The following is a 231,694-nucleotide window of genomic DNA, read 5'->3' on the forward strand; positions in this document are numbered from 1 at the left end:
CTTCGCCCCCATGCAGACGGTAGATTCAGAAGCTATTAAGGAAGCCCTTACCAACAACAGGCAGACTAACAAACACATTTGTCTGAGCCAAGTCATTGTCTTAGAGAACTTATGTCCAAGCTACAGATGTCAGCTCATTCAACCCAGTTCAACCCCACACCTGTCTCATCTACCCTGGTTACTAGTGCTCAACCCACCTGTCCAGTAAGTAAACCTGAGAAATGTTGAGGTTTTATATTACAAACATTCCATATTCTTCAATAGTAATCCCCCCCGGCTCTAGCCAAGAGAAAATTACATTGCTTACCTCACGTCTTTCAGATAAAGCACTAGATTTGGCTAGCACTCCACGTATGAGGATTTCTTCACTATGTTTAGAGCAGTTTTCGACCACCCCCATGAAGGGAGAGCAAGTGGAGAATTACTCATAAAATTACGACGAGGCAACCGGATGGTAGCAGATTATGCTCGTGAGTTCTGCACCATTGCTGCAGGTAGTGGATGGAATAGGGTCGCATTGATTGTACAATTTCAACATGGCCAGAATTCTGATGTATTGCACAAGCTGGTGTGCTGGGATGCTGAGCTCAAGTTAAATCAACTTATGGCTCTTGCCATATGCCTGGATAATCATCTTCAGGAACGGAGACCATGGATAACCGGTAATTCTCAGTCCGCCTACCCCCACCCTAGTCTGAGATATGAATTCAGACAAGAACCCAGAGTGGAGTACATGCATTGAGATTCATCCTGTTTATCTGAGGAAGAACAGAGACATCGGTTCCAGGAAGGTCTTTGTCTGTATTGTGGATCAACAAGTCATGTAATCAGGGATTTTCATCTCAAACCACGTTGCAGTGTTTCTCATAAACAGAGAGGGAACAAGATTTCCACTCCTTAAGTCCAGGTAGGGCCATTGCATAGACTCTGTATGGTTGCAAAATCTTTTATGTTACCAGTTTGTATTGGATTTCAAACTCACTCATCTATTTTCACAGCCCTAGTGGATTGCAGTACAGAGGGCAACTTCCTTCACGCTCGTGTTATAGAGGACTTGCACATCCTGGTCAAACCATTACTCAAGCCCCTTCGACTGGCCACTTTGGACAGATCACCCGTAGGAGCTGGGATCATATCTCTCCGGACCACATTGATAAAACTCACCATCAGTGCACTCCACTCAGAACTGATCTCATTCCTGGTCCTACCATCGTCCTCCTTCTCGGTTATTCTAGGCCTTCCTTGGCTGGAGCAGCATAACCCAAGTATAGCCTGGCCTCAGAGGGAGATAAAACAGTGGTCAGATTATTGTCAAAAGACCTGTTTGTCCTTACCCACACTTACACTCTGTTCCATAATTATAGAGAGTCCTGCTTATGAGCATCATTTTTCCCTTCCTAAAGAATACCAGGACTTAGCCAATAACTTTAGCAAACAGAAAGCTACACAGTTATCCCCTCACTGTTCCTACGATTGCGCTATAGAACTCCTGGAGGGTGCCACCTTGCCCAAGGCACATATTTACCCCCTCTCTCAAGAGGAAGAAAGCGCTATGGATCAGTATGTAGAAGAGGCACTGAAACAAGGGTTCATCCAGTCCTCCACTTCCCCTCTGGCATCAGGCTTCTTTTTTGTAAAGAAGGATGGTGGTCTTCGTCCATGCATCGACTACCGTAACCTGAACCAGATCTCCAAAAAACATGCTTACCCATTACCACTCATCCACGTCACCCTGGAACAGCTATGAGAGACAAAATTCTTCACGAAATTAGATCTTCGTAACTCTAGTATCTAACACTCCCCCCTTTGAGTCCAAAGGAATCACATCAATATATAGGCCTCTCATATGCAGGCAAAATTAATCATGCTAATCACAGAGGTAGAAATGTGAGTTATGCAAGAAGACAGCAGTAACAAACAGGGTTTACAAACAAGAATCAACACAATAAATCAGGTGTACGGGAAAACATGTTTATGAGCCAAGATCCCCAAGGGCCGACAAGGTTGGTTAACCAACTGAACCAAGAATCATCGTTGGGTGGAGGCTCAGCAATAGCAGTCTTCATGTGCAAAATGATGTCAGTAATGTAATAAGGGATGTCAAAGCAACACGATTCATTAATTACCTTGCAGATGCCACCCTCCTTTACCAAGAGGAGATCCAGGGTTAGGCGGTTCTGCAAGACAGCAGTAGAGATCTCATCTACCTCAGCAATGCCAGTAATTACGGACCTTTCAGTCCTGTCGGATGTCAACTGCGAATGTGTATATATGACCAGAGACGGGATAGTTAATGCTGGGGTACAATATCCTTTCCAGGGAAATTGATGATGGGTATGACTAACAATCAATCAAAGTGGGTAGGCTGGAGTATGCCATCCTACTGCATACCCACATGATGGCTGCAGATACTCCAGTGCCCAGGATCGCAGGGCAAACAGACAGTGTGCCTGTTATATTATTTATTGTGCATCTGCCCAGTCCTGCGCCTAATGCCCATACCTCATTTTTTTTTTACACGGTGTGGCCTAAAAATGGACCATCAAGTAAGCCTGCAGAACATAGATAGGTGGTACCCATCACAGGTAATACTGCTAGGGTCATGTTTCTGAATCTGGGGTAATACCGTTTACTAATGCCAATGTTGCAGTTTGTCCTGTGGTTATTTATATATATATATATATATATATATATATATATATATATATAAATAAAATATGTGTGTGTGTGTACACACACACACACACACACACATCTGACAGGGCTAAAAGGTTTCAGAGGGTAATGGGCTTTAGATTGCAACATTTTCTGTGTATAGTGTCAAATGCTGCATTCAGATTACTGCTAATTTGAATGATTTAGGAAAATAGCCAAGGATTTCCTTAAGAAAGTGTGAATCTAGTAAGCAAGTGGAAGATTGAGTGCGAGATCAGAGATGTAAGTTCTGGCTCTTGGATAGGTGTAAAGGATTCTAGAGTCCTTTTTGGCTTGGTTCTGACCTCTATGCAGCTACCTGATGTCATTAATTATCTTAATGTTATCTCTAATGTGCTTAATTTTCATATTAAAGAAATTCATGAACTCATTACTACTGTGTGATGATGTAATGAGTATTGGTGTCAGTTTTATTCCTAGTTAGATGTGGAATTGTACTAAATAGAAATCTAGGATTATTTTTATTTTCTATAAGGGTTAAGAAGATATTCGAGTGGTAATAAGTGCCTTTCTACACTTGAGGAGGCTCTCCTTCCATGCAAGCTGGAAGACCAAGTTTAGTCTGGCACCAATTGTGTTCTATTTTTGAGCATTTTGTTTTAAAATGCTAATGTGATCATTATATCAAGGTATAATTTTTTTTTTTTATTCTTAAGTGGAGCAACATCATTGAGTATGCAGCAGAATACTGATTCTAAGCATTCTATCATTTGATCAAGTTCTGTGGGGTTTGAGGGTCTCAATCACAAATGATAAGTCTTGGAGAATCGCAAAAAAAATCTAGATGTAGTTGTTGATGTGATCATGTGTCTGCTTCATCTTTATGCATCTGCTCCATTTGTATCAGGAATTCCAGTAGGATATTAACTTGGTCATTCTCCACCATCTTCAGGGCCATATTCCACTTTGACCTAGGGACTTTCAGCCTGTACTCAGCACAGATGGTTTTGTATACTATGCCAGCAACTTGGTTATTGCATTCCATGTATGCTCTGCCTGCTAGCATCTTGCATCCCATGTTTATGTGCTGGATTGTCTCAGAGGCATCTTTGCAGTGCCTACAATTTGGGTCCTGCTTGCCATGGTAGATCCCAGCCCCTATTGATATTGTATTGTTCCTGTGCTTACATGAGTAGTGCCTCCATGCACTCTTTCAACCAGTCTTTCAGCCAGTGGTAGGATTTCTCCATATCGCCACTTCCACCATTTGCCAGTGGTACATACCATGTGAATCCTCACTGCCACCTTTAGAACTTAGAAAAGCAAAATCAGCATGGCTATAGCAAGGCCGGCAAAAGAGAAGCATTATAAACATTGACAAAACAGGCCGAAGAAGCAGCTTACTAAGGAAACTTGAACATGTACCACACTATTAATAAGTTGTCTTGAAGCTAGAAAGACCAGAGAAAACAAAGGATGGGAAAGCTATAGTGGATGAAAAGGGTCAAAGGAATTGATGGTTGGAACATTTTAAGGAGCTCTTAAAACAGACAAATACCAGCAGACCCATTGGACATAATATTCTCATCAATACAAGGAAAAGTTTTTAAATCATGTACTTCTCAGAGTGAAATACTTTGTTGACCCTGCTCTCAGAGACAACCAGGCTGGCTTTAAAAGTCATGTGTTGACCAGATTACAACTTTGGAAATAGTGAAACAGGCTCTAGAGTACATATCTTTAAACATCAATCTTACTGATTATGAAAATGCCTTTGATAGCCTGGATAGGCAGACATTGTGGAAGCTAAGACACTATGGTATACCTGTTACAGTACAGCCCCTCCTCCTGAACATCTCCTTGTGTGTGTTTGTCAATTTGGCCACGCCCTCCCTGTGTCGTAGATGTTTAAACACAATATCCTGCGTGCTATGTTTCTGTTCAACGTAACTCCTCCCTGTATCCTGCTTATCTTACTCACATCAATACCCAGTAAAATTACCAACATCAAAGAATTCATATGAAGGACTGACCTGTAGGGTGATTCATGGTAAACAAACCATGGAAGCTTTTAGAGTGCAGACAGGGGTGAGACAGGGTTGTCTACTGTCACCATTTCTCTTCTTGCTGGCAATAGACTGGATAATGAGGAAAACCACAGCAGATAAACAATGGTATACAATTGAAACCCTGTCAACAGCAAGATGAACTGGACTTTGCAGATAACTTAGCTCTGCTCACATACCCAGCAACAAATGCAGGAAATCTAGTACCCTTGCAGAATTCTCTGAGGCCATGGGCTAAATTCTAAGAATCAGACAATGCAGCCCCTCCCTCATGTTACAGAATAATGTCTTGGAGGAAGTAGACAGCTTTATTGACCTTGGCAATAAGCAAGGTGGAGCAGTTGCTGTCAGGGTAAGGATGGATAAAGCTAGAACAACCCTTAACCCTCAATTGTTTAAGCTGTACTTAGTCATAACTAAATTGCTTTGGTTAAAAAATGTCAGGTAAATGTAAACAAATCCAGGCATTCAACACTTGCCTCTGAAGCATCCTTTGAATTTTCTGGCCCAAGATCAGTAACCAGTATTTGAGGATAAAAACATGCCAGCTGCCAGTTAAAGAAGAGATTTCACAGGGACACTGGAGATGGATTTGGCACACAGTGTGCAAACCAGCAACTATTATTATATGACAGGCCCTCTCCTGGAACCCACAGAGAGGAAGGCCTAAACAAACATGGAGGAGACAAATTTAAGTAGTAAGGGGGGAAAACCTGGAAGTATATTGAATAAGTGGCACGGGACCAGGAGGCCTGGAGAGATTTTTTACATGGCCTATGCTCCACAACAGGGACAACAAGCTAATGACATCAGTTCCTGTTCCTCCTCATGCCCATACACCTCAGGTTTCTGCTGTCTGAGGTACTCACTAAGCACATCATTTTCTAACAGTTGCAGCAGGAACAAGCAAGAAGCAGAATGCAAATGCAAGAGGTGGTTTAAGTGAGGGTAACAAAATAGAGGGCAAAATAAACAGAGACAAAGGAAAAACACTTAGGCAAAATAACACACAAACTGAGCAAACAAAAAGGCAACGACAGTATAGCAGTCATAAACAAGACACAACAGACAATCTGACTTACCAAAATAACCAACAGACTAGAATACCAATCACAGGTCTTAAATAACCAGAACAATCAAGGATTAATCAGATGCAGGTGAACATAACAGGGACAACCAAAACACAGACTTTAACTGAGGAACAGACGAGGGGCAGAGAAAACGAAACCAAGCAATGGAATAAGGAAGTACAGGAAAACAAAGACACAACAGGGAAATCAAGGAAACAGTGATGCCAGGAGGGTAGCCATTCATGACAGAACCCCCCACCAACACACGAAACACACATATAGTTTACAGAGTAGTAGATATTCAGGGTACCAGGCATGAAGTTGAGCTTTTGCTGTGGCATGGCCAGGACCAGGAACAGAAGTCAGAGTCAGCTGACTCTGGTAATTGAGGAGGTTACCCTGCCTAATTCAACACAGAGGCCTAGTGTAGGTATGGAAGCTGAAGAGAGTGATATGGTTAAGGCACTGGGAAATCAAGGAAACAGTGATGCCAGGAGGGTGGCCATTCGTGACAGAACCCCCCACCAACACACAAAACACTGCGGCACGCAAAACCCGGAACACCAAACCCAAAACAGAGCGGGGAATAAAAATCCAAAACAGACCAGGGGCAAAGGGTCAGGAATAAAAACAGACAAGGTCACCGAAACGAACAGTTGTGCAGAGGCAGATTATTGACTGATAGGAATTTCCCCTTTCTGTAGGTCCTTCAGGATCAGGACTGTTTAGTGTCCAGTTAACAATTCATGGAGGGTGCCATCCATTAGCAGTTGATTCATATGTGCTGCCAGACATTCATGGAGTGCAGATAGCTTTTCAGCCAGTAGGCATGGACCATGTCAGGGCCTGGAGCTGGCCAGCTCTTCCTCCTTGAGACCCTTTCTTGGACATCTGCTAGCATGATAGTTACTGAATCCTGTGGTCTGCTCTCAGGTTCAACAATCACTGGGCAATGTTGTGTGATGGTTTTTCCAGTATTGTTTTTTTGTTTCAGCCAATTCATGAACAAGCTCAACAGCAACTTCAGTAACATTTCAGTGAGAAATGGAATCCGGAATGGATATCTACAACACATAAACAGCCACAGTAACTAGTAAATGCTCTGTTAAGTCATGAAGATAATTTGAAATGGAATTAGTACTGGTTATCCATTCATTAAAAATGGCTCAGACTGGCACACGAGAGCTAGAGAATATTCTGAGCAAAAAGCAGCAGAGAGGATCTCGCTGCAAAATGAGAAAATGTTTTGTCCTCCTGTAGATGTAGGACAGCTGGTATACATAAGCCTCTTGACAGAAACAAGCTACAGGATGCATGGAGCCCTATAGTTTACAGAGTAGTAGATATTCAGGGTACCAGGCATGAAGTTGAGCTTCAGGCATGAAGCTGGGCCAGGACCAGGAACAGAAGTCAGAGTCAGCTGACTCTGGTAATTGAGGAGGTTACCCTGCCTAACTCAACACAGAGGCCTAGTGTAGGTATGGAAGCTGAAGAGAGTGATATGGTTAAGGCACTGGGTAATGACATTCATGAGCATACATCACTGGTGATGTTCAAGAGCAGGAGACGGCATGTAGTACACCCACTCTTCCCATTAGGGGAGCATGCAAGCAACTTCAGGGATACATTTGAATCCTTTTCACCAACCCAAGTTTGCATGCAATGCAGTAGAAGCGAGTACAGCGACGGTCTGCCAGGTCTTAACAAATCTTGCGGCAGCACTGTTTGAGAAAGTACTACAAGAAGCTACGGTTGAGATTGGGGAGATGGTAGCCAGGTGGAAAAATGCATGTAAACTTTGTAGATGTAAGAGTTCTTGGTAACTGTCTGTTATATTTTCTTTTGGGTTACTGTCCCTTTAAGAAGCCAGTCTCGCATTTATTCAGTGAGTTATACTTGCATGATTTCAGTTGTCCAGGTAATATAGAAGATGTGATGGAAAAAATGTCTATGAATGCACAATCAGTGTGTATATTTTTTGTGTGGATGCCGTACCATACATGTGAAGTCAAAGTCAAAGTCAAATTTATTTGTATAGAGCTATTTACAACAGTTGTTTCACAAAGCAGCTTTACAAATGTCTGAGCCCAAGCCCCCAGTGAGAAAGCCAATGGCAAAAGTAGCAAGGAAAAACTCCCTAGAGCATGAGAAAGAAAGCTTGAGAGGAATCAAGACTCAAAGGGGGGGCCATCCTCCTCGGGTCAACTACAGGCACTACAATAGCAACAATATAAACAACAAGGTGCAAAATAAGTAGTGAGAAAGAGAGAAAAATAAATAAATAAATAATAAAAATAAAAAATAAGCATTCAGTGTCTAGTCCAGTTTTCTAGAAGTCCTAGTGTGTGCATGTGCAAAACCCATCTCGCACAAGAACGTTTATCAAGGGCAACAAGAAGTAGTGGGTTGGGGTGGAGGTGTGATGGGCTACAACAAAGGGAGTCAGGGGGTGGTGGGAGGAGCCATTGCTGCTGAGATGGTTGAGGCTCAGCATCAACATGACATCAGTGGTGGGTGTACCTTTGCAGAAAGAAAGAATAGATTATTAGACATGTCCAAGTAAAAGGGTGTGTAAATTAGGGAACTATAATGTGTAAAGATGGACTCCAGCAGATCTAGCTATGGCATTACAGCTAAACGGATAGTGCCAGAAGGAAACACAGACATACAGGCACCTTGGAACATCAGCACTCCACCACTCTCAGGCAACAAACTTAAGGGACAAGAGAGAAGTGAAGTGACAGCTTCATAACAGCTTCATAACAGTTTACCATAAATCTCAATGCACATGGACCCCCAGAGCTATACCTTTACCCAAGATGGGAAGTAGTTAATACAATTCCTGTCTGTACAGATATGATTTCAGCCTAGCCTTAAATATTGAGACTGTATCTGAGTCTCAGACATTTACAGGAAGGTCATTCCATAGTGTGGGAGCTTTATAGAAAAAGGCTCTTCCCCCTGCAGTAAATTTTTTTATTCTTGCCTGTACCTTAAGATATAAGCAGACATGGTGGATCATATTTTAACTAGGAGTTCTCTAAGGTACTGTTGGGCAAGACCATTCAGTGCTTTGTAGGTCAATAGAAGTATATAATCAATACAAAAATTTACTGGGAGCCAATGTAAGATAGGAGTGATGTGATCAAATGTTCTAATTCAAGTAAGAACTCTGGTTGCTGCATTTTGAACTAGCTGGAGGGTGTTTAGGCACTTAAATGTACAGCCAGTAGTCCAATCTTGAACTGATAAATGCATGGACTAACTATTCTGCATCATGTGAGGAGAGTATGTTCCTAATCTTTGAAATGTTCCTGCGGTGGAGAAAGGCAGTCCTAGACATATTATTTCCCTGAGCTTCGAATGAAAGACTGGGATCCATAATTACTCCAAGATCTTTAACTGTTAGAGAAGATGTTATTGGGAGACCATTGAGGTTCATTGAGTAATTAGACCGTGAGGACCTAGTTGTCTCTGGGCCTAATAGAAGCACCTCTGTTTAATAATACTAAGATGATATATGTCCTCTGGTTTGGCTGATACATATAATCAAAATCAAATCAAAATTTATTTATGTAGCACTTTTTACAACAGATGTTGTCACAAAGCAGCTTTACAATTGTTCAAGTCCAAGCCCCCAGTGAGCAAGCCAAGGGCGAGAGTGGCAAGGAATAACTCCCTAGAGCATGAGGAAGAAATCCTGAGAGGAACCAAGACTGAAAGGGGGGGGGGGGGGCATCCTCCTCTGGCCAACACTATTGTGGTCCCAACAATAATAATTTTAAGAGAATAATAAATAAAAAATGAAAAAATAAGCAATGAATGTGTAGTCCAACTTTCTAGAGGTCCTAGTCTTGTCCCAATAGTGTGCGTGTGTCCAAAACCCATCCCGCCAGAGAACATACATTAAGGCCACGGAGAAGTAATTGGCTGGGGTGGAGGTGTGGTGGGCTACAGCAGGGGACATCAGGGGGTGGTCGGAGTAGCCATGGCAGCTGAGAGGTTCAGTAACATGAAATTGGGGTAGGTGTACATATAGCGGAGTATCATCAACATAGCAGTGGAAACTTACACAGTGTTTACATATAATGTCAACTAGAGTTAACATATATAAATAAAAAAGCAGAGGCTGTAGAACAGATCCTTGTGGGACACCACAGCTAACCTTGTATGATGAAAAGTCTCCATTTATGTTAACAAACTAGTAGTGATTGGCTAGAGAAGATTTAATCCAGGAAAAGGCTATTCCCCTAATCCCAACATTTGAGTCTATTTAGTATAATGTTGTGATCTATAGTGTCAGATCAAACAATATAAGCAAAGAAATATACCCCTGGTAAGAAGCCAACAACAGGTCATTAACTACTTTAATCAGTGCTGTCTCTGTGCTATGATGAGACATTGGTGCTGAGCATAAATATTTTTCCTAATTAGATGTATAAGTGTAGTAAATAGAAATCTAGGATTATTTTGTTATTTTCTGTTAGGGTTCAGAAGCTGTTCAAGCAGTAATAAGAGCATTTCTATACTTGAGAAGGCGCTCCTTCCATGCGAGCTGGAAGACTACAAGTTTAGCCTGGCACCATTTACATTCTATTTTTTGACCGTTCTGTTTTAAATTGTGAATATGATCATTACAACAAGGTACTAATTTTTGTTCCCTTTTTTTTTTTATTCGTAAGTGGAGCAACATCATTGTCTTTGCAGCGAAATACTGGTTCTAAGCATTCAGTCATTTGTTGAAGTTCTGTGGGGTTTGAGGGTATCCCAGTCACAAATGATAAGTCTGGGAGATTTGTGTAACAGTGAGCAGTAAGGAGGCGGATGCATGTGCGGAGAAGAGCCAGATTTATTAAGGAAAAATCCAGAGTCGTAAGGTTAGTCCAGGATCAAAGAGCCAACATGGAGAGTACGAGGATACATGATTACACAAGACAAGGGCTAGGATACAGGAGTAATTAAACAGAAACAGCAGCTAGAACGAAACACACAGTAGCAAGCATGGAAAACAGGCTATGACAGATACGAGACAATCAGTATTTGACATTCACATGCAATGAACAGCAAACACACAGGCATCAAGACAGGGTTTAAATACATTAACTTAATAAGTCTAGAAATGAGGGACAGGTGTGCAAAACCAAACAAGGGGCAGAGAACACAAAACCATGGAACGGAACGACCAGGAACCGAAGGAAAACAGACACAACAGGGAAACCACAGAAATAGGGATGCCCGGAGGGTGACAATTTGCAATAAATCGAGTTGCTGATGTGATTGTGCATCTGGAGTGGTAGCAAGGTGAGGTTATTATATTATGGCTCATATGTAGTTTGAATGAAATGAGGGAATGGTCCGAGATGACATCAGACAGGTAGTAAGTTCTCTATGTCTTCACCATATGTCAGTACTAAATCAAGCGCATGTCCACCAGAGTGTGTGGGTTCTCTTATACATTGGGTGAAACAAATTGATTCTTATATAGAACTAAAAGCTGATCTCAAAGGGTTTTGGGCACTAGCAAAGTCAATATTGAAATCACCAACAATAATGACTCTTTCTACTAGAGTGACTAGATTAGAGAGGAAATCTGCAAACTCATTAATAAATTCTGAATTGGTTCCTGGTGACCTGTAGATGCCAGTTAGTGGAAGAGGTTGGGTGGGTTTCTTATCACTGGCTACATTATTTATGGAAGTAAAAATAATTTCAAAAGATTCAAAATCATAACCAGTTTTTTGGATTATGCCTAATGTGCCAGGCTTCTGTTAGAAAGATTACATTAAATCTATGATTTATGAAGATTGAATGTATCATAAGCCCTTCAGATGTCAGGGATCTAACATTTAGTAAACCTAGCTTTAGATTAAAGTTGCAGGCAGTGTTCTGTCAGTCACTTACTTGAATACTTATTAGATTATTAAGACATGTTTTTCTTGGTTTTCTCTATTTCTGCCTAGCTCAGGGAACAGACACAGTGTCAATATGATGAACCTTAGGTGACATCTCATAGCGATCAGCAGACGGTTGGTTTAGCCTGTTAGTCTGCTGGCTGGCCTCTGTTCTGGGTTGTCAATAATTAACTAGGTCTGTCACAAGACTGTGGCTTATGTTACAACAGAGGAGAGGAGTACACTCTGTATTAGGATGGACACCATCCTGCCCTAATAGGCCAGCTATTAGGCCAGCTCTCAAATGTGGTCAAATTATCTATAAACCCCACACTGTTTTGTAAGCACCACTTAGACCTCCAGCAGTTCAGCGGAGATAACAGGCTGTACGTTATATCACCATGCCACATTGAGATGGGACCAGAGCATACTACAACATCAGACATCACCTTCACTAATTGACACACCTCTGCAATCTCTTAGTAACCTCTGACTGGAAAAAGGCATATATTGTAGCTCCTACATGAATGACTTAGAGAACCTATGCTTGCATAAGACCTTAAGATTGCCTGCAATGTCTGACACCCTGGCCCCCGCTAACTACTGCTACTGGTGTCTGTAATGGAAAATTAATAATTAATCAACCTCTTGAACAGTTTGTGCAGGAAGTTAAGATGTTATAGGTGCTTCCTCTTGGCTCTCTGACCCCGACCTTGCCCAATATCTGACTCACCCAGGTTCTTGACAGTGGTCCTTTTTCACTTTGTTTTGAATGAACAGAATAGAGGTGGACTGAGAGAAGGGAGAAGTCACCCTCTCCCTTACACACGATTGTGTGTGTGTAACTGAGATGCCCTCAGGCTGAGTCTTTGAATAATCATTAATTTTTTTACCTTTGCCTCAGAGTCAATTCATGGCACAGCAATTGTGCATAGCACATTGTGCATAGCACAGGAATTGCCATCTCAACACTGGGGTCTCACCCTAAAAGTGAGGGCACTAAGTATAAATAAGTATAATTAAAAACATTCATAGGTCATGCTCAATGTCTGAAAGAAAATAATTTCATAAACCTGTTAATGGTCTAGGACCATGGGAATAGAGTTCTAGGAACTCTAAATTAGGTTTTGGAAACACTAATAAAATAATGGTCTGGGACCGAAAAAGAAAAGATTTCAGGAAAATCTAAAATATGGGGTTTTGGATACACCAACACTTATTCTTATGAGTTTTAAGGAGTAATAGCTTTACAGCAGGGAATAGAAGATAACGGGATAAGTGAGGAAAAAAAGCAACCTGGACATTTCCTGCACAATCTAATTGGTATAATTACCATGGGTAATATAATAAATATAATATAATGGGTAATAATAAAAGGAAACAAGAAAAAATCTTCCTAAAACAATGCCATCATCCAAATGTAATATTTATGTTTAATGGACAAGAATCATTAGACCAGTTTGATTTATGGGCAAAAAGATGTGGCTTCGCAAAGGGTAGTTTTTCAATGAGACAGTTAGAAATATTGAAGTACAAGTTGACAGACCTATACAGAAAAATAAAGTAAAAAAATTAACTGGATGTGACGTGGGGGAGTTGACGAGGGCACACACTTGTGAACTGCTGGCACCTTGGATGTGAGACGGACCTGAACTAAATAGAAAAGCCATAATGAAAGGGATGGATCAAATAGAATAAGTAAATAGTAAGTTTAATAACAGAAACAGACCAACAACACAGACTAGAACAAAGAACAAACAGGCTAACAGGGTGAGTGAGAGAACTGGGAACAACAGTTCAAAGACTTAGGAGAGACTAATAGGGAATAACGACAAGGAATAAAACTAGGACTGGTGCGGAATACACAGAACTGGGTTACGTAAGATTGACCAACAATAACCAAGACAAAGGTAATCAGAACTCAAAAGGAAAACCAGACACTTGCATATATGAAAAAGGAGAAGAAAAATCTCAACATAAATGAAGTGAGAATACCTAACGAGGAAAGAGAGCAGAATAAGACAGGCAAAAACAACGTTTAACGGGCGACTCCCAAAGCGCGGAACAATATGAAATGAAGGGGCCAGAAAAGAAACCAAAAGCAGGAACAGAAGAATAAGAGACAAACGAAGGATCAACACTAGAAGTAGACATAGGGGCTGAGACAAAGCAAGAGGCAGACACAGGAGAAAGGACAGGTCCTGGGTCACGACTAAGGGTAGGGTTTGTGACAAGACCAGGGGCAGGTATGAGTCTCGGGACCAAACCATGGACAGGCACAGGGCAGGTTGAAGCACAGAAGCCAGATGGGGAAAAGGTGTGGGACTGGAGACCTGTTTGGGACTGGAGATGGGCACAGAGACATAGCTGGGGCTGGAGAGGGGCACAGAGACATAGCTGGGGCTGGAGATGGGCACAGAGACATAGGTGGGGCTGGAGATGGGCACAGAGACATAGCTGGGGCTGGAGATGGGCACAGAGACATAGCTGGGGCTGGAGATGGGCACAGAGACATAGCTGGGGCTGGAGATGGGCACAGAGAGAAGCAGGGAGAGGAGAGGAGAAAAACTGAGGTACTGAGGTCACTGAGGCAAAGGCACACGAAACATGATCAAAATCACAGGATGTTAGCACAAGCTTTCAGTGCCCTAAGTCGGTTAGAGAGAGAGGCCTAGATGGATGTCCCCACCAGCATCCCAAACCCCCAGCTCTGCCCACCCTACCACCTCCTCCAACTGGAGTAATTCAGAAAACAATGACTACACAGCATTCATACAATGGCTATGTGATTCTATTAAAATAGAATTCCCTGTGTGAATGCATATGACCAAAATAGCCATGTGTAGACAACAGGAGAGACTGTTTCACAATATTTAGCATGCCTCACTAATGTGCATGATGCACACAGTGGACTGGACGAACCAAGTGATCTGGAAGGGGAACAAGTGACCCCCTATGAAGCACACCTCAGAAATAGTTTCCTGAACGGAATACACGAGGACATTGATCAGAAAGTGAAAGATATGTGCATCACATGGCACACTGGAAAATTGAGCCTTTTGAACAACATGCAGTATATGCTGAAAAAGTCTTCAACATGATTAAACAGAAGTAAACTCACAAATGTGAGGATGAAGTACACAAAGCTTGCCAATGCTCCAAATGGCCATGGTCCACAGGGGAAGGGGGAAAAGCCGAGGCTGTGAAAGAGGAAGAGGTCACAGACGAGGACGTGGAAGGAGCGTTCCAGATGAGCGATAATAAATGTTACAACTGTAGGAAATCAGGACAATGGGCCAGGGAATGCCCAGAAAAGGACAGACATGATGGGCAAAGCTATGGGGGAGCCTGGTGGGTAAAGGATCCAATGGAGGAAAATCCAGAAGGGTCTGATGAGTCACAGTTTTCTATGTTTTGCAATGAAGAAATGCTTCAGCTAACCCCATCTCCACTATTCATGCTATAGATTTCCTGGAAAGTGGCAACTGTGTATGGCCACCATTAGTGATGTGGATTGGAATATCCTGGTAATGCGTACATGCACACTCAAGCCCTGCAAGCACAGAATATACGTCACATGAGAATTTGCAGTGCACTGCTCACATACACAGAGAGGGACCTGATGGAATTTTTGAGGGAGTGTGGTTTTGGCAAGGCAGCAAGACAGAGTTCTTAAAAGGCTGTTCTGGGATGCACACAGATGTGCAGTCGAGGTTGATTTATCAAGAATTGATAATGACAAGGGATTCTCACGCTTGTTCACAGTACCAGGATCAGTTCCACATATCACAATTTCTAAGGGAAAAGGGAGTGAGTGGGAGACATTAGGCTCATGGGTGAAAAGAACCAGGTTACAGAATCACTGGATGAACACATTTGAGCCAAGTGTGAAGTATAATCCAGAAATGGGAGTGTTTTGCATGGGATTAAACTGGGTGGCCCTAGTGAAAAGGGGCCTAGAATTAGTGTCAAAGGAGGATGAAAATCCAGAGGGATGTTTTATAAATGTTTTACTCCTAAATCAGACTATAGGCTGTGAAGCTCACAAAACTAGTAGGAAGAAAGTACAGTTTATGCAACAAAAGGTTAGATGCAGACAGAAATGAAGCAATCCAGAAAATACCAAAGCCCATTACTAAGAAACAGTTAATGTCTTTTCTAGGTATGTGGTCCTATTGCAGAGAATTCATCCCTGCTTAAGTGCAATAGCTCATGGTAAGGGCCTACAGACCCACATCATGCTTAACTGGACACCAGAGGATGAAAATGTATTTGAAAATTTAAAAAAAGATCTTCAAGCCACCCCAACTCTATGCATTCCAGATCCTGATAGGCCATTCACACAAACAGTTGATTAAAAGAATGGCTGCATGACTTCTGTGTTACTGCAAGACCATGGTGCTAAGGTAAAACTTCTGGGTTATTTTTCAGCTAACCTTGTGCTCAGAGACCGCCCAGCTGCCGAAAAAGCTGTGACAGCCTCAACTGACATTGTAAGCCACAGACCATTGACACTGTTAATTCCTCATGCCGTTGCACAATTGCTGCTGGAACAGAATACTTTGAAACATTGTACAGTGCTTAACCCTGTCTCTCTTCTTCCCACAGAATCAGATGGCATACCACATGATTGTCTACAGGTCGTTACTGAAATTTGCTCTCCTAGGGTAGATCTTGGGGAGACACCATTACATAATCCCTATATGCTTCTATTTGTGGATGGATCCGCATTCAGGGATGCCGAATCTGGGAAACCCTAAGTAGAGTTTGCAGTGGTGAATCAAATTGAAACTCTCCTGGCAGACTCACTGCCGTGACATTTATCAGCACAAAATAGTGGCATCTAGTGGCATTGACTGAGGCATGCAAATTAGAGGAAGGGAAGACAGTGACAATCTACACAGATATTAGATATGCCTTTGGACTAGTCGATGATTTTGGCACACTGTGGAAAAATAGAAGATTTTAAACCTAACGCCCATTACACACCATAACCTGATTGCAGCCCTCCTGAATGCAATCCTGCTCCCCTCTAAGGTGGCAGTATGCAAATGTGATGCTCATACATCTGGGGCATGAATGAGCAGATGCTGCAGCCAAAGCAGCAGCACAGCAACCCATTACAACTTCTTACATCCTAAGCAAAACTAACCAAACTAACTCCTCCCTCTCTCCTCAAACTGACACCCTTACACCCACAACCAACCTCACAGAGCTGCAGAGCCTAGCACTACCAGAGGAGAAGACCGTCTAGGAAATGAGCAGCTGCACCTATAAAGGAAAGGGTATAGTATGGCCCAACCGGTAAGCCCTGTGCCAAAGAAAATGTTCTTGTACTATGTTAAATTGATCAATGGTAGGGACCATGTGTCAAAAGGAGGGATATACATTGGTTCACGAATGGTTCACGAAGGGATTCACTACATTCTCTCCAAAGTTTTGTGAAAACTGCATGATTTGTGCAACAAATAATGTAGGCCAGGGAATCGTGATGCCCCAGAGCGTACACCCACTCAACAGCTGTAGACGGATTTCAGTGGCATTTTAATGGAAAATGGCACCCTTAAAAACAAACTGCCCAAAGACTGCGTTGAGACAGGACTCTCATGGGTAAAAGCACTCCCAATAGTGTTCTTACACATGAGAACTAGAGGACTAGAGGGGATGAGCAGGACTAAGCCCATATGAGATCCCTTTTGGCAGACCTCCAAACATGGGGATAGGGCCAGGTGTTCCCAGACAACTAACAGGGGAATGTAAGGCAGAAATATTGTCATACTGTGCAAACCTGTCCTCTCTGTTGTCACAAGTTCACAGGTCAGTGAAAGATTCCCTGCTGGAGCCTACCAGTGCCCTGCTGCATGACCTAAAGCCAGGAGACTGGGTAGTAGTAAGAGACTTCTGACAAAAGCATTGCAAAGCCCAACAGTGCCATTTCAGGTGTTCCTCACAACTCAGACAGCAGTGAAGGTTGCAGAGAGAGCTACTTGGGGACATGCCAGCCCCTGCAAGCTAGTTCCAGAACCAGCAAACTACCCAGCAGGGAATTTAGAGCCAGAGGAAGCCCACAAGAGAGCCGACGCACACTAGTAGCTGACAGATGACGACGTGGATATAGCCAGGAGATGGAATAATTAACCCCCCAAGAAGAAGTCCTAAGGCATAGAGTAGTGACTTGCAGCAATGCCTACATTCCAGCAAGCTGTTGCAGATTAGACAAAAACAGAAGTGGTCTGTGAGACCCCAAACCTCGGTAAGGTGGGAGAATTGTAGATTGTGCATCCCCACACTCTGAGCACCAACATACATCAAGAAGGGTGAAGGGCCACCTGGACCTTGACTAAGACATAGAACACACACACTAAGACATAATAATGTCAACTATGTATCTCCACCTTATCATGTGTTGTCTTAGCCTGCAAAGATAATGCATCCATAATAGTGAATGAAAGCCTAAGTAAGTGTGAGGGAAACATAGCCTGTGCAATGTCACTATCTGCTAACTCCACATGCCTTGTATGTCACCCATTTCTGTGCACATGGGAGCCCCTACCACTTAACAATGAAACTTCCAAAATTCTTAACCACAACACATCTAATTGTGGGGTGGCAATGTCCACAGGGTATATGCTGAATATTACCACGGCCTTTCGGGTACTATGGAAAATTCCAGTGTGGGCCAAGAATAAAAGTTATAATGCTAATTGTTCCACTCAGTGTGACACAGATAGTGCCTAATATAGACCAGTCACAACAAATATGATGTTCGATGTTACACCCATAATGTTATACCCATGCCTGTGTATGTTGAAAAAGGTTGCCCCAAGGTCGATGGGTGGGACATATCACCTATGATCATTTAGTGTAACTATCTCAAAGGGGATAGCTGTTTTATTGGCCACTAAACATTCAACCACTGTGATTATTTGCAAATGTTGTCTACAGCCACCATTAGGTGGGTCTGTGGAATTAGGGCCTATTACACATTCCCTGCAAGAGCATACAATGGCACATTCTATCGCTTCGCTTGGTGAGGTTGTTGTACCCTCGCAGTGGTGACCCCTAGAATAACTGTGTTTAAGGCATACCATCATAACTCACACACCAGACAGAAGCATTCTGTGTCCCCAGTACCAGTGTCATATGACAGATGCACCCTGCAGACCAATGGACAACACCGGGAGTTGCAGTAGGATGGTCCATATTCTTGGGAGGAGGCACTACAGCATCCCTGAATAAGATCAGTGGCGGGGCAAATGTTAGCCATAGCCTTAGCTAATAACTGTTAAATGCGGAACTTTCCTCAATCAAAGAGGCCATTCTCCAAAATAGACTAGCTTTAGAGCTTATTCTAGTGGAAAAGGTTGGTGTCTGAAAAGTGTTGAACACATAATTTTGTTTTCTTATACCTGACTATCATAATAATATCTCAGATTTAATCAATCATTTACAATTAATCATTTAATTGTGTCACAAGCATTGTCCCTCCCACCACAGATGACACTTGGTTCATGTAGCTTCAGATCAGTAGGAAGTTAGGGACATTGGAGTTTGACAATGATGATGCCTATAGTATCATTGTGATATGCCATATGTGTCATGTTATGGCCCCGAGCCCTCCTCAAACATCTTGGTGTGTGTGTGCGTGCATGTGTGTGTGTTCATCCGTGTTGCCACACCCACGTCTCATCCACCTGTTTGGCATTATTTGTAATTGTCTTTAGTATATATATGTCTCCTGTATCGTAGTGGGTTTGTTGGTTATTGAGGTGTGCACAGCGTACGTGCAAAGATAGATGTGTTGTCTGTGTGTCAAAATAAAGTGTATGTTTAATCATGCCCCTTTCTCTGCGTCCTGTTTACCTCATCGTGTCACAGAAACACCAACTGAAGAAGGATGCCTGGGAGGGGCAAGAAGAAGGGTAGGAAGGGGAGTAGACACACTTCTCCCACCCATGCAGGGAAGCCCCCTGACTCCCTGACTCCCACAATAGGGGAGCGTGGTCTTTGTGCGGAAGTCCCAGCCCAACACGCATGAGCCAGGGATTGGACAGCCTCCGACCACCGAGCAGGCGGGAGACACTCCTCCCCAGGCTGGTTGGCCTCCGACCCTGCCGACACTCAGAGGACTGGCTGGGGTTTCTTCACTCTTCCCAAGACTGTTTAATATGTGTCGTGTTGTGCCTGTCCCCATCACCATGTCTCTCCCTTTTACCATAAATGTGCCTGTCCTTTTGTTCTCCTCTGTGTCCATGTCAGTCTCCATCAGTGTGTGCATTCCTGTGTCTGTCGTGGTGTTAGTCCCGGTCTTCCCCTCCGTGCTCCTGCTTACGCTAGCCCGTGGTGGACTGCCTGGTCCTCTGGCCTCACCGTTTGCTGCAGCAAAACCCTGCAACTACTCCTCTTCTCCCCTCCCACCCAAAAAGTAAACTGTCATAGTTAGTCTCTCCTAACTTCCCTGTTCCATTGTTTCCCTGTCTTGTGTTTTGCTTCCATTTCATAGTTTCATTTTCTCCGCCCCTCGTTTGGTTTTCCACACCTGTTCCTCGTTTCTAGTCTTGTTAAGTTAATGTATTTAAACCCTGTCTTGTGCCCTGTGTCTTTGCTGTTCATTGGATGTTTGAATGACTGTATGTATTTGAAAGCTCGTATCTGTAAGTTTGTACTCCGTGCCTTTGTGTTTATCCTAGCCTTTGTGTTTGTGTTTATAGCCTGCTTCCCTTGTTTGCCTTCATGTGTTTTTGTTTATCATGTATCCCCATACTCTACGTATTGGCTCAATGACCTTGGACCGTCATAACGAATCTGAATCTGGATTTGCCCCTAATAAATCTTGCTGTTCTCCGCACTTGCATCCACCTTCTTACTGCTCACCATTACATAAACCATGAAGTTAACAGAACTCGTTCATGTGGGACATTTATTAAGATGAAGCATACACTACACGACAGGCTCTCACAAACTTTGACAGTGAACATGATTACATGGTTTTACATTTAACAAAGTACACACTAACAAAGGTGAGCACACAAACACAGACGTTACGGCTACCTCAAATAGTTATACTGACAGATGTTGACGTTAAACAACTTACATAGTGACAATGACCAACAAACGAAGTTCTCACGGACATGGGTTTAAATAGACATGGCAACACTTCACAAAGCCTGTACACATGTGTGCAATTCCTGTTACTAAACTGTGGATTGCTCGCACGTAGCAGACTGTACCACATGACTTATGGGGAAGGAGCAGTCTGTGACACACATACACACACACACACACACACACACACATATATATATATATATATATATATATATATATATATATATATATATATATCACACACACACACACACACAACATGCATATTTACATGTTGGTTATGAAATGATGAAATAGAATACTCTCAGTGTTGAGTGTAACGTATGATCTTAGGCTCATTGTTTTGATCAGTATAGAAATAAAATAAATGGGAATTACCTCTGCTTTCAACTGAAAGTTGTACCAGAACATTAAGTATACTTTGTAAATCAGGGAGCCTGAGGTCTCCCCAACTGGGGACTTACAAATGTGGCTTTGAACTCTTCCATAGGCCTGCTATTACCTACATAAACTGTATAGCTGTGTGAAACACTTGCTAATCATTTCTAATGAAAGAAATAGCCTAGTCTTCATCATGGCTAGAGTATGCATATTCAGCATCCAGTTTCATACAGTTGCTATTACTCCAGATGTTGTACCAAGTTACTTTTTTGAACGCATCTTATAGATAATTTACCACTGCCTTACTAAATACTACAATGCCTGCCACACACAAGCCATTGCATCACTGCTGCCAACGTGCATAAAGTACAGATGCTGTCCGTGAAAGTGCTGATGATGCTCTGTGCATGCACCCTCTATCATGCACAGTGGACAATAAATAGCAAGTCTAAAGATAATTAAGCATGTACTTTTCTCAGGGGAGAAGTTGTCAACTGCTGATTTTTTAAAATCAAGTCATATTTAGGTAGCTGTATTTTATTTTTAAGCTCTAAAATGACCTTATAGCCATTTACAGGCATGGCCATTGCTTGCAGATATGGAAATCTAAATATACATTTTGTATGTGAATTATGTCTTCAGTAATGCAGACTCATATGTAAAATGTGGAAAAAAGTCAGGAATATGTTGCAATACTTCACTGATGGGTTGAATTATTTTCAATATAGCCAAATATAAACCAATCCTTTGCTTTCAAATGCTGTCAGAGTTGTTTAATTGTGAATTGTGAAACAGGAAAAAATGATTAAATCACTCTCTTTGAACTTTACCTGATGTATTGACAACAGACAGCCTCTGAAACAAGGCTGCAACTTGTGGCCGAAAGTTTCCTTGTCGATTGACTCTTGTGATTTTGTCAGATAACTCTAAACTGCCCTGGGCAGACGTGTCATGGCACGGCTGAATAAGGCAGTCTGGGACCAGACATACCTCACAGATATCCCCCACCCCCACCCCCAGGTTGGAAGCGGAAGGTGCCTTCCATTAATATGCTTAAAGCTATGAAAAACATTCTATCAGATATATCTAAACGTTTGAGTAGTACTCAACATGTTTGTACAGGAAATCGCAGTTATGGAATTGAATGAATAACCAATGGGCACTGTGTAGTTGTAGATAGACTTTAATATTAAAATTATTGCCCATCCATTCTTTATATGTTTTAACAATTATTTGTACAAATACCAAACTTTGCTGGAATGCGATTCTTGCGTGCATAACACCTCCTAAAATGGTGGAATGTGTGTTTACTCATAACTTTTCTACATTCAGAGAACATAAGAAATGTTAGTAGAAGTAGTGTAAAACAGGAATTAAGAGCTCTGGGAATGTTGTCGTAGACCATATTTTAGTAATCATTCATTCAATCATCAGTGGTATTGACTGAACTAAATGCAGAAGAGACATAATACAGTGTAATTGTAAGGCCTGATAATACAGTGTAATTATAATGCCTGAATAACATTTAAATTAATTTGTCTTGTATAAAAGATACATTTCTTTTAGAGATCTTAATCTGAGGGTATTGCTGAAACGTGCTAGCCTACTTAGATGACGTCAAATATAGCCTGGTTTATCCTACGCTTGTGTACCACCCTATTCAAACTTCACCGAAGCTGGGCGTCTCTTAACACGTTTTTTCCCTTCCACGTTTTGGAAACATGGGTTCAATAAATAACATTTTGCTGGTCCTTCTGGCAGTACAAGGTAAGGAATGATTATTAAAATTATACCCAGATTGTCGGTGTTTTTTTCAAACTACAGTTGTAGACTGCGAAATGCAGGTTTACATGACTTCTCGGAATTGAACTTTTCCGGTACATTGCGCAGCACACAACACAAGATAATCAAAATAAAAGCAAGCGTAGGATATTTGTAAGATGCTATGTGAACTTCTGCATAACCGAGCCAGCTACCCTGTTTAATATAATTCAAGAGATTCGTGAACGCATACGCAACAAAGTATAAAGTTATCCGAGAAACACGCAATTCCATGCATTGCTCTATGCATATATTTTTTGAAAGTGTTGGAGTATGTAGTAGAGTAATCGGTTGAGAAGTTTCATGTAAAAGTATGTAGTGATAGGTATATTAACAATAGAGCGCGTGCCAGAAAACCTGTCAAAAATAATAATTATTATAATAATAATCTTATTCATTCCTTATTAGGAATTATTAACTTTACCGGTCTTACAAGATAAACTTTTGAAGCGCTACTTGATAAAGATTTCCTGTAAGATTTCGCACCACAACGCACCAAACTGTTTAAGAGAGAGTCGTTGTTCCCCTCAAATTTGTAGAAAACATTTAATACAAGGACCGAGCAAAAACTTGAATAAATATGCTTTTTAAATATTGACTTCGTCGTGTAAAAAGCAAACAGCGCAATCGGTCTCATGAATGGGTATGGCATCTCTCTGTACTCTCAAAAGAGCATCTGAAAATAATTATCTTCAGGAATGAACATTTTGTTGAAGTGTGGATAAACCTAGCTGTCAAAGCTGCAAAAGTGAATAGATTTTAAAAATTTTAAATTTAATTGAAATTATTGAAAGTATGATTTGTGATTGTAAATGGTAGTCTATAAAATTGGGCTCTAAACTGGGTTATCTGGCTTACTGGCCATAAAGTAGCCAGTGAACTGGAACCATATTGGAATCATCAACCCCCCCCCAATGGTCTTTGTCTCAGTCTGTCAGTCTGTCCCTTCCTATGTCTGTCTGTGTTCTCCTGCCCATCTTTTCTCCCACAACACCCATCTTCTTGTTTTAGCAGTCTCTCTCATTCTCTCTACTATATCCATTATCTGGCCTTTAATAGACTCTTTGTGTGGTGACTCAAGTCTCTACGCTGACAAACTATGAACTTATCAACAGGATGTATTGCTTAGTTTATGGTTTAACCACATGTTGTCACACATTTGTTTCTTTTGTATATTTGTGACTGAATTCTAGAGTAGTTACTCCAATATTTTGCTATTGTAGTGTCTGTTATCAGCCAGAAGAGGATCCCCCCCCCCCCCCCCCCCCCCGGCTTTTAAAAAAAATCTTGGTTCCACCCAAGTTTTCTTCCTCATGCTTTAGGGAATTTTTCCATGTCACCCTTGGCTTGCTCACTGGGTGCTTGGACTCGGACATGTGTAAAGCCGCATTGTGACAAGAATTGTTGCAAAAAAGCGATATATCAACAAATTTGGCTTTGCCTATTTCTAATTGTTGTGTAGTGGCTCCTGCACATCTATGCTAACAATCTTTGACTGATTCTCTAGACAAATCCTAAAAGACCACAACATGTTAAAGCACATTTCTTTTCCCTGCTCCACTTGACTGTGCAATGCCTGTCAAAACAGAATTTAAACAATATCATGTTAGTGTGTATTGCACCCTATAGTAAGAAAACTGATAAAATGTAGTGTTGACTCTATTTGAGTCGAAAAGTGCAGTGTAACAGTGCAGAGTGACTTGGTATGAAATGTCATGTGTACAGCTACACTAGAGCAGGATGATACCTGCCTACACTCAATTCAGTTCATCAGAGTAAGACAATGTGCTGAGTGTGGACTGTCTATAAATCTTATTTATACAAAATAGCATATCAAAGAGATTTTATGTTGCATGAAATGGAGCAGTATTGGATTTATGTATGTTTAGCGCAGAGGTTATTAACCATAAAAGCTAGATTTTTAATAATTCATTATATGTGATGCAATAAATATTCAACACGGCACACACTATACAACACTGAAATTGCTATATGTTTCAATTTGTTTTTTCAGTATAGATCTTTCTAAAAATGTTAGGCACATGTAACAGTTATCAGATGTGATTTTGGGTAAACTTCCTGTTTAAAAGCCATGGAGTACTGGCGGTATAGGTTCACATTACACTGAGAGTGCCTAAATGCAAGATTACCTAAGTACTGTTTATGATGTTAAGAACTCAGTAAAGCTGTAATTGACACAAATGGGCAAATGTGCATGCACACACGCACACACAAACACACACACACACACACACACACACACACACACACACACACACACACACACACACACACACACACACACACACACACACACACACCATCCTTACCAATTATATGCCCACACTCGTATTCCTTCCCTTGTCTGGTGCTAAGTCTTACAGCAGCCAATGATATGGCTGCAGGGCAGAGATATGCAATTAATGTCCTCCGAGTGACTGTTCTTAAACAGTCCTTCATAAGAAGCCTTTCAAGAATTTACCTTGCCAAATTTATATTAAAAAAACATGTATGACTTCCATTGCTGACAGTTGGCTATGGTGAATTAGAAAAAATAATAAGTCAAGAATTCCAATAATTTTAGATGCCATATTTGTTCCTGGATTGTTTCAGATAAAGGAGGTCTGTTTGAGGCAGAGTATGCTGATGGAATCTGTGCATGTCTAGTCTAGATTTGTGCTTGTCTCTGCTGGTCACATGTGGCAGAATGATGCTACAGTGTATGTGTATCTGCAGGTTGGGCTGTGGAGCAGTCCTGGGGGTTTAATGTGGGGACAGCAGGAGCCAAAGTATTCTCAGGACCTGCGCTGGAGGAGTTTGGATACACCATACAGCAGTTCAGCAATCACCAGGGAAAATGGTAGGGATTTTGTGTGTGTATCTAAATTAAATTACATTATTTATAATCACATACTAAATGCATCACCAAATCAAACACATTTCACACTTTAAGTAAAAAAAAAACAAAAAAAACATAACTGTAGTGGAGTTTTGCTTTCTCACGTCTCCAACATCCACACATTTTGATTTTTTCATACATGCTCATGCCAACGTTCAGGCAACCAATGACCACACATACACATGTTGCATGTCATGGTCTATAATGCTGTCTGCATGGTGGAGATTATAATGGGGCCCAGAAAATAGTTCCTTCCTTGATTGCCAATACAAAAAAAAAAAAGGAGATTCTGTTCCTGACTGAACCACGTATAACCTAAAAACATTTTTCCAGAACAATTTCTTCATAAAACATCATGTTTTCAATGCATTCATGCAATGCAGATTAATCTACACTTTCTTAAAGTCAAGGCTTATTATTTAGTTATTAACTTAAAGCATGTTATTGAGTAGCTGCTATAAATGAACTGGTAGCTACAATAAAACTAATGTGATACATATGTAGAACAAAACTGAGGAACTGAGGAACTGAGTCTAGCACCCACCAGCCAGTCCTTGGAGTGTAAGTTCTTAAGTGGATACAGCAACTGCATAACTACTAAGCAAATATTTCCATTATGATTTTGACACTGACAGTTTAAGCACCTTGCATGGTCAGGGTCCAACCGATCTACTCCAGTAGCCATGTGACTTCATTGTGATTTCCATTTATGGCATATACTTCCTGGTTAATCTTAATCGCTATGTTATATATTTCACAGTAAATTCTATAAATTGACAGTATGAAAATTCACCTTCTGAATTCATAGTGATAATGCATCAAAGCTTAGACATGTTTATTTTGCTAGATGAGACATTTCCTGTGCTGGAGTCGGGTTTAATCGGTCAGATATGATGGTGTCATTCCTCAGACTTAACTGGCTACTCATTCTGACTCAGTCACACACATCCCAAATTGACACGATCCAAAAATAGCATTTCCTGTCCCAAAAAAAAACATACACATGAACAAAAAATGTGGGCACACACACGTGCACACATACACATAGAAACACAGACACACACACACATGCACCCACACACACACACACACACACAGAAACACAAACACACACACACACACACACACACCTGTGGGTGGGACAAGAGTCCTCTAGTAGGTGTGCGATCACATTCATAACCACAAACCACAGGTCAAGTTTTAAAATGCTGCAAAAGAGAAACTAGGTTAGATGTTTTTCAATTTCATATGCCCCTGTTCTTCTCCTGTCCTGACTTTTGCATTAAACAGAAAAAGTCCTTCATTTGGTTACACTTAGGATGAAATGGGCTTCATGAGTTTGTGCTAGTGTTAGTGCTATTGTTGGTTCTTTAAATAGTGCCTTATGAGTTTGTAATTAACACCATTTGCCACATCATGTCTTGTGGATTTGAAAGTCACTTAGCGTAATGTTTTTTAGGTTCTTTATATGGGGCCTTATGACATTTGGAGGCTTTATGTATGAGGCGTACATGAGTGGAGTGTGCATCTCGATAAATCCTTTATGTTCTGGCCTTTTTGGACCTAGACTTTTGAGTACATGAGGTGTGTCTGAGATTGTGTCATAACAGTGCTGTACTGTGACAGGTTAGGGTGACCAAGGTCTGTGTTATGACTTACTGCCTGTAATCTTGTGGGTGTGTCAACAGGCTGCAGTGTGAAATCAAAGTTATCAAGTACTCTCTCACACACACACACACATACACACACAAATATGCATGCACATCTATACTTATAATTCTACAAGAGTTTTCATTTAAATGTATTCAAGATTCATCTTTTTAGTTTCAGAAACCTCTATTTGTGTATAAAATTTAACATGACAATTGTATGTTATAACAGTGACAGCAAACCAACACACATACAAACAAATGCAAACACATACACATACAATACCTAGCCAACCTTGGCTAGAGCATATACTGTTTTCATGCATTCCAATCCTATGGGATTCTCTTAATTCCATTCCAATCCTATGCAATTCTCATATTTGGTGCTTGACATTTCTTTCCTGAGTGAGGCTAATTACTAGATTCTAGCCCTAAGGAGTCGTCAATGAAAATACACATTAAATCAGATTTTAAGATTTTACAATCAAATCTCATAAAAGTATTAAAAATGTTTGTCAGTTGTGATCCATAATGTAACTAAGCCATAAGTTAAGTGCTTTTACAGTTTCAGAGGACCACACCTAAAACTAAAACTCCTTTCTCATAACTAACTTGCACCTTTTAGATTCCTTGTTCCCTTGAGATCTTCCCTCCAGATCTCAGTGAAGAAGATTCAATATACACCTACACACATTAAAAACACCGTCTCCCCAGTCTTGGTTCTCAGGTTTCCTGTATATAAGTTTTGAACAGTGTGATTGCTGTGTTATGTGTTGTTGTGCAGGTTACTGGTGGGCTCTCCTTGGAGTGGTTATCCTCAGAATAGAAAGGGAAACATTTATAAGTGTGAGATCCTGGGCCCTCAGGCAACCTGTGACAAACTCAACCTTCAGAGTAAGTTAACATGTCTGCCATTTTCCCTGTATACACTACTTATGGTACTAAATATCCCCATGTTTGAACAAACCCTTCAGAGAAGTTCAGTAAGACATCTGTAGACTTTAGAGATTTAAGTCCTGTGTGTGGTTTATGGATTTAAGAGGACTATTAAAAGCAAAGAAATATTAACATTTAACATCCCTCACATTAAATATTGCTATGAACTACTAAGATGATTTATTTAGTAAACAAACTCATTATTTCATTAAAAAATATTTTTCAGACTCTGTCAACATTCTCGATGTGCAGAACATCAACACAAATATGAGTCTGGGTCTGACCCTCACACGAATAACCAAAAACAGTGCATTCATGGTAAACCTGCTCATGGTGTGCTTTTCAGATCATACAGATTGTATCAGGATGCACAGATTTATTTACTGTTTGTGTGTGTGTGTGTGTGTGTGTGTGTGTGTGTGTGTGTGTGTGTGTGTGTGTGTGTGTGTGTGTGTGTGTGTGTGTGTGTGTGTGTGCATGCATTTGTGGCTACACATGTTTCAGACATGCGGTCCTCTCTGGGCCCAGAGCTGTGGTAGTCAGTTTTTCTACCCAGGATTGTGTGCAGATGTGAGCCCTCTGTTCACTCCTCAACCTGCATTCATCCCTGCTCTTCAAAGTAGGAATGCGTTCTTATCTCCCTGTCTCTCTCCCTCTCCCACTTCCTTTCTCTCCTTCTTTTTCTCCTTCTGTAAAAATGTATGTGTGTGCGTCTCCTGACATTGTCATTCACTGTCCCTTTTATGGTGACAGACAAGGTTGTATCATGCTGCTAATGTCCAGCACTCCTTGTGCTCCCTAGCAGGTGTAATAATTTCTGAGTAATTGAGAGGCTGTTAAATCTGAGACAGACATTTAACATATGTTTTTGGATAGAATTCTTCATGGATCTCTTCATGGAGTTCTGAGCGTTCTGTTAGAAAGTGCAGCTCTGTTTTTGTTTAATTTTGGCAAACTGAAGTTTTGGCAGCCAAGATTTCTTGTGTCTGTCGTTCTCTATAGCCAGATGATGGTCACTGTGTCTGTGTTTTGTCAAGGTAGTTCTCAGCAACGGTGGTCAGTAACTGTGCCATGGTTTACCATCTTTTTAGGGCCAGATAACAAGTTCAAGTTCAAGTTCGGTTTATTCGTCACATACATAGTCATACACAGTATAACACGCAGTGAAATGGTGGAGAGTGCTCTGTCCAAACTGAGGAAGAGAAACAGGGGTGCATAGAGAAAAAGATATATATACAGATAAATATATATATAACATTGCATTTTACTTTGTGATTTTATTTGAGATTCGCAATAAATTACATGTTTTTTTAATTGTGTTGTAGTTTGGTTAATTCTGATCAGGTTTGTTATTTTCCTCTGGTCTGGAGCCTGTGAGGTATTATTGTGTATTAGGACTGTTTTCTCTATTGTTAACTTTTGTTTTGTTTAGGTTTACTGTCAGGGCCCAGGTTTGCCAGTACTGCCCCAGCAGGTCCAGGTTCTATTCTATGCCCCCTGTTCAGTGGGAGATGGCAGAACAATATCATCTGCATAAATAGGAATTTGATGTCTGAGTTGTGCAGACTGTGACCTGCAGAGTGACAATTAGGAACATTTCTAACATTTTTGCCAATTCATTCATGTAAATGCCACCAGTCCTAGGGTATCTCGTTATTTCCTGTAGTAACTGCTGCTCTGAACTGAACTCACAAGCTAACGACAGGCTGTGCTAACTGATTTCACTTTTGTGTTATTTATTTTCTGATATTTTTCTGTTTAGTTATTTTCTGAATGTATATTTACTATCATTATTTGATTTCATATTATTTGTTTTTCTACAGTTTATCTTAAAACAAATAAAGCCGTTAAATTTTAGGAGCTCATTTAAACATGACTACTCACTCTTACTGGTCTCTTTCTCCACACTCTCACTCTCACTGGTCTCTCCTTTACTCTCATTCTCACTGATCTCTCTCTCGCTCTCTTTTACTCTCACTCTCACTGGTCTCTCCTTTACTCTCATTCTCACTGTTCTCTCTCTCTCTATTACTCTCACTCTCACTGGTCTCTCCTTTACTCTCATTCACACTGTTCTCTCTCTCTCTCTCTTTCACTCTCACTGGTCTCTCCTTTACTCTCATTCTCACTGGTCTCTCTCTCTCTTTTACTCTCACTCTCACTGGTCTCTCCTTTACTCTCATTTTCACTGGTCTCCCTCTCCCCCATTCTCACTCTCTCCCCCCTTTTTTCCTCTCGCCCTCTTTCTCTCCCTCTTTTTTCCTCTTTTTCTGTCTTTTTTCTCTCTCTCTTTATCACACACACACACACACACACACACACACACACACACACACACACACTTTTACTACTAAATATATAATTCTATTTTTAAACCATAAATTCACAAAATCTCCTCTTGCATAATTATATCATTTGATATGTTTAATTTCCTTCAGCTTGTGGTGGTCCAGTGGATATCGCTATTGTTTTGGATGGATCCAACAGTATATACCCCTGGCCTGATGTTCAGAAATTTCTTCACAAACTTCTGTCGAGTCTTGACATCGGACCCGACAAAGCTCAGGCACATGTTTAAACTAGTTCATTTCTTTTTAGGCACTGGTTCATTGCTGTTCCTAGTATAACAGGTTTAAGCATGTCTAAATATTATCCACCTTGACCATCAAAATGATGCTTGTTGCTGCTCCTCCTTCCTTCAGGTCAGTGTAATGCAGTATTCAGGAGATCTGGTTTTTGAATTCTATTTGAACAAGTATAAAACCAGAGATGGAATGCTCAAAGTTGCAGACACTATGGAGCAGAAAACTGGACAAGTAACTAATACATTTGCAGCCATTGATGCTGCCAGGTACATATTCCTTTCATGTCACCATGAGCAGCCCTCTTGTCATCCTTGAATGACAGTAATATTCACACTCTACAACTATAAGATCACAGTCATTGTGCAGTGTTTAGATAGAGTGACATGTTATAGAAGAGTTTTGTCTAATTTTCTCTTTGTTTTTGTCAGAAAGTCAGCATTTCTGCCTGAACATGGTGGTCGCCCAGGGGCCACCAAAGTGATGGTAGTGGTCACTGATGGAGAATCTGCTGATGCTCATCTGAGTGCAAATGTCATGGAGCGCTGTAACAAAGACAATATAATTCGCTTTGGCATTGCTGTAAGTCTGAGACTATTGAAATTACATTTTTAATTGCCTTGCTTTTAGGAGTTTCTTAAATCCAAATAATTGGAGTAAAGTTTAAATGAATGGTTCAGCAAAAATTCTAATTACACAATTTTCCAAATATAGTCAACCAGCTAGTGTATGTTTGGTGTCTTATTTTTGCTTCTTTAGTTTGCACTTGAGTTACCTGGCTAATGTAGCTAATGTAATGTCCTTGGGTTTGTGAAGGGCTTGTATAAATTGAACTTGTCATTATAGATGTACAGTTATACTGTGTTATTGATGTTGTGTTTCAATATACGCAGATCCTGAAAGAAAGTGCAGATATTAAGAAATTTATTGAGGAAATTGAGTCAATTGCCAGCAACCCAAAAGAAAAGCATGTTTTCAACGTGTCATCAGAGGCTGGTTTAGTTAACATAGCAGGAACCCTTGGAGACCGGATTTTCACCATTGAGGGTAAAGTATTATATACTTATATACTTTATATAATTAACAATAATTAACCACTGGCAAAATAGTTAAGACCACATTATAAACATTATACTTATAGACATTTTAGAAGTAAAGTGCCTCTCAGATTTCACTGACTGCATAGACAGGATTTTGCAGTGTGTTGTGTATTTTTCCTTGTGGGATTGGGATAAAGGCACGGGGAAGGGTGAAGATTTCCAGATGGAGATGTCTCAAGTTGGCCTCAGTGTTCACCAGACCATGAAAGAGGTACTTTTGCATATCACATGAAATTGTAGTTATGACTTAATAATGTATAGTTTATATAGGAAATATTTAAAATAAGTGTTTTGAGGGGATGTCATGTCTTTACCAGGATGTAGTGATGTTGGGGGCTGCTGGAGCATATGGATGGAGTGGAACAGTTGTCCATAAAAATGCTCAGGGATCAAAGATTTTCCCTAAACAAGCATTTGAAAGAATCCTGGATGACAAAAACCAGATGCACAGTGCCCTGCTGGGTGAGCAAGCCTCCCTGGGCACACATAAGTCTGCCTCGGTTGTTTTTTCCTCTGTCAGGACTAGAACAAGAGAACATAAAAAGTAAAAATTAAAGCCCATAAAAAAGTAGACTTGGATGTAAAATATCAAACATTGGATGCCTAATTGAGTAAAAAATATAATCATCTCCTGTGCTCTACAAGGGAAATATTTTGGATGCATGGGCTTACAGACACAGTCCCATTGGATTGACAAAATCCTTGCTGAGTTGCATTAATAGATCAAAATTCACTGTATATTTGTATTGTCAGCCATGTTGCCATGCAACACGTTTCCTTAAAGTTCAGATCTAATCAACTCAATTGTCATTTACTGTCAATCACATTTAAAATGGCGTGAATGTGAGTGAAAATATTAGGTGCTTAGAACTTATTATTTCAATATTAAATACACAAATATATACTCATTAGCATATACACAAGTCTTGGGTACATCATTCTTGTTTTCACATGCAGATTATACACCCTGAAGAATGCGCATTTTAATATGTAGTACTACATGTCTAATGTACCTAAACTCTGAGTAGCGGTGAGTGGGGTGTATGGCAGTATGTAATGTGCAGTGTGCTGTTAAATATTACTGTGTTTGCTACTCTACATGGCAGAATGCTGAGTGAATAGTGCTTGTACAGAGGTGAAGATGTGAATGTCCATGTGAGTTCTAGATGTGTTGTGTGAGTGCAAGCTTATTGTCTATTCAGTGATTAGATACTGGATATTCAGCACTCTGATGGCTTCATATATAAGACTCTTAAATGCCACTCTTGGTAGAAAAGTTTGCAGTGTGTTTATAGCAACATCTGAGATTTTAAAGTACCATTTGTACTGTTGGTTACCTGTGCTGTGCCATGTTCAGGATACTCAGTGACCACACTGATCGATAGCTCCTCTGAATACTACGTGGGTGGTGCCCCTCGTTCCAACCATACTGGCCAGGTTGTGGTCTACGTCCTCAATAGCCAGTGGCAGCCCAGAATCATAGACTCTCAGAGAGGAGAGCAGGTAATGCATCTCCTGTCATAGCGTCCTCTGTTTATGTCATAATACATTAGTTTTGTCCAAAAATATTAACATGACTACTGTAAGCTCCCAAGTGAACAGAAAGTGGGCAGAGCTGGGTGTGTAGCAAGAAGCCACTTTCTGGCCAGAGTATGCACTCACTCATTGGTAATGGTAAAAATACAAAGCAGGTAGGAAGTCAGGGAATCTTTTCCTTCAATAGTAGCTTTTCTCTCAAAGTTTACACCACTTTGTACCATTACTCTTTAAAGTTACTGTCCTCCATTTACTTTACCATAAGAGAGGGAAAGATGCATTAGAGATACACTACAGTAATGAAGTAGTATGTCCATTCTTTTGATTACTAAATAAAATTTGGACTGTTTGTCCATTTATTGTCTATTGCATTATGTGATGTTTTGCACTTGGCTTTGCACTGTTCGGCAGATTGGCTCATACTTTGGCAGTGTGATTTGTCCTTTGGATGTGAATCGTGATGGTATTACTGACCTTCTGTTGGTTGGGGCCCCAATGTACATGAGTGATCAGAAGAAAGAGGTTGGCAAAGTCTACGTCTTCTCCATCACCAAAGTAAGTTGTTTATTGACAAAACTAAAGCATTAGTTTGAAAATGTCAACATTTAATAATAATATAAACAACAATAATAATAGTAATACTAATATTATTATTGTTGTTGTTGTTTTTGTGAGATACACTAAATAAAAGGTTAAGTTTTAAATTTCAGTATTGGCAATTTATGCTCTTGTTTATTTATATTTGATTGTGTTAGAATGTTTATGGTTGTATTTTCTATTTATAATCACATGATGAGGTAAGAGAGGAGGAAATGTTGAGGAGGAACATGGTGAAAATCTGGAAAATCTAAGTATACTGCTAGAGGTTCATCTCCTTTCAGCTTCTATCAAGAGTAATCCAACCACCATCGTTTACATAATAATACATTTAATTTTATTTCAAAAATCATAAAGTGAATTGCACAGGTATCAATATTTAATTTGATCAAATTAATAAAATAACTCATAACACATTACAACATTACTACAAATAAAAAATTATGAATTACATAAGACCAAAATGACCTAAGAATAAGCTTAGACTAATGTTTTTAGCATAAATTTTAAAATCACATATAGAGCATAGACATTCCTAATATCCTAATATCTAATAAACTAGTCCCATATTGAGGAGCTACATAAAAAGACTTCCACCAACTGAGTTGTGAGTTCCAGGATAGTAGAAATAGGTCTGCCTCAGCTGAGTGAAGTGGATGCGCTACAGCACTTCAGGTAATCTGCCAGAAACTGCCAGAAAAAAGTTTGTAGTCAGTGCTAAAATCAATAAGAATGTGTAGGTGGCATCTCAATAATACAATAAAACTTTGGGTACAACTGTTTGTGTGGACCTCTTTGACATAGTTGGAACTTAAAATGAAGCCAATATTTTGCTGGAAGTCTGTTTTTATTTGTGGATCTGCAGGGAATCTTGGAAAGCCAAGGGTCACTGGAAGGTGCCTCTCCATTGGTAAATGCTCGTTTCGGGATGGCCATCACTGCTGTCCCTGACCTCAACTTGGACGGCTTCACTGACGTGGTTATTGGAGCTCCATTGGAGGGAAACAACCAAGGAGCCATATACATATACAATGGAGATAATAAAACTATCAGAAAACAGAGCTCGCAGGTAGCAAAAGCTGATGAATTAAATCAGACACCAGTAATACCCAACAGCATCAGAACATGAGATTTCATTTGTCTCTTTTTTTTTCTTTTCTTTTTTTTTCTAATTCCAGAAAATTTTGGGCACTAAACTGGACCCAGTATTGAAGTTCTTTGGGCGTTCTTTAGATGGCAGTGGAGACATAAATGGAGACTCCATTCCAGATGTGTCAGTGGGGTGTTATGGAAAGGTATTTCAGCTCTGGTGAGGGTCTTCTCTCTGCAGTAATTCTTTCCCATAATGCACTAATGGTTTTCATCAATGGAAAAGTGGTGAAGTCATAAAATTAATTATTTTTATTGACATTGCAGTGGATTTTATCTATGTCAGATTGTTTAGCTGAGCTTAAACATTTTTCACCATGGTATTACAGTTCTTGAAGCCCAAAACTGTATGTTAAAAACTGCATCAAAAATGCAATAGGTGTATCCCTTTTACTATTTATAATTGAGTTAGCCGCTGAAGTTGTCTTCAGTGAGGATTTTCAGGATATCTGTAGTTACAGGTGGCTTTTATATTTTGTGGCTTCAGGTCCAGGGGAATTGCAGTTGTGACAGCCAAGGTCACATTTACCCCAGACAAAATCAGCATTCTTAGTAAGACCTGTAGCTTCAGTGGAAGAATGGTATCCTGCTTCAGTGCTAAAGTCTGCTTCAGTGCAACATTCAGACCTGCAAACCCATTCAGCCCAGCAGGTAACCACCTCAATTTTTAAAAAATGAAAAAATTGTTACTACTATATTAATTATTCCTCCTCTTTAGATACATTTTATAACACTTAGCATGTAAAATTATTTAGCATGTTTTCTAAATATATGTCTGAATATTTCTACATATTTTAATAAGGAAACATGGCAAGTAAAAATTCCTACTCTATTAAAGCATAAAGCATTTCTTAAATAGTTTAGTTTTTCCTACTTTTGGGAAGACATTTATTCAAAAATTACTATACAAATAGTGAATATTTAATCAAGCCATACGAAAAACCCTAATTAACTTGTATGTTTTTAAAATTAGACATCAAATACAACCTGACACTGGATGCTGACCTCCAGTCATCTCGAGTCAGTTCCAGAGGTCAGTTTGGCAACCTGGAGCGAGTCGCCCAGGGGGACATCAGCGTGACTACAAAGGAAACCTGTGAGGACCATCAGGTCTATGTACAGGAGTCTCCTGACCTTGTCAACTCCATAGCCGTGCGTGTAGATATCAGGCTCCAGAACCCAGACTCCAGTCCTGTCTTAGATGTTTTCAGTCCCACTGCATGGCAGTTTTTTGTAAGTGTTACTTTGTGACTGAATGGTGACTGAATGGTTTTGTGATCTTGCACAATTATTGCACTGACTGTTATCTTTACTTCAGATTCCATTTTCTAAGGACTGTGGTGTTGATGAAGTATGCTACTGTGACCTGGTTCTGAGCGCAGAGAGCCAGCCTCGGTCTGGGTAAGAAAACTTCAATTATTACAATAGCTGAAATCTATCTGAATTGAATACTCATAATAATAATATTGGGATATCAGAGTTATAAAGCTTAATACAGTATATCTCTAGTAAAATCTGTAAATGAACTTTCTATTACCATTTAGGTAAACACTAGAAAAAGTGCAAATCACAGAGTAACTGAATGGAAGCTGTCAGATTTATGTTGAGAAAAGTTTCAGGAGTGTTTTTATCATGATACGGAAAGAACATGTTCTCATTAGAAATTTTTACCCTTCATAAACTTGTACAAGTTTGAGGTATGAAGGTTGCAGGACACATTACAGCATGATACAAATGCTTTCAAGTAGGCAAGGGCATGATTGTCTTTGGCTCTGTAGGTAAGTATCAGGGTTTTCAGTCTAGTGCAGCTGCACGAGGCCAGTGAAAGGATCACAGCAATGCAGTTATGAGAGTGAAGGTGCACAGTGGATATGCGAAAGTTTGGGAAGCCTGAACAGGTGAAGTGCAGCTACATTGTGTACCAGCTGCAAGGGTGTAGTCCCATGCATAGGAAGACCTGCCAAGAGCTCATTGCAGCTGTCCAGTCTTTACATTTCTCATCTAAAAGGAGTATAAATGAAACAAATTACATGCCTTCTCATCATATATGTGTGTGTGTGTGTGTGTGTGTGTGTGTGTGTGTGTGTGTGTGTGTGTGTGTGTGTGTACAGAAAAATGCTTGTGTGTGTGTGTGTGCCTGAAAAATGCTTGATCTATACTTGTATGATCTATTTAACTTTTTTTTGTAGTTCTACCCCCATTGTGGTGACCTACACAGAAAAACGGTTGTCTTTCACTGTGACAGTGATGAACAGAAGGGAGAATTCCTACAACACAAGAGTCTCCACCCACTACTCCAGCAACCTTTTCTATGCCTCTGTTACACCACCTGTATGTATGACATACTCAAATTTACTACTGAATTTTGCAGTAAAATTTCACTGCTCTATAACAGATTGTAATATTGAGATGTATAATGCTGGGATGCTGAGAAGCATGAGCAGTTTATTTCCTCTTTTCATGAGAGTATATGTGTAAAAAAAGGAGAACTATTTAGAGATTAGTATATTCTCAAGACAAAACAAATGTTCAGAGACTAAGTAGTATTAATATATGGTATAAGGACAAAAGGTTACAGTGGAACAGAGGAACTGAAAGGAACTCTTAATCAGATATGTGTTCTATCATAGAATTTTCCTTTAACAGAGAACAATGTATAAAGAAAAAAACTATCAATCTGGTTTTAGCCTGTTGCTTGAAGAGCTTCTTTGTCAGAATAAAATGTATTCAAAGAACAAATTTATACAGAAAATAATTCTAATTGCATGAAAATCTAACACAATGCATTTCTAACACTGTAAACGTACAAACACAATATTGACCTATTTTTGGACTGACAAAGGTAGTCATGCAGTATTACACCAATAACAGCTCATGAGGCAAACAGCCTCTCTGTTTTTCTCTGTGTGTCTGTATTGTGGCACTCCCCTCATGTCAATCTCCTTTCTCAGAGGGATGGCACAGAGGTGAAATGCACCTCCGCCAAAGATGCTGAAATTCTGACGTGCCAAGTGGGCTATCCTGCGCTCAGGACTGACCAATCTGTGAGACTCACTGTATATAAATGACTCTTCTGTATAAGTGCACATTGTAAATAACTATTGCCATCATCATTGTCGGCGGCTGTTGTGTAGTAGTAGTAGTAGCAGTAGTGGTTTCTTTTTTACTTTTAATCTCTGATAGAACTTAATCCATACATTTGTATCACTACCACTCTGTCATTGCCCATTTCAGGTTACATTTGAGATTAATTTTGACTTTAATTTTGGCCATCTACAAAAAGAGGTATCTGTGGTCTTTGAAGCCCAAAGGTAGGAGCTGTCTAGAGCATTGACTTCTGTGTTATGATTTCCTGTGTACAGGGTGTAAACAATCAGTAGCCCTTACTCTCAGTACTTCTGCTTGCAGTGACAGTACAGAGGAAACTCCAGCAGATAACAAAGAGACAGTGCTCATTCCCATCCAATACAACTCAGGGATCATTCTCAGTAGGTATGACTTCAACCCATTCTTAGAGCATTGCAGCAGGACTGCAAAGTCTTGGTTACATTATAACTTTACTTCAACAATGTGGCTATGTAACTACATAGTAATTTCAGAGAAGACAAGCTATTCACAATGTGCAAAATATGATCCTGCTGTGAAGGTTAAATTTTGGAGAAATACTATACTAATGTAAACTTTACACTTTACCCAACAATATTAAATATGTTTAGAAGCCATTCTTTCATTTTGTCTATTTTTTTAAACAGAGAGGCAAACATGAATGTTTATTTGCTTGACAAATTGGAAGTTGTTCCAACCAAGATGAAAACATTTAATGACATAGGCCCAGAGTTCACATTCAGTCTGAAGGTCAGTGGCTGTTCCTCTTTAGAGGGAATTAAACAGAACCTCTAGTGGTAGTTCAATAAAAGGACGGTATTCTCTGTGGTGTTTCCACCTGCAGGTGTCTGGAGGAATCTTCCCAGTCAAACTGGCCTACCTTGATGTGTCATTTCCCATCACTTCAAAACTAGGGAATCCTCTGATATATGTAACCTCTGTAACCACTGCACCTGTGAGAACTAGGTTTTAATGCTACAATATGTAATGAGGATTTATTTGTATTTGGAGTTAAATTGTGGAATTTATGAAACTATGATTCCATTTATGAATTGATTGTGTTTTATTGATGTTGGTTCTCATCTAACAGGCTCGTGATGTTCAGTGTGAAACTGGCGCTCTGATTGACCCGTTTAAGATCAAAGACAAAGAGTATACAGCAAGCTTCAAGCCGGAAAGCTTCAGAGGGATTCAGGAACTGGTCAGTGTGTGTGTGAGTGAATGTGTGTGTGAGTGTGTTTATATGATCATGTGTATGAAAGCATGTGTGTGTGAACTTCAAATGCAGATATGTTTATGCTGCATTTGCATTTTTTTTTTAAACACAATTAAAAAAACAAAACAAAATGGCTTCTACAGGCAAAAGTCAGTTTTTTGTGTGCCCTCCCTTGGCACTAAGCACATCTTGATCTCTTTTGGGGAAACTCTCCTGAAGTTTTCTGAAGTAATCTTCTGGAATATTATACAAGGCTTCTTTCAGATTTTGGCTTGGTGGTTGTGGTGCTTGACTTGTGGTCGGTAGGTTGTCGGTTTGAGACCTGCCTTGGCCGGGTTGCTGCTGCTGAGCTCCTGTGCAAGGCCCTTTACTCTTGGTTGCTCCTGTCTAGGTTTGGGTGGCCTGGCAGTATGCTAGCCCACACCTGTTGATGGTGTGGCAATCTGCAGTGATGTTCTGTTGTGTGTCTTTCAGATTTTTTATCTCAATCCATGATGGATGCTGATACTCAGTGTTGGCTTAGTATTTCAGTTTTCCTGACTGTCAAGGCAATGTCTCTAGTAAGGTGGTAAGAGTTTTAAGTTTACACAGTTCAGAAGCCATGTATGTACACAGAACAGAGAATGGACAAGGACTAGAAACATTCTCCAGTTAACATTGTTAACAGCAATGCTAGTGTGGCAAGCAACTGCATTGTGTTGGGGCAAAGCAGCAGCGATGAAAGGAAGTATTCTCCATTGGAGAGCAAAGTAGCAATGTTCTTAGAATCAACAGTTAGAGCAAGTACATTCGGCCAGAGCAGGGCTGTGGCCACGATGTTGAAAGAAAGTACTCTTTGTCACTGTGCAGAGGTGAAGTGGTGAAGGCATGCAGCCTACTCTGTTGCAGAGCATCACCAGAGGAAGCAGGTACTCCCTGTTGGGTTGGTGTGTAGGACAGAGCAGCAGCAGAAGAAGCAGGTATTCTGTGTTGGGTTGGTTGCAGGACAGAGCAGTAGCAGAGTTCGCAGGCAGAGTCGTAACAGTGAAAGCACCACTCTTCAGTGGATTACTGAATTCTCTCAGCCAGATTATCAGTAAGAGTGGGTATGCGTACAGATTCAGGAGAAAAAGTAATATCAGCCACTTCCTGTACATGGATGTCATCAAGTTGTGCACCAAGACTGAAAGGGATATTGACTCAATGATCCACCAGGATCTACAGAAAGGACATAGGAATGTCATTTTGGATGGATAACTATGGTCAGCTCACAGTAAAAAGAGGAAAATTGATTTGGACAGAAGGAACTGAACTTCAGGGCTGTAACATCCATGAATACTTCCATGCGATGGCCCCCAAGGATGAGTTTATGAAGTAGTGCCTCAGTCAGATACACCCCTCCATGGAATGTGTCACTTACAGAAAGACTGATGGCTAACATAAGACAATCCCCCCAATGGCTGGAAAGGGCAGGACTGAAGGACTGCACAGAAGCACTAATCGTAGCAGCACAAGATCAAGCAAAAAGACTAGGTCCACTAAAGCAGGGGTGTATTACAACATACAAGACCGAAGATGCAGACTGTGCAAAAGAGCCTCTGAGACAATCCAGCCCTAGTAGCAGAATGCAAGATGGTGTCAGGAAAAGCATGAAGACATTAAAAAACCTCATTCCTTCACTGCAACTGTCAATCCTCAAAGTGGCTCTCATGCTGGCAATGATAAGAAAACAATTTGCATCCTAATTTTAAACCAAGCAATAACGTTTATGAGAGTTGATTCCATTCCATTTGATTCCATGTTCTGGCAAATATTCTTGGCAAATAAAGAGTGTAGGATTAGTGAACATGCACAAGTTATTAGAAATCTCCTCCAGTTGACAGAATATGCTAAGTAGAGGCCATACGTCCATGATTTTTGTCCTAGAGATCATAGTTGGCTTACAACCATGTCTTAGTGTCTTAGTCAGCTCTGGGATGAGTGCAATTTAACACTGGGACAAAATACTTCCTCAGGAAGATGTAACCTTCTTCGAATTCCATCTCTGTGTTTATTTAATAACATTTGCATCTTATTTTTAGGTGATTGTGTTTCATTATTCAATATTTTGTTCAATATTCATCAATCTTTTTGTAGTGTGTACAAAGATGTATCCAAAAAAAGCAGGCCAAAAGAATAAGTGAAAGGAATTGCATGAGGCAGCTAAAGACAGTAACAAGAACAAAGACAATGATGAGTACAAAGGCAATGCATCCCTTACAAGCTGGAAATTAAGAACTTCAGCTAAAAGAAATAATCATTTGATATTTTCCTTAATATAAATTACATTTCTAAGCATCCATAGATGTTTATAATTCAGCAGTTGAATTAATGGATTTATCTACACTTATACAGTCCCTGCCTTAGCCACTTTATCTGTGACTGCTCTATGAACAGTAGTGTTGTATGTATTTTGTGTCCTTTCAATTAGTGGTGCCTGAATATTCTAATGCAAATGAAAATTGTGTAAATCATATGTTATGGCTAGTCATCAGATCTCAACCCAGTTGAACACCTGTGGGAGATTTTGTGTTAGTGCTCTCCACCAGTATCATCAAAACACTAACAGAGAGAACATGTTTTCGAAAAATCCTTCTAGCATAGCTCCAGAGGTAGAATCAAGGTCAAGGTACCTGGAAGTTTTTTCTGGTGGCTTGTGCTGGTTAAACACTTAAGTAGAACACAATGTCTTTTGTCACCAATGCCTCTGGTGAGCTCCTTTGTGTCTTTGGTGAAATGAAACAAGTCAAGCATCTAAGTAATTGAGGGGACTGTACATCTCTAATGACATTTCTATGTCATCTCTTGGATGCTCTGATTGAGAAATAGTAAGCGCCCTGCCTCATTCTGGACATCAGATTTTCAGGTCCATGAATTCAGGTCAATGAATACTTCAATGACAATCCACTGTTCTCAATAAGATCCTTCTACCTTATACCTCTTATTGTAAAGTAGCCTTACTGGTCAGGCAAAATGTCACATGTAAAGTAGAAGTTTTATCTAAGCTCAGAAATGTTATACTGTGGCAGAATAAATCCACTATTCCTTGTCATCAAGGTAAGATTCTTCCTATTGAAACCTATTGAAAATGTTTGCTTTGCACCTTTGTACCAAAAGCTTATTTGCATTTCCATAAATATATCCATAAATATTTGGATATACTTGGTTATATTTTGATATATTTGGTAATATTTGCATTTTTTGAATTGCATGGATCCTCATGCAGGCATGTTTACATGGATTTCACCATATGACTATTTATACTCTTTTTCTTTTGCACAATTATCAATTCATTAATTCATTAATAAGGGTGTTTTAAACGGGTTGTGCTAGTGTTTAGTGGATTGCCAGTAGTGACTATGATATTTTGTTGAATTGTGTGTGTTTCAAATGAAGGCTCAAAATTGACACGTGTGTATCAGTAATTTGCTTTTGCTGGATAGAGATGCGATTTGGTGAACTGATTTTGAGTTTTTAGATTTGTGTTTGAGGCTTTGAAAATATGGGATTGTGATGAGGACATGTGCACTGTCCCATCACCAAGGACAGTGTAACATACCCTGTGACTATGTAAGGTGAAAGGGACGTACATACTTACCAGGCTGGCCTTGGAAAAGAGTGCCACTGGCAGGTGCACTTACCTTTAGAAGGTTGATACCACAGCCATCCTAGGTGACAGGGGGAACCTGTAAAGAACAAAAAGACTCCATGTGTCTGAACTGACAATATAAATGTATATACCTGTAACGTCACTTATATACTCATGGGTGACTGTTTCGTGTTTTTATATGTACACAGAAGACATGTCTACAAAAAATCTTGTAAATTGTTTGTCTGCTTTTATGCTGTATTGCTGTAATGGAACGTTCTAGGCCTGGAGGGCCTGGGTTACCTGTACAAAGGCACGCATATTGAGCACAGCATGGCATATTATTAAAAAAGCTAGGTGGAATTGTTATGTCTGTGTGAGTTGAGAAGGGTTTAGTCTGTGCAGCCATGCAGTTAACAGATTAATTAACTTGTTATTCACTGTTATGGACTTTATGCCACTAGGGGTCACTTAGTAGATTATTGCTCAACTAATCAACCACTGGACTAAATATTTTCATTTAATAGCACTTGTACATGTCTCACATTTGCTTTGATACATTTTTTTTGTTACACCACAAAGTCTTGGAGAACTCTTCTATCCTAAGTTACCACTCGACACCTACAGTCTACAGTTACCAATCAACACTTACACCTATGCCTACAATCAATTATCACTCAACACCTACACTTACTTAGCACTCGACATCTACACCTACACTCCAAACTACCAGACTAACACAAGGATATAACTTCAGAAAATTTATTTTAGCAGGTGTAAAAAAACAGTAATATACTGATGTTTTATTGTGGTTAAGATTTAACCAATTTAATATAGCAATTTGTATATCAAATAATGACAATTTAATAGAAAGCTTTAACATCATACATAGTTTAAACCATTAGTAATGTTAGCCTGAATATTAGTTTTTTTTACATTGACTGGTTATGTGCCTGTCATTTACAGAACTGCGAGCGTGCAGCATGCAAGCAAGTGAAGTGTGTGCTGAAGGGCATAAATGTGAAGAGCCTTTCCTACGTGAATGTGACTGCATGGATATGGAATGGCACATTTTCAATGGTTTATTCAGCTTTACTTTCTCTCATTTAATGTTGTTACTTGATTTTGCTCATATTGAAATATTCACTTCTGAAGTGAATGCTTTATCTATCTCTCTGTCTGTATGTCTGTCTGTGTCTCTAAAGTCCTATTTCACTACTTCTTTAATTCCAATTATTTAAATGGGAGAACATAGATTTATTGAAAATAAAATGGAAAATCTTTTCTCCCTATTTTCCTTGTCAGTTTTATTCTTGTTCTCGCTCTGTGCTTACTGTGTCTGCAGGCTGATTTCCTCTCAGTTGATCTGACTGTGAACGCAAAGATTGAGACTTCACAGCCTGATATGATCTTAATCTACCACAAAGATGTGAAGGTACTAAATGATGATGAAAATCTTTATTTCATTCTATTTACATGCTGCTCAGTGTGCTGGCAAACCACCAACTTACCTATGTCTAAAAGTACTTGGCAGGAATGTTGTTGGGCCCTAGCCCATTTAGAAATTCGCGCTTCTCAACACACATTTAGCTAAACATGGGTGATTTCTTGTTAAGTTAGAGTAGTTTGTTTTAACAGGTTAATGTAACTGTGAGTAAACCAGGAGCAAAAGCAGACATACCTGTTGGTGTTATTGTGGGCAGTGTCATTGGAGGCCTACTTCTACTGGCACTTCTTGTTGTAGCACTATGGAAGGTATGTTTTTTGTACTCAAACTAATTTTAGCTAGCCACCATGAGAACTCTTTGTTGTGTAATAAATTAGTAAATCCTTTTTCATATTCTGCATAATAATTTAATCATATGGCCATTTTCAGACCAGTGCATGTATAATGTATTGCTAGAAACTATAAAAGCATTATTTATAGTTTAACTTATGATTAACTTTTTTCTCCCTACACCTTAATACCATACCTTTCAAATAGCTGCAAATAAAAAACATTGTTTTTGTGCCGTGATCTCTACAGCTGGGCTTTTTTAAGAGGAAATTTGAGCATTTACAGAGTGGACAAGACACTGCAGAAAGACAAGGACTGCAGGACAATCAGCTGACAAGCACAGATCCTGAATCATCTTAAAGATAATCAGCCAACAAGCACAGGTCCTGAATCATTTTTGGAGAATGTGGAGTCACATCACCTATCACACACCAGTTTCAGATATGCCAAAAACAGATCAGCCAAAGAGTCAAAGACAAAGAGATGAGGGAATATGAATCCCAGATTTAATATTCTCACCAGGCAGTTTTAGTCAGTCCAGATGAAAGCGCAAAGTTAGGGTTAAAACAAAAGCGTGGGTCCTACCAGAAAGCGAGGGCAAGCTTGAATGTTGACCCTGTGACCCTGTGAACTGGTTTGACTGAGGGCAACCAGGCAAGTCTGAATACTACATGGAGCAAACAACAGGCCTGTTGTGCTGCCATGGAAAATCCACATTTCCTGTTTTTTTCTCTTTCTGTTTTTTGTGTCTGTCTTCAACACTGGATCTTTCATATGGGGGATGATCCCTCAGCATTACTTAGTTAATCTATGAAATGCAACTGGGACAGCATAAGGGATGGGGCAGCACACCAACATTGCAACAATATTATTCCTTTATTTTCTTTTCTGTTTCAATCTTATTTTTAAATAAATACTGTAAATATTGTTTAAAATACAAGATAGAAAATGTAAAATGTAGGTATGGAGATCTAATCACTTGTAAAACAATATAATGATATTGAACAGATTAGGGACCATATAAAGGGCTTCAGATTTATTTAGTTGAATAAGTTGCATAAACCCCAAACAGTGGACAATTTAATACCTTTTCTATACCTTTACAGCAAACACTGAAATGAACATTTTTAAAAATGCCACGAATAACTAAGCAGTTTTAATCAGTGGCTAGTGACAGTTGCAAACCTTAGGAAAAAAATTGTTTAATGTAAAACATTGTGGTTTTATTGGTATGCCTGTAAATGTAATTATTATGTAGCCCAGGAGAAATGTGTTTGTATACATCAAACCTGGAGTGATGAACATACTGTACTTGGTACTCATGTCAATTATTTTCTCCTTTAAATCACAGAGCAACATTGTTCATTTCTCTTTCTCAGGAACACTTAAAGATGATGGATGTTGCCTCTGACTTAAGACTACTATGACTCTTTGTTCTGGACTATTTATAGACTATAACACCATTGTACCTTCTACTGAGTGCGTTGTACATTGCACACATACAGGCTCTCTGTGTCTTAAAGGCAAAGCTTGGAACCCTTTGGGTGTCAGGCACTTTGAAAAGCAGCTGAAGACAGTTTTTCTTTAGCAATTCATTTATTTTATTCATTGCATGTGAAACTTTACAATTCTGTTCTTTATTTCCTATGTTCATTTTCCATGATGCTACACATTGGTATGCATTTGTATTTTTATGTCATCCGTGATACACCACAGTGAGTTACATTTAACCATTAAGATTATTATTAATTACATTAAACAAAGTCCCTCTTTTGCAGCCTATCAATCAGAGGCAATATGCAAAACATTTGTGGTTTTAACAGAAATAGGACTAATATGAAAATTACTGTGTTTGCATACATTTACTAGCAAAGACTCATCCTCACACACTGAACTTAAGGGTCTTTTAAGACTTATCAGGGAAGAGCACTGGACATGCACCGAATGCTATAAATGTTTACAAATTAAATTTTGCACTGGAATGGTATTTCTCTAGAAATACTGCAGATAGAGTACTGCTTTTTGTTACTAAAGACTTTACTGTAATTCATTTGGCAATAATTAAATCCGTTAACTGCTTTAAAGCATTGCGGTTTTCAATAAAATTCTACATGTATATTCAATGCTGTGGCAGGGGTAAATCTGGTATCAATAACACACAAGGTAAAAGAAATGCAACTTGTTGGAGGTCGAAGGTCAGCTTGCTTTGCTCTTGAGCCTACTTTCTGCCCATTTGCACTCCTTGTTCTCTTTCCAGCATGGCTCCTCTGATTCATAAATCTCCTAAAATGTAAAAGAAAAACAATTTACAACACCGTTATTGTGTGCATTTAAAAATAACATCTCAATCTAAAAGATAAACTGTACTAAAACAGTAGTATAGCAACACAAGTGCACCTTTTTCCAGATAGGGACAGTAGCTTTCAGAGTGTCTATGCAGTACTTCACAGCCTCTAGAGAATCATGACGGTGAGGTGATGAGACTGCAATTATAACACTGGTCTCTGTAATGGGAACCACACTGCAGACGCACATGCCCAGTATAATCAATATACCAGTAACAGGCACAAAGGTCTAACTCTAGCTCCAGTTACCATATTGCAATATTTTTAGGTTATCTGCAAATAGCTGCCTTAAAAATGCATGTCCAATAAAATCTGATTAAAAAAAAAAAAATCGTACATTTAACTAAATCAGGCAAATTAAAGACAATACTTTCATAAAGTTGATTTTGTAACAAAATAAAAGTAAAATATTGGCAATATAAATAATTTGTATTAGGTTAGATTTAAGATGAGGTTTGGCAATTAAGCTTTGATCATTCGGGTTAATTTTAGGGAATATTTTCAGGTTAATTTCTAATTTAAAAATGGATTATGAAACTGTATAATTACAGTTTTGTTTATATGTTGTTTGAAAATTAACTAAGCAGCTACAAGACAGTAAATGTCAGCAAACATGAAAAATAATCAATCATTCTCAAAATTTTCATACCAAAGGATGACTAGTTTTGGCACCAGTGGATTTGCTCACCCAAGCCTGTGATGAATGCAGATATGCCGGACAGTTGGCCATGTTGCTCTAATGTCAGCACATATTTTCCTCAGCTCAGACTCTGCCATGGGTACATATGCTTCGTATTCAAGCTGAACGACAGTCTTCCCCTCAAAGTGGTCTCTGGTAGTCCCTGCCGCAAGCAGAACAAGTGTACATCAATTCATGAAGAAGGCAAATTCGATATTAAATACTTAAATATAAGTGTGTATCTGTGAAAGTTGGTGTCCCACCAAGAAATAACGATACGGCTCCACAGGAGGAACATGTTACAGAGTCTGACACAGTATCAATGGAGAGCTTGTCAGTGGTGAGTTTAATAAGGTCTAGATAACTGCCTCCATCTTCTGCCATTTCTGTAATTTAATACAAAAGAAACATCTTGCAATCAAATGATCAGTGTTAAAGTATTAAAATGATTAGGATTAAAAGACATGGTTTCATGTCGGTTTGAAACCTGTAACAGAATAAAAATGCTCGATAATTTCACTCTTTCTGATGTAAACGTTTAATAATTTCCTTTAAAAAAGACATACTGCGTCATACGTTCTAACAAGACAGCATTAAGCCAAAGCTTGCAGGCGCAATTAACAGCTTCAGTGCCCACCTCGACGCAGCTTTTACCCTCCACTGAGCGGCGGGATAACTGCAACTTCGTCCCCTTCACTCAGGCTCAGGCGCTGTTCCCCAAGAGCTACGTACTCCTGACGCACCGCGAGTACAACTTGCTCACGCACAGCTAATAGTCTGTTAAGAAAGCTTTATATTTAATATTTTCACATTTGGATCTACCTAGCTACATCATTAAACACAGTTTCCAGAACAGGTAGATACCAAACACCTTCGACTCACTTTGGATGTCGCTTCTCTAGTTCTTGCCACAGCTGAATGGACGTTATATCAGCTCGGACGCATAAAGTCTCTGATTTCACCCCAGCTAGTTCAGCACTTTTCGCAAAGTACAACACCGACACCTGAAAGAGCAGCATAAAAAGATTTTATTAAACTATCAAAAATGCTAAAATCCTTGTCTAGTCAACAGAAACCGATTGCAGAAAGAAACATCATTCGTATTATTTACTCATATTTATGTAATAGGCTACGTGCTTTGCCTCCGCTCAAAACAAAAGCTGGTCGATCAAAGACGATTCGGTGCACTGTCATACCTCGATACTCATGGATGCAAGTTGTCGAAATGCACTCAAGTCCCACAAAAAGCTTCTGTAACCTGTTAACGCTCCATATTCTCGTATTTTGGCTTCCTCGGACCTTAAATCTGATTGGTCATACGTTAAGTCATCTGACCAGAACAGGAAATACAGTCATATTCAACTAGCGAAGGTCTCAACCGTGTAAACTGCACACAGTTGAACCACGTGATAACCAAGCGCGTCATTGAAAATGTTTTGTATTTCCAATGTTCAATGCAAATCAAACAATCAATATCCTAGTACCGCCAGCAGATGTTTCCCATTCTTGACAGCTCTGGCTATTATTTCAAACATTCCAAGAGAAATCCTAAAACTCTCGATTATCACAATAAGTTCTCGGCGATTTCATGGTCAAGAATAAAAGTTACCGTACCGAAAATTATAGCCTTGAATACTGTAGTCTTAGTTGCGTTTAGGACGGTTTATGGCATCATCGCTTGTTTACCGACAGGTGGCAGTCGAGATAATGTTTTCATTACAAACTAGTGTGCGCGTCCTGAGGAATGGCTTATCTGCCATCTATCAGATGTCCAACAGTCTTATCTCACTTAAAGTAGTCGGTCGGGCGTCGACCTCGTGTGTCCTGTTCACTGCAGTTGATGTAATACAACACCCCACTCAATAGCTTGATGATTTGTTCGTCTATATTTGTGCTGCATCCGGGGAAGGACCAAAACACTGTCTCAGCTATTACTAAAATGGCCATACATCCAATATTATCGGTTAAAATTAGGTCATTTTAAAATATTAACACTCATCATCTGAGCTTGACTATCACGCGTCGTTTTAAAGTTGAAAGTAATGGATGCAAATAGTCATACCCATGGTAATGTTAATGTTACGGCTTTATCAATATCAATATCAAGTTATTACTATTCATGCTATTAGGACGTTTTGCGTAATGTAATTATTATCTACTTCTAGTGGTGCATTAGAGAGTTTCTAGGCTCATAAAGGTCACCTGATCATTTTTGGTGAGAGAGCTGTTATAATACTTTCCCCACCCCCCTCAACTTTTGAAGACCGCCCACCAAAGGCATTCGCCTGCTGACCCTCATATAGATTTAAACAGCGAGACTGAATCTGTTTCTATGACAGTCACTGGGTGCGAACATCGTAGGAAGATTAGAAAACTGCCCGTACACCAGTCCCTCTTTATCAAGGATGCTACAGTTACTGCAGCTACGCCAGGGCGTGATCGCGCTTCTCATATGGCTCGCGCACTTCATGGAAGAGTATAAAGTGCAGGGTAATGACGGTTTATTATTGTAATGCATTTATTTGCGTGGTCCGCAGTGTCTGAAGTATTGTAAGGTTTATTCGGTCTGAAGTCTGTAAACTTTTTGTCAGCACACTGTGTGTGAAAGTAAAATAATAACCACGAACTTAAAAAACCCCAAAACTTGTCAGTGGTGCTCCTGAGTTCACGAAGCACTATAGTGATTTCTTGTATTCGCAATTAATTGTACTAACAACTTGTTGTAGGCTATAGTTTAACGATTAAAACCAAAAAAAGAGATAATTTCGAAGTTACCCGAATTTTTATGTATTGTCAAAAGTAAAGTGCTTGATACTAATTTTTAGCTGACCTTTTTACATTTAGACAAAAAAAACAGTGTTAGTGTGCACTGAAAAGCTTAGCAAAATGTTTGAAAAATATAAATAATAGATATAAAGGTTCAATGTTAATGTTAAATTTAATTGTAAATGTCAAATGTAAATGTAGGGTTGAAAATATATAGCCTAAATTTAGGAAACATGTAAATGTGTGCGTGTGTGTGTGTACACACACGCACGCACGCACGCACGCGCCCTCTGTGATTGTAGAGTTTTTGTATAGAAATGGGTGGTAACATTGAAAGGTACACGAAACTCAACCAGGAACAAACAGTGGGGAAGACACGGCAAAATTGTAATATGGTTTGTTTTTGTCTAATGTATAGCATTTCCCCACTCTAGATATTTCTTTCAAATTTTAAAAACGTTCTTCGAAATTATCGGAAGGTTGCAGAGTCACAAAAAGATTGCACCGCAATATAGTGGCCACTAAAGACAAATAAGCCTGTTACTATTGTTTTGGTTTTTTACAAACTTTTTTTTTTAATTATTATTTAAAGGTATTTGTTAATGCTTAATATACTTTACATCAGATAAGCCTGTTAAGAAGCGCTCGATCTAAGGCTCTGATATACCACATCTGATTGCGATTGCTGACAGGGCATGTGCACTAAGCGTTGGCCATAACCGAGTAGATCGTGAAATCAGCCGCTTGCGAAAGGGTCGTAACATACTGATTCATTCCAGCTGGTAACTGCTGGCTGGAGCAAGGGAAGAATGGGAGATGTCAGGTCCTGTACATGTCTGGGATGAACCGCGAAGAATGCTGTAGAAGCGCGCAGCTGGGCATGGCGTGGACGGAAGAGGACGTGCCCAGCAACACATTATTTCGATGGTTGCTACTAAATGGCGGCGCACCGAATTGTATACCATGTAAAGGTAAGGCTGATACATCTTCCCCAAAATTGTGTACCATGTAAAGATATCGCTGACACAGCAAGTTTTATTATTTTACGAAAAGTATTGTTTTGTGTATTGATTTGTTAGAAACATGCGATAATGTGGACTGTGGCGCTGGAAAAAGATGTAAGATGAAGAGAAACAAACCACGATGTGTGTGCGCGCCGGACTGCTCCAACATAACCTTTAAGGGCCATGTCTGTGGCTCGGATGGAAAAACATACCGCAATGAGTGTGCTCGCCGCAGAGCAAAGTGCAAGAGAAACCCCAACCTGGTCACCCAGTATCAGGGCAGGTGCAAGAGTAAGTAAGGAGACTTATGTTCAAAATGTAATAAAAGCTAAAAGACAAAGTAAAAGTTCATATTTGCCAATTATCCCGTTTTCCTAGCATCAGCGGACATTACTACCACACAAAAACACTCTCAAAGGGAGAGTAGCCCTTTAAGAGCTTCCAACTTCAAACTTCATCTCTATTTGATAAACAAGTTTAGCACAGAGCATCGTCAAATTTAGATGCAGTCAGAATCTCCAAAAACTTTAGTATTAGAAATAGGCTTTGTGGTCAATTTTCTCATTCTCCACTTTACAGAAACGTGCCATGATGTCCGATGCCCAGGTTCCTCCACGTGTGTGGTGGACCAGAGCAACAATGCCTACTGCGTGAGCTGCAACCACGTGTGCCCTGAGGTCAAGTCAGTTGAGCAGCACCTGTGTGGGAATGATGGCATTGTTTATAACAGCGTGTGCCAGCTCCGGAAAGCAACGTGTATTTTGGGAAGATCTATTGGGGTCGCCTACGAGGGTAAATGCATAGGTGAGAATGGGGTCATTTTCCAGTGTATAGCTCAGCTCAGAGGATGACCTAGAACTGACCTAGAACTAATGCTAGCAATGGTTGTTCTGTGTTGTACAGGATAAAAAACTGGGCCAAAACTGACACAGTCTTCAGGCTCAAGCTTATGTAACACTCTGTTAAACATGTGGTCCTCATTAGTTTGCTATGGTGCAATAACACATAATTCCATCATCTGAACACTGAGCAATGTATTATTGTGCCCCTGCTCATTTATGTTTTATCCAACCATCTTTTAGATTAGTCAGTGAGAAAAAAACCAGTTGTCTCTGCGCCAGAGGCTTTGTTTAACCCCCTGTTGGTGTCCTCAGATGCCCAATCATGTCAGGATATCCACTGTCCAGAGGGGAAGAGGTGTTTGTGGGACATGCAGACAGGACGCGGCCGCTGCTCTGTATGTGAGGATGAATGTCCAGAGAGTCGTCCTGGAGATAGTGTGTGCGCTAGTGACAACACCACCTACCCTAGTGAGTGTGCCATGCGTCAAGCTGCCTGCTCCCTGGGGCTGGTCCTGGAGGTCAAGCACACTGGCTCCTGCAATTGTAAGTAGAGGACACTTAGACTGGACACGCCATGCGCTGTTAGGAACCGTATCATCTGAGCACTTTTCCCACTTCCTTACCATCTCCCCAGGGTACCATCCTGTACCCTCCAACCCATACTATTCACATATCACACCATCAGGAGCAGAAGAATTGGGTAACTGTAGTGCACCTATGTGCCCTTATGCTATGGTTTTAGCTCTCATGTCAGAATTTGGTACCACTGGTGTCTGAGGACAATAATCAGACTTTTCTGCTCACATAATGACCTGCTTTAATATAAGGAAGGATTTCAGTTTAAAACTCAGGACAGTTATGAGTTTATACATTGAAACAAAAGGCTGCATTGTTGAAAAGGAGCTAAATTACTTGTATGAACATGTCATGCGAAGAGCACATGGGAACGTACGTTCAGTTTTCTCTGAAATGTCTGTGAAACATGTTCTGTTGCTTAAATCTTTGACTCATCAACTGATGAACATCTTAGCTTGAACATAAGATCTGAATGTTCTGTATTCTGCGATTTTCACATTCCATTCTGCATTTGGACCCTATTTTGAACTGACTTATTAAGGTCAAGTTTGTTATCCAGATGAAGAAGATGGTATCAGATTGTTCGTTACAGATAGTCAATTCTGTTTCAAACAGCTTAAATACATAGCTGTTTATACCAACCGCAATAGTCACTAACCTAAAAGCAGCAATATTTCTACACTGCTGAGAATTATTTATTGTGAGGATATAATTACTCATTTCTCCTTTTCTTGAACATAAGTTAACATGACAATCAATTCCATTTTTTAACATCAGCTTCATGTCCTGTTAATTTCCTCATACATGGGTGTAAAGTTGCTCTCAAACGTCAGGAGACAGAAAACTAGAACCTCTGGTGATGTCATCAGAAGAGATTTCCAGAAAAGAAATGGGGGCCATGGGGTTAAGCCTCTTAAACTTGTCTGGGTGGTTGATGGGTCCTCTCGTTAGAAGCATGACCCAGTAATAATACATCAGTCTTGTTCCTTCCAGTTATACACGTCTGTACAATGCTGAACCTGACATTGAAGAACAAGGAAGTTTCCCATTCAGCTACACCTGATGGACTAGCTTTGCAGATGCTACTTCTAGTTGTGTCCATTCCAAGACTAAGAGTAATTTTCAGGGAAAATATTACAGTTTAGTGCAAAACCAAATTTGATAACTGGCCTCATCTGTGATTCCAAAAACTCATAATATGAAGCGACTATCTATTATATGGCAAGAAGACAACTAACAGTGGTTTAGAAGATCCATTTGCTATAACATGCCTATAGGTTGTTTAACAAAACTGTTCATTGATTTGTTCGTGTGGGAATTTTAAAAACCTGAATTCCTGCCATTAGTCTCAGTAAGGCAATATTTCCATGAGATATGACTTTTTATTTTTTATTTATGTTATTTGTGTTTTATTTTCACTGTCAGTGTCTTTTGATGAAGACGGCAAATTTCTGTCAGTCAGTAACTGAATTGGGTAAGGTAAGGTGTTCTGATCAACCCTCGTCAAAGCCAGCTGAAAATTAAAGCACTTTTCTCTTTGCTTCCAGGCGTAGACCACTGACCCACGTGAACCCCTGGCCCCCTCTCACTCCTACAGCACAAGGTTGACAGCCTGCCTCCTTGTGAAAACCAGATGCGTTGCTGGAGGGAAACAAGCTTTATCATTTCAGCTGCTTTGTTGGAGGAAGCAAATTTGATAATCAGTTGTTTTTGAAGAGACTTTTTTCCTTTCAAAGCCATGCCATCAGATTCAGTGCTGTTGTCTTTCATACCGATGCAACAGCTACTTGTGCTCCTCCATGTAGCCATGTCAGAGCTGATGGAGGAGGAAGAGGATGAAAATCAGGACTGCGCAGATTATGTTCGCATATCTCTGATAATGACTATGTCAACCAACATCAGTAATAGGACTTCAATACAGAGTCAGTATTCATACTGTACATAGATGTAATCTTATTTATTTTCCAGGGAAAGAAATGAGGAAGATTTCATACAGCTCTGATTTCTGGATGTTTATTTATACATTTTTGTCCTTTTATTTATACAATTATAATGTTTGACTCTCTTTTGTCTTGTATATTATCCAAAGAAGAAAAAACATTATTTATTATATGGTGCAATGAGTTTATAAAGTGTTTACTGAGTTTGTGACCTAATATATGCGTGTAATTTCTTACAGTGTCCCTACATGGAGCATCTCCCAGGCTGCATGTATGTTGGAGTGTGAGTTTGGTAGAAATCTAAAGTTCACTAATAGACAGATAATAGTCATAGAGAGATTTGCTTGTTTACAATGAAAGCTGACTAAAAGTGCTCTGCTATAAAACTTCAGAAATGTTTAATCTTCTCTCATAGAAAAAAAAGCCATTTCCTGTGAAAATAATAATGTGAGGGAGTAAAAGAAAAAAAACATGGACAACAAAATGTGTTTTTCTATATTCAATGGATTTTTAAAATCAAAAATATATGCTTGAATGCTTCCAGTGCTTCTTGTAGATAGCTCAATTTTATCACAAAATGTATAGGATTATCTATATCAGTTATGTTACTTTTTATTTCACCTTTTTTATGATTTTGGAAATTTAGCTATAAATGGATAGTTCTTTTTATTGTTTGGTGTACATAAGATAGTGATGCTGTTTGTAAACATGCAATATGACAAAAAATTGGGGAACAAATCTTGTTTTCATTAACCTTTACACAAATTCTTCTCTAAGAAGCACATGTTTAAATTGCAAACATTCAAGCTGGGCTTGAGGAAAAAAATAACTCAAAATAAAATGTAAGTGCTATTTTTTTAAATTAGGAATTACATCTGTGTTGACAGCCACATCCTAATTTAAAATCTCAAATCTTTTGATGATTAGTTTTCTGAATTAGAATAATTCAGAAAACAATTCTTACCACTTAGCTTTGACTTAGAGGGCAGTCCTCTGTGCATGTACCCCCGTCTCTAATACATACACATTCACGTACACGCACAGCCAAGTCCTACAGTAGCACCCAGAGTTGTCTGAATCAGGGCGGGAAAGCTAATTTGCCAGGAAGTTGTACAATTAACTGGCTAGGAGTGGGGTGGCCCCTCTGGACTGGTCATCTGTGTTTGCCCCTCTTGTGTGGATGTACACAGCCTCACTCATCTATGTCTGAGCAGATCTCTTTCATGCACATGCATTTAAACATCCAGTTATTATTTGGGTTTAGTGCCTCGTCTTTTCACTGTAAATCAAAAGACTTGGCTATTTTTGAAAAAAAAGGGTTGATAGAAATACTGAGCCCATGAGCTGTACATGAATTGTATCTTAGGCTGAAGGAACAGTAGTGAAAGCTGTCCTACTTTGGTTCTCTTTCACTCTGCAAGACAAGCTGAATCAGCAGTGAACCATGCTGTTCTATCCGGGCCTGTATTCTTAAAAGGCAATATAGGCCCTGGATCCACACTGCTACCTGATTGGCAAGACTGCACAATATATTATTTGCTATTGTTTGTAAAAATTGCCATGCTAAAGTGAGAAATATGCAATTGAGCTCTTTAACAAATCAAATATTTTTAGTATGAGCTGTCAGCATAAGCATGATCAAAGCATGTAAATCAAATTTATTTATATAGGGCTTTTTACAACAGCTGTTGTCACAAAGCAGCTTTACAAATGTCTGAGTCCAAGCCTCCAGTGAGCAAGCCAAGGGCGACAGTGGCAAGGAAAAAGCAACTCGAGCATGAGGAAGAAACCTTGAGAGCAAGTAATATGGATTGTAATATGGGCTGATCTGTAACCCAGTCACACAAGAGATCCAGTAAAGTATTTTCAATATATTACATTGCACGTTATAATGACTATATGTAACATAACTGCAAGATAGCACTTTATCCTAATTGTAGAGAGAGGAAGACAGAGAGAGACAGAGAAAGAAAAGTAAAGAAAAAGGAAGACAAAGTGTGATTTATTGAAAGGGCAAGAAATAAAGGATAAAAGGATATACAGAAAGGGAGAATAAGAGGGAAGAGTGAAATGGAGAGTCAGACAGACAAAGAAAGGAAGAGTAATCATATTTGAAAGTGATTACTGCAGCAGAGAGATTGTAATCAGAGTTGCAGTCTGTGCGGCTGTTTTGGAAAGTGGAAGGCAGCCTCCATAACTACATTAAAGAAATGCTGACACAGCAGTCAGAATGAAGAGTGTGGGATTTTTCCCACGACCATAACTCCACACTGCAATTCCTATGACCTTCAACGCTGGCCAGAAGACATCTCTGTGACTGTGGTGACATATCATTGTTAAAGTTGAGGAAATAAAGAAAACAAGTTGTTCTTTTTAGATATCTCAAGAATTCATGCAGACATTTGTATGAGGATGCAGACGTTTTCCTTGCATAGCTAAAGTGGAAAACACAACAAAAGAAGGGGAAAAAAACCCCAACAACACAGCAGCAGACAGCAAAACCTTCACTTTTGCTGACTATTATGAGGAAAATTATCACCAGTAGATGAACTGAAGCTGCCATGTCGGAAACAGTCCATCCTCCTTAGACCCACTGGAGTAACTAAGACTCCACATCTACAGTGTAATGCAATAAAGCATGATCTGGCTACTAGCTTGACATCTAGTACAGTTTCTTCCTTAATTCTACCAAGGGAATTTTTCCTTGCCTCTGGCTTGCTCATTAGGGATCTGCACCCATATATTTGTAAAGCTACTTTGCGTCAACTTGTGTTGTAAAACATGTTACATAAATTTGATGTTGACTCAAGAGAAAAGTTGTGTTGTGGAGTCCAAGGCTGCCCAGGCAGGTGACGATTTCATGGTTTGCTGCCGTTGGGTTGCTGAGTTGGAGTTTAGAGCAGGCTGTGTGCTTCTCTGAGTCCAACAGGCTCCTGTTTCAACTCCAATAGAACACTGTCTACTGATACCTATGAGACAGAGTCACATTTTAGGGGTCAAAAATGTAGGTGTCTTTCTGTCTATACAAGCTTGATGTAAGAACATTTAAAGGCTTTTTGCTACAGATACTATATTCTTTAGACTGTCCTCCATGCTCGTTTAATATTCCAGAGTATAGAGGTTTTTCTTCTTTTTAGGGAGGGGGGGAAAGTAAAGAAAAGTCACCCCTGCAGAAACAGCTGATAGAATTAAAGTCCATGTCAGCTGAAGTGTTGTTGGCCGTTTTCTAAATTTCTCATAAATAGTCTTTATTCGTGCTTACTTGGGTTTGTTTTAGTTTCTAAAGAATGGCAGCAAAACACAGAGAACCACTAAAAGGGACCTCGGCAATTTGACCCGATCCCATAGCTGCATCCTCTTTAAGACAGTCCTGGCGCTTGCATGACTTTCTTGGGCGCCGTGAAGCCTTCATCACTGCAATTAAACTTCTCTCCTTGAAGTTCTTGATGATTCAATATATGGTTTAATTAAATCAGGTGCCTTGTCCTCATTAACTTCTTTCTCCTGAGCCAACAAGATCCCTGAAATGATGTTAGCAGGACATTTTGTGGCAGGGCTGAAATGCAGTGGCTGGAATGCAGTCATTTTTGTTGAGTTTTCATGGCAAAACTTTTCATGGCAAGGAATGACTTTGCAATTAATTGCAATTCATCTGATCACTCTTCACAATCTAGAGTTAATGTAAATTGAAGCAGCAAACTTTGTGAAAACCAACATTTGTGCTAGTCTCGCCACGAATGTACGTTATTACATCTGATCACACAGGCTGTTTTCTCTACAAAACAAAAACTAGTAGAGTTGCAACATTAACCAAGATGGTGAATAAGAAACCTTCTGAGAATGGTCTCCTTTTATACAGGAGTAGTGGAGATTGGAGGAGAAGCATTTTTTTTTTTTTTTTTTTTAAAGATTAACATAATTCTGCCTGCCAGACTGACGCTGAATAAAAGCGGAACATATTTAAAGTTTCTGTCTGGCAGACAGCTTTGTGGAGTTGTTCAGACATAGATAGAGTTTAAATATTAATCCCAAATATTAATCTGTCTGCATACTAATGTGTCTGGGGCTGTCTGCTACTCTTGACTTCTTTTGGATATGGTCTTTTAGCTAGACATATATTCTCAGTTTTCAAAAGAGTGATATCTGCGAGGGCTTCTTTGATTCACAATTTAATTTCCATTTTATTCCAAAGAAACTTACCAAACAAACAACCAAAAAACAAAACCACAAAACAAAAACAAACTACAAATGATATAATATTCTTCTTCTGGCCAATTGCCATTCCCTATATAAAATATGAATATTTATAGCTGGTGCATATATTGTAGATCGTTGATTTTGAATTGTTAGTGGCCGAGTAATCGGCACAGCACACTCCATTACCCTACTGCACCCTGAAGTTGCTCACTCATATTTTCCACATAAAACTGCTCCAAGAAGATGGGCAGTCTGAAAAATTAAAGAAAAAAAAAATCAAAGAAAAACAAACAAGCAAACAAAAAATAACACGACACTGAACACTTATGTTTTATTAGAACACTTATTAGAACCTGACCTGACTTTGATCTACTCGTCTGTGAACTAGTGAACATCGATAAATCAGCTAGTGGAGAAAGAGTGTTAACATCAGGCTTAATGGAAACTCCTGCAAACTAATGAAGAGAAATGATATCCAGGGCTATGGTCTCAGACCAGCAGGGACAGAGAGGCGTCTGGGTAGATCATGCATGACTCATCTCTTGTAAATGAAATCCACTGAGTAACGCTTAGCTAGCCTAGAGGAAAGCCTTCTTCCACCTCTGTCACAAGAGGGTTCAGATCAGCACAAAAGGAAAACATTTGTAAATAAAAGCTCAGGGTTTTTTTTTAAAGACCAATCTGGAATGGGCAGGGATACAGCAGGGATGCTTCTGACATGAAAAGCAAAAAGGTATACATTTTATACGAGTCCTTGTTATAAATTAATTTACAAACCATGAATGGAGTATTTATGCAGTCAAATTACACTGTAAATTACAGAGAAGACTGATTTCATATTGGCAATGCAGACTTGTCTTAATCCATATTCAGGAAAGCCCAACACTAATATGCTCAATAGGTGACCTAATCCAAATCTTCACCTAAAGTCATTTAATTCTTTCTGCACACATTTCCCTATATAGGGACCAATTACTTCATGACAAAATCACTCATGCTGATGTTGCACTCATCACAGATAACATTTGTCATACATCAGCCTTTATTGAGACCATGTTCTCAATGGAAATTAGTCATAAATTACATATTTACAGAGTTAATAATTTTGCAATTAACTCAAATCCATATTTATTCCATTACAAAAGCAGGCATGAGCACTCCCTCACCAAAAAAAAGTGTAACAAATGTACAAATTTTTAAATTACAAAAAGGCAGTTGAATTGTCCAGGGGGATAAAATCTTTTAAGTGATACCAACACACCAGGGTGCTGAATGTATACTACAAAGATGACATTTCCCAGGTGTCAGTGGGGTTGATGAACACTTCAGATTTAGGACACCATCATGTGAACAGTTTGAAATAACTCTAGCTCAGCATACTAGTGTGACATCCATTCTGAGTTTTAGAGAGGAGTAGGAGTTGAGACAAAGGAGTCCAAGTGGACAACGCACACTCTATCTGAAAAGGTGCAGCCGGCTGGGTGTTGTGGGTGTGCAAACGAGCAGTTTGCATTCCAAGGCAACAGTACAGAAGACATTTATTTTCAACAAATATGTTTTCTACATAAATACAGGTAATTAATCCATACCAAAAGTATTCACTTTTCACCAGTCACATCATTCACATATGTCTAACTTTTTATGCTGTATAGCACTGTTGTAATTGATGATTACAGTCACTGAACCTTTGAGATGATTCATTACCATGATTAATTACTATTAAGAGACAAGACTTGTCATACAGGTAAAACAAATACAAGTGATGCTCTGAATTATGGGGAAAATATAGACTAGTGAAAAGTATTACAATATTCCAGAAGCTTTAGTGAAAATCCCTTGGAAACAATAATAATTAAAAAACAAAACAAACATACAAAACAAAAACCTCAAAAATGATTTCTTGATGATGCATCTCTAAATTAATTTCTATAATACTAAGAGTTTGAATCCACACATTTTATTGTATGCCATGACAAGGAAGTAATTTTTTGTTTTTAACTACAAGTGCTGAGTATTTTATGGCCACTATTCTTTAAGATCAAAGTTACATCTACGGACTGATACATCACTTGATACACTTGTCAATTTATCATTTGGTTTACAAACACATCGGGACATACTTTAAGGCTTTTTAGTACAAACTCATCTGCTGCAGATGCGCACAAGTGTGCCCACTAAACAAAACAATCCATCACAAACAAGAAAAACGTTCTAGATTCTCTACATACCACGCAAGTGAAAGTTTATCAGTTAAGTAGCAATGTGCAGCTAAGTCTGTATTACACAGGACAAAAACAAACACACACACACACACACACACACACACACACACATACAAATTGACAATAGTTATCAAGTGCTGTACACTTGTACTTGGTTAATACAAAGTTGTTGAGAGAAGTCATATTTCAAATATGATGAGCCCCATTATTTCTTGGCAGATATGAATCCTTAAGTCTAAGACCTCATGATGGTCACATGGTTCCCTGCTTGATTTGTTAGGTTTCAGTGCTGGAGGCAAACCTGCTGTGCTCAGAGGTCATGCAAAATTGGCCTATGGCAATGCAGCGATTTGTAGTGTTTGGCGCAAAGAATGCTGGGATCTACAGTTTCCGCTAGATCATATCCTTCCGGTGTCCTGGTCCTTCTCTTCCAGCAGGTTGATGAGCTGGCTGAAGCTCTCCTTTACAGCATCCATGTTGTCCACTGTGCTGCCCTCCAGCACCCAGCTTTTACCACGAGCCAAAGGTTCCAACTCAAAGTATTTCTTTATCTGTTGGGAGAGACAAAAAAGGAGGGAGAGACATTAGAGAAGGAACTGGCAAGGAACTGGTGGTGTGTATTCATCTAAATACACTAAATCTAAAGGATTAAATGTGAATGGCTGCTTCTCTTGTGATGTGTGCTGCCCTTGTAGCACATAAAGAAAAGCATTAAAACAGTAATAAAAGGAGGTTAAAGTGGTCAAGGAGCTCATCTTACAACAGCAGGAATTTTTAACTGTACAAACTACAACACCTTTATGGATTCATCACTGATGAACTGACAGGTTGTTTCTTGTTATATAGTTTTTTTGTGAAGATTTGATTCCAACTAAGACTTTCAATTTGCACCCAAATTGTCTGAACTCTCTTCATCAGAAGTGAAGGCACTAAAAGCAAAATGTGACAATCTCAAAAATAGACAGAGAATACACAACAGGACTTTGTTGATATGAAAATGAGTTAAGGCTTGCCATGATAGTTGTACCTGGAATGCTGGTAGGGATGTCATTTATATTTACCTAATACTGTTGACTTGCTAGATGTCCTGCCTCTAGTGTCAACGATACACTTCATAATGAGCATTCAGTATAATCCTTATGGATGAAGGCGGCATAACACTGCCTTCACTTTTTAAATTTGGAATTTAACCGGACTTTAAAACTTTAAAGTTTTAATTTAAAGTTAATACTTGAGCTCTCATTTTCCACTGTTGTCTAACATTGTCAGTATTCCTCTGCTCTACTTAACTGTGCTGCTGCATATATATTTTGCACTTGGCCCAGCTGGTTTAGGTTATTGAGCTGGACTGTTTTGAGATAAATTTCATAAAAGTATTTTTGAGGAGAGTAACTGTGCATCATGTTTGGGGTGAACTTTCGGCAGTTGAATGTATGGTGGTGATTCCATTCTTTCTTTCTCTCTCATTTCATTTTGTGTTTTGGTCCTTTGATCTTTTTCAAGGATACATACATTTACTACCACTGCTTATTGACAAACAACTGCATGCAACTCAGACAGTTTGGGGGAGACATGCTGAAATTCACTAGCTGGAACGTCAAAGGGTTGAATTAGCCAGTTAAACAAAGTTGAGTACTTCATTACCTTTGCACTCTTAGGACACATCGCTTTTTTTGTTTGTTTTTTTTAAATTAAAAAATCAAAAACAAAAAAACCAAACAAAACAAAACAGACACTCATTTGAAAACCATCCACCATGATAAAATTGTCCAACCCATCTTCTCCAAAGACTATCATTCAAATTTTGGAGATTCCTTAACTCTACCAGCAGGGCATTTTTATTTTCATATCTACACCATACCTTCACACGCATTGACTATTTTCGTTTGGACAATAGACTCCTTCTCTCGGCACGCTCTTGTCATTATAATTTTATTGTCATATCTGATTATAGACCAGTTACAATAGATTTAAACTGGGAAAGAGGAACTGCATCATGTTCACCGTGATGCTTTAATAACCAGTTATTTCCGATGACAAAGAGTATCTGCTATTAGACATTTGTTTAATTTCATCTATAATCTTTCATCATTGACATTACCGGAGGTCCTAGTACCCTTAGACGTAGAGAGGGCATTTGATCGTTTGCAGTGGTACTACTATACTATACGTTGGAAAAGTCTGGATTCAGTCAGAACTTTATTTCATGGGTGAGGCTCCTATATTCTTCTCCATGTGCATCTGTCAGAACTAATAATGTGCATTCTGGTTATTTTCCTCTTCTACGTGGCACTAGAAAAGGTTTCCTCAGCTTTTGGCCATTGCCATTGTGCCACCTTACATTTCAACCCTAGGATATCTTGCGTTTTCAGATATGGTATTGAACAGAAAATGTTGCTCGGTGCAGATGATCTTTTGCTCTTTATTTCAAACTTAAAAGACATCACTACTATTTTGTCTATATTAGACATTTTTGGATCACTTTCTGGGTACAAATTAACTTTGATTTATTTCTCTTGAACCCAGCTGCCCACAATTTTCCTCTATACGCCACCATTTAAAGTGGTTGTTATTACATTTAAATCCAGGTTACAGATGAGATTGAAGGCCTGTTCAAAGCCAACTTCTTGTCTCTTCTGGATAAAACTATCAGGATATCAATTCTTCCCCCATCTCTAGCTAAACGCATTAATTCAATTGAAATGAATGTTCTTCCTAAATTCTTATACCTGAAGCGATTATGTCAGAATTCCTTCAGAGCAGAAAGCCTGCAAGGCTTCAGAAAATATATTTAGAAATACCCAAAAGCTCAGAAGGGCTTGCACTACACAATTTTCAATTTTATTATTGGGCTGCTAATTGTTTGATACTATTGGCTACAGTTTGAAAAATTGAAGCCTTAAGGTACTCAATACATGCCCCTTTGCACTACAATCACAGCTTTCCTCCATCCATTATGGGTGGAGCTTTTTGGCTATGGTCAAAGTTGGGTATTGCTTATTGTACATTGACTGAAAATTTGCATAACAGACAAATTTCAGTTGCCCAATAATACATTTTTCCAGTATTTACAGTATTTCCCTTAGAACCAGAAAGCTCTCCCACTGAAGTTTTCTTGAAAACAACTTTAAATTAAATTTACCTTTAAATTAAAAAAAATCCTTTTCACTTGAACATATATGGCAGAACTTTCTCCATGTCCAATCACCACCCCCTTTCTACTATTAAAAGCCAGTCTTTCTGTATCAGACATAGCTTGATACAATTCAAAATTTTACATCGCCTCTTTAGAACATGTACATGGAAAAACTAAGTTCCAGCTTCTTTAATCTATCTGTTTATATCCTGCTCTTCCATTCATAAATATTGGTCTGATATATTCAGAGTTCTTTCCAGGATTCGGAAAATATCGCTTGATCCCACCCCTGTAACTATCTTGCTGGGGGTGTTGCCATCCACTCTATTGATGTCAAGCTACAAGGTGAATTTCATAGCATTTGTCACCTTGTTAACTAGAAGGCTCATTCTACTCAAGTGGAAGTCACTTGCCCCACCATCTGTTTTTCACTAGCTGAAAGATCTCTTATATTTTGGTAAGATAGAAAAAAAATGAGGGGCAATTTCTAGATTGCAACTGTAATTTCTTTAAGATATGGGATCTTTTTCTAGAGCATTTCAAAGTTAGTCCAGTTCTCCACTGCCACTCTGAAAAGCAGCTTTTTGTGACTTATTTGCTGCATTATACCAGTTGTCTGTGGTAATATATAATATGTAAAAGGACCTTTCCCACCTCCCTCTTTCTTTCTTGCTGGTGGGTTTTATTTTTTCCCTGTCCTGCCCCCTACTGGGCATGTTTATTTGGTGTTTTTTCTGTTACTTGTTCTTACAGTGGTTATATACGTACTTCATATGCAGTACATATGCACTTGCATCTTGAGAAGTCTGTACGACTGGTTCCTTCCCCTTTTTAAAAACATGCTTCCTCAATATGTTAGGAAGTGCAGTGTCTGTACTCTGTGCTATGCATGCCATTTTAGTCATTGTATAACCGTCTAGTTTAGATGGTTTAAACAGTGACTCAACTAGTGAATGCATTTTTGTATCTTCAATTGAATATAGCAATAGTATTACAGAATATCTGAATCTGCTTGTCAGTAGGAATAGATAATAGTAGTTTTATACAAAAAGTATTAAATGGTTCTCCATCTGTGGACAGAGAATAAGAACCCAGCCAGCTGGTAGAAAATACAAACGTTTTGCCTAGAGAGAATAGGACATTGTAACTACTTGGCTTACTTATGTACATAAGTGCCCGGAAGGCACAAAAACTCATGCCAGGTTTTTAGTTATCCATTTTTCTTCTGCGTTTAATACAATCCAGGAGCACCATTCTGGCTGACAAGTTTTTGTGCCTTTTTAATCCTGATGTTACCATTGTAAACTGGATTTGAGTTTTTTAAACTTTTTTTTTTTTTTTTTCAACCAAGTTTCCTTTTTTCCGGCCCTAATAGTGCACTGTCCGAATAGCGCTCATCACCACAAGGATATGTTTCGTCTCCTTTGCTGTTTAGTTTAGACACCACCAGAATGACAGCAGGAGGACAGATGTTATCAAATTCACAGATGATTCAGGTATTGTCAGTCTGCTACAGGTAGGTAGACATCGCATGTGCTTATAGTACTTGAATTTGTTAGTTATTGCAAACAATTTTCTGAAGCTAAATGTTTCAAAAACCATAGGTATAGTCATTAACTTTAGAGTAAAACAGCACACAACTCACAGAAACTAGGACTGCGGTCAAATTGTGGAACTTGTGAACAGATATAAATACCTGGAAACTGTGATGGATAAGAACTTTCGACCAAAAATATAGCTGATCAGTAAGAAATTAAACCAGAGATCATGATTTTTAAGGCAATTAAATGTTTGTAAACAAATAATTGATGGTATTATTTTATTAAGTTTTCACTGGATCCATTTTAACAAACGGTTTAATTGTGTTATGGTAATTTGAAACTCAAGAATGGAAACCAGCTGAATAAGGTTCTAAATGTATTGGGTAAGATTAACAAGACAATTTTCACTGTCAGATATTTTCAATAGATGGGTAAGAAGGGCAGAGAATATCATCAGTAATTCTTCCCACCCTCTACATGGTGAATTTGAACTACTACTAGTCAGGAAGAAGGAATAAACTTCCAAGGACCAGGTGTAACAGATAAACTATTTTATATAACCTTTTTTAGTAGTGGAGTTTTGTTTGTTCTTATGTTTTAAATGTGTATGTTTTGTTTTGGGTCATGCTGTATGACCAATTTCCCACTAGGGACAATAAACTTGAAATACATAACTGATGCCGGTCTGGTCCATTATGCCTGCATGATATGGACAAATTAATCTATTTTGAATCTCTATATATATATATATATATATATATATATATATATATATATATATATATATATATATATATATATATATAAAATTCAATATATTTTTAAATATACCAATATATTTGAAGCACATACACAGGCATAAAACAAACCTATTTATCATCATGTGGATCCCTTGAAAACCCTAATCAGAAATGTCTGAGGCCATGATGCTCACAACAACACACAAAAAAATCTAGTTGTTTCTTGGATGACACATTCACATATTGTGACTGTCTGATAAGTTATGCAAGCATAAGGCATCAACAAAAATACATTCCAATACATACATGGCCAGGCTATATACTTCAGACAGTCTGAAAAACAGCACAAAAGAGTAATTGTTGGAAAGGACAGGCAAACTGCTTGAAATGCCAACTAAGCAAATACTAAACTGAGAAAGAAAGAGCATAAATGAGGAAGATAGACAGAGTGGAGAAAGAGAAAGCATGAGATATTGCAGTACACCAAGTATACACTCAGACCTTTTCCTAAGTTCTAGGTAATATATAGCAGATGCATTAAAGAACTACAGTACTAAGTATTCCTCTGGATACAATATTACAACATGAGAAATGCATTAGTCAGTCAACAGCTAAAACATAGCAACCATCCAGTCCAAAGCCTCTTTGCTATGCTAAGATACCACTACCAGTGAAATCCTAGGAAAATGGATAGTGTAGGAGCAGCAAATCAGTTTCAAGTTTGGTTTATTTGTCACATACATAGTCATACACAGTATAACTCGCAGTGAAATGGTTGATAACTCGCAGTGAAATCAGACAGGGAGAATTAATTAATCATTTCATTTATTAATGTCACAAGGTAAAGCTCAAGATAGTCAAGAATGTCTAGAATAGATACATGGAATGTTTGATTACTACTACTCAATTACCTAGTTTGGAAATCAATGATGTCATCGCTAATTTTACTGAACATCTGTGTCACAATAAAACCAGGCCTTTTTTTTTTCTAAATACCGAAGAAGAAATAGAAGAGTGAGACCACTATGGAAAAGAAAAAGAACAAAACCTAGATACAAAACATGACAAACAAAAAATGTTTACTGCAGGATCGCTTTTTTCCTCCAAAAAAAGATATTGATTGCATGAGTAAGTCATACAATATACCTCTTTTCCAATTGTGCAAAGACTTTGCCTTTTTATTTGAAGATTCTCTGTAGCTCTCCTACATACTACACAAGTATGCTGGACAAGGTTGACAGGGGCAGAACCGCAGATAAAGAAACACGATTTTGGACATTGAGCCTACTGTCTCCTTTCCTACATGACACAGTCCCAAGACCTTGGAGCACTGATGAAGCCTACAGAGCATGGACTTCGTCACACTGGCTTCTTGCAACCTAAACTTCAAGGAAAAAGGCGCAAAAGTGCACAAGCATCGTGTCAGTGTCACATTTGTGTAAATGTCCCCACACTCTTAACTGACAGGCAATGGTCAAAAACTGTATAAAACAGTCTACTCTGACAGCATGCTAAAAACAAAGAGAGTGGGGGAAAAATTAAGAATTAAATAATCAAACAAAACATCCTTTCAGGCAAAGCACCCCTAGCCATGCCAAGAATGTTGATTAAGATTTCCTTGTGCGAGACTTCATCGCTACAAAATTACACAATCCCTGTTGTTGAGCCTGATCATACTTGGAAAGCACAGTTATACCAATTGACTATTGTTTCTGAGTGGAACTAGTTGAAAATTCAAAAAACATGCAACTATATGAGAAGGGAGAGAGGACACTGTCCAATAGCTGAATGGTGAAACATCGGCCTGTGGCAAAGTGGATAGTATAGGGCATAGTGGGTAATAACGGCTGGTACGAAATTCTTCTATATGGGTGTAGAAAATAAGCTAAATATGTGGAGCCAGTTGAGAAATATTTTCAAAGATTTGCTATACTATCATGAAATTTGCTTAAATGTGAATATCTGCATCATCAAAAAAGGAATCAAAGTGCCACTGACATAGAAGCTTAAAAGAGATCCCAGTTTGTTTTTTATTAAAAACAAAATTAACTTGAATAGCTTGGGGGAAAAAAAAAAAAAAAGTTGCTTAATTTATTATATAGATAAACATTGTCAAATTTATTTGCTAGAAATTAAGATAGCAGTGCTTAGAAAATACCTCTAATTTCTCACTTGGGAAGAGAGGAAGGATGTTTCAAGTACAAGCCAACTATTTTCACTGACCAAATAAAATAAACACATCTCAGCAGAGAGGCAGCATTCCCTGCCTTTGTCCTTCAAGAATGGTATGTAAGCAATCAGTATTTCATTGTCCCCAATTCCCAGTGAAACTATATCAAAATCAGACATCGCTCCAGAACCAGACATTACAGGAACTTGGAAAGACTACTTAGAAAGTCATGCTAACTTGGCTAAATACTATCAGCAGCCATATATGAACAATTTTCATATAGTTGACATAAGCAGATAAATGACAATAAAATTTTATGGATAGACTTTTGGATAAGCAGAAGTTTTGGCAGTTAAATAGTTGCCACAATGAGAGAGATGACAATGGCTGTTTATTATAACACCTAATGAACAGCTAAAGTAAAAGTGGTGCCAAGAGTTCATACCATTCTAGAACCACTGAATTCCATATTCCAAAAACTCACACCTATTCGATCTGGTATAGAATTGAATTATGAAGCACTTGCTATAAATTAGGTTATATTGGTTTTGAACCATAGGGCCATTTCAGAAAACAGGTGTAACAAACCTTAAACTTAACTTTAACTTCCAAGCAGACCTAACTCAACCCGACATACTCAGTTATGGGTTCCAGAACAGCCAGTTAAAATTTCAGTGATCAAAGTTGAGAAACAAGTCAGAACCATGTTCACAGTTAACTTTGCAAGCAATCCTCATCAACTGAGCACTGATAATAGAATTCAACGTGGATGTGAACAATAAAAACTGTGGAGCTTCTTGTTCCACTGTATCAGAACTTTAATGTTTACTTATGCACATGCAGTTAACTTTAACAAATAAAGCAACGCTGCAAAAGAACAGTTGGCATTCTAAAGAAATATGGGTCAAGAGATGAGTTCATAGCCTAAAGCCTGTTTAGTCATTCAACATGTTTATGCTATTTTGCTGGTTTCTGATGTTTTAATTTGGGTGGAGATGATTTTTATATTTTAATATAAACTTTAATTAAGTAGTATTGACAGTAAAGAAAAAGTAAAATGTTTTTGAGCATAATTCAAAGTGGTAAGATCTTTTTACTCATAGCCACTTCATTTCTGCAGTGGTACTGGTAGTGTTATAGTTGATCTTCACTCTATATAGAAGACAGGAAGAAGGCTAACTTCCACTGGTCTTGCATATGATGAGTATTTTGAGTAGCATACATCAAGTTAAAGTTGCAAAAGATATACATGTATCCAGAGCTATAAGTGCAAGAAAGGCAACATATATGAAACATGTTACTGCATAAGAACAGAGCCACAATGTTTCATAATAACAGACAGGGTCATATATGAATTTACAGACCATATTAAATATTAGATTAAATATTCACATTCTGTAACAAAACTGACTTTCTTTTCAGTAAATAAAAAGACTGCCTTTTCGAAACATGCAGGAGGATGGTGATGGTTTTTGTTATTTCATTTAGTAAGAAGTCATTTAATAAGTAGTAATTTTATGCCAGTGGTGTCTCTTAAGGAATTTTTTTACGATGGTTGTAGTTCTTTTCTCAGTGTGATATGGCTATCTGTAGAACCAAACAAGCAACAGTAAAGTTTCCTGCCTTCTCATGAGTGACTGAGTCCACTGAGGCACTGGAGCCTGGCTACCTATCTCGATCCTGGCTGTTGCAGGATGTGATGTCATAGGAGACAGCAGGCAGGGGTGCCTCTGTGTCCAAGAAGGAAACAAATCACATGGGACACAAAATGTGACTATAAGACAATGACATGAAGTGACATGCCATCACCCATGTCCAAATTTGTTGCATCTTGCAATGCATAAATCATATAGCCAATTGTTAAACAATTGGGCTGTTGACATAAAATTTTTATAACTACTATTAAGTCAAGAAAAGCAAACAGTATGAAATAAGGCCTTAAACTGGAAGAAAATGTCATTGCCTGCACTTTAATGGTATGGAAAGCTTTCTATTCACATACATTTGCAACTGTAGGAGTAATTACAGATATGCGGGTCTATGTAGACCGTAACATACTTAAAATTCTATGGAGACCTTGTTGACTTTCACAGATTTATGCCCAGGGAAATGTTTGCTGAATGGTTTGCTGAAGTAAGCGGAATGGACTACTTTTTTTATATATAACGCCCGCCGCTAAAAGCTTAAAAAAAAGAACGGGGGAGAAAAAAAAAAAAAAAAGTAGAATACTGATTAAATTTGTAGCTGAATCAAGGATACATCATGTGAAATGTGACGGTTAAGAACACTGAGTAAATTAATTCAGCTGAAAATGGTAGGTTAGTGAAGATATCATGCTTAAAACAAAGTCTAATCACTCCTTATAATTAATGAGTTACATCATCAATGTAATCCTAGGTACAGTTATAGCAGTGTTCTGATGATTAACTTTTGTTCATGTCCAGTATACCTGCTAGATAGCAGGTGAGCTTCACAGTGTATGTTACTGTAGCAACTACCATACAATAACTATGAGCTCGGTTTTTGGAACTGAAAACCCCCGATTTTCCATGAGCTCATAGTTAACAGACCCAGGTTAGTTGCTAAACCTGCTTTCTGAAATACCCCTCAGGGTAAACATATGGAGAAACTCAGAAATCAGCAAGAGCTCCATGTCAACTTCCATGGAGAGCTTTTTTTTTTTTTTTTCCTCTTTTTACCTTTACTTTGTGATGGTGAGATATATAGACTATTTGATGGAAGCAGGACGAAGCCTTGCTGTGAGAACCTGGAGCACTGGGCAAGCAGAACCCGGATGCCACAGCACTGCATGCACACATACCCTTGGGGCCCCAGTAGGAACTGCTGGGCTTGCTTGTCCGCCTGTCTGCTTAGTATAATCACCTGGCTACAGTACAGATTTACGGTAACTTAATTTATGCAAAGCCTGACTGTTCACATCTGGGCCAGAGAGGACTGGCAGCATGCCAGCTGTCTGCAGTGCTCTTGGTTTGTAATTGCCTGTTTTTCCATCAAGTGATTGACCCATCAAGTGACTGTCTATGTGCATGTCGAAAGTGATCTCCAAAAAACATGCCCAAAGATCAAGCTCAAATACACACAACAGATACACACAAACAAACAAACATATTCCTTCCTTCAGGCTTTGACAGGTGACCTGCTGGCAAGCTCACATCAACACACAACTGTTCTCCGTATGATCAACAAATCCATCTGAAATCCATCGGACCCAGAGCCACACATACTACACAAACCAACCACATACAACATGCTTCTCTTTATTCCTACTCCTGCTACAAGCACCAAAAGGGGAAAAAAAAGAAAAGGAAAAAAGATTGGCTCTCATCCAATCACAGCACTCAGTGCAGAATTGAATGTTTAAAAACAGTAGGATAGCCAAAGGTAACAATTCAAAATTTGTTGCATGTTGTTCTTTGCACCCAGTAACTTCTAACAGGTAACATGGAGTTAGACATAGATAACGCCAAATAACTAGTCCAAGCTTGTATGCATTTATAGTTTTGACTAATAGTCATATGTAATATCCAATAAAACCAAAAAACACCCAAGGGCATATATTACACACACTCTGCCTGGCCAAAAAAAGTCTCTCACACACACACACACACACACACACACACACACACACACACACACACACACACACACACACACACACACACACACACACACACACACACACACACACACACACACACACACACACAAATATTTTGTTGGACTGCCTTTAGCTTTGATTACAGCACACATTCGCTGTGGCAACGTTTCCACAAGCTTCTGCAATGTCACAACATTTATTTCTGTCCAGAGTTGCATTAATTAGTCCCCATGATCTTGTATTGATGATGGGAGATTTGGACCACTGCGCAAAGTCTTCTCCAACACACCCCACAGATTCTCAATGGGGTTCACGTCTGGACTCTGTGGTGGCCAATCCATGTGTGAAAATGATGTCTCATGCTCCCTGAACCACTCTTTCACAATTTGAGCCTGATGAATCCTGGCATTGTCATCTTGGAATATGCCCGTGCCATCAAGGAAGAAAAAATCCATTGATAGAATAACCTGGTCATTCAGTATATTCAGGTAGTCACCTGACCTCATTCTTTGGGCACATAACGTTGCTGAACCTAGACCTGACCAACTGCAGCAACCCCAGATCATAGCACTTCCACAGGCTTGTACAGCAGGCACTAGGCATGATGGGTGCATCACTTCAGCCGCCTCTCTACTTAACCTGATGCGCCCATCACTCTGGAACAAGGTAAATGTGGACTCATCAGACCACATGACCTTTTCTCTGCTCCAAAGACCAATCTTTATGCTCCCTAGCAAACTGAAGCCGTTTTTGCCGGTTAGCCTCACTGACAAGTGGTTTTCTTAAGGCTACACAGCTGTTTAGTCCCAATCCCTTGAGTTCCCTTCACATTGTGCGTGTGGAAATGCTCTTACTTTCACTATTAAACATATCCCTGAGTTCTACTGTTGTTTTTCTACGATCTGATTTCACTACACATTTAAGCGATCACTGATCACAATCATTCAAGATTTTTTCTGACCACATCCCTTCCTCGAAGATGATGTTTCCCCACTGTCCTTCCACTTTTTAATAATGAGTTGGACAGTTCTTAACCCAATTATTTAGGGGGGGGGGGAATTTCAGCAGCAATCTCCTTTTCTCTGCTTCATGCATACCAATAATTTGACCCTTCTGAAACAGATGCGTCTTTCAACATGATTGTTTCACAAATGAGAAGCTACTCACTGCATCAGTTAGGATTAAATAACTTGTTGCCAGCTGAAACAATCACCCATGCAGTAATTATCCAATGGGAGGCTCTTACCTATTTGCATAGTTAAATCCAGGTGGTGACCCTTTTTTTGGCCAGGCAGTGTGTGTGTGTGTCATTTTATATATATATATATATATATATATATATATATATATATATATATATATATATATATATATATATATATATATATATATATATATATATATATATATATAGAGAGAGAGAGAGAGAGAGAGAGAGAGAGAGAGAGAGAGAGAGAGAGAGAGAGAGAGAGAGAGAGAGAGAGAGAGACTATTTATTTTAATAAAAACACCACACCTTCAGACATTTAAAATTATCATCATATTAAATGTATAATGCACTTTTGGTTGGGGGGGGGGGGGGAGATTAATGCACTAACCTTACATTTAATATGCAATCAACCACTCCCAAACACCTCAACACAAAGTTCTTCGGAAGGCATGTATGCACACACCCACACACAACCACCCAAACACCCACCATTTTCCTCAAGAGAAATGTTTAATTCTTCAATCCATATAGACAAAAATACAGTTTTTTTTTAAGGGACATTTAAATAGTGTCTAACACAAACTTGTGTGAGATTGCAATGCCTTGTTTTACTCTACAACAACAGTTCCCTAGCCATTCCCGGACCCCAAATGTAAACGTACGGCCTAACTGGGAATGCATGAGGCCTAAGCAATGCGCCTTGTGATGGCTATCATTCTATAGAGAACATGATGCCACTGTAATTCATTATTTGGTTTTATGCAGAGCAATGCAAAAGAGAGGCTGCACAAGACAGATTCCTTTACAAATTTAGCATTAGTGGAGGAGACCAATAAGTTGAATCAAAAAAAACTGTAGCTGAGAATCTATTCCATAAGTGTTACTATAACTTTAGCTTTTGCTAGATCATGTATAAAAAACCTCCCACTAAAAACTCATTTTATTGCAAACCACAGACCCACCCAAGGCCCCCACTCTGTCCAAATACTAGAGGCTGCTAGCCTTTCCTGCAGAGATTTCATCTTCTAAATAAATGGAACAATATTTCATGCAGAGCTGTAAAAAGGGTTGTGGCTGGGGATTCCTAAGAGGAAAGACATTCCTTATGAAGTAGCTCAGAGCCAGAGATACAGCCAAAATCATGTTCATGTTTCAAAACAAAAAAAATGTGCTGGCCAAGCAGTGTGACTATATGTGTCCGTTTATGTGCTATGTCAATTGAGAGGTTGCTCAACAGCTTCTGGCACAGAAATACCTTGATATTGCAATGGAACCACTAAGATTCAGTAATGTGGACCAGAAAACCACTGATACAGGGGCTTCCACTGATGTGGTTTAAGGACCAGAGACCCAACTGTCCTTCAATGATCTTGAATCTAAGACAGCAATCTGAACTCAGCCAATAAACTGAACTCATCCAGAACATATTGATATCAAACCCATGGAGCTATGAAATTGCTCTGTACAAACCTATTTAAAGTGGATTTATATTGGAGAACTGCACTCCACACATTCACAGTTCATTGTAAAGTAAGCATTGCTAAGACAAAGTTGCTAAGTTTTCCTTCCAAATTCCTTCCTCCTTCCTTGTGTTTCACTTCCAGAGAACCTTCTCAGCTTCTCAACATTGATAATAGATAGCACATTTAGAGTGCAGTACTGTTGTAGCTCAGAAAACCATGGTGGCATGCTTGTACAGAACCTACAGGAGTTAAAAGGGGAATCTATTCCATTGTCCAATGACAACGGATCTCATGTGATTCTAAAAGGAGAGGGATCCCTGAGATCTTTATCAAGACTTCAGAAGACAGTAAAACAAAATCACTATCAAAGGGCAAAACAAACGGTCAAAAATGTGAATTTATCAATTCCTATAGTCAACAGTTCAAAGAATACATATCTGCGCACGGTGACATCCACACCAACAAGCAACAGGTCAGGGTAAATGAAAACCAAACCTCAAACTACAGTAGGATTTTTTGGTTTGTAATAAGTCACCTTGATGTTAAACTTGCAGTGCAGTGTAGTACAGGATCTTCAGCTGAATATCTCAAGATGTGAAATGGTCTGCATTTAATAAAAAACAATCTCTAGGATTTTCCGATATCTTTACAAATGAACTTAATTTAAAAAATAAATAAATAAAGTTTTTCTTACTTCTATGGAAAATATTTTGAAAACAGCCTTTTAAATGAACAACAAAAAGCTAATCTTTGCTTATGGCCTGAATGTGAATTTAGAAGAGGTAAGCTCTTTATACAACTGCGAGGACTAGTTTACAGAACACTGGTAGAGGTTTCAAAATAGAGGTAACAAGACTGACAAATCACTCGTTCCACACGATTTAAGCCATAGAATTTCTATACACCCCAAAAATTTGTGCTTTTATACACGATGTAACCCCCAGGTTAATCATGATGCCTATTAACTGGATAAGTTATGTTACAGCAACAGTGAAGCATAGTGCAGCATCGCAGTAAAAAACATGACTGGAAAAACAGAATTAAGTGACAGCTGACCAACAAAAGGCTGCCTGGAGCCTTCACTTCCAAACCAATGGGCTGAAAATATGACAGAGTGAAATCACGCACACATGTGCATACACAGAGAGAAAAGCCTGTCTGCTCTTGCACCTTGGCCTCCTGAACAAGCAAACATGATATAACAAGATGGAGAGCCGTTATGCAAGAAATCATTTCAGCGACAGTGATGTCTAGACTGCTCATAACCTATTCAAAATGCTCCTTCACTACTTGTGCCCCAGAACACTAGAAATACATTGCTGGGAAATGGAGCCCCCTACTCTTACCCATGGCTAGCTTTCCCTTCACTTAACCTGCACATAATAGCCAAACCTTAAGCCTCAGACCCCACAATCCACATTAGTCTTCCACCATCCGCATTCTAACTGGACGTCACCTTAAGCAGTTTTCTTAACATTTCTGTTTGAGGTAGACAGTGGCCAAACATTAAGCTGGTGGGAGCAGTTAGCCTGATCAAATTTGCATGATTCTAATTGGCTTCTATCGGATAGCACTGATTCCTAGCAATGCTGGCATTTTTGGAGGAAGTATGTAAAGCATTGCACACTATTCCAGATTTTTCTCTCTTTCTTCCCCTCACACTCACAATCCTCCCAACCACACACATGCAAGCAAACACCCACCCACATCAACCCACACACAGGCGCGTTTTCAAACATGTAGACACAGACCCAGACAGACAGACACAAAACACAGACAGGCCAGACTTGCTGGTCAGACTCAAACATAATTGATTAAAAATAGCTCATTGGAAGGAGTAATAGTTGTCCATGAGCACAGTGATTTGATTACAACAGATATAACATCTGAAAGAGAAAAAAAGGCCGTTTTGAAATGTCGACAGTATGTCTCAGAGGGTCAGTGGGTCTGGTAGATTTGGAAGACATTCAGAGATCATGACCTCACACAAGTACTGCCTTGTGGGTTTTCCCATCCAAAACTCCCAAGCCTTTTCAGTTTACCATAAGACAGCACCTACTAGCCAAAAAGGAACATGTGATCCAAATTTCAGCACCCAACAGATTCTTTTCTTGATGGAGTATGCTTAACACACTGTTTAATGTACAAAGTACACCACTTTGTTCCATAACTAAAATATAAAAGAAGAATATAGAGTTCTTGATTATTATTATTAGTAGCAGCAGCAGGAGTAGTTTTAGTATGAATCTAGCAAAATTATATCAAATTACATTTGTTTGTTTGTTTCACCCAAGTCTAAAAGTCGAAACTTTCCCATTTCCAAAAGTTTGTCTCTACACACACAAAATTTATCAAAATACATATTTGGCAATTGAGTGTGTACAGCTGCAAGTGTGGACAGCGATGGGGTCTGCACAAAAACCAGGTACCATGCCTGCCATATAGACGCAACTGGGGCCCTTGGCCCGGGTTCTGACCTCTCTTACTGCATGCAGAATGAACGAGTTAGGCTGCCCACCATGCCATACAATGCGTCTGGGCAGGCTCATTTTCTCTCCAGGCCAGACAGGCCCACCACAGTTCACTCTCTTTCAGGCACACAAGATTCCCTTTGTCTGCATCTCTCAAATGCTGCTTTCACAACAGTCATGGAAGAAAATATGCCACCACCCAAAAAAACATTTTTTCAATAGATGGTGCCTGAAGACAATGAGGAGGTTTCTCAACTTTCCCCCCAAATTTTCCCCTCAATCTTGTCCTTTCACTCACACAGAGTTTAAAGTATACATAGATTCCTCAACATTAGCTATATAAAGCATGCTAAGCGCATTGTATGTTAATAGCCTGACATTGCGAATCCTCTGGGGGACAAAGGTCAAAGTCCATTTTGCACCTTAATTAACTTCTTTGGTAATAAGGACTAAAGAATGTGGTGCTGCTTTGGCTGAGCATGTTGTGAATGACAAAAGCACATGAGCAAAAGGGATTGTGGGGAGGGTTCTGCCCTGTGTCTGCCCATTCTGCACTCTCAATTGCAAAGGGATGAGGTGCTGTACCAGTATACTTATAAAAAGGTATTTGCAAGCTCTATGGAGTCACTGTGCTTTTGCTTCTCATGCCTGTCTCTCCATGTCTCAGTTACAACTCCACTGGAGCCAAATGTTACACTTGCCCTGTCTGCATGAAGAGATGTGGTCATTTTAATATTACTATAATTCACAAACAAATCCCATCACCCATGGTAGAAGGAGGGTGTTCGAGTGTGTGGGTTTGTGGATGCGTGGAGAGGGGGTTCCATAGTTTCCAGAAACACAGAGGGCACTTTCCGTAAGACAAAAAGGGGCAAATAGGAATACTAAATGACTGTAGTGCTAAACTCCGAAGCGTTTCAGCTACTATAGTTGTGGAGACCCCAGAGTTCCCCAAACATCAAGGCAGAGTTCCAAAAGCACAGAGATCCAACAGCATAGAGTTCCACCATCCTTTCCTTTAGAATGAAGGACATGCCTTTACTCACAGGTACTAATAAACAAAATCATTAAGATTTATATCAAGTTGATAGCAAGTGAAAATAAAGAGAAGGCATTTACTCAAACACAAAAGAATTGTTCGTGGTGAATAGTGGTTAAAACCACACAGCAGTCCAAAAACAACCATTATTTTTAAATTTTCAAACAACCTAGAGCAGTTATCCTGAGTAAATAACATGCACAAAATAGAGACATCTGATCTTGTTTCTATAGCAAATGTTAGAAGAAACTGAGGAAAGGCTCTAGGTGTGCGTGCGTGTTAACGTGTGTTGGAAACCACGCCACTGTCGTTTGAGTAAATTCCAAACCCCCAGGGTAAACTAGAAATGAGTCTGTTGTTTGGAGCCAGCAAGCATCATCTGATTACCAGCGAGAAGGAAAATGACTGCTTGGACTGAGACAGCCTCAATCACAATCCCTTCAGATTGCATCAGACTTCCCTGGAATACACTCTTGCATCAGATTTCGATTAAATACAGTAACATAACCTGTAAATTATTAAATTGTTTCATGCCAGATGAATCATACTAGATCTTTTTCTCCTTAAAAGACGAAAACAAACAAAAAACAAAAAACAACCCCCCCGTCCGACAGACACGTTCTGGCTTAGGGAGACATTTCTCTACTTAACTGGAAAGTCAACTGGAATAATTGTGCAACACCACACATGGTGTGACATTACCAACTCAATCAAGAATACCGCTACACTATTCCAGCTCAAACTAGTGTTCACTGGACTGCTTGCAAATTTCAAGTAATCTCTGTGGGCAGTAGTAAAGCTCGGCTGGGCAATTTGTACTCAAGAGGGAAGCAATTATAGGTTATTTTTCATGTAGTTGCTGAGACCTTTAGCAGATCAGCTTATTCAGGTTCAATGTGATCACTCCCTGCTGAGACATTATTTTATCTTTAATATACTACACTTCACATACATGCACACATCTCAACATGTGCTCCATTTCTGTACCATCATGCGTCAGCTGTAGAGAAAGAAAGAAAAAAGCTTTTAAAATGTCTTTCACTGTAGAGCACGCATGTTTTAGAGGGTGCACACAAGCTATTAACAGAACTTTTTAAAGACCCAGTGGGGAGCAGTACCAAAACAGTGACAAAATCACATCAGGATCAGTGTTAGGATCAATCACATCAGGTATATTAACAGATGTACAATTTTAATCAATTCTTTCTTAAAATGTAAATGGCACCACACTAAGCTTGTAGTCTTCCAGCTTGCAAGGAAGAAGAGCCTTCTCAAGTACAGTAAGAAACTTATTTTAGACTTGGTAATCAAACAACTACTCACAACTTTACATTATCTTTAAAATCCTTTTTCATATATGCATAGATTAGCACATTATGTGAGATCTGTTTTAGTCCAATTAGGTTTTAGTCACGGTTGTAGTACAGTAGTAGGAGGAGGAGGAGAAAAGAAAATTCTTTTGAATTTTAGTTCAGTTCATAATTGTTTGTATATGGCTTTTCACAACTTTTGTCACAAAGTTGCTTTACAAAAATTTGCTTTGTCAAATGTTTTTGTTTTAGAGGGCACATACAACCTCTAAATTACTGCCAAACTAACAGTTCAATAATGAGGGGCTCAATGCGCCCCTGATGTATAAAATGAATTAGAGAAGAACTAGCCATACTTCAGAGAGATTAATATCAAGTTTAAGGTATTTGCCAACATGAAAAAAAAAATAGCGTTGGCATGAGAGAAATACTTTCATGGCAAGCTAATTAGAATCCAAAAAAGATTATATTTATCTAGACAGGAAAAAAACAACTGCAAAATGAAACTGGCATTTCCTTGAACTGTAATTCTTTCTGCAATTCACAAATGGGGACATGAGCAAATATTCAGAAAGCATTGCTGTATATGTCATTGGTTGTGTGTTGCCTGTGGGAAATGAGGTTGGTAACAACTATTCAATTACTTTGTTAGGTTAATAAAAAGGGACAGTCCACATCAATATCTACAGATAGAAATGAGGCAGCCATCTGACAAAAGCCCAATTTTGACATACATCAGTGAAAAGGGATTTTTAATTCTCTAAAGCCTGATATATACTTCTCACTCAGGGCCACTTCACGGTCTGTTAATTAGTGGTCCGAGCATTGGCCTATACCCTGCAGCCCACAGGAAGATTTCACCACCACAGAGAACAGATGTGTGTGTGTGTAAAGAGAGCGCACGCACGCACACACACACTAACAATCCAAATTTCTACAGCACAGCTATGTAAGTGCCAAGCTAGACACACACAAGCGAATACACAAGGCATGAATAATCCAAGTCTTAAAAGATAAAAACTAAAAACAAGATGATCATGAAAAAAAAAAAAAAAACAATTACAGAAGAGACAATCCACACATTCCTAGTGTTTTACAGGTTAATTTCTCTCATCACCAGTAAGACAACTTTTTTGAACATGTCAATAAAAATAAAATAAAATACACTATTATGACATGAAATGAGAAAAGAGAAGCAATACTCACGCCCCCACATACACTTTATAATTTTTTTGGGGCTCCTTAGTACAAGGCCTCATTGTCTTTCTTGCAATGTGGAAGCTTTGAAAAAGCAGACAGGATCATTGGAGCAGCTCTGCAGTGGGTGGAGACAGAATACTCATGGGGTCTGAGGTCTGTCACTGTTTGCAAAAAACAAGCTGATTCCTCAGCGTAGACAGAGGCAAACCAAAGCCATACCTCCACTATCCTGACCAGACGGTTAGGCTGAGCAATGGCTGCAGTTGTTGCTCACAGGCTTTAAATGGGCAGTTTAAAGGAATTGGCTACTTTAAAGGAAGTCATCCTGCAAAACACTTGTAGCATTGATCAATGTATGAAAGTAACTGTTTGGAAATAGTTGCTTCTTCTTTTTATTACTATTATTACTATGAACAAAGAAAATCACATTTAAACCAGTTAGACGTGTCCTACATGTTTTCTACATGTTTTAAACAATATTGGTATCACTATACAATTTCAAGATTTTTTTCTTTGAGTTTTTTTCCATAACTAATTGACCTTTTGGCAAACAAACTATAAAATCACATCTATTTCGCAGTTTATGTCAATGTTTTGTTAGTGTGATTGATTTATCAAATATAAATTTCAAGAACATTTCCATAAAATATCTGTTAAGAAAATATGACAAAAAAAAAACCCCACCCCAAACAAAACCAAGTTTTGTCATAGTGGTTGATCTGACCTCTTTATACTCAAATGTACAATTTGACAGGCAGTTAATTAACTTTCTTACTAATTTCTCACATTTCTTAATGCTCTATAGCATACATTTCATATTTGCACCAACAAATATACATCTATGGTCATTTCATATGTATAAAACACTTCTTTATATAGTATGACTGGTATCTAAAAAAGAATTAAAGCTATATATTAGGTAACCACATAAAAACTAGAGATCACAATACTCACTTTTTCTGTACCAATCTGATACAGACATCTTGCATTTGAATATTGCCCGACCTTGATACGGACCACCACCCTTTTTTTTGTTTTTTTTTAAACTAAAAACCACTGTGGAACTGTGGTTCGGTTATTTGGGTCAGACTTTTTTGTGTAATATATATGCTGTATTTGTACAGATATCATGCATGGATATCACAGATTAAAAAAAAGACTGACATTAGCTAAAGCTAGCTTATTATCCAGCTTCTAATTCAAATTTTCCAGTCCACCTAACACCCAGCAGACTAATGTGAAACTCAGAAGCTCTTCAACCTTTTTAAAGCAATATGATGTTTCAGGGGATTACTAACTGGAAAAATGATCAAAACATTGGTCACCATGTAATTACTTCAAATAGTGGTCCTAAGTGGTCCTACTTGAAGACAAATCTCCACATCTTGCACAGGATCAACAAGCTCCAAGGTCAATGTCTCATTTGCGAATTGCTCAGACTGTAGTAGGAATGCAGGTCCAATTAGCCAAACATCCAAGCTGTGCTGCTGAAACAGATCTTGTAGCACAGCCAGCTGGGTTAGGTTCAGCAGCGCTACTATTGTGGAAAAAAGAGTAACCCCTTATTTGTTGGACTTTTGCTGACAAAGACAGAATGATCGTTTTTCACTGAAGATGTATCCTACGACTACCCTACTATCTATAAAGAAGCTGACAGCATATACTTTTGTGTCACTCTCAGTCATAATTCATTTATAATTAAGTTTACAGCTAGCACAGCAGTACAAAGCTCTAAATGAGTTCTCGCGGTAGGGATTGGCTTGGTTTTACCCAAGAAAAATCCTGAGTGATAATCCCTGGATATTTCTTCTTTCAAGTAGGCAATATCAGCCATCACTTGAACAGAAGTGTCTGCAAATATACAAAGCTCTCTGTGTGAGGCTTCAGAAGAGATTTGTGTATAGGGAGTCTAGACATGATGGTGAAGTTCCTGAATGGAGTCTCTCACTGTGTGCCTGGTCTTTCAGATAGTAAAAGGGTGCAACCTAAGACTTCAGCATCCACAGTAAGATCTTGAAGTAAGGTTTTTTTCTTGCATGACTACAGGAGCAACAAACCCCAAATGATCTTATAGGTTGTTTACAGTTAACAAAATCTCAAAGAGTACGAATGGCCTATTTTCATAGACACCTGGAAGGTGAATGAATCATCCTTCAGATTCCAGCTAATCCCAGTACTTCTCGGGACAGATAGTGTCAGCACTGAAATCTGGATCCTTTACATGACTGGCATGATCCTTAACTGGAAAGGCCTCTGTGACGCCTTTGTTGCTGGAAAATTATGCATCCAGGGGACTGAGTATGCCAGCATATCCTACGTTTTCTTTAAAAGGTCAGTAGGTACTGAATTTAGCCAACTGTCAACATAGAAGTATCTTTCTATGACCTCCTTTGTGTCTGTCAAAATAAATTATCATCTTCTTTCTGAGCAGCAAATATGAGACAATAAATGGCTACAACAGAAGAAGGGCTGTTTCCAAATACATGAACCTTCATCTGACACTTGATTGATTACTGAGTCCTGGTACCAAAAGAATCACAAGAAGTTCTGATCCTCTGATCTGACTACAAAACAATGGAACACATGCTGTATGTCCATCACGAAGATGACAGTGTCCTTCTGAAAACAAATAATCACTCAAAGTTGGCTATTGTTGAGGTCTGGGCCCTTTGGCAAGACATTATTCAAACACCTTGTCACAAGTACTCGAGTCAAAAGCCACACAGATTTGACTTGGCTTTTTTGGATAAGTCTCAAAATTTGAGATGTCCCTGCAATCTTCCTCATTTCTGAGCTGTGGGGTTAATTCTGCATGTCCACACTGGAGCATCAGGGTCCAGCTCTGGATTCTGTCCCGTCTTGGATTTTAGATATTCCTGGTTAAACTCATACAGAATGGGAATCCGTGTATCCAGTCATTAAGGATCTCATCACACTCCATAAGAGTGGGTACTGGGATGCTGACTTAGCCATTCATAGACTGCCTGGAAACCATGAGACAGTCTGCATGCAGTTTTGACTGTGCTTGCACAAGTGCTCAGTGAATAAGGAGATTTGAGACAGTTTAAGATTTAAAAAATAAATAAATTGACCTCACCAATTACTTTGACCTCACGATTACTTTGAACAACAATGACTGCATTTCCCCTGGACAACAGGGAAACGTTTAGTAAAGAAATACTTGAGCAATATCACTAAAGTTTGATGAGCACATTTTGCAGTCACAGTGGCTTCGGCGCTGTCGATTTCATCCTCCCCCCTGCCTAAAACACTAGTGTGAAAGCATTCAAGAGCTGCAGATTACGTTCAGGATGAAGAGCTGCAATATGTTTCTCAGTGTTGCATTCAGTGCATTTAACAGTCTTCTCACAGGTTTTGGCAAGATGTGAAGAACTACAGCAATGCAAACAGATGACGCTCCGTTTGTAAAATGCTTTGCTTTCTTCAAGGGAGTTTTCTCTAAACACACGATATTCACGTAATTGGTGGGGCCTGCTGCGTATGAGCATATCTTGGAAGGATCTACAGTCTTCGCACATGCAGGTTCTTTTGGTAGCACAGACCCTAGTTTTGTGAACCAAGACAGATGTTCTGAGGTTGCCATACCCAACTCCTCTTCACTTTAGCAGTCAGAAGTGAGAGGAGCTAAAGTGAATAACTTGGATCGTTGTGCATCTTCACCTGCTGCAGGAAACAGCAGCTTTTTTACTTGTTCCTCGAACCATATCCAAATAAGCAAGACCTGAATAGTCAACTTCAAGCCTTTCTGCTTGAAACCCCATTAGCAAATCACTTTACTGGAAATCTTGACAAAACTGTCTAGCCTCTTCTACAGCAAGCCTTCAATAACCTCTATAGCCCTGGAGCACACATTTCCACGCCATCTTGAGTGCATTCTTGGTGCCATTAACATGCTCAGCTGATTGACAGAAAAGCCTCTTCACTAAAAGGTCAATTTCTTCTTTTTCTGTCAAAATTAAAGGCCTCCACCTCCCAAACATTGTTGTTAAATAATGCATGTCAGGCCCTGTAACTCTCAGGGTGACCATCAGAGCACTGGGTTGACAATTTCACATCAAGCCACAAACCTTGATAAGTAAATCGTGGTTTGGTCTTGACTAAGCTAATTCGGGTATCAGCAACATAAGGTTTGTGATTGTTCATTTTGGAACTGTTTCAACAAGAACAAGAGAGTTCATTTTTACTCTTTTCCTTCAAGAAACAGCAACATGGCATGACGATACCATATTCAGATTGATCCATATCAGAATCTTCCTCTGTATAAATCTCTTAGAAACATCTCTCATCTCAAACTCCATATTTGTACACACTGGAAGTTATTGGCATATCCCCCCACCCCCTCCTTCTCTCTTTTCATCTTAGTAACATATATACCTCTTGTCATTGTCTCTCCTTACACAGGTTCACACACACCACTGATTTTGTTAGTTGTCAAAACCAGCGGTATTGTCCTTTGTTCAGGCACAAGCTTTAGCCATTTTCTACTTTAACAGGGGAACCTCACCTGATTTGTCTTTTTTGTTTGCAACTAATCGGTAGGTACAATTGGAAATACTAACCAAAGCTTTTGTAAAACAATACTTTTTTCATCTTTGGTTGCTCAGCTCCTTAAGAGGACTGAACCAAGAAGAAAGAAAATTCATGAGCCTCTAAAAGGACTCAATTAAGGAGACTCCTATGAAAGAAGTTTTAATATCAGCAGCAAACCATCTTAGAATTAGAAACACTATGCAAGGAAAACAGATTTCTTAGACACCGCTAAGTTCAGTTCTGAGGTTGAGAGCATTCACAACCTCAAACTGACCACTCACTGAAAATGAAACGAACACCACATGAGCTTAACAGAAAGTTTTCCCCTCCATAGGGAGAGTGAGCTTGCATATGTAAGAGCATAAATTTCCTTGCTACTAGGTCTGGTACTTCTTGAACCAAGATTAGCACACCTCTTTGTAGCCTAGCTACTGAGGAGAACCTCACTCCTCAGCCTACCATGGGAGGACTGTCACACACTGTCATATACCTGTCATCACCCTAAGGATCAAGCTCCAGTCCACATCACTAAAGTCAAAATCAGGTGTCACTAGCTACTCCTCTCATTATACTGATGATACTACTGACTGCTCACCCTCAGAAGCTGAAGTCTCTGTGGAGAATCAACATTCAAGAGATGCCTCCTATGATTCCTCCTGCTATAAGTCTTAAGACTCCTCTTAAAGCTAGGTTCCTCCTCCAGACTCTTGTGTAAGAAAAAAGTAAAGCTAATCCTGCTGTCTTTTTGTGGTACTTATTCAGTGCATGATGTCAAGCCCATTAGACAAAGCAGCTAAAAGGCTTTACATGAATTCCACAGACCTACGCACCTGCTGGCAGAGTGATGAACATGTTCTAGCCCTTTCCTCAAGAAGAAATGTGGACATTTCTCAACTTGAAGTGTGAAGGCTCATTGTTGGCCCTATGGACAAGGAACAAGAAGGAAGGAAGCATGCTACTGTCATACCACTTGCATAGTGAAAGTCTAAGTTTCTATTCAAAGAGTATAGGTCTTTGAACTTTCTCGTTTAAAGCATAGACCCAACAAGGTTAAATTACATCGAAAACTACTTAAGGGAAATTGCGTGTAGACTCTTGGATTTGTCCTACGCAAGAGAATGAGAGAAAGTCAGGTTAATTTGGAAAACTACCCCTGGGTATCTACCTACTTTCATACGGTCACAGCCATTTTCCATTAGGGACAGATGCACTTAGCTTTGCAAAGCTCTTGTTGGGGTGAATTCCCTTTTTGTAGATGAAACATCAACAACCATTATAGCCACTGAAATCAAACAGCAAACTGAACTGCTTAAAGGGAGCAGTTTTCCCAGGAAGAAATGGACCAGGGATCATAGAAGACAGGACCTTTAATACCCTCTTTTTATATAATCTTCACCCTTTTCTGAGAACACGTCACACTTTTCGCACACTAAAGTGACCCATTAATGCATGACATCAGAAAGACCACAAAGATGGTTTGAGAAACTTGAGAGCCTATAAGCCTGATGAAGACTTGGAAATTCCTAAACTCCAAAGATCCTTCCTGTAAACTGTAGATTCAGGTAATGTTATTTTTGAAGGCATCTCTCTCTACTCTACTCGTGTCACAAGGACACAGCCAGGAGGTGGAAAGAAAGGCAGAACCAGTCAAAGAGGAGGTATCTATAGATGTTAAGAGTCAACAAGTGGATCTCAAGGGGGCGGTAGAACTAAAACTTTTAGTTTAGGCAGTTTTACTTACATCCTGTAAGCATGTTGCTACTTTTACATATCTCTAACCAACTAAAGGACATGTTCCTGGCATCATCTGCGACTGCATTTCTGTATTTGGCATTACTTTCCAAACTTGATTACTACTTTTCATCCAGTCTCATACCTTTCATCTTCTATTCTTTATCTACTTTGCTGCCAACACAACAATGAAATTATATTGGTAGAACACTGCAAGGCAATGCAGTAGTATCTAGTAGAATTACTGAAACTTTACAATGTTGTATCAGACTTCTTAAATGTGTATAGATTGTATGTGTACAGAATGTAAGTTAGCAAATTATCACCATGGCACAAACTTAGTGAATAAGTTTGGCATAAACTGAACAACTCATTTCTCTTCTGCAACATACAAGAAATACTTATCCTAAAATTAATTTAATAATTAATTAACCTTATCCTTACACAATGCTCAAGTTTACACTTGGCTATAGAAGTTGTACTTTGGATTGAATAGACTTATTCGGAGTCACTACACCTCACAATTATATTGAATCAAATGACCGAAGTAAAAGGTACATTTTACTAGTTCTTACAAAGGACAAATTTTCTAACTGTACGTTAATTCACAAAATGTCAGTATTGTAATTTAGCAAAATATCTCATTTTAAAACATCCTGATGCTAGGTTTGGTACAGCTACACGAGCTAACACCTTTGCTAACTTTCCTTTTCTAAGGCCTGATCTAATTCCTCCTTTCCATCAAAAGCCATTTAATCATGTTTATAATGGGTCTCTTTTCCTTTTATGATGCAATTTAAAAATGAAAAGAAGATCTAGGACATGAATCGTTTCATGTAGTTTGGTCAGTCAACCTTACTGAGCAACTGCTCTGATATAATTATGAACTGCCCAGAGGTCTCTACATCTTCCTCAGGACAGTTCGTGGATTATGCTACACAGCGTGCACAAATTATTAGGAGTGAGTATTTTGACCACCTCATTTTTATGCATACTTTCCAACTCCAAGATGAATAAACTTGAATGCTTATTGGATTTAAGCATATCTGGTGTATTTGTGTAATGAGGGAGGGTGTGGCCTAAGGAGATCAACACCCTATATCAATGTGTGTAAAATTATTAGGCAGCTTCTTTTCCTCAGGCAAAATGGTCCAAAAAAGATTTAACTGACTCTGAAAAGTCAAAAATTGTAAAAAAATAAATGTAAAAAAAAAAAAAAAGAAAAGAAAAAGAAAAAGAAGGGGAAAAAAAAGAAACCTACAGCCAGTTTTTAGTTTAAAAAAAAGTCTGCATCTTTCAAGATCATGACTTATGCAGGACAAATGCTCCATCACACGCATTGAAGTACTCCACTGCGTGGCTAGCCAGTAAAGGCCTTAAAGATGAAAGAATAATGAAACGCCCCCCTTCCTCACCTGACCTATACCCTATTGAGAAATTGTGGGCCCTTCTTAAACAGGATATTTATGGTGAAGGAAAACAGTACAGCTCTCTGAACAGTGTCTGGGAAGCTGTGGATGCTGCTGCACAAAAATTTGACCGTCAAAAGACTAAGAAACTAGCAGACTCGATGAATAGAAGTCTTATGACTGTTATTGAAAAGAATGGTGGCTATATTGGTCATTTATATTTTTTCTGAAATGTCAGAAATGTTTATTATTTGTAAATTGAGTTGTTTATTATTCTCACTTTTACAGATGAAAAACAAGTGAGATGGGAAAATGTCTGTTTTTCATTTAGTTGCATAATAATTCTGCACACTAATAGTTACCCAATAATTACGCACACAGATAGCCTCCTAAGAAAGCCAAAACCTCACTCTTACTTTTTCATATATTTAGGTTTGAGGTTTATTAAAAGTTTGGATTGACCGAGGGCACTGTATCTGTTCAATAATAAAATGAATCCTCAAAAATACAACTTGCCTAATAATTGTATACATACTGTATAAACAGGACAGACTTTGACAGGAAGGAGTTTGACTCATTGTGGAATTGATCACCTTCCAGTGGACTTCAAGCATGGACTGCATGGATAACCTTTTGTGTTCATCAGGACTATTACTGCAACCCCAGTCATAAAACCAAGGGGGTAATGTAGTTACCATGGCAAGCAGGAGGTGGCAGCACCAGAAGTAACACAAAGTGCAAGCTCACATCTATGGAAAAAAGGGGGTGTGTTCAATAGCAAACGGATCTGGTGTTTAAATATATTTGACCAACCAAACTTCATTCTTTCTGTTTTATACTTCAACAAGATTAGAGCTCAAAGAAATGCTCCATCATCTCTCTTGTGGTCTTCATTCGGCACCACGTGAACATCTGGACAATTGTATTGTTAATATTAAATACGACATAGTTGGTGAATGTAAATATGAATTTTGTTCTCACCAGAGTGAACAACAATAATGCTATGTATCATCACAATCATTGATATTTCTAAATTATTACTGTAAATAACAGGGGTGTAACAATGTACTCTGCTCAAGATTCAATACGATTCGCGATAATGAATTGCTTTTCTCACTATATTTTTAACTAAATTTTTGACTGTAGAAACAATGGGGAAAAAAAGCACACATTTCTTATATATATTTTTAAACAAACAAAAGAATCTTTACTCCCCTGCAATAAAGAAATTATGTGTAGATGTTTATGCTTCAGAAACAAAACAATGCTTCCAGTTGTAAACAATGGAAAATATTGTTCAAATAATTTTTTTAAAGAAATGTTAATTCTCCTGCAGTTACAAGAAAATACAAAGACAATTCAAGGAACATTGGTTTTATATCATGCTATTATATCAAAATGTGCTATTGTAACAGCTTCACCATAGGTCAAGTGCAACCTCTGGTGCTCAAGCAATGCAACTGCATTAGATAGCATAATAAACAGAGAACAATATAATCCATCAGCACATTTCTGCATCGCAGTGAATTGCGTCACGATGAATTGTTGTTACACCCCCAGAAAATAAAAAGAAACGTTTTCATGTATGATTTGGGACTCTCCTGCCCAGGCCAGTTTAATGTTATCAGTACTGGGAGGTCTGCTTTGACTCTGCAGTGACTAAATAATATTTCTAGGACCACCTTTCTCCACCATAGGAACATTTCAAAGATTAGGAACATGCTCTCGTCACATGATGCAGAAAAGCTAGTCCAAGCAGTAATAACTTCAAGATTGGACTACTGTAATGCTTTACTATCTGCCTGGACCATTAAGTGCCTAAACAAGCTCCAGCTAGTTCAAAATGCAGCAGCCAAAGTTCTAACTACAACATTTGATCACATCACTCCAGGAATATCCTTCCTGTAAATGTTCAAAACTCAGATACAGTCTCAATATTTAAGGATAGGCTGAAAACCTATCTGTGCAGTCAGGCATTTTATTAACTACTTCCAATCAGATCTGGAGGTCCATGGGCATTGAGAGTTATGGTAAACTGGAATGCTATGACGTGGTCACTTCACCTCTCTTTTTATCATTCAAATTTGTTGACTGAGAGCAGCGGAGAGCTGAGGTTCCAGGGTGCCCTCAGGCCCGTGTTTCCTTCTGGCTGTTTCCTTTTAGCTCTGCTGCCATAGCTAGATCTGGCAGAATCCATCATTTCACATTGTAGTTCCCCAATTTACACACCCTCGTACCTGGATATGCCTGATAATCTAGTCTCTCTTTCTGCCGAGGTACACCTACCCCTGCCGTCATGAGGTTACTGAGCTTCAACCCGTCTCAGTTGACATGGCTACTCCCACCACACCTCCAACCTGGCCAACTACTTCTGCGTTGCCCTTAATGGACATTCCCTTGCGGGATGGATTTCAGACACATGCACACCAACGGGACAAGACTAGGACCACCAAAAAAAATTGGATTAGACATAATTTCTTATTTTTTCCATTTTTTTATTTATTTTTCTCTTAAAATTATTATTGTGGTGACCATTGTCAGGCAGAGGACAAGTCTTGGTTCCTCTCTCATGCTTTAGGGAGTTTTTCCTTGCCACTGTCACCCTTGGCCTGCTCATTGGAGGTTTGGACTTGGACATTTGTAAAGCTGCTTTGTGACATCTGTTGTAAAAAGCACTATATAAATACATTTTGATTTGATTTCACTGACAAATATGTTTCCTTGTCCGTCTTATTTTTACCATTTCTGCATGTTCACTGCCATGACAAAATTGTAACGAAACCATGTTACTGGCTCTATCTGGTCTTTTAAAGGGAATGACGGGAGTTATTCTTATTGGATATTGTGGCAGCATGCCTAGCCACTGCTGTTGACCTTGTATGCAGTCAAAATCAAACCTCTTTCTGCATTTGTGCCACTCTACACTGATTAGTGCCTCTGCTGGTCAAACATTATTTCTGCCACACCCACACATACCTCTGCCACAGTCTGAGCCTTATGGATGACAATTTTAAATGTTGGCAGGATTAAAGGAACAGTACTTTCCTAGTTTAGATCTTAACAGACCTTTATCAGTTTGTAAACAAATACATACTTTCAGAATATAATCAACATTAGTTTTGGTGTCCCACAAGGCTCTGTTCTGGGTCCGACGCTTTTTCCTTTACGAATAATTTCATACAGAGGTAGAATATTTTAAACACTGAGTTTCTAATAGTTTCCACCGCTAGGCTGATGACACATTTCTATGTCTCAGCCAAACAAGATGACAAATATTATCTTAATATTATTGAAGAATGTGTAAAGGACATGAGACACTGGATGTTGGGAAACATTCTCTGCCTTAATACTGATAAGACAAAAAAAGTGTTCTTATTATGCACAGACAACTAGGAGTAAGGCTTTTGATTATGTAATAAACACTGATGGACTCTCAAATGCATCTCGATCTCAGGCTGTCATTTGGAAAAATGTAAATGTAAATATTTCTAGGACAGCCCTTTTCTGCCTCAGGGGGGAAAAAAATAAATAAAAATCAAAGATTTCAAATATATCATTACATGGTGCAGAAAAGCTGGTTCATGCATTTATTATTTCCACATTGGACTACTACTATCAGGTTAATCTCAATGCTAGACTACTGCAACTCACTACTTGCTGGTCTTTCTCTTAAGAGCCATCACACCTCTACAACTTGTCCAGAATGCAGCAGCAAGACTGGTCTTCTGAAGTTCACACATCACTCCATTGCTGCGCTCCATTCATTGGCTTCCAGTAGCAGCATGCATCAGATTTAAAAGCTTGATGCTTGCCTATAAAGCAAAATATGGACCAGCGCCTCCATACATGAGGTCAATGGTCAAAGCCCGATCTGTACCTCAAGTACTTCGAACCTCAAGTACAGCTCAACTTGAAATACTATGCTTCAAGTCTCATGGAAGGCAAGCATCAAGACTATTCTCTGTCCTGGCTCCTAGATGGTAGAATGAACGTCTGCTTTTTGTCCAGACAGCACAGTCCCCTGAAGTCTTCAAATGCAGACTGAAGACCCATCTATTTGTGCAATATTTAAATGACCACTGACCCTGCTCCTATGTTGAGTAACTGAAACTAGTACTTATTGTAGGGTATTGTTTATTTCAATGATGTTTAAGTACTTATTGTTGATTGCAATTATCGTTGTCTCAGACAGAGTTTTTGTATTTTGCACTTCTAGGCAATCGACCCCTGTATTTCCGCAGTATTCTAGTTCATTGGTGCATTGCACTTCAACCTACTGTACTGGCTAGGATGTATTCTATTAATAAATGTCAAAGCACTTTTGTAAGTCGCTCCGGATAAGAGTGTCTGCTAAATGCCGCAAATGTTGTACCACTAAATGCATAAAAAGCTACAGTTAATCCATAATTCAGCACCCACAGTTGTCACCAGAACTAGAAAGTTTGATCACGTTACTCTTTCATTAGCAATAGAGTTATAGGAAACTGGGACGTTGTGATGTCATTTCACCTCTTTTTTGGCACTCAAATTTGAAGGTGGGGAGTGGCAAGATGCTGATGCTGTGGATCAGTCTTTTTAGTTGTGCTGCCATATAGCTAGATATGCTGGAGTACACCCTTACACATTATACACTGCTCTCACACACACTGTATTATTTGTAGTACTGCGCAAAGGTCTTAGGCCACCATTGGATTTGTTGTTTTAACAATGGTATAATGACCATATTTAATTATTTCCCAGTCTCTTTATTAAGACACAAACAGAAAATACAAAAAAATATGTACACAAAATTTTAAAAAACACGTTTCCGAAGAAAATGGCTTCTGCAGGCAAAAGTCCGTATTTAGTGTGCCCTCTCTTGGCACTAAGCATATCTTGAACTCTTTTGGGGAGACTGTTCTGACGTTTTCTGAAGTAATCTTCTGGTACCATTCCACTTAAGTTACATTCCATTTAGGTTTAAGAGAGCCAGGTTCCTAATATTCCCCAAGTGTAAGGGGAGGTCACCCGAAATACTTGAAACTGTAGCCTACTGAAGCTCTTTTTTTCAGTTTTTTTTTTAAACTGCATACAAATGTATTTTCTGGTTGTATTCTAATAAAGAGACTGAGAAATCATTGTACCATTGCTAAAACAACAAATCTAATAGTGGTGTATGGCCTTTGCACAGTACTGTATGAGTGCATATGTCCCACACTGCTAACCTCTAAAGCTAACCAGAGAGCGTGGTCAGTTACCTCTTGCACAGAGCGGGCGGCGGGTTTGTCCTGGTGGTTGGCCAGTATGAGGAAGGGCAGCGTGCAGAGCTGTGGGTGCTGCAGGGCTGAGTGGAGCTCCGTTCGTGCCACCTCTAGGTCCTCGTCTGATGAGGCGCTGTCCAGTACGAACACCACACCCTGAGAGCCCTGGTAATACCGGCTCCAATATTTCTTAATGGAGTCTGCTCCTGTAAGTCAGGGAGAATGCACAAATTCACATCGACACAAGTCTCGGCAAGCATAACAATCAATAACAACCTTTGCCAGACAGCTGAGGAAAACTCACGCTCACTCACCCCATCTTTTTGTAAGTGTAAATCAAATTGTACCGCGTCTAGGAAGAAAAAAATATCTTAAAAACAACTCTAATGCTAACAAGCTTGACAAAAATATTTTGGCAGCTGAAACAAGGAGAGAATTTCAACATTGCTCCAGCTTGAGCATAGCTGGAAGATATCAGCAGAGGACCCCAGCCTCACAAAATCATTGTGGATCACTGCAATATGCATTTTTATGACTCCAAGCCCACATGCCAACTCTTGAGTTTCTGCAGGGGGCCTTTGTATAGGGAAATAGTTCCATGGGAAGATATGCTCATGGCTGCAGTGTCTGCTTTTAAGCCGACCCCAAGAGCATATTAAAAGGATTTCTTGTGATGGCCAGTCTACAGCACAGTTCAAATGAATCCACTTTTACAGCCAACATATGGTTTCCCTTGTGCGGAGCAATTTTGAGGGGCGCAAAAATATGCGGCCACCAAGATGCACAAACAAAGCAGGGATTTGGTTAGCACAAGACACCAAGGGGGCAACCTGAACCCTAAAGAGATGGGACTTAAACAGTCCTCTGCCGCCCACCTGTCCAACATGCTTACAAAAAGAGCATACTGCATTATTTACAAGCGGCAGTCCATACACCTCATCCTCTTTATGGGTAGTGGCAGCTAACCATACTAAACATCTACTCACTGGTACTCGTTTTTTTTACCGATTTCTGACTGCTTTTCTGGCCAAAATGTAATGCAATTAACAGTGAATGAAAGTCAGTGGCAACAAGTTAAAATGCAGTAATCTACATGCTGTAATAAACATTATACAAAGAGGTTCCTTCCATTATTGTTCCCACTATGGCACATTCTCTGCATTCTCCTTGTTCTAATAACCTCCACTCTAATTAGTTAAGGGCTCATTCATAATTAGATGATGAGTTGAATTAGTTGTGTTGAGAGCAGGCGAAAAACAGCAAAAACATACAGTGGCTGGATACTGCAGAACCAGGAATGGTGACGCACTTCACAGGGACCCAACTACAGCTACTCCAACCAATCACAAGAGGTTTTATTTCATGTTTCATAAACAATGTAAATAAAATCAAACCATTGAGGGAATTGTGGCTCTTCAGCCAGTCTGAGAGTATTAGGTAGGCAACATTTCCCCAACTATAGCCAACTATAGTTCAATATTCTTTGGTGTTTTACAAAAAAAATAAAATAAAAAAAATCAAAAGGTTGGGCTTACTGTTCTGTTGATTCCAAATCCCCCACTGTAGTCCTATGTTGTTAAACAAACAACTCTGTTACGATAAGCTGACAGCAGGGGCATCATTCTCTCTTAGAAATGGGTATACAGTATTAACTACAATTTGTTCTGAGTGACTAAAACAAACCCAGCACCTCCATTCAAGAGATTGTGAAGGTTCTTTCTACTGGACTGTCTGAAAAGATGTTGCCAGACAGCTTTGACATATTACCTCAAAACGTCAAATAACACATACCACCACCATTCACACTGCCAATTCCAAAGGTCGTCAATCCCGTCCCCAGCCACTGCAGTTCAGTTATTAGATAAGCAGTTTTCCAAATAACACATTTAACCTTCCCATCACTAAAACATTGCCACAAAATGGTACACTATAGGCTTTACGTCACCATCTACTGGTGATAACTGAAACTCAAACACAGCTGGAAAATGCCAGGGAGATGAGAAGTCATTAAGACAGTGGTTTACTTTCTGTTCAAACACAAAACATATGCTCTAAGCCAGGAGCAATATGGGGAAAACACACCATCCATCACAGATTGGCTAGAACATTATAATAGTGAGTGGTTATACAAGAAAAACACATTGCCACAGAAATCATTAAATGATGGCCAGCATCCTGAGGAACAGAGGGCATGCAGGAGTGTGAGCTAAGTGTTTTCAGATGGCCACTTTGGCGATGGCAATAGCAAGCATGTGGCACATCTTCTTCAAGGCCTGCCAACTCCCACAGATCATTCAGGGCGTCAGCGTCATGGGGCTAAGGGGAAACGTGCACAGAAGGTAAGCAAATTTTAAAGGTGCACCCCCGACACTCCAATCCCTTTCCTGCATCCAGACATCACTTCCCGTCCCACTCCAATCCCCTCCACCCCCCAAAAAATGCGCAAGGCAAAAAAAAAAAAAATCTTTGCGGAGAACTGAGCGTAGAAAAGACAAAGTGGCAGAGAGTGAGAACATCATGGCCCATCACTGCCTCCAGCAAAAACAAAATACTATATGAGCCAGCGCTGGCTCTGGGGTTATACTCCTGCCATAACCCCTACACCACAGTTTGTTTTTCTTCATTTTCTCTTTCCTCCATTAGGCCTCTGACATTGTGATGAACTCCAACCAAGCAGGCAAGGATAAAAAGAATAAGATAAAAAGAAAGAGGAAAAGGCAGGATAAATGATTGCCTCGTTGACATTTCACCTGGAAAATTCTTAGGGAGAATAGTTGAGGATTGGTCTCAACTTGCAGGGACTTTTCACATGAAAAGGAGAAAGTGTGCTCTTTTCTATAAAATACTTGACTTCCTCTTGCTGAATGGTGAACCTCTGCATGTCAGGAGGGGCTGACACAGGAAGATGGAAGTTGTCTCATGAATATAAAAGGTATCATGCCTCATTACTAGAGTCACACAATGCAGTTAAACCACATAAGTATTCTCACCATACGAATACTTTCCATAATCTCATCAGAAAAAAAATCTTGGGATTTATTCATTCCAAACAGATTACATCATAATTTTATATCTCTTATTTTTAATCTCACATTTCTCCCAGTTTTTTATTTATTCAAAACACTAGTCGTTTTATTAGGACAATCCCTGCACAAACGCCTTGTAAGTACACTCTTTAGGTGTAAGGTTAGTCTATAGCCTAGAAGTTGCCATGAAGATTGTCTTATCTATCTGCCTTTAGCCCTTATGAGTCATCAACAGTCAGATTCTAGGGACTGCTGAAGGCATATTTGTGCGACAGACCACTTTAACCCAGCAACATTGACACACTAGCACAAAAAACTCTGCAACTCTGGCATGTTGAGACATTATTGTAGATATTGAACATAGGCTCAATATCCACAATAAATGTCTCAACCATGATCATTTAATGCTGTGTTAAACTGTCTCCCGACCAAATAATAGCTGGATAATGGCAACTAGTGCAGGGCAAATGATTAGCAATTTACACTAACTAGGGCTTTAAAAGGAAGGTTTCCACCTCTATACATCCATATCGCTAACCTTTTCATCTTTACTCCCATTTCTTTACTCCAACACCCAATAAGCATGAAAGGCCTACAGCCTGGTCAAATCCTCAGATGACAGCAAGAGATGCAGTATGTCAGTGCCATCGGAGAGATTTCCTGCATATGATGCATTTAATAAGGTAAGCAGAAAGCCCCAACAACACATCCCCCTCATAGCATCCAACATTTATATTTCAGATCGTGTGTCAGCTGATGTGGTGCAGACAGGTATTATTTTGGTGCATGATGGCATTTTATTTATATAGCGCCTTTCACATACCCAAAGTCGATTTACATGAATAGCACAGAAAAAGCACAAAAATAAAATAAACTGTGATAATAAATGGAAAAGAATGAAATATGGAGTGCTCTGTATTTATAACTGTTTACTGATGTTAGATAGACAACTTTATTGATCGCAAAGGGAAATTAGGGATGTCCCGATCCGATCTCACAGATTGGTATCGGGACAGATCAAGGAATTTTTTAACTGACCAGTATCAGCTTTATTGAGCATGAACCCAAGCCCAATCCTTTGTTTGCGATCATACGGATGTCAAACGGAGAACAGAAATGTGCCTAAACTGTCTGCAGTGTGGAAATATTTTAAACTGGAGAATGAAACAAGTCCAACAGCCACGTGTAATGTCTGCAATGCAAGCATTTGGTGAGGCAGTAGTAACAGAGCTATGTTTAATACTACCAATTTGATACGCCACCTAAAAATTTAAACAATTGGAGGAATAAAGTGAGTTTACTCAGGTTAGCCAGGCAAAAGCTGCACCGAAGTAACTCACACTAGAGGAAACTTTTAAAAGAAGAAACTTTCTCCACACAGCGACATGGCATTCATCACATTGGATGACCAGCATATTGCTGTGCTAGAAAATATAAGTTTTCATCATCTTTTGGAGCTTTTGGAGCTATATGTCCTACCCCCTCAACACTACATTTCAGACATGGCTCTACTGAAGCTTTACAACAAGGTTTACAACCGCATACAAGGTCTTTTATCAGATGTGACTGCTATTGGCTTTACCACAGATATTTGGATTTCTGATGCTTCCCCAATGTCATTACTTAGTCTCAAGGCACACTGAATTGACTCCACTTTAATTTAAAGCTTGCGGTATTGCACACAAGGTAGTTCCACAGGTCCCATACAGCAGAGCACACAAAATAAGCAGTCGAGGAGAATTTGAGCACTCGGGAAAAAGACAAGTAACGGGTCCATATAATTTTGCAGGGCAATGCAAGAAATATGGAGAGAAAAAAGAAAAAGCAATGGATGATTGTCAGCATATACATTGGATTGATTGTAATAACTGTAATGTACTTTAAGTATGCACTGCAATAGTATTATCTAGGAAAATATAAGTATAGGATTGAGACTCAATATCGGAAGACACTCAATATTAAATGACTCAGATCAGTATCGGAGCCAAAAAAATTTGATCGGGACATCCTTAAAAATTATCCATTGACATAGCCAGGTTCAATCTACTAATATACCAACATGTTGAAAATACATTATCAACAATATACATATTAAATACAATAAAACATTTAATGTGAAATATGCACTATAAAATAGACGTAGACTTAAAGAACTACAAAAATTGCTCCACAAACAAAAGTGTTCCCATGGTCAATTCTTCCCTGCATCTTTACCTATGTCTGTGCTTTGTTCTTTTATTTGTCCAAGTAGTCCCACACAGCTTCAGATACATTAAAAGGTGGGGTTTTGTTCTGCACACCTGTAGGTCTTGTGTTTCAATGCGTTTAAAACAAATTTGTTTTTTCCCCTCAAATATTTAAAAGAGGAATTAAAACCTGTGTTGCTCAAGTCATCTCGCAAGATTTCAGTAACTTGTTAGAAAACACACACACATCACATTAATGTGACCAATGATTTATTACTGTTTATTTCTCTGTCATGAAATGTATTTACATGCAATAAATATTTAAACGAGCTTAAAATGTTTTGGTGGGTCTTCAGTTTGCACAGTTCTATACACCCAAGTATTACTATCTTATTACAATACCTGTCATTACCAAGGCCTACAGAGCAAACCGCAGGTGCTTCAGCACACATAGGATAATGCTTACCTCCTAGTTCCTTGACGTTCAGTATGGCATTCTGGAATGGCACAGCTTTGATGCTAAAACCTGGGTTTACAACAAGAGCAAAAGTATCCAAGATCAGCAGTCTGAAAAATAAACCCTTCACTTACACTTTAAAAGTTATAAAGTTATCAGACTTGTATTTGACAAAATACACCTTTTCTTTTACTCTCTGCTGCTTCAGGACAGGAAGGACAAAACGCAAACTAAGAGTGAAGCAAAATGGCTACATTATAGTGCATTATAATTATATAATGCATTTCAATATATTCTTAAAACACTTCTGACTGTGTGTGTTCTGGTATGGTGGCTGGTACACTGGTGCTGTCTCTTTGTGTGTGTGTGTGTGGGGGGGGGGGGGGGGCGGTCCTGTGGGATAGTGGGTCTGCTGTACTATAGCAGAGCTCTCAGGTTCTGCACTGACCTGTAGTAGGGACAATGCTGTCTGTGGCTTCGCTGCAAAGTCTGGAAAGCAGACTGGTCTTTCCAGAGCCTGTGAGCCCAATACACACTACATCATACTCTGGTCTGGGTGGGGGAGGTCCTTTACAGCACAGGGTTCTAAAACACTAGGGGAAAGAGATCAAGATTTTACATTTGCATTATATTTACATTTTTTATCAGACACTCTTATCCAGAATGACTTACAAGGTGCTTTGTCATCAACTCATAGAATGCAATCTAGCCAGTACAGTAGGTTAGAATTCAAGATACCATTGGACTATTGCTGAAATACAGGAATCGATACCTAGAAGAATTGCCAAATTAGCGTAAGCATTTTATCAGACAATGATAAGTACAATATCAAACACTACCAAACAATAAGTGCTAGAGTATTGTTACTTAATAGTATGAAGTTTCACAGGTGCAGGATCATTAGTCATTTAAATATTCCACAGATAAAAAGCTATTAAGTTGTCTTTAATGAATCAACATGCAGAATCATGTTTTTGTTAAATCCCCCCCCCCCAACATCCCCAAGAACCCCACATAAGCACAGAGCGCAAACGCGCGTGCGCCTAGTACCTAGCAAAAACATAAGATCATCATATAAGAAGAATCTTTAACATACCATACATTCTAAATGATCTCAATTATTCATCAACTTCAACCAAATTCCACTCTAAGCAGGCAGAGAGAGGGAGACAGGAGGAGAGAGAGAGAGAGACGAGAGAGCGCAAGGGAGAGAGATTGAGTGAGTGGGAGAGAACTGAAAGAAAGGGAACAAAAAGAAACAATGAAAAGAAGAGGTATAAATATAAATGCAAGAAAAAAGAAGTATGGGACAATTAAAAATAAATAAATTAAAAAAATCTATACAGGTAGAACAGTGTCCATGTCTATCCCAGAATAGTGTGTGCGTGTGCACCCATGTCACTCTAGAAACTAAAGGACATCTCTAGTCCTTGATGTCTTACATCTGTTAACGCCATCTGCTTTAGTAGACGTTACTGCAAAAGAAGGAAAAGAAACCCCTCCATAGCACCACCATGCTTCCAATGAACTCAGAGGTAAAATGTTCCCAGAACATTTGAGAATAAGTGATCCCAATATATCTGTTCCATGTATTCTCTCAGGCTGTCTTCGATTTTTGGTTGACATCATGATAAAATATTGACAGTAAAATATTACACTGCCTAGATCTGTTCTCAACATGACACCAATATAGCATTAGAGATCAAGTCACCTAGCATAAAGTCATAGATAGCAGGACATTTTTTTGTAATTGAGTATCAATTCACCTCAAAGTTAGCCATTCCCTAATTGCGTCTGGAAAAGGGGGCAGAACTGGGAGGAGGATGGAACTAGGAGCCTTTGAGATAGTAAACTTACATTGCTGCTTTCTAAACACCTTAATTGTAAATTGACCAACTGCAAATCTTTGAAGGAACACATCTGAAGTAAATATTGCTTTCTAAAATACCAAACAGTAAATATTCAAAACAAGATGTGTTTTGAAAAATAAATAAGATTCAAAAGGAGAGAAAGACACTGATTTCATATGAGAATGGTCAACTCTTCCTTCTCTACAGCCATAATAGAGTGTAGGGTGAGAGAACAGGCACACCATGGAGCCCAACAGCACATTACACAGGTTGGTTTAGCGAGTAGGGGCATGCAGCCATTCAGGGCAGGCAGAAAAAGAACATGCCACATGTACAAATCAGGAGGTTACTCACAGCCATCTAGCAGTGGGGATGGCAGCCTATAATGAACACAGGCTATGTTAACACTGCTGCACTGAAGACCTTCAACAAGTGACTGATGAGGACTGTGTGTAGAGAGCAAGAAATTTTGACTACAAAAGGAGCAGGAATAGTTAAAACAGAGGTTGCCCTCTAGTGGACATAACAGCTTTCATTTCCTTAAGGAAGCCTCTGCTTTTATTTAAACCAACATGAAAGCTACATTTCTGCAATGCTATAGGGTTTGAAGGAATCTGAGTGCATTTAAACAAACACATTTGAACGTAAATCTTTTGGATAGTGCTGTGGTCTATCAGTTTGAATACTGCTACCAATATATCTATGCCACTGATAACACCAATAGCATTTCAATCTCTTAGGTTTTAAGCAGGAAAGTATTCTAAGCACAGACATATATCTGATTTAACAGTTTTGATGCTGCTGTGTTTTGACTGTCATACTGTGAAAAGAAGCGAGCATGTTGCACAGCTTAGAACACTCACAATTTCAGTACAAAATATCAGCCAAACTGTTCTGCTGAGCTTTATGTGAAATGTTTGTTTTGGGTATACTGATAAAAGTATACACAACAACTGGTTTGCACCTCTTTAACTCAGTAGTCAATGTTTTATTTGGATTCAACAGATTTTTAAAATGTGACATAAGATGATTAAGTCTACTGGTACAGGCAGACAAAGAGACCATCACAACAAGATGGAAGGATAAATATGGATTTCTTGTTTTTAAATGTTCTAAAGGTTAAACATTTCAAATTCTATTAGAAATAAAATATTTAAAAAATATCTCGTGAATATGATTTAACTGTAGTTTTTAAAATCAATCTGGTCTCTTAGTCACTACAATAAATACAGAACATATAGGCTTAACATTAGACAGAGACAGACAGACACACAAACACACACACACACACACACACACACACAGACAGAGACACAGACAGACAAACACACACCATAATCTCAATAAGGCAAATATTTCAGCCTCATTAAGATTAGCTTTATGTTTATGTTTTTTATTATTTCTTAATAATGTCCTAGATCATAAACCTAGAAAGTAAATGCAAGCAAAACAGGAGAAAAGTCAGCATGAAAGGAAGGCATCAGCTTGGGGAGAATGAGTGGACTATTCCTGTCTATTATCCTTACCTTTCAAAAAAGGAAATGCATTTTCTTCAGATATCAGATTACCTCCCTGCTATAAGATTGAAAATAAAGCTTTTTTTTTACTAAGCAAAAATGTTTTTTGTTCTCAAAGATATTAAGGAATGCTGGTGCATTACTACATAACTGAATCATGCTTTCTTATTTAACACCATGACGGTCTCCAATTATTGTTGTTAACATCTTGGTTTTGAAAAAAGGAAATCCTCAGAAAGGTATTAATAATACATTAGAGTATTTCATTGTTCACATAAATAGGCATTCATATCTTAGGTCAAGGATTCATGCAATTGTTATGAAGTCAGAAGACTGAAGTCAGAAACCTGTTACAGCTTCAACACTGTTGCAAATTCTCATTCAGTTAGTAAGCAGGCTTTAAAACATCACCCCATTCCCCCAGTCCCTTCTGAGACAAGCAGTGCCACCATTACCAAATATCACACGAGGCCTAATCTTTACTTCAGGTGCTACAGATGGCCATGCTGATAGGTCTTGAATACAATGCACAATCACCGTGGTGGCAGCAGTACAAAGAGCAAATGTGATAGGCTAAGTGCTCAAAGCAGAGATGCCAGTGCATTGACACAAACACCCACATAGGCATAGTGCTTTGAGTGTAAACACAAACAGCCACACGGGCACAATGCGTTGAATGTAAATCCCGATGAGTAATGCTCACCTCCATCACCCAGTGATTGCCACCAGACCGTTGAGGTGAAAGATGGTAAGTCAGCCAGCTTGCCCCAGAAAAAAAAACAAAAAAAACAGGAAACACAAGGACATTTTGGAGGAAATACCACCCTCTATTACACAAGGGACAGATTGCTACAATAAAGACTACTACAAATCCCATTCATTAACTAAATGTAGTGGAAGCTGCAGTGCCCGCTCCTGCGGCTGAAAGTAACCCCAACATCCCTTGCATAAGGTCTTCTTATCAAGATGCTCTGGAATACCAGTCTCTGCCCTACTGACTGGCCAGACCTTCAACCCTGGTACAACGCATAACACCCACTCTGAGAGGCCTAATTTGCAAAAAACCAGAACTCTTGCCTCAGCTAAAAGGGCACACCCTTCCCTTATCGGATCTCCAAACCACTCTGTAAGGAAGGTTTATTACCCTGCCAGGACACATGGCCCAAACTTTACAACCCCAAACCTGGACTGAGGAACAACAAGGCCATAAAGTATCCCACTTGGAATTTAGGGATGACTTCACAACCTGGAATACTTAGATCAAGAAAACGTATTCCTGAAGGACTACTGGAATTTGATGTTTCCCTTAAGAAAGGTCTTCTTGCGAGCATCACAGATCAAATTCATGTACAGAAGATAATAAAATTGCTAAAGTTAACAACAAGCATTTGTATTCCATACTGATTGCAGACAGACAGACAATGGACCCATAGCACCCCTCAGTGACCATTACAGACTCCCCCATCTGAATTTGTTAATCATGTATGGCCAACAATGCATTGTTATATACATTACAGGCTCAGCATGCTCAGTTCTCAGTGAAGCCTAACTAGCTATCATCATTGAACTGTTATGAAATCTGCTCTCTCAATTTACTTTAACTTTTCGTATGTCTTGTTATTTCAGTTAGTCCTGAAATTATCATATCCATGCCTTAAGCCTATTATTCTAGTGTTTGCATATTAGCCTTTATACATGTATTACTTGGTGACTACCTCCTCATCTCAAGTATAACAGATGGAGGAAGATTATTTGAATTATTAATAGTAGTACAGTATCATGCATGTGCAATAATCATGCTCTCTACCTTTCTCTAGATCTCTCTTCCATGTTCCTCTATCTCTCAAGGTAACCAGATCTGTCTCCAAGTAGTGTGTTTCTTGATGAAAATGTAACTGCTTTCATATACATAACTGTGTTCTTTATATTGCTTACAATAACATCTGCACTTTATCTCTAATGTGTAGACCATAAGGCTCAGGTGAATTAAGATAACTGACCCCACCTAGTTTAAAACACATGTCTCATAACCAAATATCATGAGCTAGTTGTTTTATTCACCTCTTTCTCGCTTTATTTGGTTAACTTTTTGATTAACCCCACCAAAGCTGGAGATGAGACAAAGAAGCATGAAGATGCATGAGCTAACCTAAGAATCGCTCCCCGTTCCACAAGTCAGGGTTAAACATTGACACTCAAACAAAGGCTTAGGTTTGAGGTGGTTAAACTTGAGAAAAGTTGTTTACAGAAAAGCAAAATTTAATTATTCTTGCAAGAGGTTCTAAGTACTTAGCATAGTAACACCCCTGAAATGAACTGAAAAAATAAATTTCTCCTTATGGCAATGTGAACAATTTTTTATAGTGTACCACTTCATTTATGCTAAAGTGTGGATATACAAAATATACAGTATTGTTGACAAATGGATCATATACAGTCATGACGTTTGCTGCTTCAGTTTTTATGGTGGCAATTTGCATTAATGCTAGATTGTGAAGAGTGATCAGATGAATTGCAATTAATTGGAAAGTTATTCATTGCCATGAAAATTAATTTCTATTACTGTATTCCAGCCACTGCATTTCAACCCTGCCACAAAATGGCCTACTAACAATTTCAGTGATTTTCTCATTAGCTCAGGAGAAAGTAAAGTGTTAACGAAGACATGGCAGCTGATATCACTCGGTCATGCTGATTAGAAGAGCAGACTGGTTGCTTTAAAAGGGTGGTGGTGACTGCAGTTTTCTTCTGTTAACCATGGTTACCTCCAAGGAAACGTGTGCAATCATCATCACTGCATTGCATCAAAAGGGCACTGCTGATGGTAAGATAGCGCCTAAAATCAACCTTTTATTGAATCATCAAGAACTTCCAGGAGAGAGGTTCAATTGCAGTGAAGAAGGCCTCAGGGCACCCATGAAAGTCAAGAAAGTGCCAGGACCATCTCCTAAAGAGGATACAGCTAGAGGATCGGGTCGTCACCAGTGCAGAGCTTGCCCAGGAATGGCAGGAGGCAGGTGTGAGTGCACCTGCATGCACAGTGAGGTGGAGGCTTTTGGAGGATGGCTTGGTGTCAAGAAGGGCAGCAAAGAAGCCACTTCTCTCCAAGAAAAACATCAAGGACAGACTGACATTCTACATGCAGGAAGTATAGGGATTGGACTGCAGAGGACTAAGGTAAAGTTATTTTCTCTGATGAAGCCCCTTTCAGACTATTTAGGACATCTGGACAAATGAGTGGAGAAGAAAAGGTGAGAGCTACCATGAGTCCTGTCTCATGCCAACAGTGAGGCATCCTGAGACTATTCATATGTGGGGTTGCTTTCTCATCCAAGGGAGTGGATTTGCTCAGAACTTTGCCCAAGAACACTGCCATGAATAAGGAATTGTATCAAAACATCCAAGTGCAACTTCTCCCAACGAGCCAGGAGCAGTTTGGTGATGAATGATGCTTTTTCCAGCATGACGGCATACCATTGTCACAAGGCAAAAAGTGATAAGTGGCTCAGTGAACAAAACATTAAAAATTTTGGTACATGGCCAGGAAACTCACATTTAGAACCTGTGTTCATTCCTCATAAAGAGGAAACTGATCAAACAATTATGCAAGAATGGGTTACCATCAGTCAAGATTTTGCACAGAAGCTGATATCCAGCATGCCAAGACGAATTGCAGAAGTCTTAAAAAGAAGGGTCAACACTTTAAATATCAATTCTTTGCTTAAACTGGACATATTGGTCAATAAAAAGCTTTTAAAAATAAATAAATAAATGAATAAATAATGAGATGCTTAATTGTACTTCACTACAAAATATCTGACATAAGGATATATATAAAAAAAAAACTAAAAAAAAAACTGAGGCAGTAAACTTTGTGAAAACCAAAATGTGTCAGTCTCAAAGGTTTGACACACACAAACAAAAGAATTGGGACACCTACACTTTACACCTACAGGAGCTTTTATGACATCCCATTCTAAATCCATAGACATTAATATGGATTTGGTCTCCCTTTGCAGCTATAATACCTTCCGCTCTTGTAGGAAGGCTTTCTACAAGATTTTGTAATATCTGTGTGAACTTTTATATATTTCATCCAGAAGAGCATTTGTAAGATCAAAACAACTGACAAACAATTTCTTTTCTAGTTTATGCCAAAGGTTGACATCAGGGCTCTGTGCAGGACAGTCAATTTCTTCCACACCACAGTCACACAACCATGACCTTTATGGACCTTGCTTTGTGCAATGAGGCACAGTCATGTCAGAACAGAAAAGGGTCTTTCCAAAACTGAGTTGGAAGCATACAATTGTCCAAAATGTCCTGGTATGCAGAAACATTCAGATTTCCCGTCACTGGAACAAAGGGACCTAGGCCAACCCCTGAAACGAATCCCATCTGATATACGACACTGTGCTTGATGTTAGACTGGCATGAAGCTGCTAGGCCATAGAAACCCAGGCAATGAAGCTCCCAGTGCGTTTTTCATGCTGATGTTAATAACTGCAGGGTTCCAAACCTCCTCTGGCATTAAGTCAGCAGAGTATTGGCAACTTTTACACACTAGGCACCTCAGCATTCAGCAACCCCACTCTGTAAATTTACAGGGTCTGCCACTTTGTGACCGAGTTGCTGAAATTCTTAAATGCTTCCACTTTTCAATATCATCATCACCACTTACAGTTGACCATGGAATATACTGAAGGGATGAAATTTCACAAACCAAGTTGTTGCAATGGTGGCATGCGATTACAGTACCATGCTCAAATTCAGTGACCCATTCTTTCATAAATGTTTGTAAAGGCAGACTGCATGGCTAGGTGCTTTATAAACTTGTGGCAATGAAATACCTGAAAATCAATGACTAAAGTTGATCCTAGTATATTTGTCCATATAGTATATGTCTTTGGGTGCCAGTTTCCGCAACTGACATGTCTCTCGTGAAGGTGTTGTATGGCAGTTTGCATTTCTATATGGAAACTGCTGGGAAAGGTTTACACCAAAAGCCCTGCCATTTTGTTGTATCCTACATACTTAACTAAGTCACCAAGAAGTTACTACAGAAGGATCCGAACAAACCTATCTGAGATTATAGTAACATGTGCACTGCTAAAGACACTGTAAAATGGTAAACTGCATAAGCTTTGTACACACGGTATCGGCCACTACAATGACAATCCATTTGTCATGTTTTATGTACAGCGTGCATCACAGGCTATTTACAAAACCAAGCTTGTTTTAGAAGTAGTTATCGATTTGTAGAGTGTATTAAAAACAGAGGGGGCAATTACAATTAGGGGTATAGACATGTCAGCAAATCATGTTCTAACTGCAGATTATGGAATATTTATCTAAATCCTTAGCAATAATCATCTCTGGTCACAGATCCTAACATATCTACCATACCCATACACTATAGCATACTCTGTATTCTCAGCCTTAGTCAGTTTCTGGTCAGTTCCCATTGCGCAATATAGCCAGTTCTGGGTTGCCTTTATTGTAGTGAACAAGCAGTATACATTACCTAGATTAAGTCATAAAGACAGGAATTCAACAACTCACCAAGTCAAGTTCAGCATGTTCTAGCAGATCCCCGTGAGATAGAGTGACATTTTCCATTGTATAGATGCCCATTTCTTCTAGGAATCTTGAGATACAGATACACAAGTAGTTCTATTGTGCCTGGTTAATAATCTCCTGCCATTCACACTGAAAGCAGATGTAAATGGAAGACACTTGACAACAATCTTAGGAAATAAGCAGACATGGGGCCAAGGGCAAGTTTTGCACTCGCAATAAGGATGGAAGTTGTTGATTTTCTGATTCCTCATCATATTCTTACTATTCAAGCAGGCACAGAGTCAGTAGCCAGCTAATCCTAAAAGAAAAAAAAAAACAGGAAAGGTAGTAATGCTGTCAGAACTCCCAAAGTTAAAAAAATTCCAGAAATTTATAGGAATTGTTCTGGGCTTTTTCTGGACATTTTCCATGACCAATATACAGTGAAATGTAGAAGTTAAAGATGACATTTCTTTAATATTTTAAGCATGATCACCATCTTTTACAATTTCAAAATAAAAAAATTTAAAGGTCCACAGCAAATGGCCACCCTGCATGGTCAGTACTTAGTAAAACCCAATTAGTTTTTTGTAGCCAGCCAAGAGACTTTCATCCATTCTTCCTTGCAAAAGGCATCTAGTTCTGTGAGGGGTAGATGTGTCCAGAGATTTTCAATGATTTTTTAGTCAGGGGAGTGTAAGGACCATAGCAAAACGTTCAGCTTGCACCTCTTGAGGTAGTGCCTCTAGCAGTTTGGTGTTTGCTTCCAGAATTTGCTCATATTTAACCAACCCTTCCCTCTAACAGTGAAACAGTGTGCCACTGGCTGCAACAAAACCCCAAAGCTGGGTCAATGCTCTGCTATGCTTAACAGTTGGAGAGGTGTACTTTTTCATGAAATTTTGACCCCTTTTTTCTCCAAACATACCTTTATTAATTGTGGGCAAATCATTATTATATTGAGGTAAAATATTCTATTTCCAAAATGCATCAGGTTTGTTTAGATCCCCCTTTGCAAAATTCTGAATTTTGCAGTAAGGACTCAGGAAAGGTTATCTTCAGATCATACTTGTGCAGGTGTTGTTACTTAGTAAAACAGTGCACCACCACTCCAGAGTCCGTGAAACCTTCCTGAAGGTCTTTGTCAGTTAACAGGGGGCTTTCATTTGCCATTTTAGCAATACTACAAGCAGTTCCCTCAGAAGGATCTCAGCCTCCCAGGCCTCAACTTGAGCTCCACCACTCCCGTTGACAGCTACCTCTTAAATACAACATGAACTGAGGAAACAGCTACTGAAAACACTATGCTATTTTCTTATAGCCTTCTCCTGCTTAAATGGCATCAGTTAGGCCCATTTTATTTTTCAGAGCATTAAGCAGCTGCTTAGAGAATGGCTTTTAACTTAAAGTTTAACTTGTAATATAATTACAGTAGCCTTTTAGCCTGTAGCTAATTTACATGCCAAGATGGTTGCATTCTTATTAACTTTACAATACCTGTCCCATGCACCTCCACTGTAGTATGGTGGTTAAGTTAGAGGGCCTTGACTAGTGCCAACCCTGGTTTAATTCCCAGACTGGAATAGTCAATTGTGTCTTGCTCCAGAAGGCACCAAGTGTTCTCCTTATTATGTTCTCTGTGTTCTGAATTTCTTTCTCCTTCCCAGGAGTGTAGTAGGCAGAGCATTGAACACTAATTCAGTTTTATCCCCTTCTCTGTATAAATGACACCTTTTGGTTGTCTTGCGCCATTTTTTGCTGCCCTTCTTTGCACAACCAGGTCTGCACTTGGGTCCATCAAGGAGGTCCCACCCTCCTAGATTATCCACCAGGAGCACAACCCTGCTGCCCCTTTATAGAGAGCAGTTACAGCCAAATAGCTACAAAGAGTGAGGCAAGTCCTGAGAAGTGGCTTTCATCAGAGGGCACATAGGGTTTCATCCCAAATGCAGCACTCTGAGACTGTACTGTGGGATCTGAGGATTAGTGAGCATCACGGCAACTATCCAGGATGAAACAAGACCCATGCTTCAACCCTAATCACCCTAAAAGCTCTGTATGCATTTGGCTGTAGCTGCTTTTTGAAACAGGGTAGCAAAGTGGGAAGTCCTGAGAAGTCAGCTGAATGGGAAGTACAAGATTCGGGCAATTAACACCTGTGCACTACCATCAGACATGGCGTAATCACCTAGCCAAAGTAGGAGATGGAAGCTATTGACATTAAGCAAAAAACTCCTCACAGTGCACAGAGGGCTTAATCCCAAATCCAGCACTCTCTGACTGTACACTAAGTGAAGGGAGAGGGTGCCAAGGATTAGTGACCATCTCAGCCCCTATCCCTGTCCAGGAGGAAACATCCAAGAGCCTGAAGTACGCCAGGAAGATGGCCCCAAGTGATGAAGTGCTTTAAATTGAGTACCTCAGACAGCAGAAACGTGAGGTGGATGGGAAAGAGGAGGAACAGGAAACATCACAGGCAGATAAACTCCTAAACTGTATGTAACACTGGCAAATCGTGGAAGTGGCTGATATGGAGAAATCCTACAAATTGCTGGAAAATACTGGTTTGAAAGACAACATGTGAACACAGGAACAAGCTCTGAATACAAGATCAATGAGGGCTGGGATCTACCCGAGCAGCACAGGATGCAAAATGTTGGCAGGAAGAGCGTACATGGAATGCCATAAGCAAGTGGCTTGGCATAGTGTACAGAAACGACATGTGCCAACTATGGGCTGGAAGTTCCAAGGTCAAAGTGGGATACACCCCCAAAGGTGGTGGAGAATGATCATGCTAAGATCCTGTGGTACTTCCAGATAGAGACAAACAAAAATAATGTCTAAACAACCTTACATATTAGTGAAGGATAAACAGCAGTAGAGGGCTGTAGTGATAGACGTAGCAATCCCAAATGATAGCAACATCAGGAACACAAAAAGCTTGAGAAATACCAAGAGCTGAGACAAGAGCTGGAAAAGATGTGGAAGGTGAAGGCAACAATGGTTCCATCAATAAATCAGAGCAATAGAGGCTGTGACCCCCAAACTGGGATAATGGCTGCAGCAGAACCCAAGACCTATAGCCAAGATTTCCATGCAGAAGAATGCATTCTGGGAACAGGTAAAATGCTACGCAGGACCCTCAAGCTCCCAGGCCTCTGGTAGAGGACCCGAGCTTGAAGGAAAAAGGATCACCCTGAGGACGTCGAGGAATTTTTATAGGAGTCCGATGCCAATGCCTGATCTTCAGACCTGTGAGTGTGTCTACCAGGCAAAGTTGCCAGGTATAGAAGTCTAAACAGCAGTGGTGCTCCTTCACTTTAACAAACATGGCCCATTTCCTAGCAACTGTGGGGGATATGTAAGGGAAAACTGATATCCTTCTACCCATATAGGAAAGAGGAGAGGCTTCCACAACTCGGCACAGTATTTGGTTCAAAACGTGAAATAGATCGAATGACGTGGACAGAGAAGTTCCCCATCCTTGGGCCTCACACATGGGGTGGTGCAAAGAGTTAGGGGTTCAAGGCTGAGATGGGCACATGTGCATGATTAAAGGGAGAGAACTGATGTAACATGATGCAGCAAATAAAAACACTTGCACTCAGGGTTAAGAGTTTTCCTACTAAAGCTTTCGAAGTAATCTGTGTTGCCAACTCAGCAGTTGCTTTTATAACTGTTCATATCAAGTGAAGATGTTTGGAAGGCATTTCCAAGCAATGCGTAGTTTTTTAGTGTACTGTCATATTTGCATATTCTGCTTTGAGCTAGCCTCTCTGAGCATCCCAAGGGCCACTGAAATAACCCATTTATCCTGAAGCTCCAAAGGCTGCTACTCTCTTGCTCCACTCCATTCCGGGAAAAACACATTTGTCCCTGACCCAGAAGGCACCCAATTCACAGATTGGTTTAGAAAAATGACAGAAAATTCTACTCGCTAAACCTGACGAACTGGTGTATGTTACACAATCTTGACTGTCCCTTTTTTGGTGTGTGTAGCAGTCTTCACATTTGAAATTGGTGTACATTTTCAAAAACCATCAAATAATGCTTTGCTGTGTTTTCGAACTAACACAGATGATTAGAACATACAAGTCACTCTTTATGGTTTTCAATAGCATTTTCCTTACTGTTCCAACTTTTTTGGAATTTGGGTGTTGTAAGTTCCCAAGTGACTGTGTATGTAAAACACACAGGACCCCAGACACACATTTTTTAATGATTTGACTGCATAAAGTGAGTTCATGCTTCTGTGATGCATAGTTCTTTAATGGGCTAAAGAATCATTTCCTAATGAACTGCACTCTCTCTGAAACCTTCAATTTAAACTTTTGAAATAATGGCATCACTGCCTTAAAGACATATCCTGGCTTATTATGAGTGAAATCAAATGCATTCACATTACCATTTGTAATGTCTTACATACAAATGTCTTACATACAGGGCCAAATTATAGCCTTGATCTCCTAGACGGCTGGGAAACCCTATACACCTACTGCACCAAGACCTTATAGAGGAAGTCTGTCTTTATGGAGTGGGCTGTTTTTGAATGGCATCCTGTTTGGGCTCACAGAAGATCCCCATTTCCCAGCATCGTGCCCTGAGGCAGCTGTCCAGGGAAGGAGCCTAGGCCATTTTGAGATATGCCCCACTTTGAAGTGGAACTCTGAGACCTGTTTGCTACATCCTGCCTTATCAAAGCACGGAAGGGGAGCACATAGAATACATGGCCTGAGTCACCATTCCCACATGATCCCAACTCCACAATATTGTGTAGCAAAAAGCAGGAAGGTGGAATTGTGATCAGTAGTAGCCACCATACTAACATATATGGAAACTGCCTGACTGCCCATAGGAATGGACTGCCTTTACATGCCAACATAAAAACCACCTGACCGTCTTACTGTAGATCAACTGTCTGACTGCCATCACTGACAGGTTAACAAATCAACCAGGGGAGATATAGGCCTACACTATGCTACACAATAGTACATTAGCTGCAAAACCAATTTCTGTGTCAGTGTCACACCTGGTTCATGTTTAACCATCATTATGTTGCAGCATTGGAAAATAGTTTGCAGACATTTTTCAAGTTCATTACATGGTTTCTCAACAAGACAACTAAACAAGTCTAGTTTTACTGGACTTCCATTTACTGCATGGCATCTTTCATGCACGTGTTAGCAGCATGATATTTGAAATGCCTGGAAATCTCAAACAGAATTTGAGTGTTTGATTTCAGTGTCTTAAAAGAAAGCCCTTGCTCTCCAGAGGCCTGCTACTGTGTTAGTTAATCTGTGCATAGGGTGCCAAAATATTAGTCCACTTTATTTACAGCCACAGCTAACAATAAGTGTTAAACATGAAGTCCCTTGGATCTCACTGGAGAGGGTAATCATATAAAAAGACCCTAAAGTTAACCTTTATAAAATATGGATTATACTGTAGTTTTTGCCATGCAACACTTGAGTAGTGTACAAAAATTTACAATTTTTAACCATTTTTTTAAAATAAAAGCTAATAATTACAGTGATTAACAGTGTAAAAAAATATACCTGTTTATGTTTTTTTGCCTGCCGAATCCAAATGTTTTCAAAATTTCTCCACCACACATTTATTTTGTTCCAGTTTATTCATGTCATTATGAACAGTATGGAAAAGCATCACCAAAGAAAGTGGTTCCTCTCCATGTTAGCAAACAACTGCTGGAGGGATGTTCATGAGGCCAAATATAAACAACCATATTTATGAATACATAATATATAATTAATGTAAAATTTACATACTTAAAAACAACAAAGATTAAGCATAAAAGGTAGTATTAAAGCTTACCTATTTTAGTTTGGGAAGAAAAATAAAATTATCTGTTGCCCACTGTTATGCTTGACTTACTAATAGCGGCTCATATTCTGAGTCGTTCATGTCACAGGCAGCAACATGTTTATTTTTGCCTTCTAACTTTGTGTGTAAATATACCTACCTAGAATGAAAACTTGTCTCTGCAGTCATGGACAATTGCTTGCTTATTAAATGTTAGCTAACATTACTAAATATAACTAAGCTCTGATTGCGCATTCATGCAAGTAATAAACATAAACATGGCAAATACAATCAGTATTTACCAACATGATCCACATTAAGAGTCAGACAACACCAGCATTAGCATGCTGGCACATCATCAACGCCCACTGTGATCCTGTGACATTAATCAAATTTAGCTTTGACTGCAGATAACGGCAACAACAGAACATCTCATCCATCAATCTGGTAAGAAAGCAGGAACTGGAATCAAAGCAAAGCAGGCCACAGCACCCACCAAGTCTGTAATGTAAACCAAGTCAAATAATTAGCTAATAAAGCCGAGCTGCAGGTTAGCGTTGTCCAGGCTTTACACAACCGAGAAAAGAGACACATGGTTTCAAATACCTACTGTACTATTACCAAACTTGTGGAGAATCCAAAGAAACAGAACTGGAAATGATTAAAAAAGGGGGCAGTGACCATAAGTAAGTAAGTATTGGGTCTGAACCTGAATATTGTACTATTCAGATATTGGATCCTTGGGTATTTGGTTTTTAACTTTGGTATTCGGATATTCCAGTAGTTTTTTGGTTTAAATGTAGGCTTCAGATAAAGGTAAACTGCAAAATATTTTGACAGCACATTCTTGTATTATTGTTATCCTTTTTAATTACTCTGTTACAATGTGGAAATATGTAGACTCATCTCAGGCGCCTGACATCCTGCTCAATCACAGAAGCGAACGTCACGCTACAGTTCACGTTGGCCATATTAACTGTAGGCAAAATGCTGAGCTGTTTGGGAACACTTTACATTTGTCTCGAAGAAGACAAAAGTATGCTTGCAACCTGATTGTGATTTGTTTATTTGAAAGAGTGTTTATTGAAATGTGTGTGGCTGTTATTATAATTGCATGACCTTGTATTTTTAATTTTTTGTTACAATTTTTTTAAATAATACATTTACAGTAGACCCTCAAACATCCATGAGCTTGACCAAATTGGATTTGCCCCGTATATCAAACAGAAATTCAGAGTTCAACCACAGGCTAAAACGAGTATGATCAAGATGCAATCGGATTTTAAATGGGGATTTCTTGTAGTCTTGCTCTGGATTTCTATCAAAAAAACAAACTTTGACCACAAGAAAGCATCAAGACACAAAGTGCTTATTTCATATTTCTCTATTAGTTTATTTCGTTTAACTACATATGTATACAGGTGTAAAAAAATAATTTGGGGGAATCAAGAAAGCATTAATCATATTACATTATTTCTTATTGGAAAATCTGACTCAACCACATTGGTCGAAATTCAGTCTCTTGGTTCAAAATCCAAGTTACTACTGTATTTGAGTGTTGCGAGTCTGTCAGAAAAATGTCAGTATCCAGAGCTTCATTTTACCAGTACCTTGGATTCTCAAAATAAATAAATAAATAAAATTTTAAACATCAAAATTGACATAATTTTATAGTTTATAAATATCTTTGAATAACAATTCTTAAAACATTCGTGCCATCTATCTCCCAACCAAGAACTCCAAGTAGTTTTTTTTAATATAATTTAAAAAAAAGAAGAAAAAAAAGATGACACCACACATATTTGATTCTTCTGATTAATGAGCCAATAGTGAAAGTTTGTCTCTGCTAAATAAAGATCGAAAGACACAGTCCAGATGCCTTGGAGCAAGAGTCCATTTTGGAGATCAGACTGATAACAATGGCTTTTTAACAGACCATTAGCACTGCAAGCAGTTTGGGCAGGGCAATAATGACCCATTAAACAAGGCCTGCAATGGCTAGTACAGAGCACTCAACCAGAACCTCCAAACACTTCAACCTAGGTGCTGCCCTAAACACTCTATGGCCGACCACCCCATCAGTCACACAAACAGCCTAACGGAGAAACAAAAAAGACTATGACAAACAAAAAAAAAAGAAGAGGATGTGTTGATTTTACCAGTGGGAGATATGAAAGGGATGGTTGTTCGCTGAGCATGTGTTGACAAAATATCACCATACAAAATACAACAGATTAACTGAACTGGAAGATGAAAAATGTAGGAAAACATGCTCTGTGACATCCTGCCCAGCCTTCTGTCAGCAGAGAGAGAGCACACATATTTGCTTACAGTTCAGTTTAGGCTAAGCCACACAGCAGAACCTCAACTAGGTACTTCCAGAAAACAAGCAGTTCAAGCCACAGAAATCCAACTTCCAAGTCTGAGGCCAAATTTCTCTCAAGAAAAAGATCAGGTGTTACACATCAGTAAAGTGATACATATGAGAATAAAAGTTTTTCTTGCTATAGCACAAAGAGATCATTTGTACTTGACTTCCTTCATCTACTCTGGTGCTCACTCTCACCTGAAAATGGGTCAAGCTATTACCCTATATAAAATTCAAACACTTTCAAGCTTATCATGATGGAAACACCACCTCCACCGCCAACACACACACCTGCAAAATCTTATTACATCTTTTGCTAGTCTTTACTGAAGATATGGTGTAGTGGTCTTTGGCATCCTGTGCAGACAACTCACAATTTATATTATTTCAACACCATATGAACCCCCCCCCCCCCCTTGTATTTTACCAGGAAGTCCTACTGAGAGCAAAGAATTTCTTTGGAGAGTGGCCATACACACACACTTTATATACACACACATCATATTTTATACACACATTATATATATATATATATATATATACACACACACACACACACACACACACACAGAGCTTAACTCACCCTTTTCTACAAACATGAGTAAGTATGAGATGACTAAAAGAAAAAAAATATAGTAAGGCATCAAAAAGGACAAAGCAAAGTCAGAGAAATTAGTTCCAGAAAACTACTGAATAGACTCGGCCAAAGCAACATTTGTCAAAACAGCAATGTGATTGCCTTCACTATTAATATCATAGACTAGGACTTGTGTACAAATAATATGGGAAACACACACTGTACATTGAAATGATACTTCAACATACTTGGACAGCTCCTTGCATTTTGCAATACAGTGCTTGAGCTGCAGAAGTTTTAAAGTAGCCAGCATGTTAAGCAGTGTACACTCTGCATAGCGTTAATGTAGAGAGAAAAGCCAAGTTCATCAACATAACTGAGTTGGTTCTAGGATGGTCAATGTTGTTCCAGCAATCCCTAACTGAGCTTTAAAGGAGTTGCCAAAAATTACGTTTAACACACATTTGTATATCTATTTTTTCATACAACCATTCTCCTTTTTAAATTCTTATTCTTCATTAAATCAATACTAGATCAAAACATGATAACAGAATGGAAACTAAAGGAGTATAGAAATTGCTAAAACACACCACTGCTCCTCCATGAAAAGTCAGTTACGCAACAGAGCTATAAGGAAATGTACACAGTGTACATTTTAGTGGAGGCCCCAGACAGTGACTTTAATAACAAAAAAAGCAGGCACATAAGGGTATACACACAATACAGAACAAAAGCATAAAAGAATATGCGACAGACTGAATGTGAAGGAAACACATTCCTCTGAGAAAACAGAACACAAAGGCTCTGGTTACACCATTTGACTTAACTGGGAAGGAAATTCACACTGGGACAACACTGCATGGCATGAGATCTCTTTTTCCAACCACCTACAGGGCAGTCAGGCATCAGGTCTACACGGACACTCATATTTAATTTTCCATTTAAATTGTATGGAACATGCCAAAGTAGGTAATTGCAAAAAATTTTTTTATTGTAAATAGTTTTTAAAGAAACATTAACAAACTCATTTGTTACTCATGGAAATGTTCATGTTAAAAGTATTTGAACATATTTATATGATGGTGTCATAACTACCGAATTGTCTTTTTCCACTTAAGTGCCAGTGTTGTCCTTTAAACGTCTACTTCAGCCATGTTCATGATGATACATAAATGATTAAAGGTTACATTAAGCAAAACCATTATAGCTTCATACAAAAGAGCCACAGTTTATTATAGTGACAGGCTAATTTGATACCATTGTCAACCATCAAAATGATACCATCAAAATATCAAAGATGATCTAGTGGTGGGTGAAAAAAAGCTCTGCTTGAGTGTCTTTTTTCAGTGAGTCACAGGCTCACTGTAACTGCATAGCAAAATCTAACTTTTATACTGAAATTTGGGGTTAACTCCAAGGAAAACATTGTTTTTAGTCCACACTGTGCTGTGTTTCTCAGAACGTGGGCATACTTTTCCCAAAATATCAAATAAACCTATTTAAATACATAAAATCTCTCCCATGATGGATGTATAACTTTCTTGAAGCACATCCATCATTCAAAAACAAAAGCCCTAAAGCACAAAGATGTTATTCAAGTAGCAAATTAACAGGACTTTAACTTTTTTTTAAGTGAAGACATTTAGAACACTACACATTTTTAAGGGAAATGGGACCAGTATGACAACAGTATGAGTGTCTAGAATTCAACACTTGAGTGTCTGCTAAATGCCCAGCTAACCCAGTGCTGCTGTACCTCATCAAATTAACTTTTCCAGCTCAAGGCCCATTTTCGAAATCCACTGTTAAGACTGTCCTTAATGAAAATGCTAAAGCGCTCAAACACCACCATCTGGCCTTGATCTATACACAATGACTTTTAAAAAACGTAACCACCCCACATCATAGGCTCAAACCAGGCTTCAGGTATTGTATTGGGTTTCTTTTAGTTCAGGACAACAAAACTTTGCACCCAAACTATTTTATTACTTAGGTAGCTAGCTTAGTATTAATCTTCATTACGAAGGCACCTTAACTTATTAAAATCAAACGTCTGAAATGTCCACAAAGTTTTTTATCGACCCCATTTAATGTGGATTAGTCTGACATAATGTGAAGTAGGTCATTGCTGGACTTTATCCAATCTTCACATCAACAAAACATGCTAAGCATGGCATCTACCTAGATAGGTTAACTAGGTTAGCTAGCTAATTAGCTAACTGTCTAGCGAGTGTGTTATTTTATCAAACTAACGTTAGGGACAAACACCGGCGTAGCTAACCTCTTACACGAGGCAAAAAACGTCTGTTTGCAAGAAAAAAACAAAGCGTTTCCTTGCTTATATTCCCTATGCAATAAGGATATGGAACACTAAAAAATACTATTATTACAGTAGGTAACGTTAATTACCAAACAGCCAGCTAGATATCCAACCAGCTATATCATACTTAGCGATTCATGAGTTACATCTCACTAGTAACGTTTAACAAAGAGGAGACTAAACCAGGGTTTATAAGGTAGGTTAACTAGCATTAGGTAGGTTAACCTAGCTAACCTAACTAGCAAGCTGTTCACCTTAACCAGAACTGGGAAAAGATAGCTATCTTGACTAATTAGAGATATATACTTTACCAGATAATCCATGTAATGCCTTGGTTGCTGGTCTTCAGAAAAGTGAAATCCTATTCGAAGCAGAATGTCAAATGAATTGCTGGTGTAAAGCGAATGCATCCAAAACTATGCGCTTCAGATTCCCGCCTCTTCGATAGGAAAACATTAACTAGCTATCAATACCTACGCTTCAATAATAACCAGCTAACAGGGCCAACAATGGATTGTGATACCCTCGAGGGTATACTAATGTAGTAATTCCAGCGGAAAGATTTAATCTTCTTGTACATACACATACATTGCTACATTGGTTTTGTTTTAATTCTAGATGGCTAACACACTCGTAACTTACAGTGTTCGCCTGTAACTAGAAAACTGCAAAACGTTGCAGAAATGTAACTAGTACCGTTTCATGAAGGCAGGTAGGCTAGGGCCCGACCACAGATAATCTAATAACAAGAATTCAGCATGACGTCATGTTTATGGCTACAACAAATGATTATACTTAAGTTTTACAATTAACAAGAACGCACGGTCGTTGAAATATATATTATCTATTTATGGATTAGAACTTAATCAGAGAGATTTTAAACATTATTAGTGTCTTATAACAAATTTCTTAGTGCAGGTCCTTGTTTCTCAAGTATCTTTGTCCAATCCACGTGACCATGATCACGAATATCTGAGAGGCTGCGCTATTTCTTCGCCTATAATACATGGAACGAACAGAAAGTTTTACATTTATTTGTGGCGACATCTACTGGTAAAATTAAGTCATTGACATAAAAAAATTGTTTAAAATTAACCATCGTAAAACAAGGGAGTATAGGTAAAAAGGGTTTGTTAAATGTCTAAACAAGACCTGATTCTTTTAAGTCCTAGTATTCTGGTTTCCACACAACCAATTGTCAGGACTCATATACAGGAACATATGAGCTGAACATCCCAAAGTCCAAATGGAAGGAACAACTAAAAGTAGTGGAGAACAAGATGCTTTAGGACCTCCAGATCCAGAGTGATATACAAAATGGAGTGAACAAACCAGACATTGTGATAGCAGAAAAGATGCATAAACCAGTAGTGGTAATATGTGGCAGTCCCAAGTGATGCAAAGGAATAGCGTATAAAAAGTTAGAAAGATACCAAGGTCTTAAAGCAAAAATAGAAATAATGTGGAAGATTAACACCAAGGTTAACACTTGGGGCTGGAGAAAGGCTTCAACACATCCCAGGAATTACATCAATCTTAGTCCAGAAGAGTGTGATCCTATCGTGAAAATACTATAGTTTTGCATTGTCTGTCACTATTTATTATAAATCAACAGTCAACAGTCAACAAACAGTCAACAAATGTCATGTACAAAACAGTAATATGACAGGTTGCCTTAAATAGAAGGAACCATATAGCCATAGATTTGTGTAGGCAATATGTTAAATTGAATGAAACAACGCCTAGCATTACAACTAGCAGAGGTATAAAAAAAAAAATAGCGTGAGGCTCTTTAGATCACGTCTAAACACACGTAATTAGCTATAACACCTTTAACACCATATATATTATATATATATATATATATATATATATATATATATATATATATATATATATATATATACATACACACACACACACACACACACACACACACACACTTTAAAGAAAAATGCCCACCATTTTTAATTTTATGAAGCCTATGTACTACTCCGAAACCTCAATGAAAGTGCGTTCGAGTTTATTTGTACCCTACTGCCTGATTATTGCGTTGTTGGCTCCACCCACGATTATTCGGGCTATTGCCATAGACCGCATCCAGCGAGAGGAGGTATGGCAACAGAAAATGTAGAACCAAACACTGTTCTGAATATAGATTTTAAAAAGTTATTATGCTGAAATAGTGTGCCGGCTATGTTCGCAGTATTTCTACGCATGTTGTTGGACTACACGGACTCCACATTACAAAAGTTTCTAAGCAGGGTACGGTGAGATAACTTTGGCAACTATCTCATCAGACTTCCACGTCTCCAACTAACTATGGCGCTGAGGGCGATAGTTTTATACGATTTTGTTTCCGAAAACCCAGGTGAGATATCAGTCGTCGAAAACGAAGTTTTAACTTTGTATAGTGAAGATATTGTCGATGGCTGGCTGGAAGGAGTCAACAGTAGAGGTCAGTCGGGACTGTTCCCAGCATCATACGTGGAAATTCTAAGGACCGACGATGGAATACCAATACAAGGGAATGGAACAGCTGGAGATGCACATAGCACTGGCTCTACTATAACTGGTACAGAGTATTCCTACCACATAAATGCTCAGAAAGGGGACACATCAGCCGAGTCAGCACCGACTCATTTGGGTTACGCGCAACAACACAGTTATCACACAAGTCAAGGCAGTGACGAGGACTGGGCCGACAATCAAAACGTTGCAGATGCACCAGGTGTGGTACAAGGCAGAGGTGGCAATGCGCAAAAGTGCCAGGCCACGGAGTCTACTAGACGTGGTAGCGCCCAACAATCAAGGAGTTCTGCAACTGTTGGTAAAAACCTTAATAGGTTTTCCACGTTTGTGAAATCGGGAGGCGAGGCTTTCGTTTTAGGTGAGGCTTCGGGATTTGTCAAAGATACCGATAAAATATATGTAGTTATGGGCCCGTTTGGTCCAGAATGGCAGGAGAACCCGCATCCTTTCACGTGTACCATCGATGACCCCACAAAACAGACCAAATTTAAAGGTATTAAGTGCTACATGTCCTACGGACTTACACCTAGTCATACACAGAGCCGGGTAAACAGACGTTACAAACACTTTGACTGGCTTTACGCACGACTCGTGGAAAGGTTCCCCGTTATCTCAGTGCCTCATCTGCCAGAGAAACAGGCCACGGGTCGTTTCGAAGAAGACTTTATTTGTAAGCGGAGAAGAGGTTTAATATGGTGGATGGATCACATGACGAGTCACCCTGTTTTATCCAGGTGTGATGTCTTCCAGCACTTTCTTACCTGCAGCAGCAATGACGAAAAAGCCTGGAAACGAGGGAAACGCAAGGCAGAGAAAGACTATTTAGTCGGTGCCAACTTTTTCCTTACGATAATCCCACCGGCCGCTCCTCTTAACATGCAAGAAGTAGAAGGCACGGTGGATGGCTTCAAAACGTTCACCAAAAAAATGGACGACAACATTGTGCAATTAAACGTTACAATAAGCGAATTTGCACGAAAGCAAATGACCGGATTCAAAAAGGAATATCAGAAAGTTGGGCAGGCATTCCATCTTTTAAGTCAAGCATTTGAGTTCGATCAGCAAATATATTCTATTAAACTGAATCAGGCAATCGCATTTACTGGAACGGCCTACGAGACCATCGGGGACTACTTCTCCGAACAGCCCCGTCAGGACCTGGATCCGGTGTCAGATCTTTTAGCCATTTACCAAGGACATCTGACAAACTTTCCAGACATCATCCACGTTCAGAAAGGTTTGTTTAATTTTGTTGGTCTGCTGCTCATTATGATGCATGCTCTATTGAACATTCTTCAAAAGAATGATTGAGTTTGGGTCAATGTCAGCTTGCATATTATGTTCAACAGCCACATTCCTCTTCAAAGCATTAATATTAAACAGTTTTACAAAAATGAATTGCATTAATAAATTGAATGTTTATATATACTTTGAATGATCTGTACATATGTGGTTTCACCCTTTAATTTCTCTCATTAGCCATTCTGTACACCATAAATATCCTCAGAAAATAGTTTTCCAGGCCAACAGCCAACACAAAGGCACCTGCAAAAGATACTTTCACAATGAGTGTGTACTAACCTTATGGGTGCCTCGGAGGCTGAAGTTTGTGTGTTTATCTTGAATTCCAAAGGGAACCGTAACTGTGAAGCAGGGCTTTTAAATTAGCCAGGCTTCTGTTAAAGACTGTCCTGAGCTTCCCTCTAAATTACACTTGGAAGGGCCTCCTAAACACATCACCACAGAAAGGACGCATGCACACGCCTTTGACATCTACTAGTTAAGGTGATCTTACTAGTACGGTTATTTATATAATTTGAGCCCTGTTTCTGTCTGTTGCCAATAGTTCGACATACTCAAATAGCAATGCACATTGGAACATGAAACACAAAGCTATTCATAGTTCACTTTTCTTATTCTTAGAAACTGACACCTAGGAACCATATGTATTGTTTCCTGTTAAGATGTTTTTGGTGATGCTTTATTTTGTTGGGTCTTTTAAGGTTAAATAATGAGACTCAAGAGACTCAGCAACATATTGCTGTAGCAGTAGTGAAGCATCTGAATACTTTCAGTAATCAATAAACTTTTAACTGTTTAAATAAGATTTGTTTATAATCTGATGAAAGCAGCTGTTCATTTTATTTGTAGTGTCCAAGTTCATTTCTGTAGATGTTAACCTGAGAAGACTTTGAATATAAACATGGTATAATACATACCATTTTAACATAATCAACAAGCTTTGTTGAAGTTAAGGTTAGCTGGTTGGAGGTCTGACCCTTGAACTATTCCACATGGAAACTTAACTGAGATTGTGTCCCAGCTGTCTTCTGATTCATTGACAATGTTGCAGAATCTCTTGAGTTTTTCAGTCATCTATATAAACCACTCAAAGTATTACTGCTTAGTACTGCCACTCAGAGAGGCTTTATCAATTTTCCTGTGATTTTTCCTTTGTCCCTTTTCAACCACCCCTCATTTCTCCGCATGCCCATGCCAAAGTAAAACAACCTTTTTTTTAATTATTATTGTGACCTGAAGCACAGGAAAAATTTATTCTGAATTTGCACTTAAAATTGCTTAGAGAAACCAGGTAAATATTCATTCCTATCATTAACTCTTTTGCATCACTTCAAACCTCAACAATAGTTCCCCACCCCAAGAACCTTAACAAAAATGATGCATTATTCTACAAGAATCCATGCTCTGTAACCTCTGACCTCTATTCCTTAACACCCCACTCCCTAGGAGCCCTGACTAAAGCAAAGGAAAGCCAGCGTCACAGTGATGAGAAGGACAGTTCTGGCATGATAGGAATCAGTGACCGTTGCAAGATAATTTCCTGTGCAACACTTGCTGAGATCCAGCACTTTCACCGGACACGTGTGCGCGACTTCAGGGTGCATATGCAGCACTATCTGCAGGAGCAGATTGCCTTCTTCCAGAGAATCATGACTAAACTGGAGGAAGCCTTGCACATGTATGATGAAGCATAAAGAAGACAAATTACCATGAGTAGCAATGTTCTGGATGAGCTCTGACATACAGGCATCTGAATAAATGTCAATAAATATAGAGCCTAGTATATTCAACAAAATTAAACAAAGGTGTATGCAGTTATAGAAGAATAATGGAATACTGATTAGTTCTGGGAGTCTAAAGTAAGAATGGTGTGTGGTCTCTGTGTGGCAGAGGATAATTGAGTTTCTAAAAGTGAAAGACTTTTTTTGCATGTTTTTTTTATGAAATATGAATAGGGCTTTATATTTGGATCATATATAGTTTATGCTAAAGATCACAAAAATATAATCCCTATATGCAATTCTCTATTTTATTCAGTAAAGTACATTAGTCAGGTCATAAACGACTCAGAGTAAAACTTGTGACCCGATTCCAGGTAGAACCTGCCTTTTTTACTTGACATGCGTTTTGGCTTGGACTTTAACTTACAGATGTTCGTTCCTTTATTTTAATTACCATTTAATTTTCAGTCATTTTGTTACAGATCTATATTAATGAATCTCTAACATATCTAAGGAGTTCTCATTTATTTCAGATGCTAATATCACATTTCCTTGTTGTAGACCCTTGTCTATACAATTGGGAAAAACAAAACATGTCTGTTTCAAATTAAGACAGCATCAGAAAGGCTGAAAAGGGTTATGCACATTTTCAGCCACTGAGGCATAAAGCAAGAGAAGCATGACCTAGAAAGCATGCGCCTGACCCTCGCTATCTAGATGACTTACCAGATACTGCACAAAAGATCACTTAAAACTCATGGGCTCAGTTTACCCATGTCTATTTTTCAGAAAAGATTATCCTTAGGGCACCAGAGGCTGTCTTAGGACAGTGGGAAATTCTCACATCAAGTCATCTACTCACATGGCGCAACCGATTTCAGCATTGAAAAAAGCTGGTTTACTGTGACCCTCTGTATTTTAGAATTTAAAGTCCAACTACAGAAAAAGAATCTGGAAAAGATTAAATATGAAGGAAATGCTCAAATCATCCAATTTATTAAAATTACTGTATTGGAATATGAATGCGATCTGAATCAGAATGAAAATATATGATGGGAGTTTTAGCTGATTACACCTCATAGAAAAAAAAATCTGTCAATAAAATCAAATTTGACTAGTTATCCAAAAGATCTGTGACAGCTTTACAAAAAGATCACCCAGAACATCACCTCCTAACACGGGCCAACATGCACTGTTTGGAGATGTACAATGGCTCCTCAAAATCAATGTTTGTGCTTGGGAAATGAACATTAAATATACTTAGAGAGCCACCAACATTTTCTGATGTTATGAGAACTCAAAATACCTCCACCTATGCAGTCTACAGCAGCTTATCACCTCCCACTTACATTGCAGTTATCCAGCATGATTGCTTTTTGAATGATGCACAATATAGTGCATCCAATCAGAACAGAGCTAATTGAAATGTCTTAAAAATGTGTTTGAAATACTGTACTACATACTGTTCATGTACTGATTGGGCCCCAAATCAGTATGTCGTATGCAGTATGCGACCAATATTTCCAGTTTATGAAAGATACATACTACTCCAGCCAAATTCCAGAGCCATCTTTGTGGTACACTGCATCCTGTCATGCAACAGTGGTGGAAAAGCACAAGTGGGTAGAACTTCATACTTTCACAAGACCCCGTAGTATGGTCTGCATTTGTCGCATACTGAATACTATGCTGCATGGGGACCAGTATGCAATATACAATATTTAAATTATATGTTATTTCTCAATTATGAATTATGAGTCTTTTGGGAACATAAAGCCACATTGTTAACATTGTAAGTTGAGTTAAAAGAAAAATGTAGGATATGGGCCTTTATCTTTCAACATCTTTACAAAGTGTTCCAATTATGATGCAACAATTGCCTCTAGGCCATTCTAGCAGTCGTTCTAGCACTACATTGTGAATACAAATATTCTTTTAAAAAAATTAATTAATGAAAAAAAAAAGACAAACCTCAAAAGAATCAAAGCAATGCATATTATTCAGAATGAAACAATACAATGCATGCGGTTGTCAGCAGGGCAGTCACTGGTCAACAGACCTTGCACGAAAATAAGCCATTACCAGTTTCTATGCCTACTGCAATGAGACAGCTATGCTACTTTTACTCTAAGTGCAGCTCTCCACACTGCAGTTGAATTATTCATAAGAGCTTATGTTCTCTCTTCATTCCAAACGTGGAGGGTCACAAGGCTGGCAAGGGGTACAAAACCCTTTCCAAAGAGTTTGGCCTACCCGTGTCCACCGTTGGGTGCATCATCCGGAAGTGAAAGGCTTACGGAACTACTGTTAACCTTCCATGGCCTGGACAGCCTTTCAAAGTTTCCTCCCGTGCTGAGGCCAGGCTTGTCCAAACGGACAAGGCTGACCCAAGGGCAACAAGGAGGGAGCTCCGGGAAGATCTCATGGCAGTGGGGACACTGTTTTCAATAAATACCATAAGTAACGTACTATACCGTAATGGTCTCCGTTCCAGGCGAGCCCGTAAGGTACCTTTACTTTCAAAGCATCATGTCAAGGAGCATCTAAAGTTTGCTCATGATCGCTTGGAGCACTCTGAGGCAGTCTGATTCAAGGTTCTCTGTTCTGATGAGACCAAGATCAAGGTCTTTGGTGCTGACCACACCCGGGGCGTTTGGCAAGAGGATGGCACTGCATACGACCCCAAGAATACCATCCCTACAGTCAAGCATGGTGGTGGCAACATCATGCTGTGGGGCTACTTCTCAGCCAAGGGGCCCGGCCATCTGGTCTGCATCCACGGGAAGATGGATAGCACAGCCTACGTGGAGATTTTGGCCAAAAACCTCCGCTCTGTCATCATGGATCTTAAGATGGGTCGTCATTTCATCTTATAACAGGACAACGACCCCAAGCACATGGCCAAGAAAACCAAGGCCCGATTTAAGAGGGAAAAGATCAAGGTGTTACAGTGGCTTAGTCAGTCTCCTGACCTTAACCCAATTGAAAACTTGTGGAAGGAGTTCAAGATCAAAGTCCACAAGAGATGCCCAAAGAACCTAGACAACTTGGAGAAGATCTGCATGGAGGAGTGGGCCAAGATTACTCCAGAGACCAGTGCCAGCCTGATCAGGTCTTATAAAAAATTATTAATAGCTGTAATTGCAAACAAGGGTTATTCCACAAAATATTAAACCTAGGGGTTGAATAATAATTGACCCTAATTTTTATGTTTAAAATGTATTACAATTTAATTGAGCAACTTGTACTTTTTGTTTGTAATATTTAGGCATCTGTTAATAAATGCTACTCTTGTTCAAAGTTTGAAAGCTCTAAATTATTTGCAACTTGTTGAATTTGCAAAATCTGCAGGGGGTTGAAGAATACTAGGAGGCACTCTATATATTTATCAAATTAAAAATAATGTTTGCTGAGCATATGCAACTTAGTCTTGAACTTGCACTATTGTTTATAGAAGACTGTCAGAGTGTTGGTTTGCTATAATATAATACCAAAATAGACTAGAATATGGACTGGATTTCCTTCAGTTTTAAAACCATTAAGGTCATCTCAATCAGTTGCATTTATTATGTAAGATCCATAATGATAATATCTCAGCCTAGTTTCTTCAGTACGTTTTTTTCAAAAATGTCTCCAAAACCTGATTATCGTCCATGAAAGGAGAATACACAAAGACTGGATTGAGGAGTTGCTCCTTTAAAAGTATCCTAAGTACAGTGTGGAGCCAATGCATGTTTCATAATGTAACCACGCTATTTCAGCACATGCAGTATGGAGAACTAAACAGGTTACTAAGATTAAAATATTAGGTTTTACTTTAAACACACATTTAAAAACTGCATCATGCATTCGCACTGGGAGTGGCAATTTACCTGCATACACACAAAATTAGAGGCACATTACGGAAGATAATTGGACCTAATAACTTTATTTGGGTGACAAGAATAAGGATCATCAATGCAAACCTTGGAAGCCTCATTCACAACTGTTGTCACTCGATAGCCGTTTAACTTTTTTATTGCTTAACTGATTTTTGAATCAGTTTTAATGAAAAATGTTTTCACCATTTAATGCATGTGTCAGTATGTAATACTATTAGCAACAATTACATTAGCTTATACTTTATAAACCAGTTATTTCAAATCTGAAAATCACTTCACTTTTGAGGGATTTTACTTGAACAAATACACATTTGCTAACACATGCCTCATACAACATGTATGATTCCTGCATAGGCCTATGTGATGGAGACCGTCACTTAGGATGGTTAAACGGGTGCTCTGGCTGCTCGGTTCAGCAGTTCCAGCTCATATTTACTTTCCCTCAGACCTGGGTTTAAGCCCTGGGTGAGGTGACTGCCTTCAGCCTTTGTTATAGCCTATGTTTAGAGTATGCTATATGCAACTGGCTGCTGCTTCTCACTAGTGTTTCGATTGTAAAACATCCTTTTTTACTGAGAAAGGCACTACATTAGTGCAATTTATTCATATGATGATAACTTGTCAGGCACACCTACTGACAAATACATACTAACCAGTTTCAGTTCCTTAAATTCTGGCCCTACACCTGCTGATCTATGACCAAACAATTGGTATATTTCCAGTATGGGGAGGGTGGAGAGAATTCTGTTCAGTTTACTTATCAGTAAATAAGTCATAAGTCATTTAAAAATACCATATTTCTGACAAATTTCATTGTGTGTACACTTCAATACATGCATTAGAGTTTAATTAATCTAAAGATAGTGCAGCATTGCCAGTTCATGTAAACTGAGTTAATTTAGTAACTTGGATTTGATTGAAACAAATGATTAAAATGAATCTTTTCAACCAAATATCAATTTAATATTTTACAGTATGACTATAGTTTTAAAATGTAAGGTAATAAAATATTTTGAAACAGAGAAAAATCTACAAAATCTAGTATACCAAGTAAAAACATTCAAGATGCAACATTGTTATAATGTTGCCAGAACACGATGAATGATTCTAAAAAATATATATATGTTTAACAATATAATGCAGGCACTCAAAGCTTAAAACAAACTCAGAACTAGCTCAAATATTTTGGGTGTAATGGTGAATCTATTTGGCAATAAATATCTTAAATGAAAAAAGGCAGCGACCTTCCAGTGATTAAAGCTCAAACTAAATGCTAACTGTTGGGTAAGAGTTTGATCAACAGAGGAATGTTGAAAGCATAGCAGGCCTCTAGACACTTTAGTCAGTTATGCTTTCTAAAACTTCTACCTATTTTAATTCAGTCCCAATGAGCCATACTGTGTGCAATCATGGTTGACTCAGGGGTCAGGGATGTGTCAAACCCAGTACTGATTTTGTCTGAGGGTTGGGGTGGCAGTGCCTTTTACTCGATTTCAGTTACAGAGCAGCAGTGGAGAGTCAGGGGACATTTTTGCTTGCACCATTGTGCAGTGGCTCCAAAACAGGGGTCCCAGAGAACCTTGGGGTCATCACAATGCAAGCAACAGTTATGCTTCTGTCAGGTTGTCCCAGATAAGGGCTATAAATCTATTATCTATTCACATCAGCCTGGGTGAAATGGGCTAAATTCATTCATATCCTCCAGGGCTAGAAATCTATTTTTGGATTACCTATCACAGTACAGTGGATTTCCCCAGGAGGAGTGTCATGGTCTTCTACTTACAGGTTTTCAGGCTCAAGAGCTACACAGTGTCCCCTTTGATCACTCCGAGATGGGGGGGACTTTGTTTTCGAGAAATGGAGGCTGATCATTTACAGGTGTCACTAATGTTAAATGACAGACAATAAAGTCCCACTCCCTGGGTTGCTGATCAGGTTTCCCTTTGGGGGTCAACCACACATCAAAGCTGAGGATGTCAGAGGTAGTTTCCGAGTTGTCGCACACGTGTGATCACACGTTTGCTGAGGATTGACTGAGAGAAGTTGGCTCTCATGGGTCAGGTTGCACTCCCCCATGACAATGGTACCATAGTATGTCTGTGTGGTGACTCCATACTAGATCTTGTAGGAGTCCTGTCCTTCAGGCACCTTTCCCAAAAGGTTAAAGGCATCAAGAATTATCTATCAAAACTTGACTGAATACAGTGGACAACTTCGTTGTCCAGCAGGCATGAACTGAACTGTATTGTAAGGTTTAATGTTTGTTGTGCTCTAGCACATGATTCAGTTCATCATAACCCCAAGCCTAACAATGTGTTCTCAGCCTTAGTTGAATGGGTTTCATAGTATTGGAAATGATAAGCACTGATGTATATGAAGTGATTTAAAGCCAGTTCTGCCCAAAATCTAGATGCAGGTAAGGGTGCATATCTAGCAGGGTGTGAAAGCTAGTGGTGGGAACGCTAGCAAATTAATTTTCTGCTATGGTAGCATTTATAGCTAAGCCATTCCTTTAAAGCTCTCCGATTACCAGGGTTTGTGAGTAGAACACTCCTGTGCTCTGGGCCCTTGCTGTCATAGGAGATGTGGATGCTGAATGTGAGTTGTCTGTTGCACTGTTGTTTTTGTGTTGCACCATGGTCCTGGAGGAACATTGTCTCATTTTTGTTGTGTACTTGTATATAGCTGAAATGACAATAAAACCTCTTTGAACTTTGAACTTTGACAGTTTTCAGTAGGAAAAAAAAAGGCATCAAATAAAATAGCTCTACATTTTAACAACATATTTCATAACTAAAAAGACCCACCATATTTTGAGTGAACACAGATTTGCTTCTTCTCTGTGGGATTATCTTCTTATATTCTGAGCAGTTTACCCAAACTTGTAGGAGAGATGACAATATATAATAATTTCCAATGTCATGAGTTAGTGGTGATGAAGTCCTCTATTGAAATCAATTTCAAGGAACCAAAAAAAAAAGGTATTTATTTTTTTAAATGTTGTATTTGGTCCAAATGAGTTAAAACTGAAAGTGTTGTGATTTCCCTAATATGAATCTTATATATTACCTCTCATGTTGGTTGAAGAAATAAATCATGTATATTTGTACTTCAGGATACTGTATACATGGAGGCTAATCCAGAATATCATACTTTACCATTTCCATTCCTTTAACACATCTAATTCTGTGAATTATCAAGCCTGTAAGTTAATGTGTCAGTATGGAATAAGGTCAAGTCTGAAGGACATACAGTAAAGAGTACCACAACTAAGAACCCACACATTTCCCAAAGATAAGACAACACTACCACACAGCATAGTACACCTGTCATGGAAGGCTGGTCATCCAGCAGGACGGACACGCACACTGCCGCACAAAACCATACAAAGCACCTGCCCCGGTCCCCATCACCCATTTATGGTTCATACTCACCTGTTCCTTGTTCCCTGTGTTCAGTCTATCACGCCACGTTCACATTCAGTCCATCAAGGCGGTCTTCCACCATTCAAGGCAGGGTAGAATCTGCGGCCAGGCCCTGCTACGCCTCAGGCAGGGTTCATGCCATGGAGTTCTGGACACTAGCAGCTGAGACCCACTAGAATGAACCAGCGCTAGTGGATGCTTTCCTCGTAGGCTTGTGGGGTGAGTTGCAAGAAACTCACCTACAAGCAGGAGACGACGACCCTGAACGAGGTGGTGCATCTTGCCCTCTCGTATGTCTCTTCTGCAGGAGAGACACCGCTATCTCCACAGATGGTCCCCGAGAGCCCACTTCACCAGTGGGACCAGCTGTGGCTACTAAAAAACCCATACAGCTGGCAGCATCAGGGTTCAATGCAAGCGAGAGGAGCTGAAGAGAAAGGGCAATCTGGTGAGTTACTCTCAAATACCATCTGTTTCATATTTCTGTAAGTCTCACACAAAGGAACCTCTTCTCTCGTTGCAGCACTAGTGGACTCCGGTGCAGCAGGGAACCTCATGGATCGGAGTCTCAACAAGAAGCTGGGGATAAAGCTGATCCATTACCCTCCCCCTTACATGTGTGTGTGTGCTTGACAGAGGACCTGTGGGGTCCAGTTTTCTTATACACGTCATTCCTTGTGTCCTTCTTGAAGTAGATGTTGCGCACGTCGAGTCCATATCTTTTTGTTTTCCTCTCCCTGTCAGTCCATCACATTAGGTCTCCCCTGGTTACGGTCACACAACCCTCACATTTCTTGGAGGAAAAATTGCATTCTGGAGTGGGTGGGCTGAGGCCATGTGTGGATTACAGGTGTAAACGAGCTATTGGTGAAATAGCTGTATCCACTCCCTTTGGTCCCAGCCTCTCTTGAACAGCTGAGGGGAACACGGTTTCTTGAACTTAGACCTACACAGTGCCTATAATCTAATATGGATACAGGAGGGTGATGAATGGAAGATGGCCTTCAGTACGTCCTCTGGACATTATGAGCACTTAGTTCTCCCTTATGGTCTATCTATAATGTATTCCAGGCATACATTAATGAGGGCTTAAAGGAGTTTTTGAGTAGATCCGTCATCATTTACATCAATAACATCCCGATTTGCTCATCTTCCTTTGACCAACATGTGCATGACATACGTGCAATCATCTGCACCCTACTGCATTACCAGCTCTAGTGCAAGTTGGAAAAATGCCAACCACAGAGAGGTGAATTTCATGGGATACATCATTTGAGAGGGCTCTGTATGCATGCAACCATGTAAGGTGGAGGCGGTGACTGGATGGCCGGGGCACCAGACATGTTGGGAGCTACAGCAGTTCCTGGGTTTTGTCAACTTTTACCAGTGGTTCATTAAACCACATGGAAGTCGGTGTAGTGCTCTCTCAACACAAGGAGCTAAGACCTGTAGCCTAATATGTGGAAAAAACAAGCCCTTTGGAGCGCAATTACAGAGTCGACGATTAGGAACTCCTTGCCATGAACCTCGCATTTGAGGAGTGGAGGCACTGGCTGGAGGATGCGAGTCACCCCTTCACGATGATCACTGACCACAAGAACCTGGAGTGCCTCCAGACAGCAAAACGTTTGAACTCCAGGCAGACATGGTGGTCTCTCTTTCTCCCAGTTTGTTTTCTGTATCACCTTCAGACCAGGAGAGAAGAATGTGAGTGCAGACACGCTCTCTAGGCAATACGTCACCAAAGCGCAATCCACCAATCAAGAGCCAATGCTCTCCCCCTCCTGCTTCTTGGCAGCTGTGCGAGGAGATCTGGACCTCAGCATCAAAGCGGCTAATCCCCATCCTAACTGCCCAACGCATCAGCTCTATGTCCCACTTAGACACCACATAGCTCTCATCACACACATGTTGGGCACAGGACGTCCCGGGTCAATACACACATACTGAGTGCATGATACTGGTAGCCGGTAATGCACAAGGGCGTAGTCAAATATATAGCCTACTATGCAGACTGTACACACAGCAAAACACCACATACTCTGCCTGCAGGTAGACTACTCCCCTTACCCACTCCCCAACGTCCCTGGTCTCACATGGCCATTGACTTGGTGACCGACCTTCCTGTCTCAGAGGAAAACATGGTCTTCATTGTGGCCATGGGTCGATTTTTCAAAAATGGTCTGAAAACACTACCCACCGCTTTGGAAACTGCCGATCTGCTCATTCGCCACGTCTTCAGATAGTTCAGGATTCTCGAGGACATTGTGTCTGACAGGGGGGGTTCAGTTCACATCATGGGTATGGCGAAAATTACTGGGACAACTGAACATCACAGTGAGCCTAACATCCGGTCATCAAGCCCAGGCCAATAGACAGGTGGAGAGAACCAACCAGGAGTTGGGCAAGTTCCTCCACTTATACTCTCAGCAGCACCACGACACAGTGTATTTGCTTCTCCTGGGCAGAATATGCCCAAAACGCTTTCCACTACGCAGGGACAAGGCTTACACCTAGGATACCAGCCACAATTGCATACCTGGAACTCCCCTACATCCGACCAGCCTGCCATCCAGACATGGTGTCAGCGTGCCGAACAGGTTTGGGAGGAGATGCACCAGCGGTTGTGCTCTGCCATAGTGGCCTTCAAAAGGAATAAATGGCACGGAGGGACCCCACGTTACAACCCCATAAAAAAAGACTGGGTAGCTACAAAAGATGGCCAGGTGAGACTTGCAGGCAAACTGAGTGCAAAATATGCCAGTCCATACATCATTCTTGATCAGATTAATAAAGTCACGTACAGGATAGGTTTGCTGGGGAGCTGCCATGCATCATCTGCCTTCCATGTGTCATCCCTAAAGGCTGTGGTGGAGGGGTACAGCCCAGAGGAGTGTTACTGGATCCCGACCTCATCACCTCCTTTCAACGGGAATATCCGCAGAAGTCTGCTGGTCACGTTCTAGGAGGCTGGCGGGATCTCACTGGGGGCACCTGTTTATTGATCATACCCATACTGAGTATGTTCCTTGTTCCCCCTGTCTTTATTTAAGCCCACAGGTTCCTGAAGCCACTGCTGCACATTAATGGACTTCAGAGCGACATGCCACTCTTTCTCAGTGCAAAGCCTACACTTTAAGTGAGCTGCAACACAGTGATTTAAAAAGCAGAAGATATTTACACACTTTGAATAATGGAGAATAAAGACTCCTATGCCTCACCCTTGCCTCTCGAGTTCCCCTGTTCCTCCAGCATCACAGCAGATCCCTTTATACCAATAACACATTGTGGAGGTTTACCTTTGATCTAGATCATTCTATATTGTACTTTAAAGTCATCAAGGTCAAAATCCATGTCTGTTTTCTAAGTTGCTCTACAGGGCACTGTTGCTCTAGGAATATACACAATGTATAACAAACACAAACAGAATGCAAAACTTTCTCAAACAGAACATACTTTAACACCATCATCAGTACAGTCCTCTAGAAAAAATAACCTGGAAACATTGAGTTCACAGTTCCTGTCCAGGCCAAGAACCAGAGACTGGGTGGTGATGCTGAAGATTTGGCTTGCAGCAAAGTTTACTCCCATCATTGATCTGAAAGTGGAATCCACCAGATAAAACACCTGTGACAGAAAAATAATATATCTAAAGATCAAGATAACATTAAACCAAGTAATCATTTACCTAGACAAGTGGTGCACTTGTATATTAGTGTTTCACACAATATTCATGCCCTTACACCTGTGTTAAGGAGAATGAAACAATGCCAGTTCTCACTACGGTAAACAAATACCAGCTGGCCATTAAGAATGTGCACCTGAATGAAGGTCAGAACAGGACTGGAGGGGACACATTTCAGGAGCAGATGCCCATTGTTGGGAGGAGTGATAATGAACTCCAAGGCTCTCAGGTGGCAAGTCAGGGTCTTCAGCACAGAGATCTTCAGAGATGATTTCTGTGATGATTCCACCCATACCTGTCATGGCAAAATTAAGTTTTGTAAAATGCCACTGAAAGTGTTCTTTATATCTTTATATATACACACACACACACACACACACACACACACACACACACACACACACACACACACACACACAGAGTGCATTAAATAAAATCCCACAAATACAGACCTATGAACTAAGGCTGCAAAGTATACATTTGTAGGGCCTGTTAAAAAAGAATAAGGCTTAATATATAAACAAACTTAAGTCCAAAGATGGAGTATGGAAAGGCCTACTGCATAAAACTAATTATATGCACATACATCCACGAATCAAGCATCTGTAATGTGCTTCACAATTCCTGTCCACATATCCCGCAGATCTCCTCGACACAATCATAGACGTTACAATCTCAGCAACCTCACTGACTCACAACGCTTCACACCATCACATATCGTGGTGGCAGGAGGGCTCTGGAACTGCCAATCTGTTGTCCAGAAGGCTGACTTCATCTCAGCATTAGCATCCCTCCACTTCCAACACTTCCTGGCTCTAACAGAAACATGGATCACCCCTGAGAACTCGGCGACTCGGACTGCCCTGTCCTCTGCCTTTTTATTTACCCATTCTCTGAGGCGTCTTGGCAGGGGAGGTGGCACAGGTTTACTAATGTCTCGAGAATGGCGTGTCACTCCGCTTTCCTTCTCTACACTTTCCATCTCCTCTTTTGAATTTTATGCCATTACAGTGTCTTTTCCCACCAAACTTATCATTCTCATCTACCGCCCTCCAGGTTCCCTGGATCACTTCATTGATGAGCTCGACATCCTTCTGAGTCAATTCCCCATTGAAGGAAATCCACTCATTCTCCTTAGTGACTTCAACCTTCCATCAGACAAGCTGCATTCCTCCTGCATCCTTCTGCTGTTGGCAGCATTTGACCTCACCCTCAACCACTCTCCTCAGACTCACAAAGCAGGCAATGTTCTGGACCTGATCTTCACCCGTACCACCACAACATCGGACATCGCAGTCACCCCCCTCCACCTTTTGGACCATCACTTTCCATCCTTCTCTCTCTCCCTTCCTTCTCTTTTCATCCAGTCCTCTCCAACATGTTCCTCCTCCCTCTGTCGCAATCTGCACTCCATAACTCCCTCTTCCCTCTTCATCATCATCATCTGATCCACACAAGCTCTTCACTATTTTTTCTTCTCTCTTTAATCCTCCCCCTCCCACCCCATCTCTTACTCCAGAGGATTTTATCACCTTCTTTGAGGAGAAGGTTGCAGCAGTCCGCCAGTCCTTTTCCTCTGTTCACCAACCTCCAACCAATGTGCTTTCCCCAACATCCAACTCTCTGACTCTCCACAGATGAAATTCTTCAACTCCTAACTTCCAGCAATCTGATTACATGTCCGCTGGATCCAATTCCTTCTGCTCTGTTCCAGTCAATTGCAAGAGATCTGCTTCCTTTCATCTCTGTCATCATCATCAACAACTCCTTATCTTCTAGATACGTGCCTACTGCATTCAAATCTGCCAATCCAAAACTGTGCCAATCCAAAGCTGTACCAATCCTGAAGAAGGCCACACTTGACAGCTCCAGCGTTACCAACTACAGACCGGTATCACTTCTCTCTTTCCTCTCAAAAGCCCTTGAACGAGCAGTTTATAAATCAATTGTCTCTTTTTCTCACCCAGAACCAGCTGCATGATCCCAATCAGTCTGGCTGCAAAAACAGCACATTCTACAGAAACGGCCCTCATAGCAGTGACTGAGAAATTTCATGCCGCTAAAGCTGCCAAACAGTCATCTGTTTTGATTCTTCTAGACCTTTCAGCAGCCTTTGATACAGTGAACCACAACATTCTTCTCTCTGTTCTTTCCAGGCTTGGTGTGACTGGCTCTGCTTGGAGATGGTTTCAGTCCTATCAGGTGACATGGAGAGGATCCACATCCAAACCGTGTAGACTCTCCACTGGTGTTCCACAAGGCTCAGTATTCGGCCCCCCTCTCTTCTCTTTGTATACTCGATCTCTTGGTGATGTAATATCTTCATGGTTTCTCCTACCACTGCTATACCGATGACAATCAATTGCTTCTTTCTTTTCCTGACACACAGGTCTCCAGACGTATTCTGTTCATCCCAGGAACTCCCAACCCTTACCATGACCTCACTGTTTCCTTTGAGAATTCCCTGCTATCACCATCTGAAGCTGCCCGTAGCCTGGGCGTAACTTTGGACAACCAGTTGTCGTTCTCAACTCATGTTTCTAATTTAACCCAGTCTTGCAAATTCCTCCTTTGTAACATATGAAGGATTCGACCCTTTCTTTCGCAGGAAGCTACCCAGCTGATGTGCAGTCTCTTGTGATCTCAAAGCTACACTACTGCAACTCACTACTTGCTGGTCTTCCTCTAAGAGCCATCAAACCTCTACAACTTGTCCAGAATGCAGCAGAACGACTGGTCTTCAATCTTCCGAAGTTCACACGTTACTCCACTGCTGCGCTCCCTTCATTGGCTCCTTGTAGCTGCAGGCATCAGATTTAAAACCTTGATGCTTGCCTACAAAGCCAAAAATGGACCAGCCCCTTCATACATGAGGTCAATGGTCAAAGCCCGATCTGTACCTCGAGTACTTTGAACCTCAAGTACGGCTCGGCTTGAAATACCTTGCTTCAGGTCTCATGGACGACAAGCATCGAGACTATTTTCTGTCCTGGCAAGATGGTGGAATGAACTCCCACTTGTTGTCCGGACAGCAGAGTCCCTTGCAGTCTTCAAACGCAGACTAAAGACCCATCTCTTTGCAGAATATTTAAAAGGACAACTGACACGGCTCCCATATTGACTGACTAATTTAGTACTTATTGTAGGGCATTGTTTATGTTGTTTAACAAACTCTAGAGCTTATTGTTTATAGTACTTATCATTGTTTAAGATAGACCTTATGTATTTTGCACTTCTAGGTATCAACATTCATCCCTGTATTCTACAGTATTTTAGTTCATTGGTATGTTTAATTCTAACCTACTGTACTGTACTTGGATATATTCTATGAGTAAATGACAAAGCACTTTTGTATGTCGCTCTGGATAAGAGCGTCTGCTAAATGCCATAAATGTAAATGTAAATAAGAATATTATATCAGTAAATGCTGGGTCCTTTTGGCACTGGAATTATAATTGCAGATTAAATGATTTTCAATGTAACCTCGGTAGTAATGAAACTCTGAATGTATCACTTGTTAGCATGGATTTAAATACAATTTGTACAAGTACAGGTGAAACTGGACAGTTGATGGTGCTGTGTCCCTTTGCCTTCATGCCATATTGCAGTGAATGCTAAGTATGATCTGCTTTTACATCTTTTCTCAGCTGCTAAACGGCATTGGCCAAGCCATCAGTGCATGTCAATTCCAAATACATATGAACAAAACAGCATACATTTGCAAAAAGTATTTACTGTTGTGGGGGGGAAAAGTACTGTGATCATTTGGTAACAAATCACATGCAAGTGTCTGATCAAGGAAGTTAACACCATGACAGTTATGTTCAGTTTTATTTGTTTGATTAAACTGTTCCGGTGGGAGACTCTCATTTGCTTCCTCCTTTTGTCCTGCACATTCTGTGCCCATGACAAAGTGACCAAACATTTTTAGAAACAGTAGTCTCCTTTATTATTTTCATTTTTCCTTTTTGTTTGTCTGCATGTTGTTGGCTCTTCATTAATTTTTCAGCAGATTCAGCCCAGCATGCTAGTGCAGTGCTCCCCAGAGCTGATTACCAGCTCATTCCACCCCAGAGCTGTGTGGGCAGGAACATCTGAGTACTCCCAGGAAGTATGTTTCTCTTGAAGCAAGTCAGGGATGTCAGTATGGCAATCATCTCATGCTAGGAGACTTATTTTGGCTTCCTTCTCCAAGTTAGCAAAGAAACTGACCTGAGCACCACCTGAGGAAGAGCCACCACTAAAGCTTTCCTGAGCCCACCAGTGAGGACCATGGGCTCAATGTCTGGAACCTCCTGGGAGGGTGGTCCTCCCTTGAATTTCTCGGGGGGGCGACAGGGACTAGTTGGTCCTCCCAGGGGCTCATCTAATTTTGTGCTCTGTGGTTTTGCAGGCACAAACATGTCAATCACCCAGTTCACCAAGGAGCCCCACTGACTCAAGGGGGCACTAGCTCTGTATCCAGTCGATGATAGGGGTCTTCCTTGGTTATGCTATTATCTTGATGTGTTGTCAAGATACATTACATTTGTCCCTTTATAAGCCTTTGTGTTTTTTTGAGCAATTGTCGGTTATTAATACTGTTACACTGGCTTTCTGTCTTCAGTTGGAGACTCATGTCTGCTTTTTTTCCTGCATGTTCTATGCTGCACCTGCTACTTCAGTCCCAAAATACATCAAATTGGGCTGACTTGCAAGTGCTTAACCACTGCAAATCAGTCGACAAATGCTAACACAATATAGCTAAGTGTATGCTGTTTTTATTTTAAATACACAGTGGAAGAAGACAGACAGGGCCGATGTCAGAAAGGACATGCACACAGGGTCAATGGCCAGCATTCTGCAGTCTTTCACGAACACAAACAAGGACAGGGCTGTGCGACTAACACTCTAGGTTAGCACTATAATATTTTCAAATACACTAACCCTGAATAGGACATTTAATAACTCCCCTTAACCAAACATGTGTATACAACAACTCTACAAGTAGTATTATACAAATATTTCCAATATAATATCACACGTCAGGTCATCCAACACAACCACATCCGTACAAGCATTAATAACAGGGAAGCAATGAGCATGGTAAAACAAGATAGAGACTCGGCGGTCTCTTTACCACTCCACAGCTTACCCCCAAATGTCTCCTTTGGTTGACAGGAAAGTGAAGTTCGTAACTACCTCAGCAAAACTTCGTCCACAGTCAAGAATACCCCGGGGTAAGAAAAAAAAAAAATCCTACACCTTCAGGAGAAGATGCAAACTTCCCCAAATGTTGTTTCACAACCTGATGCTGTGTTTCAAAAAAAACCTCTCTTCTGGTTGGTGGGATTCCCCATTTCGTTGTTAGTCCATTTGTGATCGTTCTGCCCATTGGGCGATCAGTCCCAACTAGTCATCTGCTCCGCAAGGGGTGAGCCCTGAACTCGTACCATGCGTCCTCCTTATGCACTCAACCAAAAACACGAGTAAAAAACAAAAAGGAAAAAGGCTGATACATAATGTACACATTATTTATTATATGTGATCTTTACAAGGTTTTTTTTTTTTTTCAAATTTAAGTACAGAATTTTGCAGAGAGACTGGATGTGTTGGTTGGTGTTCTGCGGGCTGTGTTGGCTGGTTAGCGAATGTGGTCATTTGTCAAAACAATGTAGTTAAGTGCCTGAGGGAGAAAAAAAAATACAATATGTTCAAAATTGTTTGACAAAAAAAAAAGATACTAAGGGTTATTTAATCTCCATTACTGGATACAAGTTATCTGGATACTGAGTTTTTTTACAGAACTGTAAAGAGGTGGTTAAAATGAACATCAGGTTCTCTATGGCAAAACTACAAACTTTCCACAAGGCTGCATTACCTCCCATCTTGTTCTTCCTATATACAAATGAGTGCATTTTCCTAGTGATCATGTTAAAATGTTTTGAATATACTGAAGAGTCTGCCCTTAAAGGTCATGAGTGAATGGTGCAGTTTTAATCTTTTTAAAAATCACAGAGACATGTACGTCAAGTGAGAAATTACCATTACCAGATATTAATTGTGGTCTTGTGGCCTGCAACCACGCTAAATGTGCTACATGCAAATTATTAACAGTCACTCAAATAACTAGCATGACAGGATTAATTTGTTATCACCAGGTATTGTCTACTGTATTCGTTGAACTGAAGAAATGTGTTGAACATATTCAGAATTAAGGATTTGTTGTTTCCAGTGGCAAAGCATTTGAATGCTAACTGACATTACATTAATGACATATATGTGTTATATATGTGTCATATATGACATATATGAATCCTGGGTACTTAACTGTAATTTTAAAAGTCTCTACACCCCTTACTACACTGCACTGCAGTTACACATCTAGACTCTTCAGATTTATATACAAAGAAAAAATCCCCCCACTCTCCTCCAGATGGTCTCTTTCCTGCATAGAATCTTTCCTGTTCCCAAGATTTCACTCTACTGCATGGAGATTTCAGATGTGATTCCTAGGATCTTCTGTTCCTGGATCTGCTTCTGCAAGTTTGTGGGGTAACAGCCCTTAGTGCTCCAATTACCATGGAAACCACTGTTGCCTTCACTTTCCACATCTTTTCCAGCTCATCTCTCAGCTCTTCGTATTTCTTGGGCTTTTCGTGTTCCTTGGTCCTGATGGTACCATCACTTGGAACTGCTACATCTATCACTCTTCTGCTGTTTGTCCATCACTACTATGTCCAATTGGTTAGCCATTACCATTTTGTCCATCTGTATTGGGAATTCCCATAGGAGCTTAGCATAGTCATTATCCACTACCTTCAGAGGTGTATCCCACTTTGACCTTGGAACTTCCAGCACATATTTTGCACAGATGTTTCTATATACTGTGCCAGCCAATTGCTTATGGCATCCCATGTACGCTCTGCCTGCTAGCATCTTGCATTCCACTGTTATGTGCCAGATTGTCTCAGGGGCATCTTTGCACTGCCTGCATCTGGGGCCCTGTCTGGTGATCCCAGCCTCTATTGATATTGGATTCAAAGCTTGTTACTATGCTGCCATGATTAGTAGCTCTATGCTGTCTTTCAATCCAGCCATTCAGAGGATTTCTCCATGTCAGCCATTTCCCATGATGGTTCCTGTTCTTCCTCATTCCCATCCATCTCAGGCTCCTGCTGTCTGAGGTACTCACTAAGCACTTCATCACTTGGGACCATCTCCCTGGCGTACTCCCTGCTCTTGGATATTTCCTCCTGGACAGGGATAGGGATAGGGGCTGAGATGCTCACTAATCCTTGCGCCCCCACCCCACTGTGAGGATTTTTTTTGTCTTAATGTCAGTGGCTTCCATCTCCTACTTTGGCCACAGGTGTTGATAGCTGAATGGGCAGTGGTAGCTCAGTGGTTAAGGTACTTGATTTGTAATCAGAAAGGTTGCTGGTTCAAGCCTCACCACTACCAAGTTGTCACTGTTGGGCCCCTGAGCAAGGCCCTTAACCCTCAAGTTGTGCTCACTCATAATTGTAAGTCACTTTGGATAAAAGCGTCAGCTAAATGCCATAAATGTAATCTAAATGAATGGGAAGTACAGGGCTTGTCTCACTTTGCTGCCCTGTTACTTTTTGCAACAGCTGCTTTTTGCAGCTACAGCCAAATGCATACAGAGCTTTTCAGTGTGATCAGGGGTGAAGCACCTTGACAGACTGTGCCCCTGGTGGATACAACCTCCTTTTTTGGCCTGCCTCCAGGCAAGGTTGTGCAAGGAAGGGGAGCAGTAAAAAAAAATAAATTAAAATTAGCATAAGACAACCATGAGGGAAGGGGATAAAAGATTCCAGACATTATAGCGCAGTGCTCTGGAAAGCACTCTCCAAATTTCGGGGCAATTCAGAATTCAGAGCACTTGGTGTTAACTGAAGCCCAGTCTGGAGATCAAACCACACTAGTCAAGGCCCTCTAACTTAACCACACTACAGTGTTGGTGCATAGGACAGAAACAAAACAACTGGTAACAGTCTGTATGTTAAGCATAGATAACATATGGGCCCCAAATAATGATACTGGTTCATTAGAAACCAAATAGTGTCTCTTTCTGCCAAATATTCCGCACTAGTCAAGGCCCTCTACCTTAACCACCAAACTTCAGTGGAGGTGCATGAGAAAACAACTGATTACAGGGAACTCCCCAGAAAAACTAGCCACGCAGAGGGAAGACTCTGATCTGTTTTCTGAGAGACAAAGTCACAGTAAAACAATACCAGTTACAAGAAAACTTAGCGCATGCACACATGGCAAAAGACCACACTGGGTGGCACCCCTATCACAAAAGAACAGGCAACAATTTGCACAGAATCACCAAAATTGGGCAAGATCGAAAAACATTGGTCTGATGAGTCTCAATTTCTGCGGTTAATCACATGATAGTGTCAAAATTGGAATAACATGAGAATGGATCAATCCTGCCTTATATCAATGGTTCAGGCTGGTGGTGGTGTGGGGGATATTTTCTTGGCACACTTCAGTACATGTATAGGAATGGTAAGAATTAGACAGATAAGCCTGCCAGCACAACCTCTGGCTCTGCCACAAACATGCATGGGTGAAACAACTACTTTGATATTTCCATTGAACACCATGGACACTTAGCACTTCATAACATTGTCATCTTACAGACTGGGTACTTAACTCTCTCACCCTCTCTCCTTTTCAAGGTCTCCATCATTCAGAGTTTTCTTCCAAGAAATAACTAATCATTTGTTTTGTTCTGTGCAACATGTAATAGTGAGTACACATTACATAAAATAAATTTACTCTCCCCCCCCCCATTCCTTACAATACTTGTTTACCAAATTGTCTTACCTTATATGTCCTTTATAAAATGGATTTTGAGAGACAAATTCTAAATCTAGGGTTAGTGTTATGGGAGATGCACATCAAAATGTCTATTGAACAGGTTCTTATCATGAACATTTGTTTACAATATGACTATGCAGTTGTTTCTTTGATTGTGATTCATGGGCAAGTTATCTAAGAATAAATTACACAGAGGTACTTTAGTTTTAAAATACAATCAATCAATGATTTGCACTGAATCAATTAGCTTGTGAGAAAAGGCAACTTTGTGTCACATACATGAGCCCTATAGAGGCAGCAGTATGCAAAAATTCAGCACAAAACACACAGATTACTGAAGGGATAATGGCCACAGAGTACATTAGTTTTTTTGTACACTCACCCTTAGGATCCTGTTAGCAGTGAAAGCGGAGCCTCATAGTTTATGGGGTTCACATTCACATGTGAGACACAGGGTAGACTGTGCTTCTGGAGGGCTGTAACATTTGTGACCAGTGAGAATTCTGCTGTCAGCTCACTGCCATCAAGGACATAGTCTATAAACTCATGCTTGGCCTGTGCAAGAAAAAAAATTACAGTAAAACATGATTAATGGCAGCATAAAGCCTGCGCTGTTTTGGTGGGGAATCTGCTCATAAATGTAATTGTGTTGTATGCTTTAAGCCCTCTCGTGGACATTAAGTGTTTCAGTTCTTGACCATCAAGTTGTTCAAGCCACTCAACCTAACTGTACCTCTTTGGCTGTTACCTTGATAGACCATTTAAGTAAAGATTTAAAGTGGTAGATATTCTGTGGAAGTCTGAGCATTCAACATTCAATAAACGTCTTGAATGAACAATTTAAGTGAAATACCCTATTGCTATGGTTCTTATCATAATCAAGTAACTTACTATTACATACAAGAACTATTTCTATAAACTTTGAAAATGACTTCATTAAACTTTACATTTTCTTCAAATAAATCCATGTACAACTCAAAGCTATCATAAAATGTAAAAAATCATACTCAGTGACCTCATAATTAAAAGCTGTTAATTTTTTTTCCTTTCTTTTCTTTTACTTAAAAGTTGGCAGTTTTTTTAGCATGTACCATTATTTTTAGACTTGGAGATATGAGAAAGCAAAAAGAGAAACTAACCGGAAATCTTGTGAAAGACAAGACAGGAAGTCCAGGGATTCTGGAGTACTCCATATGGCTATGACATGGACCCTTTGTCACAATACTGGAAATGGATCCCTCTCAAGTGTCGGCTGATGACCCTTAGGAACCCACGAGTCAGAGCCTTTGAAGAGCCCTCTAACAGTTGGATCTAAAACTGCTAATGGTACATACAAAAGGATAATGTCCAAAACGACTGATGTCACTGACTGTTAGAATTCTGTTGGTGACATTCAGGGAAAAGGAGTCATTGGACTGTCCAGGATTCACTTGCACATACTGGATTTGACTTTTGGCATTGATGTCCATTTATGAAAAGCTCCTCCTACCAAAAAATGGCTTAGAAAGCCATACATGGGGCGAGTGTGTATTTTGTAAACAATCTCATCAGGTGTGTTATCGTCATTAGTCAGCTAGAACAAAAAACTATAATGAATCATTAAAAAAGTCATACGTTTTCATTAATGTGTCAAGTGTGGCATGTGCATCAAGTGTGAAAATTGGCTAGGTTATCAGTTATTAGGCTGCCTATACACTAGGCAGTGCATAGACAGAGGGGTAGATGCAGAACTTGTCCATCTAGTAGAGTTGCACCGGTACACAGTTGGAGCAGAGGAAGAGTTTTTACAGGAAATTGAGCAGGAAGTTAAAAATTGAGTATAAACATGGAAAATTGTCAAAAAACAAGGCAAAGAAGTTCTTGCCATTAATTCACAACACCAAATCACTGGACTTCTGCTTGTGAGCCCCTGCCCATTTTTTACTGGTTGATGCATCAATACATCAATTACAGCAACAGCTGAATTTGGGTTGAACTTTTTCAGTACACAATGCGTGCATTTTCTCTGCAAACAGCCACATTTCTAGTCTGACAGAATGAACGTAGTGTTCAGACTGAACTACACCAAAGAACTATGTTTTAATATAGTGCCAGATCTAGTGTGTAAGCATCCTTAAACCGATGGATTAAAAAAAATGGCCAAATACAAAATACAAATATATACAAATAATGAGCAATACAATACATACCTCGAGATGTTTGGTGTGAATCTTAACTGGTTTTCCTTCTTCTACCATTATGGAGTAGTTATGCATGACATGCAGAGGCTGATGATGGCCCTCAAGATAAACCTTAACTGCCACAGTCACATTCAAACACAGCTTCAGTAAAGCTGAAGGAGTCCATCATGTTTCTGCTGTCGCCATGGTGATGAACTACTTTGCCTGCCTTTAAGTCATATTGTGTGAAAGCATCAACCTCCACACCTTTACAAAACAAAGTGTGTCATAACTTGGATCATTAAATCTCTCAAAAAGTACATCTTTATCACTTCTCACATCTATGTTGGTGGTAACAGTGATGTTAGTAGGCCAGTGTTAGCCACCTTTTGGAATGGATCCTAGGCACTCACTTCCAGCAGGTTTGAGGTGTCTAGCTTAGCATGTCATTCCTAGATCTTCCTAAATTCAAGACATAAAAATTCAAGACATAGAAATAAAATGCAGACTCTGGAATTAATTGAAGAGAAGAGCTAGTCTCGTCTTTATTCTGAGCTCAAATGTTACAAATGAGGCATTGTCCGGAGAATGTTGAACAGTCTCAGGTGGGTACACCTTTTATACATTTTCTTAATAACCATTTTTATTTTTTCATAAAATCTTGGCCAGGTTCCACCATTGTTCTCCAAACCATACATTATTCAATGTATGCAAATTGATATTCAATACTTACATCAACCAATTCTTGGTACCATTAGGTTCATCATGGACTACTTCTATTTTTTTTAAAAGGCGATCATATTCTAAATCACTGGCTGCCCATATTGGTTCTTCCAGAGCTAGGCTGGGATGTCCTGTCTTTGATCCCAGGCTCCCCACTGGACTGAGGCCCCTAGAGGCCTGTCAAAGAGGCCTCCTGAGCATTTACACTGAAGCCTACAGAGGTCTTTCCTGCATGAAACCAGTTTATTCTTGTCCGTCCTCATTTTTCTGCGTACAATATAATTTTATTACCTCGAGGATCAGCTATGAAGAGCACAAAGTCACCAGAGCTCACCCCTTGTGGACAAACAGCACTCCTCATCTAGATCCTTTTGCTGGAACTGGTAAAGCTTATGGGATGCGTCATTTACCAGGAACTAAGTCACCAATTGGTATTCCCCACCTTGTATAAATGTTAGCTATGCTTAGGTACCAGAGTTGTTCCTTTTCCAAATGTTTGTGTGAAGCTGCTAGTTTGTTTCCACTCTCCACTGGAATGCATCAGTCGCAGTTCACCATAGATGGGTGGTCCAGTACATCATAACGGATATCAAGGGCTTCCTTGGAGACATTCAACTGCACAGCTAAATGCTGATTACCTATGTGGGTAGCTCCACTACTTTCTCAGTGAGAGCAGCTCCAGAGTCTATTAAGGCTGGAACAATAGTCATACAATCATTATATAGCAACTCCGTCCTCATCAGCAATGGCTTCCGACTAGTCAAGAATAGGGAACTACTCACCTTTGTCTCCTCAGACGCTTTATTGGAGGTTTTATTCTTTCCTCTGTGAGTAAGCACACTGCAGGTATGGAGAATATGGTCAGATTCTACACTATATAAACATAGTCCAAGGCAAAATCTGTGTCTCCTCTCATATGCAGATCGATAATTTTCACCTCAGTGTATACCTTTCACCTCGGGTAGTGGGGACGGGCTGTACTTAACTTGTCAATGTCGTTTATTCCTTCCTGTCTCTCACAGGAGGTTGTCCAAGTGTATAGACATTGAAGTGAAACCCTCAGGTGACTGAGATTCATTGCAACTAGCCAACTCTAACAATCTTTATATCAAGTTCCTGTCTGTAAGCGGTTGTCAACGTTGCGTCATTCCATCCGCTGCTTGCTGCTAAGGTGCGGAACACCAAGGCGTACTCTGCTGCCGTGCGAGAACCTTGTTGTAAATTGTATAATTCCTCACTCGCCTTGCCTATTATGGGGTCAGCAGAAGCAGCCCGGAAATGATTTGTGAACAGGAGGTAAATCACTGCCCAGTTAATACGGAAATTATGAGGAAATGCGGATAGCGTCTGGCACGGAGGTTAATGTGCAAAATATAATGGCCATTGTAACAGAAATCCTTTACAGCCTGCAGGAGCCCAATTATACTTATCTGGTAGAGCAAGAGGAAAGGGGAAACTGCTAGCTGTGGGTGGAGGAGGCGCGACGACACTAGGATTTTTCAGCTAACTGGTAGGTAGTGCAGCCAAGCAGTGTGTTAACTCCGTGACCAAGGGAACCAAAGCAGTAAGTTATGACTTAGGGATTCCAGTCTTTGATAATGCTTGCTTAATAGCTGTCCTTGAGTTATAAAGTGTCCGGAAACGATCCAGTACATGTCAACTCCATAGTAGTGGCAATGTCTTCTGTAATGTTTGGAGAAGAGACACGGAGTCGAATACAGCAAGACCAAGAATTTTAATAATGAAAGGCCATCCAAAACGTAGTCAGAGAAACAGGCAGGGTCAAGGTCCAATGAATATCCGATATAGCAATGAAATCCAAAAGGGGCATGTAAAAGAGTAAGCCAAAAATACGAGCAGTGACATGAGAGACCAGAGAATACCCAATAATGCTCAGTAACATAAGGCAGGCAAACGAGACTTTGCAAAGATTTAATGAACTCCTAGGAATATATATATATATATATATATATATAAATTACACAAAGACACAGCAGTTTAACAAGACAAAGATGGTATAAATATTCAGGTGTGACATCAGGAAAATCTCTGCCTTAAAATAACCTGTACCTCAGAGCTACTAAATGTGAATTTTCACAAGACATTCAATGTGGGTTAAATGTATAGCCTATGTTTGTGGTATTTACAAGAACACCCTTAAACAAGTTTACCATGCTTTTATTGGGTATGATATAAATCACACATATCAACTGAATGTGTTCATATGTATTATATCATATGAATGCAAATTCATCTTTTAACCTTTTAAAAAAGTCATTAATTTCACCAAGCATCTTCCCAAAATACATTCGGTAACGTCATCTTAATCAACTCTCTGGTATCTCTCTCACTCTGGTATGTGTCCTGCTTTGCCTACAGTGATGGCCTGCAGTAATTTAGACTAAGTGGTACTACTTGATGCCTTATCTTCTATATCAAAATTAAATTAATATATGTTAATGCAATGAGTTCCTTTTAAAAGCACAATGTGGTTCACTTTATTTCTGGAGCAGTGTGTCAATGCTACGAGAAGGAATTAAATGTTACCTGTGAAAAGGATAAACTTGTTGCATCCTCATATATTATGGAAAAATCCTTTTTTTCTGCATCCTCCAGAACTTGGCTACAAACCCCTTCAAAAGCTATGAATTAATACCTGAACAGATGTTTTTGTGTTACCTATTTTACACAACACTATTCAAGTACAGTGAAGTGAAAGCCCAAGGGTCTGCAGAGCCTCTCTTGATTCTCAGATTGAGAGGTAGTCTTCAGTTGTTTTTCAGCATGCAAAAAAGAAACATAAACCCAGATAGAGTGGCTTTTAATTAATCTGAAGCCGGACATGAGTGTAAGTGACAGCAGGTTGAAAATATCTTCTGTGTATACGCAAGCATGAAAGCTGAAATCAATGCTTTCACTGCCTCCCCTCGATTCATCATGTTTCAAATTTGACAGAATTTGTGTTGAGGATATTGGCATTTAAAGTCATTCATGATTATCATTTAAACTTCCTGCAAAACATTAAACAAGCCTAATCGCCTGTCTGTCTGCACTTAATTCATTCAATCTGTGTTAAACATATTCCAATTATTATTATTATTATTATTATTATTATTATTATTAAAATCATTGATGGGATTTATAGGTTACAATACCAGCAAAGAGGAAATTCTTTATTTGTAAGAGAACCATGACTCACCCCCCTGTACAAGTCCATTGATCAAAGAAAGCAGCAAAATAAGTTCCTGAATAGACTTCTCTTAACTTGTACAGAATTCTGCATGTTTTGTAGTATGTAAGTTTTATTCACAATGCAGTTGTTTAAGGGATCATTTCTTTTCCTTGAGAGAGATAGCCATTATTACCAAATATTCATCACATTCTCAAGTGTGTGAGCATGACATGAGTGTACCTGAATGTCTACTCATATGTGTCATAGGAACATCCCAGCATAAAATAAAATCCCCCTGGGCACAGGCCCTTGCCCACCCTATCCTGGACACAGGTTACTTTATTAGGTCCACATTTTGTTACAGGCAGGTCTGTACTAAACAATACATTTTTTTCCATTCATAAGGTTGATGTATATTTATATCTAATATTTTATGATTTTATCAAAGTCAAATTTATTTATAGTGCTTTTTACAACAGCTGTTGTCACAACACAGCTTTACAAAAGTCCAAGCCCCCAGTAAGCAAGCCAAGGGTGACAGTGGCACATGACACTTGTCATTTGAAAGTTACATTAAAGGGGAAAAATAAAAGGGAAAGTCGTCTGAAATGTATATTATGACATTTTTAACTTGCTTGCTTGTTTAATTTATATTCAATAAAGAAAGCACCACACATGTTTAATATTTTTCAAAATTACAGTTCGTTCTGTACACATCACATTGTGTTCCATTGTGATCTTATACCTGCAGTTAACAAAACCCCACCATTGCAATTCCCCAAAGATCCATTTGAGGGTGATATCACACTGTTTGTTGGGAGTACCAATACATCCAAAGGACAAGCAGTCAGTTGACTCTGATGATAAAAATGTTCAACCCAAACATGTTATGCAAAATACATTTAATGCATTGCGTTTCTGCAGTTTGCTTGACCACATGTTCAAGGAGATATTCAATGTTCTTCCAAACTAGCATATGCAAATGCTGACATTCAAGCTTGCTAAAGTAAGTAATTCTAGGAAATGGCTATATTTTAGCCTGCTGCTTTGCTGACGTTGCTTTGTTTCCAAACAATGAATGAAAATTGCAATGAAGACTCCAGCACCTGTGCTGTGCAAAAAGAAAAGAGAGAGAAAACCGGTATACATGAGCATGATGTAGGCAGTATAAATAGCTGCGAAAACACCCTGATCAGAGAATGACAGCTGCACACCAAACAATACCTAAGGAGATGTGGAAGAAGAAAAGCAAAACTAGCAGGCAGGATGTTTGTAGGACTATTGACTGATTGGTAATTGCATTCATTTTTACAAGTTATAGATACAAGTTCATTTTAGTACATATATAAATGCAACATGCAGAGAAATATTATATATATCTTTGCATGAAGCAGCAAGTACCAAGATGTGATGGCTTGATCCATTTTGCATTTACATGCATCAGAGTAGATCAGTACGTCATTTAGTAAAAACAATCTGTGAAAGGCTTTAGTACCCAGGGAATGGTGCACCACAGGCATCCATTAAGAGGTGTGATATCACTGCTTCATACCATTGATCTGCAAAGTTCATATATTGTAGGAAATATACAAGATAAATATACAGTTATAAATATACAGTTATACCTTGTATGGCTATGTACGTGACAAATAAACTTTGAACTTTGAGTAAGACAGCTGCTGTGTTATGTGGGGTAAATGTTGGATGGTCATGCAAGGGGGAAATTTATTTATGAATCTGCCTTTTCTTCACAACACATCTTGTTTCAAGATAATCTGTGTTCACCCATTTGACACATTCCTTTTTAAATGAATTTGTGTAATTTCTCCCCAACTCCTAATTGTGTCATTGTGGATGGAAAGATGCAGCTGTAGACACATAAATCCAGGCTGCACAAGTGTGCGCATTATTTGCGGATTTCAGTGTGTGAGCTAACTCTGGGTCAGTTACATAACACACATTATTTTCTCGAATAGAGAGCAAAGCCACATCCGGAGTATTTGTTATGAGTGAGCCCCATACATGGAACCTTCATGGGCAGCGGAGCTTCTGGAATCAGTGTTGGGTTATGCAACTTTCCAGCAGAGAAAAAGAACTGAGGACATCCAGCAAGCATCTTACATTCACTATAATTAATGAAATATCAGAGCATTTCTAACAATTATATTCAAAAACTTTAGCAGGCATTTCTGTTTATGTATGGAACTCCCACATTATGGTTTTGAATAATCTTTTACACAGTATTGACCAACCCAAACAAAAGCTGTATATGAAATCACCTTTTATATTAAATCCAATTCAATACAGATCTGAGTGTGTAAAAGAGGTTTGAACTAATTAGCTACTATATGCGCTAAAGGGAATTCTTTCATCTCCTTACATCTCAGAGTTTATGGTGCTTAGAAAAGTCAGATGGTGTCCCTCCAAGACCCCCACTGACAGGAGTCTCCATTCTCTAAAATACTGCTCTAGTTATAATGTACAATTCTAATAAAATAGTGAATCCTCCTATAATTGATATTCATTAGAATATTTGCTAATATATTTCATGACTACTGCAGTGGTATATTGATTCAGTCCAGATGATACACCATTAAATCACTGTAGTGCGTTTGTTAATTAATTTGCAAGGTCAAAGATAATTTTTGTAATCTAATTTTTATGCATCACTGAACCTGTGGTTAAATGACCTGTCACTACATTAATTTGTGTTATTTGTTGTTTGCATACATAAAGCATCTGTGATTGGGTGGTGATGATTACTCTTGGATCCAGATTGACAGAGATTAAATACATCCACTCCAGGATGCCATTCTGTCTTCTTATGTGTAAATTCTTCTACCATAAAACTGTAGCAAGGGGAGGATTAAGAGGTGTAATCACACTGGATTAACTCAGATGTCTTGCACAGATTGGGTCCTGACCAGTTTAGACCTATAAACAAAATGGGTAAATTACCCACAGACATGGTAATAATCAATCATGAACCATCTATCTAACAATACAACCTTGGAGCTGGCCCTGTTGTCAAGTTATGTTCACTAAAGTTTTCATATAATGTAACTGCCTGTAATTTAATGATACAATTTTGCAGTTAGTGTCCAAATTCAAAATGTGAAAGTATGAGATCTGCATACCACACTGCTCTATTCTGTATTTGGACAGAGACATATAGTAGACCTCGTCTTCTGGACTAGTCCATGGGGGTGATCCTTTATCCTTATCTCCTATGGTGTGTGTGTGTGTTCACAGGAATCTGTTCACACATTAAGGTTTTCCTGAAATCAGGACACAGATTCAGGCCTGGCATGAGCATAGCATTTTTAACAGGAAGGAAAAGCTTGGAGGGGTTAGTGGAAAGCCATGACAACAGATACCTGGGCACCGGTCTTCCCAACACTCTGTGCCCCTTTGCCCCCTTGTTTTAACAAAACTCAAATGTTACTTATTTATTTTTCACTCTATTAACCTAGCATATGATTTGACATTTTCATACCGCTCAAAATGAGTAAAAACAAATAAATACTCATACTGTAAGTATGAACTATATCATAATATGTGCATGAATCTCCCACATTAGGTTTAACATGTAGAACAAACACCCCTGTGCATGTTCCCCTTGACCTTTCCTTTCCCTCTGTCAGAGTCTGCCTGTAGTGGCTCAGACAATAGCCACACTGCCACAGCTGTGTTTACCACTCCAGCACCATTTACAACTCATTCCTGGCAGGCTGCCCTTCAGCCTTTTCAAAAAACACACAAACACATGCGCCAACACCAGGACGCACAGAGCTACACACGCATGACACCCACCTGGACATGCAGAACCATACACACATATACACACATCGACACAAACTAGGACATGCTGCAATTTCCTGTTGTCAATACATGTTAATGGCTCTAAAGTCACCTGTAGCAACATTGCCTTTGCACTGCCTGAAGCAAGTTTACATCCTCTGAGCGAGGGGCCTAAGCAAGCAAGGGAAAGTGAGGTCACCAGACTTTTGTTAGGTTGTGACGTCTTCTCTGGAGGTTGTTTGTTATTTCAGAAAGTAGGCTGGCATTCTCCTTCACTTAGCTTTCTCATAGATTCTGAAACCATGCCACAGACACCCACACACTGCTGACTGTTTTATCCAGCTGGGACATATTCTTTAGAATACTGCACTAATGGAAGATGAGATTGACAACAGTGTTGTGTAACAGTGTAGTATTTCGAAGTACTGATACAAAGAATGAACATGTGATTACACATTTGTCATTACAAAACCTGTTATCTATACTGCAGTGTGTTAATTTACAGGGCTGATGTTTTGGGCAAAAAGGTACAGTAATTTTTCACTTCTAAACACTCTCCCCTAAAGCAGACACATGCCAAGGGCAGAGTTCCTGCTATGTGTTTATTGTGACATGATGCATGTTTGCTTGCAACATGCTGTGATGCAGGCATTGCTGTTTCTGTTTGTGTTTTACCATTTCAAGAATATATGAGAGAGAGAGAGAGAGAGAGAGAGAGTGAGTGAGAGAGAGAGAGAGAGAGAGAGAGAGAGAGAGAGAGAGAGAGAGAGAGAGAGAGAGAGAGGTTGTTGGAATACAAGCTCCTGTCTGGTATGGGTGTTCTCCTCCAGTTTCCCTCTCTTCCTGAAAGTGCCCCCCTCTGTGTTGTTTTTCCCAGCCAGCTGTACATATTGTTCCCACAAAGAGTGTGTCTGTGTTTAAGTCCTTGCACTATCGTCCACTCCCTTTCCCTTGAGTGTGCGCGCGCACACACACACACACACACACACACACACACACACACACACACACACACACACACATACATAGATATAGCCTACAAACATTCACACATATAATACACAGATCTATTTGTAAAGCTAGACATAAAATATTAAAATATAATACTTTTACCATAACATTGTCTACTACAGAAACATCCAGTAAACATTGGCTAGATCAGAGGCAGACTGGACAGTTAGGATGAGAGTGTTTTGCTTTAGACCTTTATGGCATCTGTTGCATGTCTGAGGGAAACTTTCAGTCCAACCTGTTTGCATCACATTCCAGCACATGCAGTGAGACTGCACACATCTCCTCTACCCCACCTGTGTTTGTGCTCTCTGCAGCAAGTCTCTTACTGTCACATAGCCAAAATCATGCAGTTACATTAACCCCAACAGAGAGTTGATTAAACATTGCTGTCTGTGTCCTTTCAGTGTCCTTAACCTATAAAACAACAGCAAAACATAAACACTAAAAGCTTTTCAAACAATGACTTTTAAATAGAATTACCATATTGGCTTATATAATGATTATTTTGCTTATTTTAAAAGCATACTATCCAAAAATATTTAATTATTAAGAAATAGATGTACGATTAAAGTGAGGTCACCAAGAGTATAACGGTGAATCACGGTTGTCACGTTTTTTGGAAACGACCTTCAAATGGAGCGTGTCTATTTATCATTTATTTATCATTTATCATCGTTAGTTTTGCTCACTGAAAAAAAAACGGCATTTGCAGGAAATCGTATTTTATAAAGATTCCAGTATAGTAACGTTGTTCAGCTAAATCTGTTCAGTTAAACCTTTAGTTTAATCGCCCAGATGCAAATGGCGCAAAGTCATCACTGACTCTGATTATAGGCAGTAGACTTGAGGTTTGATTGAGTTGTTAGCAGGGGGAACGTCGCTCTTAAGCACTGGGATACACAGAGGGGTGTGACTCAGCTTTACTGGAAAGTAGTGACTCAGTGTCTCCTTTCCCCAGCTGGCCGATTGTCGACCCCACAGATGCTATAACGATCGCGTCTAATAACCTGCAGGTTTTGTTTGCTTTATACGATGGAATTTCCCTGTTGTGAATATTTTGAATTTTTAGCGTCTTGTTTTTGTGGGCGCATGCAATATACAACCGGATGAGCTGCTCGGCTATTAATGTAACGGATACGTTAAAACAGCAAGGTGCATTCAAGCTGGAACTTGAGAAGCAATAAATAAATGTGTGTTTTTGAACTACACTACTGCAGTCCGAAACTGTTAACCTAGATCTTCAAGCTTACAAGAGAGACTTACAGAAAAGTATTCGCAAGTGCATACCGAGTTAGCTACAGTTATGCAACCTTGGGTGTCTGTAACAACATAATCACATGGATATTCAAGCGATTGGATTCCCCGTAGGGCTTCGCTTGGGTGACTGAGCGCGTGTGGGTGTTAGCTAGAGAAGTGCTAAAGGAGAGTGCAGCGCTTCTATTCCAGGATCACTCCAGAGGCGCGAGGGCTTCGAGGTCGGGACAAGGTGGGCGGGATCCGGCCAGAGTACAGTCACGAGGACTATTACCGAGTTCAAGACCTACCGGAAGCATATACCGTCATTCAGGTGTCGCTTGGCTGATGTGGGCGATTCGTACCGTTCAGTAACAATCTCATAGGGAAGGATTATTCTTGTGCGGGAGCTAAAGAGGTTCCGCTTAAAATGCATTCCACCCACTGACTATGTCAGCATTAGTTACCAAAGCCTCTGTGATACACAATTTAGTGTTTATATAATGAAAACTCCCACTGTTCCAAGAAGAAAGCTATTCGACCACACAAATAACGCTTAAAAATCTCAAGTTACAGGCTACTGATGTCAAAGTCAAATTTATTTATATAGCGCTTTTTACAACAACCGTTGTTACAAAGCAGCTTTAAACATGTCCGAGTCCAAGTCCCCAGTGAGCAAGCCCAGGGCGACAGTGGCAAGGAAAAAATCCATAGAGCATGAGGAAGAAACCTTGAGAGGAACCAAGACTCAAAGGGGGGCCCATCCTCCTCTGGTCGACATTTGACAGTACAATGGCAACTATAAACAAGAGCAAAAATAAGTAGTGAGAGAATTGAATAATAATAAAAATTTAAAAATAAGCAATGAATGTCTGTTCCAGTTCTCCAGAAAATCTAGTCTTAGTCTGATAGGCTGTAATTATGGGTGTAATAATTCTGATCTTTCCTGCTGAAAAAAAATTACACAGTCCAACATAAATGTCTTATTGGTCTATGCTGGTTAGTGTGTTTCAGGTGCTGTTTCATCCTGCTAAAGCTAATTCACCAGCACTAAGAGGAACCCAAAAGTACCTGGATCGCCAAAACACAGCAAAAGCAATATGGTGTTTCACTCTGTGTGAACTATACATTTTTATATTCAGAAAGGCATCAGGCAAAGCTTTAGAAACTCCCAAATAAAATGAAACTCACAATATATACTTTATAGCATTTTCGTTGGCAGAGTGGTTTATCTGAGTGATCTGAGAGTTGGCTTTAAGTGATCTGTCAGCTATAGGATTACTGCACATTTTGACAGGATTGTGCTCCATAAACCCTCCTGTGGCCTTGATAATTGCCATGAATTGCCATGAATTGGGTGCATCTTACTGCACAGATGTTCTAGCCATAGAAAATATTGTGATTAGCTCATTACCACTTTGCCTAAAAGGGCTGACTGACAATGTGATATGGCTGTGTTTGAGCCATACTGCAGTATCATGGTTTAGTTATAGTACCCAGCTCAAAAAATTGTTTGTACTTTTTTTTGCCTAATTCAAATCTCATTTGAAAATGGTTGCCTCAGATATGCAATGTTTAGAAAGAAACATCTTTTAAATAATTGTCCCTGAAGTATGTTTCTTGTTATAATAATACTGGAATAAATATTGGATAATTAATTAGATACCAATAAATATGTGTAACGGTGTTGTATTTATAAAAAAGTATAGAACTGGACTAAGAAGCAAAATATTTCGGTGAATTGAGACCATGGGCCAAGATAATCCACCCTTTTCTTTAGCCATTTCAAACCTTTGAAAGTTTTGAACATTGATGGACGTGGAACTGGCGAATAAGATCGCTTGGATATTTCAACTTGCATGTTGTTGCCGATGATTGGCCATTTCTGTTGTGGGAGGACAGAGTTGTATTAACGCTCTAAGCTCTACTTGGAATCCGATAGCAGTTGCCCGTGGACCGAAACTGAATTAACCTTCAAGGCGAACAATGGAAGTTGCCGAACATCAAAGTTTCTGAACGCGTTGAATTGCGCATTAGCTAAGATTTGATTAAACACGATTTGAGTGCGATTCAAAATAAAATAATACGTGTTTTTTAAAAAAGCAATTGGAAATATTTTTGCACACTTTTGCATTTTCTAATCGATTGCCGAGGTTCTTTCCTGTATGCACATTTCTGAGGTTCATTGGTAAGTTTACAACGTGCCGGCCGTAATCAGTGTGATAATCTGTTCATCGGTGGGCAGTTACTGATAAATATACGTTTAAACGAACCTAGTAATGAACGTTATCGTAACACGTGAAATAGTAGTCTTCGTTAGTTAACGTTAGCTAGCTAGCACTCCAAGTGTCTAAGCGACTACTCTAATGTTGAGTAAGGTTACATATTTAGTTAGGGGTGTCCAATAGGCCCCTCTTCTAACTCGCAAAGTCTTGCTTTTAGCATTTATTCATTTATTTATTTGTGTGTGTGTGTGTGTGTGTGTGTGTGTGTGTGTGTGTGTGTGTATGTGTGTATATGTGTATACATTATATATATATATATATATATATATATATATATATATATATATAATGTATGTATATGTTTGTTTGTTTTGATAAGACTTCAGCCATGTTGTTTTTGTTGGGATCATTTGGGTTGTTTTTCCTCCTCAAGCATATGTTTGTCATTGATTTCCAAACTGGAGTGATGAGTCAGGAGTCATTAAGGGAAGGTCTACTGTGGGTTTCAACACTTGTTGAGGTAGCTAATGGAGCTAGTGACATCTAACGTCAAAGTTTTGTCATGAAGTTAACAATGATGGTTAATAATTGACAAAGAGTTACAATTAAAGAAATGGACATTCTGACTATGGAAAATAGACACAGAGATTTAACTGTTCCTTATTTCTCAAAGAGAGATAATATTCAAATCTCTCCTTGGATCTACTCTTCTGTCTGCCCTCATACATATTGTCATCCAAGTCACACAAGTGAATAGTTTAAAACCAAGGAGATCTGGCCTTTAACCCGCATATTCACTGACTCTAATGCCATAACAGTGTTTGGAGAGCTAAGAGCATGTGCAGGACATGGGGGGCCTTTAGAGAAAAACTTGCAGTGCCAGATAGCATTTCTGTTGTGTATTAAAGGATGTTAACATCTTCCTCAGGACCAGAAAATGCCTCAAACGACTCCATTTGCAGCCAAGTTTACCCCGAACCCCTACAGTGGAACTCGCACTCACTACAAACAGGTGGAAGAGTGCAGACTACTCTACCACAACAACAACCTTGTGTCTGGGTCACTGGAGGCTCTTATACAGCACCTTGTTCCCACTGTGGACTATTACCCTGATGTAAGCACATCTCCATGGAAATACTACTAACCCTTCTGCCATTAGTTAAAGCTAGGCATTGCATGTTGTTTGTTTTACTTTCAGAGGTCCTACATCTTCACCTTTCTGCTTAGCTCACGTCTCTTCCTGCATCCATTTGAGCTCATGTCCAGAGTGTGCTATTTGTGTGTGGAGCACCACAGGGTGGGTGACCCACAGATTGATAAGGTATGCAATCTTATCTACTCAAATTCATATAATACCAACAGACACACATTTAAAAATGGTTTTACTTTATTTTTAGCATGAGACAATAAAAAAAAGACAATAAAAAAACAACCAAAAGAAAATGATAAATAATCATTTGTGCAGGGGAGGTAAAGGAGCTTGTATAAAGTTAGGAATATATCAATATTTATAAATCAATATGATATACACAAATACAAGTTTCATTATAGGTTTATACTTACTCATAAGTATAGTTATGCACTGATTACATTTTAAAAATTCGATTGGATTTGATCAGAATTGTGGACTTGTAAATTTTAACATAAATTGTTTGCTTTAACAGTGATATATAAAGCATAGCAGGATGTTATGATGCATCTTCTTCGGTCAACAGAAACGGATCCGGGATATCGCTCCAAGAATTGTACAGCTTCTCACAGAGTGGACGGAGACGTTTCCGTATGACTTCAGGGATGAACGTATGATGCGTAGCTTGAAAGAGATGACGCACCGTCTCGCCCTCGGAGATGAGGTCAGTGCCCCTCTCTTGTCCATCACTGACTGGCTTCTGGGGTTGATGTCATCTTCATCACGCTATCACCAGTCTTCATTGGAATTGATGATATCCTTTCCTTTTTATTCTATACATTTTATCTGAATTCAGGGTCTCTCTTGCCATGCTTCGTAAGCATCAGGGGCCTGAGTGCAGCTGGAGTGCTGACATTTGAGGGGCACTCAGAACTGGATACATGAAAACTGTGAACAGGGAGGCAAATGGTTGCAATAAATTTTGGTGAAAGAAAGCAAGGAAACAAAAATAAATTAGGATAATAGATTTAAAACAGGGACCCACAGTCCCCTGTACAGTTCTTTGGTCCTGTAGGACTAGATCTGGAACTGATTTACTGTGAGTTCAGTGTGATGATGATTGTCAGTGCCTTGAGCTTTCACCAGGCCAGTGACCTAAACTGTCAGCACACGTGCCGTGGTGCAAAGGACTGTGAACAAACACATGATGGCTTTTCTCCTGTGTCATCTGTTGTGGAGCAGTTGTCTCGGCGGGCCATGCAAAGGCTTATCCAGCGGCTTTTACGCAAGATGACCATCCTGGGACAGTATGAGGAGACCATTGCGACGCCTGCCGCCACACAAGAAAAACCGGCTTCTCAGAAAGCCAAGCAGCATGTTGTGCGGAGGGAGGAGTGTGTTCTCTCTGTGTGTGATGACCCCTTTGTCCTCGCTCAGCAGCTTACACACATCGAGATGGTGAGTTTAGGGTGTGGGGGAGAGGTGACTTAACCTCTTGTGATCATAGTTTTTACAGTGGTTTAATGGAATCCTGCTTGTAAGTAACATATTGTTATGATGTCCCAGTAATCTAATTATTGTCTTTTTTTCTAACTGAATGCAATTACCTTTTTTTGTAACCTGAATACATAACATCATTACATGTATTCTGTTAATTCTTGTTCTGATGCACTGAGTATTTGGGTCACTCCCCATAATCTCATCAATGTGGTAAGGAAAACACAATTACTGCCTTTCTAGCAGTGGTTGAGATTCTGCAGGGATTGCTGAAGACATCAGTTTCTGTCTGAATAATGCTGATCAGTGCATTGTGTTCAACTGCAGGAGAGACTCAGTTACATTGGCCCTGAAGAATTCATTCAAGCATTTGTTCAGAAAAGACCCTCTGGCAGCCGCAAGGTGAGCGTGTTACACAGGACACTAAGACTTCGAAGACACCTTCGTCAGAAGTGCTTGCCAGTTGGGTTATGAGTGACTCACTGAACTATTTTAAAATTCTTTCTACATTACCCAATGTACCAGGCAGAGTCAGTTGCTAAATGTGTGAAAACAATTGGTTTGCCATAACTGAACATAATTTGAGGGGGTGGGGGGGGGGGGATTTGGAACTAATTGATGTGAAAACTTTGTTTGCAGAGTTTGTTCAGCAAAAGACGAGCCAGTAATCTGGAGGCATACGTTGAGTGGTTCAACAGGCTGAGCTATCTGGTGGCCACTGAAATCTGCTTGGTGAGAGAATGTCTCGACTATGCTTAGAGCAAAAATAATCTAAAGAATAGAATAAACAAATACCATTTTTTAAAATTGTATTTTTTTAAAGCTGCATTTTGCTGGAAATTGTTTTGCAGCTTATGTTGTTGTTTAGTGCTTTTGTTATCAATTGCATTATTGTGTTACAGTGATACTGTACAATAAGCTGACATTTTACTGCTTTTTGGACTTAAAAAGCTTTTCCAAAAAATCTCCTGTATTACTCCTTATCCTATTATTAACACTATGCTGCCCTCTGGTGGTTGTGCTTGTGGGCATCTTTTAGCCAGTGAAGAAGAAGCACAGGGCCCGTGTCTTGGAATTCTTTATTGACGTGGCACGAGAATGCTTTAACATTGGCAACTTCAATTCAATGATGGCCATTATCAGTAAGTGCATGCTTTATTACATGTTTAGAAATGGCGTTATTCATTATATAGGCTTATTCATGTGATTTACTAAACGTTCTGGATTTTAACTCCAGCTGGGATGAATATGAGCCCTGTGGCCAGGCTGAAGAAGACTTGGAGTAAAGTCAACACTGACAAGTTCGAGATCCTGGAGGTAAAATGTAGTACAACAACAGACACACGAATATGTTCACCTGGAGGGATTTCAGGGTCTTTGAAGTGTTTGTAAACAGACGCTTGCTGCTGTTTGCTATTGTAGCATCAAATGGACCCATCCAATAACTTCTACAACTATCGCACAGCACTGCGGGGAGCCACTCAGAGGTCTAGCACAGCTCACACTGCCAGAGAGAAGGTGGTGCACCCCTCTCTTGTTCCCATGCCCCATGTCTCACACAAACACACGTACTCAGGAGATGGACTGAATAAACGAATGCTTACCTATAAGAGAATACTGTAACCTTTTACTGTATGTCTTTCTGTTGAAATGTATTTGTTAATCTCCTTCCGACATTACTTCTGCCCTCAGATTGTTATCCCGTTCTTCAGCTTGTTCATTAAGGACATCTACTTCCTTAATGAAGCCTGTGCCAGCCGATTGCCCAACGGGCACATCAACTTTGAGGTAAGCTGTCTCTCCAGAGTGGTTTAGAAGTCTGAATATACTGCTTATACTGAATTACGCTAGAGGTGATGACATGTTGGACAGAATGAACATAGTAGTTACCATTATAGTTATATGTTTTGTGGCAATTGCCGTGTTTCTAAAGTTTTCTGTTTCAATGACAGAAATTCTGGGAGCTGGCTAAGCAGGTGAGCGAGTTTCTAGCATGGAGGCAGGTGATCTGTCCATTTGAAAGGAACAGAACAACTCTGCAGTATCTCATCAGTATCTCCATTTTCACTGAAGATGGTGAGTGTTCAATCATCTTCTTCCATTAAGAGATTTGCGGCGCTAACTGGTTTCATTGCACGATTCTATACAAGAATGCTGCAAAATAGGAAAAGTTGGATGGATAAATTGTATTCGCTTTTCTTTTTCTTATTTTTTTAATTAGCTCAGATTAATCACTCATTAAAAATTTGTTTAGTTTTAATTATTGATTTTCAATCCAGCAATTTCTTTCTGTAGTTACGTGATTCAACATTTTCTTAATTGTCTATAACTATTTGATTAGTGATTTTCTTTTTCTTAGTAGTTTTTTAAAATTATTTTTTTGCAATGGTAATGACTTTCTGCTTCTGTTTCAGAGCTTCAGCTGGCCTCCTATGAAAGTGAGGGGCCTGAGAACAGCGTGGAGAGAGACACACGTCGCTCTCTCAGGTGGTCACTAGCGCCAGAGACATTCTGCACCGTAGAAAGAAAAGTCTCGGCTCAAAACTGGTGCATCGGAAACATTTTTTAATTAGCTCAATGCCGATGATCGCTTTAGGTGTGCATTTCAGAATTTCAATTACTTGAGGTATTAACTGAGGATAAAAATTCAATTTGGTTCTTTCACAAAACCTTTGCATTTTTAGACCGCTCTGACTTACTGTGTTTGGTGTATTTTGTCTGTGTTGCAGATCATCTCTTAGCAGGATGTGAATACTGCTTTTGGATATTTGAACTGGCCTTGAATGAACAGGACAGTCAGTAAACTGAAAGACTGCCTCCTGATGCAGGAGCTGAATGGCTGCACACTGATGTTTGTATGTTTGTAAATGTTTGTAAACCATTTGTTTGAATCATGGCTTTTGCGTAATTTTTATTTTGGGTTTTTCCCCTCATCAAAAGAGACTGGTTTCTCATTACAGAAAAATCATTATGTTAAAGGAAACATACTCTTGTGTACCTCATGTAAAAACAGTTGAAATAAGCTTAGTGAAGTGTATCGTGAGCCTGTGTTGTACAAAGAGCGTGTCGCTGGTCGACCTCTTCTGTTATGCAGTGTAAGCTTTCTAGTGGGGTGTTTTTGTATTTGCAGAACAGTTTGTTATAATCTCAAATAATTGTTTTTGTATGTTTTTGGTGACACAATTTGTGTTTATACACAATATGTGTTATATAAAAAAGTCTAACCAGTCTCAAAGCATGTGTGTTCAGTATGTACTTTTTTTTTCTCTAAGCGTATACAGACATGTATGTTTGCAAACATCAGCAGACTGACCCCCCCCCCCCCCCCCCAATTCACGCCATAAATATTAAGGCATGGTAGTATTCATATTTAGTTTTATACCAAATTGATAAACTGATCCAAACTGATTTAACCACACTCAGGTCACTACACTGTTCTATGTGACAAGACTTCACCATCTATGGAGCCAGAAGGTAATGTCCCAGAAGCCTTGGTAGCCCAGATAAAATTCCTAGGTCAACACCACAAGCAGCACATTTTACTGAGCAAGACATTTAAGGACCTGTGAGCAAACACGACACCCAGTTGCCATGGGTCCGGCCACGGCCAAGTTAACCCAGAGGCTGACTTCACTATATACGTCCAAGCAAGCTATGGTTCCCAAAGCCCTTCCTCTGGACACCAGACCTTCGTAATTTCATCTAGCCCTGCTTGAGAATTATAATGTGAACTCATGCAGCCAGTAGATCATCTGATGATGCCATCTCAGAAACAGCTCACCCACTCTAGACCCACTGGAGTAACTGAGACTCCACATCTACAATGAAGTGGCCAATAAATAATGTAATAGCATGGACTGACTGTTCGCTGAGCTACCCAATGGAGGATGGATTCTCTCTCAAGTCTTGCCCCCCCCAAGGTTTCTTCCTTAATTGCACCCAGGGAGGTTTTCCTTGCCATTGTCACCTGTGGCTCGGTCATAAGGAATCTGGACCCATATATTTGTAAAGGTGCTTTGTGACAACACGTGTTGTAAAAAGCACTATACAAATAAATTTGACTTTTGACTCTTCCATCTAGGGCCCAAAAATCAATAAATCTGCCCCAGATTTGGAAAGGTAAGTCATTTACATTGCAGCAAAGTGAAATGCTTGTTTGACCCCCTGGTGGCTACTTGTGGGCATGTCACTATAAACACAAGAAAGTTTATTTGTACACAAGAGGACCATCCTAAAGACTATGTTAACCAAATTAACATATTTACCTGGTCTGCTACTTAACTATCCAGTCGCACATGCATTAACATCTTATGTAAAATTCCTTTTTAAATGCTGAGTGTGTAACTTTTACAAATAAATAAATATAAAATAAATTTTAAAACCTACCAGGAGCACCAAGTACTTTGGACACCACCTTGAATGCTTCATTTTTTAGTTTGTGTTAATACAGATTCTTGATGAAAAGTACAGGAAAGCCTGACAAACCAATGTTAATCCTCTCCTCCATCTTGTCAAAACACCCATTTCAGATGGTTGCTTGATGTAACATGACAAAAAGCACCAGTCAGTGCCTATTGGCAGTGCCTATTGGCTGCCGTACAGCATAATTAAAGTTGAGAAAATTTCAACTTTGCAATGCTCTCTTCTCTTGAGCAACATGCTTGCACCCATAATCCTCCACGCACAACTGCCATTGATTCTCTTCATAGATATTAATGAAATACAGAGTAAAAATGCCTCATACCGCTGCAATGCAAATGTACATGTGAAAGCTTCATATGGTTTAGAAATATATTAATGTGCAAAAACTGCTCTGCAGAGTGGTAGGACCTCATGTGCTGCGCCAGATTCATATGGAAAGAGATGCAATATTTGGGGCACCCATTCTAGGCAGCTGAGAGGTGTTTAAGAGAGTATTCTTATCTGTGGAAGGTCACTGAGTTCTTGGAAAGCAGCCCTGATTCAGGAACAAGAGATTCTTGTTGAGCAAAGTTCCATTCAAGAGCACCAAAACCTCTAGACTAGTTGCCTAGGCAATGGACTAAATGAAAGTGCTGGCAAATATACTGCTTCCAATGGAAAAGACACAATGTCTGATCATGCCATGACCAGAGCAGGAATCTGGGAGGAAATTGGCACTGATTGGACGATGGCACTGTTCTCCTCGTGATCTGATGCAATGGCACAGAGTGGGCATGTTTGTGATGCTTCAACATGGGACACAACTGTGTTCCCATCAGAATTCTTCTGTACAAGGGATCCAGAACTGCTTGGTCAGTGCTCTGTTTGCCATGGCGCTATGTTGCCCAGTGCAGAGAATGGCCATCTTCATTGCTCATACTTGTCTTGTTGCTACCAGACTGAGAGTCAGAGCAGAGGCAAGGCCAACCTCATCACCCATGTAGTACAGAGTCTTCTACAAAAGTGGAATGCATTCTCTATGTCAAAGAATGTGTCCCCTGTAGCAATGCTGCCAGTTCCAAATAAGCAGTTCCAATAAGCATATCACACAAGACAGAGTACTGTTAATACAGAATATCAGCAAGAGTGTGATTCAGTCATAGAGCCACAGGCAGAGTGCTGAAGACAATCACAGTTGTGCTGATATTCAGTATAAAAGCATATGTACAAAGTTAGGAAACGAAAGCGTCAATGAACCTCCCTCAAGGGCCAATCAGTCGTCTTGGTTGCAAATTGTTGATGGCGCTAGCCAGCTCAATGAAATCTGAAAGGTTACCTGATGCTCCCTTTCAGACGAGCTCGATTTGTAAATCCCTCCTGAGCCCCTCAGAAAAGTTGCACAATTATATGCAAAGTATATGCAGGTAACATCAGACTATCATTACATGTATGTCTGTAGAATTCTCTGTTGATGTGACATACTGTTCTTGACTTCTGTCCATTTAGATATTTAAACTCAAGGCCTTTGATTAAAGGTAAAGCAGGTAATTGTGCACTGCACAGCCTGCCAACCTCAGACTATCATTACATATATGTTTGTAAATGTCACTGTTAGTGTGAACTACTTTCCTGACTTTTGATCATTTAGGTATGAAAACTCAAGGCTTATGATTATAAGCAAAATAGGTAATTCTGCATTGTATAGCCTCCCATCAATGGATTTGCCTCCAACTTTCCAATTTTCCTCAAATGATAGTGTGAATGTATATTTCCATTTTGGTCAAAATCAGGCAAACTATAATAGCATTTCAGTGATATAATTCAGAAAAGTGATACTGGTAACCATTTGATCAATGTGTTGCAGCCACATGTAGTTAAAAATTAATTTTGTTTCATAATTATTTAGTTTCAGACTCTACAGATTATTTCATGATCTGATTTGATGTGAATGAATGAAAATCTACGACTATATGTCGAGTAGCCTGAGTAGCAAGAAGGACTACTACCAATTGACCAAGTTTCATGTCTGTAGGATTTATGGTCTGCATGATTTGTTGTAAGGGAGAAAAAGAAGAAGTAGAAGTAGAAGAAGAAGAAGAAAACAAAGAAGAAATTGCTACAAGTGACAATTTCAGGTTTCGTTTAACTCTTATTAGGTCATGTATTTAAACCCTGCCTGTGTCTTGGCTATTCATTGTAAGTAGAGTCACTGTTTTGTAAGCATAGTCTCCGTGTATGCAAGGCTAACCATTGTTTTGTGAATTCCATGCCTCTGTCATGTTTGTAATTCTAGCTGTTTGTTGATCCTTACCTCCGTGTGTTACATCCTAGCCCATGTTTTACATTGTGTACTTTTGTTTTGCTTAGTTTATTATGTCTTCTCGAACTTTACATGTTGGTCATTTGATCCTGGACTGTTACAACAACGCTGACTGTGCATTTGCCCCTAATAAACCTCACTCTTCTCCACACACGTCAGTCTCCTTACAGTTCACCATTACATCAAGTCATTAAAGGTTTTAAAATGTATACAATAACAGTTTGCATATAATGTGAAAAGCTGGTGACAGTTTTGTTTTATGATGGTCTAAAATTGAACTGTTCAATGCTGCTCTATTGTTTGTTGCATCACATTTTAAGTAGTGGATGCTTTTGAACTAGTGTCAATGTACAGTCATGGCCAAACTGACATTTGTTTTCACAAAGTTTACTGCCTGTTTTTTTTAGATCATTTTGTCAGATGTTTATATGGTATAGTGAAGTACAATTATAACCATTTCATAAGGTTAACTGTTTATTGACATACATCCAGTTTTAGCAAAGATTTAATATTTGTAGTGTTGACTCTTCTTTTTTAAGACTTCTGCAATTCACTTTGGCATGCTAGATTTTCAGCTTCTGGGCAAAATCTTGACTGATGACAACCTATTCTTGCCTAATCAGTGCTTGGTTTCTGTATTTGTTTGGCCACCCTCTTTTTGAGGGTTGACCACAGGTTCTCAATGGGATTAAGATCTGAGGAGTTTCCTGTCCATGGACCAATTTCAATGTTTTGTTTAACGAGCCATTTAGTTATCACATTTGCCTTGTGACATGGTGCTCCATCATGCTGGAAAAAGCATGGTTCATCACCAAATTGCCCCTGAATCTTTGGGAGAAGTTGCTCTTGGAGGATGTTTTGATACCATTGCTTATTCATGGCAGTGTTCTTGAACAAAATATTCAGCAAACCCACTCCCGTGGATGAGAAGCAATCCCACACATGAATGGTCTCAGGATACCTCACGATGCATGACACAGGGCTCATGGCAGTGCACACTGATTTTTCTCCAGACAATCATTTGTCCAGATATCCCAAACAGTCAGAAGGGGGCTTCATCAGAGAAAATAACTTTATGCCAGTTCTCTGCAGTCCAATCCCTATACTTTCTGCATGTAGAATGTCAGTCTGTCCTTGATGTTTTTCTTGGAGAGAAGTGGCTTGTTTGCTGCCCTTTTTGACACCACCCATCTTCCAAAAGCCTTTGCTTCACTGTACATGCAGATGCACTCACACCTGCCTTCTGAGATTCCTGAGGAAGCTCTGCACTGGTGGTGACCTGATCCCGTAGCTGCATCCTCTTTAGGAGATGGTCCTGGCACTCGCTTGACTTTCTTGGGTGCCCCAAAGCCTTCTTCACTGCAATTGAACCTCTCTCCTGGAAGTTCTTGATGAGTCAATAAATGGTTGATATAGGTGCTATCTTACAAACAGCAATACCCTTGCCTGTACAGCCCTTTTGATGCAATGCAATGATGTTTGCACATGTTTCCTTGGAGTTAACCATGGTTAACAGACTAAAACAACAACCACCACCACCCTTTTAAAGCAACCAGTCTGCTCTTCTAATCAGCATGACAGAGTGATATCAGCTGCCTTGTCTTCGTTAACACTTTCTCCTGAGCTAACGAGAAGACTGATGAAATGAAGTTAGCAGGCCATTTTGTGGTAGGGCTGGAATGGAGTAATTTTTTGTGATTAAATACATTTTCATTGCAAGGAATGACTTTGCAATTCATCTGATCACTCTTCACAATCTAGAGTTAATGCAAATTGTCACCATAAAAACTGGAGCAGCAACCTTTCTGAAAACCAAAATTTGCTAGTCTCAAAACCTTTGGCCATGACTGTATGCAATTAACTTCCACTTAATGTTACAACTGGTTAGTTGTGACAGGATGGAGTGAAAGGCTGAATGCATGTGTCTGATTATATCACATCTGTTAATGTTTTTGTGAAAAACCCCTGTCTCTTTGCAACCAAGTCACAGTGTTTACAATGCACAAACTGGCATGTTGGGTCTAATGTGAAACGGTGGTGAATTTCTGAGTTTAGTTTTTGGTGATGGTATAAAAACATAAGAACATACTGTGCTGCTGTAATAGCCTGAATTAATTATATGATAATATGACTGCAAGTACACATGGGTAGCCCTGATTACTGTGCTGTTCTATATAGTATTTCATTAAAGTCTATTAACTGTTACACTGTATCATATATATTCATACAAACCAGACTTACTGGAGGGCTTCAGTAAGTTTTTGTGAAGAAGTATTTGAAGTCTCTTGTAGGTTGAGCCATGCAGTTTAGATTTGTACTCTTTTTGTAAAAATAAATAAATAAATAAATAAATAAATAAATAAAAGATTTCTAATTAGTACATAATTCAGCTTATCATTTTGTAACACTCTGAAAAGTTACCAAGAGTGACATAAATATGACATAGCTATTGTACTGAGTGGTCCGTGTTGCTTATAGTTGGCTAGATGTTTGAATATCTGCCAGCATGTCAATTTGGCACAAAACAGCTTTGTTCTTTCCAATTACTGTTAAGAACATTGCATTACAGTAACTGTTGAATTTGAATAACATGGACACATATCAAGCACACTTCAAATTAAAGTTGTGAAGTATTGTATGAAGTTTAGTTGTGAGTGAATTAAGAGAGTGAAAACATATGTATATGTAAAGATTGAATATAGTTCTAGTTATGTTATAGGCTCTGTGACCACACACATTTGCAAGATGATAAATAAGTAAGACGCCAAATGTCAGTTTGTGTGTGTGTTTGTTTGAGAGAGAGAGAGAGAGAGAGAGAAAGAGAGAGAGAGAGAAACAGAGAGAGAGAGACAATGTTTAAGAAAGCTACAGAGGTGTGTGTGGGGCAGTGTTTAGGTGAAATCTAGAGGTAGATGTGTGTGTATGAGATACAGAGTGAGAGGGAGAGGCCTGTGAATAAGTGCAAAATAGGTTATTGTGCACTGTAGACTCACGATGTCATAAATGTTTCAATCTTTGCAGGCATCATCAGACTATCATTACATGTGTGTCTGTAAATTGCTGTGTTGATGTGACATGCTGTTCCTTACTTCTGCCTATTCAGGCATGAAAACCCAAGGCTTACTATTACGATCAGTCCCTAACGGGTTCCGTGTTCAGTATTTTCCCTGTCTTGTGTTTTTTGGTTCCATTCCATGGTTTAGTTTTCTCTTCCCCCCTTTGATTTTCCACACTTGTCGCTCGTTTCTAGTATTAAGTTCATGTATTTAAACCCTGTCTGGATCCCAGTGTTTTTGCTGTTCATTGAATGAATTTTTGAATATGTTTGAATGTTAGTTCATTGATGGTTGTATGTATATTTGAATCATTTTGTTTGTTTGTTCTCCTAGCCTTAGCCCTGTGTTTTCACTAGTCTTTTGTTATAGCCTGATTCCCCTGTTTGCTTTCGTGAACTCTTGTTTTGTTAATCATGTATCCTCGTGGTCTCCATGTTGGCTCTTTGACCCTGGACTGCCTTAACAACTCTGATTCTGGATTTGCCCCAATTAAATTTCACTCTTCTCCGCACATGCGCCCGCCTCCTTACCGCTCAACATATACAAGTATAAGCAAAATAGGTAATTCTGCACTGTATAGCCTTCCATCATGGATTTGCTTGTAATTGCATTTTCCTCAAAATGGTAGTGTGAATATATATTTTCATTCTGGTCAAAATCAGACAAACTATGATAGCTTTTCAGTGATAAGACTCAGAAAAGTGATACTGGTACCCATATGATCAATGTGTTGTAGCCACATACAGTCAAAAAGTCATTAAAAAAATTATTTAGTTTCAGACTCTAAAGATTATTTCAAGACCTGATTTAATTATTTCAAGACCTGATTTAATGAAAATCCTATGACTAGTTTGAAAAATGCTAATTTTATATTATCAACAAATGGGACAAAACTAAACATTTCTGAAAAGCACTAGCAATTGCAATGTTTGGACTCCTGGAAAAATTAATTTGAGTCCAAATTTGTGTTGCCAGGTGAAACTATATAGGCGATATGCTGGATTCTCTAGTATAGTGGCCCCTCCTAGTGGCCAATTCCCTTGAAATGTGACTATGTCTCAGAGAATGCATACATGACCATACCATTCAAGTTTCAAGTGGATTGACCAATGCTAAGACTCATGAAATGTGTACTGAAAGCTGATTGGCTTTCTCTGTTGTAGGTCCTGCTCCATACATGCATATAGATGTTGTGTACCAGGTTTCACATTAATTGTACATTCTGGGCATGTGTGACAGTCTCTTACCTGTTATAGCACCCCCTAGTAAAGCAGGTGCACCAAGATGGTTGACTTACCCCATACCCACTTGTCATTGTATTGAAGTTTTCATGAGTTTGCGCTGTTTATATTCAGTTTTTGCAGTGGAATCTCTGCCCTTGATTTGTTTGGCATGTGGAAACAGTGTAGAAATCTCCAGATTTTTTGATAATTATTAAACTTCAGACTTTTGTAAATGTGTGGATACCAGATTTGTGTCGGTTTGCTGGAAAACCTAGGACTAGTTTGAGCTCAAATATGTGTTATTTTGCCTATTATGCAAATTATCTCAAAATCTAAGTAGGCGGAGTTTATGGGTTCTTGAGGCTTTTTTGTAGACTGGAAGACTAATAATGACTGGAAAAAAAAGAATTTTGTCTATATGACAGGCGGTGTAGGAGTTATGGACTGGAATGTGTTTGAGCACACACACACACCCAAAAAAACCCTCACTTCGAATATTTCATTTATTCTGTGGAAAAAAAGGGTTCTTTCTTTCACTTTTGTTATTACACTTGTAGACTTCTTTGTTGGCATCCAACTTTGTATCTTTTGTTTTGGCTTCAGAATCCTCCCATGATGTTGAAATCAGCAGCAGTTTTAATAGTGTCGTGTTCACACACATTTTCACCCATCATAGAATATAATCTGGCTCCTTTCCTATTAGTACTTGTGAATACAGAGGCTTCAGACACTCTAACCATCCCAGAAGTACTATTTTGGCATACTATTTCAGATAGAAATCATATGCAGCCAAGCTCCTTGTCTGACAAGGCTGTGTCTGGGAAGGATCTGATTTGCTGTGCAGGTTTCGAGTAGCAAATCCATTAGACCTTTCTGTGCTAATGTACCTCTGATGTGCCAAGAAGGGGAATTAAAAATGAATGTTTCCAGTTAGAGTGTATCTGGTCTGAAATATTTTGTTCTCCACCGCAAATACCTTCAGCAATCTTCTGTGTGCTAATTCTCAATTGCTCTATATTTTTTTATGTATCAGAACAGCAGTTCTGCCTTATTGAGGATGTTCATCAGGGCTCAAAAATCCTCTTGTAGGTTTTCAAATCCACACGTGTGAAAATGGACTCTCCATTTCAGTGCTCATCTTTGATCTGAGATTAATGCATTCAGTATATTTTAAAATGCAAATCTAAAATATAAAATAATCTTGAAAACAATGCAATGTATTATTCTAATGCGTGAAGTTTTTTTATATTTAAAGGTTTTGTTTGTTTTTTCACCAATAAAATAAGTTGTATAAAGCACAAAAATACCTGACGACTGTAGCTCGTTTGTCGGATTACATGCTATAAGGTCCAATAGGTCACAGTGAGATTGTCAGGTTAAGCAGAACACAGAAACAGAGTTGCTAGCAGGTAAGTATGAACGGTTTACTATTTGCACAGGGGAAAACGGGGAGATTCCAAAAACACACGAGCCAAGAAACAAGCAAATGTTGGGAAAAATGAAGGCAAAAAAGACCAAAACATCCAGACAAAAGGGCAAATAACCAGAGAATAGGAATAAGGTCTAATACGCAAAACAGGTAAGTATTAGAAACAGACTCAGGAACGCTCGGATCTCCAACCTGGTTCTTCTAGCAACAGGTCTAATACTCAGGAGATTGAGAAACGCCTCAGAGGATTCTGGGAAATGCAGTCCGTTCGAGACCGGCTGGAGACTGATGATATGACATAGATTTAGGAAGGTGTGTGCATTTCAGAAGAGGTGGTTTGCATTGAAAGGTATCCCATTAGAAATTTATTTCTGTTGAAACAAATAAAATTATTTTAACACTATAGTCTAAATTTGGAAAGAGCATGTAATAACTACATCCAAGTTTCATGGCTCTAGCAGTGTAGCCAGATTTAAGAAGAGCTGCATTTTCAGAGCTTTTTAAACCATGTACAGTTTTGTCAGTAGCCCATCAGACTTTATTCACGTTAAAATATATATCACATACATTGCAATCGACTTTATGTTGCTGCGGACTGTACAGCAGGGAAATTACTTGGTAGTTTTGTATCTATAATTGAAGAATGTTTTTACGACATTCCTGTATATTCGTGGTCAAAAAATATAACCTCCAAGTTCTGTTGCATGCACAATTGTACGTCAATACAGACTACACTGTGGTCGAATAAGGAAACCATCGGTTTATGCACAGCATTCCTTTCTTATTTACATTCTCCATATTTTTGAAGAACATATGTATTACATATACTTTGTAAGAGTGCGCTTCTTTATTGTTCATCTAAACGTTCTTTTACATGCTGTTTTAATCTATAAAACTAAACTAACAACTATTTCAGCATTCGAATGGAAGATACAATAAATCAAAAGAACATCCATATGACGGTCTAGTGTGACCGTTACAAATGCTTTTATTTTTACGGAGGCCTTCTGAAAAGGCACAGTGGACTGCGCTGTTATAGCCTGCGCATGCTCACTGGGCCAAGACAAGTTAATTTGTAACCGTTTGCAGCTCACGGTTTTAGAAAAAAACCTATCTGGATTTCAGGGCTTCACAATGTGGTGAGCGTGGTTCTGTGTGAAGAAATCGATGACCAGTTCTCTAAAATATCTATGAGCGTGCTTTAACATACGCGATTCTTTTAGGAGGCAGCCGCATCGCCGCACATAAATAAACTGGGTGTGCTTCACGTCTTTGATCGTTCTCGTGGATCCTAAACATCGATTTTGATGTTGTCATGTGCTAAGGACAGAGCAATGCGCGGAAAAAGGGATTATGTTTGTACAAAAGAAAGGACCACCACGCTTTGGCCCCTACTTCTCTCTATCGCACTTTTAACATTTATATGTAAAGGTGACGACAGCACTTGCAGTGGCGCGTTTGATTTATATTTTGTGCTGGATAGGTAAGTATTACAAATATTAATATCAAACTTATTATTATTGAATTATTGATTGCATATATGGAATCTCTCTCTCTCTCTCTCTCTCTCTCTCTCTCTCTCTCTCTCTCTCTCTCTCTCTCTCTCTCTCTCTCTCCCTCCTCACACACCCACTCCAACTCGAACTTCATCAAATCTCCTGCACTTCTATAATAAGAACACACATGAGTGTTACTTGTGACCAAGTGGAAAACATTTTTTGAGGTCCAAGTCAATAGCCCTCTGCCTCACACTGTGGTCCTTATATGGGCCTGTTTATTTTACAAAGGCATGAAAACATTCATCATCTTTCTAGGTCCAGCAGTGTGTCAGACAACTGGCAGGAGATATATGGATTTGTGAAGCAGCTAACAAATCGCTTTGTAAGGTACGCAAAGTCTCATACTCGGGCCAAGACTTTTGATCCCAGAATGAATCTCAAAATAAATTACTGACTTAGATATGGTTGCAGATGGTGTTTCAGTACTATCAGCGCTTTGAACAGAGAGGACAAACCACATGCACTCAGGGGAAAAGTCAGTGTAGTTATTATGTACATATGTGGGACTAAATATGTGCTTAATAGCGGATTACTATGTTTAACATCATACATTTTATGGGTCATTTTCAGTGTAGTGTAGCCTGGCTGAGTGACCCTGTCTGAATGCCTGAAAGCAGATGTCTTCAAAAGCAGATGTCTTGGTAGTACATTAGTCATTATGTTTACATCAGCAAGCACTCTAGGGTCTTATTTTAATATGATTTTTGTAATGGCAGGATGTAACACATTCTACATTTTGCACCATTGACACACACTGGAGAGTCTTATATTTAGGCTTAACTTAGTTTATTCCGAACATAGTTTATAATGCTTACATCTTTGTATTTACAGTCCAAAGATGAGGGTCTCATTCATTGTCTTCTCCTCCAAAGCGGAAGTGATTCTGCACCTTACTAGAGACAGGTTTGTTTCTCTGGGGCCTGTGGCACAGGGGCCTGCAGAAACTAGGTCTGCAACAATTCCATCTGGGCCCTTTCTGCTGGTTCACCTACAGTTCTAGCTGGGCCCTTTCTACAGGCTTCCTAAAGCAGACTCCACTGGGTTCCTCCATACCAGGATTCATATATCATGTATTCTTTTTCCAAGATTCTCAATTTGTCCCAAAGGATGTGTCTGCAGTTACAACCTTATAGGTGAAAGAGATGTGCAGGTTTCGAATGTACATACTGTAACACAGATATGAAGTAGATGAATGTATCTCTTATAACCTTTGACTATCACTACACTATTAAAGTCATGTGATATGTGTTCTGTGCTTTAAGAGCTGCTATAGATGAGGGGTTAGAACGCTTGAGTAGGATCAGACCTGCAGGTGAGACATACATGCATGAGGGGATAATAAAGGTAAGGTACTATTCATACTTGTTTATTGAAGTTTTTGTATATGTTATATTGTCAATAAAATATCTTATTTTGGATGTATTGGACTGTTGTATGTGGACTTGATCAGGCCATAGAGCAAATGAAAGCTCAAGACAGAAGAGGATCAAGCATTGTCATAGCACTGACTGATGGGAAATTGGACATCTATCCTCATGACCTCACAGTGAAGCAGGTTAGGTGTCACCTAGCAACAGACCAACAGGATTGTCAAGCCTAGATCTGGACCACCACAGCACTGCACAATTGAACATTTCCACTGTTCTGACACACCCAGTTATACTCAACTAATTAAGATTTTTCTGGGGCTTGGACTCAGACATGTGTAAAGATGCTTCATGACAACAGCTGTTGTAAAAAGCACTATATAAACAAATTTGATTTTGACTTTGAATGAAAGAAATGAATGAATGAATGCTGGAATTTTAGAGTAGGAAAGCTGTAAATTGGGCTGTGTTTTTATTCTCCCAAGCACATGTGATGCACTATATCCATCACATTCCTCATCCATGTTTGTGTGTTTGTGTAGGCTGATCTAGCCAGAGAGTATGGTGCACGTGTTTACTGCGTGGGGGTGAAGGACTTTGATGCTCAGCAAGTATGTCTTCTATTTGCATAGCCTGACATTTTGTATATGTTTTGTTAAAAGAATACTTGTTTTTTACTCACTGATGCAAGTAGTGCTATGTTCCACTACCAGAGTATGCAAAAACCTCACTGTTGAATTAACTAGTTCAGTATTTTTTTGTGTAAACATGGTAGCTGCTCATTCATTGCAAATTTTGGTGCTGTGTGGTATGCTAACAAAGACATTTGAAGGAGAAATAATATTGTCATTTTTAAATTGTCAGCAATTAAAGGAAGAAAAATCAGTGGAGCAGGCAATAGCAATGTGTACATTGCAATAATTTGGTAATACAAACAAGTAATCACAAAATAGTCTGGTCTAGATTTGTTTTCTAGAATTGATGTATGAAAGTTAATATGATTATATAATGAAAGTACATAAATAAATAAAGTAGATAAATGGTTGGCTAAATCAGACATCAGGCTGGTGAGAGCTATGTTAGATTAAGTTTAAAACGGATACGGATGTTCCAGTAGATAATTTGATCTGAGAAATTAGATTGTGGCAGTTCTCTGGCAGTTCTCTGCTTGTACAAAAGTACAAGACCAGAGCTGAAAGCTCTCAGAAATACCAAGAAATACCAAGACTGCTTTAAGACTCTGCCCCAAGGACAGCATTCATACATGGAAAGCAGGAGCCTGTATAAATGGATGTGTGTGAAGATAGGAACTCTTAATAGATTTCTGTGTAATACTAATATTTGTTTGTTCTATGTTTTTATTTCCAGCTTGCTGATATTGCTGACAGCATGGATCAGGTGTTTCCAGTATTAGATGGATTCCATACACTCAAGTCTATCATCGATTCTGTAAGACAAAAGCACTATGACAGTACATGGTTATTAACCTATCATATGTTACCATCTAACAAATATTTGTTTTTCACAGATACTACAGAAATCATGCATAGAGATTTTTGATATTGAGCCCTCCAGCGTTTGTGTGAATGGTATGTTGTGCAAAGTTACAAAAGGAATTAAATTCAAATGAGCTCTAAAGAATGCAGGCTTTGGTTTGCATCTTTCTAACAACACTTATGGAATTCTGTTTCAGAATCATTCAACATTGTTCTGAGAGGGAGGGGCTTCTCTCAGGGGCAGGGCTTAGAAAGTGTGTTGTGCACATTCTCTGTCAATCAACAAGAGGCCGACAGTAAGCCAGTACACAATTCCCATGTTAAACATAGCAGCTTTTGCAGACAGCGACAGGCCAGATTTAACAATCCAAACAGGAGGTCAGATGTTGGTCACAAGGATGTGTAATTTGACTTGCCTCACAGTAATTTGGCTGTGACAAGACGAATCATGAAAAACCACAATCGTGTCATTATTTCTAACAAACAGGATGTCAGGGTCCTTGTATCCACAAATAGAGGCAGCTCTTGAGCTTAATAGTCATAAAGAATACTCCAACATTAAACCTCAAAAAATATTTTATTCAGGATGTAATGTAAATAGGTTTAGGGTCGGTTTTTTTCTTAGTTTTAGTATAACTGACAATATATAAATTATAATGTTAAACTAAGCATTTGGCAAAAAACAAACAAACAACCAAACCCAAAATACTCTATAATAATTTTTAGAAACTATTGTGGATGTTTATTAAAATGTGTTTTGAGGTTTAACACTGATTAATAAATTATTAAAGAATGATGAATACTGTGCTTGCTCTGCCATTTAATCTGATCTGTTTACTGTGTTGGGGAACAGCAGGCACAGAAACTGCTTTAGGAACAATCTAATCGAGTTCATTGTATCATATTATTAAGTGAAAGCACTGTGTCCAAGTCAGTTTGGTAGTACACCAGTTGGTAGTGATCTCGTGCTGTCATCTCTTCCTGTCAGTTAAGAGGCCGAGTGTTGTGAAGGATGACTATGTGCTGTGTCCCGCGGTAGTGCTGACCGAAGTTGGACAGTGAGTAGCATTCTTCTGTTACTCTTTTAGAACAGAGTCAGTCCCTGGACAATGCTACTGCTGTTAAAAGATGGCAAGCAGATTAAATAAGGGACATCAGGAGGTCCTGTTGACTTCTGTTCTGGTTTCTGTATCCATGAGACTGCTGATAAGGAGCAATCCCACACCAAAAGGATCAAGTGCAGTGCAGTGTGTGTCTGTGTTTAAGTGTGACGTCAGTACATTTTTTCACCTTGGCGCAGTGCCTGACATTTCAAAGCTCTCTCCAAAAGATACTGTAGATTCTCAGAGTGATCGAGTTCAACTCTTTCTCCCTCGCTCATCTCCTTCTGTTGAACTCTTTGGAACTGCTTTATGAAATAATTTTTAACACCAGTTTGTCTCTCCTCTTTTCAGTGCATTTTTGTGTTAATTTTTACATTTACATTAAAATGACTTTTGTTGATATAGTAAGATTTGTCATTATAAGAGAATTTCTGTGCAACCTGTAGAGGAGAATCATTTGTAAGAACAGGTGTGCTCTCTCTCGTTCCACAGCTCCATTGAAGTGCTAATTAGCTTTGATCATGGACAATCCTATATTTCCAGCCCCTTCACAATATATGCCACAACATGTGTGAGTATAATTCAATTTCGCAGAGTTTGTTCATAGTTCATTATTTACATGGTTAATTACTAGTATATAATGTTTATATACTATCTGGCATTATGGGTATGCACTTTGGAGATGTTTATCTATAAATGTGACTTCTGCATGAGTACTGTACCATGCAGTCATTGACACTGCAATTAGAGGAAAAAACAGAAATAAGCAATATTATTGAGTAATACTCAATATTACTGAATACCACTCTGTATATATAGCCACTGCCTTTTTTAGCCAGTCCTGTCTTAGGAAGTTAACTGACTTGTTTGTTGTACAGTTGTGCCTTGTTTTCAGGGGCCTCTGTCATGAATGACATGTTTTAAAAACAGGTCATGTGATGACTGGATATTGCGGGTATGTGTATATTCAAATGCAAGTATATATACTGTACCAGTCAAAAGTTTGGACAGACCTGATTGAATGTATGTTTTAATAGTAATAAAGGCATTTTGATCTAATGGATTATGCTTAAATTGTTTCTAAGAAAAAAATAATTTGGGAAATTCTATATATGAATTAATTTTCAAAACACACACACAAAAAAAAAACCAATTGTAGATGCATACTTAGCAAGTAGTTTTCTTTCAGAACTTTAGTTCCTAATTCTACAAGTGCTCTGAATATGAGGGATTGTCTTCAGGACTGATTGAAAAGCATCTTAGGTGGCTGCCTCATTAAGCTGGTTAAGAGAACACCAAGAGCGTGCAAAGCTGTCAACAAAGTATAGGATAGTTACTTAGAAGAATCTAAAATCTAAGAAAGTCAATATTTGTATCAATATGTTTTATTTCATTGGTTTTATACCTTCCCTTTTTTAAAATGTAGAAAATAGAAAGAAAACAGTAGAGTAGTTGTGTCCAAACCTTTGACTTGTACTGTTTATAAATAAATATATCAATTTGTATTTTAGCCATGAATGTGTGCATAAACAGTGCATTTACATTATAAAGGTATGTTACAAGCATCTAACATCTGCCCATTGGTGAGAACCACATCATTCATGAAAGAGGCCAATAAATATTCAGAGGGTACAGGCCTTCAGTAGTCAGTCAGCTGATGTCAGAGTACAATAATAGTGCCAGCAAAGATGGATCACAGTTTACAACTTATTGTAAAATGTATGGCAGTCTATAAGGTATAGCTATAGGTGAGGTGCATCTAATAAAGTGGTATGTACCAAACACATACTTGATAACTGAAGCATGCATATGTGTTGGCCTCTTTGTGCATGGGTGTGCGGATGCGTGTGTGAATGTGCATATGTTTGTTTAATGTGGCAGTCAAATGGAATGGTAGTGCCCCTGGTACTGCTGGTGCTGGTGCTGTTGTTGGGTGTGCTGCTGCTCTGGTGGTTCTGGCCTCTCTGCTGCACTGTGGTGAGCAAGCATCCAACTGAACAGCCACAGAAATATTCCACATGAGTTACACTCCCATACGTATACAAGGAAAAACTCCATGTGGGTTAGGCTCCCATAAACATAGTAGCAAAAATAAATACCCCACATGGGTTAGACTTCCATACATAGAATAGCACACATGAATACTACATGTGGGTTAGACCTCCATACACAAAACAGCGCACAAATTCTCCACATGGGTTAGGCTCCCATACACAGAACAGTTCACAGAAATACTCCACATGGGTTAAATTCCCATACACACAAGATAAGAATCTCATATGCTATATTAAAAAGTACTCTAAAATATGTGGAATAGAATTACATTTCATAATAAAATTGTAATAACTCCTTACCATACATGGTACTTCATTTGAAATATATACTTATATAGAATATAAACTGTATGTGTCAGAGTTGAAATATGAAAAATATGTTATTGTATGTGAAAGGGGTCATAATGTAAAAAATTATATAGGCTTTTTAAAAATCAACATGTACAAATTTGTGATGAAATATGACTTCTACAGATCGATTGTATATGGATTCAAGCCTCTTACTAACAGTACAAGTGGAATGTTTGCTAATTATGAATTAGAGACATATGTCTGTGTCACAGGTCATTAGGGATCCTCCTCCATCTCGACCTCCTCCCCCACCCCCACCTCCTGTAAGTAGATGGTGGATTGTGGTTTGTGATTTATCTATTAATAAATCATCACTGAGCATCACATATTTCATATTTGTATTTAACGTTGCAAACCTTTAGGTTCAGAAAACAATTTGGACTATGACATGGAAGTTACTATATTTTCTATATATTCATTAGATTTATCACTATAGCCCACCTGGTCTGTCATTAAACAATAGTACTAGAATACAGAAAAAAAAAAAAAACATGCAGAAACAAGCAGATAATTATATAATTATAATTGCTCTTTTCCTACCTGCTACCACTTCAGCTCAATGTTTTTGTAAAGATCTCTATTTGGCTGTGTCTGGCCCACAGGAGCCAGAGGTGGACCCATTCCCTAAGAAAAAGTGGCCCACTGTGGATGCTTCCTATTATGGAGGGAGAGGTGCTGGAGGGATCAAACGCATGGAGGTTGTGCAGAAACACCAAAACCCCACCTCCAACCTAAAGAAAATAAGCCTAATCATTTAATGGTTGCAAAATGTTATTCATTTAATAGCGTTTTAAAAGTAAGTTTAAAGTACCTTCACAGCTTATTTAAATGTAATATGATAAATGAGGAAATACTTCTTGATAAAAGTGTTCCCTGTCTCCATAGTGTGGTTATAACTCATTGTTGCTTATGGTTGTGTTTCCCAGGGGTGGGCACTAAAATGTGTAGTACAAGAGCACTGTAAGCACAACCCTGGGATATTCTGGCCTACGAAAATACCAAACTGATGTTCTGCTCTTGATAGGTTCACTGGGGAGAGAAAGGTTCCACAGAGGAAGGCGCACGACTGGAGAAAGCCAAAAATGCCATAGTCAAGATGCCCGAAAAGGAGGTGGAAGAACCCATTGTAAAAGCTCCTCCGAGGCCGCCACCTCCCTATCACCCTCCAACTCTATCCAAATGGTACACACCAATTAAGGTGAGTCCACCTCTATCCAAATGGTACACACCAATTAAGGTGAGTCTACTTCTATCCTGTTCGTACACAGCAATTAAGGTTAGTCTAAATGATGCATCCCAGGATAACAGATAACTTGTGTTATTATTTCAATTGTACTGTGGCTCATCTGATAGAACTGTTAGTGCAAGGTACTAACAACTTGCTACTGTTAGTGCAGGGTAATAACAACTTGCACTCACCTTAACTGTTAGTGCAAGGTACTAATTAGGTAATGGGTTTGAATCCCAGAGAGTACACATGCTGTCAACTATGGTGGCCATGAAGACCCTGCAAATACAAATATAAAATTGAGCTTCAAATACATAAGGCATATTCATCAAAAGTGTGTTACAATTCTGAAACATGTGGCAAATAGAAAAAAATGCTTGTGACATGCAACTTCAGAAAAACATGCAACTTTAGAAATGCTGCAGATATGGCCACAACACAATGCAAGTGTTTCCGGCAGACATGGGGAGGGGATGCACTCCATGAAACCAGTGGTAACTGAGTAGGTAGTGGATATCTGCATTATATCTATTATAATTATCATTATAACTATTATAATTATATTTGCAATTACCATGGTTTTATCATTGGTTTGCCTGGTATAGAACGAACAATTGACCTATTCAAGCTCCACATTCTTGTGTATTTACTGTTGCTAGGTTGTACAGAACTCAACCTCAAACAATACTGATAAAAATCCCATTTAATACAGTTTAGTTTCTGTCTAGCTATATTCAGGGTGTGTTAGTTACGCATTTACATCAGACTAATGTTTTGGTTCAAGTTTGATGGTTTAGCTGGTTTGCTACAATGACCAGTTTGGTCAGGTTGGTTATGCTGGTCAATTCTTACTATCTCATCTGAAGTTTTATATTTTTACATACATACAAATGTATTATTCGAAATGAATAACACTCTAAATGTAAGCATTTAGGATTGTAAAATAGTATTTAACATAATCTATTTACTGGCAGGGTCAGGCTTATATTTGTGTTAAATGTGTTCTTTATAACATAGTAGTAGCTAAATACAAAATAAATGTAAACCATGATTAGGTCAGTTGTTCATTCTGTACCATATGGTAAAACCATGGTAATCACAAATGTAAATTTGTTTTCACTAGCTGCTTGATTGCTGTGGCTCTCAGGAGTTCATCCCTCACTGTGTCCTCGAGAAACCACAATGCTGTTGTGTTGTGATAGGATTTGGAGTGCAGGAAGTTGCATGTGTTTCCTGAAGTTGCACTGCTTCTAAAATATAGAGCATATGTTGCTATTTTGAAGTGTCTTCTGAAATTGAATAGCATTCATGAATTTGCATCACATTTGTAGATTGTAGCACATATCTTGTCATTTTGATGAATGTGCTTTGTGGATTTGCAGCACATTTTTTTATTTGCAGCATGATGGTAACATGCACCACAGTGGGACTTCTCAGCCACCATGGTCAACTGATAAATGTATCTAACCTGCTCTAGATAAGAGTGTCTGCCAAATACTGAAAATGGAAATCTAGGTAGTTCATTTTCATCATTATCTATGAGAATTGCATTTGCTGCAAAGTAAAGCTAAAGAAATCTCAGTTTATAAAAGTATTTCCCGCTGTATTGAGACGGTCTTGTTTTGTCTGTTAATACTGGATGTCTAGGGGCGTTGTGATGCCTTGATGGCACTGCTACGGCGACAGTATGACCGAGTTGCTGTCATGAGACCTATAGCAGGTGACAAGGTATGTTCCTGTTTTGTCTTGTTGATATGTATCACATTGTCCTTTGTGGCAGGATTTTTAAGGAAAACAAATACTTCACAGCAGAGCAAATCGAACTTGGTTTAGGAATCCGGGACTACATGTTTCCTTCAAAAATTAGATTATTGCTCTGCTGACAGAATATCTGCTGAGCATGACTTGCTTTGTTTGGCTAAAGCATACTATGTGCCAGGACTGTTAATAAATAAGGAATCATAGATATTTTGGAGACACAGCATTGCACTATTGAGTCAGGGCAGGGCAGGCGATGCAGACATGATTTATCTCATCAGGACTAGTAAAGAATAACACACACACACACACACACACACACACACACAACACAAATTGGACTGCAGGGTGTGGTTCTAAGGCTGGTCGTGAATGGAGCCATAGCTATATATACACACATACACACACACAAAATTATTATTAGCATAATGTCATCCCTGTGCAGGGTGAATGTTTTGGAGGTAATTTGTCGTGTCATATTTTAGACTTATTGAGATCATAAAGAGTCCTGAGTGGAGAAGGACCAGGCTGCTGAATTAAGAGTTTAGAGAATCTCAGGATTTTACCCTTTGACCTTTTTTGTCACCTTGCTGTTATCTTTTTTTGTGTTTCAGGGGCGCTGCATCAAGTTCACGAGGATTCAGAGACGATAGGCCAACTACTACTTGTTTTGTTTTTTGTTTGTTTATTTGTTTTGTTTGGTTTTTGGGGTTTTTTAAGTGCCTAATTTGGAATATTTAAATTAACAGTCAGTGTACGATAAATGCACATATATTTGTAATTTAACAACTGAGAATTATATTTTGTATATTTTAGTTGTCGTGTTTTTCTAATGACTTTATAATTGTAATTTTTAGCTTTAGTGTGAAGGTTTGGTCTAATATGCAGAATTTGTCTTTTTTTTATTTTTTATTTTGTGTGTGTATGTGTATGTGTATGTGCATTGACATGTGAGCGAGAGGTTGCCACAGCAGAAGCTAGCTGAGAATGGCAAAGTGAACTCATGACTGTGGCTAGAATAGCAGCTGTTGGTCCTTGTTTCTAATCTGAGAATGTATGCAGTGGGGAGATGAGATATATATATATATATATATATATATATATATATATATATATATATATATATATATATATATATATATATATATATATATATATATATATATATATGGCATAAAAGAAAATACTGAAAGAAGCCTCTTACCACACAACATTGGTGTCATGTCTTTAATTATGAAAAAAAATAGAATATGAGTAAATAAATATTGCATAAAAATCGACAGAATTATTAAAAAATATCTTGGATACATATACTTAGAAATGAACACATTTTCAAACGAAAAAAGAATCATAAGGACCGAGTCCATGTCAACGGTCGCAGGATTTGTGTGTCATAGTAAACAGGATAGGTTTGTTTATCGCCATTAGTTCACTGGCTGGTCAGCATTTATTCATGTAATGTCAATAATCCGTTAAAAATAAAGGCGAACATATGAACAAGGCATTAGACAGTCACCTTACGGTAAGACATTTCCTGAATTTTAGAATCTAATTTAGAAGTTCCTTTATAAGATTGTATTAAATTGCCGCTGCTAGCGTAGCTAACGTTAGCAAAGCGATGTTTCCCAGTAGCATCAACAGCCTAAATGGGGCTAACGCTAGATCAGTGTAACACATAGCTTGCTAACTAGATAGCGGTAGAGTTAATAACGTGAATCGCCTTGATAAAGTTTTGGTCATTATATGCAAACCGAATACAAGGATGCACATTCTTATACATTGTTATCTTAAAAGAAGAATGAGGAGAGATGGGATTTAACATGGTCCTGCTCTGGTTTCTACCTCACCAAGCATAACAGTTACACAGATATCTCAGTAACTTATTTTGTAAATCTGTTCGTGCCGCTAATGTTTTATTCACAGTGCTCTTATGCGCTATCTGGGACAACAGAAAACCGAGATGCCTCAAAAGATACTGAAGAGTGCTCATTATATTGAACTGGGAAGTTACCAGTACTGGCCGGTTCTTGTGCCGAGAGGAATCCGTTTGTACACATATGAACAGATCCCTGTGTTCTTGAAGGAGAACCCGTACATTACAGACGGGTACAGGGCACACCTACCATCGAAATTATGTCTGAAGAGGTAAATTCAGTACTTTTCTAGACTGTGAGGAAGTGAAACGTAATGGCACTGATATGTCTGTATTTTTCATCTTCTTAGCATGTTTGTTTTGTCCAACGAGACTGTGAATATTTGGACCCATCTGCTCGGCTTTCTGCTCTTCTTCCTCCTGGGAGTCGATGACATGTCCACGGTGCTGCCGGCAGCAGGGGCTTCCAGAGAAGATTATGTAATCTACTCCATAGGGCTCTTTTGCTTTCAGGTTAGCACACATGCACATTTTGCATGCAAGAGATTTTGTCTTGTGAGATTACAGATAAGAGCAACCAAAATAAGATTTCTCTGCCTCCCTCTCGGTCATGGTGAGTAGCTCAGCTATCTGAGGGGAGCTCTGAGTAGAGCCGCTGCTCCTGTGTATTGTGAGCGAGTTGAGTTGGTTGAGGTGGTTGTGCATCTGATAAGGATGCCCCTGGTCCCCTTCTGCTGGATTTATACAAGACATGTGCAACTGGGAGGAGGCCTTGGAGTAGACCCAGGACCTGCTGGAGGGATGAGGTTTTGATTTTTGTCTTTACTTGGTGCACTGGGAATATTTGAGTAACATAGACCAGACTAGATCTTTGATCTACAAACATTACACAAATACTTTCTGTGGGGAGTAATGATCTGAAGATGAGTCAGTTTTTACAGATCTTGCAAAACATTGATTCATGTATTCATGTGTCCATTGTCTACCAGAGGAGGATCCCCCACCACGCAAATTAGTGTTTGTATGGTTGACACTAAAATCCTCAGTAAGGGCAGGCTTATACACCTCTTAAGAATGTAATGGTGAACAAAGGACTACTTGTATGTATTTAAGAGTTTTTAAGGGATTGTTGAGTTACTGGTTCACCTTGATACTGTGTTCAGGTATGTATGCTGTGCTCTGTGGGCTATCATCTCTTCTGCTGCCATCGCTCAGAGAACACCAGCCGTCGCTGGCTAGCGCTAGACTACGCTGGGATCTCTGTTGGCATTCTGGGCTGCTACGTCCCCGGGGTCTTCTACGCCTTCTTCTGTGACAGTGTAGGACACATGTTAAACTGCGTTAAACAGCAGCACTGTAGTACTCAACTGCAGAGTTTTGTTGCCTTTGAATTCACAAGACACAAGTCACTTATCACTATGTATTTTATTTTTACATAGGCAAATGTAAAGGTAGCAAGAGTGATGAGACAAAAAGGAAATAATGAGCTGAAGGTCTAGTCTAGTGCTAAATTACCACTATGCCAGTTCTAAAGAAGAAAATAGAACAAAGAGAAACAGCTTCTGTTATTTTACAGTGCCAGTTCAATTCAGCTTGCCATTTGTAAATATAAAAAATCCATTGGAATTTATCTATGCAGTTCATTCAGACATATCAAAGGGAAAACAAAATACAAACATGCACCATAAATGAACATATGCACACAGGCCTTCGATCATCTCCAGGCATTTTATATGCGCATAGCACTAGGATAAGAACTATTGCAGTTTTGTTAATTCTCAACTTAATGGATATCATTGCCCTGACTGTAGGATAACAATGATGTCATTTGCAAGGTGATCGGAATCTCTTATATTGGTATACATAGTCTGTGAGGAAGGATGGATCCAGTAATCCTGTCTGCTGCAAATGCAACTGTTCAGTGCAGTCTTTCATTTACTACTATGTAGAATGACTATAAGCATGTCACGTTCAACCCCCCGGGCCAGTTCTGGAGGCAGGTCTACCTGGTCACAGTGCTGGCGCTGATACTAGCCGTGTTCGCAGTACAGATCCACCCACTCTACCACACGCAAGAGTGGAAGATGTTACGTTCCAGCATCTTCTGCTTGGTGGCTGCCTACGGCATAGTCCCTGCCTGCCACTGGGTGTGGCTTAACGGAGGCTTCCATGCTGATATTGTGCAGGTACACATGGCACACATGCTAAGCCATAAGGCCTGGGGTCAGGTTCATCTTGACTATCTGTTCAGGCAGTGATTAAATTACATTAATAATAACATTAATTAACATTGTTAACTACTTCAATTGTAAGTTGTCTCTAAATTGAGTGCAATTAACCCACTTTCTAAATGGAAAAGTATCCAAGCCTATGGGAGAAGTCACTATGGAAAGATGCTGCATAAAGGTCCAGCATGTGTAAAATGTTATCCTGTTAGAAACTGACAGAGATGGAAAACGAAGGTTACTTTTCTGTTTGCAGGTGTTCTTCCCGCGAGTCATGGTCATGTACCTGCTTGCTGCGGCTGCTTTTCTGTTCTATATCAGTAAGGTCCCTGAGCGCTACTTCCCAGGTAGGCACTCTCCACCCACATTACAATCATGACCATGTGAAGAAGCTAGTTGTACACATTAGTAATCACTAAATTACTAACATTTTAAACGTGTTTTTTGGCTATTTCAACAGAACAGTCTGGATAGAAACTGGGCTAAAATAAAGCTGTAATTTAAATCTGGACCTGATATCACTGTTATGTCTACCTCATCATATATTTCACACAGGGCAGCTGAATTACCTAGGTGCCAGTCACCAGCTGTGGCATGTATTGGTAGTGCTGATGTTCTACTGGTGGCACCAGACTGCAGTCTACATCACGCACTACAGACACAGTCAGCCCTGTCAGGACTTCAGCAGTGCCAATGGCTAGCACTGCTCTTTTCTCCCTTGAACAGGAAGCTTCCAACCACACTACATCACTCAGAGCTTGAGCAAATGTTCATTGTCCTGGTCATAACGTTTGCTACCTCTGGGCACACAACATCACTGATTTCACACAGCATATTCAAATCAGCATCTAATTATAAAACCCTTCATAAAATAAGTCAGCAGTGTTGGAGCTGGCAAACCAATAAACTGTGAGAAACCGATCCTATACTTATATGACCTAATGCTGCATGTGAGTCTGAAGCAGGACTGGAAAGCATGGAAGCAGAGCATTGGATTTTTCAGTGATGGCTGGGCTTTTTGAAACATTTTTTAAAGGTATGTACTTCAGCAGTATTTTAAGCAGGGAGAAGCACAATCGGAACTGGGACATGGATATGTATGGTTTAAACATGGGCATCTGTGCCTGCCTGCAAAAAGAGTCCTAGACTTCTAATGTTGCCTACAAAACACGGGCCTTTATGTGAATATCATGTACGTTCCCTATTAAAGACGAGTTTTGTTAGTGATGGGGATATAAAACATTTGAATTCTCAAATATTCAAATTTTCAATGTTTATTCAGCTGGAATGGCCCTTCCAAATAGCGTTAGCATCATTTTACAGTGTTTATGCATCCTAAACCATAACTACACTGCACTGCATTACCTTAAGTCTCAACTTACCGTAAGTAAGGCTATAATAAACTTTCAGTGGGATTTTTACCCTTGAAAGCCCATTTATTGTAGGATTTAAGCTGCATGAGGAATAATAAACTTTACAAATTAAGAAGCACTTTTTCGCAGAATGCAAGCAATTTCCATTGCTGATATTCTTCTGAGTCATGCAACTATTTTTGAAGTCTTACAGTAGAACTTGCTCCTTGTCTGCCTTTGAACTCAACACTTTTATGTTCTGTGCAATGAATAATACGAGTGGGTTGATCAAATGCCAGTGTCATCTTGTCTCTCTTCCTGCACTCTTCCATATGTGTCTCTGTTGGACCTGAACTCGTTTTTTGACTGAGCATGGCACTGAGTGAATCTAAGTATATGCTCTGCTCTCTTTTCTGTAACTTCATCCCTTAGTTCTGTCAGTTCTATCATTTAGTTTGTGCTGAAAGAAATTGATTATGGATTTTTATGGTAGCTACATGGGCATTTTGTAAATTGTCTGGTACTGGTACTTGGTGAGAGGCTATTTAGGTTGGGGGAGCAGTGTTGACTTGAACAACAGTTTGGTAAAGAGCATGTAAAAGTAGTGCACTTTTTAAAAAGTGACCTATATTTACCCTTCAAAACATTTAATGTGAACTGTAAGTACTGTAACTAAGGGTTAAACCACTTGTCCTTAATCTGAGCCAATGAATATGGTGCATATTTAAGCAGTCACTAATTCAAGTAACCTTGAATTAATGTGGTTATTTCTTTACGTCATTTGTCTGTCTTTGTTGATCACTTTAATGTTTGTCAATCATGGACATAAACTACATATCTGAATGCTGATACTGAATGATCCTTTCTTAAAGATTCTTGTGCCATTTTTTATCCTCTGTTCCTTTCACATTGTTTTATTGGACTAAAGGAAATAAATACATTGAACAAAGGGAATCTGGCTTCTTGCAAGCTCTTGTTTTGGATATAAAGACCACACCCCTGAGGGTTCCTGATGCAGTTTTGACAGAATAAGGGTTTGACAGTTTTCCTAATCACATTTAAAAAGCTCATGTAATCTGCTATTTTTAACCCACAAAAGGGATTAGCCAAAACAGATGTCATTCCCCTGTCGAAACTGCTCATCAAAATGAGAGGGAATTGGTTTGGAGGTCAAGATTTACTTTCCAGAACTCAATACACCAGATTACAGATGGTATTACTGTAATGCAGAAAGGCTCACATTTGCATGGACTGCGGAGAAGTATGTCTCTTATTACGCTGGATGGGTTGATCCTAGACTTTTATGTTTGAATTGTGAGGATGCTTTGATACTTTTATTAGACGAATTGTACTTTAAACGTCAAATCCAATTAGCAAACCTGGATTTTGTAATCACTGCAAGTAGCACACTTGATACCAACTCGTTCGTCATTTTTTTTTCATTTCACTTCTCTTTAAATAATTGATCAGTTGTATCAGGTGGACCCAACAGAAATGATTTTTTTACTTGTTTTAGACATACCATGCACTACCGCTTCATGTTATATATGGATAATTACATACTGCTTTTGATCTAAACATTTTCACAAATGCAACTGTTTCATCCCAAAAGCTACTTCAGACAAACATTCCTCAAATCAGAATTTGGGCTAGGAATCTTGGTAGGATTTACCAGCACCTGTCAGGTAATGAAAATAACTACTGTCTATATGAATTAGGTGTTTCATTATCCCATGAAAAGTGGGACTTTGTCTGATTCTGCTACCGAATATCAAGACTCAGTAGGAAATTCTATTCAGCCTATAGCCTTAAGAGTGAAAGGGCACTTGTTTTAATTTTTTCAGACCATTTCTGCAACTTCCCTCTAAGGTTAATGTTGTATTTTGTTACAAAGGACACATATACCACATCAAAATACTAAAATAGTCCAACTTTTACATCATAAATGAGAATTATGTGCACATCACTGCCCTCTGCTGGGACAAGGAAGAAGAAGACAAAACCAGTTAAATTCTCTCTTGTTAAAGTATTATTTCAGTGTATTATTTTTGATAATCTGCCATCCCTGCTACATACTTTCCAAACTAGTCTTATACATAAGTTATACACAGCCTTATAAGAGTGTCATAACTATTAAATGGTCGATCTCAAGCTTTGGTACACTATATTTGGGAGATCAAAGTGAAACCAAACTCAGGAATGGCCCGGCGTTTCCACACAGCAGTCACGTGTCTGAGGACTGCACGCTGATTTTGGACAGTTTTAGTTCAGACAGGCTCCCCACAGATCCTCAGCAGAGTTCGCTGATAGTCCCCCGAGGTCTCAGACTGCAGAAGAAAGGCAACATTTTATGTAAATATAAGCAAACAGTTTTCTGATGCAACATGTTCTGGTTATACATTTGCATATTCATTTAACAGCGCAGCACAAATCTAGATTATTAATGACAGATTTTTACATTTATTCTTTCTTCCTAGAACATACCACCATTTTTTTCCCAAATTCATATTGCATGAATCCATGCCCATTGCAAATGGGCCCTTGCAGTCATGTCATTTAGTCTTCACAGTCTGCTAAACAGCTAGAAAAGCACAGCACACTGATTGAAAAGTGTTGAAGTTTGGTAAAATGTTGCCTTGATTTCCACAATGGCTAGAATCATGCTGAGAGCAAATGTAAAATAGGAAATCTGATGAGCTCAACCTCTCAGATTACATCATGACATTAGTATAAAGGGGGGGTCTGAGATGATGTTCCAGACACAGATCAGAGAAATCGTCCTCTCTCAGCAAAGAAAGAAAGAGAAATAAAAATAATGAATATGCCTGTATACAAAATTAGTGGTGCAGGGTAATGTCACTAAAAACTATTAATGCTACAGACAGGGTGGACAAGATTAGCTATCTTCATCCCTTCCCAGTGTAAACACCTCTTTACACTGCTGCTGTCTGTCTGAAAGAACCAAGCAATATAAAATAAATCATTCAGAATTAAGACATTAAGGATGCATAAATGAAAATGCTAATTCATGGATAAACTAATGAAACAGTAAATCAGAACCTAAAGATGGAAAGTGAAGATGAAGAGACACACACAGGAAAGAACTACTAAGGAAATCGAGAGAATGGATCAATATTTGTGTGTGACTACTGTGGGTCAGTGTTGACACAGCCTTCCTTTGTCTCTTAGTACGTACCTCAATAGCAGAGTACAAGGAGCAGCCAAACAGCTTTTTATACTCCACCTTGATGTCCATCAGATCAATCTCTGAGCGGCTCACCATGATCCTGGTCAGAATAGATTCAGTGGTTCCCATGCCCTGAACAAACCGAATATTACACTTTTATAGGATTCAACTAGGATTAGGAAACTCACAAAAAAGGCCTATCCTCCTTTGTTTTGAAGTGCTGTTGCTCAAGTAGTCACACAAGAGTCAGATCTTTGACAGCGATATCACAGAATGAGTGGTCACTGAAGAACTCTTATTAGTTAACATTAGTTTAGCTGTACAATGTTGAATGAAGTATTGAATTACACAAGGCGAATGTGTGAGTGAGTAGGCTAAAAGTGATTTAGCCACATTGTTTGCACTGTAAATCACTGAATAAACAAACATCCAGGCAGTACTGGCTGTGTCTGCTTTGCTTACCTTCATACCTTCATGAAGGTGCTCAGCCAGATAAGCTGGAACACTCTTCATACATTTCACTTCAAGGACAGACATTTCAGTCAGTGGAACTGTATTACTGGGGAATTTGTATAAACAATTATTCCCCTTGGGAGAATGGCATATGAAATAAACAATATTTAAAAAGACAATAAAAAGGAATTTGTCATACCTATGGACACCAGAATCTTTTCTAATTTTCCAGACATCTCATTTTCGATGCTCTGCTGTAAGGTCTTTCCTGTCAGATTCTTATACTCCACCAGGGCTTTTAAACACAAATCAAAGAACAAAGTAACTGAAGTGTGGTCAGCACAGTGCACAGATTTTTGGTAGCACAGAAGATAAAACCTCCACCAATGCATTACCAATGTCCATGAATAATTTAATAGCCTGCAGTTTTCTGTGAAACTAGTACAGAATGTCAGAAGTGACAGACTCCATTCTGCCTGCCCGACATGAGGAGTGACATTCTGTTTGGACAACATCTGTTGTAAAAAGTGCTATATAAATAATTTAGATTTTTGACATTCTTCAGTCTGGTTATCGCAGTAGCTCTTACTCTGTCTGAGCTGAGGAACACTCCTGCAACACAGGATGTCAATGAACTTGCTCTCATCTGTACCCCACCTCTTCTCCCCAGCTTCATACAGGACCTGTTCAGAAGCAAGCAATGAGAATCAGTGGAGGTAGATGGAAGTAAAAAGATATCAAGATATTTATCATCATCATCATCATCATCATCATTATCTTTTGCTTTACTGTGGAGAAAGTTAGGCCTGAGTGCTCTTTAATGAGTATATATTAACTAGATACTGTCTGTTTTAGAAAACAGACAGTATATTATTGTTGCAGTGCTCAAAAAGTCCTTTTGCCAAAGTTGTTGGTACTGTCTGTTTTAGAAAACAGACAGTACCAACAACTTTGGCAAAAGGACTTTTTGAGTACTGCAACAATAATATACAACAAAGAGATGGAAGATGGAAGTCTAGCATGCAAGAATTCACAGATTTTGATTCGTCATGGAACCGCATCCATGTAGGAGAATAGCGTCTTCCACTACTTTAGGGTCAAGACCTTTACAGAATGCAATCCTGTGAGATGTAAGTTGCTAACAGCACACAACAGCAAAGAATATAGAGACAGGAAGGTGCAGACTCCACTGAGGAGACTGAGCTGCAATGTGTGAATGAGCACCCCACTGCAATAAGACTCTACTCTCCTCACTGGAGGGACACTACTGATCTGGTGCTGTTTGAACTGTGCTGAGCCATACCATACTCTTGCATGTCCTGATCATACTATTATTTATACTATTATGATGCACTAATTTTCTTCTCTCTAGTCTGACCAATATTGTCATTGTAACTCCTGTTTTTAATAATATTTTTAAATGTTTTAATTTTTATTTACTCCATTAGTGCAATAATGGCTTTGCAGCTCTTGTTTATATCATGTACATAGTGGTTTATTTATATAGACATTTCTCATATGTGTTATATGTTTTATCTTAGTGCAATACATTTTTAGTGCAATACCAATGTTTGCATTCCTTGGAACACCTTCCAAGGCTGCTCTAGAATAAGTCATGTACATAATTTATATATGTATATAGACCCTGCTAACTCTTATAATATCAAGGCTTATCGTTCATCCGTACCACAGTTTTGTGCTTCTGTAACTCACTTCTACAACCTTGTCCTATTTATTCTGATTTAATGTATGTCTTCTGTTGTGCAATTTTTACAGTACTGTGCCACTGCAATTTCCTTCAGGAACAATAAAGTGTGATCTTATCTTAGTAATGCTGTACCATGGCTTCTGCTTTGGCTTTCGCAGCATCCACATTTGGACTCTCGTCCCTCTTACCCTATGAGTTAAGGGAGGTTAGGACATGCCATTACTCATTATCTACACAAATCAGGCATGGATATAAGAAAGACATTAAGTGGGAAGCCACCTCTGCTAGAAGAAGCAGGCTTTTCCCATAATCTCCTGACACCTCAGACTGCAGGTCATGAAGTAATGATCTTCCAGTTTCTGAAACAGACAATTAACATAAAATCAGCATTGAACATGGCCAAATGATCTGTTTTAAACAAAAAACAGTAAACACTCAAACCTTTCAAATAAGCATCAGACAGATCCTTGATCTGATTGTTTGTTCGGGATGCAAATATCTCTATCAGCGTGCTGTCTGATGTTCCAGCCCCCTGGGATGCCCAAGAAATAGTTAACCATACCATCACCACTTTCTCCAAACAACAGATTCTTAATATAGAGAAAATATCTGGGGTTTCACACTAATTATCAGTAAACCTTGTGGTAGTCAGAGTTACTTTTTAGGTTCTCAAGTCTATGAAAAGCCAAGTTAGCAAAAAAGTAACAGCTTTAAATTTGTTTTAAATAATCTAACTTTCAAAAAAGGACAATTTTTCACAGTTGTAATATGTTAAAAAGAACAGATTTCTTACTTTGATTGCCTGTTTAAATTGCTGGAGGTCAAACTGAGTGGGCGGTGTGATCAGAGCCACCAGTATATCCTCAAAGTCTCCATGAGTATCCCCCTTCAGGTCATCTGCAAGAGTCTAGCATGCAAGAGTTCACATATCGTCATGGAACTGTATCCATGTAGGGGAACAGTGTCTTCCAACTTCAGTCCTGGACAGCCCCATTAGTGTTTTTTATGTAACTGAAGTCTTTCATTAGCCAAAACAATTGTTTTAGAGATAATACACTAAAATGCAGTATCATGGGCTTCTCCAGGACTGCAGTCCAACACTAATGCTTTAGAATGTTTCTGGAGTCCACAGTGGATGAAAGGTCATGTGGATATTTTACCCTTCCAGTTGCTTCCTGGTAGGCCTTGCAAATTAACTGACGCTGGGCATTGGTTCTTTGAGTGAGAATGTCAATCAGAGTCTTCTCTGTGGTGCCTAAACAAACACACACACACACACACACACAGGCAGACAAACCAGACTATAGTTAGTCATTGCAGTGAAACAATATGAACATTCTTTACCTGAACTTCAGTACATGATGCAAGGTAAGTTTACTTAGGAGGAAAATGCAAACAAAATTTTTGAAGCTGTTCCAGTGTCTCACCAATGCCTTCTATGGCCACCCTTAGAGCTGCAGCATCCTCAGCTGGTCTGAAGCCTGGCTTTTCTTTAATGGTTCCTCTGGCACTAGACTAAGAAAAATGAGCAGAACATCACACTGCCATCTTGATCTTATCTGATACCACTGCATGTCTAAAAGGTGCGTGAGCTTATAAGCAAGAATGCCACAAAACACAGAATGCCTTACAGTAATCGAGAGTGAGTCTGATGAATCCAGAAGAAGATTTAAATCATCCTAAAACGGCACACAAACCTTTTTAAAAGTACAAAATGTGACTAAACACAAGAATACAAAACAGGCTTATCCTACATAAAAAATGTCAATGGTTACGTAACTGGATTCATTCCTAACGGGTACACTCACCCACACGGAAGACATTCCAGCTGGTAACCCTGTATTCAAACGTTAGAGATTTGTTACTTTCCTTCAATACATATAGGGCTTTTTATTTAGTGGTTGAAAACTATTTTAGAATAGCCCTTTCAGAATATATGATGCGTGAAAGGCTCAAATAATATTTCCGTATCCTAACCCACTGTACAAGAAAGTCGCCAAAGTGCAAATCATTATCATTATTACTTCATACAAAGTCAGAAGCTTGGGGCGTTTTCAGAGCTTTCTGAACGTCATCCTCTACCAATAAAACCAAGCGAGAGATTCACAACGGTCTACTGCGCAATGTCAGTTAAACACAAATCCAACTCGTTTAGTCTGACGACTATTCGCGTATTCAAAAAGGTTTTTCTTAATTCAGTGATAAAACACTTTACCCTAACTTGCTTGCTCCGTAGAATATCTTTTCCAATTGTTCTGTCAACAAGGGAAACGCCCATCCGTCACAGGAAACGGATCACGCAAAAAAAAAGGATCTGTGCTTGCATTCATAAGATGTTACAAAATGCTTTGCGTCAGTAAATATTGAAATAGTTATGTTCAGGTCTGCAAGTCTACTGCAGTCACCAGCGGTGGGTAACTTAAAACCCAAGTAAAACTTCAGTCAAAGATTCGAAAAAAAGAAAATGCAGCCTAACAAAACAATTCAAGTACTGAGTTACCTTGAATTCCAATGTACAGTCATAGTACAGACAGAAACTACCAACGTATGAACCTAAAATTATTAGCTGATATTATTTTTCTTTTTATATATATATATATATATATATATATATATATATATATATATATATATATATATATATATATATATATATATATATTTGATGTAAAATAAATGATACATCTTGAAAGTTATATCACAACAGCTCCAGGTGCAAAAACATCTAAATGTGAATAATTAAAGTGTAAATAAGTAAAAACTGGATTTTCTTCACTTAAGTAAAAGTATTATCAGTATTATCAAAAATACATAAGCCCACCTTCTTTATATATATATATATATATATATATATATATATATATATATATATATATATATATATATATATATATATATATATATATATATATATATATATATATATATATATAAAGAAGGTGGCCTTATGTATTTTTGATAATATATATATGGGTCGAGATCTCTAAAGAGCAAGCCAGAGGCGACAGTGGCAATGAAAAACTCCCTGGGCAGAATTAAGAAAGAAACCTTCGGAAGACAAAGACTCCTTCGGCTGCCCAGCTAATAACCAGTCCATGCTTTGTTATATTATGTTTAGTCCAAGTAGCCACTTCAGTGTAGATGTGGGAGTCTCAGCTACTAGGTTACGTGAGCTGTTTCAGCATCCATAGGACTAGATGGGGTGTCTGAATGAAAATGGTAGCATCAGTTCATCTGCTGGTGGCACTGGGACATTTCCTGGCATTATCTTAGATGCTCTGTCACCAATGAGCAAGTATAGTCCAGTATTGGCATCATTTCCACAGTAAAACACAATTAAAATAGAAAGATGTTTCAAGTTTCAAGTTTCAAGTTTGGTTTATTTGTCACATACATAGTCATACACAGTACAACACGCAGTGAAATGGTGGAGAGTGCTCTGTCCAAACTGAGGAAGAGAACCAGCGGTGCATAGAGAAAAAAATATATATACAGATAAATATATATATTCTATGTATCTAGATGTAGTTAGATGTATAAAGATGAATAAAACATGAACAGTCAGCATGTAGCCCCAGCGTGTTTATCTGTAGCAGCATAATTAGAAGGGAGGGCCAGAGGGCGACAACACTCCTGAGGGCTCTCTGCAACATCACATTACACCCACGTCATCCTCACATTCTCGAGTCAACATATGAAATGGCTGGACAACAGTGCCAACACCTCAGATTACCAGACAACTATGACTATGGATTCCTTGTTCAGATCCCTGGCTGTGGATCTTTATATACAGGAACTTAGAGTGAATAAGTAAGTCTTTAGTCTGGATTTAAACATTGAGAGGGTGTACGAGTTCCAAATTAAAGCTAGAAGGCTGTTCCATGTCTGCGGGGCTTTATAGGAGAAGGCTCTACCCCCTGCATTTTAAGAATGCAGTAGGTGAGGTGAATTATAGTATACAGTGAGTTCACTCAGGTAGTGCCAGATCCTTGAATGCTTTATATGTCAACAAGAATATTTTAAAGTTTAAAAAAATTTAAGATTTAGCTGGGAGGTTTTTTTGGGGGGGGGGGTTGTATCGTCAACTTAACAATGGAAGCTGACGGCATACTTACAAATAACTGTGTATAATGGTACATATCATAAGAATATATCTAATTTTGTAAGATCAGACCATTCATTACATTTAGCTGACTCTTTTATCCAAAGCAACTTACAATTCTGACTGAATGCAACTTGAGAGTTAAGCTCAGGGGCCTTGCTCAGGGGCTCAACAGTGGCAAATTGAAGTTTGAACTGGCAACCTTCCAACTGCTAGTCAAGTACCTTAACCACTGAGCTACCACTGCTATGTACAAGGTCAAATTGATAGCAATCTAATGCCACATGAGTGTTTCCATCCCAGTTTCCAGTTGTGGTCTATTGTATCAAATGTGGCCTTAAGATCTAAAAGTATAAGAAAAGAGAAGCATCTTTTATCAGAGGATATTAAAATATCACTAACTACCCTTGTAGTTGATGTAGTTGCTGTGATGTGGTCTAGATTGAAATACTTCATGTACATCTGTAAATAGGTGCATTTTAAATGAAGAAACTGCTTTTTCTAGTATTATGGCAATAATGGGCAGGTTTGAAATTGGCCTGTAATTGGAAAGTTCATGGGGATTAAGACTAGGTTTTTACAATAGTGGTTTAATAACTGCAAGATTTCATAATTTGGCAATATAATCCAGGCCAAAAGAAGAGTAAATTACAGTAATCAGTTTCTACCCTAATGGGCAGTAGTTCTTTGAGTAAACAAGTTATGACATGATCAGGTATATATGAAGAGGATGTAGAAGACTTCATCCAAAAAATGAGCTTCTGAAGACAAATTGGGGAAAAGATTCTAATTGTCTAATTGTAGGTAGGTGCATCTGTAACTGATTGCCATAGTCCAACACAGACCTTCATGAAAGAACAAAATTTACAAGTTCCAAAACTAGTATAGTCTCTAATGTTCTCCTAACTTTATCACAGGCTGTTTTAATGAATTTATTATATTAATAAAGCCCTAAAATTAAAGCAAAGCACAATATCAGAAGCTACATCCCCATAAGCACCAAAAAGTGCAGCCAGATAAACAATGTGGTAACAGCAGGCCTATCTGTAATACATTTTGATTGTATTCTGGATATTGTTTTCTGGAGACATTGATTAGCTGTGTCAGAGATGTTAGGTTAGACTGAGGATGGTACTACTCCAGAGTATTCCAAAAAGACAAGCACAACCCCTTACTTCTGCCCCTCATGGGGGTTGGTAGCAAGGCGGAAGAACATGGAGAAACCAAATTTAGGAAAATACATTTTTCATAGGCTTCATCTGATATTCTTTGTCAGAAAGGATTATGCTGACCAACAGAGGCGTCATATTGTGACCATTGTGTCACCTTTGGCCAACCTCCTGGCGTCCCTGTTTCCATGGTTTCCCTGTCGTGTCTGTTTTCCTTTACTTCCTTGTTCCATTACTTGGTTTTGTTTTCTCCACCCCTCATCTGTTCTTTAATTGTAGTCTTTGTTTTGGTTTTCCCTGTTTATATGTTCACCTGTGTATGGTCAGTGCTTAATTGTCTTGGTTATTTAAACCCTGGGTTTGGTTTCCCATGCTGGTGGTTATTTTGGTAAATTTGGTCATGTGTGCATTCATCGCAGTCATTTTAGGTTTGCTTAGTTCGCATGTTAATTTACCTCAGTGGGTTCCCAGCCTCCTGTGTTTCGTTTCCCCTCGTTTATCAAAGAACTTCCTGCATTTGCATTCTGCCCTTCACCTCATGCCTTCAAAAATGTTAAACATTGACAGTAAAAACACTGCAAGACTTAAAACGCTTCTAGGGGGCAGCACCTCTTGTGACCTCACAAACTTCCTTCACTCCAGTGGTGGAAGTATCAGGATGAGAGGAAAATGCTAGTTAAATACCGTACTGTGTAATTTTACGATAAATGACAGAAATGTCCTACAGGAAGGCAATAGCTGAGACATGAGCAGAATTATATCCTGTGAGGAAATTCTGAGAATTTTCCAGAATTAATCAATTTGGCAAAGGACCTCCACACTGCTATCACGTTATGGCAAAGTTCTTTGTCTCTGCTTCTTTCCTCCACTGCCTAGCTTCTTGTGTTTGTGAAAAAGAAGTTGTGCTCAATTTTCACTAAAAATTGTGAAAGGATAATAAATGGCTTTAAAAGTAAACAGTTCAGTTGGACTCTAATGCTCCTCAAACATTAATCAACAATCCTAATAATTAACAATGGACTATGCGTCCGTACCAGGCAAAACAGAATTGGATGCTGTTCCATCAACAGATAATCATTAAATAACTACAACTCCCATCTCACCACCATCTACTTTCTGGTCTACACCCCCATAAATACACAAAGCCCCACCCTAGGCTAAATTAATATCTCAGGCAGGTGGCTCTACAGGAGAACAGTAAAATCAGCCTCAATATATTACAATATTTCAGTGTCAGTCCTGTGCACAGTTCAATGGCCATTACATTATAACATTTACCGTTAAATCTGAACATGTGTTGATTCGGTCCTTTTCTCTCTATAGATATTCCTCTTCGGCAGTTCTCCCTTTCCCTTGTATGGTTATGGGCCCTTCTGACCTGTACAAAGGTTGGAGTTGCTCCAGCTTCCACTCTTTTAGAACCAGCATCTCAGGTAAATCTACTTCTTTGATTCACTGCATGTCATAACAGATATCTCTACTCTATGGCAGGTGACATGGTGATGGGGCAGGTCTCTGACTTCATTGCAGTGTTGTTTTGTAGTGGTGGGTGGACGAAGCCCCATTGAAGCTTTAGGAGCTTCTTCCTGATTGTACCGAAAAGGATTTGATGCATTGGAGTATTGAAATCCAACATCAGAGAAGAGTGACATCTTTTTTCCAGAAAAAAAAGATTGCAGCCTGCAGATCAATACTGCAAAGTGTGTTAATGCAAAACATGCTGCGTGGTCTTACAGTTCAACTCGTGTCTGTTCAGATCTGCTGAAAATCCTGTTTAATTATGTTTCAATAAATGCTTGAATGTTGTCATTATTGTAGAATGTATAAGGCCTATGGAAAATATCAGTCATATATTAGCAACAGAGTGACCACTCATCTGTGAATCATGAAACCATGATTTTATAGGGAATATGAGGGGTATATAGGGGATATAAAAATCGTCTACAAAGTTTGAAACTATGATCTGAGGAAACATATTGCTGGGGTATAGTGACTGGAAGTTAAGTGATTGTGGTTAACTGGGAACAGAACCTAATATAGAAGAGGAGTTAATGTTCAGTTCAATAAACTGAGTGCAAACGAACAGTTATGCTGACAAATTTTTATTTAAGAATAAACGTTTCTCCACAGTGTTGGGTTTAAGTCTGTTTCTTCTCTGGTTCATGATTTCACCAGTATGTGGTGCTGATGTGCTCTCATGTTTGGCACAAAGGTGTCTCAGCATTGAGGACGTGTCGTTACAAAAGAAGAATTCCTGGGAACACTGCCGACATCGCACCTTTTAAAAATACATTTAATTAGAATAAGACCCTTGTGTTTTACATAAACCATACATATACATTATATTTAGTACTTAACCTATTTCTAGATATGTTATCAACATCTTCCCATGCTTTGGAACGCTTATTTGATGTAGAAGTTTCCATTTTTAAATGAGACTCTGCCACAAAAAAGGCGCTCAGGATTTTACCATTTACCTTAAAAGTCACTAAAATATGAGATCGCGCCAAAACTTTGAACCAGTCCCGCCCATTTCCGGTGGTTCGTTGTCGTTTTCGAAGCTTCAAATGACACGTGAGGGTAAGTGACTCAATACAAACTCCGGTACACTATGTCGAATCAGTAAGGGTTGGAAAAGTGACACGAGCTTCGACGCTTCGGTATTGAACGTCTCATCCCTATTGTTTTGTATAAATGTATACATGTTCTTAACTATTTTGAAAAGCGTTAGATTTTAAATCAGATTAGATTTAAATAGATAAGATGGCATTAGATTTACTTACACATCATTTTTCCATTTAGACTAGGCTATTTGTGCCCCTTCAGAAAAAAAAAAGGATGGCCCTATTGCTCCAGTTTCGCATGTCCTGCCCTGCAGAGCTTAGTTCCCATGCCCCTGACTCAAGATACTATACATGATTTAATGCCAATAAATGTGTTAGATTAGTAATGAAAACAATCTGTAGGGTATTATCCTGGATTTGGGTATATCTAATATTTACAAAACTCAGTGGGCCTGCTCACAGCGATCCATAGATATTTGAAAAGTGTGAAGAATTTAATTGAATGTCAATGCTGCCAAGATCTCAGATAGACAGATGATTCAGCATTCCAGAACTCTCAGGTTCCGGTTTCCCTCTTTTTATATGATACCCAATACATGTCAGTTATATTAGACCTCTGCCTCTAGTTCCAGAGCTCTCCATATATCCTGGGCCTCTCTTACCTTTCTGACATAAAGAGCGCAGCAGATAGGCACAGAAAAGCAGGTACAGAGCCACCATAAGCCACACGACACCGCTGAAAACTGCAAAATACCAAAGGTTACTGTCCATCTCTGCTGACCACAGAGAAAGAAAAGACAAGAGTACAAAAGTGTAGTTCCTTGCCACCAAATTAAATATCCTTATAAGGGGCCAATCATGCTGTTGGCTCTATGCAAAGATCAAAGCATCGCTTTGTACCTCCACTGTGAAGAACGTGTTTGATAGTTTTCTGTTGTCCTGCATAGATGTACTGCTGAGCCAATCACAGGAAATTAAGTGGAAAACTAGTCATAAATACTAAATTCTCCAATTCTCCAACAGGATACAAGATCACTCTTTTCACTTGGCCTGCCACCATCCATAAAGGGGATAAAAAGAAGAAAATATAAACATTCACAGTATTAAGATGATGCTTTTATCTAAAGTGACTTGCAATCATGCTTGAATACACCTTTAAGCTATGTAGGGTTACAGGCCTTGCTCAGGGGCCCAGCACTGGTAACTTAGCAATGGTGGGGCTTGAACTGGCAACCTCCCAATTACAAGGCAAACATGTTAACCTCTGAGCTACCACTGCTTTTACGCCTTTGAAATGCTGGGATTCATGAAACACTTGACAATTAGTTGTCCTGTTGTTACTGCATGTTGGTCACGGTTGGTCAACCATCCAGCAAGAGGGACTCACCCACTCACAGCACCTGCTCCGGTCCAGCTTGCCGATGTATTAAGGTTTCTCACCTGTTCTTTGTTTCTCTGTCACTATTTAAGCCCACAGGTTCCTTATGTCAGTGCTGCACGTCAGACTAAAGAGTTGCTGTTGTATCTTTATCAGTGCAATTCTGAATTTCTCTTTGGCCACTGCCTTGCAGCTTCTTCTTTTGTATTATCACAAGACATGGAGAATAAAGAGTTTTAATTTATCCTCGCCTCTTTCTTCCTCTGTGCTGCCAATGTCACACAGGTGAAATAGTACCATAATAATGTTAAAAGGGAGTTCTGTTTTAACGTTCCTGTTTGTCTCCCTCTGTTGACTATTATTTGGCATTACATGTTTCATTTTCTGAATGCAGAAGCTTAAATGCCAATATTAGTTTAGTATGTTTTCTGAAAACTTTCTTTAAATATTTTTTAAGCACCAAGCTGTCTTGGTTTCTCTCAAGATTACTTCCTCATGCTCTAGAGAGTTTTGCTTGCCACTGTTGCCCTTGGCTTGCTCACTAGGACTTGCACTTGGACATTTGTAAAGCTGCTTTGTGACATCTGTTGTAAAAAGTGCTATATAAATAAATTTTGATTTGAAGATTTATTGATTAACTTGTTTATTTATTCAATTAATTCATTAAATGAATTGTTCTCAATTCATTCATTAATTCATTAAATGTCTGTCTCAAAGTACTGATAAATTGGGAGGTCAGATATATGATTTAAATTTTAAAATAGTTTATGGTTGGATAAGGTGGTAAAACATTCAGTTAGAGAAGCTTAAAGGTCTGGAGCATTATGCTCTTTCACAGATTCATTCAGCAACCTGAGATCTTCCAGAGAGGTACTTTTGAGGACCATAGGGCTTTGCCAAAATATTAAGATTTATGAAAGGAAGAATCACAGCACATCATGCAATCAGACACACATGGAAAATGTGAAATATACATGCAGTGGTAGGCCTATATCCATTTGGAATCATATAGACCAATAAATCTGCAGTTATATATTTTATATTTCCAAGCTGTTGTAAATATGACCTTAAAAACCCTTAAAGATATTTTTTTTTTTAAAAAAACTGATGTTTGTATGTTTCTAAAATAAACTGATATACTTAACATTCAGCAGTTTTGTTTTGTTTTTTTACAAAAAACATAAAACACTACTCAAAAATTAACCAAATTGGATACGTGAATGCCCAGGACCAGATTCTAATATTCAAATGCGCATGCTTGATTGACAGCTCTCTGTCACAGACTCTCAGCGTGCTATGCTATTAAAGCAGTGTTCAATATAGTGGCTCAAGGAGGGAGAATGGAAATCATGCAACAATATATGTACGAGCCTACCAATTCTGAATTTCCGGCAATAGCTCTGTTCACGTTTGCTGACTGAATAATAGATTTCTGTTTCTATTTGGATAAAAATAAAACTACAAGCTTATATACAATTGGCTATGTTAGTTGACGGTGAAACACTTCACTGCAAATATCTTAGCCTAGCAGAGACTTCCTTCGATCTGTCCACTTGGTCATTGAGTGAAAGTTTATGCACGCTTTATGCAATATTATGACTGCCAAATTTTCTTTTGAATAAAAGTAAGTTGATCATTTATCATACTTATCTTTGAACGGTATTCACAGGACACAAGATGTACATAAGCCTCATTAGAAAGAAAACAGGTTCAAATTCTTCGGAGCTTTAAAGCCACGTTGTTGGACCATATAAAACCACTTGGCGGAGTCTTGTTCATACTTCGTGCAAGAGGAACGACTTCGGAGCTTTCAACAATTCCTAACGAAGACGTTAAAATAAAACCATGGAGAGAGCAACCCCCCAGGAGACTGGACTTAGACATGGAGATGAGTGAGGAGCGGGAGAAGGATTGCATGAGACTGAGACAAACAAATAAGAACTCTACTTTGTTCTGTTTTGGCATCCTTTCCAAACAAAATGTGTGTTCGAGGCCTCCCGGTGAACGAAAAACATATGCTCAGCAGCTCCCTGCTTGTTTTGTTCCTTTCCCCCCCCCCCGCCGTGTGTGACCTGTAAAAAAAAATTACATGCAGAAAGTCTAATCTCAGAAATTTTGCCAAAACCTCTAGTCACGTGAATTTTAGTAACTTCGTCGCTTCCGCTTAAATTTAAAACCAAATTCCAGATTTTCTACTGAATAACAGTAAACCCTATTAAATGGGACTCTTCTATAGGTTAGGCTTCACTTCATCTCACAGTTTCAACTCGAATATTCTACAAGATTTCAATCAGCGTGTAATTAATATTCCAAGGGAAAGAACGCATCAGGAAACAATTATTCACCGAGGCCCACCCCACTGCCAGTTCCTTAACGTGACAGTCAGCGCGCGTATCCTGCGTGCTCCCCAGTGCTGTGCCTTCTTGGTTAATAAGAGTGTGCGTGTTCGGCGAAATCCCGGGTAACCGATTGCCCCTTTCCCGTCTGCGGTCTCACTCACCATACCCAATACGAACCTTAACCATCATAAGAGAAACAGCAAAGCTGATGTCAGATGGGGGTAAATCAGCAGTTCGGAGAGCGGTTCAGCATACGCGTTGCCTGCGCTCGAATCCGCGCCATTGCGCGCGGGGTAATTGAGATCAGATGCGAGCACGACCTGCGCCGAGAGTAACCTGGAAGCATTTATTTTATGGAAAAGATGTTTAGTTAAGTGCAGCGCTGTAGCCTAATGAGTCTGGGCCTCGGCCTGTGATGAATATGATTGGTGAAAGCTCTGAAGGTTGGTTCCTGAGTCCTTCCTTCCTCTCGCATCAGGTTTCAGATTAGTAGACTTCCTGTCCACTCCATGCATTTGTACGCCAAATGATAAGTTCTTTATTACACGAAGGTTATCATGGATTAGTTAGTATATAGCGTCCTTTCTTCGTTATGCCTTTTCAATGCCGGAAATGGACAGCGAGAGACGTGGAAGCATTCGATCAGTCGTGGTCGGCTGCCACCATTTTTGTAAAGTGACAACTGAACTATGCTGAACTTTAAATTGTGAAATAAAAGCAAGGAAGACTCATATTAGACTGTGTTATTATGGTCAGGACTGCCACCATACACAATCATTCTCACTTTTATCTCACAATAAATAAATAATATTACTCAAAGAGCTATTAGAACCCGGACACAGGACAATATACTCTCAATAACACGCTCCAAAGGGTTAAACATTTTGTGTATCCAAGCAATGTTAATATTAGAGAATACACCCCACCCCACCCTCTTCATTGTCTTTTTTGCGCCTGCAGTAGTAGAACGACAAATGCGCCCACCATGTTCACGTGTATGGCAGGTGCCGTCTTTTCCATTTTGTATTTGAATGTATGAATAATATCCACTGTACAGAGACCCCACCGCGTGCTCATCGTCATCTTCCTTTTCCTCGCACCCTGAAACCGCTGATTACAGTCTTCCCGCGGGACGAGTGCGCCTCGTTGGAGATCGGGGTATATCTAGTGCTTCAGTCACTTAGGATCAAGACGAGGGCAGGAAATCGTAGCAGACATAAAGCTAAATATATAATTCCTCCTATGCTAGTAATCACGACGTCTAGGCGATTTAAAATGACAGTTTAACCACTCCAAACTCAAAAGACGCTCTGTTAGATGGGGTTACTCTTTGACGGCGGTGGAGCAGGCCACTGCGCCATGGGGTACAGCACCTAATGAGCGCGTGCACCCGCGGCACAGGTCAAGTCATTCAGGCTGACTAGAGTTGAACCGGAAGGAAACAATTCCAACGCCTGGATTACTCACCTGATTATAGCCTACTTTTAATGTAATTGTAACAAACATAAATACATAATTTTATGCTGCCGTAGGTTAATAACCACCTACTAAATCGCCTGTTCAAGTGTACATGTAGTACACATGTAGCCTGGGTGGATCAAACTCCACCGCGCAAATCCCTTATCCCTTCAGTACTACACTACAATACTGTCCTGACTCACCCATCATTTTGTTCAGAGCTGGGAAACTGATTAAAATTTTGTAATTCGTTAAGGGGGCTCGATTTAAGCCAAGATCAAAAATGAATAATGCAATCGACAGGGAATGATCCACCTTGCGCTGCTCATACCGCGCCTGAAACGTGAGCTGCTATCAGAACATGAGAAACCGCGTTAATTTCCCTTCTATTTACATATGCAGTGAGCCTGCCCTTATGGCACCAGCATCCTGGAAGAAAATCGTTTTTCGTCTTAGCCGAAGTGCATTTCGCGGTTAAACTGATTGGATTCTTGATGAGACCGTCGGGTGGCTCGCGCACTTGAGAGGCGAGGACGCCACGAGCGTTCGGGAGCCAATTCGGTGGCACTGAAGTGATTAAATGCGCTCTCGAGTCCCTGTAACTATCTGAGCACCGGAGTGCGTGCGAGGAACGTAATCAGCGCCGCCTGGGAGAGAATAATAGCCCGCTTCTTTGCTGGAGACCCCGTTGTCACATAAGAGCTCATACTCGTACTGAACCAGGATATCGCCGTTCTTGCATTGTCACGAGACTAGAAGGATGAATAATGGCAGTTCAATCCTAAATAATCTGCATATAAACTAGGCGTAAAATGGGTGCGGAAAGGGCATTACAGAGCATCGTATTAGTACATTTGCACCTTCTGGAAAAGCAGGGAAGGAAAGAAATAAGAAAGCCAGCTGCCTAGGCCCCCTAATAATACTGCGGCTGATGCATTGCCTTCAGTGTTTTGATCTGGGACGTGTTTTGTTGCCATTAAGTCTGAGGTTGGATGAGAGCATGTGAGCCCTGCAAAACGCACGACAGCCACTCCCTGACTCAACCAAGGAGCACACTTTCAATTCGAAAGTTTACAGAGCCAATTTATGCATGTATATTTTCAACGACACAGAAGGAAAAACATTTGGTCTCTCTGCTGCCATCCCGATCGCCTCCATCATAGCAGCTGTAAACAGAGAGAGACGCATAGTAATCCGTTTGATAAATGTAAAGCGAAATGAAGCTATCAGCTGAAAGCAATTTTCAGGCCAGTGTGCGGAGCCAGCGTCTCAGGATTTTCACTCCTCCATCGATCATGAGCCTCTGGTCCAGGCCAAGATACACAATGCCCCCAAATTACAGACATATGGACCTGGGAACAGTGAAAACCTGCCCATTTCCTCTGTCTATGTACTACCTCAAACCTGTTTTTTCAGTCACCCTTGTGTTTTTCTCCATTAGGGATGATGCTATTCAATGCAAAACCTAGTATTGTTCATGCCAGTTTTTACATTAGGCTGAGGTTTTACATTGAAGTCCCCACAAAACCATGAGCTACATTTGCCATGTCCACCAATGTGACCAAATCCACTAGAATGATGTTCCATTTGGGAAAAGAATGAAGTTAATGACTTGAAAGAATAAGCAGCAAAGAGAAGCACAGCAATTTAGTTCTGAGTGAGTCAAAAAAAAAAAGTGTGTGCCTTTTTTATTCCAACTGTAATCCTTACAAACAATAGGAAAACATGTGCATTTTTAGCTCAGCAGCTGTGAATGCGAAACAAATGTTGGCAATGCCTTGTTGTGAACACTCCCGCACCATCCTGTAAAGACCAGAGTTTACATTGACTGCTGCGCTTTCTTACATAAACATAGAGCCTGTGGCATCACTCTGATTAGGAGGAGGACCCCCAAATCACATTAAAACTTCATCTGTCCTCCCATTTGTTTGTTTGAAGACTTGAGGACAGGGTGGAGGGGGGTTTATAGCCACTGGCATGCTAAGGCCACTTTTGTTTATGCATGAGGAAAGCACACAAACATCAACCAAACACCACCTTTGAGATGCCAAATTTTATGACAAAGTTACCCGCATTTCCTTTTTTTTTTTTTTTTTTGTAAGGATGTGTCCAGCCAAAGTTATGTTTAATGCACAAGGTCATGGATGCTTGGAAGACTGTCTCCATTAGCCAAGCAGCTCCTTGGTTTTCGTGGCTAACTGCTTGTCAATGTCTGCTGTGTAGCTGTCCGCCATCTGTTGAACCTGCAAGACGACACACAGATGGCAGACATCAGGAATGGCAAGACACTACAGCTTCAACATTGCCTGCTATTGAGCCTTGAGCCATTGACTGTGAGAGGCAGATATTCAGCATGGAAGCATGCGGACAGAGAAACAGCCAGCCTTTTATTTCAGACCCCAACTCTAGTTCTGGAATGCCTAGAAGTGTTAAGTGTTTTGTCCTTGACACACCTGACCCAACATAGTTTCACAGGTTGGAGCCCAGAATCACTAAACCGTGTAGTTCTGGTCTGCTAGAGTGGCATACCCGTTGTTTTTTTAAAAAGCTAATTATATACTGCCACAATACACCAATTTTCATTCACCACTTCTGTTTCTTTAAAACACAATCAAGGTGTTTATACCTGCTTTTCTATCAAGCGGACAGTGTCTTCCGAGACCCCCTCCTTGGCCTTCTTGATGTGGACCAAGGCTTTGGTGCGTACTCTCCTAACAGACTCCTTAGCTTTGTTGCTGAACTCCTTTGCCAGCTTAGCCAGGTTTTCTCTGTGCTCTCGAGTCACCCTGCCAATCACAACAGCACACACATACAGAATTATGCCAGAAAGAATGGCATTTCATATGAAGACCTCATATAAAGAACCATTTTTTTGACAGTGTGGAATAATGAGTTTGATCTTTGCCTCCATTACTGTTCCAGAAAAAGCAGTAGAAATAAAATAAGTAAACAATATGTTGTTTTAAAACAGGCAAATCTTATACTAAAACATCAAAAGCAGATATTTTTTTCAGAACGAACTGAAAAGGGTTCCTGATTAAACTATTTCTTTCCACACAAACTATTTTTTCCAAATTTCTGCCGCAGAAGTGCCCCTCCCCCAGCCTCCTCCTTAATTGCCATTTTGCTATGAGCCATTTGTAAACAGTCCAAGAGCAGAGTCTGTTTACAGAAAACAATGCATGTAATTAGTGATTCCGAGCCAATCAAGCCTTGTGCTCTATTTATACATGCAAATACATGCGAGGAGGCTGTGCTGATTGCGGCTGCTGCGGCTGGCCCTTCCACTTTCTACTGCCAGAGGAGCACCTGCCATCGTCATAGCATCTATTGCAGTAGCGAGGCTTCACAATCAACTAGTTTTGTGGTGTACAGAATAACGGTAGAGCTGTGTGGCTGTTTTGCCTGGCAGGACAGGAGAGGAGTGGTTGGAGGCTACAGAATTTAGCGAGGGCCTTCTCACCTCAAAGAGAGTTGAACTGGGGAAAACAGACTGAAACAAGATATAGCAATGGCTAGGAATTTATTTTTGTAGTACATGTTAAACACCACTGAATTACAAACTTTTAAACCTCAAGCAGCTTACTGTAGTCTGTGGTATAGAAAACCAGAACACAAGCTTAAAAGCAGAGTAGCTTTCCGTATCAAAGTCAAACTAATGTTAATATTTATATAGTTTAATACTATACTATTTATTTCATGCAAAATGTCAAATGTAGAGCGGAAAGGATTGGATTTGATCCTTCATGGCTCCTTGATGATGTTTCATGGAATTGACAATTGTAAATATTGAAGTTATATACACGAGTGAGATATTCCAAAAAAAATAATGATCTTATAAAGTAAAGATGAAGAGCTTGTCAAACAAGTGGACAGAGAGAAGAGACAGGAGAGAAGGTGAAAGTGGTCAGAGAGAAGAGACAGGAGATAAGGTGAAAGTGGTCAGAGAGAGAGGCAGGAGAAGTTGAAAGTGATCGCTGGGTCTCAGCCCCCGGGCACCAGCCACTCACTTGGGAATGGGCACCCTTATGATGGTGCCCTCCACCTCTGGATTCAGTTTCATGCTGCTCTCCTGTAGAGCACGGGTGACTGCTGCAGTGGCCTGAGGATGGACACACACACACACACACACACACACAGAGAGAATTAATGACACGCAGCTGAGTCTGTTGTACCTGATACAAACACTCACAGACCCTTTTCAGTGCATACTACACACATGCATCCATCCTCTAACCTCCATCTAACCTCAGCCCTAGCCCACCAGAGTACCCACACACAAGCTCTTTGATCCAAGGTGAACTGGGCAAAATCTCCCTTTACTGGATCTCTAGAGGGGTGTGTAGAGGGGCGAGGCTCTGTGTGTGTGTGTGTGTGTGTGTGTGTGTGTGTGTGTGTGTGTGTGTGTGTGTGTGTGTGTGTTGAACCCCCGCAGGGCACTGTCAACACATGCTCCTCTGGGACAGGGCTGCGGGGCAGCAGTGCAACCTCGTGACCTCTGGTGACCTGCTCTCCCCACTGGGCACAGTACAGCAGCCTCAGGAGCAGACAGCTGCCAGCACTGTGGTTGCAGTAATAAACTTCTTGAAAGTATTAATAGTTATTAAGAGTAATGGAGAGTGAAGTCTGAATTTGTTTGCTGGAGTGAAGAGGTAAAAGGTGCCCATTCTGGGTACAACAACAACAGCTGTGATATAAGAGAACACAAAAGGTAAGTGATTTAAAAACGCTGCAACTGAGCAGAGTGAACTGAATTCAACATAGTGTAATAATTTGTCAGAGGCAGGGTATATTTTGTGGTTTCTTTCCCAAACTGATACAGAAGTGGTCGGATTCTGCAGAACATCTCGCGATGAATGACACACATATTAGTTTGCCCTGTGAGTTTCATTCACCCCCCCCCCCCCCACCTCCCCCAAACAGCCCAGACTCTTACGGTAATTAAAAAAAAGCTCCTGGTTCTGGTTAACATGTTAAAAATAGTGACAGACCTCTGCGTTTATGATTAAAAATGGGCTGAGACTTCAAAGATCGGTAAAGCTAAAGCAAACACGGCGGTACTAGCTGTGGAGAGCCAAGAGGCAAACGTTCGTTGGTGTTAATGACTGCTCTCTGTGGAGCTCTGCTAACAATAGCCACTGGGGGTTTCCAGCCAGGCTGTACCTTCCCTCGCTTGTTAATGAATGACTGGAAAACAATGGCCTCTCTAGCAGAGGCGTGCATAATGGATTAGAATAATTATAAAGCTGTTTGCTTTTGGGTCTGGCCAGTCACATTGCTGTTTGGGTTTTGCAGGCCTGTTAGGTAAGGGCCAGTTACTATACCAGTGAAGGGCAGTATGAACTTACTCCTTAATGCCATGTAGAGTCCTCGTATTTTACCTTAACTTAAAAAGTGATGAACAGGAAACCAAATAGATTTGCAAGTACCTGATGGTAGTGCAAATCATATTACTGCTCCAGTCAGTATTCAGTGCAGTTTTTTGTTAATCGCAACATACAAAAGTTTACAATATTAAGACAGGCAAAAGACTTAAAAAGTTTGTGCTGCAATGCTGGTTTTTGGGTTGAGCACAGCAATGAAATAAGACCCTCAAGCAGGAGGAACCAAAAGGAAAGCGCATTAATCTCATTTACAGACTTATCTTAGCATCAGGCCACTCTCATTAATAACAGCAGAAAGCTGATATCAGACAGAGTGGACAAGGGTGTCGAAGTAGAAGAAGGAACAAGACAGAAATGTTGGAGGGCTGTGTGTTTACATGAGTGGGTGCGTGTTAGAGAGAGCACACATCAATGCAAGTGTGTTTGCAAGCATGCTTGCGTGTGTTAGAAAGAGCACACATTAACACAGATCCGTGCTGCAGAGGGCAGTGTGCGGTCATTTCCTGATCTGTGTCAGACTCCTGGCCTCTGCTTCAATCGCTCCCTAAGAACAAAGGGCTTCAGCCCCCCTACGATCAATCAATTCCCCAAGACCTGGCTAAGTTGGGTCCACCACACTCAGATTACAGCACAGGATGGGAGTGTGTGAGCGAGTGTGTGCTCTGTGTGTGTTCAGCTCTCATATGCAGCTGCAGAGACTACACTGTCTTTACCTCTGGGTTGCTGGTCATGTTGACCACCATGAGCTGTGATGATTTCATGGAGATCTGTCCAAGTTGGTTTAGAGGGCATTTACCATCCTTGGTGGTCACCAAGATGTGGTCCAGTGCACCTGGAAACAGTCTATTGAGTCAGTACAACAGAAAGGAAGAATGCAAATCACAGCACTACAGTCATCAAAAATACTGAAAAAGGTCATTTAAAGGTCTATTGAAAATGATAATATGTTTTAAATACTATAATTTGACTGGTGGTACTTGAATTATGTGAAGAATTCATTCACCCATGATTCATCTGAGAGGCCATTGCACACAGGTAATAGCATACAACCATTAACACACAACCACCCAACATGGACCAGCAAGATTTCCTATAACAGCAGAATTCATAATATTTCATTTCATAATATAAAAATGTCAGTTACCTTTAACATTTTTCCCATACTGTATCCCAACTAAAACCATTACTAGGCCTAAATCATGGGAAATTTTATTTGGTTGTTTTGTAATAAGGATAGTCCAAAACTCAAAGACACCATATCTTGACTGCATATAAACAGTACAGAGGCTTCATTAACATACAGATGCATACATATGCAGCAACATCCATGAACTGCTTGTACAAAAAGTGCTTGTATCAATTAACATGTTCAATAAATACATTGTCAATTTGAATAGACAAAGAAAAACAATGAGAAATAACTCTCTCTCTCTCTCTGGAGGTGAACAGTTCACTTTCGCCCTCTGCACCTTCTCAAGACTGCAAACAAACGCATCATGCCAGCATGTCTCCTCCCTTCATCTGCCATCCCTCACACACTGCTGCTTCCCCTATTCCCCTCTCCCATGTTGCTTCACCTTCTGACAGTCTCCCAGTTCCTACTCTCATTTTCTCCCGCTCCTCTAATTCTATTATTTGTCTTACCTCTCTCTTCTGCCTGAAAAATACCACATTCTACAATTATTCTTTCTGCACTTTTAGCTTTTCAAGATACACAAGATGGTTTTGCGGATTGCGGATTTCCACCGAAGCCAAGCGTTCGTGAAAAGCGAAAATGTCCACATTTGTACCACTTTCATGACGACTACAGTATTTTCAAAACTTGCCACTTTAATTACAGTTAGTCTAGTCACACGACAGGGTTAACAGAGCAGATGTGGCTTAAAAAGAATCAAACTTCCATTTTGTCATGAGGGAGAGCGCATGCCCCGACAGTGAGCGCAAACTTTGGCTGCCGGTTTTGGATAATGAGTGGACATGCCCTGTAAGACTGTGTCTCTAGTCCCTATCTCTCTTTCCCTCCCACTCTCTCCCCCTCTACCCCCGCCTCTCTCTATGTGCACGCCTAACTCAGTTACCTGGTTCCTCTCACATCTGCTAACGCTTCCATACTACAAGCTGCCATTTCCTCCATTACAAAACGATGAGGATCAACTGAGAGGCTATTAACCGATTGAGCTCTTCCTGGTCATGCCACCACCTCCTGCCCCCTTCAGCGGAAAAGACCAAAGGTCACGCAGAATGCAGAAAAAGAGTGTATTCATCAATATTACAACTTCTCTTCAAAACCAAAGACAATTCTCCAACTCATGGTTCCTTCTCTCAGCAGCTCCTGCTCTGATAAGCATCCTCATAGCATTTCTTTGTCAGACAGCTCCAATTCACCATTTACATCAGCCTACTACCTTAAGATAATTAACAAATCCAGGTGGTTGGAACAAAATCTGGATTTTTAATCTCTGAACCTGAACTGTCCACTGTTTACTGATTTTCCTTGTCTGCTCCAATATGCACAGTCAACAAAAACTATGACAATTAGCTAAGTGTCCAAACAGAGAAAACAGTAAAGCATACAGCGTTGTGGACCTTGAAGCTCTTAGGTTGCCCATCACCAGGTTAAAAGCACACGCCATATGGAAGCCAAGGGCTCGCCTGTGCTCAATTTAAAGCATTCAGAACAATACAAATGTATCAAGAAAACAAAATTCATAATTATCCATATGCAGCCTCAGGGCAAAGTGGGGAGAGGAAGAGTGCAGACAGGTCATCACATTAATCTGCAGGTTTGCCTCCACCTTTCCAGTCAAGGTGACTCTCCAGTCCCCTCCTCCACAACAAAAACACATGCCATAATCAGGCCCAGATGACTATAGTTCCTCCTTTAAAAGAAATGATGTCATACTAGTCCAACTTCTACTGGAGCTCAGAGGCTAGACAGCCCTTCGGGGTAAAACTGCAGAGGTTTGAAGGGACAGCAGAGCGAGTGAAGGAGGAGGAGTGAAATGGTTAATAGGTGACAGAAACGAGCAACGTTCCTGGCGTTGTGACCACTTGTCCGTAATGTCCTCAGCATAGCCACTAGAGACTGGGATGGATTGAGGTAAATAGGTCTGACCTGGATGTACTCAAGGAAGCAGGACCACAAACACGATAAGTGTCCTCACCTCATGGAACAATAGTGAAAGATAAAAATAATTCATGGATGGATCTTTGTATACTGACCCTTGGGGAGGATGCTCCTCTAGCCTTACAAAACATCATTAGCAACTATAAGGTAACCCCTGATGACCTTGTGGAGCCTGTGCACCAGGAGAGGCTGGTCTTCGTGGGATAGAGACATGGCTGGTGTTTGCGTGCTTGTGAAGTACAATCCTGACCTACCTGGCGAGGTTCGGATTCCCAGATTGCGGCTGAAATCCTCCTTCAGTGTGGCCAGCACAGTGGCCATGTCTTCCTGTACCTCCTCCAGGCTGATGATGTCCTCCACCAAAGCAGCATTGATGCTCACTTTGGCTACCTGTCCCTTGGCTTTTGCTGGGGTGGGTATGGGGTGGGGCGCAGTGGAGTGGGTATGGAGGATTAAATATGTTCACTACTGGTTTCAAAGACAGATAGAGAGAAAGAAAGGAACAAAAGGAGTTGCCTGCATGCTGGTAAATGATCACTGCTATTACATATGAAAGCAAGACAAGAGGAATTACCCATGCACTCAAATGCACCACTCCAGTGAACCTAGCAAGCACTGGAGAGGAGAGGAGAGCTTTCTTAAAGAACAAACGCAAGGCCCCCTGCACCCCTATGAGAAGCCCTTTGAAATGGTCCATGGGGCATATGTGTTGTGGCTCAGAGGAAGAGGAGCGATACAGCTGCTCTACTGACCTTTACTTTTCTTTGTGGCGTAATGGCGGACATAACAGGGCGGAGGGATGACAACATGCGGGCAGCCATGTTGTAGGAGAGGAGACACTCTTGTGCTGGTCGCTTGCACCCCTCTTATGAAGGACACTAGAGGTCTTAGCCGACCAGACGCCATATCTTTTACAAAGGACACACTGCACAGCCAAAGGGGAATTACATATCAGACACTGATGCAGATTTTTCTATATATTCATCATGATCTCAAGGTCTAACACCATCAATGATGGTCCTAAGTATTCCCCAGAAACAGGGATGATTATAACCCTAATACAGAATACAACAAACAAAATCAGGGTTCATACAAAGTCAAAGATAGCTTGTTTTTCTCCCTTTTGCTTGGCTGACTTTTTGGCTCATTATCAAGCTTAGGTTATAGCTAATAGAGTGGCAGATAGCAAGCTTCTTGCTAACCTTCTGTAAAAACGTAATGTAATTAATACTCGATACATTAGATATTTTCAACTTAGTTATCATTTACCCTTACCACCAGGGGGCGCATAGCATTTGTGAAACCATTTCTTCATTCAAATTTTAGGAGATCCTCTTTTAGGTACAATCATTTGGATTGCGAGCTCCAAAGTACAGCTAACCAGACAAATGTAATTCTAATGGGAGCTAATCATAGCTATACGCACTATGATTAAGTATTATAAACCTATTTAAGAACAGCCCATGTCCTCTTTAAGCGGCAAGTATCATCCCAGCCAAAATAAAACCTTGCTTATTGTTTTCAGAGTGGCAGCCGGTGAGATGGGTCAGGGCCCGTGTGTTTTTACAGTTGTATGCCATCACGTCAGTGATAGGTAGGTAGACAGCACGGATCTAAAAGCAGTCGCTCCGTCTTCTATCACCAAAACAAGCACGCGTCGCGATTTTTATCAGGTCTCGTTGACGGCGTGTGGTGGCTTCAATGAACAGCTGCTGCGGTTGAAAGCAGATCAAAACGGGAAAAGGTGACTCTAACAAGTGTAGCCGTCTAGCGAGAGAAGAGGAGAAGACAGAACGGGCATGATGGCAGCTTTTAGAAAGCATACGAAGCGGAAAAACGGTTTCCCAGGTGGTCTACACATCTCTGACAGGACGGGACAAGAGCAGCTGGCGCGACTTGATTGTCCGAGATCGCCTCATGAAAGGAGTGTCTGCAGTTCAATCCGCTATGTCCTTATCATAGGTGATAAGACGATGTTGCATATTAATACCAGACAAACGTGGTTGTGACAGTAGGTCCACCAGAAGAAATGTCTCAAAAGTTGTCGGTGGCCATCGCAGACATAATATAGTAGATGCAAGGACAGCTTTGAAATGAGCCAACATTCCTTAACAGAAAAGTACATAAACATTTTCATTTTATGGGCATTCAAAGGAATCATTCACACACCTAAGGTTATCTAGCTAGAATATGATGGTAGATATTTAATGGCAGATTGTTCCGTGAAGTATATACATTAAACTGTGATTGGTCAATTTAGAATTCGTGCATATAATGTTCCATAGAATATTGGAACACATTCTTTTTACGTTCCTAGCCATGTCGCTATGTTGTGGCTAACTAGCTAAATATAAAAATCTAACTATGAAACGTACTCTATCCTTTAAGATTTACATTCGTCTGTAACCATGTAAAGCGATTATACTTCGACTATTTAAAGTCACGTTTCCAATAACTATAAAATGTAATTATTAGAGTTTAAAAAATGAGGCAAGGCTTTGCTAGGCATCTAGGTGAGTTAACTAGTTAGCTAACCTAGCTAGCTATATACTGTACGATGCTAACACGCTTCTGGATAGATGGCTAGCTAGCTAGTTGGAACCACACCGTAACGATATTTAAGACAAATGAATTAATGTGCATTTACTCTACTCATACAGGCAAACTTACCCAAATGTATAGGCCAATGTACACTAATTCAAAATACAAGTCGTCCAGTGTTACACGTGCAAATGTCATCAGAAATGTTTGTGTTAAACGTCATCGCATAAAGCCGTAAACGTCATTTGATTGCGTCTTTCTTGTTGTCTTTCTAGCGTACCTAGCCTATGTTAGCTGGGTTAGCAAGTAGTCAGTCGTGGTTTATAGGTAGCTAGGTAAACGATATGATTTGTTTTTGAGACATTAATAGTCGCGAGTTTAAAAAAAAATAAGGAAGATTGTACGGTAAGTGAAAATAAATTTACTCGCAACAGACGGTGGTTATCTAGCCAGATAGCCTACCTAACATTAGCTACATAACGCTAGCTAGCTAGATCCTGGCAAATAACGTTTGCTACATTTTGCTAACTAAATAACATATGTTAGCTAACGCTACATAAGAAGTATTTGTTGAAGTTTGATTTAGTTGGCTATTTAGCTATCTAACTAGTTAGCTTGTACCGAGCTACGTTAAACACGTTTCTTCAACGTCATAAAGTAATAACATTTATGAGAAGTTGGTTAATATTTGCTACATAACTAACTAGCTGTAATGTTGTCAAGCGCAGAATTTGCCCTGTACTGATCTTTTAAGGTAACTACACACCTTGCTAGCATGGAATCGTGCATAGAAACGATGTTCAGTCCCTCGTTATTCTCGTATTTTTAAAGAAAAAAAAGTGAAAGTTGAGAGGTATGTGATTTTGCAAATCTCAGAGTAGCTCTCATAGTGTTCTGACGGTGTATGTATGTGTGTGTGAGTGTGTGAAAACTTAAAGATGGTGTATGGAGCATTTTAAAGAAATTGAATATATAACTTTCTCTTTTCAGGAGCCCAATGCAGTCAGCTGCAGAAACGGTGGAGAATGCCTCCATACTTTCAAGTGGGTCATCACAGGAAGGACATCGTCTGTGGATTGGCAACATTGATCCTAAAATCACAGAGTGAGTACCTCACCCATATGGCTGCCTCAGCCCCTTGTGGGCAGGCCTGTGCGCCTGGAAACATGATTGATTAGCTTGTTGTGTATGTGTTTGGTGCTGGAGAATGAGCAGATGACAGCAGAGTGTGTGAAAGAGAGCCATTCCAGCATCAAAACCTGCTTTGCTTAGTGGCTTCTGCCTCTTCCAACTCACCTGGCATGTTTATTCTGTCAGCCTGTAGCCGCTGCTCAAGGTAGTGGGGGGAAGGAGAGAGGAATCGAGGGAAGAAGAAAGAAAGAAAGAAAAGGAGAAATGTCACACTTTGAGAGAGAGCTGCTGGAAAATGTACAGCTTGCCTGGGCTGGTGTCTAGACAGGCGTTTCCTTCCCCCACGACCTGTTGCTTTTCTTTAAATAACGTGCTTGAATGAGAACAGCAGCAATACCCATGGCCTGGTGTATGGGAAGATTAATTGGTTCACATGTACTCAGTGTTTGTTGTAGCAAGCTCCATTTCAGAGTCAGGGCACACAGAGCACTGCAAATCCTGCTGGGTGAAGTCAATGCTCACCTAACGTCTTCTTTTTTTTTTTTCCCTCTGAGGTTTCCAAATAAGTGGATAATTGAAAGCACTATTAGTTGTGGAGTGTGAGTGCACTTGTAATTTCTCCACTGTAGCTATGTAGGCTGGGCGTCATGGTGATTGATGGGAATGTAGAGGATATGAGGTAGAAGCTGAGAGTGACACAAGGCGATTGGTCGCCACTTGAAAAAGGGAGGTTATACTGGAGCACAGCTCTCCTCAGGGTCTCAGCAGGATAATGCTGCATATGAGAGGCCACAACTAACATAAATTGAGTGCCATTAGACAAACACACACACACACACACACACATACTTTTGCCTCTTTTTTTTTTATGAGTATAACTAATGTTACCATTGTAAATAATTATCCCCATAAAACGATACATTTGAACAATAGTAAATCTTCCTTCTTTCCATGTGTTCCAACTCTAAGGCAGTTACTTAGAAGGGCATTGCCAGGGCTCCATGAGAAACCAGACTGTTAAAATCGCTCACACTGCCTGTCATTCTTCCCCTACACACACTTTCCACTTTACCACCTCTTGCTCCACTCCATCACCTCACTCCCTTCTGGGGCTACTGAGCAAAGAACTGCAGCTCTTGGCAGAAAAAAATAATTTGGCCCAAAAAATCCTTTTCTGCAACACGCATACCTTCCACAGGAGTTAAACACTTTCATAGGGCATTGGTAGTTCATTGGTTAAGGCACTTTGGATAAAAGCGTCAGCTAAATACCGTAAATGTCCCCTTTCATATTGTAGTTGTTGTCATATGTCGTCACAGTTTGTTTGCACTGTATTTTCAAATGACATTTCAACCATATTTTATTCTGTAGGAAGAATGACCACAAACTAAACTATGGCAGCAGTTCACCTGTTGATGTGACCTCAGGTGCTGAGGGAATGTTGGGTTGTGAGAAAGGCATTAGTTCCTTAGCTGTCTGTTTTGATACTATCGCTAAACCTCACCAAGCTCACATTTCAGGCATATTTCTGTTCTCCTCACTCATGCACATGTCTTCAGCCAAACAAAAACACTCATTTACCTCTCAGGACCGTTATTTTTCCCTACAGTTTTCCTTCTTCCCTTTCCAACACTGCTCCGTCAAACAGGAGCTCCTGTCGCAGCTAAACACAGGTACGTTGATGTATCTAAGCTTCACAGGGGGTTGCTTAGAGGCTGGTGACGGCGTCCACATGTGCTGAAGGCAGTTTGTGCCTCTGCTAAGCATTGTCCACATGAGGGGTAGGTGAGAGGGGACAGGAGGCCACTTCCACTTAAATGGCAAACACTGAGGAAGGAGACATTTCACAGGACTCAAGAACATAAGATGACGTGTCTGAGTAGTGCTGGTGTTGCAGTGGTTCCCAGTTGCTATCCTGGAGCGTAGCCTAGTGTTTTCTGTGTAGCCACCCATTTCCCACAAGTCTAATGTTCAAGCTCTTCATGAATGGAATGGGACATGTAGGAGGAATCCATATTGAACTGTTATTGCACAGGTACTAATGAACTGGGAATGGAAAATAATGCCATGTTGACTTGTGATTTTTCTCTTTACGTCTCCCTGGCTTTTAACATCTCATTCAGCCCTTACCTCAGTACCCCGCAAGCACCAGTTGGTAGTGAATGGTCACAGGTCAGTGGGATAGCAGGCCTCTTGTTCCTTTGGCTCAGGCGCATGTCTTGCTTTTGCTATCAAAGATAACAACATTTTGAAGTGCTGACCAGATGAATGCCACAGGTTGTGGTTGTGTATCAGGCCTCCACCAATTCATCAATCCCCGCTCTGTCCGGAAGACCTTGCAGTTGGGGCTTGAGTGGGTGGAGTCTGGGAAAGTGCGAAATGCATCTCTGAGTGAAAGCTCTTGGGAGAAGAAGGGAAAACATTAAGACAGCAGCCAGGACCCCCAGTTCTACCTCAGCTCCTGCCATTCCAGGAATAAAAATAACTACAAACCAATCCGAAACAATAAAGCCAGATGACTTTAAACAAAAAACACAACAAAACAACAACAGTTTACATAAATGTGGTTGCGGTGGCATTTTCTTTCTACATTGTTTTCCTAATAGTTTTCGATACACACATGCACGCACGCACACACACACACACTTTACCACATTAACAGTGTTATGTTTTATAAATGAAGTTTGAATTGTGTGCTGCTGTTACTCATTGGTTGTGTTTGGATGCACTGTGCAGTGATACTGGTAAAACACTGACATTTTGTTTAGTTCAAGCAAACTACAACACATGGCTTCCCACTGCATGGTAGAATGAGTCTCCAGGTGCCTGAAGATCAGTGCTGTGCCAAATATGGATGCTTTGTTTGTATTAGCAACACGTTATCAGCTTGGACTGAATTGAGCAGCAAAAGTGAGTGATGCACTACAGGTGAAGAAACACAATCTCTTTAGGTTTTCTTGATAAGTCCACCTTTATTGGTAATGACAGATGATGTAAAACCGAGGAAACAGGAGTAGAAATCGATGAGATTGACTGTCCAGCATGCTGATTCCATGCTTTAGTGCCTGTCAGTACCATCTTCATGCTATTTTGGAAGCGCTAGTTTGTTCTGAGCACCCTGTGATTAGACACGTGTTGAGTGTATTTTTTTGTTTGTTTGTTTTCTTTGCATGAAAGATGAATGACTTGGGTTCTTGTTGAATGTTTTATTCTTTGAATGTTTGTTTATTCTTTCAAAATATTTTAGTGCAAGGACAAAGTGAAAATCCTAAATATCTTTAATATAAAAAGCAGCACTGCTATTGAATGGAATGGAATTGTTTGAATGCAGAATTAATACCTTTTTATCTATAATTACTTCAGAATGTACAATAAAAGCATTGGAACAGTACTACTTGGTAGTTCATTTTTGTTGTACTTTAGTTTTTTGAAATGTTTTTGAACATGTACATGTGTAAAAGTTTGCATTCCATTCTTTTATCTACATTTGACCCAAATCTGTTTTGTACTGTGATTCTAATTAATCCAGCAATGCAATGTAAATGCTTGGAGCAGTTAAGACTGTTTTGTTCTCTGTAACCATATTATTCGACTCTGACAGTTATAATATGGGAGTAGAGCATGAGCTGTCGTGTCAGCTACACCCAGATTATCCCGTTTCTCCCTCTATATGAGGAAAGTGAAGTGTCTTCAGACCATGTACAGCATGGTCAGATTAAGGGGTGTTTAAGGACTGTAAAATGAACAAAATCTACTGGCTTTGTTCAGGTCAAAAATGGAAAAGGGTTGGGTTTTGGAGATTTCCCTTGTCTCCTATTGAGCATTAATTTGTCGATCAACAATGTGGTTTTGTAACTGTTCATAGTTGTAGATGTTTGTTTGGAATCAAACTCCAGTGGGAATTCTGACTTCCTGTGTTTTATATTTTCATTGTCCTCATGCTGTATCCTTTGTATTGTGTGAATAAAAGATTTACTGCAGCTAAAAAGGTGTAAAGAGACCTGTCATTCTAATCAAGCCCATCTGTGGAAGGATTGTGATTTCACACCGAGGATCCTTCCCCTGTGGGCTTGGTTACTGTTTTATTGCTCTATCATCATGCAGATGCTCATAAATAAGTTGCCTAACCTATATATACTCCAGTATTTTTTTTCTGCAAAGTTTATGCATATTTTACACATTGGAAAGACCTTGAATGTGCCAAATTTAATCAATCAGATTAGTTTCTAAACCAAATCCTGCTTAAAATCTATTAAATTGCTCTAAACTGATACTGCCTTTTTTTGAATGATTCTTTTTAGGTATCACCTGGTGAAGCTCCTGGAGAAGTTTGGAAAAGTGAAGCAGTTTGACTTCCTGTTCCACAAGTCAGGACCTTTGGAGGGCCAGCCCAGAGGATACTGCTTTGTCAACTTCCACACCAAAGAGGTTCTGCTTCACTTTCCCCATGTTTATAGAGGTCTCTAGTCTTTGCTGAATGCCAATTATATTACACACACTATATTTCCTCTACTAGAGGCCTGGGAGCTTGAGGGTCCTACATAATATCTTAGCTGGGAAGCACTGTGCCTTCAATTTCCACATCTTTTCTAGCTCTTCTCTCAGCTTTTGGTATTTTTGGAGCTTTTCATGTTCCTTTGTCCTCATGTTGCAGTATCTTGGGATTGCTGCATTTATCACTATGGCCTCTTTTGCTCTTTGTCCATCACTACTATGTCCGGTTGGTTAGCAATTACCATTTTGTCCAAATGGATCTGGAAACGTTTAAAAAAAAATAAATAAATAAATTGTGTGTGTGTGTGTGTGTCTGAAGACCACATGCAGGGTTTTATGTAATGTATTAAAATACTTAAGTTTGACTTAAGTATGCATCATTTGCTAGTGCGTATACATTATACATGGACCACTGTCAGAAAAGATGTAATTTGCTATCTAAAAAGCAGTATGTGCAAGGCCACATCAAAACAAATGAATAGTGAGAGTTCTTTTCATCTTGGGTAATTGGCTGTTCTCCTACTCAGGAGGCAGAACGAGCCATACAGTGTTTGAATGGAAAGCTGGCATTGTCAAAGAAGCTGGTGGTGCGTTGGGCCCATGCACAGGTAAAGGTGAGTCTAGTAAAGTGTTAGAGAAACACTAGGGTTAAAGGTGAGTCTCTTACAAACAATTAGTGAAACACTAGCAGATAATGGTGAAGTTGTTTGTTTTTTCCCTCCCAGTAGACACTTACATTTACCTGCTAGTATTTTATTAGCAGTGTAATAGTAGCAGGTAATAGTAAAAGCCTCATTGTAGTAGTTAGGCTTAAACTTTTATCCCATTTAAAGCAGTTTCACTGGTTATAACTGCGGTCATTGCTTCTGCATGGGGTGGATCAGAAAGAAAATAGAAGCTACCGTGGAGTTTGAGTTGGATAGTTGCCACTGGCTTAGACAGCAGCAGTAGCTGGTCTGTGTGCTGAGGATGCCCATGCTGCAGACCGAGAGGCACTCCTCCACAGAGCCTGAACCCTAACAATAGGCAGCTGTTGCTGGGAGAGAGGAAATCCTGTATGGTTGAAAATCTTGCCCCTCCCACGCTCCCCTCCCCCATACCCACCATCCCTCTTCCCAGTCTTAGCAGAGTGGGACACCAGGCTAGGGTCAAGGTTAACAGGACAGACTTGTTGACAACAAGCGGGATGCATTGCTGGGCCAGTGGAAAGCGCATATGCGGGTGTTGGGTTGCAGTCTGCATTTTAACATGCCAGTAGGGGTTATTGAGTCTTTATCTCTCTCTGAGCATAATGTTGGAATTAGTTGGGTTGGGACTTCACTTATGCCACACTTTTTGGTGCCTCATTATTGGCTGTCAGATTCTTTAAACTGGAGTGTCTCATAACTGTTCCCCAGACACATTAGACATATTATCTGAAAACACCTAATAAGTAATACAGTCTGAGCGACATCACTATTGTTTATGGTTAATGAAGAGATGCAAGAAGAGAGGCGCTTTGTCCTCCATTTAAGCAAATGTTTAACTTTGGCAAAATCCAGCTTGATTTGTATATTTATTGTTTTTATAAATCCGCATTTAACTTTTCAAAGATTTAAGTTTTAGTATGAATTTAAGGATTTCGTGCAGTTTTAAAATGATCTGTTCCAGTCATATATTGTTGGGGTACTTCTATAATATTGCTGACAATATTTTGTCTCATTTTGTGTATTATTGATCAGCTGTCTTTCTTTCATGCTTATTTTCAGTCTTGAGATGATAACTGCAGTTTGGGTTAAGCAGGCTTTCTTGTTCTTCTCATTACAGGTTCACAGGGCAAACTGCAGGATTGCCACACTTAGGCAGTTTGGAGAGGAAGAAGCACACAGCCCAAGGCTGTGATGATCAGCTTCTCCCATACTGCCTCAGAGTGGGGATTTGCCCAGTATGCCTGAGTGTAAGGTGGAATGCACAGGCTTCTGTCAGTTATGGCCACTGCACTCCTCTCTCTGCCCTGCAGGTTGATTCCCCAGTCTTTTGATATATGTGAGCTGTCCTATATTGCATGTCTCACAGACGACTTCCCTGTGTCCTCTACCCCCTCGGTGTGTGTTCTCTTTTCAGAGGTTTGAGCCTTATAGGGGGGACAAGAACATGCCTGCCAGCTTGGAACCTTCATCGAGTGAAGCTGAGGAGCTGCCCACCTCTCTGAGGTTCTGCAGGTTTCTTTTAGATTTAAACCATGTCTCCTGTTCCTCCTGCCCTAGTGATCCTGCCACTCTTCCCCTCTCCCTCTGCTGCTCCTGCTCTTTCTCTTGCTCTCCCATGCACACATTCCAGTAGAAAACAAACAAGCAGTTTGCTCCAGTACCACGGCACTAGTTGTATGTCACGGTTATTTCCTTGAGACTGGTTGGCAAAATTGATGGAAGGTTTACCCCTTCAAAATGGGTGTAACATCAACAGGGCCTGTGTGCACCAAAGTAAAACATTAATTCTGTCTTGCTCTGTGTTTTTTATTGAAAGTGTGAGTGCAAAGATCAGGGCCATCGAAGCCAAGCTGCAAATGATGGAGGAAAATGCAGATGAAGAGTATTCAGGACCTTCTGCATACCTCTACAACAAACCCCCTGATAAGAGGGACAAGAGGCCCCAGCCGTATAACAGGCCCTTCCGCAGATACAGGAGATGATGGTCACTCGCAGTCTAGTCCGCTTTCCTGGTGTACCTGTGCTGAGGACATCCACAAGATATGCTGTGAACTTGTACACCAAGTCCTTATTTTTATGGCCAAGATCAGGACTTTAATTTCTGATTGAGAAGGAGAGTGTGAGTTATGAAAACATATGTGCTGACCCAGAAGAGGAGAATTACACCCAGCACCCCTTCACCCATCCCATGTGAAAAACATTTGTGTAACTGGTGTGAGCAGTATAATACATGTCTCCAGTGACTTTCTTGTTTGTTTGTTTGTTTGTTTTTAATTGATGATGAAAAGTGGGTTTCTTTTTTTTAAAGTTTTGTATGTTTTGTACCTTCAATTGAAAATGCTGAATCTTGTTCCCTCCTGAAATTGATATTCACACAGAACTGACCTTATCTAATCAGTGTGACCCAATATTGGTGTGTTCTTTTAAACTGTACCTTGCGTTGTAATCCTGAATTGCCTGAAGGTGTGTTGTACTTTATATTGTGAGGATGAAAATGTAATGATTTGTAATTGTATTGAAATTTACCCTTTAGACTAGGTATATTTTGTACAGATGGAGCACAGCATATGGCACAAAAGTGCCATAATCAAGTAGTTGTTTAGCTGTTGATTTATTCAAACTTAATTTTAGCCTCAACCTTCTTTAAAAGGGCTTTGTGGACGTGAACTTGGGAGGAAGAGGCGTGAGTGGTAAAAGCCAAGACATTACCAGGCTGTTGACGGCTTTGTCGCTGTTGTGTGTTGGCCTAACATATGTAAGTTCGGCAATATTTTGATAGCTTTTGCGCTCTATATTGTACTCAAAAGGATTAAAAACTTCAGAACAAACTCACTTCACCTTATTTTCTCCATGTCGATTTGGAATTGCTTAGTTATGACAACTGTTCTCCCCGTTGACGCTGGATAAATGTTAGGATTATTTTTCGAACTGGGACAGCTGTGTGTTTTGGTAAATGCTGCTTTCTCCCAGTACGTTTCAGTGGCTGGAGTTGTGATCTATGCAATTAGCCGACTGTTCGATAATCATGGCAACACTCAGTGTATACCGGCTGCCCTCTCCCGAGTTAACGTTAGATTTTTACGCGAAGCCTTACGTCAACCATTCCCGGTTTTTTATGTTTGTTTGTTTTTTTTGCGTGGTTAGACTCGGTCATTCACGCACCGGTGCTGATATTGTACATCATCTCAATTTCTTTAGGGTCCCTTCAAGCACGGAGAAGACGAGTCGTTTTCAGAACTACTGAAAGGCGTTCTGTCCCTGCAGCACACGATAATAACCGTTTAGACAGCTGACCGTCAGTTGAAGCAAATTGCAGCGAATAAGGTTTGCGAGTCTGAAAATGATGCACGCAATATATCTACGTTGCATATGTAAATTCCGTAGTCTATACCCGTTTGAGCTAACCATAACGCCTAAAGAGTCCTCGGGTGCCAAACTATAGTAGGTTAATAGCACGAGCGGTAAATAGGAAAAATAAGTGTTTCCAAATAAGTAACTTAAGGTTGCAATCACGTACCTGTACGGAGTACAAGCATGTATACCGATGGCTCGCTCTCCCTTTATGCAGAAACCTTGTGTAGGCCTTTTTCACTGCCCCTGATATGGTGTATGTGAGAGACACAAGGCCTCCTAGAGCTTCAGAAGCACTTTGCTTGCACAGCTGACGGACCTCTGTCAGACACCTCCAGTTTCTCTGGAAAGCGTGTGTATTTATGTACTTTATATACATATAATACCCGTGTGTATGCTGAAGCAACTTTTATTTTTCCTGCGGAGTGCTATAAATTTTCATTTCGGTTCAGAAAATAAAGAAGATTAAAAGGAAGTAGCACGTTACCAAGCTAGATCAGCCGTCCAGTACTAAAATATATCGATTGTTTTCTCAGGGTGCAATAGAGTGTCGCATATTTCGCAACAAACAACACTGGTAGCTGTTTGAAGTCTTTAAAAGGACCCAACCAATTATATGGGTGGTATTAAAAATTCTATGCTAATTAAAGTTTTGACACACATGAATTTGTAACAGGAGGCAGTGTAGGTAGTTAATCTAATAGTTAAGCGCATTGTGCATTAAACTACATCTTCAAGTTCTCAATCTGAACAAAGGCGTACACGTTAATAATCAATAATAATAATCAATAATAATAAAAATAATAATAATATAATAATAATAATAATAATAATAACCACAACAGCACAAATCATTGTTGTTTAGTATGATATTTTTTGGTGTACCTTTGCGGGAACTTTATGGTACAGAGGATTTATCAGCTTCTGTTCTGTATTGTAGATTAATTAAAACACGGACGATCGAAATAATAAACTGATTAATTATTAAATTGTAATTTAAGTTTATTCCAACTCATGCCAATATCGGTTGTGCTAACGTGCATTATTATACGTTAGACATAGAACCCAAGCTCAGGTAATGTTTAATTTTTAGCTAATATGTTTAGCGTTACCACCTCAAACATATCAAAACAAATTTGCATTATAGTTTTGTATCTGAATGCACAATTTTAGTTTAATTTCATAGTTTGAGCGCTGCACTTTTTGAAACATAATTTAATTTGCTCAGCAAACGTTTTTCAGTCCATAATAATAATTTCAGTCC

The 231,694-nt window shown here is 39.5% G+C and overlaps 12 protein-coding genes and 2 long non-coding RNA genes across 54 annotated transcripts; 7 read left to right on the forward strand and 7 right to left on the reverse strand.

Moving 5' to 3' along the window:
- Window positions 1-22,820: 22,820 nt before the first annotated feature.
- On the forward strand, window positions 22,821-46,743 carry itga2.2 (integrin, alpha 2 (CD49B, alpha 2 subunit of VLA-2 receptor), tandem duplicate 2). The gene is made up of 29 exons (XM_027008177.3): window positions 22,821-22,938; window positions 25,729-25,852; window positions 28,325-28,434; window positions 28,703-28,794; window positions 28,981-29,095; window positions 30,915-31,042; window positions 31,179-31,327; window positions 31,490-31,640; window positions 31,952-32,105; window positions 32,296-32,369; window positions 32,476-32,620; window positions 33,516-33,661; window positions 34,106-34,249; window positions 35,157-35,360; window positions 35,470-35,600; window positions 35,928-36,091; window positions 36,414-36,673; window positions 36,759-36,841; window positions 37,630-37,771; window positions 38,392-38,484; window positions 38,675-38,751; window positions 38,849-38,932; window positions 39,193-39,295; window positions 39,390-39,500; window positions 39,636-39,746; window positions 44,335-44,448; window positions 44,714-44,803; window positions 45,007-45,123; window positions 45,395-46,743. Exons 1-29 carry the CDS (start codon window positions 22,893-22,895, stop codon window positions 45,503-45,505), a joined length of 3,573 nt encoding a protein of 1,190 aa, XP_026863978.2. The 5' UTR covers window positions 22,821-22,892; the 3' UTR covers window positions 45,506-46,743.
- Window positions 46,744-47,118: 375 nt separating this feature from the next.
- LOC113576233 (molybdopterin synthase catalytic subunit) lies at window positions 47,119-48,553 on the reverse strand. The gene is made up of 4 exons (XM_027008202.2): window positions 48,433-48,553; window positions 48,179-48,332; window positions 47,543-47,666; window positions 47,119-47,428 (listed from the first exon to the last, which is right to left on the reverse strand). Exons 1-4 carry the CDS (start codon window positions 48,551-48,553, stop codon window positions 47,342-47,344), a joined length of 486 nt encoding a protein of 161 aa, XP_026864003.1. The 3' UTR covers window positions 47,119-47,341.
- A 253-nt stretch (window positions 48,554-48,806) lies between these two features.
- Window positions 48,807-49,512, reverse strand: mocs2 (molybdenum cofactor synthesis 2). The gene is made up of 3 exons (XM_027008215.3): window positions 49,366-49,512; window positions 49,052-49,173; window positions 48,807-48,946 (listed from the first exon to the last, which is right to left on the reverse strand). Exons 1-3 carry the CDS (start codon window positions 49,375-49,377, stop codon window positions 48,820-48,822), a joined length of 261 nt encoding a protein of 86 aa, XP_026864016.3. The 5' UTR covers window positions 49,378-49,512; the 3' UTR covers window positions 48,807-48,819.
- Window positions 49,513-50,491: 979 nt separating this feature from the next.
- fstb (follistatin b) lies at window positions 50,492-55,275 on the forward strand. Its single transcript, XM_027008474.3, has 6 exons — window positions 50,492-50,659; window positions 51,715-51,906; window positions 52,015-52,230; window positions 52,519-52,743; window positions 53,094-53,324; window positions 54,905-55,275. The coding sequence occupies exons 1-6, from the start codon at window positions 50,575-50,577 to the stop codon at window positions 54,916-54,918; spliced, it is 963 nt and encodes a 320-aa protein (XP_026864275.3). The 5' UTR covers window positions 50,492-50,574; the 3' UTR covers window positions 54,919-55,275.
- A 4,184-nt stretch (window positions 55,276-59,459) lies between these two features.
- Window positions 59,460-121,143, reverse strand: arl15b (ADP-ribosylation factor-like 15b). Of its 15 annotated transcripts, none has more exons than XM_081702025.1 (9): window positions 120,923-121,139; window positions 120,538-120,587; window positions 104,286-104,343; window positions 103,592-103,640; window positions 102,420-102,445; window positions 100,664-100,808; window positions 100,225-100,284; window positions 94,544-94,752; window positions 59,460-62,267 (listed from the first exon to the last, which is right to left on the reverse strand). In XM_081702025.1, exons 5-9 carry the CDS (start codon window positions 102,423-102,425, stop codon window positions 62,115-62,117), a joined length of 573 nt encoding a protein of 190 aa, XP_081558151.1. In that variant the 5' UTR covers window positions 102,426-102,445; window positions 103,592-103,640; window positions 104,286-104,343; window positions 120,538-120,587; window positions 120,923-121,139; the 3' UTR covers window positions 59,460-62,114. The 15 variants fall into 15 exon arrangements, 14 of the variants coding, with proteins under 14 accessions (XP_081558151.1, XP_081558153.1, XP_035391525.1 ...); XM_081702027.1 differs by adding an exon at window positions 101,312-101,449 and having other exon boundaries at window positions 120,538-121,139; XM_035535632.2 differs by lacking the exon at window positions 103,592-103,640 and adding an exon at window positions 101,312-101,449 and having other exon boundaries at window positions 120,538-121,139.
- A 1,181-nt stretch (window positions 121,144-122,324) lies between these two features.
- On the forward strand, window positions 122,325-133,576 carry snx18b (sorting nexin 18b). 2 transcript variants are annotated; one of them, XM_081702022.1, is made up of 2 exons: window positions 122,325-123,995; window positions 133,395-133,576. In XM_081702022.1, the coding sequence occupies exons 1-2, from the start codon at window positions 122,549-122,551 to the stop codon at window positions 133,574-133,576; spliced, it is 1,629 nt and encodes a 542-aa protein (XP_081558148.1). In that variant the 5' UTR covers window positions 122,325-122,548. The 2 variants fall into 2 exon arrangements, with proteins under 2 accessions (XP_081558148.1, XP_026863439.2); XM_027007638.3 differs by lacking the exon at window positions 133,395-133,576 and adding an exon at window positions 125,507-129,125.
- Window positions 133,577-136,586: 3,010 nt separating this feature from the next.
- Window positions 136,587-151,120, reverse strand: LOC145652377 (uncharacterized). Of its 6 annotated transcripts, XR_014118593.1 has the most exons (9): window positions 149,427-151,120; window positions 149,272-149,329; window positions 148,106-148,228; window positions 147,797-147,995; window positions 146,747-146,927; window positions 145,990-146,162; window positions 141,907-142,437; window positions 136,909-137,067; window positions 136,587-136,714 (listed from the first exon to the last, which is right to left on the reverse strand). It is a non-coding gene; the product is annotated as an uncharacterized LOC145652377 (long non-coding RNA). The 6 variants fall into 6 exon arrangements; XR_014118595.1 differs by having other exon boundaries at window positions 147,797-147,903; window positions 148,153-148,228; window positions 149,272-151,120; XR_014118592.1 differs by having other exon boundaries at window positions 148,153-148,228; window positions 149,272-151,120.
- An 8,502-nt stretch (window positions 151,121-159,622) lies between these two features.
- On the forward strand, window positions 159,623-165,795 carry rasgef1bb (RasGEF domain family, member 1Bb). 4 transcript variants are annotated; one of them, XR_004777093.2, is made up of 14 exons: window positions 159,624-159,897; window positions 160,863-161,048; window positions 161,133-161,255; window positions 161,650-161,787; window positions 162,306-162,521; window positions 162,888-162,962; window positions 163,200-163,292; window positions 163,600-163,702; window positions 163,798-163,877; window positions 163,983-164,078; window positions 164,253-164,348; window positions 164,513-164,636; window positions 164,975-165,186; window positions 165,290-165,795. XR_004777093.2 is itself a non-coding variant. In XM_035535948.2 (14 exons), the coding sequence occupies exons 2-14, from the start codon at window positions 160,872-160,874 to the stop codon at window positions 165,309-165,311; spliced, it is 1,416 nt and encodes a 471-aa protein (XP_035391841.1). In that variant the 5' UTR covers window positions 159,624-159,897; window positions 160,863-160,871; the 3' UTR covers window positions 165,312-165,795. The 4 variants fall into 4 exon arrangements, 3 of the variants coding, with proteins under 3 accessions (XP_081558899.1, XP_035391841.1, XP_035391839.1); XM_035535948.2 differs by having other exon boundaries at window positions 164,975-165,047; XM_035535946.2 differs by having other exon boundaries at window positions 159,625-159,897; window positions 164,975-165,156.
- Window positions 165,796-175,998: 10,203 nt separating this feature from the next.
- Window positions 175,999-187,056, forward strand: antxr2b (ANTXR cell adhesion molecule 2b). 2 transcript variants are annotated; one of them, XM_035535885.2, is made up of 18 exons: window positions 175,999-176,128; window positions 176,213-176,472; window positions 176,804-176,875; window positions 177,380-177,451; window positions 177,811-177,892; window positions 177,999-178,103; window positions 178,458-178,526; window positions 179,284-179,364; window positions 179,444-179,504; window positions 179,609-179,707; window positions 180,400-180,469; window positions 181,007-181,085; window positions 182,396-182,491; window positions 183,132-183,182; window positions 183,522-183,617; window positions 183,944-184,117; window positions 185,795-185,875; window positions 186,520-187,056. In XM_035535885.2, exons 2-18 carry the CDS (start codon window positions 176,297-176,299, stop codon window positions 186,556-186,558), a joined length of 1,503 nt encoding a protein of 500 aa, XP_035391778.1. In that variant the 5' UTR covers window positions 175,999-176,128; window positions 176,213-176,296; the 3' UTR covers window positions 186,559-187,056. The 2 variants fall into 2 exon arrangements, with proteins under 2 accessions (XP_035391778.1, XP_081558082.1); XM_081701956.1 differs by lacking the exons at window positions 185,795-185,875; window positions 186,520-187,056 and having other exon boundaries at window positions 175,999-176,472; window positions 183,522-183,715; window positions 183,944-184,083.
- Window positions 187,057-187,116: 60 nt separating this feature from the next.
- Window positions 187,117-192,309, forward strand: paqr3b (progestin and adipoQ receptor family member IIIb). Of its 5 annotated transcripts, none has more exons than XM_081701962.1 (7): window positions 187,117-187,427; window positions 187,857-188,050; window positions 188,129-188,291; window positions 188,942-189,097; window positions 189,767-189,964; window positions 190,260-190,350; window positions 190,464-190,701. In XM_081701962.1, the coding sequence occupies exons 1-7, from the start codon at window positions 187,398-187,400 to the stop codon at window positions 190,475-190,477; spliced, it is 846 nt and encodes a 281-aa protein (XP_081558088.1). In that variant the 5' UTR covers window positions 187,117-187,397; the 3' UTR covers window positions 190,478-190,701. The 5 variants fall into 5 exon arrangements, with proteins under 5 accessions (XP_081558088.1, XP_081558090.1, XP_081558089.1 ...); XM_081701961.1 differs by having other exon boundaries at window positions 187,121-187,427; window positions 190,559-192,309; XM_027007354.3 differs by having other exon boundaries at window positions 187,127-187,427; window positions 187,829-188,050; window positions 190,559-192,309.
- A 535-nt stretch (window positions 192,310-192,844) lies between these two features.
- On the reverse strand, window positions 192,845-199,038 carry anxa3b (annexin A3b). Of its 7 annotated transcripts, XM_027007341.3 has the most exons (14): window positions 198,919-199,038; window positions 198,512-198,540; window positions 198,335-198,382; window positions 198,131-198,218; window positions 197,864-197,958; window positions 197,497-197,610; window positions 197,145-197,235; window positions 196,983-197,062; window positions 196,836-196,892; window positions 195,585-195,678; window positions 195,195-195,290; window positions 195,005-195,063; window positions 194,552-194,674; window positions 192,845-193,682 (listed from the first exon to the last, which is right to left on the reverse strand). In XM_027007341.3, the coding sequence occupies exons 2-14, from the start codon at window positions 198,524-198,526 to the stop codon at window positions 193,623-193,625; spliced, it is 1,020 nt and encodes a 339-aa protein (XP_026863142.2). In that variant the 5' UTR covers window positions 198,527-198,540; window positions 198,919-199,038; the 3' UTR covers window positions 192,845-193,622. The 7 variants fall into 7 exon arrangements, 5 of the variants coding, with proteins under 5 accessions (XP_026863142.2, XP_026863133.2, XP_081558086.1 ...); XR_014118582.1 differs by lacking the exon at window positions 198,335-198,382 and having other exon boundaries at window positions 193,840-194,674; window positions 198,131-198,213; window positions 198,919-199,035; XM_027007332.3 differs by having other exon boundaries at window positions 192,845-194,674.
- Window positions 199,039-203,528: 4,490 nt separating this feature from the next.
- LOC145652437 (uncharacterized) lies at window positions 203,529-205,928 on the reverse strand. Its single transcript, XR_014118765.1, has 3 exons — window positions 205,439-205,928; window positions 205,201-205,281; window positions 203,529-204,252 (listed from the first exon to the last, which is right to left on the reverse strand). It is a non-coding gene; the product is annotated as an uncharacterized LOC145652437 (long non-coding RNA).
- A 5,431-nt stretch (window positions 205,929-211,359) lies between these two features.
- mrrf (mitochondrial ribosome recycling factor) lies at window positions 211,360-221,557 on the reverse strand. Of its 6 annotated transcripts, XM_081702347.1 has the most exons (8): window positions 220,895-220,969; window positions 220,215-220,331; window positions 218,977-219,149; window positions 218,479-218,692; window positions 215,811-215,940; window positions 213,724-213,815; window positions 212,340-212,499; window positions 211,360-211,956 (listed from the first exon to the last, which is right to left on the reverse strand). In XM_081702347.1, the coding sequence occupies exons 3-8, from the start codon at window positions 219,128-219,130 to the stop codon at window positions 211,879-211,881; spliced, it is 828 nt and encodes a 275-aa protein (XP_081558473.1). In that variant the 5' UTR covers window positions 219,131-219,149; window positions 220,215-220,331; window positions 220,895-220,969; the 3' UTR covers window positions 211,360-211,878. The 6 variants fall into 6 exon arrangements, with proteins under 6 accessions (XP_081558473.1, XP_081558471.1, XP_081558472.1 ...); XM_081702345.1 differs by lacking the exons at window positions 220,215-220,331; window positions 220,895-220,969 and adding an exon at window positions 221,532-221,557; XM_081702346.1 differs by lacking the exon at window positions 220,215-220,331 and having other exon boundaries at window positions 220,895-220,997.
- rbm18 (RNA binding motif protein 18) lies at window positions 221,019-229,911 on the forward strand. 2 transcript variants are annotated; one of them, XM_027007483.3, is made up of 6 exons: window positions 221,019-221,170; window positions 221,756-221,869; window positions 226,198-226,324; window positions 226,918-227,004; window positions 228,494-228,582; window positions 228,896-229,911. In XM_027007483.3, exons 2-6 carry the CDS (start codon window positions 221,763-221,765, stop codon window positions 229,059-229,061), a joined length of 576 nt encoding a protein of 191 aa, XP_026863284.1. In that variant the 5' UTR covers window positions 221,019-221,170; window positions 221,756-221,762; the 3' UTR covers window positions 229,062-229,911. The 2 variants fall into 2 exon arrangements, with proteins under 2 accessions (XP_026863284.1, XP_026863292.1); XM_027007491.3 differs by having other exon boundaries at window positions 221,020-221,170; window positions 226,918-226,998.
- The last annotated feature ends 1,783 nt before the right edge of the window (window positions 229,912-231,694 follow it).

Source organism: Electrophorus electricus, chromosome 19 (assembly GCF_041902795.1).
Source record: "Electrophorus electricus isolate QZ-2024a chromosome 19, ASM4190279v1, whole genome shotgun sequence".
Lineage (NCBI taxonomy): Eukaryota > Metazoa > Chordata > Actinopteri > Gymnotiformes > Gymnotidae > Electrophorus > Electrophorus electricus.

Excerpts from the sequence above, each read along its gene's own strand:
- itga2.2 (XM_027008177.3), top strand. The coding sequence starts at position 22,893 with ATGGGTTCAATAAATAACATTTTGCTGGTCCTTCTGGCAGTACAAG. Across the intron at positions 28,435-28,702 it reads TGACAAACTCAACCTTCAGA|ACTCTGTCAACATTCTCGAT; the intron begins GTAAGTTAACAT and ends AATATTTTTCAG. Across the intron at positions 36,674-36,758 it reads CCACTGCATGGCAGTTTTTT|ATTCCATTTTCTAAGGACTG; the intron begins GTAAGTGTTACT and ends TCTTTACTTCAG.
- LOC113576233 (XM_027008202.2), bottom strand. The coding sequence starts at position 48,553 with ATGGCAGAAGATGGAGGCAGTTATCTAGACCTTATTAAACTCACCACT. Across the intron at positions 47,667-48,178 it reads TGCATTCATCACAGGCTTGG|TGTGGTTCCCATTACAGAGA; the intron begins GTGAGCAAATCC and ends GTGCGTCTGCAG. Across the intron at positions 47,429-47,542 it reads CTGTCCCTATCTGGAAAAAG|GAGATTTATGAATCAGAGGA; the intron begins GTGCACTTGTGT and ends TTTACATTTTAG.
- mocs2 (XM_027008215.3), bottom strand. Across the intron at positions 48,947-49,051 it reads CTAGAGAAGCGACATCCAAA|ACTATTAGCTGTGCGTGAGC; the intron begins GTGAGTCGAAGG and ends CTTTCTTAACAG.
- fstb (XM_027008474.3), top strand. The coding sequence starts at position 50,575 with ATGCTACAGTTACTGCAGCTACGCCAGGGCGTGATCGCGCTTCTCATA. Across the intron at positions 50,660-51,714 it reads GGAAGAGTATAAAGTGCAGG|CTGGTAACTGCTGGCTGGAG; the intron begins GTAATGACGGTT and ends GATTCATTCCAG. Across the intron at positions 52,744-53,093 it reads CTACGAGGGTAAATGCATAG|ATGCCCAATCATGTCAGGAT; the intron begins GTGAGAATGGGG and ends TGGTGTCCTCAG.
- arl15b (XM_027007652.3), bottom strand. The coding sequence starts at position 120,636 with ATGCATTCGCTTTACACCAGCAATTCATTTGACATTCTGCTTCGAATA. Across the intron at positions 100,285-100,663 it reads CAGCATTGTCCCTACTACAG|GTTTTAGCATCAAAGCTGTG; the intron begins GTCAGTGCAGAA and ends TTGTAAACCCAG. Across the intron at positions 62,268-94,543 it reads CCGCCCGCTCTGTGCAAGAG|ATAAAGAAATACTTTGAGTT; the intron begins GTAACTGACCAC and ends CTCTCCCAACAG.
- snx18b (XM_027007638.3), top strand. The coding sequence starts at position 122,549 with ATGGCGCTGAGGGCGATAGTTTTATACGATTTTGTTTCCGAAAACCCA. Across the intron at positions 123,996-125,506 it reads CATCATCCACGTTCAGAAAG|GAGCCCTGACTAAAGCAAAG; the intron begins GTTTGTTTAATT and ends CCCACTCCCTAG.
- rasgef1bb (XM_035535946.2), top strand. The coding sequence starts at position 160,872 with ATGCCTCAAACGACTCCATTTGCAGCCAAGTTTACCCCGAACCCCTAC. Across the intron at positions 161,049-161,132 it reads CTGTGGACTATTACCCTGAT|AGGTCCTACATCTTCACCTT; the intron begins GTAAGCACATCT and ends TTTTACTTTCAG. Across the intron at positions 161,788-162,305 it reads GTCTCGCCCTCGGAGATGAG|TTGTCTCGGCGGGCCATGCA; the intron begins GTCAGTGCCCCT and ends GTTGTGGAGCAG.
- antxr2b (XM_035535885.2), top strand. The coding sequence starts at position 176,297 with ATGTTGTCATGTGCTAAGGACAGAGCAATGCGCGGAAAAAGGGATTAT. Across the intron at positions 177,893-177,998 it reads TGCATGAGGGGATAATAAAG|GCCATAGAGCAAATGAAAGC; the intron begins GTAAGGTACTAT and ends GGACTTGATCAG. Across the intron at positions 178,104-178,457 it reads ATGACCTCACAGTGAAGCAG|GCTGATCTAGCCAGAGAGTA; the intron begins GTTAGGTGTCAC and ends GTGTTTGTGTAG.
- paqr3b (XM_081701961.1), top strand. The coding sequence starts at position 187,398 with ATGAACAAGGCATTAGACAGTCACCTTACG. Across the intron at positions 188,292-188,941 it reads TAGGGCTCTTTTGCTTTCAG|GTATGTATGCTGTGCTCTGT; the intron begins GTTAGCACACAT and ends TACTGTGTTCAG. Across the intron at positions 189,098-189,766 it reads ACGCCTTCTTCTGTGACAGT|TTCTGGAGGCAGGTCTACCT; the intron begins GTAGGACACATG and ends CCCCCGGGCCAG.
- anxa3b (XM_081701957.1), bottom strand. The coding sequence starts at position 198,981 with ATGGGCGTTTCCCTTGTTGACAGAACAATTGGAAAAGATATTCTACGG. Across the intron at positions 198,214-198,511 it reads CTGGAATGTCTTCCGTGTGG|TGCCAGAGGAACCATTAAAG; the intron begins GTGAGTGTACCC and ends TTCTTAGTCTAG. Across the intron at positions 197,236-197,496 it reads AATTTAAACAGGCAATCAAA|GGGGCTGGAACATCAGACAG; the intron begins GTAAGAAATCTG and ends TGGGCATCCCAG.
- mrrf (XM_081702343.1), bottom strand. The coding sequence starts at position 219,531 with ATGGTTTCACAAATGCTATGCGCCCCCTGGTG. Across the intron at positions 213,816-215,810 it reads ACATGACCAGCAACCCAGAG|GCCACTGCAGCAGTCACCCG; the intron begins GTAAAGACAGTG and ends GTCCATCCTCAG. Across the intron at positions 212,500-213,723 it reads ATAAGGGTGCCCATTCCCAA|GGTGACTCGAGAGCACAGAG; the intron begins GTGAGTGGCTGG and ends TGTGATTGGCAG.
- rbm18 (XM_027007483.3), top strand. The coding sequence starts at position 221,763 with ATGCAGTCAGCTGCAGAAACGGTGGAGAATGCCTCCATACTTTCAAGT. Across the intron at positions 226,325-226,917 it reads TCAACTTCCACACCAAAGAG|GAGGCAGAACGAGCCATACA; the intron begins GTTCTGCTTCAC and ends TCTCCTACTCAG. Across the intron at positions 228,583-228,895 it reads GAGCTGCCCACCTCTCTGAG|TGTGAGTGCAAAGATCAGGG; the intron begins GTTCTGCAGGTT and ends TTTTATTGAAAG.